Raw genomic sequence first — 249,610 nt, 5'->3', positions numbered from 1 at the left:
GGTTTTTGTGAACCAGAGTGGCAATAAGCATGGCAGTACAGGTACCTTGAACAAGTGATTTATTTCATTTCCTTTAGAATCATGCCCAGCTGTGGGATTGCTGGATTTTATAATAGTTCTACTTCTAGTTGTGTGTGTGTGTTTTTTGTCATATGGTTTTCCATGATGTCTATACTAATTTGTAGTGACAGTGTGTAAGAGTTCTTTCTTGGCAGACCCTCCAGCATTTTGTCTTTTGGTAACAGCCGTTTTAACTGGGCAGGACTTGTGATTGCGGATTTCACTTGCATTTTCCTGATTCTGCTGACAGATTTTGTATTCCAGTTTCTTTTTTCTGTGCGCATTCATTAGATTCAGAAGTTTAGCGATGACAAGGCTTAGTGTAGATTTTCTCTAAGACCCTGACTTTTTTGTTTGTTTGTCTTGTTAATCACCAAGTTTCCAGCCAAGTTTTCTGGATATTTTTGGAATTATCCCCTTCTCTAACTTTTGGTAGGTAAAGGCTCTGTGAGGCCTGGCAGCAAGGAGCTCTTCTTCCTGCTGTTCCTGAAGTACAAAATAAAAACGGCCTACAGGTTTTTTGTCTTGTTGATATCCGTGGGCACTTATATATTTATGTGAGAAAGGTTTAAACTCATTAACAATAAAATCCAAGTCACCAATAGTACATTGGTGTCACCATAAGGAAAGAAATAAAAACCCTTCCCGTGGTGTCATTTCACCAAGAGCAAGCCTAGATTTGAACTCTCACCTTCACACTCCCTGAGCTTTCTGTCCTGTCTGTTATGTGATTCTGAATCTGCCAACTGAAGGTGTCTTGTGAAACTGTCTGTCTGTCTGAGTGTCTGTCACTTGTGGAGGACTTGTTTGCCTTTATTGATGACCACAGAAAGTGTCACATGGGGAAGAATTGAGGGCTACTTTAATCTTAATAGATTTTTACAGGGGATTAAGATGCAGACTCTGTGGTACCCAGGTGACAAACAGTACTACAGACATCATTGCTTATCAAGCAATATCCGTATATTGGATCCAACATTCATGGTGGATATTCATTTTATAAGACTGCTTTCAACATCTGTTTTTGCTGCTTTAAGCAAAAGATTATTAGAACATACATGCATTACTCTAGGTCGTGGCATGGAAGATTATATGAGATTACAGCTGTGTATTGGTTTGGGTTGTAAAAATTGATTGCATGGGAAATACAAGGCAAGTGAGGTTGTTACATTGTTCTAAAAGCAGGTTTAACAAACAGGCTGAGCAGTATTAAGTAACCTCAGGGTGTATTAATTACTCTGGTTGTGAAGGTCCATAAAAGTACCAGTCTCTTAAAATGAAAGAGATTTTCCTAAAATCCTGCTGCCACTTTATGTACCTTAATTTGTGAGTCTTTTAACTTTTGGAATAAATTAAGAATATACTTTTATTACAAAGCTATGCCATGACTTCCAGGTTAGGTTGTGAGTCATAGTCATGGCTCACTTTTTACTGAGGACGATATTACCATTTTGATCACTCGATTCACAAGAAGTGGTCCTAGATAACTTTGGACTCTGACAAAGAAATAAAACTTATTCTCGAAGTACATATTTATTGTGATCAGATACACAGAAAAGTGTCTGCTAGATCCTGAAGTTTACTGTAACAGAGAAGCTCCAAAAGGGGGTTGAAAAGTCTCAAAAAATACATACGACCCAAGGACGACAGTATTCACGGACAGTCTCATTTGACACGCTTGCTATTAGAAATATTAGTCCTGGCTGGAGATGTGGCTAGTGGTAGAGTGCTTGCCTAAGATGCTCAAGGCATTTGTTTTAATCCCTAGTACAGTGTGTGTCATTGTGTGTGTGTGTGTCGAGCGCGCGTGTGTATGTGTGTGTAGCTTTACGATCAGTATGTACCTGCATATGATCGTGTGTGTGCGTGTGTGTGTGTGTGTGCGTGTGTGTGTGTGTGTGTGTGTGTGTGTGTGTGTGTGATTGTGTGTATGTGACTACGAGGCTTCCTTGGGAGGGAAGAAAGGGTATTCAACCTTCTATGTCTGTGATATCCTTGAGAGTTTTAATAGCAAGTCTTTAGGTGCAAAGGCTACTAAAATATATTCGTATAATTATATCCATGGGGAACCATTCTCCAACTGGCATACAGGGATAAATTAGAATACATGGAGGAATATATTAATATCACTGCCTTTTTGAGATAGGGTTTCACTATGTAGCCCTTTCTGACTTGGGACTTGCTGTATAGACCAGGCTGGCCTTGAACTTAGAGTTCCATCTGCTTCTGCCTACTGAGTGCTGAGGCTAAAGATGTATACCAGCACACCTGTCCATGAGACAGTTATAGAACACTGGGGTATTTATGATCATGGACTTCTAAAGAAAATTTTTACAAAAGGCTACTGTGTTTTTTGCTAATTTAACAAGAACTTGTCTGGTATAATGATTCATGTCTGTCATTCTAGCACTCAAGAGGTAGAGGTAGAAGAATCAGAAGCTCAAGTTTATCCTTGGCTACAAGTCAGTTCAACACCTTTCCTCAAAAAAAATCACTTATTTTTTAAATTCAGACTCTGTTAAGTAGCATTTCACCGGAGCCTAAAGAAAATGTCTTAAAATGCTGGAAGGGGATAAGTTCCCCTCTTTGGTATTTGTTTTCTTTAAACATCAACAAGCAGGCCTTGATCTAATAGTAAAGTTCAACATTGTTGCACAATATTTGTTTACACTGTGAAGATGAGACTTTGCCAAAGCACCTTTTGATTGGTTTAATAAAGAGCTGAATGACCAACAGCAATGCAGGAAGAGGTTAGGCAGGACTCAGAAGACAGAGAGGACTCTGGGAAGAAAGGCAGAGTTGCCAGACAGAGAGAGGAAACGGGAGATGGAAGATAGAAGAGAGGTAACATCACATAGCAGAACACACATTTTAAAATGTGTGTTAATTTAAGTTATAAGAGCTAGTTGAGACAAGCCTAAGCTAAAAGCCAAGCTTTTATATTTAATAAGTCTCCATGTCATTATTTGGAGCTGGCTGGTGGGACAGAGGAAAAATTGTTATACAGAATGCCTGACACTAAGGTTTTCATTAATTCAGTATTGTACTCACCCTGAATAGCTTGTCCAAATGCCTTTTTCCCCTTATGTCTATTTGACAGAGAAGGGCACTGAGTTTACTGTCGGGTGTTCTGGTTGTGTGGGTTAGTTGAAGAAAGATGTTACTCCAATAAGAACCTTTAGGCCTGTGTGGCAGCAGGAAGGTGCAGCCTCTCATAGATTGGACCTCAAACAGCCACACAAAGGCATTTTTTTTTCTTTATGGTTTTCTGAAACAGGGTTTCGCTGTAGCTTTGGAGTCTGTCCTGGAACTAGCTCTTGTAGACCAGGCTGGTCTTGAACTCACAGAGATCCGCCTGCCTCTGCCTCCTGAGTGCTGGGATTAAAGGCGAGCACTACCACCTCCCAGTTCACAAAGGCATGCTTATTGATTGTTACACAAAGTTGTTTTGGGGGTAAACAAGTTCCTCATACCAAAGCCCCTGATCTAATCGATATGTTTTTCTGAAGAAAAACATCTCATGCTTGCTACCTTCGTCCTTATTGTGTACCGTTTGCAGTACCCAATAATTCTAGTGCTGCAGGTGTGGCAGAAGCAGCTTGTGACCAAAGTCATGCAAAGGCTGTAAAGCTCCCCCAGGAAAACAATTCCTGACTTGTGCCAAGATTTCTTCAAAGTTAAAGTACTTCTAGACAATAGCTATTCTGTTGTCCCCTTGACACAGCGACTCTGTGAGATTCCTCCAACAGTTTACAGAGGAAGATTGCTAGAAGTGGCGCAGACTTCACATACAAGGTCAGAAATGGCGTAGGCATCCACACATAGGCTTGAGAGACCACCCCCATGCAGGGTATATTGGACTCTGCAATCTTGAGAGTATTGCTAGGTTTGCCTATGTGGAAATCCAGTGTAGGTTTCCAGAGAGAAATGGCTTGTCACCTATGTTAAGGTTAAATACTCTCTAGAAAACCATTTAAACAAGGTAAGTTTATCAGAGATAGACACAATTTTGGACATAAAAAGTCCAATAGTTCAACTTAAACATTCCCAGAGGCTCTATAATCCATTACCATGTTCATTCCTAAAGACCAAGAATATTCTATTGCCATTATCAGTAGATAAAAACAAAACAAAACAAAAAACCACCCCAACTTACTACCTTTCATTCACATAAAGTATGTTCTCTTAACTATGCAGGCCTGTTTCCATGACTCTCTGCTAGCCTAGAAAGATTGTGCTGTGAAAGGTGGTAACTGTAAAGATATTTGTAGCTTAGCAAAAAAAAATGTTTATTTCTTGCTCACACAAAATGTGTGGTGGGTGGCTATGATTCCAAGGCATGAGTCCTCCCACACAGTGACTCAGAGACATGGACTGCTTCTGTGTTTCGGCAGCTCCATTCAAGACAGGACTCCCTCAATCACTGTGGCAGGGCAGAAGAGAGACTCGATCATCACAAACAGCAATTGACTGTCCCAGCCCCCAGGTGCCCCACCATTTCTGCTCACATGTCAGGAGTCCTAATAGTCACTTGGCCCTGCTTACTTGAAAGGGCAGTTGAGAAATACTGTCTTCTGTGTGTATAGAAGAAGAGATTGAGACACTGTCACCATTAGTAATGTCTGCCTAACAAAGCACTGACTACATGTTTCACATAGGCATAGGATTAGCCACATAGAAATACAGAACTGCTTTCTCGACGTGGGGAGTCTGCTGCCATTGGGATCCTCTTATAAGCAGGCTTCCTCTTCTCCCTCCCTTTGGTAAAAGCACATGAGAGAGAGCACTGCAGTGTGATGTGAGCAGCAGGAGGCAGGAAAGGAGAACTCAACCCCTAGGATCCATCTTATTTACCCGCCGCTGTGGTGTTTGCAAGTATCTGAAAATCCTATCCCATCTTTTTGTTTCCTTCAGAAGGTCCTTCCTGCTTTTTTGTTTTTTAGAGACAGGGTTTCTCCGTGTAACACTTCTATCTGTCCTGGAAGTAGCTCTATAGACCAGTCTGCCTCTAACTCACAGAGATCCGTCTAACACTTCTATCTGTCCTGGAAGTAGCTCTATAGACCAGTCTGCCTCTAACTCACAGAGATCCGTCTGCCTTTACCTCCCAAGTGCTGGGATTAAAGACGTATACCACCAGCTGGCTCTGCTTCCTGCTTCTTAATAAATGTCTTGAGAATTCTTCTGAACACAAATGAAGAGATAAAAGGAAACAAGTTTTAGTGCTATTTTGGACCTCCCAGTCCAGAGTATCAGAAACAAAATTTTGTTGTTTATAAGCTGCTCAGTATAGGGCATTTTGTTACAGTAGCCTAGGCAAATCAGGACAACGCCTCTAATTCATGCGATTTTTGACCTGTTCAGGACCAATTCCAGATAAATATCCAAATTTTTGAAAAAAAAAAGCACCAAACTTTGATCAGGAAACTATTATGATGCAACATTTTTATTTAATGACTGTAATATCCTGCTCATTCTAAATGGTCTTCTTACTAGCGACTGCCACTCCTGAGAGTTGCCTGCCTAAGTGCAGTGTGGTTTTGAGACTGTTTCAACAGATCTAGTGCGGTGGACTTGATACCATGTAGATTCTGAAACAGTCATAGAAGTGAATGTAGCTTTTGCCTTGTCCTCTTGCTATTACTTCTCTGAGAGGCTGCCTTGAAGAACAGAGTAGCCTATGAGGAAGGTGAGCAGCCACGTGGAAAGGGCACGTGTGGCTAATTCAGGGCAGTTGCTGCTGAGTTTCCTGACCCTGTCTCCTGCCAGCCACAGAGAGCCTCCGTATTCTATTCAGACGCAGCCACTGACTGAGCTACTGGCAAGATACATTGTTTAAGCCACGGAGTCTGTGAGCTTGTTGTGCAGTAACCAGAGTATAAATGACATTTTAAATAATGTCCAAGCTCCTATATCACATATAAATCCCACCTTTGACTCGTTGTGGTCAGTGGGAAATTAATCTGAAATGTAACTATAAGGCCGATGCCACCATGTTCTTGGTTCAATATTTTCATAAGGCAAGCAAGCTTCCTCAAATGTAGAAATCAGGGTGATATCAGCTGAATTTTTTTTTAATTGTAAAAGGTCTCATGTATTTACTATGCAGCAAATGCCTGATCCTCCTGCCTCTACCTCCAAAGCTCTGGGATTACAGGAATGCACTACCATGCCCAACTCATCTCTCCATTTTCCTTCCCTCGATCCCTCTCTGGATATCTTTCATTTTCTCCCATTTTTCATTCCTCCTCCTTTACTCTTTCTTCTTGTTTTCCTCCTTATCCCAACTTCCCAAAGCCTTGTTATCAGTCTTCAGGAAGCTGCCTCCAGCTCCTCATTGCTGGATTCATTAGCAGCGCCCATTGCAGAGGTGAAGCCCGCTGAAAGCGCCCAGGAAACCATCAGTGGGTTCCTCTATTCCATCGTGCTTCGGCTGGACTGAGGGCCCAGAGGCTGGGCTCCGTGCCCAGGTGGCAGTGGCGAGTGATTGAGAGCCTGCAGGCGGCTCCTCTGATGACGCTGGGGCAGTCACCACAGCAGTATAAACGCAGTGCAGCTGGGAGCGCGTTCTACGGAGACCAGACACTGCAACTGCGCGCCTCCCACGCTCCCCGCACCGAAGTCACGCCGCACCGGGGCAAAATGGCGCCGTCCCTTTGGCGGCGTGAGGGGGCGGGCCGTGAGTCACGTGACCTCGCCCGCCCCGGCCCCGACCGCCCCAGGCACGCGCTGGGAGTCCCGCAGCCGAGCGAGCGGCGTCCCTGCCCCGCTACGGGCGTCCTCGCTGGTCCCGGCTAGGTCACGACAATCTGTCCCACTCACGAACCGACCTGGGGTTGTGAGGCCAAGGGTGGGGGCGGCGTGGGGAGGCGAAGGGGCTGCAGAGCTGGCTCCGGGGGTCCAGGCAGCCTCGGGGAGGCAGGAGATCGCAGCCCCCTACCCGGGCTGACCGTCCAGGAGTCCTGGCGCTCAGCCGAGTGTGCGGGGACAGGCTATGGACCCTCAGGGCCTCCTGCCCAAGCCTTGGCTGCCCATGGGGGTCTGTCTAGCCGTCACCCCCCCAGCTCTGATCACTAGGCTGGGGCATTTATTGGGGTTCGCACATCCCTAGCCTCGAAGCCAGCAGCATTGAAATATAGCTTCAGCCAAGCGCTCTCTTCCCTGTAGGGAGGAGAGGGGACCAGAGCGTGCGTGGGTCCTCCGCAGCCACCGATGTCTCTGCAGGGTGGGCTTGGCCGCGGTGCCCCCCCACCCTCGGGAGGAGGGCCCAGCGATGCGCTGTGACCGTGCCGCCTCCATGTGGCTGCTGACGGGCCCAGGGGGGAGCAGGCATGGGGCGCGGCCGCGCCTCCCTCCCACCCCTCCTCGCGGACTGCTGGCTGGGCTAGGCGCAGACGTGAGGGGCCAGCCGCCCGTCCGGCTCTGCAGGACGCTGCTTGACTCCCGCGCGTCGGTCCCTCCGCGCCGGGGCAGGAGCGGCTGTGCGCGGGGTTCCGAGGCCGGGCGGGCGAGCGCAAGCCCCCGGCTTCGCTATGGGGCACAACAACAGCTGGGTGTCTCCGAACACCAGCCACCCGCGCAACACGTCGGGCGCCGAGGCTGGCGCCAACCGCAGCGCGCTCGGGGAGCTGAGCGAGGCGCAGCTGTACCGCCAGTTCACCACCACCGTGCAGGTCGTCATCTTCATCGGCTCGCTGCTCGGTAAGCCACCCGGCGGGGCCACCAGCCAGGCGGGTCTTCCCCGAGGACACAAGGGCTGCCGTGGGGGTACGGGGTGCTTGGCCATGTGTAGGGGGTTGAAGGTTTAAGAATGCTTCGGTAACTGCCATGAAGTTAAGCAAGAGGGTTGTCTCCAGCCCCAAGGCTGGAAGCAGAAGAGTTCGGACAGGGCTTCTCTTGGCTGGAGGATGGTACCGGATTCTGGCGGAAGACCTGTCCACACAACCCTTGCCCAACGCTTCGGACTCCGCGTATCACCACTTATCTTCTGGTGCCCTGAGCACTGCAGCCTCTAGCTCTTGTTTACAAATAGGAGCAAAGATTCCGTGGGAATTTGTTGCTGATGAAGGAATGTTACTCTCTCAATGAAAGATGTGTTTTCACGTTACCATCTGTTTTCTATATATGATAATTATTTTTGGAAGAGCTGTATGTTGCGTGTCAGTCTTAGGAGCACCGACCGGGTAAAAGAGCGCGTGAAGTTAAACTTTATATTGCCTTCAGATGATTTTACAATCTCCGAGTAAGACGATATCCATTCTACTTCTCTACCTGTGTTTTAAGTGCACAACACAGACAGACAGACAGACAGACAGACAGACAGAAGGAAAGGAAGAAAGGAAAGAAGGAAGGAAATCTCAAACCACACACAATAGATTCCACCCCCTTGTTCAGAGTTCAGAGAGATGAAAAAAATAGACCAAAATGGAGTCCCCCCCCCATTACAAGGTACCGAATCGGTTTTCAAAAAGAGCTGGAGGACCCTAAGAAGGATGAAGGGATTGCTGTCCGTGGGATTTCTGTGTGCAATGGCAAGTAAAATGTGTGTGGGCTGGCGTGAGAATCACCTGTGCTGTGACCCACTCTTAAATGGTACTTGTGCTTTAGGGCTACACTGAATGATGAACAGTTCAGTCAATACTGCTTTCCACTGAGGTTTGACAAACATGTCTAAATCAGCTGTTGTGGCATTCATAAGACCGTTAAAAGATGACAATTTATGTGTGGATGTTGTAGAGAAGTCAAAGTTTTGAAGTCGGAACAGATTTCATTTCATAGACACTGGGAATTTCCATGGTAACCAAGATATCTGAGATATTAAAAGACCATATTAGGAAAAAAATAATGTTTGGAATTTCCCTTCATACTTTCTCAAACTGTCATCATCCTAGACTATTCTGTTGTAATAGTTACCGTCCACACTATGTCATGAGGGCATTTTCAGGTGTAGATTTCAAGATGTGTGTTTTCAAGTGGACTGTTAAATACACATTTAGAAAATAAAACCCTGTTTCAAAATATTTCCAAGATTCATTTAACAATCACTATCTAAACATTTTCTATGCAAGGTACTGTGCAAAGAGTTGAAGTCCAATATTGCTTTACTTAAAATGTTTGTTAAAAGAAAGGCAGAAAAAATGACCCTGGGCTCTCAAGTATATCCCCCTCCTATTATGTATAGGTATATATGGATAACTTTCCCCCATGGCAACTTTGGTGTTGAGAGAAATATTTTTCATGGACGAATCTAAAAAGTTAAGTATTAATGGAGTAGAAGATAGTCTCTAAAGACATATCAAAGAGTGGCCATTTAGAGGTTGTTTTTGCTATCTTTCTGTGGTTTTCTCATTTATGTCTGTGCTTTGGATTCAGGAATTTCTAGGTAATCTGCTCTTATTTCAGTTTTTTCCCACACAATACTTGTGACTGACATGCAAGACTGCCTTAATGGATAGCTCTGTAAAAGAGACTCATTTCCCCTGGATCTTTGGTTATGCCTGACTGGACAAACTGAGGATTCCATTTGCTCTATTCTATTTTCAGAAAATACAAATATAGATAGCATTTCATATTTCCTTGAAAACATAGCTGAATTGTTATATTGCCCTGTGAGTTTATTCCTTATGAGTGTTCTCGATTCATTGTTCTAGAAGGTTCTGATCCATTAAAATATACCTCCGTACATGCATATTTTCCTGGAAATGACAGTCAAGGCTTAACACATAAGTTCCAAAGCTATGTCCAGTTATATGCAAGGCAAGTCAAGTTGGGAATATAGCTTCAAAGTCCACAAATAGAGGAAAGTCATAGGTTAGAAGTAGGAGGAAGGCGAGATTGAGGGAGGATGAAGTGTGTCTAGTGAAAGACTAACCATGACTTACTTACTTCCTATCCCCAAACATAGGCAAATGAGTCATTCTTTACTCTTTCTCTTTAAGCAAACACAAACACTCTTTTTGTATGTTCTCCAAATAGATTTCTCTTTTCTAGGCTTCCAGAGACCCATTAGAATATGGGAATACTTTCCTTGCATTGCTATCTTGCAGATCTTTAAACATTTTTTGGGAGTATTCAAGACAGGGTTTCTCTGTAGCTTTGGAACCTGTCCTGGAACTCACTCTGTAGACCAGGCTGGCCTTGAACTCACAGAGACCCACCTGCCTCTGCCTCCTGAATGCTGGGATTAAAGGCACCAACACCTGGCTACTTTAAACACTTTTTAAGTGCTCTGTAACTAGAAAAATGTCTCAGCAACTTGGAATAACTGTAATATTTCAGTAATAGGGAACATTATTTACTATGCTGGAAATGACTCAAGAATTATATATATTGCTCAAATAATATGCCTTATGGGCATTTGAGTAAATGAGTCTTTCTCAGCTTTCATGATACAACATCTTGGGATACCTTCAGTTACATAGGTATCCTGGAAGCAAGTCAAATAATTATGCTCCTTAATAGGTGGTCCACACCACTTCTAGAAGTCAACAATGGAAAATCAAAGACTCAGATTTGGAATCACCCTTCCCAATAAGGCTGAATTCTGCTGGGCATGGTTGCACATGCCTTTAATCCCAGCACTCAAGAGACAGAGGCAGGCAGATCTCTTAAGTTTGAGGCCAGCCTGGTCTATAGGGGGGAGTCCCAGGGCAGTCAGGGCTACTCAGAGAAATCCTGCCTTGAAAACAAACAAACTAACAAACAAACTAACTAAAAACTATATTCCATAGGACTGGTCTTTCTTTTTTTCTGATCTCCTTGGGTTCACAATGAAAATACCTGCAGAACTACATTTCTCTTTGTTGCTTTGGCTTAGAAAGGTCAGTAACTATGACCGACTGTTACCTCTAAGCTACGCCTACCCAGATCACTTGTCACCTGTGCCTGTCATCCTTGGAGGCATGAAAGATATTTTTATAAAATGAACTGCCCATTAAAGAGAATCACCAATGTGAACAATAGCCAGATGTGAGTATTCTACACTGAAATGTATCTTAAGGTGTTTTCAAATATAGAAACCAGTCTTTCTCCCTCTTGCCAAGCCAATGTATGTATCTGGTTCTCATTTCTTAAGTTGGCCTCCTTTTCCAACTGTTATGGACTGAATGTTGCTGGATACCCATGGCTGCCTGCATTCTTATGTTGTAGGTCTAACCCCTGCGTGATTGTCTGTAGGAAGTGGACCTTTCTGGGGAGGTTTAGATGAGGTCAGGCTTAGTGCCAAGGAACTTACAGACTGTCTCTCCATTTTGCAAAGGCAGTTGTCAGAAAGAGGCCCTTACCCAGAACCTGCCCACATTGGCATCTGATCTGGGACTTTGTAGTTTCCAGAACCATAGAAACGAATGTTGTTCAAGCCACCCAGTACATGGGCGTTTTGTTTGTTTTGAGTCAGGGTTTCTCTATGTAGCCCTGGCTGTCCTGGAACTCGCTCTGTAGGCCAGAACCTGGAGATCTTCCTTCTGTCTCTGCCTCCCAAGTGCTGGGATTAAATGTGTGCACTACACGCCTGGGTGTTTGTTTGATAGCAGCCTGCACAGAGGTCTGTAGTGAATCACTGTGAAACTGATGACCACCAAGTAAAGGATCTCTATCACCTTTTGTCTTATTCTTTCAAAACAGGGTCTCCCACTGAACCTGCAGCTAGGCTGTTGGCCAGGAAGTCCCAGCTGTCTTCCTGTCACTGTCCACCACATCGCTAGGATTACACCTTGGCCCTTTATATGTGTGCTGGGATCTGAACTCAGGTCCTCATGCTTGCAGAGTAAATACTTGTGCCCACTGAGCCATCTCTATAGCCTGAAGTATTTGTTTTAAAGGATAGGCAGATGCTGCTCAGTTAGGTAGAGTGCTTACCTAGCATGTAAGAGACCATTGGTTTGATTCAAAGCAATGGGGATGGGGTGAGGGGAGGGAGGGAGGGAGGGAATGGGCTTGTTGGATCTGTTTATCAGATAGATGAAATACATAAACACCATTTTGCCTCATGCTTGTTTTTCATAGTCTTCCAGTAAAATTACATGGCACAACAATGTTCATGATACTTAAAAGAGACATATATTTGTGCCTTTGATGCTAGCTATGTAATTCTTGCAGTTTCTTGTCTTACTGTTGACAGGTGATATATTACGCTAGCTTTGCTCATAATTCATAATTATACAGAATAATTTTTAGTTAACCATAATTATAGACATTAGTAATATAATATCAGCTACCTTACATCTATATGCCGCTTCTGTTTTGGCATGTCTAGAAACCTGGACAGATGACATTAAAAAAATAAGGCGTCATAGTCCGGTGTAGTGTTGCATACCTGTAATCCCAGCATTTGGGAGGTGGAGGCAGGAAGATCAGGAGTTCAAGGCCAGGCTTAGCTACATAGTGAATTCAATGCCTGACTGAGCTACACAAGATCCTGTCTCAAAACACATACACACACACACACACAAGAGAGAGAGAGAGAGAGAGAGAGAGAGAGAGAGAGAGAGAGATATCCTAAGCTGTCCTATAGAGTCAGGATATGGCAGGGTCAATAGTTAGCCTGTGCAGATAAAATCCTGACTCCCATTGCCCCATCTTTGATTTTCATAGGTTAGAAGCGTACCCTACCCCTTCTCCCTCCATTCTTGTGTTTGTGTAGTGCATGTGTATATAAAAGTGTGTGAGTCTGTGAAGGCCAGAGGGCAACCTTGGGGGTACCTTCAGGTGTTTCTACTATCTCCATTTGAGACAGGATCTCTCACTGGCCTCGAGCTCACTAATTTGGCTATATTGATTGGACCCGGGGATTTCCATGTCTCTGCATCATGAGCTCTGGACTTAGAAGTATCCATCACCATGCCTGACATGTTTTAATGTGGATTCTGAGAATTGAACTCTGGTCCTTGTATTTGAAAGCATTTTGCAGACAGAGATATCTCCTCCCCTCCCCACCAGCCCTCAGTTTTTCTTTCTTTAATTATGTAGAGTTAGAATGCCAACCAGTGATCAGTTGGTTCTTTTATGGTGTGCCAGACACAGGATATCGACCCGAACTCCATCTGAATGAAATGCTGCAACCCCTCCTTGCTCTTTTCTTGGCTTGCTTATGTACAATACATTTTTCCATTTTCCAGTTCTTGGGAACTTAATTTTCCATTGAAAACCATAAAAACCCAGTATTTAAGATAAAATTTGTATGCTACAAAATATAACTAGGTTGTTTTTAGTATATTCACAGAGTTGGGAGTCATCATCATTATTTAGTTTGGAAACATTTTTAACATTCCACAAAGAAAACATGTGCCCATTAACAATCCATTTTGCTTCAATACCCTGCGTTGTAAGTAGTCACCAATCTATGTATGTCTCTGTGGACCGTCTGTTGTAGACATTTCATGTATTTGAAGTCAAATGTGTTATCTTTTAGATAACTGGCTTCTTCCATTAATAATATTTTTATTGTATATTTAGACTCCGTTCATATTGTGGTATCAGAACTTCATTACTAATATTTATTCAACCCCTGTGGTGCAGGGAATTGAACCTAGGATCTAGGCAAGCACTCTACCACTGAGCTGTATCCCTTCTCAGCTCTCACTCTGTATAACAAGTTGTTGAATTGGGGCGAACAAGATAGCTCAGCAAGACACTTGCCACCAAGCCCGATGACCTGAGTGGCAGAAGGAGAGAACACGCTCTTGCAAGTTGTCCTTTAACTTCTACTCATGTGCTGTGGCATGTACATGCCTGAATGCACACATACATACTCATGCAATAAAAAATAGTAAGTGTAAAAATTGCTAAATCATACCTCATAATAAGGACTCAGTACATTTTGTGTATCCATTCATCATTTGGTAGACATTTGAGTCAGTCACCTTTTGACTACTATGAATGATGCTGCTTGCTATAGATATTCATGTGCAAATTTTGTGTGGGCATGTTCTCAGTTCTTTGGATACATACCTTAGAAATGGAATAAATGGGTCATAGGAGAACTCTGTGGTTATCCTTTAGGAACTGTCAAATTGTTTTCTAAGTGCATAATTTTTCATTCTCACTGGAGTTGTATTTGAGGGTTCTATTTACTTTATATTCTTGGCAATATGTGTTTTTATTTGTCATTTTTGGCATACCCCCATTTTAGTGAGCAGGAAATGGTATCTCATTGTGACTCCATTGTACATTTCTCTAATGACTAATGATATTAAGCATTTTTTCATGTACTTGGGTATCTTCTTTTTAATAGCATCTATTCATATCCTTTGTCTTTTTGTTGAATTGTGAGTTTTATAAATACTCAAGACACCAAACTCTCATATAATTTGCAGATATTTCTCCCACTTGTGTGTTATCTGTGCTTCACTTTCTTGTTGCCAGAGTCATAAGTTGAAGAATAAGTAAAGCACATTAAAAGCAAAAAATGGAATGATTGTTGTACTTGATGCCTAATACCTTTTAACCAAATTTAAATTGCTGTAAAGTGGCATGGTGAGAGTTGATTAGAATAAACGCGCTTTGTGAAATTATGGAAAATTGGCAGTGGAATGGGAACAAAAAAGCGCAGTAGTGGGAGATCTAGCCTGAAAAAATTTAATTTCAGTGATGTGCATATATTATTTACTTGTTTTATTTTGTGTGTATATGCATTTTCCTGCATGTGTGTATGTGCAATACATGTGTGCCTGTGGAAGCCAGAAGAGCGTATAAGATCCCCAGAACAGGAGTTACAGACAGTTGTGAGTTGTCATGTGGGGACTGAATCTTGGTCCTGTAAGAGCAACAAATACTCTTAACTGCTGAGCCATCTCTACATCCCTTTATATGTCCAACATTTGATCATGTTTGACATTTAAACACTGTAATTTTATATATCTATTCATTACTTTTGTGTCTCTGTGACCATAATCCATGACAGACAAGTCAAGGTGGGTGTGGGAGGAGAAGATTTAATTTGGCTCATGATTTTAGAGGGTTCCAGTCCATCACATCAGGGAAGGCACAGTGCAGGAGTGTGCAGTGCAGACTAGGGAAGAGCATGACAGTAACCAGAGGTTGGGTATAACCTCAAAAGTCTGTCCCTTTCTGCCAGGTAGACGCTGCCTCCCAAAGTTTTAAAAACTTCCTAGAAGAGTTCCAGCAACTGGGAAACAATTGTTGCAAATACAAGTCTATGTATGACATTTCAGATTTAAATGGACATTCCATGTCTCCCCTCCAAAGGCTCATGGTCATCTCACAATGAGAAGTCTGTCTGGTCTAACTTCCAGAGTCCCTAAGGTATTAATAGTTCCAATACTGCTAAGACATACAAGTCCAAAGTCTCTACTGAAATTCAGGACAGTCTCTTAGCTGTGAGTCTTTATAACATTAAAAAGAGATTCACATATTTCCAACATACAATGACACAGAATAGGTGTTACTATCCCAAAAGGGAGGAATGAAGACATAGATGAGACCAAAGAAAGACAAAGCCGTCAGGAAGTTAATCCTTCTAACTCTGTGTCTGACATTGAGAGCATGTGGTGTCAGGCTTGGGTAGCATCTCCTCTCTAGCCATGTCACTTGCAGCCCACATGGCTTCTTGAGTTGCCTCCACTCGGTGTGTGCAGCTTGGCATGGCAGATGCCCCATGTTCTTGGCATCTCCAATATCCTGAAGTCTCCATTTCAACTTCAGCTTTACCTTCACAGCCTCATGTGTCATCCTCTTAGGGGTTCCTGCAGAGAATCTGATCTTGTTACTGACTGACTGACCTCACTGACTTTTCTCTGGAATGGTGATGGAAGCCTACACGATGCTGCAACTCTTGTGTTATGCATGCATGCAACACACATGAAATGTCATCTTCTGTGGTCAGTTTTAGCTGTAGCCTGGTCCTCTTGGGCCATGGCTGCAGTACCCTTTGAGTGCCTGAACTATGGAAAACACTTTCCTAGTATGCTGGCTAGTTTTGTGTCAACCTGACACAAAGACTATAGTGATCTGAGAGGAAGGAGTCTCAACTAATAAAATGTCTCCATGAGATCTTGCTGTAGACAAGCTTGTACAACACTTTCTTAATTAGTGATATTTGGGGTCAGGGCCCAACACATTGTGGGTGATGCCATACCTAGGCTAATGGTTCTGGGTTCTATAAGAAAGCAGGCTGAGCAATCCGTAGGGAGCAAGCCGCTAAGCAGCACTCTTTCATGGCCTCTGCATCAGCTCCTGCCTCCAGGTTCCTGCCTGTTTGAGTTTCTGCCCTGACTTCCTTCAGTGATTAACAAATGATGTGGAAGTATAAGCTGAATAAGCCCTGTTTGCTCCAAGTTGGTTTTAGCAGCAATAGTAACCCTAACCAGATGAGGGTATTGGAGCCCTGAGAACTGTAGTTAACGGACTGTTGTGAGCCACCCCAAATGTGTCCTGGGAACTGGCCCTGGAACCCATGTCCTTTGCAAGATCAGCAGGCACTTCCTTGAGAAATAAGCTCTTCCATATGAATGCAGTTTTTTACCCTGGAACCTCTGACAGATGGGGTCTGGCTCATTCCTGAAATGCCCACAGACATCTTTCCTGTTGTTATAGTGTAACGCTTTTGGCTCCTTGTAGCTCTTGGGTTAAATTGAGTGCCCACAACTTGAAGGAGGCAAACTTACTTCTCAAGGGTGGAATGTAGCAAGCCCGAGATGGGGGGTGGTGGTGGGAGATCAGTTTCAGCCTGTGCAATTGGACTGGTAACAGTTGTATGTCTGACTTTCCAGGACTTATTCCCGTTTGAACTTCTATCCATTAGTAATTGTTGGACTTAATTGTACAATTATGATTTGTGTAAGTTTGGTCCTCTTAAAATTCCACTATACGGCTAGAGTATTACTAAGGAGTGAAAGGAGAACAATTATGATTAAAATTTCTCAATGCACTCTAAGGTGTGGGCAAGTCAGGAAGCCAAGGAGATGGGAGTCCTCCCCTTTATTACTGTCAGTTAAAAATACAAAACAGTAACCCCTTCCCCAGCACACACAGACTTTTCTTCATAACCTTACACTGAAAATTAGAGTGATTTTCGCGTTAGGAAATTTGTTCTCTCTGTCTCTGTCTCTGTCTCTCTCTCTCTCTGTCTCTCTCTCTCTCTCCCTCCCTCCCTTCCTTCCCCTCTCTCTCTGATGGTTTAGGCTAGCAAGTCTCAACCTGGGGGTAGCGACCCCTTTGGGGGCCAAATAACCCTTTTACAGGGGTCACACATAAGATATTCTGCATTTCAGATATTTACATTATGATTCATAACAGTAGCAAAATTACAGTTATGAGTAGCAACAAAAATAATTTTATGGTTGGGGTCACCACAACACGAGGAACTGTGTTAAAGGGCCACAGCATTGGGAAGGTCGAGAGCCACTGGCGCTTTTTTTTTTTTTTTTTTTTTTCGAGACAGGGTTTCTCTGTATTGTTTTGGAGGCTGTCCTGCTGTCCTGGTACTCGCTCTGTAGACCAAGCTGGCCTCGAACTCACAGAGATCCACCTGCCTCTGCCTCCCAAGTGCTGGGATTAAAGGCGTGTGCCACCAACGCCCGGTGGTTTAGGCATTGACTTATCCTCTCAAATGGTAACTACCAAGCAAGAAAACTGCAGTAGTCTCACTTTCGCACAAGGCGTTTTAGTTTATAGCACAAACCATGTTATTCCATGAAGTCATCATAGTAACTGTGTGAAACTATGGAAGGGATAGTTTCTTCTTAATTTTCTAATTAAGTCTTTTCTCATAGTACAAACCCAAAAGTTTTAGTGGCAAGCAGCTGGAGCATGGCTGCTGGAGACGACAGAGCGGTGCTATCTTTCTGTCACTGTCACAGAATTCCTGAGGTCATCAGTCTTACATGGAGGAAAGGTTTGGTTTGGCTCCATGGTTTTGGGCCTGTCGGAAGGCTGAACAGAATGGCAGAGTGTGCAGTGAAGCAAAGCCACTCAACTCACAGCATCCGGGAAGCGAAGGAGAAAGGAGAGGTCCCAATATTTCCTTCTAGGCTGTACCCCAAGGATGTAACTTCATTTCTCTAGGTTCTGCTCTCTCCTGATTGTGCTGCCAGATGGGTACCAAATCTTCCACTCATGGGTCTTCAGGGGACATTCTAGATCCAAGCAACGTCAAGACCCTGTTGTCCATAGAAGAGTCACATAGTACAGGCAAATGTTTGCTTGAGACGATAAATTGCAAGAATGCTTAGGCTTTACAGGAGGGAGCTCAGTCTTGGGAAATAAACCCTGTCACGGGTGTTTGGCAGAAAACAACCTGAACTGCAGTTTTCTATTGCTGTCTTCTGTGACAGCCTCTCAGAAGTGGTCTTGTGTAAGCCCACTCTTACCCGTGAAAGAATGGACACATGAGCCAGCCTTGCTGATCCTAGGTACCATTTACCTGTTCATGTGGAATGTATGCTTTACCTGTCAAATCAAGCAGGATGCTTAGTTTGGAGTCTGGTAGAGATGCCCTCTTTTGCTAAAGCTTTGCTGAGTAGTCCAATGGGAGCTGGAAGCTGCCTGCTTAGGTATGAGGCTAGAGGGAGAAACAGATAAAAGGATCAGAAAGGGAGAGAGAAAGGCGTGGGTTTAAAGAGCAGCAAGGGAAAAAAACAGAGTGAGTGACTTCTCATACTATTTGATTCCTTAGAACTCTGGAGCCTAGTTCTAGCTCTATATTTTCCAGTTACACAAACCCCCAAATTCCAAATCTCCTTTATAAAAAAACCCCTTGAGTTGAGTCACAATAAAAGCATTATTATTCATATCATTATTCATTTTTCACATCCCACATTTGGGTAAAAAAGAAAACCAGAGGGTTTAGTGGCTTGTTCAATAGCACATTCTAACAGCCAGGAAGACCCTATGCAGTGGAAACCGGATGACTTGCTGCTCTTGTACGTGTTTGCAACCCAGAGCCGTGAGAACCCAGCAGGAGCCAGACAGACCCTGACAGCTGGAGACATGCTCAGAGCCTCTGAGCATTATAAGGTCCAGCGGAGGGTGAGGTCAGGAGTGAAAGGTCATGTTCAGGCTCTAAGGATTATGAACCCAGGAATGTGGTGACGCTGGAAGTTCTGGGGTTGGCAAGAGGCTCGTGGCTGTGTAGGAGCGGAAGCCCAGAAGTGATTCATTGGATCAGGAAATGTTTTAGCTACTGCCTGGTGTTAGCATACAACCTCTGATGTTTTTAATCTTCATTTAAACACCTACTTCTACTCAGCAACTTCTTACACATAAATTACATTGATAGACAATATAAAAACCCCAAGATGAGGAAAGGAAGACGAGCTGTGTTAGAGAAGAGAAATTTCCACCTTTAGATGCAGCTCCCCAGAAGGCTCAATGCCTCTGGGTTGGATGGAAGCTGGCTTATGCTTTCCTTACTGTTTCCAGACTGTGGTTGGGGGGGGGGGAAGGCTGAAGGTGAGGCCCGAGAATTACAACTCTCACCTTAGTCATTCTGGGGCATCTACAGGAAGTCCTGGCATCTGGCAGGTGTGTGGTTGGGGAACACTCTGCCCTGTATCTAGCAGATCACTTCTGTGAGGCCGAAATGAGTATTGTCAGCTGATCAGTGCCCTGGCCTTGGCAGAGAGAGTGAGAGCTTTGCTAACAGGAGATGGAGGCATCGAAACACAGAGAGGAATCTGGGCCAGAGTCTCCACTGCATTGTCAGGTTCAGCCGGCAGCAAGAAGAGCAGGAGAGGGCCAGAGCAGAGACAGCGACGCAGTCTGTGGCAGCCTTTGGCTTCTCTGACACACCGAGTTCAGCCCTGTGGAAGACTATTCCCCTTTCCTGGCTGTTCTCTCTACCAGGGAGCATTGTCTTGTTTCTCATAGCTTGTCTTTCTGTCTCCTTCTCCCCCTTCCTCCCTTCTCTCAGAACATAGCACAGACTGGTCTTGAGTTCCCGGTCTTCCTGCTTTGCCTCACCTACCTTCATGACCATGTGTCAACTTTTAAATTCAGCTCCAATGTCACGGGGCTTTTCCTGTGCACTTATGTAAAGAACTCCCCACTTCTGTCCCATCACCCTGTTTGCAGAAGTTGACACCCCAGAACTGATTGTGCCTGTATAATATTTTGTCGTGTTCTATGTGAGGATAGCAACCTTGTGACAAGCACTGCTGTGTCTCTAATGTCTAGAATCATGCCTAGCACATAGTTGGTATTCAGTAGTGAGGGATTTGAAATGCTTGAGGACAAACTGTTAATTAACTGCTTTCCTGGTCTGTAGGAGACCTAGGAACCTGTGGGAATGGTAATGATGTTTACACAGCCAAGATTCAGACACATGTAGCCATGTCCAGTGGCCTGGAGGAGTGCCTTCTACAGTTGGGTATCAGAAAGGATGGCAGCTGTCTTGATAGGAAGCCATAAGAAACGAATGTATGGCTTTATTTAAGTTAGAGTGACCCTGTGAAATGACATAGTATGAAACAGGCAGAGTAAGGTATGTGGGACATCACTACAGTTGCCAAAGCTGCTGGGATTTTAGGCTAGTATGCAAGTATTGCTAGAAGTAGCCCGAGGTCATGACTTTTCCTATGGGAGAGTGGCTGAGATGTCACCAGGAATCATTTGACTGCCTCTGTTGGCCCACTTGGCTCCTGGGTGTGTGGGGTCAGAATGGGTCTTTTGTGTTTTCTAGCAAGCACTAGTAAACACTCTCTACCTGTTTACCAAGGAAGCTTAGTAGTGGGAAGGGGAGTCAAATAAAGGATTGAAATAGTAGAGCATCTTGATCCTAGTCAAGATAGCCAGCAAATGTTGGAGCAAGAGCCCGAGTTTTACACATCACATGAGATTTTACAAATGAGCTGGATGAACCATCACCTGACGGTGGGATGTGTGTCTCATGAAGACTGTTTATCACTAGTTACATCCACTTGCTCATACACAGTGCTCAGTCTGTTTTAGAGAATAAATTGGTTTTTTACTTGGATATAATTATAGAGTCACATGCAGCTGTAAGAAATATTGTAGACAGCTGGACATGGTGGCACATACTTGTGACCCTAGGAGGACTGTGATTTGAGTCCAGCTTGGGCTACATAGCAAGACCTTGTCTCCTCCAAATCTCACACAAAACCAAACTAAAACCCCACAAATAACAACAATAAAATAATGTGTTTGTGGGGAATATGTCCTTAACCCAACTTCCTAACAACAGCATCTTGTAGTAAACAATACATGCATAAGGGGGTTTGTGTGTCAGGATTTCACTGCTATTTCTGTCACTGCAAGGGTTCCTCTTGTTGCACTCTTATAGCCACACCCATTCTCTCCTGGCCACCATCCTTGTTATTTGCCACCGGTTTGTTCACTATTTAGGTAATTTTGTCATTTCAATAACACTATATAAATGAATGATGCCTTATGTAACTTTTTGAAATTGACTTTTTTCTTTTTTTATTATTTTAATTTTAAATAGCTTGTTTTACATGTCAATTCCAGTTCCCTCTCCCTCCCCTCCTCCCGCACCCCCCCACCATCCCCCCATCCTCCCACCCTATTGCCAATTCCTTCCACATAGGGGATATCTAGAGTCTGTCATTTCACTCAGGGTGGGGTCCAGGCACTTCCCTAAGAGTCCAGGCTGAGAGAGCATCCCTCTTTGTGTTATGGACACAATATCTGTTAGTATTTGAGGGATAAACACTGATCCACTGCTCAGGACCCCATTGGTTGTCAAGGCCTCCTCACTGACTCTCACATTCAGGGGGTCTGGATCAGTCCCATGCTGGCCTCCAAGCTGTCGGTCTGGGGTCCAAGAGCTCTCTCCTGTTCGGATCAGCTGTCTCTGCTGGTTTTGCCAGCCCATTCTTTGCCAATTTGCTCATCGCTCCTCTCTCTCTGTCGCTGGGTTCCTTGGGTTCAGTTCAGTGTTTAACTGTGGGTGTTTGCCTTTTTTTTTTTTTAACTTGGTCTCATTTTGGAAAGTTATTCAAATTAGTGCTTGTATCAGTAAGTTATTCCCCTTCTTTTGATTCCATGTTTATGACCTTTTTGGATTAAAGTTTGGCCAATCCTTCATACTTTTTGGTGGTTCATAACACACACACTGTCTTTAGTACATACTCTGTGCTGTCAGATGAAAGAGTCAAAGTACCAAACACCACTGAAAAGGAAAAGCTTTCCCCTGTTGAAAATAAAACTCTCTTTCGTGAAATCCTGGTTCAGGCCTGCTGCCTGGGAGAGGGCTGAGGTCGGACAACAAAGTTTCATTTGCTCCCTTCCTCACCTCAAGCCTGTGGCCAGGTTTTCTTGGCTTTCCAGTCTGGATAGACTGGGCTTTGTGGCAAAGGAGTGAATAAGGGAGGGAGAGAGAGGATGGTGGAGAAGCGTCTGTCACTAGTGCTGTTCCAAGTAGTCCCATAGCCTTCAGCTGTCACCTGTCTTTTTGATGGTCGTGATGCCTCCATTGTGCTCTCAGCCTGTGAGTGCCATTGACGCCAGCTTCTCTGTACTAGGGCCCATATGACACCACACCATGGCTCATACCACAGGAACAGGAACACAGAACTCTATGAATCCCAACTCCAACTGCAGGGGACACAAATCAAGCTGTCAGGATGGACTTGTTGAAAGTTCTTTACTAGGGAAGAAGGGAGATGGTACCCCTCACTTCCTGCATAGAAAGGGCTCACAGTGTACCCTCAGCTCTCTAGGTTAAGGAAGGTTCCAGTCTCATTTACCATACTTTAGAGAAAGCTGTGTTGTGTGTGTGTTTTGGTGTGTGTGTGTGTGTGTGTGTGTGTGATCGGAAGTTTCCCCCTATCACTCCCAATCTTATTCCCTTGAGCCAGGATCTCATTAAACCCAGAGCTCATTATTTTTTGGTTAGACTGTCTGACCAGCTAGTGTGAGTAATCCTCCTAACTCTGTAAGTCTTCCCATCACTACTGGGGTTATAGATGTGCATGGGTCTGGGGATCTGAATGCAGATCTTCATGTATGTACAGCAAGTGCTCTTAACCACTGCTCTCTTCAACCCTAAAATCTGCACTCCACCCCAAGATTTATTTTTAATTTTGTGGATGCATGCCTCTGTGTGTGGATGTGTGCAGGTATGAGTGTATGGGTGCCTGAAGAAGTCAGAAAAGGCATCAAATCTGGAGCTGAAGTTACAGCTGGTTGTGAGCCACCCAACATGGGTTCTGAGTACTGAACACTGGTCCTCTCTGTAAGAGTAGCCCTATTAAGCACTAAGCCACCTCTCCCACACAGGTTTGACACTTTACAACGCTCTATAGCATCCGATGCCTTGGCCAAATTTTCTCTTTCTCGTCACATAGCACTATGTCGATTTAGAAAAAGGCCGTATGCTTACTCAAAACATACGAAGCAGTTTTGTTGAAGCCTTCCATATTCTTGTTTGACATCAACGTCTGATTTTGTTGGGAGCATTTTGAAGCTATCTCATAGAAGTTTCTAGGGCTTGCTGCCATGGCTTCAAGTTCTGGAGATGAAATAGTAACTACCCATAAAAAAAAACCAACCCACAAATGACATGGCCATTGAGCATTTTACACCAATCCAAAGTCAACTAATCTGCTTTTTTTGTAACTCCCCCCCCTTCTCCCCATCTGTGTGTTTTCCATTCACAAACTCCATGACACAGTCACTTTTCAGAGAGCCTTTACAAAGCTTGCAGTTTCTAACTTACATCTTCAGGAATGATGGATGATGGTGTCTCCCATTTTCCTGACCCTATCAAATGACCTCTAGTGGACCTAATACATCATCAACAGATAATTTCAGGTCATTGTGCCTTTGCCAAAGTTCAGATAATTTATCACTTGTTCCGAATAAAGTAATTGGAGAGCATCTTGTATCAAGAATGACTTAGTATTTTCTGAGCCAGGATATTTGAGGACACCTCTGCCTTGTGTGCCTTAAAGGGTAAGTGGTATTGATTCCTGGTTTTCCCGGCATCCCTGTGTGTACTCATTTGCACCTTTAATTACAGCCACTTTTTGTTGGGACCTACTGTGCAGTTTCTTAGGACAAGAAACACTTTTCGAGGCTGCTAAGTGGAAAGGAAAGAATATCTTTCCATAGCCTATGTGAGTGTGAATTTAATTTCCAGGAACACAGAGTTCAATAAAGACTCATGCAGAGACAAAATAATCAAATTTCAGTTCCTAACCCTTCTCATCGATTGACAGGAATAGCATCTTTTATGTTTGTCCTGTTATTTCTGTGGCTTGCTCCCAAGACTGTAGCTCGTTAGCAGCAATGAATCTTCCAATGATCAGAGTCCGAAAATGAAGCCTTCTGCCTCTGCTATGTGAAAGGGAGAGTGAGGGCCTGGAGGGCTAACTGTTTCTCTGTGGGATGCTGCCCTTGTTAAGATAGGGTGGGACTTTGCTCTGAACAGCACCCAATCATTTTTCTTATTAGTAGCAAGTCAATGGGCTCTAGCTGGTGAGGCTCACACTAGGTGAGAGGGAGGGTGGGGTCTGGCCTGGTCTTGTTGCTGAGCCAGATGGAGGCCTGGTAAAGCTGTCTCTTTGTGATTGTGACCACAGGCTGAGATTCTTGGATGTGGGAAGCCCTGGGTTCTATTTCTAGCCAGTATAAAGTGAGTATAGTGCACCTATAATACTGAAATTAGGAGGTGGAGGCCAGAGGGCTGGAAGTTCAAAGTCATCCCATCTACACTGAGAGTCTGAGATGCATGTGGCAGTGTCAAAAATGAAAATAAAACCCAGTCAATTAATAACTTTTTAAAAAATACAGGTTCTTCTTCTACTAACAGGAAACTACTTTAGCCCTGTTGTTTTGCTGGGCACACTAGGTGATTTTTGTGTAGGTGCTTCACATGGACTGAGGGTGCCTGAACTTTTCTTGCAAAGGTAAGGTTGAGAAGGGGAGGAATGAGAAATGCAGTTTGGTGTAATAGGCACCAGTCTCACTATTGTTTTATTGTTATTGCTTGCTTGAACGTGCACGGAGGCCAATGTTGGTGTTACTCCTCAGGCATCATCCACCTTATTATTATTATTATTATTAACACAGAATTGCTCATTGGTACCTGGGTTAGGCTGGTTGGCTAAGGAGCCTTTGAATTCTGCCTGTCTCCAACTCCGCAGTTCTGGGACAGCTCTATTGACTGTCTCTAGCTCCTCTACCTGTAATTAGCAGCATTACTTAAAGACTGAGGATGACGGAAGGAAAACAGAGACTCCCATATGACTGGGTAGGATCCCTTCAAAACCTTACAAATGAGATCACTGAATTTCCAAGCCCCGTTCCTGCTGAGTATCTCTGTGATAATCCACATCTTGTAAATAGTCATTACATTCCTTATTCAAAAGACAGGAGGGAAGTTCTGACATTTGCTTTTATGGCGAATCATTTTATAAATAATGTGTTGGGTGATGTGACTATCTTACCATTACTTTGGGTACCTTTGAATCTTTTTTGGTTTTTCGAGACAGGGTTTCTCTGTATTGTTTTGGAGACTGTCCTGGAACTAGCTCTGTAGACCAGGCTGGCCTCGAACTCACAGAGATCCGCCTGCCTCTGCCTCCCAAGTGCTGGGATTAAAGGCGTGCACCACCAACGCCCGGCGGTACCTTTGAATCTTAGCATGGATTACAAGATGGGCTGTTGTGCTGCCAGAAACATAGTGGAACTACCTGAGGCAGTTATAATTCTATCACATACACAAGGAACCTGAATCCTTCTTCACTTGTTCTTGGTAGAATTTTTTAAGATTCACAAAGCTTTCATTGTTGTAGAAATCCAAACTTCAAACCATGCCAACCATCCCCTGGGGTCTGATCACGTGTGTTCTGAATTCTTCTCCCCTTAAACCATTTCAATCAAATTTATTTCTACCTTCTTCTGGGACTGTGGTCAAAGATTGTTTTCAGCTGGGCTCTAGAAAGGGCAAGTGGGTGATCAGAAAGAGCAATTAAGGGCTATTTGGTTTTGGGGAGAATTGTGACAGATTTAGCATGCAAATCTGTTGTTAGAAAATAGGCAGCCAGGGAGCAGGTGGGCAGCTTTGAAAGGCCATTTCTCTGTGATTTGCCTTGTTTATTAGGCTCCTTTATTGTTGGTATCAGGCATCTCTAATTTTGCCTCTGGGACCTTTGTGTATCACCTCAGGACATGAGTGTAAAGGTTAGTTTAAATCTCTCCTGCCCTCTTTGAATCTCAACAGGATTTTAGGGTGTGGGAAATTCGGCTTAACTAAATTTACATGTAATCCTGTTGACTGTGCTAATGTTAACTTGTTGACCCATTGAGTTTACTGAGTCTTTATTTCATGTGCTGTTTCTATGTCTCTCTTTCATTGGTCTTGTCTTTATCAAATTTAGGAAGTCATGTTGGCACTCTAATAGTTTTTAAATCTAAATATAACCACAACATTTTAATTCTTTTAACAACCTCTTAGTTTTAGGGGGAAGGGAGGATCTGATTATGCCATGTAACAGTATCGCTGTCAGTGAACTTTCCTGAGTCTTTTATGTCTTCATTTAAATGATTTGTTTAAAGAGGTCTAGTGGTCAGGGAGCAAGATTGCCTCTCCAGGTTGATTTAAATTCATCAGTCAAAGCCTTTTTTGGAATAATTGTGAAACTAATTATCAGTACATAGAGTAGAACTATCTTTCAAGCCCATGTTGGCTTATCTCGCTTACGAAAGCATTCTTTTATATGTTTCCAGAGACATCACTGAATGCCAGATACATTGTGTCTAATGTGTTTCTTAGAATTATTGCTGAGAAGGTGAGAAGTATGTGACGTGGCTTAGCCTCAGTGTGGTCACAGTCACTCCTAATGATCATGCATGCCTTCCTGCCAAACAGACAGCAGTGTCAGGCTGACCATCATGAATTCTGTTCTCTTTTTCTTCTTCCTCTTGTGCCCGTCTCTAGCATTTTGTACTTCCCATAATTCCTTGATGCTTTCTAGAGCTGGTGTGGGATAGCTTTCACATTTCAGTATGTCAAGGAATCTCTTAAGTGAAGATTCTAATTCAGGAGGTCTGGACTGCTGCACTTCCAGCAAATGTGTAGGTGATGTTGATATTGATGGTGCATAGCCTGTATGAACTCTGAACATCTAGAAGCTAGAAGACTTGGTGTTCCAGACAAAAGTCTAACTTTGGGCATCCCTTTAGAACACGAAGGAGGGGCTCAGGTAGGTTATGCCACCTCTTACTAGTGTGTGTGTGTGTGTGTGTGTGTGTGTGTTTGCATGTGTTTAGGTGCATGTGGAGGTTAGAGGTTGATGTCTCTTTCAATCACTCTCCACTTTATTTAAGTGGGATCTCTTGCTCAATCTGGAGCTCACCCATTTGGCTAGTCTAGCTAGCTAACTTGTCCCAGGGATCTCCTGTCTCCACCACTACCCAACACGCCTACCCGGCTTTCTGTGTGTGCTGAGGATCCGAATACTGGCCCTCACATATGTGCGATAAATGCTTTATCCAGTGGCCAGTCTCCCCAGCGCCAGTGCTCTTCAGTATCTATAAATGAAGCAGCGTCCTTGTCTTTCAACAGATGCCTCCCTCATTCACTCATCTGCAAGGTTGCTTGCTCCCACTGGTTACCCTGCCCCTTGCCCCTGCCTCCATAGAGCCTTTCTTCTTTCCCATTCATACTCGCTCTTGGCAGAGCAGCCCTACTGTTCACACTTGTTTTATCCCTTTCTGATTCCTCTTCAGTCTACCATTCTGATCATGTCACTCTTCTCTTTAAAAGCTTCTCTTGGCTCCCCACCCTCGCTAGCTCCATATAATGACATTCCTAATGGCTCCTGTTTCTCACTCTAGCCCCTCCTTACACTGCAGGAGTTCCACACTCTCCTTATTCTTAGAGTGCGGCAGTCTGGTCGCTTTCCTTGCCTCCTTGCCTTAGCATCTCTTGTTCCCCAGTCCGTAATAGCCCCCCTCCCTTTGTCGTAATCACTTGACTAACTCCTCTCATTCTTTGTATATTCTTCCCTACAGCTGTGAGTTCGCCTCGAGTCTCAAGAGAGACTTTGAACAGTAGGCTTTTGAAGAGTTTTAGGACTTTTAAGACTATGGGAGACTGGTGAAGTTGGAATAAATGCTTTTTGCATTGTGAGATTCCCATGAGCCCTTGAGGATAGGGGTAGAATTTTATAGTTCAGATCTGAAGTATTCCCCACAGGCTCTCATCTGAAACGCTTGGTCCTTGCCTTGTAGTACTAGCAGTGTAAGTTTCTATCTCTGATTGTATTTCTTGCTTGCATAATTCAAAAACAATTGAAAGGGGTTCTCGTGCTGGGTGGTGGTGGCGCACGCCTTTAATTCTAGCACTCAGGGTGCAGAGGCAGGTGGCTCTCTGTGAGTTGAAAGTCAGCCTGGTCTACAGAGGGAGGTCCTGGACAGCCAAGGCTACACAAAAAGGGGGTGTATTCTGAGATCAGGTACCTGTGACCATGCCCCAGCGAGCTCACAATGGGTCTCTATTGCTGTGAAGAGACACCATGGGCACGGCAACTCTTATAAAAGACATTAAATTGTAGTGGCTCACTTACAGTTCAGAGGTTTGGTCCATTATCATCATGGTGGGACACGGTGGCAGGCAGGCAGACGTGATGCTGGAGAAGTAGCTGGGAGTCCTACATCTTGCAGGTAACAGGACGTCCCCTGACTCACTGGACGATATCTTGAGCATAGGAAACCTCAAAGCCCACCCCTACAGTGACACACTTCCTCCAACAAGGCCACACCTACCCCAACAAAACCACACCTTCTCATAGTGCCTCTCCCTATGAACTTACGGAGGCCGACTACATTCAGACTACCACAGGTGTTATCTCAGCTTCTCACTGGAGGCTTAAGGATACTGAGTTAACTCTGTAAAGGTCACCATAAATCTTATTTTAAATAGAGGAGGGCTTAGCCATCACTCTGTAAATGAAGAGAAAGAGGAACAATTTAAAATTAGTTCATCACTGTATGAATTACTCTAGCTTCCCTACACAATATTTATTACATCCACTGGAATGAACTAATAACATTTCATCAGATGCGAATGTATTCATTATGTCTGCAGAAATAATGCTGAGTGGTAAGCTTGGAATCTTGATAGCATCTTGCATTGGCTGTCCCTGTTATTCTTGTGGGCTTTCAGAGTGGTCACAGACATCACCAGATTAATTTGGTTTTCTCAAGAGAAATAGAGAATAGAGGCAGAGAGCTGTCTGAAAGGGTGCAGATGTTCAGCTGGGTGAGTGATAGCTGACCATTTGCATTGCAGTTTAGCGGCACAGGAGCCCGAAATAAACTAAGACCCCAAGAAATTAGGCTGTGGTCAAAGGAAATTTTTTGATAAAATTTGAAAATTTTTTCCATAGCTGTGGTCACGATTCCCGAGGCAACAAATGCCATTTGCTGTTGGATGGGTTGCCATGGCTCTTGCTGATCAGAGGAAGGGTGGGGAGAGGAGAGACCGAAGGACTAGCAGACTTCACACTTTATGAGCTGAGTGGCCTTTTGTGTAAGCTCTGCCCATAGGTCCTAGTCCCCTGAACACAATAGGCATTTAGTGAATGTATGTAGATTTACAGTTAAATGAAGGGAACACCTGTGTTTTGCAGCGAGGTTTTGGGCTTCGGTGTCTCATAGTGACCTAGATGCCTGTGATGCTGAGATAGCCAGGTAGAAGGGGACTGCCAGCTTCATTAGGCTGCCACAGGCGTTGACGTAATTTCCTTTCCCCGGGACATGGAGCTGCCCTAGCTGTTCTAGCTGAAATGCCGGGAGTGGGAACTCCGGCCTCTTTTCTTGAGGCTGACTCCCTGGCCGGTCTGTTTCTGGGTCTGTGCTGCCCCTCAGCACCAGGCATTTGTTAAGACTGAACTCAGCCTCTGAGAAGTTGCGCCAGAGAACCAAAAAAAAAAAAAAAAAAAAAAACCCGCAGTCAGAGCTGGGGGCGATGTTTTAAATTGTGAAAGTTCCTAGTGGTAATAGTTTGTTTTGTGAAAGAGCAGTCGGCCATGCCAAAGCAATTCTTCTTTTGAAGATAATGTTCCTGGGATAAAAATAGGACTTTTACGTAAGTAAGACCATTGTGGGTAGTGTCTGAAGGGCTCTGGAGTTGGATAGCTTTAGGGTGAAGTTCTGGCTCTGCCGCTTGCTGATGGTTTTATCCTTGGGTCAGCTTTTATTCTTTTTAAAATAATGTTTTTTCTTCACTGAATAAACTAAGGACTGTTAGATGGCTCAGTGGGCAAGACTGTTTGCCATACAAGCAAGAGGACCTGAGTTTGACTCTCCGTCAGCCATGTAAAAGCCGTGCCGAGCCCAGTGTGCCTGTTACTTCTGGGTTTGAGGGCAGAGTTGGGTGGATACAAGAAGCTCGTTGGCTACTCACGTAGCCTGGCTGAAACAGTGAGCTTTGGGATCTGAGAGATTCTGTTCCCAAGAGTAAGGTGGGGAAGCCAGACACAGTGGTGCATGCCTTTAATCCTAGAGCTTGGGAGGCAGAGGCCTTCTGTTCAGGGCCAGCCCGGTCTACATAGTGAGTTCAGGCCAGCCAGGAACACATGGTGCGACTCTGTCTCAATAAATAAATAGATATAAACAAGCAAATAAATAGAGATTGATAGACAACTGGCCATCCTTCTTTTGTCCCTGAATGTACCATGTGTATATCACACACACACACACACACACACACACACACACACACACACACACTAAATAAATAAGGAAATGATGAAATTTCTCATCTTATTTTTTCCATTTTCAAGATTCTACTGTGTATAGCAGGACCATATTCATTTTCTTGGACTATAGTACCAAACTGTCTCAAGCCAAATGGTCTAAAACATCAGAAATTTGATCTCTTAGGCTTGTGCAGCTAGGACTCTAAGGGCAGGCTCCTTCTGGGAGCTCTGAGGGAGTGTTGCCTGCCTTGTGCCTTTCTCGTGGCTTATGGTGGTTCCTGTCACCCTTCGCCTTCCTGGACTCGTAGCTGCGTCACTCCATTCTCTGCTTCTGTGGTCACATGGCTTTCCGGAGGTCTTTCCTGTCAATGTGTGTACCACACATGTACATCACTCTCTCTTTGTCTCTCTCCACCATATTTATTTAATAAATAAATCAGGAAATGATAGAACAGGGCCCCCCTTATTCTACTGTTACTTCACCTTAATTTAGTGACATCTGTAACAACTTTGCTTTTAAATAAGATTATGCTCAGAGCTCTGAGGTGGGAGGGGTGAGGTAGAAGAAGAGTGAGGACTTGAGCATAAAGTTTTTGAGGAACACAGCTGAATCTCTACAGTGGCAAACTCACTAAGTTCACATAGGAACTCATAATCTTATCCCCTCCCCTTCCCTCCTCTCCCCTCCCCTTCCCTCCTCTCCCCTCCTCTTCCCTCCCCTTCCCTCCTCTTCCCTCCCCTTCCATCTCTTCTCCTCTTTCTGAGATGGGAGTCTCCCATACTCCAAGATGACCTAAAGCTTGCAATGCAGTGGAGGATGGCCTTGAACTCCTGATCCTCCTGCCTCCACTTCCTAAGTCTGGGATCACAGGTGTACATTGCCATGCCTTGCTTCTTCTATTGTCTTTAACTTCCATTTATCAAGTCATTAACTTAATTATTGGCTTTCCATTGCCTACTGTATTTAGCATAAGTTTCTCTGCTTTGCATTACCTGTTGGTGAATTTTTAAGTGCATTATATCTAATGAGCACTGAAATCCATACATATTCACACACACACACACACACACACACACACACACACACACACACACTAGGAGACGAACTAAAGAGCAGAGAAGACATTGCTCCTGCTTAGGATTCCAGTCACCTAGTAACCCAAGAAAGAGTGGATAGGCTTTGGGGAACCAGAGGGGTCTAAAATCAGGAAGGTCACATGCTCCAGAAGGTCAGGACCGGGTTTAATGAGGCTCCTGATGACAGAACAGTCGAGAGAAAGATGACTCATACATTTACAGATGAAGGATGCTTTTTCCTTCATGAGTCTCAGTTCTCACCAGGGATGCTTGGAAGGCAAGAGAGGCTAATAAGAGAAGAATAAATTGATCTTTATCAGTAGGTTTTGTCTCATGAATATGTACATTTTAGTCCATTTTAAAAATTTTTTGTTTTTCGAGACAGGGTTTCTCTGTGTAGCTTTGTAGACCAGGCTGGCCTTGAACTCATAGAGTTCAGAGCCTGCCTCTGCTTTCCAAGTGTTGGGACTAAAGGCACGCACTACCACTGCCTGACTCGTTTTAGTTCATTTTATGCTGTAGTAGAATACCACAGATTAGGGAATTTATAAAGCAATGAAACTTTCTCACAATTTTAAAAGCTGAAAAGTCTAGGATTGAGGTGCCAACATCTGACAGGGCTTCTTGCTCCATCATAATATGGTGGAGGACACCATGTGTCAAAAGAACAGAAGCAAGAGAATACGCTGACATTGAGAGCTCAGTGTTTAGCGCAAGGCCATCCTCCTATGATAATGTCACTAATACATAATTTGAGTGGAGCCTCCTTCACATAATCACCTCTTCCAGGCGCCATTTAGCACAGCGGCAGTGAGCTTTAGCATGACTTTTGAAGGAGATGTTCAAGCCTTTAACATGATGATACTCCAAGAAATTAGTCAGTCTCAAAAAGAGGTAGCTTTAGTGCTCTCACTTCTAGAATAATGTAGTTTTTCCTGAGAAGAGAGCCTTGGATTTCTAGGGACACAAAAGTTTGGGAAGGCAGACCTAGTTCTGTGACTGGGCTATGATCTGAGAAGTGTTAAATGATTTTATCGTTGTGTGAACACCACCCAGATGGCAGAACCTACTACCCACCTCGATGAGATAGTAGAGTTATAGCCTGTTGTACATAATTGTACAGCATATTATTATACTGAATACAATGGGCAGTTACAATACGTTAAGTGTTGGTACATCTAAATGTATCTAGAAGTAGGAAAAGTATAGAGATAGTATTACTAGTTGTGTTGGCCACTTTTCCATGATGCTTTTTTATTCTTTGAGAATTTCATACATGATGTGGTAGTTTGAAAGAAAATGGCCCCCAAAGGGAGTAGCACTAATAGGAGGTATGGCCTTGTTGGAGTAGGTCTGGTCTTGTTGGAAGAAGTACATTTTGGAGGCAGGCTTTGAGGTCTCATATATGCTCAAGATACTGCCCAGTGTCTCAGACCACTTCCTATTGCCTGCAAGTCAAGATGTAGTACTCTCAGCTCTTTCTCCAGCACCATGTTGCATGCTACCATGTTCCACCATGATGATAATAGACTAGACCTCTGAAACTGTAAGCCACCCCAATTAAATGTTTTCCTTATGTAGGAGTTGCGGTGGTCATAGTGTCTCTTCACAGCAACAGAAACCCCAGCTAAGATACGTGTATACTATGAAATGCAGGCATATCCATTCCCATTTCCCCTTCAGCTCCCCCATATCCTGCCCAACGTGTCCCCTCCTAACTTGATGTCTTCTTGTGTGTGACCCCATGAAGTCCAATTAGTGTTGTCTCTGCACAGTGTGGAGGGGCATGGGAAAATCACCAGTGGCCACACCTCAAGGAAGAATGTCCTCCCTCCCCACAAGCAATTACTAACTGCCAATAGCTCCTCAGTAAAGAGCAGAGCCTGGAGAGCAACTCCCCCATCTAGACCAGCATTTTGGCTGGCTTGATCGTGTGCAGGTGACCGCAGCTGCTGTGAATTTGTTAGTGAGTAGTTACGCCATGTCGAGTCGTCAGTGTTTCACAGCTCTCCTTTTCACCCTCTAGCTCTGGCATTCTTTCTGCCTCCTCTTCTGAGATGCCCCCTGAGCCTTATGGATGGGAGTTAGTTAATTTTCATGTTGCTGTGGCGAACACTTGAGAAAAACAACAGTGAAGAATTATTTATTTTGGCTCATGGTTTCTATAGTAAGCTTTCTTGTTGGGCTGTCTCTGGACCACCAGCCAACAAATAATGACCTGGAGACTTACTATTAATTATGAAAGCTTGGCTTTAGTTAGGCTTTTTCCCAACTAGCTTTTATAACTTAATTAACCCATATTTTACAATCTATATTCTGCCATATGGCTCTTCTTAGTGTGGCAAATCTGGCTTGCTCTGACTCTGCTGTTGAAGTCACACACCTAGATTCCTCCTCCCAGTTCTTTCTCTCTCTGCCTGGAAGTCCTGCCTATTCTCTTTTGCCTAGCAATTGGCCATTCAGCTCTTTATTAAGCTAGTCACAGTAATACTTCTTCACAGAGTGTAAACAAATATTCCACAACAGGTTTCAGCAGTTTCCAACCCTTATTTCTTGGCTCCATTGCTTTTGAGCTCATGGTGAGGCAGAATGTCATGGCGATAGGGGTATGTGGCAGAGGCCATTCACCTTGTGGTGGGCAGAAAGAAGAAAAAATAGGCTCCCAGGACAATATACAGCCCCCAGGCTCATGTCCCCAGTGTCCTCCTTCAGCTAGACCCCACCTCTTAAAGTTCCCATAATTCCCTAAAATAGGACTACCAGCTGGAGACCAAACCTTTAATACATGTGTGTCATATTGAAGCCATGACACTAGCTACTGGGACTTTTCCAGCGCTATTTTATCTCACCAGACACTGTGACCCATTAGAGAATGATGTTATTTGGTACACGACTACATTTGGTTAGCTTGCTGTACATAAGAACTAGGGAGGAAAGTTTGTCCCGTGAATTCCTTTGGTGCCCCCTCCAGTCTGAGAAGGGTCTACAGTCATTCATGACAGTCAAGTCAGCCTCCAGACGGGGAAGGAAAACATTGTTACAGATTTATGTCCTCATTTTGGGCAGGTAGAGGGCAGAGAGCTTTCTTTGCCTCATTTGCTTCAACTGTCTTCAGGCTGAATAGTTGTTACATAACGGTAGCCTGTTTGGGGGGTGCCTATCCTGCCATCTTTGGATGTACTTCCTTGTAGTAAGATTTAAGGTTACTGTGTCAAGTTTCCCAATAACTGGTTGATTTGAGGGGAAATTTTCCTTAGGAAGGTGTGTTTTCCATGAATCCAAAAGCTTTAGATGAGCAAGTGCAGGAAGAAATGGGCACAGTGTTTGGGGGCTGCTGAGGTGGGTCAGCAGAGAAAGGTGACTGCTGCCAAGCCTGACAATCTGAATGCAGTCTCTGGAACCCACGTGGTGGGAGGGGAGAGCTGATCCCCACAGGTTGTCCTCTGGCCTTCACATGTATGATGTGGCACGCTCACACACCCACGCAAAAGAAAATCAATAAGTAGAAAAGAACAAACAAGGAGAAATCAGCTGTGAGTGCTGCATGGGCTCGGCCTGGGTTGCGGGGCTTGTGGGAGCCATTCCCTTGCTGGTTTTCTACGGAACTTACGATCCATCTGCTTACAGTATCTAATGCTGCCACGGCCTGAGTGCCATCATCTCGCACAGCTACCTCTCTGTGTTTGAGAGGCCCACTGCTTCTTCATGGCTAGGCCACCTTGACCTTTGCTAGGGAATGGACCTATATACCAGAAGGCTGGTTTGGAATTTAAGTTGCCTTGTGCTGTGCTTAACCTCTCTGGTGTAAGGACTCCTTCCGGTTACTCGGCAGTTGCCTGTGTGTCCCTCTGCTTATTCAGTATGGATGACTTGTATCTGCAGTTACCCAGGAAGCTATCTGAATCTCCAAGCCTCCAAGTTTAAAAATATCCATCTCTAATAAGTGTCACAGGTGATCCTGGTTTTTGAGACAAGGTTTCTCTGTGTAGCTGTGGCTGTCCTGGAACTCACTCTATAGACCAGGCTGGCCTTGAACTCACAGAGATCTGACAGCTTCTGCCTCCTGAGTGCTGGGATTAAAGGTGTGCACCACCACGGCCCAATTTGGTTTGGACTCTTAATGTTAGAAAATCTTTAGAGTTCCCCAGAGGTCACAAGCTGTGCTGCATTGAGACAGACTGGGAAGAATTACTGTAGTCCAACTTTTCTACTGAAATTAGAATGCCCATGCAATCTTAGGGCATAAGGATAAAACCCTTCCAAGCACCTCTGTGACATGACACTTAGCAGATACCAGGCTTGGTCCATTAGTCATGGATGAAAGTAGAGATGATTATTTTGTTTTTAACTGTTAAAGTATAATTCTCCTAGTATAATTTAAGAGACTCAGGCATTTGCATAAGAATTGACAAAATGATCAGGATAAGTAAGCATTTTCTGTACCTGTGAGTCCTTCCTTGTCACTCTAGTATTTGTGTGCCAAATGTGGCTTCTTCCATCTGTGTTTGGGGTACACTGAGGGAGAAAGGCACAGATACCCTGATTTGGGTACAGTATCGTCATTTTGTAGATGTGAAAATCAAGATGTGGGTAGGAGATGCTTTTTTAAAGTAGGCATGCCAGGCTGGAGGAAGTCCCCTGATACCTACTCTAAGTTAGAACCTGCAACTCCTTGAACTACTCTTCCAATAGGAGGGAAGGGTCCTACTGGAAGAATTCACATTCTCTCCTGAGTTCCACAAATTGTTGGCAGACAAAACCCAACATTCCCACTTCTAAAGCCATGTCTGGGCTGTATTCTTTTGGGGATGCAGGGAAGTTGCTAAGAACTGTCACTCAACCTGAGAAAATGCCTCCCTGTCTATCTTGTTCTACAACAGTGAACCATCTCATATTAAAAGAGAGGACCTCTGTGTGAGTGAAATAATCTAAGCTGGGGGCTGCCCTCAGTGCCTGTGAGGGCAGGTGTGCTGTAATTATCAAGCACTGTGATAAATGTGCCACAGTTAATTAATTGGAAGATTTGTCTTTAATTTATTTTGGAGGCACACAAATGATTCAATTAATTAATGTGTGGAAGTAGCTGCCCAGGCACATAGAGGTGGGGATGGGTCTGTATTTATTTTGAATTCCTGCTCTGTCTCCTTATCCTCCTTTTACCTGATAATGCTTTGGAAACCATCTTGGTTTTTAAGAAGAGAACAGACACAATACCTTACTGTGGAATTAGAAGAAGCATAGCTCTTGGTTCCTTGAGAGGGTGCCGATGAGTTGGAGACTCTCTGTGACTTCTGCTAGTGGCATTTTCAGAGTGTCTGGTTAAGCCAGTTAGGATAACAGGGGTAATGTGAGTCATTGGTAAAGACTAGGTTTGATAGCTGTGACAGTTAACATTGTTGACATGACAGGACCTGGAATCACCTTAACTGTAAGTCTCTGGGCATGCCTGTCAGGGATTGTGTAGATTAGGCTAATTGAGATGGGAAGACACACCTTAATTCTGACTCCAACCCACTAGTTTGGTCCTGGCCTTTCTAAAAAGCAGAAATCGGAGTTGAGCATAAACATTTATTGCTCTTTCCCTCCTGACTGTGGCTGCCATGTGGCCAGCAGTGACTTCCTTGCTGTGATGGAGTCTACCCTTGAACTCTGAGCCAAAACACTTTCTCAGGCTGCTTTTGTCCGGGTATTTTATCCTAGCGACAAGAAGGGTAACACAGTGGTAAAGAAAAACAACCACTGACGTTAGCAGACAGTCTGAGGTTTGAGTCAGTTGTGTTTTGGTTCATAGAACTTTAGGAAATCGGGAATGTCTTTGGTTATGTGGCAGGCCCCGCCTACAAGGTGCCTATCTTCTTATTTCCTTCTTAAGGGATCCGGCTTCTGTTTTCATCAACAAAGTGCCCAGATGGAAATATTTCCCAGATGCCTTTGCAGATGGGGGTAGCTGCATCACCTGTGTTTTGACCAATGAGTCATAAATGCGAGTGACACTGAGTAAAGTTCTGAAATACTGTAAGGTAAAAGGGGTGGACTACGCTGAAATCTGCCTTTTGCTTTCCTGCCTGGTAGAAGCCTTGTGTTATGAAGTTATAAGTCTCTGGGTAACTTCCTCCGTCTCTTCTGGAGTTGGTTTATATAGTTATTCAACCTTCGTTACTTTGATCTGTTGAATTTCTTTTATACAGAGTCAAATGTACCTTTTAGATGCTATTAGACAGAATATTACATATATGTGCATATATACCCTTGTATTTCTAGGTTTATAATTATAGTGAATGATACTAAGCAGTGCAGCTTACAGAATTAGACATTTTTGATATGTAGAGATTCCTGAGTCTGCTGGCCTTACTTTGTTGGAAGTACAGGACACAGAGGCATAAAACTTGCCAAATGTTGCTGCACCAGCAGTGTTTAATAACAGTGTTTAATTACACTGTTTACTGCTCTGTGTTAGGGAAGATCATACCCAAAGTCTGGAGGCGGGAGCCAACAAGTTGGTGTGACTCCTTTGTCTGGAGGATGTGGGCTCAGAGGGATTTGTATACAGTTAGCAGGAGGCTCTGTGGGCATGAGCTGGTGACTGCCTCCATGAAAATGTTTGGTCCTCTTTCTTTCTCCTCTCAGCCAGAGATGTTGGTCTGGGATCAAGTCCAGCTATAGATCTGTTGCCTTATTGGAGGTGGTTCCATTGAGTAGGTTTTCTCTAACTAGATTCAGTAAGCAGCAAATAACCATGATTGGAACAAAGGCTTATTATAGGAGTCTTATAGGCATCACCTACTCTCTTTTCCTTTGGTCACTTTTTAATATGTCTTCTAGATCATACTGTTACAGATAACTATAGATTATCAGTTTCCTCTTCTGTGACAAGAAAGAAAAAGTACTTAATAGAGAATGTTTTAGGACTTTATGTTCAGAAGAGGAAAAATCTCCCAAAGATCATATAGAATATTCTAGACTGTTTATTTCTATGCCTTGATGTTTCTCCCATGTTTAGCAACCACATACCACTCAGGGTGCTTTGTGAATGTACCCACCACAACTGAGGTAAACTTGAAAAAGCAATGGCTACTTAGACATTTTTAATTATAATTTTGCTTAGCATGGATTGTGTGTGTGTGTGTGTGTGTGTGTGTGTGTGCGCGCGCGCGCGCCTGCTGGTTTGTCTATGTACTGGTATCATGATGTGCATGTGGAGATCAGAAGACAGCTTATGGACATTGGTTCTTTCCCCCAAGTCTTGGTTCCTGGAGAGAGAACTCGGTTTATCAGGCTCTGTGGTCAAAACCCTTACCTGCCTGAGCCATCTTGCTGACCAGAGCTAAATTTGTAAAAGAGAAATTTTTTAGAGATAAAAAGCATGCTTGATAGATCTTAGTGGGGACATGCTTGCTTGGTCTTGTTCTCCATCTCCAGAATCACACACACACACACACACACGCACACACACACACACAAAGCATCAGAGAAGCATGGATGGTAAGAGATGGGAGGAATCTGTGAAGTTATGAGAGTGTTCATATACTTGATGGTGGGAATATTTTTAAATACCAAGTTCATTGACTTGTATATACTAATTATGTATGACTTTTTGTGTGTCAATCATACCCCAATAAAAACAAAGTATGTATGAAATACTAATAGTAAATAACGGGGAGCTTTGTAAATTCTAAATGAAACTTATTAAGTTATACATTCCATATTCATGGGTTTCTTTTCTTTCTTATTTTTACCAAAATAGAAAATACTACTTCCTAACTTGAGCATTTTATGTGATAAATATGTGGCAACTCCATCAGTGTGAGAATTTATGTTGAACTTGCACTAGGAATATGGCAAGAGTTCCACCTATACAGAGTCTATGTATCCACAAGCAAGATGTTAATTTTAAGTGAATGTCAGTAGGATCATGAAGAGGGTCATTGCTATGAAGGAAGTTATTTTTATTGTTGTGGTCTTCTCAAAGATTTCTGTGCTTATTCTTAATATTTAACATGACCATACTTTAGTCCTGGAAGAGAGAGAGGTTCAGGAATACCAAAATGCTGACTATACTCTAGCATTTCCTTCTGGAAATCCTGGCTCTGACACTTCCCGGCATGATCCAAAGGGTCCAGCAACTCTTTGGTCTCATTTCTCATTTAGAAATGTTTGTGACTGTGGGGTACATGGCTAAGGGGGAAATTGATAAGCCATGCCATGTCTGATCCCTGGCCAGGCCTGTGGAGCAGGAGGAAAAAGGAAATCAACCTAGCAGTGCTACTGAGCCCGAGAGGTTGCACAACCATCCTTGACAGCCAGAGTCCGGGGACACAATCACTCTAATGCCCTCTGCCTCTTTGTAGAGCACGTGGAGAAGATATTCAATGGCTGTTGTTTCCTTATATTTACCCTTAAAACTCTTTTCTACAACTTCGCATTAAAAAAGTAGGAACCGTATTATTGTGCTTTGTTTGCTTTTAATTTTTGAGTCAGGGTTTCTCTGTGTAGCTTGTAGATTTGGCTGGCCTCAAACTCACAAAGATCTGCCTCCCAAGTGCTGGGATTAGAGACATATGCCATCACAGTCCAACTGTTTTATTGTATTTGTGTATTTGTGTGAATAAAGAATCGTATTTTTCAGGACCAAGGTAAAACTTCCCTTTTGCCCACACATGTCCTCATGGTTGACTGCCAACATAACTGGTTATTTGTTCAAGGCCATTTCAAGTTTTTATTATTGCTTGCAAAGGAATGCTAACTAAATGGAAGTTTTCTTCTTTAACGTAGTTAAAGAAGAGTCTTTAAGTACTTCTGTCTCACACATGTTCTATTCTATTGCCGGTTGATACACATACTCTATAGGCCTTTGGTTTCACCTACATGAAAAGCAGAATACGTGTACCTGTAAGTACATGAGTTCCCATGGTGTGTGCCATTTACATGTGTTATCCCACAGGGCCATCAATTATGTTGCCAGTTTACTAATGCACTCCCACAGTCTGATCTGATCTTTCTCTGAGGGCACTGTCCTTAACTTCATTGCTAGTTCCATTAATCTCCTGGAAGTAATTTTTGTCTGCCTTGTCTGCAGAATGTGGCCTTGAGTAATGCTTGTATAGCTTTTGTTATTTTTTTAACCTTTTGATGCAAAATGAGTCAACTCCATCATGAAATGTATTATTTTCTACTTGTTTTTGAAAAATTCAGAAAGCTTATAGGAAGAGTTTTTTGTGTTAAACCATCTTTGAAATACAATTTGAAACTGATATGAAGCCTTTGACTGCCTCAAGCTGCTTTTTTGATAAGTGCTTATAACATAAGCACAGCTACATGCAATAATTGTCTAATACAATCTTGTCCAATACGTTCCTTGGCCACTGATTGGACCTTAAAGTCACTGGTGTGAAAACATCTTATTCTCAGTGCTAGGCTGAGATTCGCTGCTTAATGTAGTTCTGTGAGGTCTACTATCTTTATTACTGTTTTAAATTAGCATTCTTACATCAAAATGAGGACTTTGAAACCATCTGTTCATTTGTGTGAACTAGAGATAAGATACATCAGCAACAGGAAGAAATTCAAAGTTTTATTAACAAACTAACACACAAAGATATAAAATACATGAACAGAGACTAGCTGCCCCAAGTATGCTTTTAAGAGCATGGTGAATAGGGAGATTGCTAAGAACATAGCAGGGGTGCTATAAAAACCCTAGTCAATTTTGTCTTTCAAAAGTAACATGTATGGAATAAAAGTCCTTGTACCCAACTGCCCAGTCATATATGGGTCATTTGACTGAGTAATGGCCTGAGGCCTTCACTCTTGGATCCTTTAAAAATACCATAGTAGGACTGAAGAGATGGCTCAGTGGCTAAGAGCACTGACTGCTCTTCCAGGGGACCTGGGTTTAACCCCCAGCATCTGCTGTTTTCCATCTTGGCGCAAGTGTTACTCCACTTCCAGAGGATTTGATACCCTCTTTGGCCACTGCACATGTGTGGTACACAGACCTTCATGAAGGTAAAACACCCAGACACACAAAATAAAAATAAGTAAATCTAAAAAAGAAGAAAAGGTGACAAAGTAGGCTATAAACATGCTTTTTAGGATGAAGTTTCTGAGTTTGTTAATTAATATTAATTGAATGTTAGGCATATAGTATAGAAATAAGATGTCCTTAAATGTCTTAGCTCGTATTTTACTGGAGAAGACAGAAATACAAAATCAATAGTTGGACTTCACTGTGCTAAGTCAACACTGGAGGCACTTATGAGAGCACAGTGGGGTACATGAAAATTATGAGCAGTTCAGAGAGAGTGGAACACAAATTACAAGGTTGAGAGTAACAGTGGGGGTGGGGGGTGGGGGGGGCAGAAGCCAGTGCCCCCAGGGCTCAGCATGGCTTCTTAGGAAGTGAAGTTTATCTTCTGGGATCAGGAGGACATGGGGCGATTTAAACAGGGCAGGGGCAGGACAGCTTTCTGTTACTGTAAAATCGATCTCTTTGGGCTGTGTGAAGGTCGATTGGGTGAAGAAAAGCTTAGACATGGGTAGACCATTTAGGAGGTCTTATGGGTAGACCATTTAGGAGGTCTTATGGGTAGATCATATGGGAGATCTTATGGGTAGATCATATGGGAGATCTTATGGGTAGACCATTTAGGAGATCTTATGGGTAGACCATATAGGAGGTCACTGTCAAAATTCCAAGTAGATGTAATGAAGACAGACAAAGGCACAGTCATGGAAACACAGAGTAGGTGACAAATTAAGAAATCTAGAAGATGAAATTGTGAGAACTTGGTGAGTGATCTGATATGGAGGTGAAAACCAGGTTTTCTAGGACTGAGTTATGGAGTGAGATGGTTTCTGGGAGGGGCAGGTGGGATAGATCAGGGTATAAGGAGTTAGATTATTGAATTTGGGGTACTTTTGGAATGCTCACTTTGATCCAGTAATTTATACACTTGTATAAATCTGAAAATCATCAGAACAAGTGTCAGCACATCTCACCTCAAAATATCACAGTGTAGTCTTTAAATAGTCTTAACATTCCGTGCAGCAGGGACCCAAATGCCAATGGTGGAGAGGTTAGCTGTTCTATTGTTCTCATCATCCATACAGGGGCACACTGCATGCATGACAGAAAAAGCATGGGGTTGGGAGCCAGGAGGCCTATGCTTGCTGCACTCAGAAAAATGTAGGAGAAAGGGTGATAAAATATTTAGAATAGTCCATGCTTATATTTGGTGACGCATCTGTTGTTTGCTTACATTTGTGTTTGGGTAGGCAGGACTGGGTGCGTGAGCTAGGGATGTTCACTTGAACACAACTGTGTGTGTGTGTGTGTGTGTGTGTGTGTGTGTGTGTGTGTGTGTAGGGAGTGGGGAATAAATCCATATGCTCTTATCTGCTGTTCTCCATCTTGTTTTTATGTTTCCTGGCAACAGTAATTGTAATAAAAGAGAACTTTCTAAGCAGAATGGGACATCAAACTGAAGATGAAAGAAGGAAGAAAATAAAAGGCAGTCAGGACCAACATGGACTTCCTTTAGGTATTCCCAGGGTGGCTAGACTCCATAATTGGGCTTTACTATGAGACTTCTAATTATATTATTAATAAAAGTAGGATGAGATAATGTCAAACAGACAAGTAGTCTGGCTGGGCAGCTGAGAACAATGTCTCTGTAAGTGGAAGAAGTATCCTTTTCTACCTACTGATTTCTACTGTTACTTTGAAGGAACAGAAGACACTGTTGACTCCCGATCCTCTAGAGTGTTTACCTGGCCACTGCTAAAATTCCCACCAGAATATGAGCCAAGAAGTTTAGTTTGCAGGAGGTAATGGCACCAGGAATTCCATAGTAACAACAACAGAAGAGAATGTATCAGCATTAGCATAAATGGAAACATCATTTAGGGTATTAGTTGCTTTTCTTGTTCCTGTGACAAATACCTGAGAAAAGCAACTTCAGAAAGGCTACTTTGTTTCATTTTTGAGGATACAGTCCATCATAGTGGGTAAAGCTAGTAGTTGGGTAAAGCTAGTAGTGAGAGCTTCTGACTCCGATGGGGGGGGTGCAGGGATGAGGTGGCTGGTCACACTGTATCTGCAGTCAGGAAGCAGAGAAGAGTGAAGGTTGGTGCTAGCTCCCTTTCTCATTTAGTTATGGGATGCTGCTGCTCACTTTCAGAATGGGTTGTGCTCAGTTAAACCATTCTGGAAACATCCCCATAGAACAGATCTTGTCAAGTTGACAGTGAAGACAACTACCATTTTGCCTATTTCACTTAGCAACTGTGGCGATCTACCTAGTGTTCAAGATGAAAGAGGTGTGTGCAAATGCAGTTTTATTGGGCCTGAATTCCTTGTGCACAAGAAGGTAACACCATTGAGATTTGTCCTTCCCTAACCCCTCCCTCCCTCTCTTTTTTCCCCTCCCTTCTTCTCTTCCCCCTTCCTTCTTTGTGACTGAGAGAAAGGAATTTATGAGATTTCCATTTAATGGTGTTTGGCATCCACTATTTATTTTACATGTTTGATGTTAATTTTAAATGAATGTCAGTAGGATCATGAAGAGGGTCATTGCTATGAAGGCAAAGGAAGTTACTTTTATTCCACTGCCTAATTGTCTTCTGTATTAAAAACAAAGCACCCCCCCCTTTTATGATGTTAAATGGCATGGTGGTTTACACTGTAGCCCCTGCTACTCAAAAGACTGAGGCAGGAGGACCCTGGAGCCCATGAATTGGAGCCTAACTTGAGTAACACTACATCCTTGTTCCCTGTTTCAAGAAAAAGGGAAAAAGAAGTGCCAAACTTGAAGAGTTTAGAATAGACTCAAATATCTGAAAAAACCAATTGATGATGGTTGATGGTAAATATGTTTGTAAGAAACTTCTTTGACTTAATCTAAATAATAAGACCTTTTACTTTCTCTCATACTTCATAATTTCTAAACATTTTCACATTACCTTGATTTTTTCAAAGACTCATATGATACAGAGTGTTGCACTGTAATTTCACTTTACATATGAATAAAATGAATGAGCTTACTGAGGGGCAGACCAGATGAGAATTTTAGCTAGTGATCTTCTCAGTACTCTGTGCTACTGTATGTGTACAGCTTAAAGATGCTGTGTTTATGAATGAGCCTACACGGGTAAGAACCTGCATATTTCCCAAGAGTGCTTCATGTCACTTCTAAGAGTCATGGCTTGGCTCTTGCAATTTAAATATTTCCTTGAGAAGAAGTCTCACAAAGCAATGTTAGCTACCTTTGCAGTTATACCAGGGGCATTTGATGTTTGTTGAGTTATCTTGACAGTCTCGGATGTCTTCAGAAATGATTGCTTGTGCTTTAATCAGACTCACAGGTTAGATGGTGACTTCTGTATTCAGGAACTCAGCAACTACTAACCCTGAAATGTTGGAGAGGGATGGGGAAGTCAAGTTATCAAGCAGAAGTAAACCAATTCTGCTTGCAACCAACAGATGGCGGTATTGGTTACGTACCAGCTTCTATTTTCTGTTACTTTATGGCAGACTCCTTTGTTGGGCTTGGTCTCTCTCCCTGTCTGCCTGTCTCTGTCTCTGTCTCTGTCTCTGTCTCTGTCTCTGTCTCTGTCTCTGTCTCTGTCTCTGTCTCTGTCTCTCCTCCCCTCTCCTCCCCTCCCCTCCCCTCTCCTCCCCTCCCCTCCCCTCCTCTCCTCTCCTTCCCACCCCTTTGCTAACTTTACTTAAATCTTTTTTTCCTTTTTTTTTTTTAATTTTTCAAGACAGGGTTTCTCTGTAGCTTAGTAGACTCACAGAGATTGGCCTGCCTCTGCCTCCCAAGTGCTGGGATTAAAGGCGTGCACCACCACCACCCAGTCTCACTTAAATCTTCTTGAGACAAGATTTCACCAAGTAGCTGAGGGTGTGTAGGTAGTCAAAGCTGACCTTAATTCTCCTGTCTCCATTGCTAGGTCTTAGAATATACCACCCTGGCTTTGAGGAGTTTTATAAAATTATTAGCCTCAGGTTATATCTATGAAAGATTTCAATTATTTCATGGTAGCTTTTAGGGATATGTGACAGAGGAGGAAAACAATAAATTCATTTGACACCAGAATTTTCCTGAAGGAAAAATTAAATCATGCGGCACATATAAGTTACTGCTCTACATTGGCACTAATGCACAGCGGGAAAGGAGAGCTAGTGCGGGCCTGTAATCCCACACTCGCAGGGGAGAGGCAGGAGCTGTAGGATTTCAAGGTCATCTTCAGCTATGTAGTGAGCTTGAGGGCAGCGTGGCAAACAGAGAAGCCCACTTTCAAACAGAAAATCAGACAAGAAAGAGAAGAGAGAAAAATGACTGAAAAAAATGGAGAAACATTGAAATTTGTTACTCCAGAAAACCTAGACAACATAACAATAATAGTCACCCAATGTCAGTTCAAAAACTTAAATATTCATGATTGTGTGTGCATATGATGAGGGTATGTACACGTGTGTACATAATGTATGTGCGATTGTGGGTCTGAGTATGGGCATCTGTGTGTCCTGGTATTCATGTGGAGCTCAGAGGCAGCTTTCGAGAGCTGGTTGTCCTGGTATTCATGTGGAGCTCAGAGGCAGCTTTCGAGAGCTGGTTTTCTCCTTCCACCATGGATTATCCTGGGATCAAGCTCAGGTGATCCTGCTTGCATAGCAAGTACTTTTACCTTCTGAGCACTTCACAGTGATCTAAAAGAGATGAGGTGTCTGGTCTGATGACTGTGGGTGACTTCATGGGCTTTAGGACCATTCTCATCAGTGACCTTTCACGGGAGGAATCACCAGGGAAGGCCTTGTGTGACTTCTGAGGGCTGGGCGACTGTGGGAGCTTCGTTAAGGACAGGTGTGGTTACTTAGCAACACAAGTTCCAGAAAAGGATGCACAGTTCTAAGTAAGATGAGTGGCAAGAGGAGGAAGGTGACCAGCATGAAGTTTTGGAGTGCCACCTGTATAGTGGAAGCCTAGATGACACTGTGAAGCTCTTCATGCTGTTGGATTTTAGGAAATGCTTGGCTTGTTGATTTCACAGATTTTATTTTACACAGTAATTTGACCATATGTCCCGGGGAAACTAATCAAAATTGTCTAGCTTTGTGTTTTTCTTCTTGGTGATAAAAGTGTGGTTGATGATTGGGTCACTCAAAATGAGGACCAAGAAGAGAATAAGATGACGAGTAAATGATGCAAGTGGCACCCAGGATGGATGACTGGTGGTGGCAGTGTCAGAACAAAGTGTCAGTGTGCCACCACAGTTGGCCTCCTCCTCTTTCACCGTCCATTGACGATCCATTGGGAGAACTTTAGTCCCTGGCTTGTTGGCATTTCCAGGAATGCAGAGCTAACAACCAGTCACACACCCAGCAAGCAGCTTTGCACTTCCTGTATCCAGTGTGGGCGTTCTGAGTCCTACTGTCATTTTGGACATCTTCACTTATGGATACCTGACCTGGAAATCTTCCAGACATCTTTGGTATTTTTCTCTTCTGCATCTCTAAATAAAATCTGTCCCCAGCACAGTCTTGACTAAAATCAATTGTTAACAATTCCATCCATAAAATGGCTTTCCAACTCGCCCACTGCTGCTGTGGTCCATACCTGGTGTCTCCAGCCTTGGGCTTGGGAGCTGGTGCTGCTACCCACCCATCATATCACCTTGAGCTAGATGCTCCCTCTTGAAGCCCGGCTTTTCTCAGGCAGAAAATGAGGTTAGTCATAGCACCTATTTTTGTAAGGTCTTGAATACGAAATGAGATAATGCAAGGTTATTGCTTAGTGTCCAATAACCTGCAGAGTCAGCCCCTGCATTATTATAATGGGGTGCTAACTGCTTCTCATTTCTCTAGACTTTTGCTCCCACAGCCGTTTTCCTGCTGCTGTTAGTAGTACTGCTTTCTAAAAGCACTGTTTGAATTCTGTTAGTTTCCTAATGGAACACAGACAGGAGCAGCAGTAACCATTGACACCCTTCCTGGGCACCTCAGTTCTTGTAGGACAGCATTGGTCTACTGTGACCTTTTACAGTTGGGTCCCATCTGACCTCCAATCAGAAGGAGCCCAGCTGTCAGTCCCCCTCCCCCTCCCCACTTCTTTTCTTCCTGCGCACGTCAGGAACGTTGAACAGTCTGCCTTTGACCTTCCTTCTTCAGTTTGGAAGGAATGTCCCATCTTCCCCTAGCTACTCACTTCTCAAGGCCCACCAGATCACATCTTCTCATTTTTCCCATAAGGCTTTTGTCTCTGGGTCACCTAATTTTTTATTTATTTTTTTCCCCTGCCTTGAGCATTTTCTGGTTGTTTCCATGCTTCTGTTGCCATCACATGCTAACCTTGGGAACGTCAGGAACTTGATTTAGGAATCTTTGTTCTCCACAGTGCCCAGCTCAGTGGGTTGCAGATTTGCAAGTGCTCGGGAAATAAACGCTGAACTGGATGAAATAATTATAGCTTCATTAGCCTTTGCCATTTAACAGTGGTCTCATTTGCTAATTCAGGGCTTGTTTCTAAATGTCTTTCCATTTTAGCTTTTGGGTCACTCAGCAGGGATCGGCATGGAACAGGTGCTGGCATTAGATGAATTCAAGTGTTTTGAATGCAGTGTCTGATTGGTTAGATCCTTAGGCAGGTGGGGTTTTTGGTTGCTATGAGATTATGTCAAAAAGATCAGGCACCGGCCATCTAAATGGGTGGAAAAGTCTGTGTAGTCACTCCTGAGATGAGGGAAGATGACTTGGAGTGCCCATTCAGAGACGCCTGGGAAAGTGTTCTAACACATTTTTCCACTGAATGGTGAACTGCTGTTGAGAGTTGGGGAAGGGGCGCAAGGTCAAGGTGACAGCTGAGAAAGGCAGGCACTGCCAGTTGTATAGGAGCATCCTAGGCAGTGAGATGTGCTCTAAGACCTGTACCCTCTTTCTCAAATAGCTTTGCAAAGAAACAGACTCCTGTGTTTCCCCTGCCCATCTGTGTGAGATGGAAGGACACCCAAACCAGTTTCTGAGTCCCACTTTATGCTTATAGAATTTCTGTACCCTTTCATATGCCAGATGGGAACCTCAAAAGAATCTTCTCAAGAGGTTAATTTTAATGGCTTCATTAGACTCCTAATTTAGCCTTCCCTGTCTTGGTGTAGGCTATTAGCCTGTTGAGTAACTGGTGTAAACTGTGAACTCATTCCTTAAGTAAATGTATATGTTTATGGGAACTCTAAAATTTTCATGTAATTTCATGTCAGTCACTGACTTTTCAAAGATTATTCATTCAACTCATTGTTTGTGTTTTATGCTTTGCAACTACAATAGTTTCCTCCATTGTTTAACAGATTACTGGAAACATAATGGTGTAAACAATACAAGTGTGTCATCTTAGTTTCTGAGAACATGGGCTAGCTCACGGTCTTATTAGCTTAAATCAGGCTGTGAACTGGAGCTGTGATTTCTGGAGTCTTCTTCTGTGCTCGCTGAGGTTGTGGGTGGAGTCAGCTTCCTTGCAGATATAGAAATGAGGGTCTGATTTTCTCACTCAATGTTACCTAGCGGTTGCTATCCACTCTTAGGAGTGCACCCATAGGTCATAGTGACATTGCTGAATAATGGTCCCCAAGGTATCCTGGTCCTAATTCTTAGATAGGCCCTTACATGGTGAAAAGGACTTTGTGGATGAGATTAACTTAAGGTTCTTGAGATGGGGTCCACTGGGCTGACTCTATATATAGTAACAAATATAGGAGCTCGAGAGAACTCCGACTGCAGAAGGGGAGATGAGACCATAGAAAAGGGATACGAGGTAAAGAATTCAGGAACCTCCAGAAGCTGGGAAGACAAGGAAACGGGTTTTTCCCTGGAGCTTCCACAAGAACCAATTCTGATCGCCCAATGGCTTCTGGCCCCAAATTTGGGGCATGTCGAAGAACTGATATGTTTATAGACGCCCCCAAAGGGAAGTGGACTTCTAGAAATAACTATGTGCCGAGTATACATAATGCTACATATAGCACCGAGAGCAGCCAGGGCTAATTGCTCCCATATCTATGCTGCCTTTTTTCTTTTTCAATATCCTCATATGATTTGGGGCTAAAATGAGAAGTAAAGCTAGGTTGGAGTAAAGGTAAAGGAGTCACAGTGGGACTTTTAACAGTAGGGAAAAAATCACAGATGCTAAGAGAGGATTACAACAGAGCAGTAACAAAGATAGATGAACTCTAGGGAAGAAGATGGGCAGCTTCTCAGTGCTTTGTCTGCTTCATCTGGGCCTCCAGATCTGAGAATCGCCACTTTTTCTTTAAAACCATTTTCATGGGAGAAAGATAGACTATACTTTTGTTTTCTCAGTCTTAAGTACTTTCCAAAGTACTTGGGGCACAATCCTTTCTAACATAAAACAATAGCCCTGCAAACTGAAAAATGTTGAGCTTCCCAAGATGTCCTGTTTTAAAGCAACAGAACTAAAAACCAGTGCAGAACAGAGGACAAGGCTGCTGCTTGAACTGGAGCAGAGTGTGCACGTTGTTCACAGAAGCTTGGCTGTCAGGAACGTTCTGTAGTGCCAACGTGTTCCTCTGGGGTTCCTTTGGGGATACTTCAGAAGAGAACTCAGTCCCCATTTTTGGTGATCTCAGACCCTTTTGTGAATCTGAAATTATTGCTTTGCCAAAGACAGGACACCCAGGGAGAGAACCTGTCCATGCCCTTCTGCTCTTTTCTGTGGCTACGGACACAACCCAAGTGGCCCGAGGACTAGCAGGCTCACAGGTCACTGAAATGTTGGTTTATCTCCATATTTAATTATACCTGCTAGGTTAATAGGCTAATGTTAACACTAATTAAAATGTCTTAAAGCCATTTCCTTATAAGTTCATAAAAGTCTAATTAAAACAATTAGAGCAGGGCTTTTGGAGAGGTGGATTTTTAAAGAAAACCTATGCGTAAAGCATTGTGTTTGAGTGGCCTCTTTGGCTGCCCTAGATAGGATTCTCAGCAATGTACCAGTTCTGCTGAAGATGTACCTGAGTTTCTGTTCTGCGTTGTGTCTCTGGTGTGGCTTATTGAAATCTCCCAGACCCCCCCCCCCCCATCCACACTGCTTTCACCTGAAAGCTTCCCATGCCCACAGTTGTCTCAGGAGCCTTCATGTTCCTGAGCTGGGTCAGGGTCTTTGTTTAATGAGCAAACCGCTCTTCCGCAGACTGTCTTATAATTGCTTCACTAATCAGCTGCACTTTTAACCAGCAGCCAAATCTCTCCCCCCCCTCTCTGTCTCTCTGTCTCTGTCTCTGTCTCTCTCTGTCTGTCTCTGTCTCTCTCTGTCTGTCTCTGTCTCTCTCTCTGTCTCTCTGTCTCTGTCTCTCTCTCTGTCTCTCTGTCTCTGTCTCTGTCTCTGTCTCTGTCTCTGTCTCTCTCTCTCTCTCTCTCTCTCTCTCTCTCTCTCACTCACACACACACACACCAAGAGAGACTTGGAGAGTAGGAAAAACCAGTTGGTGGCTGGCTGTTCATGACCCAGGACTTTATGTTCATCTGGTATCTTCTCATCTTATCTTCTCCTTGAGCCTGTGTAAACCTCAGTGTTCCAGCATCTTCCTCACATGTGATGTGTTATTACATCAGTGGAGGTTCTCACACCCCAACTCATTTTCTCTGGTGAGGTGTCCTTTATCACCTGAGAGGGTGGCCTCACGACCTACTGTTTGATTGAGTAATGGAGTACAGTTAATGGTGAACTTGGAGAAAATTGCAAAGCTACACACAATCTTTCTCTGCCCCCCAGGAACCCAGACTGGCTCCTATTCCAGAGATACTTGAGCAAAGACACCATGGTTCTTATTACTCATGGCAGATGGTCCTCTGAAGCCTAAATGGTGATGGAGCCACTCCAGACTCCCCCTCTTCTCTGGACCCCTTTCACTCCTCACACAATTCGACTCTTCCTCTTGTCAGTTCAACCTAGTACTACACTGCTAGGATCTTTTCTCTCTCCACTGCTCACTTACCCATGCCTCATGGAGGGATGCTAACGAGGTTTCTGTCCCTCTAGTTCCTTTCCCCTGCAGTGAAAAATCCATATCTGATGATTTCACATAGCTGCTTAAAGTCCCCCAGTGGGACTGGAGAAATGGTGCAGTGGTTAAGAGGACTTGCTGCTCTTCTAGAGGACCTGGGTTCAGTTTCCAGCACCCATATGGCAGCTCACAACTGCCTGTAACTCCAGTTCCAGTGGCTCTAATGCCCTCTCCTGACCTCAGTGAGTTCCTGCATGCATGTGGTAGACATACATACACATTAAATAAATAGGTAAATAAACAACAAAAAGGTCTCCAGTGAACTTGAGTAGCCTCCATGGTGAAGTTCAGACCTGTGACATATGAGACTTCTCATAGTTGGTCTGGGGCTCCCCTCTGGCCAGCCACCACTCTGGGCAGTTTTCTGAGCAACAATGCATGTCCAGACATCGATGTCTGTGTATGTGTTGTAGCAGCTTGCAACCTGACCCTTCTCTGTAATAATTCACTCTCAAGCTCCAGATTTGGAACCTGAACCCAGTGAGTCCAGTAGCCCTTTGCTGTGACTCCAGTGTGCCCGACGGTTAGCAGAGTTCTTAAACCACACACAGCATGCTGGTGGCAGGGGAAGACACTTGACTTTGACCCCTGTTAGGTATCTAACGTGTGTTATGGGACTGATTGGGGTCAGCTGGCATTAACACATCAAATCTGTCTCCTCACCTCACTGACATGTCTCACATGTTTCCATGGGTTACGGTTCTCTACTGTTGGGCAGTTTGTTCGTTGGGTCTCCTGTTGGTGTGTCCTGCATGGGTCATCATTGTCTACTGTTGGGCAGTTTGTTCGTTGGGTCTCCTGTTGGTGTGTCCTGCTGGTGTGCATTCACTCTGTTTGAGATCTTTTATACATCATGCTGCAACGGGGAGCTTACTTGTGTGGTCTCCTGTTTGTGGAAGCTAACCCCTAGATGAACTTGAAGGTAACATCGTAGATCAGAGGATCTATGCATGCACAGCTTTGGTCAGTGCAGCCCCAGTACCTTTGTGAATTCTCAGTGGTTCTCAACCTTCCTAATGCTGGGACCCTTTAATACAGTTCCTCACATTGTGGTGGCCCCCCAACCATAAAATTATTTTCATTGCTATTTCATACCTGTAATTTTGCTACTGTTATGAATCATAATGCAAATATCCGATATGTAGTACATCTGTCATTCAATTCCTGTAAACGAGTTGTTTGATCCCCCACAAAGGGATCATGATCCACAGGTTGAGAAACATTGCCATAGACATGTCTTCCATGTGTCTAAATGAAAGCACTTAGGTTCTTACCAGCAATGTTGCTGCTTCTCCATGGCCTTGCCAATGAGTTGTCAATATGATAGATGAAAAATGACATCTAATTGCAGTTTGAATTTCTTATTCTGAAATCTTATTCTTCTCACCGTTCTGAAGGTCATTTGCCCTTCTTTTCCTTTGAACTACCTCCCTGCTACTTTTGGATGCATTTTTATTATTGAGTGACTTTTTCTTTCCCAGTTTTAAGAGCTTTTTATGTATTAGGAAGATTAGTCATCTATGAATAAATTGCAGGTATTTCCCCTCAATTTGTGATTTGTGTTTTGACTTTTTTACTGATAGCTTAATACTTTCCCTCCTCGAATTCCTGTTCCCTACCACCACCTTTCTCTTCTATTCCTGAGTGAGTCCAGGCCCTCAGGAATTCTAAGCTTGTGTTCTATTACTGAGTTATACCCAGTCCCAGTCTCTGGCCTGTTTAGAAGTGGTTTCTTTGTGTGTGCTGGAGGCTCTCTCAGCCTTTGGTGGACTTATCTCAGGGAGCTAGAATGTTGGACAACCGGTGGTCTCTTAAGCCTTTGCATGCTTTCTTTCTCTGCACAACTGCAGAGGTAATCATGTGTTACTCCCCCACCGAAAAGGGAAGTGGCCACACGTTGTGGTCGTGGCCATCTTTGTCCTCTCTTTCTCCCAACTTGTTTTTCAGGCTGTTCCAGTTACTTCACTTTTGTGTTGGGGTGGAGGGTGGGTGGGGAAGGCTTGTCCTTACTGCCTAAAGAGAGCTAATTCTTGTCTCAGAACTATGTGCGAGCCATGGGACTAAGATACTCTTTTCTGGATGTTATCTAATGTTATTAAGAACGTCTGGACTAGCAGGATGGCTCAGTGCATAGAAGGGCTTGCTGTGCTATCTGCTATCTGATAGCTTGAGTTCAATGCTTAGAACTGATTCTACAGTTGTCCTCTGACCTCCACATGCAGGTCCATATTCACGACCCCCCCACATAATAATATACATAAAAAATTTAAACAACAGCAAAATCCCTTTCTGAGGGGCCACTGGAGAGGAGGAAAAGGGTTTTCTGTTAAGGCAGGGTTTCACTGTGTAACCCAGGCTGGCCTTGGACTTGACTGCTTCTCAGGTGCTGGAACTAAAGGTGTATGCCACCACAGAGGAGACCATCTTTAGAAAGGGAGTCAAGGTCAGAGAAGGGAATGCAGCTGACATGAAAACAGAAGAAGGAGGACACTGTTTGGGAGGAGAAAGGGACCAGCAAGTAGGGCCAGGGCAGTGGGGGAGGGGAGTGAATTAGAACAAAGAATACTGACCCACATGTATGAAAAATGCCATAATGAAGCCCATTACTCTTAAAATGATTTTAGGAAGCCTCCTTTTTCTGCGTAGTTAGTTGAGGTGATGTTTTTAGTCTATCCGCACTACTCAGCTGTTCTTGGCCTACTTTTTTGGCTCTCTGTTCTAGTTCATGGCTTTGTTGGTGCCTTAAGCTCGGAGTCACTGCTTTGCTAAAAGAGATTTATGGGGTACTGAGTCACCCCCTTAGCCCCATTTCCCATGATGCTCTCCTTCTTCAAGATTTTCCTAATTATCCTCAATGATTCATCTTTTCGTATGAAATTTAAAACTGGAGAGTTAGCTTGTTGACTCTGTTATCTGATTCAGTATATGTATATTTATAATATATATGTATATGCATAATGTATGATGTTTCACCTAAAACTTACTATGTAGCCTAGTCTGGCCTCCAGTTTGCAGTGATCCCTCTGCCCCAGTCTCCTGAGTGCTGGGATTGTAGACATTTCCCACAGCAGCTGACTCATAACTAGGCCAAGGGAGGGATTTCCTTCCTATTTCTATTTTTCTCTGTTGCTTTTCTTCTCTTGACCTCAGGGTCTCATGAATTCTAGGTGAGCGCTCTGCCTCTGAACTGTGTCCCCAGCAACTAAAATCTTACTCTAATTTGGGAGATGTGCTGTCTTTATGAATTTGAATAGTCTTTGTTAAGAGTGATCAGTGACTCTTCCTTTGCTGAATTTTTTCTTCCCCCTCAAAATTTCAAAGATCTTTAAAAATTTAAAGAAATAATTATGACATTTTCAATTGTTTAAAAATAAGTTTTGGTAGATGAGATTGTTGGTTTTTAAAGCCATTGAAGAGTAGATGTAAATACCAGAAGTTCAGGCCAGAGAGATGGCTCATCAGATAGGAGTACTATTGTTCGCATAGAACACCAGAATTGGATTCCCAGTACCCACATTAGGCAGCTCACAATGGCTTGTAATTCCAGCTTCAGGGAATCTGACATCTCTGGCTTCAGGGGCATCTGCATTTGCATGTACATATCTACACACAGACACACACTGAGATAAATACGACTAAAAATAATAAATCTTTAAAAATGAATACCATAAATCTTACAAAAACATGGAAAAATTGCCATTTCTTTAGTTTATGATTACAAAATGATTACAGTGTTGGAATTTGGACTGAATAAATATGACCAGATTTTTTTTTAATAGTGTCTACCTCTACTGTAGCAGAAGCTGGGGTACTTATGGAATTGCTTTGAATTGGGACTTTATGCTACAGTAGTGGCCCACTGACTGTTGGAAAGGACTCTTGAGAGCCACACGATTTCTCTCTGGATTTTGTTTATCTATCACAGCTCACATGCAGGTCAAGTCATCACCAGTGAGCCTGCTTTTCCTTATGGGGAGAATTTGCTACTTTCTTCCCTAGTAAGAGTGTTGCACTTCAGAGACCTTACCTACCTTGTGCACACACAGGAAAAGCTTTTCATGTTTTCTATAAAAGTACTGATAAAACATGGCATTTTGGCCTATTTCAGTCATTTTGAACTTTGGCTTTAGATGGTGCCAGTAAAAATGTAAGTTTAGTTTAAGATGTTGCCCTGCTATATCTCTGCCCTCCACCTGTCCTCTCCGTGTCCCCTTCCATGTGTGTTTAGATGGGAGACCAGCTGCTTTGTTCCTGAGGTTCAGGTGGGGTTACCCAATGAGCTGGGAGCAGTAGTGACCTCACAAAAAAGACAAGGGCAATCCAATGCCATGAATAGAACCAAAGAATAAATTCCCACTCCAGCTCAGAAAACAGTTTATGAACTGGAATAGAGGAAGGAAACGTGTGACATTTAAGTATGTCTGTTAAAGGCACAGAGTTTGCCCTGGGGGTTCCAACCTTAGTTCTCACGCTCCAGCATCATCTTGTTAAGGCCCAATATGCAGATTCACCGTCCTTCATGTGGCACATCTTTATCATGTTTTAAGTGAGAGATTTCCGAATTGAAATGCTGGCAGTGTTGGCCCAGAGCCTACTGGTAATTGCTGGTGCTAGATTTCCACCCAGCTAGTCTAAGCCAGCTTCTCTTCCCTGTAGCTGGAGCCTGTGTCATGAGCTCTCAGGTCTCTGTTTGTGCCATGTTGGGGTCAAACCCAGGGTCCCTTGACCATGATAGTAGCTAATGTGCTCTATCACTGGGCTACCCTACCACTGAGCTAATCCCCAAACATGTAGCTAACTATAGTCAGTGTCTGAAAAATGATCATGAATCAGGGCATTTTCTCAACATGTGCTCTAAAATTAAGGCTAACAGAGGATGTAGCATCTGGAAGACAAAGCACGAAATTGGGAACTTTTTTTTCACCTGGCGTTTGATACAGCAGGTTTAACTCCCGATGTCTTCATTTCCGTACCAGGACCTGGAATCAGGGCTCTTGTTTTTGCCTCCTTTCTCTCCTTTATGGAGCGTGTATAGAGGAAAAGGCTCTTCCAGTAACAGATTGTAACTTTCCTACCATAAGATAAACTAAAAGGCTCCCAGCAAGCCTCACCAGCCGCTAGTTAGGGGAGATGGCCTTTGTGCCTCCCCCTTTCCTGCCATCCACTGATGAGCTCAAAGCTCATCACATACTGGACCATAGTGACTGATGTCTTACACTGACAGTTGTGAGCAACACTGCAGTAAACACAGGTGTGCTGACTTCCTCGGTTCTTTTGGATATGTCCTCAGAAGTGGGATTGCTGTATCACATAGGAATTCTATTTTTAGTTGTTCTAGTAACTTCCACACTGTTTTCTATAGCAGCCTGCTTCATCTTACATTCTTATCCATACTGAACAAGAGGCTCAACTTGTCCGTGTCTTCTTGTAAATGTAAATATTTTTTAGGTTTTAATTGACATAGAGTACACATGTTTGTGAATAGGGCACACTATATAGTAACTTGATGCTATATAAAATTATTGAGCAAGGTGATTAGCATTCTGTTTCCTCAAAAATCTGTGTATTGGGAACCCACGTTCTACTTTTTTTTTAAATCACGCTGTTAATGGATTCAGAAGAACAGGCACTTTTGAATGCCTGTTACCTACTGGGTATTGTTAGAAACACTGTTCAATATGTGTCTCCTGTTATCTACTGGATATTGTTAGAAGCACTGTTTCAATATGTGTCTCCTGTTGACTATCAAGTGCTCATTTAGTTTTAAGCTGACATGTATATTCATTTTTAAAAATCGACCATTAAAGGAACCTGTCATAGTATAATGAGTTTAACCCATACTGGAGATATAGCTTGATTCTTAAGAGAGGTCACCTAGGGTTAGGGGTGCCTCCCCTAGAAGATCTTCCTAGACCTGGAAGCAATGCAGCCTGATGGAGCAGTTAAGGGAACTTTTAACCGGATGAATGAGAATACAGTAACTCTTGGGGAGGAGCAGGGTGTGGATGAGAGAGCATCTGAGCCTTTGAGTCCTGGCATCTTCTATCAAGTGTGAAAGCTGTTCTGTCCAGAGTTAATTTAGCCTCTGGTATAAAAGCAACACTCAGCTTTGTTTCTGGGCTACCTGCTCATGCATGGGCGTAGGGATGGGAACTGCTACAAGAAAGGAAATTGCATGCCAGAACTGTGTGGCCTTCGCAGCAAGCTCCATGTGCAACATCAGTTGTGGAAACTTGGCCATCTTTTCAGTCCTGTCAGTCCATGGAGTCTTTTATCCCATTTGTGGCCCAAGTCAGGTTATGTCCTGTATACACAGATAGTGGCTAATCTGATTTTACTGTTGTGGGTTTACCTGACCTGCCATTTGGGGTCATGAAGAAGCAATTTGACCATATTTTACTGCTGTTTGTTTCATCTTTTAGTTTTGTGGGAAGCTGTCTGGGGATTGACTGTTATTTAACAAAGAGTCAACAAGCCCCGAGCTGCTTTGCTTTAAGCCAGGCAGTCGCAGGCAGTGACAGGAGGTGGTGGACAGTGGTCGGCAGTGGCAAGTAGTGGCAGGCGGTGGTGGGCAGTGATAAGCAGGCAGGACAGGCAGTGGTGGCCAGTGGGGGCAGTGGCAGACAGTTTGAGGATTGCTTCCTAAAGGGTCAGCATTTGAAGTTCCAGGTTTCTCAGTTGCAAATCTGCCTCCTCTCCCAGTTCCCTGACTCCTTGCCTACCCCAGCAGTACTTGTACTGTGGCTGTTAGAGTGAGTGGGTAGCAGGGAGGAAACTAACAGGGCTGTCCGACACTCCCACGACTTTGAGTAAGCATCCTGTTTTAAATGGATGTGGACCGCTCTGGAAGTAACTAATTTCAACTAGTTTTGCAGTCTTATCTCCCATACTGCAATGACTTTGGAAGTTTTTCAATTGTTTGTGGCACTGGCTAACAGTAAGTCCCAGACAGAGAGTAGGTCCCCATGGAATGTGCTATTGAAGAACTCAGGGGCTCAGGGCAGGAGGTCTACTGATAGATCTCCATGTTTGCTGTGGGAGGTGGAGTGGTTTGGGTGGGAAATGTCTCCCATAGACTTGGGCTATTTGAGCACTTGTCCCCAGTTAGTGGTGCTGCTTAGGACTAGGAGGCACCGCCTTGCTGGAGGTGTGGTTTGGGGAGTGGGCTTTGAGATTCTCTAATCTTTCCCTACTCCGAGTTTGCTTTCTCTGCTTTCGTGGTTGGAAGATGTGGGCCCTCAGCTTCCTGCTCTGCTGCCATGCCTTCCTGCTAGGATGGACTCTTACCCCTCTAGTTCAATTACATTCTTGCTTCCACAAGTTACTTCTGATAATGGTTTTTATCAGAATGGCAGAAATGTAACTAATACAAGGGGTGACAATAGATATGTTTTATATGTACTCTCAGGCCATTTGGAAGTTTTTTGAACAAGAAACAATTCTGATTTCTCATACCAAAGGAGTTGGGTGATCATGGTAAAAATACAACTTTCACCTTAATGGAATGAGAAATAATTTATTCTGGAGTCAAATATAAATGGCCGTGGTTTAGGTGTCTTCGAATTCAATGTTCCAGTGTGATAACAGCTTCATGGATATTTTCTGTGGTAACAGGACAAGGAGAGCCTTAAGTCAAGATGCGTTTCAGTAGGAAACACTACCTCAGAAGAGCAGCAGCAGCAGAACAGAAAGAGATGCTGTTCTTTCTTCCCTGTCTATCTGAAGGTCTGGGTCTGATGACATGTCCTGATGCTGCCTGGGGCACAGAATCAAAAAGAAAGTCTTCAGGGGCAGAGAGCAGCCAAGGGAGCAATTACAATCAAAAGTTTAATTAAAACCTCTTTTTGTCCCAGCCTTCAGTTATGTGAAACAGAACATATCTGAGACAAAGGAGGTGACTAGAAATGACACCAGATCCATCATGTGCTAAAATACACTTCAAAAAAGTGCCACTCCAAGTCTGTGTTCTAAGTAAAAGCGTGTTGGTGTGTGAAATTGCAGTTACTATGACAACCAGAGGCTGCAGCCCCACTGATTCGATGTTCATAAGGAAAACAAGAATTGATGTTAGTGGGTGAAAAGCAACCATTGGCTTAAGAATGAGCCTGTGCCTGGCATGTGTCCAGTTATTGTTAACTGGACAAGGCATCCTTGTTACCCAGAAGAAAACACATAAACAAGAATGACAGGTTGAGTGGACAATACATTTTAAATGGAAAATTTCTTTACAAACTCAGAGTAGGAACCTTGTTTTTGTACATGAAAAAAAATGATGATGGAATAAAGGTTACTACTGATTCAGCAGTTTGTGTTTTTAAAACACTGATTTGACTCAAAATTCCCTGGCATGGGCTGATACTTGGAAGCTCTTCATGTACAGGGACAATTTCAGATGCTTCAGAAGAGGATAAATTAATTCAATAATGGTCTCACGTCTCCATTTTCTCCAGAACAGAACCGTTGTTTGAGTGACTCCATTGCTTGTCTAATTGTTTAAATGAGAGGCCCCAAGTCATAGGCATCTATAGACACTCTTGATTCTGCCTCAACTGTGTGTACCAAGTCTACCCACTCTCTCTGCTTCTATTTCCACCATGTTAGTTCAAACTAGTCTTCTCTTACCTGAATGATTTCATGTTCTTCTAGCTGCTCTTTTATTCATCACTATTTTTTCCACTCACTTTCCCGTACCATTGATGGGCTATCCTTTTCTTCAATGAAACATTTTATGTTGAGATGAGTATATATTGAAACACAGTTTGTAAGAATACATCCCGTGTACTTCTAACTCGGATGATATCGTCTCACATGACTACAGCACAGTACTACAAACAGGAGGTGAATTCGGATCCATCCAGATGTGGAGTATGTTCATAGCCTCAAGGATTACATCTTTCCTCCCATGTGAATCTCTGCCAGTTATGTTACTCATCTGTTCTCAGGATGTTGTATGGATGGCATAATGCCAAATGTCTGTCTAGGATTCTAACACTAATTTGAAAGGGAGTGGTGATGATGGTTGTATTAGTGGGGTCTCCAGGGAAACAGAGGTTCGGTGAAATTTAGAATGGCAGTTAACGATCCTCCTGATCGTTCTACACTTCTTTCTATAGATAGGAGTGGACAAAGCAGACTTCACAGATTAGTGACAGACTTGTGGCTTCATGGAAGTTTAACACCTCAACTTTGTAGTCTCCTCTACATGAGAAGGAAAAATTTAATGAGGCAAGCGAGCCCAAATCACATAGACAGACACTTTCTGCCCTATGTTCTGAAGCTGGGTTGGATTTCCAGGAGATTTTAAAGACTTTATTTTTGTTGTTGTTGACATCAGCTTCTATCCCATGGTAGCTATGCCAGCTGCAATCAACCTAGCAATTCAAAAGTAATGTTTATTCTTCAGTAATGTTTCTGCTTTATAAATCCTTATAACACTTTAACTGGGAGTTTGACTTTCCTTTTTAGGAATTGTGCTTGTGTGATAATCTTTTACATTAGCAGACAGTGTTATTGATCTGTCAGTCAACTGGTATGTTCAAACTCCAGGTGTGAGATAACTTGCAAAATGTGATTCTGGGAGTGGTTCATTGAGTGTCTGTAACTGGGACTGTGGGAGTCAGTTTCCTGCTACTTTAACAAACTACCCAAGAAACAATCAGTTTATAAATAGGAAGGGGTATTTTGGCTCACAGTTTTGAGGGCTCTAGTTCATGGTTGGCAGGCCCTATTGCTTTGGGCCTGTGACCAGACAGTAGATATTGGTAGGAGTGTGTGGAAAAGCATGCGCCAGTGGGTGAAAGAGAGGAAGAAAGGGACAAGAGCCCACAGTTTCCTCTGATGACATGCCCTTTAGTGTTCCAAGACCCTCTTATTAGTCTGCCTGGTCAAGGTTCAGTTTCTTCTAACTGCCACCCTAGGGACCAAGCCAGTCTTTAACACACAATCCTTTGGAGAACACTAAAGGTCTAAGCTACATCAGGGACTAATCTTGGCTCTTTTGAAGATCCTGATTTATTTGATAGTGACTTACCCAGGTGGAGTATGAACGGGCTTGAAGGTAGGTTTGTTTATTAATAGTTGGCATTAAATTGTATTTTTAGATTAGTCTAACAAGGGCCCAAAATGTGGGTAATAAAAAATATCTAGGTTTGGGTTATAACTCGGTGGTGGAACTGTTGTCAAGAATGTTCTATTCTCAGAGATCAGTCCACAGGATAAAGCTCAGAAGTCCACTTCTTAATTATAAATTATTTTTGAAATACATCTCATTGAGCCCATTTTTTTTAGTGCTGACTTTTGTGAAGTACTTGTAGGACGCCTGATGTGTGTGTGTCTGTGTGTGTTGGTATATTGCTTGTGTGTGTACTGGTGTGTATGTATGTGTATATATGGTGTGCTGGTATATGTGCATGAGTGTGCTTGCGTGTATATATGTGTTCATTGGTTGTGTGTGTGTGTATTAATGTGCATGTGCCATGGTGTGCAGGTCAGAGGACAACACTGGCGTTCAGCCCTTGCCTTCTTTCTTATTTAGAATAGGATCTCTCTGCTGTTTGCCACTGAATGAACACACCAGGATGTCTACTGGGAGCTCTTGGGGATTTTCCTGTCTCTTTTCTCTTCCTTCTCATCACAGGAGCACTGCAATAGCAGCTGCACATTGACAGCATCAAGCTTTATATGGGCTCTTGGGATTCAAGTTCAGGCTCTCATGCATGTTTCCCACTGAGCCATTGCTCCAGTCCTACATATGGGGTTTTCTTTTGAGGAAGCATGAAAAGGGAACATTGAAAAGGACAGGTTTCTCACAGATGGGTTTTTCCTGTGTAGATTGAATTTTTTGCAGTATTTAAGTATATCTAAACTTAAAAGTTTGTTCTATTGAAAACCATCAATTATACATGAAGGATTCAGAAGGAAATTATTCTATCCCTGGAGATTGCTTGATAGCCTGGTCCTCTAGGATAGTTGGTCCTGCCCACCAGGATTCAGTGGGCCCAGCAGCGGGAGCTCTATGGATGCGACTCACCGTCACGGTGGACAGTCTCAGGTGTGTAGTAATGTGGAATTTATGCGAAGGAAGGGAGTTTTTTTTTTTTTTTTTGGTTTTTCGAGACAGGGTTTCTCTGTATTATCTTGGAAGCTGTCCTGGAACTCGCTTTGTAGACCAGGCTGGCCTCGAACTCACAGAGATCCACCTGCCTCTGCCTCCCGAGTGCTGGGATTAAAGGCGTGCGCCACCAACGCCCGGCGGAAGGGAGTTTTAATTTGTACTCATTTGCTTGTTGGCTTATTTCTATAGTTTTATTTGTGAGTCACTGGTCCTGCACTCATCTGTAGTGACTCTGAATAATCCTGGGTACAAGACTGAACACTGAAACTTCCCTGAGAGTGCAGAGAATGGAGAGGTACTTAAATGTCTCTGGGTATATAAAGTTTGAAAAAGCTATTTTCCTTCAAATCTTTAAAGATTTGTAAAAAGAAGTGTGTTCCTGAAGAGTGTTCTGCGTGGATGACAGCAGCAGAAATTATGGGATACTCCTCAGTATTCTTTCCACCTCTTTCCAGAACAATGAAACTCTGAGTTTTAGAAGGACACCTTACTACACAGAATAATAAAGACAGGTCCCATGTCAACTAGTGTGGTCTTGTCACTATTCCATGGTAGCTTCCTGGACTTTTCTGTAAGGGCGGTTAATGCAGGCTGCTCCTTTCCGGCTTCTTCGTCCTTTCTTCCACCTGCACCTGTCATACACATGTGTTTACAGGAGCTCAGTTTCTGCCTTGGGCTTACTGGATGGGTCAGGTATCCAAGGGCAACAGTGAGCTGTGGGCTTACAGGGTAGATCATATATACACAGATAGCAATGAGCTGTGGGCTTACAGGGTAGATCATGTACACAGATAGCAGTGAGCTGTGGGCTTACAGGGTAGGTCATATGTACACAGATAACAGTGAGCTGTGGGCTTACAGGGTAGGTCAGGTGTAATCGATAACAGTGATCTAGAAAGGGGCTAAATATTTTCTTAGGAGCAAAGAGCCCCTTCTATAGTGGTTTGAATGACAATGGCGCCCATGGGCTCATATGTTTGAGTGCGTGGTGCCCAGTTGGTGATGTGCTTGGAAAGGATTAGGGGGTGTGGGCTTATTGGAGGAGGTGTGCCACTGGGGGTGGGCTTTGAGGTTTCCAAGGCTCATGCCATTCCCAGTTATCTCTCTCTGCCTCGTGCTTATGGATCAGATCCCAGCTTCTGCTCCAGTCCCATGCCTGCCTGCTACCATGATCCCTGCCATGATGGTCATGGACTTACACTCTGGAACTGTAAGTCCCAAATACACTCTAGCTTCTCTAAGTTGTCTTGCTTATGGTGTTTCTTCACAGCAATAGAAAAGCAACTAAGACACCCTGTGTCAGTTATGGTTTGTCCATGTTGTACATTTTGATATAAGATAAAAAGCACATATTTGTTTTATGTAAGATACTATTTTGTATTTAGCTGATTCTGGTGAGTTAGTGACACTACCTTTTAGGAAGGGAAATTTAAATTTTTATTTTATGTGTATCTGTGCATGCATGAGTATATGCGTATGTCCACAGAAGTCAGAGGAGGGTGTCGGATCCCCTGGAACTGAAGTTACGGGTGTTGTGAGCCGCCATGTGGGTATTGGGTACAGAATCTGTGTCTTCTGGAATTTCAGTAGTGCTCTTAACCATTGAACTTTCTCTTCAGCTCCCCAGAAGGAGGATCTTTATAACTTTCCCTAGAAGCTTATTTCAGGGTTTACTTATCCTTAAAGACGAAATACTCACTTTTAATTTTTAAAATAATATCTTTGGGGCATTATATAAACTGAGCAGGTTGTGTATATATATAAAAATTGTGTGTGTGTGTGTGTGTGTGTGTGCGCGCGCCTATAACAACAATTAAAGAAAAACAAGCCATGAATTTGAGAGAGGCCAAGTGGGGTGCACGGGAGGGGGATTGAGGGACAAAAGGGAAGGGGGAAATGATATAATTTTAAAAAGACAGTTAAGGTGAAGTGATACAGTATCGAGGAAGATTATCCTACACAGGATAGGGATGTCATATGATATTTTATTAGGGAGATGTCACTTACATGAGAAGCCAGGAACCCAAGGTCAGCACGCTGCTGCTCTCTGAGACCCAACTGGAACCCCAAGAGAGAGTGAGTCCTCTTCCTCTCAGCTCTTTATTCCCCACATCGACGCACCTGTGACCACGCCCTAATGGGTGTGGTTAGTGCTACAGGTACCTAAGATCTCTCCCTACAATACAGGAAGACAAACTGTGCCCTGCTCTGGCCTCTGCAAGGGTACCAGTAGATGTGTCACCTGTACACTCATGTACACGGGTGTGTACACACACAAATAAATATGCAAATGCATCTTTGATACAGCCTGTTTCTATTTTCTCCTGTCTGAATATTTGAAAATGGAAAACAGTTGGTTAGATTCTTCTTCACAATAAATCCTTCTTCCTGTGGAATATAAGATTGTTCGTTTGCTTTAATTTATCCTCCCTCCCTCCCTTAGGTGTGTGTGTGTGTGTGTGTGTGTGTGTGTGTGTGTGTGTGTGTGTGTGCTGGAGATTTCGGTCTGGCTCTTATCCATGCTAGACAAAGGCTCTGCCACTGAGCCACACCCAATCTCTGCCACTGAGCCACACCCAATCTCTGCCACTGAGCCACACCCAATCTCTGCCACTGAGCCACACCCAATCTCTGCCACTGAGCCACACCCAATCTCTGCCACTGAGCCACACACACTCTTGCTTTAATTTTATAGCTGTGGATCAGTGGATTTAGAATTTTAAAACTTATTTTATGAGAAATATTTAGTAAGACTTTTTAAATAAGAGAATTGGCTATGAGGCTGGAGGCTTGCTTGTGCTTAGCATTGGTTATTGGTGACTTCCAGCAAGCTTGCTTTTAGCAAAATGAGTAAGCTATTTGCTGAACTGTGATAGGTAGAAAGAACACACTGGTCCTGTGTCTAGGGAGAATGTCTAGGGCTTTTTCACTCATACACAGAGAGGGAAGAAGGAGGGAGGGAGGAGAAAGTTCCCTCTGTGGGGTGGGAGAGAGTGAATCCAGAGATAGGGAGCATATGTCCTCAAATCGAAACACTTGGTATGTTTAATTGTTGGTGAGTCCATGGCTTCCTGGGAAGCAACAGGCGCATCCCAGGAGGGGACAATGCCCGCTTCCTCTGGAGCATGAAATTGGCTGGTGTCTGAGAGGCCAGTCACATGGCTGTGCCTGCTGTCTTCCTATTCTGCCTTATTTAGGACATTTCAGGCCTTGCTAGTCTCTTAAAAGCAACCTTTAAGAGAGATGTAATTGAATAAACATTGAGGCTTCCCCTGTTTTTGTGCCTCACACATCAGTCTGTGAAATATACTGGTGGACTCATTAAAAAAGACCTTATTGAGATATTCACTCGCAGTATGATTCACCCCTTTAGAGTGTACAATCTAGTGCTTCAACAGTCACATTCCAGAAGAATCCACCACCACAGTCCATTTTTAATGCATTTATTGCTCCAGAAAAAAGCCCTACTCATTAATATCTCCATTTTCTCCCATTTCCTTTCTCCCCAGCCATAGACAACCACGAATCTACATTATATCTTTAAGGAATTGCTGGAAACGAACCAAACAACATATGGTCTTTTGTTATTGGCTTCTTCACATAGCCTTGTGTCGTTGAGGTTCATCCATGCTGTGGAACTCTTCAATACTTCATCTCTTTTTATAGCTGTATAGTATTCCATCAACTATATACATTACATTTTCTTTTTCATCAATAGATGAATATTTGGGTTATTCCCTCTTTTGACTGTCGTGAACAGTGCTGTCACGTACCTTTTTATGGAAGTTTCATGAGGGTGTATCTTTTCATTTGTGAGCATATACCAAGAAACTGCTGGATGTGGTTGCTCCCACCTCATACTACCCCAAAGATGTCTATGTATGTCCTAATCCTTAGAACCTGTGACTATGTTATGTCATGAGGTAATTGGACATAAAATTAAGATTGCAGATGGGATGATGGTTGCTAATCAGATCACTTTAAAATAGATTATTCTGTACCATCTGGGTGAAAGAAGAGAACAAAAAGTGAGTCATGGTGGCTCAGTGTGGGAAATACTTGGCTGCTATTTGAAGATGGAGGATGTCACCAACCTCAAGAATAGGTAGCTTCTAGAAACTGGAAGAAGCAAGGAAGACATTTTCCCCAAAGCTCCAAAAGCAGAGCTTCATTTCAGACCACAGATTCCTCTTGAGCTTCCTTCCTTTCTTCCTTCCTTTCTTCCTTCCTTCCTTCCTTCCTTCCTTTTTGATTTTTCAAGACAGGGTTTCTCTGTGTAACATCTCTGACTGTCCTGAAACTTGCTCTGTAGATCAGGCTGACCTCAAACTCACAGAGATTCACCTGCCTCTTGTCTCCCAAGTGCTGGGATTAAAGGTGTGTGCCACCACTACCAGCCTCCTTTTGGACTTTTGATCCAGAGAATAGTGAAGGGATGACTTTGCATTGTTTTAGATCATCGAGTTGGAAAATGAATCTGTAGCTCAGTCTTCCAGGAACTGCCAGAATGGCTCCTTTAGTGTCTCCCATGCCCACCAGGAGGGCTGGAAGGGTGTCACCTTTTACCCAGCACTTTCCTCAGTGTCTGTCTTTCTGAGCAGTCCATCTAAGGGGTGCAAAGTGATGCCCCTTTTCTGGGGCCTTTGATTTTAATTTCTTGGCTGATGATGTTGACCAGCTTTTCTTGTGTTTGTTGGCTACTTGTATATGGAGCCAATGGGACAACTTAGACTGGACTACAGTGTCTGCCTGAAATTGAGCCTGGTGTAGCGTGGAGGCAGAGACTTTGGATCTGCCTTGAAGAGACAGGAAGGCTTGTTTCACCGAAGGGGTGGGTCTAAGAATCCTAAAGGGCGAGGAGGTGTTTAGCAGGTGAAGTGCATAGCAGAAGTAGGGTACCTTTCTGGAGAGGCCAAAGAACAGTACAGGAATAAGGTGTGCTGGAGCGTGGAGGGGTTGGGCTATGTACTGATTGATTTCAGAGGCTCAGGATCAATATGGGGCAGTACAATCAAGGCCTTGTATGCTATGTACAGTAATTTGTAAAACACTGGAGGAGAGGGACATTGTTGAAGGATGCAGAGCCTGGTGATGAAATATACACTATAGGAAGAATTTGGAGTAGCCAGTATAGGAAACATTGGTGGCAGAGGGAGAGGACAAGGGACATCTGCAGTGAACAAGTCAGAAAATGATGAGGCTCAGAAACCAAAGCAGAGATGTCCAGGGGGACAGATAAATCTATAGGGTTTGGATGCCAATTGGAAAAATCCTGAGGAAGATGGGCATGTGAGCATTAAGGAAAAGGGTCTGGGGTGGACAGAAAAACATGGAATCAACTGCAGGTGGATTTAGCTGGAGCTGTGGGTGAGAAAGAGTTAGGGTTAGAAATGTTGTCAGGCAAGATGGCACATGCCTTTAATCCCAGCACCCTGGAGGCAGAGGCCAGGGGATCTCTGTTGAGTTCAAGGCCACCCTCGTCTACATATCAAGTTCCTCGACAGAGAGGTACATACAGAGACTCAAGAAAACAAAACCAACCTAACAGAAAGAAATGTCTTCCAAGGAAGTAGGTGTGGAAGAGGCAGTTGTTTACCGTCTGCTATTATGTTCCAGCCATTTGTCTTATTCATTTTGAAAAACATGATATTTAGCTCAGAGCCCTTCAGTCTACTAAGATTGTTGACTTATTTAAAGTTTTCTTTGCTGTTATCTAACACACAGTTCTCTGGTTACTTAATAGCAAATATTTAAACTCTCTCTCTCTCTCTCTCTCTCTCTCTCTCTCTCTCTCTCTCTCTCTCTCTCTCTCTCTCTCTCTCTCATATTGCTGTGTTGCCCAGCAACTTGTAGGCTCAGTTGAGCCTTTTGCCTCAGCTTTCTTTTTTTGTTTTTGTTTTTGTTTTTGTTTTATGAGACAGGATTTCTCTGTATTGGTTTGGAGGCTGTCGGCCCAGCCTGGACTCAAACTCACAGAGATCCGCCTGCCTCTGCCTCCCGAGTGCTGGGATTAAAGGCGTGTGCCACCACCGCTCGGCTTACTTCAGCTTTCTAAGTACTGAGAGTTCAGGCATGTACCACTCAACCAATCAGAAACCTCTAAGAGTCATATAAATGATCTAATAATGATAACATATTCCCTCAGCAGTATTCGGTAATGTCTTTATGGCATTTACTTTATGATGCCAAATATACCATGACTGGAATTCTTGTTGTTGCTGATACTGGCAGTAATAGCAAGGTTTTATTTGGCCAACTGGTCAGATATGACCATAAGTAATCATAATTGCAGGCATCTAGTAAAGATATACAGCCTGGCAGTGGTGGTGCATGCCTTTAATCCCAGCACTTGGGAAGCAGGGTCAGACGGATCTCTTTGAGTTTCGAGGTCAGCCTGGTCTATAGAGTGAGTTCCAGGACAGGCTCCAAAACTACAGAGAGAAACCCTGTCTTGAAAAACAAAACAAACAAACAAAAAGAATATACAAATTTTCGGGTGGTGGTGGTGCACACCTTTAATTCTAGTACTTGAGAGGCAGAGACAGGCAGATATGAGTTCAAAGCTGGCCTGGTCTACGGAGTGGGAAGTTCCAGGGCAGCCAGGGTTACATAGTGAAAGCATGTTCCCCAAAACATAAACAAAACACAAAGTTGAAGCCAGGTGTGGTGCACTTATAGGTAGTGAGTGATACCATTGGGGGGGGAGAGAGAGAGAGAGAGAGAGAGAGAGAGAGAGAGAGAGAGAGAGAGAATTGAGTTGTTCAAACAGAGAAGACAAAATCTACTGCCCACATAATACTCACTTCACAGCTGCTGTGTGGTTTGACAGCTTAGGAAACACTAGTCAAGAAGCTCACATGCTACCAAATCAGGAGCTAGGCTGTCCGGTTTGGGCCTGACTTAAATGTTTGTGCTGCTCAGAATGGCCGGGATGGGGACACTTGAGTTTTCACATTGCAGTTGTAAAGCTGGGTTGCCAGGTTTTCCGGTGGTGTGGGGACCGTGCTAATAGCCTCAAAGCAATAAGGGTGAATGATTTACAACAGAGGAAGTAGGGGAAACTACACAGGCACAGACAGAGCTCTCCTGAGAAGCTCTTTCCATTTTGTTTTCAGCCAGTAGGCAAAGCCATTATGCCTACAGGTTCTTTGTGAGCATTGCAGGCCTACTGCCTGTTCCCAGGATGGCCCTGTGTCCCAGCAGATTCCAGCAGTCACTGCCCAGGGCTGTCCTGGATTCCACAGCCCACAGAAGCTCCTTGCTCCCTCTCCTTTGAGGACTTTGCTATTCTGTCTGCTCTCATGGCTTCTTTACATCTAGTTTGACACAGATGCCACCCAAGTCCAGATTATTCTTAGGGAAACATCTTGGGCCTTGTTCTCAGCATCAGTGATGACACTGTTTGGGGGGAGGGAATCCCTTTAAAAGGAGCTGTGTGGTGCCATATTACATCCCAGGCTCTAGAGTTCTATGACCTGACTCTGAATTCTAGTTCCCCAGTTTCCTATTTCTGACTGTGGGCAAATCATTAATGTCTCAGCACCTGGGTTTGAAACATACCTTTCACATGGCTTTTACAAAGATCACATGATAAAATCTAGTTGTAAGTAAGATCTAGTCGGCAGGTGCTGTCTAGATGCTGGCTGTTGGCATGAGTCCTTCTAACACCTGTATGCCACCTCTGTTTCTGCCCTGTTACCCCAATCTGGCCAATTGGGACCAAGCTTTTTCCATTATTTGGCAATTTCATTTATATCTTCCTCATATACGTATATATTTTAGGAAGCATCTACTGTTAGATTTTCATATTACCCCTCAAATGGCCCTTAAATTTAGCTGTCTGTCCCCTTATTCCCTCCCTTGTTTCCCTCTCCCCTCTACTCCCCTTCCCATTTGGTCCTCCTGTTCCAGGGCCTCACCCATCCATAACTATCTCTCCTTTTCCTAATGAGATTTATCTGCCCCCATGTCCCTTTTACTATACTTAACTTATGTGGTTCTGTGGATTGTAGCTTGGTTGTCATTGACTTAACAGCTAGTATCTACATATAAGTGAATGTATTTGTCTTTCTGGGCCTGAGATATCTCATTCAGGATGGTTTTTCTAATCTTATCCATTTACCTGTGAAGTTCATGGTTCTGTTTAATGGCTGAGATTATCCCATTGTATAACTCGACTGCATTTTCTTTTCTTTTTTTAGTGAGTGTAAACCAGATTGAATGGTTCATTTTTTCCGTTTGATATTTTTATTTATATTAGAAACAATCTTATTTTACACATCAATCCTAGTTCCCTCTCCCTCCCCTCCTCCTATGCCTCCTACCAACCCCCCCTACCACTCCCTAATTCACTCCCGAGGGAGAGTGAGGCCTCTCATGAGGGAATCATCAAAGTCTGTCACATCATTTGGTGCAGGGACTAGACCGTCCCCCGTGTATTTAGGCTGAGAAAGTATCCCTCCATGGAGAAATGGGCTCCCAAAGTCCATTCGTGCACTAGAAATAAGTACTGTTTCCACTGCAAGAGGTCCCATAGACTGCCCACGCCTCCTAACTGTCACCCAAGTTCAGGAGGCCTGGTTCGGTCCTATTCTGGTTCCCCAGCTGTCTGTGCTCACGTCAGCTGTTTCTGAGGGTTTCCCCAGCATGATCTTGATCCCTTTGCTCATCACTCCTCCATCTCTACAACTTGATTCAAGGAGTTTGACTCAGTGCTTAGCTGTAAATCTCTGCTTCTGCTTCCATCAGTTACTGGATGAAGGCTCTAGGATGGCACATAAGATAGTCATCAATCTCATTATCAGGGAAGGGCATTTAAGGTAGCCCCTCCGCTATTGCTTAGTTGAGGTCATCCTTGTGGATTTCTGGACATTTCCCTAGTGCCAGATTTCTCTTTAAACATATAATGGCTCCCTCTATTAAGGTATCTCTTTTCTTGCTCTTCTCTAATCATCCCCCTGCTTAATCTTCCTGATCCCTCATGGTGGTCTCTCCTCTCCTCTTCTCCCCTCCTCTTTCTTCTACCTCCCCCCCTCTCCCCTCCCCCCTTGCTTGTGCTTCCAATTTGTTCAGGAGCTCTTGCCACTTTCCCCTTCTCTGGGGGACTATGTATGTCTCTCTTAGGGTCCTCCTTGTTTCTTAGATTCTCTGGAGGTGTGGATTGTAGGCTGGTAATCCTTTGCTCTATGTCTAAAATCCATATATGAGTGAGTACATACCATGTTTGTCTTTCTGTGACTGGGTTACCTCACTCAGGATGGTTTCTTCTAGTTCTATCCATTTGCCTGCAGATTTCAAGATTTCATTTTATTCCCTCCCCCCCAGTAGTACTCCATTGTATAAATGTACCACATTTTCTTTATCCATTCTTCAGTTGAGGTACATCTAGGTTGTTTCCAGGTTCTGGCTTTACAAATAATGCTGCTTTGAACATAGTTGAACAGATGTCCTTGTTGTATGAATGTGCATCCTTTGGGTATATGCCTAATAGTAGAATTGCTGGATCTTGAGGTAGACAGATTCCCATTTTCCTGAGAAACTGCCATACTGATTTCCAAAGTGGCTGTACAAGTTTGCACTCCCACCAGCAATGGAGGAGTGTTCCCCTTTCTACATATCCTCTCCAGCATAAACTGTCGATGATGTTTTTGATTTTAGCCATTCTAACAGGAGTTATTTTGATTTGCATTTCCCTGATGGCTAAGAATGTTGAGCAATTTCTTAAGTGTCTTTCAGTCATTTTAGATTCCTCTATTGAGAATTCTCTATTTAGTTCTGTACCCTACTTTTAATTGGATTATTTGATGTTTTTTTTGACTGGCTTCTTGAGTTCTTTGTATATTTTGGAAATCAGCCCTCTGTCAGATATGGGGTTGGTGAAGATCTTTTCCCATTCTGTGGGCTGCCATTTTGTCTTGTTGACTATGTTCTTTGCCTTACAGAAGCTCTCAGTTTCAGGAGGTCCCATTTATTAATTGTCATCACAGTGTCTGTGCTAATGTCGTTACGTTTAAGAAGTGGTGTCCTGTACCAATTAGTTCAAGAGTAGCTCTCACTTTCTCTTTTAGGAGATTTAGTGTGGCTGAATTTATGTTGAGGTCTTTGGTCTTTGATCCATTTGGACTTAAGTTTTGTGCATGGCCATAGATATGAATCTGTCTTCAATCTTCTACATGCCAGCATCCAATTATGCCAGCACTGTTTGTTGAAGATGCTTTTTTCCCCCATTGTATTACTTTAGCTTCTTTGTCAAAAATAAGGTGTTTGTAGGTGTGTGGCTCAATATCAAAGCTTTCAATTTGATTCCACTGGTCTGTCTGTCTATTTTTGTTCCAATACCAAGCTGTTTTCATTACTATACCTCTATAGTAGAGCTTGAAGTTCAGAATTGTGATGCCTCTGGAAGTTCCTTTATTGCACAGGATTGTTTTGGCTACCCTGAGTTTTTTGTTTTTCCATATAAAGTTTAGTATTGTTTTTTCAAGGTCTGTGAAGAATTGTGCTGGAATTTTGATGGGAATTGCATTGAATCCATAGATTGCTTTGATAAGATTGCATTTTTACTATGTTGACCCTACCTATCCAGGAGCATATTAGATCTTTCCATTTTCTGGTATCTTCTTTAATTTCTTCTTTAAAGACTCGAAGTTTTTGTCATACAGGCTTTTCACTTGTTGGTTAGTGTTACTCCAAGATATTTTATGTTGTTTGTGGCTATTGTAAAGGGTGATGTTTCTCTGATTTCTTTCTCAGCGCATTTATCATCTATGTATAGTAGGGCTACTTATTGTTTTGAGTTAATCTTGTATCCTGACACTTTGCAGAAGGTGTTTATCAACTGTAGGAGTTTCCTGGTAGAGTTTTTTGGGTCACATATGTAAACTATCATATCATCTGCAAATAGTGAAAGTTTGAGTTCTTCCTTTCCAATTTGTATCTTCTAGATCTCCTTTTGTTGCCTTATTGCTCTAGCTAGAACTTCAAGTACAATAGTGAAGAGATACGGAAAGAGTGGACAACCTTGTCTTGTTTCTGATTTTAGAGGAATTGCCTTGAGTTTCTCATTAGTTTGATGTTGGCTGTTGGCTTGCTGTATATTGCCTTTATCATGTTTAGATATGTTCCTTATTGAGTATTTTTGCATCAATATTCATGAGGAATATTGGTCTACAGTTCTTTTGTGTCGTTGTGTGTTTGGGTACCAGGGTAATTATAACCTCATAAAAAGAGTTTGGCAATGATCCTTCTGCTCCTATTGTATAAAACAATTTGAGGAGTATTGGTATTAGCTCTTCTTTGAATTTCTGGTAGAATTCTGCACTGAAACCATCTGGCCCTGGGCTTTTTTTGGTTGGGAGACTTTTGATGACTGCTTCTATTTCATTAGGGGTTATAGGTCTATTTAAATTGCTTATCTCTTCTTGATTTAATTTTGGTAGGTGATATCTATCCAGAAAATTGTCCATTTTCCAATTTTATGACCTGATGATTCTCTGGATTTCCTCAGTGTCTGTTTTTAAGTGCCCCTTCTCATTTCTGATTTTGTTAATTTGCATGTTCTCTCTCTGCTTTTTGGTTAGTTTGGATAAGTTTATCTATCTTGATGATTTTCTTGAAGAACCAGTTTTTTGTTTCATTGGTTCTTTGTATTGTTTTCTTTCCTTGACCCAGGAGTGTTGCAATTGAGCATTGTTGAATTTCCATGAGTTTGTAGGCTTTCTACACTTTGTGTTGTTGTTGAATTCTAACTCTAAACCGTGGTGATCCGATAGGATACAGGGGGCTATTCCAATTTTTTGTATCCAATTTTTTGCTGAGGTTTGCATTGTTGCCGAGTATGTGGTTGGTTTTAGAGAAGGTTCCATGTGGCACTGAGAAGAAGGTATTTTCTTTTGTGTTTGGATGGAATGGTCTATAACCGTCTGTTAAATCCAATTGGGTCATATCTTCTGTTAGTTCCTTTGTTTCTTTGTTAAGTTTCTGTCTGATACTCCTGTCCAGTGGTGAGAGTTGGGTTTGATGTGTGATTTGAGATTTAGTATTGTTTCTTTTACGAATGTGGGTGCCTTAGTATTTGGGGAATAAATGTTCAGAATTGAGACGTCATCTTGATGGATTTTTCCTGTGATGAATACAAAATGACCTTCTTTATCTCTTTTGATTGATTTTAGTTTGAAGTCTAATTTGTTAGATATTAGAAGAATAGCTATACCAGTTTGTTTCTTGGGTCCATTTGATTGGAAAATCTTATTCCATCCCTTTACTCTGAGGTAACATCTGTCTCTGAAGTTGAGGTGTGTTTCTTATATGCAACAGAAGGATGGATTCTGTCTTTGTATCCATTCTGTTTGCCTGTCTTTTTATAGGTGAGTTAAGACAATTGCTATTGAGGGATATTAACAACCATTGATTGTTGATTATTATTTGTTTTGGATTTGTTTTTGATGGTGGTATTTTGTGCAAATTTTCCCCCTTTTTCTGACTTTTGGCTAAGTGGGATTATCTATTGCCTATGTTTTGTGAGTGCAGTTAACTTCCTTGAGTTGGAATTTTCCTTCCAGTACTTTCTGTAGGGCTGGTTTGTGTATATGTATTGTTTAATCTGGCTTGGTCATGGAATATCTTGTTTTTTCCGTCTATAGTGATTGAAAACTTTGTTGGGTATAGTAGTCTGGGCTGACATCCATGGTCTCTTAGTGTTTGACTTTCTGGCTGCTCCCAGAGTTTCCATTGAGAAGTCAGGTGTAATTCTGATAGGTCTTCCTTTATATGTTATTTGGTCTTTTTCCTTTGCTGCCCTTAATATTCTTTCTTTATTCTGTATGTTTGATGTTTTGATTATTATGTAGCAAGGGGACTTCTTTTTTTTTCTTGGTGTTGGATGAGCTTCTTGTACTTTCTTAGGCATGTTCTTCTTTAGGTTGGGAAAGTTTTCTTCTATGGTTTTCTTGAATATGTTTTCTGCACCTTTGAGCTGTGCTTCTTTGCCTTCTTCTATACCTATTATTTTTATGTTTGGTCTTTTCACGGTGTCCCATGTATCCTGGATATTTTGTGTTAGGGATTTGTTGGAATTAAGATTTTCTTTGGTCGATGAATCTATTTCTCCTAGTGTGTCTTCAACACCTGAAATTCTCTCTTCCATCTCCAGTATTCTGTTGGTTATACTTGCATTTGTAGTTCCTGACTGTTTATCCAGATTTTCTATTTCCAGCATTCCCTCAGTTTGTGTTTTCTTTATTGTCTCTATTTCAGTTTTCAGGTCTTGAACTGATTGAATTGCTTCCTTCATCTGTCTGGTATTTTTTTTTCTTGGCTTTCCTTGCTTTCTTTAAGAGGTTTATTGATTTCTTGCATTTTTTTTTGGTTTGTCTTGTCTTCCATTTCTTCAATTTTTGTTTGTTTTTTTCTTCCATTTCTTTAGGGGATTTTCTCATTTCCTCTTTGAGGGTCTCTATCATCTTCATAAAGTTGCTTTTAAGGTCATTCTCTTCGGCTTCATCTGCATTGAGATGTCTTGCTGGGGGAGAATCCCTAGACTCTGGTGGTGTCATATTAGTATTTCTGTTGTTGAATGTGTTCTTATATTGTCATTTTCCTATTGCTTCTTCCAGTGGGTGCAGGTGGGGTCTCTCCCTCTTCTGGTGGGTATGAGTCCAAGGCTCTCTCCAGGTGGGTGCAGGTGGGTCTAAGACTTAAATGGCAGCAGATGTTAGATGGCTCTCTCTTACAGTGTGTGCAGGTCCAAGATAGGAATGGCGGCAGATACTGAATCACTGGGTTCGCCTTCAGGTTTCTGGGGAGGGGGGTTCGGTGGCAGCATTTCAGGGGACTCAAATAGGGAAAGCTGGGCAGGAAACAGTCCATCACTCACCTCTTTCAGTGGGTGCTGGCCCAAGACTGGGATGGAAGCAGATGCTGGATGTCTGGATCTGCCTCCAGGTCTCTATTGGGGTTCAGTGGCAGGACAGGAGTGGGGGCCGAGTTTCAGGGGACTCAGACAGGGAAAACTGGGAAGGAAAATCCACTGCATTTTCTTTATCCATTCTTCTGTTGAGGCACATCTATGTTGTTTGCATTTTCTGGATATTATGAATGGAGCAGCAATGGTCATGGCTGAGCAAGTGTCTCTGTGGTAGGATGAAACATTCTTTGGGTCTATGCCCAAGATCCACTTTTCTGATAGTTACCTAGCTTTCCATGTGAATCACAGGAAACTGTCTAACACCTTCAATTCATGCTGGACTGGCTACTCTCTCAACTGAGACTAAAGTTTCCACCCTTCCACAGTCACTGTTGACTGCTCTTCCTGTTGGGAGGTTGCTAACTCAATGCTTGTGCAAATCCCCAAGACCCAGAAAGGACCCCTTGCACATCCTCAGGGCATGAGGCAAAGATAAGCAGCAGGAAATGTGGGTGTCCCTGTAGCCTCAGCACTTGGGTTTCCTCTCCAGATGAGATGTTAAGAACCAGCAAGGTTCAAGGAGTGACGCGCAGAACAACACACCAGCTGGGTGCAGATTGTGTACCCCCAGTGGCAGTATGGAACATAGGGTCATGACAGTGGTCTTTCCTCTTACCTTCCAACACTGAGCCCTAAGGCTGTTTCTGTCATAGCTAGAAAGCAATAAAAGCATTGTCTCTCAATGTTGAAGGCCACCAGAAACTCTAAGGATTTGTGTATTTTGGCAACAGGTTTATATAAGTTAGCTTCCATTGGGCATGACGTCATACATATTTGAGGACAGCCTTTCTCTATAGTGGTTCCAGGCCAACATGACCTATGTTACAAGGTCCAAACTCAGAAAGAGAGAACATCAACTCCTAAAGTGACATTTTCAGCATCATATTAGACTGGCTGGAACAAAGCTCTGTCTCTCTTTCTCTCTCTATGTGTATACAGACATACCTTTTCCTTTCTCATATTTAGTGAAAAAAATATCACAGCTTTGCTATGCTATTTCTAGTTGTACTTGGTTTGGGATAATCAGTGTTGACAGCCTGGTGTGTAGTCTTCCTCATGCCTATTTCCTCAGAGGGACATGCTGCTGTTTAGCCTTTATCATATTTGAATGTGCAGCCTTATGCGTTGATTTTGTTTATTTATAGGGCAGTCTCTCGAAAGTAAAACTGTCTTCAGCTGAGGATGGCTATTTGGTAAAGTGCTGCCTGCACGAGTGTGGGGACCAGAGCTTGAATCCCAGAGCTCATGGAGAAGCTGGGCCGGTGTGGTTGGCTGGCTTTTAATTTAGATACTCAGGAATCGGAGATGGGCTCCCCAGGGCAAGCTGACTAGTTTGACCAGCTGGAATTGATGAACCGTGGGTTCTGTAAGAGACCCTGGCTCAATAATACACAGTAGAGAGAAGTCAAGGAAGACACCAGTGTCAACTTCAAGTCTCCATGTGCATGTGCACACATGTGCAGGTATACCTATGCCCATACACATGCATCCACACCTATGTAAACACACATGCACTTGCACCACACACATGCACACAGTAATAGTAAGGTATCTGCATCTCATAGATGCTGCCAGCTTTCTTTCCTGTTGTCCATAACAATCCGTTTGTCAGCCCAAGACATGCTCTTTAGTACTAGATGTTGTCGGTTTTATTTTGGTTTCTCTTTTTGATTTTAGTGTGCATTTTTCCGTTCCCTGGGCAATCAGATTCTTTTTGGATCCTGCCAAGCCTCCACTGACTTCTGTTTCAGCGAGCATGATGGATTTTAGTCCTAATGGCTATTGTTTGTTGTGTTGATTTAAATCCATTAAAAAAGATGAATTTCAAGCGGATGCCATTTGGAAAGGTTACGAACGAGAAGGAAGGAAGGGCTGATGCGGTGCGGGGTTGCCAGGGGTGTCTGATTTACCCAGCTTTCTGCAGTGGTCTCCCTGTGGGTCCATGACCTTGCTGTGTCAATGCTCTGCAGAGCATGTAGCCTGTGATAGCCCCATGCAGTGAGGAGGAATTCATGTTTCATTAGGGAGAGGCAAGTGTAGGGAGGAATTATGTGCATGCTATATTAGAGAGAGGCTCACGGGAGGAACTAGGGAGGCATGTGTGTTAGAGAGAGGCTCACATGAAGACAGAACTTTCCAGCACCCAGCAGTACAATGACCTTTCTCCTGCCAGCTGCTAACACAAGGTGAGCATCACCCGGTGTACCTCCTCTTCTGGGGATTTTTTTTCTAGCCTTTGAGCAACCCTGAAGTCCTGTCTCGACTCCATCTGGAAAACTTGATGCTGCTTTTCTGAGCTATTTGATGAACAAGGGTTAGTTAAAAAAACAACCCAGAAACTAAAACTGTGGTCATGGTGACAGAGCAGAGCTGGAGAGTGAAGAAACACAGAGGAGAGCTTTGAAGTTTTGTGGCCTCACAGGAAGGCCCCATAGGGCCTGTCACAGCTCCTAGTCCGGGGTCCCCATGCATGTTCAAAGCTACAGGAGCAGCTTTTGTCTTTCTTACTGACTTCCTGGGAAACAATGGACGTTCCAAGTAGGGACGTTCCCAGTTGATTGTAAAATCGTGTGAGTAGGAAACAAACTTTATTTAGTGGCTGATCGAAGAAGAGGCAGACTCCCTTGGTTAAGTACTGAGCTGAACTGAAGAAAGCCAGTAACAGAGAGGGAGGACTGATGATCAAAGGGATTAAGACTGGGCTGGTTTAACCCCCAGAAACAGCTGACCAGACAAAGGTTAACTCTTGAATCCCAGGCATTAGCCTGGGAAGCCAGCATGAGACTGATCAAGACCCCCTGAATCTGGGTGTCAGGGAAGAGGCCTAGGGAATCTATTGAGCCTTGGGCAGCAGATCAGTACCCATCCCAAGTATACACACGGACTTTGGACTCCAATAGAACAATGTGAGGTGCACTCTCACCCTGAACTCTTGGGAAAGGGTCTAGGCCCTGCCCTATATGAAATGACACACTATGGACACCCCCATGGAGGGCCTCACCCTCCCTGGAGAAATGAGGGGATAACGGGGGGGGGGAAGGGCACGGGAGGAAGGGAGGGAATGGGAGAGGGACCTGGAACTGACTTGTGAAGCAACCTTGATTCTATCTAAATTTAAACTGGAAAATAAAATTTAAAAAAAAAATCGTGTGAGTAGAGGTTGGATGGGTGGGAGGTGGAGAGTGGGGAGGGGTGCTGAATGGGAGAGGCTGGCCAGGTCACGGAGGAGCAGATGTCTTACAAATGCATTTTGTGGGGAGAGGTGACAGAGTCAAGTTCTGGGTTGCATGTGTGCTTGAGCAGTAAGAAGTGCTGAGCATAAACTGGAAATGCCAGGGAATTCAAAACAAAACAAAGACCCTCACCTGTGCTGGAGACGCTCCAAGGCCAAATGACTGATTGAAATCACGTGATAGAGGGGAGTCAGAATGCTGCAGATCCAGAGGCTGATTATCTTGGGCCCTGCCCTGCCCTGCCCTGCCCTGCCCTGCCCTGCCCTGCCCTGCCCTGCCCTGCCCTGCTGTGCCATACGTCTCATCCAAACCTCATTCAAGAGATTTATTGGGAGGGAAGTATCCAGGAGAGTGGCTGCCACCCAACGTGCTGAACAGACACAGGGTTTATATAGGGCTTCTTAGGGGGTGGAGTTTTTCCATAGAGATTTCCAGGGTGCGGATTGGTCAGATTTCAATCCCTGAGCTCAGAGTGGCTAGATTGCATGCTCAGGAATTGGTTGGTTTTCTGCTCAGGTTCAGGATCAGATTTGGCTCTGGATTCAGGGCCAAAGTGTGTTTCTTTCTCTGGTCCTTTTTAGCCTTTTGGCTCCAATTTTAGGTCTAGGGTGCATTTCTTTCACTGGCTCTGATTCCAGGAACAAAGTGTGTTTCTTTGGCACTGGTTTCAGGGTCAGGGTGCATTTCTTTAGTTTTGGATGCAGGACCAAAGTGTGTTTCTTTGGCTCTGCTCAGGGTGTGTTTCTTTGACTGACCTTTTTTCCCTATACAGAGCTCATGGGGGGGTTATATTGGGGGAGGAAAGGGAGAGAGGGGAGAGAGAAGGGAGGTGCCGAGAGGTCTCATGGAGGGAGGGAGAAAGGAAGGGAGAGAGAGGCAGAGAGCTAGAGAGGGAGAGAGACAGACAGGGGAGAGGAAGAGGAAGAAGAGGGAGAGCAGGGGTTCTGCCTTTTTTGAGGGAGGGGCGTAGAGCGTGCACAAGAAGGCCAGGGTGCTGCCTGCTTACTGAGCATGCGAGCAGGGGTGACACAGCCTGTCAAGTCTCCAGGGCAGGCCAGGTGTGCCTGGATGCTAGCAGTCAGTGTGTACGGAGAAGGCGGATGCTGTCACCACTAGTCCCTCTCTGCCAATTCACATGTCAGCCAACCCACAGGCATGAATGACACACCAGAGGCCCAACCGCCTCATAGCGGTGCTCACCGCCACCTCACAGGCCGCAGCACCACCTCAGAGGCCTCATGGCCACTCAGCAGCCCTTACTGTACCATTCCCATAGGTCTAATTGTCGCTTACCATTGCACAGATCCTCATTGCTACCACGTAGGCCTTACTGTCACCCGGCGGGCCACAGTGCCACCTCACAGGCCTCGCAGACACTTATCAGGCTTTCCTGTAGTGCACCCACAGGCCTAACTGCCATCCAAAGAGACGTCACTGCCAGCCAGGACCTCACTGCCCGCCCTACAGCCCTGAGTTCACACCCCGGGACCTCAGTGCTGCCTCACAGTCAGACCCTGCTGCCAACACACAAGCTGTCATTGTCCTCTCAAAGGCAACGGCGGCACGGCTCACTGGCCTTGCCGTCTCCTCACAGGCCCCGTTTGCCATGTCGCAGGCTCACAATGCCACCTTGAGTGCTCGCTCCGCCTCACGGGCTTCACCACCACGCCACCCTACAGCCCTCACTCACCGTCACCACACAGACCCTCAATTCCGCTTAGCGTCGTCATAACCACGCCACAGGCGTGTCTGGATACACAGAGGTGTCACTGCCAGCCTTAGGCCTCACAGGCGTTTCTCGGGCTCTCGCTGCCGTTGTCACAACCCCTCCCTCTCACCTCACATGTGACAGTGTCGCCTTACGGCTGAAGTGCCTGTCTTATTATTCTTTATCAATAAAAACTCGGCAGAGTAAGAGCCTGAATGGCCAGAGAAGCGGCGGAGAAGCAACCGGTGACCGCCTGTGTCCCTCCTCGATCCAAAGGGGCTGAGGGTCTTTCTGAGCCCCACCCTACTACATGCTGTGTCCCTCTATCTGTCCTCAGTCCTCCAAAACCTCTGTGGCTAACTTTGGTCAGCTAGTAGCTAGCTCTACCCTCTGATTCAAAGCAAACTTTACTGGTGGCCTTGGAAGTGTCAGAGTGTGATCAACACGTCCCACGACAACATACCCCGAGTGTTACCTGACAGAGCCATTTCCGTCACTCAGAGACGCTTCCTGCCAGCCCACAGCAGTCCTCACTGCCACGTCACAGCCCTGCCACCTCACGGGCTTCATTTTCACTTCACAGGCCTTACTCCCATCTCGCTGGCTCTAATTGCCACCGTACAGTCTCTCATGGCCGCTCTCCAGGCCCTCGTTGTCGTCTCTTAGGCTTTTCAGTCACCTCAGAGCCCATACCTGCCACCTCACAGGCCCTCACTACAGACGTCTGCCACCAGCATGCGCTCAGTGCCACCTCAAAGGACTCAGCTGCTACCCACAGCCTCTCTCAGCTGCCTCACAGCTTTCCCTGCCGGTTCACAGAGATGGCTGTCACAGCCACTCCATAGCTCTCAGTATCACTTCAGAGGCTTTGCTACCACCTGGTAGGGCTCACTGCCCTCTCACAGGACTCACTGCCATCCCATAATCCTCTATCACCACCTCAAACTCCTTCAGTGCCAGACCACAGAGATAACTGATGCCCCACGGCCCCTCGCTGTCATATCACAGACATCACTAATACCCAGAGGACCCCAGAGGCCTCATAGACATCACTAATACCCAGAGGACCTCACAGGCCTCATACACATCATTAATACCCAGAGGCCTCATAGACATCACTAATACCCAGAGGCCTCACAGACATCACTAATACCCAGAGGCCTCACAGACATCACTAATACCCAGGGGACCCCACAGGCCTCATAGACATCACTAATACCCAGAGGCCTCACAGACATCACTAATACCCAGAGGCCTCACAGACATCACTAATACCCAGGGGACCCCACAGGCCTCATAGACATCACTAATACCCAGAGGCCTCACAGACATCACTAATACCCAGAGGCCTCACAGACATCACTAATACCCAGAGGACCCCACAGGCCTCATAGACATCACTAATACCCAGAGGACCCCAGAGACCTCATAGACATCATTAATACCCAGAGGCCTCATAGACATCACTAATACCCCAGAGGCCTCATAGACATCACTAATACCCAGGGGACCCCACAGGCCTCATAGACATCACTAATACCCAGAGGCCTCACAGACATCACTAATATCCACAGACCTCATAGATATCACTAATACCCAGGGGACCCCACAGGCCTCATAGACATCACTAATACCCACAGGCCTCATAGACATCACTAATACCCAGGGGACCCCACAGGCCTCATAGACATCACTAATACCCCAGAGGCCTCATAGACATCACTAATACCCAGAGGCCTCACAGGCCTCATAGACATCACTAATACCCCAGAGGCCTCATAGACATCACTAATACCCAGAGGCCTCACAGACAGTCACTAATACCTCACAGGCCTCACTACTACCTTGAAGGCCTTCATTGCTATTTCACAGGCCTCACTGTCACCACACAGGCCTCATTGTCACCACACAGGTCCTACTTGACCCTATATAGGCCCTTACTGTCACCTTACAGGCTTCACTGTTGCCACACAGACCCTATGACACAATATAGGCCTCTGTCAATTTGCAGGCCTCACTGTCACCACTCGGGCCCTGATTGACACCATACTGGCTTCATTGCCACCTCATGGACCTCATTGTTACCATATACTCCCTACCGGTCATCTCACAGTCTCAAACTGACATTTCACAGGCCACATAGCCACCTTATAGTCTCTTATTGTCATGTCACCTACCCTTCCACATCACAGGACCTCATTTGCACCTCAAAGTTCCTCACCACATAAGACCTGACTGTCATCTCACAGGACCTGACTGTCACCTCACAGATCCTGACTGTCACCTTACAGATCCTGACTATCACCTCACAGGACCTGACTGTCACCTCACAGATCCTGACTGTCACCTCACAGATCCTGACTGTCACCTTACAGATCCTGACTGTCACCTCACAGGACCCGACTGTTACCTCACAGATCCTGACTGTCATCTCACAGGACCTGACTGTCACCTCACAGGACCTGACTGTCACCTCACAGATCCTGACTGTCACCTCACAGGACCCGACTGTCACCTCACAGATCATGACTATCACCTCACAGGACCTGATTGTCACCTCACAGATCATGACTGTCACCTCACAGATCATGACTATCACCTCACAGGACCTGACTGTCACCTCACAGATCCTGACTGTCACCTCACAGATCCTGACTGTCACCTCACAGGACCTGATTTGTCACCTCACAGGACCCGACTGTCACCTCACAGATCCTGACTATCACCTCACAGGACCCGACTGTCACCTCACAGGACCTGATTGTCACCTCACAGATCATGACTATCACCTCACAGGACCTGATTGTCACCTCACAGATCCTGACTATCACCTCACAGATCCTGACTGTCACCTCACAGGACCCGACTGTCACCCCACAGGGCCTGACTGTCACCTCACAGATCATGACTATCACCTCACAGGACCTGATTGTCACCTCACAGATCCTGACTATCACCTCACAGATCCTGACTGTCACCCCACAGGGCCTGACTGTCACCTCATAGCACCTTTCTGTTGTGTCACAGGCTTTCAGTGCCTCCTCAGATCTCATGGCTGCCCCAGAGGCATCACTGCTGTTACCCCAGACCCCTATTGTTACCCCACAGTCTCACTGTCACTTTACATGCTCCATCTGACACCTCATAGGCTCTACCGTCCATCACTCAGGCCCTCGTTGACACCTCACCGTCCTCACTCTCACCAAACATACAGGCCATACCTCCCCTCTTACAGACCTCCCTTTTACTTCATGGGCCCAATTGTCATCTCGCAGGCCTCACTTGTACCCAGCAGGCTTCAGTTGTCATCTCAGAGTCCCACATTTCCACCTCACAAGTCTCAATATGACTTCACCACCCTTGTTTCCACCTCACAGGCCTCCCACAGCCCCTCACCGCCATGCCGTAGGCTCTTACATGGTACCTCGTGGGCGCTCATTGACAGCCAGTAGGCATTGCTGCCCCCTCACAGGCCTCGTTGTTGCCTGTGAGGCAACAATTCCATCTCACTGTTCTCATGGCTCCTCACAGGTACTTCTGGAAAACGAGAGGCGTCACTGTGACCCCCCTCAGGCCTCACTGCCCCCCAAGGCCTGGGTTCCAGTGCCGCTAGCTGATTTATGCATCTTGATGATGGCTTTGTCCTGTTTTAGGAACCTTTCAGTAGGGCGAGTGAGTCACCTTTGCCAGTCTGGCAGCTGTGTTTTCTGACTTCACTAATTGGACTGGATGAGAAGTCAAACTGGTAAACTGTTTTAAGGACTCTGAATTGTTTGGGGTTTAGGTTCTCATCAGGCTTTAGAAAGCCAAGGACTCAGTGGGAGATTCACTCTCAAGAGTTATCTGGACTGTGTGTAGGAGAAAAGTTTAAAGGATGATTTTTTCAGCCTTGGTAGAGAAAGTGTAGTTAGTTCGGTGTAACACTCGGAAGAAGCAATTATCTGGTGGTCACACAGTGAACGCCGTGATGTCTTTCATGACTTCTGGGAATTGGTCTCCCTAATTCATAGTTAGGCTGTGATCACTGGAAGGCGCCTGACATGACAGTTATTTAACCCTCACTGTGAGTGAGGCAGAGCTTGGCACTTTATATATCATTTCACTGGATACAGAGGTCCTTCGAGGCAGTGTTAGCATCCTCTTTCTGTGCAAGGTTGGTTGAAGGCTGGACCTCACCACAGCTACACAGAGCAGCAAGCACTCGTCACCTCTCACGGCTGCAGGTCAGGGACTTGGCTGCAGCTTGGCGGGGTGCTCCTGCCTCATGCTCCCTTATAACATTATAGTTCAGAGACTGGCCAGAGAAGCAGGCACGGGAGGGCTTAAGCAAGGATGCACTTGGGCTCTTTCATATGACTTCATTTCCTCACTGTGTGGACCTCCTCACCAGGCTGCTTGGGCTCCTCGAAGCTTATCAGCTAGCTGGCTTTCCCCAGGACCAGAGATTCATAGGAGAGGAAAGAGGCGTACTCCTGTCTTCTGCGACCTAGCCTAGGAAGTCCGCTGTCACGTCTGCCATGCTAGTTAACCCATTGTGAGAGAGGCCCACTTATTAATTACTCTATTAATACTTAATTACTTATAATACAAATTTTATTTTCTCAGGTTATAAAATAGATGTAATAATTACAGCCTAGTCTCTATCATAAGAGTGGTTCTAACTATTTGAAAGTTACACAGAGTTAGCTGGGCAGTAGAGGGGCACACCTCTAATCCCAGCACTTGGAAGGCAGAGGCAGGCAGATCTCTCTGAGTTCAAGGTCATCTTGGCCTACAAAGCAGGTTCCAGGACAGCCAGGGCTATACAGAGAAACCCTGTCTCAAAAACCAAACCAAAACAAAACAAAACTGTTATACAGAGAATGGAGAAAGCCATGCTTAGTGGTTCAATGTGTGTTGGTAATTATTTGCAACTTTTGAGATTGCTCCTAAGGGAAAGGGCAGTGTCTGGACATTTTGATTGTTGTTGCAAAAACTGTAATTAAAAAAATTCAAAATAGAAGTAAGCTCACTATAAGTAGAATTTAGTATGTAAGTTTTGATCAGTTCTACAAGAAAATATGGCTTAAATGTCAGTTCCACTCCCTTCTACTAAATTTTAATAGTTTATCAGAAATAGTATGTGTAGTTTTGGTCAAGAATAAATTATTAGTTTTAAAATAAAGTGATATGAAACATTAATTTTGTATGCACTAGAGAAACAAAAGAGATATAGTTAGCTTTAAAATGTTTAAAAAATTGCCAAGATTTTAAAGTTTAACCAAAAACTTCTTCTTCGGAATTTAAGACATAAAGTGAATCAGTTTATTCTTTTGAATTTTATTATGAAGCTCTTTATTTTCTGTTATATGAGTGAGTCATGTAACAGAAATATGTTTCAGAACTTGCCCAAGGCCACATAAAACAAATCACAAATGTAAATACTTTTATCTTCAAATAATAGATAATACAGTTGATGGAACAAAATTCAAGAGGGAAGATTATTCATTTGTGGGGGCAGATAGTATACAGGGATCTTTGGGTCAAAGTTTATATGGAAGACTTAGTTATGGCTGTCACAAGGAGACAGTAATGGCTTTGTTTCCAACTTTGCTCTTAGGCCCTTATCATTAAGTTAGTCTTATTGCTGACATTTTGCCTCTGTAGGTTTTTTAATAAGTTGAGACATATAATGGGGACAAGTGTGACTGAAATAAAAAGACCGTGAACTCTCACTCTTGGAATACAGCTGACACTCATGACCACTTGACAAGTACACTTGCTGACTTAGTCAAACCCTAAAAAGGCCCAGTGTTAGGGGATAGGAAACAAGTAGGTGACAGAAATTTTACCCATTTGATCATATGCCTCAGTTTCAGCTTTGCCTTTGGGTTTTTCCATTTCTCTCTGTGTGTATGAGGGGAGGGTACATGTACACGTGGAAGCCAGAGGGCGACCTCAGATGTCGTTCCTCTTTGGAGATGGTCTCTCACTGGCCTGGACCTTGCCAAGTAGTCTCGGCTGGCTGGCCAGTGAGTCCGATGGATCCACCATCTCTTCCTCGGTGCACAAGTGGGCACCACTGTGCCTGGCTTTTGTGGATTCTGGGGATCAAACTCAAGTCTTTTCCACAGGCCTGGATTTCTACATTTATGAGTGGCAACTTCTCATTAAACTTTTTATTTCTACTACCTCATTAACTAAACCTGAGAATATTTTCCATCTCTCTCATAAGGAAATATGTTGCTATAAGAAAACTTAATATGGAAAAAGACTGCAGAATGTATATGTAGTTCACATATGTCAGAGTAGTTATGTAAACCTAAGCTGAACTGATTTCAAGAAGCTATTCTAAGGGGTTGGGGAGATGGCTCAGCAATTAAGAGCACTGGCTGCCCTTCCAGAGACAGCCTGGTTTCTTTCATTCCCAGCATCTGCATGGCAGCTCACATCTGTCTGTGACTCCAGTTCCAGAGGATCTGAAGTCCCCTCCTGGCTTCTGTGGGCACATACATGCAGGCAAAACACCCATACTCATAAAATTAAAGAAGTTTTAAAAACTATTGTAGGATTTAAAACTGCATTACTAATATCAACTGAAAATAAACACGTGCTTCACTACAAAATTAACCTGACGACCAAAGGTTCCACTTCCTTCTCTAGAGCCATGTCCTACGAGATCCCAGAGGTAGTACCCAACAGGCTGGATCTGAGGAGTTTTGTTAGTGCTGAGGCACATGTTTAATATTGCTTTAAGCATGTCATTAGTGAAGCATATGTGTGAGCATTAGCATTGTTAAGGGCGATAATCTAAGCTGGCTTTGGCTTGGAAAGTTTCTAGGAATACAAACAAGATTTATTTTTAAATAAATTTAGCTCCACCATAGACTACCTTCTAGTGGTTTTATAATGAAACACACTCATTCACATAAACTTCTTTTGCTGGAACTAGTGGGCTGTAGAACGGAGTTCCACTCTCTAATTACTAACCGATCCTGAAAAACGGAAGCTGGCATTTACAGTCTTCCATATGACGGTGTTAGGAGTGGCTTAGCAGCCAAAGCTCTGGTTGAAGTCGAGTTTCCATCAGTCCTCACAGATCCATTCCTTACAAGAACTGTAGATGGGGATTACTGGGTTGCTTGGCCATGGACTGGTTGGCAATTTAACATGTTGATCCGGAACTCACTAGAAGTCAACATCTCAAAACAAACAAACAAAAAACAACTAAAAAAAGAACAAGGCACTCAGCACCGTGACATCATTTCCATTCTATGTTAAAGTGGCCTTGTCAGATACAGTATGATAAGGACTTGTAAATGTTGCCAAATTCCCCAGCAGCTATTCATGCCTGATCTACTTAAGTTTTCAAAACCACAGACCTGGTCATTAGGAGCAGTGCAACGTCATGACACCTCTGACTCCATTGAGAGAAAGGGGATAGAGAGGAGGAAGACAGAAAGGAGGAGGAGAGGAAGAGGCAGGCATATCTCTCTGAGTCAGAGGCCAGCCTGGGACTCTGTCTCAAAAACAAAGCAACAAAGAGCAGACCAGAGCCTGAGCCACCAAAACCAAAGAAATAGCGAAGAGCCAACAAATAAAACTTGAAAAGGCTTCTCTTCCCGGTTGGCTTCACAATTAGTGAACACCCTTCTCTCTCCGAGGCTTGTCTAGTCACCTCTGGAAACAAGGAATGGCTCATCCAGACTCCAGTCCATATCCATGCATAGAATATGTCCACTGTGACACACCACTTACTCCTGTGAAGGCGCTTCAGAAAGTTCTTTATGGGAAAAGCAGCCAGTTTATAAGTTGTACGGTGTCGCTAGTCTTTGCACATATGGTGACTGTCATTTCCTTACTTGGCTGGCTATAAAAATAATGAGTCCATGCTCTATCCTTAGTCATGCTATCTGCATACTTAACCTTTATAAGAACCATGTCAAGGGGAGACCAATGGGTGTGTGGCCGAGTGAAAGGGAATAGCTCTTGTAGTCCATCTTACTGCTTTATCCACGTTACTTGTGACACTGATTGTCCTGTGAACGCGTCTTCTATGAACCTGGAAGGTAGGAAATCACTCCCTCACAGGATAGAAAACATTCCTCTGTCTTTTGTTTTGTAATGGGAAAATCATGGGTCATATCTTCTCATTTATGTTTAAGCAGGCTAGTAGTGTGGCATGCTGGCTTTGTCCTGAACTTGTAGGAAAATTACATGACAAAAAACTGTGATATTCAAATCAGCTAGAATGAAAAGGGAAATGTGGGAGCCAGAAACCGATTTATTCATGAAATTCTAAAGTGTTAGGTAAGTTCTCCCGTGTTTATCTGCATCTCTCTGGCCACCATCATCATGAATGCCACCACCATCATTCTTAGAAAATGATACAAAGAAAGGGAACCTTTTGTTCAGTTTTCAGCAAGGAAGATTCAGGCACAGAAAGCCCAGGTTGCCTTCAATAGCCCCTGGGAAATGCGCATGCACAATGGTGCTCCGCATGGGGAGATGAGTAGAACAGAAATGATTGTCCCAAATGACTTCTTCTCAATGCTTTGCCCTCCTTTCTTTCTATCTCTTAGCCCTCACGTAGCATCCTCTGCCACAGCTTGACCAATAGCTCTGCGAGTGAGTGTGTGCATGTGAGTGTATGTGTGTGGGCACGTGACTTGTGCCCCAGTGACCCTCTGGAGGTCAGTTTTGTCCTTCCTCCTTTATGTGGGTTCTGGGGACTGAACTCGGTTGCCCAGCGTTCCTAGCGAGCTCTGTTGCTGCTGAGCTGTCTCACAGCCATGGCTTGCGTTTTCAGTAGTATTGTTTTTGTCCACAGCACTGCCCATTACTGCAGGCAGTGTTTCCTGAGTGCTTTAGTTCCCAGGCTCTTCATGTGTCAGCAGTGCGCTCATCCAATCCATCGCTTACTCTATGCCACCCTCTCCCAGGAAACGTTTGACTCCTAGTCTTCTGAGCATTTATTCCACGTTCATATTTTGAGTATTCTCGAGGGGCCATGTGCTGTACATTATCCTTTCAGGGATGCTTGTGTTCTAGTCTTGACCTTGCCCTCAACCTCAAATATGTCACTTCCTTCCAGAGCCTTCTACGCCTTGGCCATCTGGCACTGTCCTGGACCTGGCCCCCTTTACCTCTCGCCCCATCTGCTGCTCTGGCTCTCCCGGCTCCTCACTCCAGGATCAGCCTCCTCTGTTGGTCTTGTCCTTCCTTCTGGGACAGGAGAAAATGGTGAAGGACTCGGAGAAGGTTTGCTGGAGGAGAAACAACCTCCACAGTCATGGAAGAATGGCTTCAAATCTGTTAGAATTGCAGCACATTCTCTAGCTCTTCTGCCTTCAGTCCTGATTGTTTTTCCTGTCTCCCCTCCCAAACTCAGCCATGAAGAAGTAATGGAATTTGAACTTTTAAGTGTGTCATTGTCAGATTAGTTCCAGATTGCAAGGAGCAAAGCTCCCATTTCCAAACTTTCCCCCTAACTCCCCAGCTGTGTTGGTCCCAGTGGACTGAAGCGGAATGTGTTCACTTTCTTTTCTTAGTCCTCTAATTATCTTACCCTCGAGGCCCTTGGAAATATTTCCAACATGATTTTTTCCTTTGCAACTGCATAATTATAGTTACTGGAAGAGAGGGGGTGGAGAGTGGAGCGTGTGAGCATCGCGTGTACACTAATTACAGTACAGCACCATGTGTCATTGTTGAATGTGTCTCTTCGGCCTGCTTTGACAGTGTGTTGACAATGGGAGGTACTAAACATTCAGCTTGTTGACTGGAGTCCATTGTCATCAATATGTGTACCTACAAAACCAAGTACACAGGGAAAACAATCTGGTGAGTCTGATAAAATCATAGGAAATTTTCATTTAACTATTTATTTAGTTCCTTGTAAAGCAACTCTTCATTGGAAAAATGTGCTTGGTTCAAGATGGGTGTGGTGCTTCAATGCCAGCACTAGGGAGGTAGAGTCAGGGGGGATATCTGTGGGTTCAAGGTTAGCCTGGTCTACAAAGCAAGTTCCAGGATAGCTAGGGCTACACAGAGAAACCCTCTTTGTGTCTCTGTCTCTCTGTCTCTCTCTCATACACAAAAGAACAAAAATTCTTGGTGCTAATGAAGGTGAACAGTTATAAGTTGTGGTTCTTGATGTTTATTTTTTATCTAATTGGTGTGAGAATATGCATTATGTGGGGTGGTATATATGCATGTATGTGTGCACCTTGCATGTGGAGTGGAGGCCAGTAGAAGCTGCTGGGTGTCTTCTTCCATTACTCTCTCTCTGCTGCATTCCTTTAAGGCAGGGGCCCTCCCTGAATCTGGAACTTGTGTCCTCCCCCACCCCTCTGTTCTGGGGTTTGAGGGATATGCAGGTCCATGCCCCCACTTCTTTTTTTTGTTTTGTTTTGTTTTGTTTTTGTTTTGTTTTGTTTGTTTTTTTTACTAGACAAGGTTTCTCTGTATTGTTTGGAGGCTGTCGGTCCAGCCTGGCCTTGAACTCACAGAGATCTGCCTGCCTCTGCCTCCCGAGTGCTGGGATTAAAGGCATGCACCACCACCGCCTGGCTGCCCCCACTTCTTATATGGGTGCTGGGATCCCAACTCTGGTTTCCAGGCCTGGCTTTTAGTAGTGTGTGACAATACCTGGTTCTCTGAAGGAACATTTTTTTTCTTCTTTTTTTAAATTTAAATTAGAAACAAGCTTGTTTTACATGTCAATCCCAGTTCCCTCTCTCTCCCCTCCTCCCCTGCCCCTCCATCCCATCCCCTTTCTGCTTTACAGGGAGAGTGAGACCTTCCATGGGGGATCTTCAAAGTCTGTCATATCATTTGGAGCAGGGCCTAGACCCTCCCTCATATGTCTAGACTGAGAGAGTATCCCTCTATGTGGAATGGGCTCCCAAAGTCCATTCATATACTAGAGATAAATACTGATCCACTACCAGAGGCCCCATAGATTGCCAAGGCCTCCTCACTGACACCTACATTCAGGGAGTCTGGATCAGTCCTATGCTGTTTTCCCAGCTATCAGTCTGGGGTTCATGCCCTTGTTCAGGTTAGCTGTTTCTATGGGTCTCTCCAGCCTGGTCTTGACCCCTTTGCTCATTACTCCTCCCTCTCTGCAACTGGATTCCTGGAGTTCAGCTCAGTGTTTAGCTGTGGGTGTCTGTTTCTGAGTCCATAAATTACTGGATGAAGGCTCTAGGATGGCATATAAGATAATCATCAATCTTATTATTGGAGAAGGGCATTTAAGGTAGCCTCCCCACTATTGTTTAGATTGTTAGTTGGGGTCATCCTTGTAGCTCTTTGGACATTTCCCTAGTGCCAGATATCTCTTCAAACCAATAATGGCTCCCTCTCTTTTGTTTTTGGTTTTTCGAGACAGGGTTTCTCTGTATTGTTTTGGAGACTGTCCTGGAACTCGCTTTGTAGACCAGGCTGGCCTCGAACTCACAGAGATCCGCCTACCTCTGCCTCCCAAGTGCTGGGATTAAAGGCGTGCGCCACCAACGCCCGGCTTAATGGCTCCCTCTCTTATGGTATCTCTTTTCTTGCTCTCCTCTATTCTTCTCCTGACTCAATCTTCCTGCTCCCTCGTGTCCTCCTCTCCCCTCCTCTTCTCCTCTCCTCTTTCTCCTAACACCCTCTCCCCTCCCCCCTTTCTTGTATCTACGAAGACCTCTTATTGAGGTGGCCTGTGCAGTAGATACCTAGGACCTAGGACCATGAGCTGTTTACTCAGGCTGCTTGGCTCTTTTGCATGCCTGATGATGGAGAATGCCAGACTGCTTGAGTCTTTTTCACAAGAAGCATTCCCTGCATGCCCATTGCTTTAATAGATTTTCTGTTGTGTAGGAAACTTTATTTAGTTCACAGTTGTAGTGACTGGACAGCACTCACAGCTGTCCAGCTTCTGGGGAGGCTTTCATGAGCCTTCAGCTGAGGGTGGAGAGTGGAAGGGAAGTGTGTGTGTGTGTGTGTGTGTGTGTGTGTGTGTGTGTAGGGTGTCATCAGGCTCAGTTGATGACAACACACTCTGGTGTAGCAGTCTAGTCCTGCAAGAAGAAGCACCCACTCAGTAGGAGAAAAGTGTTTCTATCTCTTAAGGAAACACTCAGCTCTTCAAGGCTCCTGTCCCTCTCAGTACTGTTGTGTTGCTAAGTAACCTTTAATACAATTTCTATTTAATTTACAGTACCTCATGAAAGGGAAATGGAAAACGAGGTCATTAATTGTCATTTCCCTCACAAAAGGGGCGGGTGATTCTGAGGTTCTTACAGTAGAGTTTCAAGGAACAACACGCTTTCCAGGGAGGCCACGCCAGTATGAGACACCAGAGAGAGGTCTTTGTGAACTAGGAAAAATTTATAGTTTAGACTAGTTTAGAGTCTTGACTTTCTTCTTACCATGTGCATTTGAGGATTGAGAGACCCAAGGGTCCACTTGAGGGCCTCTGACTGAGAAAGTCAAGACTGTGACCATTTCGGTCTTGATGGTATGAAGTTTGCCTTACCATTTGGACACCTTGCTGCTAGAACCTCTGTGTTTGTTGCAATCTAACCTAAAGCTCTTTGTATGGCCTCCCGGGAGATAACTAGACAAGGCTATTACTGGAGTCCCTTTTTATATTCTAGGAATTACAACAATGAATCCAGTTAATACTTTACCTGAATTATTCATTGGGAATGAGTACTCCAAGGAGAAGCTATCCAAGTTAAATTGGAAAGATGTATTTCATAAGATGCTTTTCATCCGAAGTGATGGCTTAAAATTCACCATGAATTTTAATATACTCACTGGGTAGCTCTCTCCTGCTAATTCAATTCCTAGTTAATTTGAACTCCCTGAATCTTCCTTAAATGAAAGAGTGTCTGAATAAAATTAATTGTAGCTGAAATAACATAATTTTCTCATGATAATAGTGATCAGCTTAGGCAGTGTAGGGCAGATATTAGGCAGTTTAATCACAGGTTATAGCAAATAAACACTTCATTAGTGAGGACAGGGTCCAAATTTCAAGTGAGAGGAGTAGAGTGCATTGCATTGAAAACCAGCAGGCATAATTGTCTGGCTACAAGCTAGTTCTCTCTCAGATCCTTGCTGGTGGTCAGCATTCTGTCAATACCAACATCAAAGACCCACTTTCCTCCTAGCCAATGTTGGCCTTCTAGGTAGCTGGGGGATGATCTGAATGGATTAAAGAGGGAAAGGTGTTTTTTAAAGACCAGAATAAGATGGAACCTCTGGAGATGTGAACTCTGACAAGTTCAACCGTTGCTCCATCTCCTCTCCACTGCCCTGAGGTTCACCCAGCTCAGCAGTGTCTTTCAACATTTCTTCTCTACACTGAGGAAGTTCTTCTCTCCAGTCTTGTCTGTCCCTTGCTGTCCCTTTTTGTTCGGTCTCCCTTTCTGAAAGGGAGTCCTCTTTGAGAGTTTGGGTCAAGTAATACATGGAAGGGTTCAAAGAAAAATATGCATTTGAATCTTAATTTTGCTCTGGTTTCAATGTATCCCCTTTAAAACAAAGGCATTTAAAATGTAGCAGTTGATATGATGGTATTAAGAGTGGGGCTTCAAAAGAAGAGGAGGCAACTAGGGCTCCCCCGACCCACCATGGGATCATGGCTCTTACAAAAGAGGCACACCCAGTGATTGGTTCACTTGCCCTCCTACTTCCCACCACACCCACCTAGAGGATATAACAACAGGGAGCCATCTTGGAAGCAGAGCAGCTGGCTAGACAATTGAACTGATTCATGACTTGTTCCTGGATTTCCATACTCCATAATAAGAAACACATTTTTGCTTATTTTTTTATTATTTGTGTGTGTGTGTGTGTGTGTGTGTGTGTGTGTGTGTGTGTGTGTGTGTGTGTGTGTACACAAGCCATAGTGGGTATGTGGAACCCGGAGGATGACTTTCAGGACTCTGTTCTCTCCTTTCACCATGGGATCCCAGGATCAAACTCAGATAACCAGGCTGGAGTAGCAAGTTCTTTTACTCACTGAGCCATTTCAAGCCCAAATTTCAGCGTTTTTTGGTTATTTCTTTTATAAATAGCATAGTCTGTGTGTTGTCAGCATCAAACTGCTACTGCACTCCTGAGAGCCTAGGAGACCTCTGCTTAGGTGCACCAGCATACTTAGCCTTCATCATGAAGAAAGAAGAATTTCAGGACCACTGAGAGAGAGGCAAAGTCGGTGAGTTTATTGATTAAACAGAAAGACAAGATCCACGTGCACACAGTAACGTGTGAGCATTAGGAGAAATGCACTCAAGTGGCTCAGAAGTAGCTGTGTCGTGTGATTTGGAGGCTTTAAAATGGCCTTGGGAGATATTAGGGAGTGTGCAGATACACTCAGCCACAGAATCCTTCCCTGACACGGAGACCTTATTTTAGGTACTTTGTGCAGGCTTGCGGGTGAAGAAGGGAGTGCCATTGAAGATGGAAGCGTTGAGCAATTGGATCCTTCCTCTTGAAGAGGCTGGGATGCAGACAGAGTTCATCAGCCCCTTTTAACGGTCTCATTCGTGATGGCTCTCAGAAAAGGCAGCACACTTCATTTGTGGGTGTTCTGGCTACTCATGTTGACATTCCTGGGTGTTAGGGAGACTGGAGTCAGAAGCAGGAGAGTGGCAGTGGCAGTATGTGTGACTGTTCTTTCCCATGTCCTCTCTTTCCCAGCTCGCTGTCTTGTGTCAGTGTTCTGCTACAGTAGTAGAAAAGACTGAGACAGATCTTAGGATTGTTTTACTTTGCTAGGATGCTGCAAATCTGGGAAATAAGCATGGGGGCAGCCAGGGACCACATCTTAAATAAAAGGTAAAGATATCTTAAACTAAAAAAAAATACAGCCTTGAAAAGTTAGGGGTTATTTGTTTATTTTTCATCAGTGACAATAGGGATTGGTGGAATGGTTTTGGGAAAATTGTTACCTATGCATCTCTACACTTTATAGAGGATTGAACTCATTCTCATCCATTCTTATCCTCTGGCAGTATTTCCTTATTTATGCATTTATTTATAAGGAAATACCAACTTGGGAAAAAAAAGCACAAAACATCAGTGCTACAAAGAATGCACATAGAATAATGCTCAAAGGAAACAGACCAGTGTCCTGAGGACTGTTTTGGCTTCCTAGTAACAGGGTTAGAAAATGAATAGTGTTTCCTTTTTTCCCCCATTTTTATTAAATCCTCGATTGTTTATCTTGTGAGGAAATGAACGAGAGGACTTCCTGCCACTTGTATAAGATGATGGATAAAGGTGCTTGTTTATTTAATTATATTTAATTATTTGGTTTTTCGAGGCAGGCTTTTATTGTAGTTTTAGAGCCTGTCCTGGAATTAGCTCTTGTAGAACAGGCTGGCCTCAAACTCACAGAGGTCTTCCTGCCTCTGCCTTCTGAGTATGTATATATATGTACACACACACACACACACACACACACACAAAGAGAGAGAGGAAGAGAGAGAGAGAAATTTTGCTTATAGGAATTTATCATCATTAAATGTGCAGTTTGATTTTTTAATTCAACTTTGTATAATATTGGAATAGTATAAACAGCTTAAACAAATCCACTAATATTCAATTGATAAGTTAATTACGATATAGCCAGAAAAACACTGTTGCTTTATCTAGCTGTTAAAATGATGATATAGATCTGCTTTTATTTATTTTCACAGAAACATAGCCCATATGATGACAAGATCTTGTGCAATGTGTATAGTTTGGTCCTACTGGCATAGACAAAAATTTATGTCTGAAAAGCATTCTTAAAATTTACAATAGTTACTCACTGGGTGGTTAATTCTTATTCTTCATTCGTAACTTAAAGTGTGTGTGCGTGCATATGTGTGTGTGTGTGTGTGTGTACATGTGCATACCACCTGTGTGCGGGGACCTATATAAGCAGGCCACAACGGGCATAGGATGCCCTAGGCAGTTGTGAGGCCCATGACATGGGTTCTGGGAACCCATCTCTGGAAGAGCAGCGAGTGTTATTAGCAGCTGAGCCATCTTGTCAGTCCTTGTTCATTATATTCTTACACATTGTCTGCATTTTAAAGGTCGGTTTTAGTATCAGCTTAGTAATCATTTAAGAAGGTGTTTGAGTGGGAAACAGAGAAACAAACCTGAAGCTCCAGACTAGAAGTAGCTAGAGCAGGCTTGCTGGCTCCCAGGCTGCAGCAACAAGCACGGCACTCTGGGCATCAAGCCCCTAAGATTGCCCTCCCTTTGTCCTAGCCCTGCATTCTCCTTCCCTGTACAGCTTTTAGTGAGTAACCGACACCTCCCCTCAACTTCCACTCTTCTTTCAAAACCAAGTGGATAGTTCCAATATACTTTAAGGGCACCCCGCGAAGTGGGGGTAACAGGAAGTAACTCTATTAAAGCTTTCCTTATTTTCTGCTTGACCAGTGGGTCACCTGGGAGAGATAAAGAGTATCACAGAAGGTTGGTTAAAAACATTTAAAAGTTGGCCAAAGGTTTCACATCTTATAGTGTTGCTACTCCCAAAGGCAGAGTGGCCTCTGTGGCTGGAGCTCAGTCTACACAGCAGAAAAGCAGTCTACACAGCGGAGACGCTAAGCTCCATGCTGATTCTTGATGGAGAAGGATTCCTTCCAGGATCCGTGGACACTTGTTCTTAGAGTTTCCCGAGATTTCTGTGTTTGCCCTTTATGTCCTGGGAGAGGACGCTGTTTAAGGAATTTAAGGAATCCTGAGTGTTGTGGTCCTGAGGTGCTGGACTTGGTGAAGAGAGGAGGGAATGGTTGTGGTTACTCACTCCGAATTTCCTGCTGGGCACATGAAGTGAAGGATTCCCAGGCTCTCTGAGGTTCTGATAGAGTAGGGTCAGATGTGGGGGCCTCTGCCTTTGAAGTTTCCAGGTGATCCCATGGTCACGTAGGTTTAAGAACTATGGGCTTGGGGCCTGATGAGATGTCTCAGCCGTTAAGAGCACGTGGCTGCTCATTGCCAGGGCTTTTATCATCCAGGGAAGCTGCTGTTGGACTCAGTGAGTCATAGTCCTCCGCAGGCTCCCCCGAGCCTGCCGAGGGACCCACAGCAGGGATGTGGTGGTCACTGCTGTGGACTTAGTGGGAGTGCTTCTCAAGTCGGAAAGAGACATCTAGTCCTGGGGTGTGGGTGAAGGCTCTGGTGAGTGTGGTGCCAGTGATCCTCTGGAATTTGATCACAGATCTGACTCAGACGTCTTCAGAGTGGCCCCAAGTGCTGAGGTGCCCAGCAGCCCCATGGTGCTACTGAAGGGAACTTAGACATGGGTGCAATAAGATTGAAACTATGGGCTGAAAATACAAAATATGTTTTTAAAAATATGCAGGCTGTGGGGTCAGTGTGAAGCAGCTCAGCTAGTGTAGGCGCTTGCTGCAGAATTTTAGTGTCTTAGCCAGGATTGCTATTGCTGTGAAGAGACACCATGACCATGGCAATGCTTATAAAGGAAACACTTCATCGGGGTGGCTCACTTACAATCTCAGAGGCTCAGTCCATTATCATCATGGCGGGGAGCGTGGCAGTGTGTAGGTAGATGTGGTGCTGTAAAGGTAGTTGAGCGTCTTACATCTTGCAGGCCACAGGAAGTCAACTGAGACACTGGGCAGCACTGAGCATAGGAAACCTCAAAGCCCACCCTCACAGTGACACACTTCCTCTAACAAGGCCATACCCACTCCAACAAAGCCACACCTCCTAATAGTGCCACTCCCTATGAGATTATGGGGACCAGTTACATTCAAACTACTACAGGTGGGGACCTCAGTCTTGACAGCCAGAAGTTTCATAATAGTAGCTAACCTCCACATATGCACCATGGCACCCTCATCCAACACACACACACACACACACACACACACACACACACACACACCTATTTTAAATGAAATAACAACAAGCAAATCCTTGGGGTTTTGATTCACACCAAGAGAAAGGTTTATTTATGAGAAGTCCCTCAGGGGACAACCCCAGTGGTGAAAATCAAGGATACAGTGATGTATACATCTCTTCATGGACCACAGATTCTAGTGGCTACTCCATTCATAGATCATGACCAGACTTGATTGCTGCCTGTAAAACTGTAAAGAAGGATGCTTCGGTCAGACTCCAATCTGTGTGTCAGTGAGGAAAGGCCTAGAACTTCCAAATCAGCAGGCTTGTTCAGCTTACCACCTTGGTGACAGGTGGCATCAGTATAAGCAGTTCTTATCCTGAATAAATGCCAGTGCGTGTATGTATAAACACGTTGATGCTTTCTTATTGAGTCACCATACTAACACAGAGTTCTGCAGAGAATTCCTGGAAGCAGCTGGCCTTTGTACCTAGATACATCAATTGGTTTTCTACATTGTCTACAAGATAATAGGCCTCATAGAACATTGTGTTTGATAGCTTAGCAGTAAGTTCTGTCCACATTCAAGGACTGAGGCAACTCCGTGGGGTGACCCTTTCTGGAGCTCTGGGACCCTTTCTGGAGCTCTGGATCTGTGGTGCCCTGCTTAGCACCATGTCCTTCCCACAGCGCATGGCTCTGCTGTCAAAACGGCTCGTTCGCTGGCATCCCGTGGGCAGGTGCACAAAAGCAAGCTGTGTTTTTAGGGGATGGCCAAGTTACAAAATGGACCTGCTTTCTCCCCAAGCAAAGGAAGAAAGTGCTGTGTGGTACCCCTGAAGATGGGCCTTGGGCGACTTGGCGGGCTGCAGGCGCCAAGTCTAGGAGTCTGAGAGTTGAGCTTGAAGAGCACTGCACTGGGGCATCTTTGCAGGTGAGGGTCCTCGGTCAAAAACAGGCTTTGATTAAGTATGTCATTCTAACTCAGAGTTCAGTTAGGAAATTCTGATGCCATCCATACTCCAAAAGGATGGTTTCACTGCAAGGACTTTTGATTGCTGTCTGTCCATGTATTTTTATAAACTCATTTAACAATTGTTTATAAGATAGCTACTCTCCCTAATTTGAGCTGTGTGTGGACTTGTAATTGAACAAGAGTGATGTGCTTTTTGGTTTTTTGTTTTCCCCCCTCGATGAAAAAGATGGAAACAAATGACTAATAATCAGGGACTTACTGTAAAGGAACAGTAGGGTATTATAATGAAGTACAATGGAGGGAAGGACACAAATATTTTAAAGAGAGAGATAGTCAGAGAAGGCCTTTTGGATAAGCCAGTATTTAAACTAAAGCCTGGACTAAAAGGGACCAAACATGTGAAGAATATGCCAAGCAATGTAGAAATGCTATGCAAAGACACCCAGGGTTAGGGCTGACCTTGATGTAGTTCAGGAGCAGCCAGCGAGCTGGGGTTCTGCAAACCAGAGGAGGGGAGGTATGAGGTTAGACAGGCAGACCACAGATTATATACACAGGCCCTGGAGGTTGACACATTGAGAAAGGGTTATGTTATCAGACTTAATTGGAATTAGAAGTCTGGAGTTGAGAGGAAAAGGCTTCTTTGGACCATGAAACTGGGAGTCATCAGCACTGGGATGGGAAGACTCAGGAGCAGGTAGTCTTAACCAGGAAGAGGTTGTAGAGACACCAGAGTCCCCGGAAAAGACCAACCAGAAGCTGATGGACGTGGGAGGATGTTTGTACACTGTGTGGATGCATTGCTGTGATTGGTGTAATAAAACGCTGAATAGTCAATAGCTAGGCAGGAGGTAGAGGCAGAATTTCCTGGGACAGATAGGAAGAGGAGGAATCTAGGCATGCAGGAGAAGCCAGGAAACATGGAAAGGAAACAGGAGGTGCAAGATAGAAAAGACGTAACACCACATGATAGAACACAGATTAATATAAATGGGTTGATTTAATTTATAAGAGCTAGTGAGACAAGCCTAAGCTATAGGCTGAGCTTTCATAATAGACTTTCATAAGTCTCTGTGTCATTGTTTGGGAGCTGGCTGTCAGGACAGAAAAAGATTCATTGCATGGAGGGTGGGAGACAAACCAGAAAGAAGTAGACCTGTGGAAGCTAGGGAGGTGAACTGTCAGAGAGAGATGGTTGATGAGGTCATTGTTGATGCAAAATCTAGACTTTCACTGTCCAGTATATGGTTCACTAGTTTCATGTGCTGGTTAGTTGTTTATTTATTTTATTTTTGTCAACTTGACACAACAAGGGTCATCTGGGAAAAGAGAATCTTAATTGAGAAAATGCCTCCATCAGATTGGCCTGCTGCAAGTCTAATTAATTAATTAATTAATTAATGATTGATGAGAGAGTACCCAGTTCACTGTGGGTAGTGTCACCTCTGGGCTGGTGGGGCTGGGAACATGAAAGGCAGCTCAGCTTGATCCTGGAGAGCAAGCCAGTAAGCAGCATTCCTCCATGGTTTCTGCTTCAGTCCTTGATGTCACTCAGATTCCTGCTTTAGCTCTTGCCCTGGTTTCCTCAATGATATACTGTGACATGAAATGTTAGCCAAATAAGCTATTTCCTTCCCAAGTTGTTTTTTTTGGTGGGGAGGGAGGGATGTTCAAGGCAGGGTTTCTCTCTGTAACAGCTCTAGCTGTCTTGGAACTCGATCTGTAGACTAGGCTGGCCTCATAGAGAGCCACTGGCCTCTGCCTCCTGAGTGTAGGGATTAAAGGTGTGGGCCATCACTGCCAGGATCCCAAGTTGTTTTTGATCATGGTGTTTATCACAGCCATAGAAAGCAAAACTTATGGCCTCTAAGCACTCGACATGTGGCCACTTCAAACAGATGCTCTGGAAATGTAAAATAAAACACACACTGGATTTTGAAGACAGCACAAAAGCAAGAAAGGAAGACACTTCATCACTGATTTATCAGTAATGTTATGTTGTAATCGCAAGGTTTAGGATTAATTGGGTTAAATAAGAGATACCATTAGAATTCACTTGCTTCCTTTTACTCTGTAAAACACTAGAAAGTTGTAAATTCCATGTGTGGCTTGCACTGTACTTCTGTTAGCATGCTCTACAACATTGAAGCCATTAGCAAACTCAAGAAGAGTAGACTGACTGATGGTCAGGGGACATCACCAGCACTTCATAAGCTGGGCATGGTAATACTCACAGAAGGATCAGAAGTTCAAGGTCCTCCTTGGCTACATAACTAGCTCAAGACTTCCTGAGATGAATACCTAGCTGATTGTTTATACTGCCAGTAAGACTGAGCCATCATCACAGAATGACTTTTGCCTGGAATTAAAAAAACCAAAGTAGTACTAAAATTTCTTGCAGAATTTTAGCAATGGTGTGCTCTAGTATTTTTACATAAACTAATGGTATAATATCCTTCAAATAAGCTCTTAACATATTAAAAAAATTAACCCGTGTTTCTTTCCTTCCCTTTTTTTTGTTTTTCCGCCTGATTTAAATCTTTAATTCACTTCCATTTGTTTATTTATTTTTTTTACATATCTGGCCAGGAAACTTCATGGTGTTATGGTCAACTTGCCGCACAACCGTGTTCAAATCTGTCACCAACAGGTTCATTAAAAACCTGGCCTGCTCTGGGATTTGTGCCAGCCTAGTCTGCGTGCCCTTTGACATCATTCTCAGTACCAGCCCTCACTGCTGCTGGTGGATCTACACCATGTTCTTCTGCAAGGTTGTCAAATTCCTACACAAAGTCTTCTGCTCCGTGACCATCCTTAGCTTCCCTGCCATTGCCTTGGACAGGTAATTTAATTTTTAACGTCTATTTATTTGTGTGTGTGTGTGTGTGTGTGTGTGTGTGTGTGTGTGTGTGTGTGTGTGTGTGTGGTGCCTCCAGAGGTCAGAAGAAGGCATTAGATCCCCTGGAACACGGATTACAGTCAGTTGTGAGCTTCTGTGTGGGTGCTGAGAACTGAACTCAGGTCTTCTGGAAGAGTTGTAAATTCTTATAACCACTGGGGCCATCTCCCCAGACCAATGTGGAAAGTTTTTAAAGAATAAGATTTGATGAGGGCAGGAACATATTATTTAGAACATCTTGTTGTTATACCACAAATCAGCACAATAACCCTTGATCTTAGGCAAGGAAATATGCAAACAATAAAAAGTCCTGGTTTTCCTTCCAGCTGGTAAACCATTGCATTTCTCAAACCATCACTCATACAAAAAAGTAAACAAATGCTTTAGTAGAAAAACCAGGATGATAAATTTCTATTTTATGATTCAGAGATACGAATTATTTGCAGGCATCAGTGAGGTGCACTTGAAGAAGGGAAGTGGATCTTTTCTCTTCCTTGCATCTATTTGTTTTATGACACTAAGTCGGCGAGTTAATTAGGAGGCCGCCTACACTTCCTGCAGCCTCTTCTTAGAGAGGTGCACACTAAGAACAGTATTTATAATGAGCTGTGTGCATATCTTACAGTTTATTTCCCAGTGTGTAATGGGATGAAAACTGATAGATAGATGCCTGATTGTGTTTCGTAGCAGTGAGCAAGTAGCACCCAGAGCCAGGGCGCTCCTACGCATGATTTTATGTGTGAGAGTGGTACCGTCTATAGAGTTTTGATTAGAAAAATGTATCTGTATTCAGAGCCAAAGCATTTTGAAAGCATGCATTGTTCATGCGAAATCTTTTCCTCCCTGGGGGAATAATAACTAGAACCCACTTCACAGTGCCCTACCCTTCTGTGATCATCCAGGGCCTGTGTAGTACTTTGTATCATGTTTTTCTCTGCCTCAGAACATTCCCTCACTGTTCACCATCAGACTCCATAGCATTGCCACTCTCTCTGATAGTTTCCTAGGTAGCCTTAGTGCCAAGTACCTCCTCTGGTAGAGCCATCGCCTTCTGGATTGTAACTGTTCATGCATTCTCATAGAGTGCGGTGGTGTTCCTGCATATCTGTTCCTGTTAGTAACCCACAGCATTGGTTGTCATTCATTCTTACCTGTCCCCTTGAGTTAGGGACTGCCATGAGGGTAGGAAGATCTACTCCAGTGTTGACTGAGAGCAGAGTTCTGAGCCAAGCTAACATGAAGAGTCTTGCCATAATTTTGATGGCTGATGGCAGCCGCTTGGTGATGGTATGGTTGTGGGGTGTGAGAAACTATTCAATGCTCCCATTTCACTGATGGTATGAAATCAAGGTGCATTTGAAATTCTTCTTTGGTAGTTACAGAATGATCAAATTGTAGCTTGGAAGGGGGGACGTATGCATCTGAATTTTAACAACGAATTAATTTTGCAGGCATTTGAGACCTGCTGGTTGCTCTTAGAGTTATGATAACTGGCTACTAGGTAGACACAATGTGCTTGGCTGGATTTGATTGGGATCCATCGTTCACTTGGGTGTCTTCTGCCATGAGCAGCCTTAGAGGCTAATAATTCTGCAGTGTATGGAGTGGGGTGTAAGTCTGCTTTCCGTATGTATGTAGATTAATTTGTTGTGACAGTGGTTTTAAAATTTTCTCAGAGGCTTCTCAATGTGGAAAATTTACAAGTTGCCCCTTATCATTACATTGAAAACCAGCTACACAGGAGGCTACCAGCTACCAGCCACCACACAGGAGGCTTTAGGGATCTGTGTCCTTTATGTTGAAGGCACTAAAGATTTAGTTCTGTTGGCAATAATTATTAAGCTAGAAAGCATTTGCTTATTTTCCCGGTAGTCTTAAGAATTGCATGAAGACTGGGCTTTTCTCTGCATCTTCAGGAAGTTTTTGTTTTGCTTTTTTTGGCTTATTGGTCTCCCCATATGCTTCAGGGTCCTCACAAGTTAAGGTCTGGCTTCCTGAATTCCTCGTGTCTCAGTTATTGTCCCCTTCTGCCTACTTTTGGTAGTTGAGGTTACCCTGACTTCAAGAGTATCTTTTCCTGTGAAATGAATTCTGCTTTTATGTCGTGCAGGTACTATTCAGTCCTCTATCCTCTGGAGAGAAAAATATCTGATGCCAAGTCTCGGGAACTAGTGATGTACATCTGGGCTCATGCAGTGGTGGCCAGTGTCCCTGTGTTTGCTGTGACCAATGTAGCTGACATCTATGCTATGTCCACCTGCACGGAAGTCTGGAGCAACTCCTTAGGTCACCTGGTGTATGTTCTGATCTACAATGTCACCACGATCATTGTGCCTGTGGCTGTGGTATTTCTTTTCCTAATCCTGATCCGGAGGGCTCTGAGTGCCAGCCAGAAGAAGAAAGTCATCATTGCTGCACTGAGGACCCCACAGAACACCATCTCCATCCCCTATGCCTCCCAGCGTGAGGCTGAGCTACATGCCACCCTGCTCTCCATGGTGACAGTTTTCATCCTCTGCAGTGTACCCTATGCCACCCTGGTTGTCTACCAGACTGTGCTCAATGTACCTAACACTTCCGTCTTCTTGCTTCTCACTGCCATTTGGCTGCCCAAGGTCTCTCTGTTGGCCAATCCTGTGCTCTTCCTAACTGTAAACAAATCAGTACGCAAGTGCTTGGTTGGGACCCTGGTGCAACTGCATCACCGCTACAGTCGCCGCAATGTGGTTAGTACTGGGAGTGGGGTGGCTGAGGCCAGCCTGGAGCCCAGCATGCGCTCTGGTAGCCAGCTCTTGGAGATGTTCCACATTGGGCAGCAGCAGATCTTTAAGCCCTCAGAGGATGAGGAAGAGAGTGAGGCCAAGTATCTCGGCTCAGCTGATTTCCAGGCCAAGGAGGAGCTTACCTCATGCCCAGAGGGAGAGCAGGAGCCACAGCTGGCACCTTCTGTACCACCTCCTGGCACAGTGGACTCAGTGTCTCAGGAGACCCCGGTAGCCCCAGTGGAACATGGGCTACTCCCTGATAAGTATTCTCTGCAGTTTGGCTTTGGGCCCTTCGAGTTGCCCCCTCAGTGGCTCTCTGAGACCCGAAATAGCAAGAAGAGGCTGCTTCCCCCACTGGGCAACACCCCAGAAGAGCTGATCCAGACAAAAGTTCCCAAACTAGGCAGGGTGGAGCGGAAGATGAGCAGGAACAACAAAGTGAGCATTTTCCCTAAGGTAGACTCCTAGCAGGTTCTCAGTGCCTGGAAGCAATGGGAGCTCTATATTCCTGCCCTCCCTTCACTCTGGCTACAAGCCACTGTGGGGTGATTCCTCCTGTACGGGGCAAAGGGGAAGTTTACATAAAATCCAATGTCCTCTTTATTGAGGGAGTATATATCCATCTATCTTAGTGATCTGTGTCCTTAGTCAAACCCACTGTAATCTGGGCAGTATGGGACAGGTCTGAGGGTCCTTCATGTATATTTTCTGGGGGACTCCTCCTTTCCCTGTGCATAGCTGAGAATACAAAGGGAGCAGGCCCAAGATAATTGTGGGCTGCAGTGGCCATGAAGGTGAAGTTGATACGGTGTTTTTAATTTGTTGTTGTTGTTGTTGTTTGTTTTTTGAGACAGGGTTTCTCTGTCGCTTTGGAGCCTGTCCCGGAACTCAATTTGTAGACAAGGCTGGCTTCAAACTCACAGAGCTCCGCTTATGTCTGCCTCCAGATTAAAAGCCTGTGTCACTATGCCCAGTGAGGTATCCAGTGGTTTTCTAATAGCTTTCATCTGATTTTCTGGGTCCTAAAGCGGGGATGACTATGACTGGTCCCACCTTATGACAGACACAGCAGGGTCTGAGGCAGGCTCTTTGTCCTTGATTATCTTTACACCCCGTTGGTATCACCAAGGCCTCCAACACATGTACCCGCTTCCACCAGTCACCATCAGTGCTGCCAAGAAAACACTGCCAGCCCTTCGCCATGGGTTTTGCTTTAACCTATATTTGACACGGAGGGAAACTTTGTGATGGAGAGCAGTCTGAGAAATACCCACAATGCATAGTTTCCTTTTCTTCCACATGGTCTAGAACAAAAGACAAGAGTCGGGATAGTCGATGCACTGAGGACTTATAGGAGTGAAGTAAGTAGGCAGATGTTTGGAATTACGGGGTGCTGAAGAAACGCAGGTGGCATATACTGGGTTCTTTGGTGACGTTAAAGTAAAATACTTGATTAGGACAAGTGATGCTGCCCCAGCCCTCTAGTCCCACCTTCAGCGTGTTGTGTGAGTCTGGTTTCCGCAGAAGACAAGCAGAGCAGGGAGAAATGTTAATGGTCAAGTGCTGCAGCAACGCCCGGCCTGACTGGTCACTTCATCACCTGCCTCCCAGTTTTGGTATGAGCCACGGTGGGTGGAAGAGGGCGCTCGTCTCAGCAGCGTGGTGACCTGGCTCTTGTGTGTGATCCACTGTGGGATTCCTCTCCCAGGCCCAGTTCAAACCTAACCCTTCCCTCTCACACAAGTGGGCGACTCTGCTCTTCTTTTTAGGGTGTTTTGCTCTTGTTCGTGATACTTGGTGGAGTCAGTCAGGTGCCTTGAGTAGGTGGGTGGCTGTTCCTCACTGTCAGACTTCTTCATCTCAAAGGCAGTGGTCCTCGTGGCTCCTGTTTTAGCTACGCTGGCTCTTGTCCCCTAGGAGGAAGCTCAGTCCGTGTGTAGGCAATTTCCTTTGCTTCTGTTGTGTGATACTCTGTGATTCCTGAGTGTAAACCCAAACTTCTGCTTGGAGAGGAGGGAACTCCTTCCTCTCTGTGTCACCTCACAGTGTTGTTTGCTCACAGCACAAACAGGGGACTGGCTGGCACCCCTCCTGAGGCTCTGCTGCCCCTGCGCCCTGTGTGCATGCCATCTGTAGCTCTTGACCCTGAGACTGTGTTAATACTGTGACCCTTCAAGCTCAGATTTCCAGGCCTTCTCAGCTTTTACTAAGGGGGAAAATAGTCTGTCAGAAAATTCTATGCACCCGAGAAGAACGTGTCTAATGTACTCATGTTGGTGTCATCCTGACAGTATGTATGTACGACTTAATACATTTGTAGCAGCAAATATTGGTTAGCATTTTCTCATGTGTGTTTGAGAAGGAAGGCTGATGTCTAATAGGTTGTCACCGTGTATTTCTATACTCTGTGAAGAATAACATTTTAATAAAAATTAAAAAGCCTTTTCTGAGCTCTAATGATTGTTTGAGCTGTTTTCCCTTCCCAAATGTCTCTTTAAACATGGCCTCGAATGAAAGAGACCCGTTTGTTTCCAAAAAATACAGTCACAGCAGTGTGGAAGCATTGCCCTGTGTTGTTGTTGAATGAATGAAATTCACTCCCCAGGAGAAAATGCAACATTTGAATGAATGTCACGAAGATGGAGTCTGAGTGGTGAGTGGGCTGTGCAGATTGCCCGGTAGAGCTCCAAAGCAGTTGTAGATGAAGCCTCATCAACTTCCCAGTCTCTGGAGTCCTTGACTTGGACAGGTGAGGAAGCTGCCATGTGCCTCGGTTTCCTTTCTGTAGCATGGGATAATTGTGTCATAAACTTGTTCCTCTGACTCACATACTCGTCTCTGCTCAGATTTTAACTGTCTACAGTCAGCTTTGTTGGCCTCATCCTCTCTCTTCTCTACATGCAGCCAAGGCTCACTTTCTCTGCTTTCTGCCCTGGCAGCTGTTCCTTCTGCGAGTAATATTTACCCCAGGGACATGGAAACCAGCAAAAAAATGTTCTTGCTTCCTACCCTTCTGCTTGATAATTATAGAAGGCAAATGTCCAGTTCTTAGAAGGCTAAGTAGAATAGAATTGTCACTCCGGCGCCTAATAAATGCATCCTTGGGTTGGTTCTTACTCCTTTTTATCTTGATTTTCCAGCCTCGTTTATGCACTGAAGGATCACTCCCACATTTTACCTGCACAGAGCTTTGCCTCAAGCTGTGTTTTCAGGAAAACCCAAGGCATACAAGAGAAAGTTCGTCAGTACACATGAGGGTAAATGGTGTGACTCGACACAGTCTGGCCCAGAGTAGAGCTATGTCAATACTGGGCCCTGGGCAATATGTTTTTAAAATATTTACTTAGAATGTTATTCAGAGAACTACATTAACTGGTGCTTTCCCAAGTTATTCATACAATAGTAATCACTGCTGATACTTCGGGCAGTTCATACACAAAGGATATTTAAATCCCCAGGGAAAGAAGCCATAAGCCAGAGTTTTTTTCCTTAGACAATTCAGAAGCCTAATATGCCAGTGGCACAGAAGTATAAACAACAGAGCATACAGAGAGTGTCAGGAGTCATCTACAAACCCAGAGCGGTCTAGCTATAGCAAAGGAGACTCAAGTCCATCATCTGCTGTGCTGGAGAGATGAGCCCCCTCCTTACCCTGGCTCTGTGATGTTCAGCTTGTGGTACATCTGTATCTGGGTTTCAGTGGTTTGACATGCACTGCAGATCTTATATGTTCTAAAGGGGAAAGAGTTTACTTTAGGCCAGGTTTTCATAAAGGAAAAGGATTAATACTTTCATATTTTTATCTGGAGCTTAAATGTTTTGAGATTTCCATACATATGCATAACGCACTGTGATCATATTCACCCTGTATCATCCTCTTATCCCCCACTCCTGCTAACCGCCTTCCTCCCAACTAGTCTCCTCCTGCTTTCATGTCTTTTTATTTATTTATTTTTGACCCACTGAGTTTAATTAGGGTTGTCTGCTTGAGCATGGGTGGGAGATTATTTACTGGAGCACAGGCAACTTGCCAGTGGTTACACCACTGGAGAAAAGGACATCGCCCTCCCTGACAGATATTGACTAATTCTTCCAGATTGACATTTACCAACATTCCGGCATGTATGTAATTCACACTGTGACAAAGTGATTCGTGCTGCAAAATTTTAGCAGGCTGATGTGCCGTATTAGATGTTCTGTGGTCCAAAGAAAAGTGCATTGTGGTAAACAAGGGGGGTGTATGAATAAATCAGGAATTGAGGTCAGTACTAGCTCCCAGGGCAGCTTCAAAAGCCTTCGTATGGGAAGCTTTTAGAGTAAATGAAAATAAGCTCTGATTCTCCATGTGCAATGCTTTGGGAACTAAAACGGTCCCTCTGCTTTAGGTTCCAACTGGTGTTTTCCCTCATTTGTGCCGAGGGCATCAGTTAGTTAATCAGGAGAATGAAGTCCTGGGGCCTTTCATAAATATGAATCTCCAACATAGTTTTATGAAAACCTCCATGGTTATTCATGTTCTGAGCACTCTTCCTGTCAAGTTTAAGTGAATTAATGATAGATGAATGAATAAATAAATAAGAAATAACAGCCCACGGGGCAGTGGTAAAACCTCTCTGGTGGAAGATCTGCTGTTTAGGAACATTGTTGCTGGGTTTTATGAATTCCTCTAATGACTTTGGCCAGGGTTAATGGCACAGAAGGCAGGGTTTCATACCCTTCTTTCTTCAACCCCCGAGTCTTATTTGAATCCGGTATAGACAGTGTAAGTTCTCAAGGTGGGGGTGGATAGTTCAGTACTGAGAACTATGGTTCCTGGCCTACACAACAGGCATGAACAATAATTCTTTTTTTCAGATTTATTGATCAGAATTTAGTGATCCCAAAGTTCCTTCTGTTTTTTATTCATTGCAGTTCATAAATAGTATGGCATCCGCAAAAGGAGGTGCTAGATTGAACATGAAAATTTCCAACCTGGAGTTCTCTCTCTAGCCACACTTCAAATGCAAAGGTAGAATACAAATATTTACAAATAACCAATTCTCTGAAAACTTACCTCTCATGTACTCTTTTACTAAAAGCCACTAGAGGATATCATCCAAGAGGAGGAGGAGGAACCAATCAGGGGTTAGACCCCTGACCAGGGGTTTGACATAGGGCCTGTGACACTGATGACAGTAATAATGAATCCTGGTGTCACAGAGGAGACTTTAGGATGATATAAGGTGTGGAAGTCACCAGTCCATACTGGAATGGTGTGACTTGAGTCGTGTCTTAGCCTGCTTGTGCTCTTATGACAGAATGCCACAGGCTACATGATTTGTGAACAAAATATTATTTCTCAGTTTTAGAATATGGGAGATCAGGTGCCAGTAGGTTCCATTCTCTGAAGAGAACATCTCTGTGCTTCCAAGACTGGAAACGTGTTGATTTGTCATCTGGAGAGGAGGTGGGTAATGTGCTTACATGGTGGGAGGCAGAAAAGCAGCCCCATTAGGTCCATGAAGCCTCTTTTATATAGGCTATAGTTTCATTCAAAAGGGAAGAGACAGCCCTCGTGGTCTAATCACCTTGTGAAGGCCCAACATCTTAACATCATATTGGTGTTAATGTGATATCCAACTCAGTGGTAGTGGCTGTCCTTTCTTCTGTCATGGCATAGTCACTCTAGTCTGATGTTGGTTCTAGATGTTGTGTTCCAATAAAGCAAGAGTGAAAAACATGAAAGAGGAAGATGTAAATTCCAGGAAACAAGAAAATGACCCAGGATGTACATCAAGGAATTCCCAAGGTTGAGAGGAGGGGAATATATAAGAAGACTACCCCAGGGAATATATAGGAAGTCTACTGTAGCTGACTCTTATGCAGCACCAACCCCAAAAAATAACATGGAAACTTCTTATTGATTATGATTTTTTTGTTTCTAAAATCACGTTTTCAGTTTTTATGTGGAAGTTCGTAAAAACCACGATGTGGCACCATTTTGTTATGATAACTCTTTCCGCCAGCCTGGTCCCAGTGCCATGTTAGCCCCAAATAACACACAGAGACTTAGGTTAATTATTAAGCTGTTGACCGATGGCTAGGGCTTCTTATTGGCTAGCTCTGTCATAATTTCTAACCCATTTCTATCAATCTAAGTATTTCCACGTGGTCTTATCTTACCAGAGAAAGGGTCCGGATCTCTTACTCTTTGTGTCCTACATCTCGGTCCCTCTCTGCCTACACCTCCCAGAATCTTCCTTGTCTCCTAGTCCCACCTATCATCCTGCTTCATTGGTCACAGTGCTTTATTCATCAACCAATAAGGGAAGCATATTTACAGAATGACATCTCCCATGAGAATATATAGGAAGACTACCCCAGTGGATATATAGGAGACTACCCCAGTGGTAGAACATGTGCTAAAGATACGAGAGGTTTCATATCCAGTGCCCGGAACCACAAAAAAGCAACCCAGGCAAAAAGAAGGCAAGGAAATCAGGCAGGTTGTATTTCTATTAGACCCATAGATCAAGCTGCCCAGGGAGAAGGAAAATAGAATTTACAGGAGGGGTAGTTTCAAAAGAGGGTGCAACTCTGGGCTTGGTAGAAACATAGGAATGGCACGGGCTGCTAAAGCATGAGGACCTGTGTTTGGATCCGAGCACCCATGTAAGAAGCCACATGTGTCCACACGTGTCTGTCATCCTGGCACTGTGGGTACAGAGACAGGGTTGTTGCTGGTGTGTGTAGCCTAGCTCAAGGTTCAGTGACAGACCCTGCTTTGAAGGAATAAGTTGGGAGAGTTATAGGACCCTGGTATCCTCCTCTACCTGCACATGTGTGCATGGGCATGCATTCTTTACACACTCATGTGCCTACACCATACATCCATAACACACCTCACAAACAGAGAGCATAATTCATCCCAGAGGACGGCCTCACACCCAACAGTACAAACTGCACTCAGTGAGTTATTAAAACAAAACAAAACACCTCAAACAAAAAATGGGGAGGGCATGATGTTGAGAGGGCTGGGGAGGTGGGGTGGATATGGAAAGAGTTACGGGGAGGACTGGGGGATAGTTTTTTTTTTTTAAAGAATACAAGTTATAGATCTTTGCTATTGACCTGGTACATGAAGGCATTTGAGAGATACAGGGGGTTATGATATGAGGAGAATCAAGTAAAGCAGACAGTAAGGCAATTATGAGGTCCAGGAGGAGTGAAAGGTGAGAGGGGGAGTATAGACTAACTCTCTGGTGTGAATGGTGTTCACATGTGCAGATCAGTGTAAAAACCAGGAATTGAGTTAACCAAAGAAAGAGTGCTATTTAGAGAATGATGGAGAAGCAGGAGAGCTGATAGTGAAATCATCGCCACGACAGGAGGCAACTCAATTCTGTCTAGATGGGTGGTGCAAAAGGTAGAATATGCATGTTGTTTAGTGACAGTATACAAGTGCCAGAGGGCACAGCTCGGGTGACGCAGGTCCTCATCTCTGGAACTCTTTATTGGATTTGTTTTAAAGCCTTTTAGTTATAATGAAAGTCCATTTACATGTATTGTTTTCATAAAAATAAAAGCTAATGTTCAAGAACTTCTGAATTTTGGAACACAGCACTCAACTAAATCAAGGAAGACCCTGATGTTTCCTTAAAGGAAACTGAAGAAACGAGGAGATTGTGGCTGTCAGAGGCAGAGTAAGCAAGGGCTTTTGCAGGTGCCTGTTGACTCAGATGGCTCCTTTGGTTTCACTGTATGAACAAGACAGCGATGGGCTAGTCTGAACTCTATCCCCCTGTATCTCCTGATGACCAAGAAGAAAAATTTCTTGTTTTGAGTTTATTACCATTCTTTTGGGACACTGCTACTTTGTTAAAGTAAGTTTAACTTAAGTAATGCTAATTGGCTTCAGAAATCAGTTTATAATATTTCATAATAATTCATAATATTCTTGAAAATGTATGCAAATATACTGTGTAATGAGCCAAAGCATCCCGGCACTCATTTGTTTGTTAGTAATTTATGCTATTTACTTACACCATCTAAAGTGACTGCAATATAAATACATTTGCATCAACCACTCCAAGCCATTAGAATATTATTGAGAAGTTCTTAATTAATTTTAATTTATGAACCCTGCTTTGAAGTGTGTTCCCTCAGTAGTCTTCAGTTTATTATTGCCTGCTTTGTATTTATATCTGATGTGTCATTGGAGAGTGGTAAAGAGAGTCCGCAGACGCTCTGCAGGATCTGTAGGAAATGATATGATCTCTGTTTTGCAGATGGGAGCTGGAGGCACAGATGGCTGCATCATTAGCCCTGAGAGATGAAGCAAGTTCGAGACAGCTAAAAACAGTACTCAGGCATTAGAGCCCATTCTTCTGCTTGCAGCCTCCAAAGCACTGATGATCAATACCATCTATCCTTATCACGACTATTTTTGAATACCCAATTGCCACATTTTATTAAGCTGTACTGGGGACTAGATTAAAATCCTTAATGCTTGGCAGCTGTTTCTCACGGTGTCATTTTCCAAACTTCCGCCAGCCTCCCGATGCTGTGGAGGCATTTGGTTTAGAGTAAATGTCTTCAAGCGGCAGTCTGGCCTGCTGAGACTCTTCAGCGACATGCTCTTATGTCTCTTGGCTAATTCTGCATCCAATTTAGCCTTAGTTGAAGTGAAGGGCCCCTGCCACCAAATCACTCACCATCACCCACATTTCTGAGAGACTCGTGATGCTCTATGTTACAAATATATAAAATATTGTCAAGATGTAGTCTTATATAACAGTAAATACTACTAGTTTAATAACACCATATAATTCTGGTGAGGTGTTTGGGTTATGGTCCTTGCTCTCTTGATATATTAGAGGAGAAAAAGACCATGCGAAGGTTCAGTTAATGATCACATGCTGGCAACAATCGGAGGAGGAAAGTGAAAATTAGATTTCATGGAGAGCAATTTTGATTGATGGATGATGGTGAGGTTATTTTTAAAATCTGGCAAAATTATTTCTCTGTAAAACAACCATTTACGGCATATAGTCACAGCACTTAGAATTCAGAGAACCTTAGCCTAGCCATTCACCAACTCTGTGATTTAATAGAAGACATCATCATAAGAGTATCTATTACTCTTATCCATCACCATAACATTGCTCAGGATTGTGGGCCAGAATTTATGACCCTCTGGAAATACCTAATCCATAAGAAAGATGTGTGGAGTGGAAAGTAACGCTTTTAAGTGTCTTTGTCACCCTGGAGTTTAACTCACTCAGTAGACAGTAGATGAAGAAGATAATAAACATTTTCCCAATGTGGATTTTATTTTCTCCTTGCTAGTTATAGAGAGACCTGTAAACGGGTATCATAACCAGAAGGGCCCTGACTCCTGACACCTTGTACCTAAAATGAAAGAGCGAGCAGGTGGGCAGGATGTATGCAATCATCTAACTGCTGTCCTCCTTGGAATCTCCAACTAGGCATGATTAGAGACATGGAAGGTTCACTTGCGTGGAAACAGCTTGCGGGATGACTCAACTCAAATGACCAGACTGAGAGTCAAATAATGCAGGAGTTTGAGCGGGCTGCCCATGTGTAAGATTCCCTGAAACTTGGGGGCCACCTGTGCATGGCACACACGTGCACTAAATAAATAAACAAAGAACTCTGAAAACCACGTTTACTTTCTCAATTTCTGTAGAACAAATAAACATTTTAGGCCTTATCATCCCTTGATTTGATAAAGGAGCCGGAAGTGAGAAGAGGCTTGCTCTCCCAGAATCAGTAATAAAGGTGGATCACAGACAGACACAGTCTCATAAACACAAGCCAATCTTTCATCCATTCTGTTAACTTGGGCTGTACAAATAGGGAATGTCCCTTGTGGCTTTGTTTTGTTTACTTCCTTTTTAGATGATTGCAGGAGACCAGGATGATGGATGGTTCTTTCTGCCACCTGGCTGTGTTTTGCTGCCTGCCTTGTTGGGCAGGCACCTCTTATGCTGGTGTGAACGTCTTTTCCTTTGGGGCCTATTTCTAAAGGCATCTTAAAGCAGAGGATCCCAGTGTCTCCAGGCTGGGGTAATGGGAGCCATCTCTATGTACTGCACTCAGCATGGCTCCAGGTACGAATCCTCTCTGGAGCCAGCGGCAAGAGAATGAACAGCAAACACAGACACAGAAAAGCGGGTATCGAGCGGACTAGCAGCGGCTCTGCTGGAGAAACCACAGCCCCGCAGAAGCTCAGCATGCTTATTATAAACAGTTGAACAGAGAGGAGGGGTTACTGCATAGAGGCGGGGTTATCACCTACAGATAAGCAAGGAGGTGGATTTAGCTAATCTCAGTATGAGTAGTCTGTGCAGGGGAGCAGTCTTCAGGCTGTAAACATCCAGGAGGGAGAAAGCTATGGTGGGCATTTCTGCACACAGACCAGAGCAAAGTTTTCCTAGCCCGCTGAGTCCCACTGCTGAGGGGGTGGGGAGCTTTGCCGTTCTCATGGTTCTGAGGCTTTGGAGTCCTTGGCATGGCTGTGCCCGTGTCAAACAATACATATTCACATAGGACTTCCACACTCAAGGCTTCCTCTGCTCTCTACGCCTATCCTCCTCTATTGTATTATCGGAACAAACAGATTGTGCAAGGCTAAGAGCCTGGCCTCTGGCCATGCTCTTGGCAGAGAAAGAACCAGCATCCAGTCAGATGAGATGCATTAAGTGGTTTCGTGTGTTTGTAGTAGGTTGAGTTCCAGGAATATAAAACATCAATTAGAAGTCATTCGGGTTTGTCCAATATGATAAAAATGAAGAGAAAACAAAGCAGACTCTGTTAAATCAGGAGTTATGATCAGATATGCAAAGGGCTTAAAGAACTAAATCAGCATTTATCAAGACGACGACTAGCTCCTGGTCTACTTCACAGTGTGAGTTCAGAGAGAAACAGTGAATTTAAACCATGAAAAAAGACCCTTAAGAGACAATGCAAGCTGTTTTAAAATGCCAGGAGGGGACAGACTGGCCTTGCCTGATGAACAGGTTTCTCTGCCTAGTGACTTACCATTTATTTCTGAGCTGTTACCTGGAAGAAAAATTATTTCTGTGCCTTGCAGCTTAAGACCCTCAAAGCTGGTTTGCATCTGTATCCACCATGTTATGCTAATTGTCTTCATTTAACTTCTTACTGAAATAGTACAGAAGTGTATGTCATGGTCAAGTTTTCTGTAACATACACCTTCTCTCCATTTTAATATGATTGATGGTTGAGCTCCCTGTCAACTTGACAGGATTTAAAGTCAGTCTCGTAGGAGAGAAACCTCTCAAGGTTTTCAATGAGTACATTTTCAGGGAGGTTCAACTCTAAGTGGGAAGCTATACTCTGAATACAGGGAGCATCACTCCATGGTCTGGGGCCCAGACTGGATGAAAAGGAGGTGTATAGAGCACCGGTGTTCATTTTCCCTGGCTTCCTGACCTGGCAAGAAGGCTATGTAACCAGCCGATTCATGCTCCTGCTGCCATGGTTTCTCTGCCACAATAGACTGTATCTCTCAAACCATGAACCTAATCCTTGGGCTGCTTTTATTGGGTGTTTTTTCATAGCAGCGAGGCAAAGATAACTAACACAGAACCCAAGCTATGTTTTAATATGTAGGGCAAGCTACAGAACACAAGGAACAAACAAAATACAGCCGATGGGACTAGTTCCATTTTGAATTCAAAGGCAAGCTTGCCAGCGGGCTAGGCACAGACAGCCTGGCACCTGTTGGCGGTCAGCCCAGCATTGATTGCTGCCTTGAAATCATCATCTTCTCCCCAGTCATTATTCACGTGCAGTGGGGGGCTCACCCAACCCCCTGGCAGTGTGGAGGTACCAGGAACAGCACGGTGCAGTCTCAGCTGGCTCCAGCAAGGGACCTGGGACTTGCCTTAGTCAGTTCCTGGCAACTCTTTAATTCTGTACAGGTACAGGGTTGTGCAGGTGACATGACTTTGGAGCTAGAGACATAATGAGAAGGCTAAGCAGGGTGTCACTGAGGGAACTCTCTCAGAGAAGAGAAACATCTGTCCCTTTCCCTGAAGAAGGTACTTGGCAAGCTGCCCTTCTGAGGGCAGAGTTGACAAGACCTCCTCCCGAGCCCTGCAGTAGGCGTCAGAACATAGCTTCATGTTCATTCACCTGTTGCTTTTCAAAACAAATCTATAGGGGCTGGAGAGACTGCCGGCCGGGTGGCTGAGCCCTCCCTAACTGCTCTTGCAGATGGCAGGGGTCTGGTTCCAGCTGCCTGTAACTCTGGCTCTAGGGAGACTGGATACCCTCTTCTGGCCGTTAAGGGTACCTGCATGTGCTCGAGTGCACACTCATTTCTACACACACACCCCCCTCGATAAAAATATAAATCCTTAAAAACTAACCTCTGCAACTTGTAGGTCCCCTGGTCTTTGTGTGTGTGTGTGTGGGGGGGTGAGAGCACATCTGTGTGTGTGTGTGGCACATCTGGGAGCACAAGTGTGTGTGCTCGTCGTTATCGCCTCTGGCAAGCCCCGCTTGACATTCACAGTCCCTGAACGAGCAAAGGTCACACGGCAATGCTCGCACTAACTCCTTTCACTTAAAAATAGAACAATGAACAAGGCATCATTATGGTTTTGGAACAATAAGCATTGAAAAATATCAAGTCTTAAAAAAAATGGTGTCCATTGACCGGGACCTGACTCCATCCAAGTAGGCATCAGCCGTAGAAAGGAAGAAGAGGAAGGTGCCGAATGAAGGATGCGGGAGGGAAGTACCTGCTGTCTGTCACTCGGGGCTCTGGTGGGAGCCATCTCTGGAAGAGCTCCACGGAGCTGGAGGCCCGGCCTCAACACTCACCTTCTGAAACATGAGCGCCATCACTGTTCCCAATAGGCTCAGGGGCCAGCTGCCCCAGAATCGCTACAGTGCTGGCTAAAATGCAGGCTCCTGTATGGTCCCTGGACCCGCAGAACTGGGGGGGAGACGAACAACACCCCAAGAGATCCTCAAATATCACAGAATCCACTGGCAGCGGGTTTACTTCAGCATTAGTTGCTTAAAAGGTACCATAAAGAGACACGCAAACAAAAGGCATCTTACTTGGGATAAAAACGAGACTGCCTGTTACCTGGGCGTCGTTCTTTTAGACACTGTTTACTCCCCCAGTTCACCCTGACTTATGCGGAGGGCACTGTGAATGCGCTGGGCTAGAAGTGCTGGAAATTGGTGTAAAAAAGAGGAAGTAGAATCAAAACACACACTTTGCACATCTGCTGTTTTTATATAAATACGTGAGAATTTCCTGTTTTTCTAAAGTCATCAAATGGTTCCTATTAGCTATTTATACTATTTACTATTTTCGGATCTAATTTTCACTTCTCCCGTTTGAATGGTTATTTAAAGATACACCCAAGCACAGTTCAAGGGACCCGAGATTTCAGTCCAGTGGTCTCTTTAGTCACACCTAACATCCAAGGAAAGCAAGCGCTTTTGAGAGGCGGAGGCAGTCTTTTCAGCAGATAACCAGTGCCATCTAGTGGACATAAGCAACTCGGTCAAATACAGGTTGAGAACTGTGTGTTAAGACTCAGGGCAGATTAGTTCACAGATTGGTGGGGGAGGGTTGGGGGAGATGAGAGGGTGGGGGAGGGCACGCCGCGATTGCCTTCTTGATGGTTACCTTCTCAAATATAAATCTTCACGACAATTCTGCCAACTAGGGAGACATGGGGAAATGAGCAATGAAGAATCTGAGGCATGTCCTAAGTATTCTGCAAATGTCGTTTTCAACAATGCTGAGCACGGAATCACAGGAGGCGGGGCCCAGCCATGGCACGCACTGTTAACAACCCATCACAGGAAGTGGCTTTTGAATTTGCTCTCCCAGCACATTGTTACAGTTGGTAAAAGCTTATGGTGAGACCAGGGAAATTGGGGCACTGCATCTGGTAGATGGAACCCCAGATGGGACACAATGTGGGCTTTTTCTCAGTCCTTCAAAACTGACTCCACTCAGAAGGAAGGCGTCAAGAGTAGGGAGAGATGGGAAACAAAAACAAAATCTGACTCCAAAATCAACACTGCCATATGTCCCCCAACCTGGAATAAGACCAGGGGAAATTTAGCTTAAAATACATTCATTCTGCAAAAACTCGAGGAATTCTCCGAAGGCATAACACTCTCCAGAGAGTCTCTGCAGAACGCAGAACTGAAGAAAACGCAGCACAGAAAAAGATGACACTTTCTGTCATATCTGAATGCTAACTGTTTTGAGACTACCACCCTGCATATGACACAGGTATATGCAGAAATTTAAGAACAAATACAGCACAACTCCAGCTTATTAAAGTTTGCTCTCCAGGTCCACACAGCCTTGGAGCAGTTTGCAAAATGAAAACAGTAGGAGGCAAATAAAGTGATAAAAATACAGAGACAGAGACGAACTCATCAAGACTGTTTTATGAAAATGTGATCAATAAGGACTTAGTGTGGGATGACTAAGAGTGAGAGACACACATTTTGTTTCCATTTGTTTTTTATAGTTCTCATGCTGCATACATTTTAAAAGGCAACTGTTTAAAAAGGGAAAACACCAGAGACCATGTGCAGTCTTCATAGCTCCGTATTCTCTGAGTTCTCTTCCTCCACATCGCCGCGAAATGTGGAATTTTCTTAATGGGCCTCATTAAGCACCCAATGTAAGAGCTGGGGAGAGAGTCTGGGGAGATGGTTTAGTAGGTAAAAGCACTTGACACTTGAGTGTGCAGACCTGGGTTCATATCCCTAAAGTCCCACAAAAGCTCTGTAAGCCTCTGGGGAGGTGGGGGATGGGAAAAGGAAAATTCCAGAAAGTTCATGGGCCAGCCAGTCTCAGTCCCACACATGCCATGGAAAGACAACGGTGACTCTGTCTCAAACAAGATAAAAGGCAAGGACACTTGAGATTGCTCTCTGACCTCTACACCCATATTGGCACACCTGGGTCACATTTGCACACATATATGTGCATTCTATAGACCTCCACATAATGCACACACTTACACATACACACGTGGCCTTCGTTCCCAGAGCAGAGCAGTGTGTTGACAAGTGGAGATGATCTACCTACATCTACTCAAGGAGCAATCTGTTGTTCAGGAGCCGAGCTGTCACCTGTGACAGTCCCACCAGAGACCTGATCAGCATTTTGTCAAGCTCATTGGGTGATACAGTTACAGTTCTCAGTGCAATCCTGGTGTCAGGAGTCGATTCTGCTGTGCAGTGGTGTCAACAACTGCAAACCATCTCCAGCTTCATTTCCCAAATGAGGACATAGTGGCCATAAACATCTGTGAACTTATACAAGGCTACCCAATTATTTAATACCAAACTCATAATAATGGTGCTTTCTTCCTTACTACAAACTTTTTTATTTCTTATTTTTTATTTTCTGTGCATGGCTGTTTTTTCTGCAAGCATGTCTGTGTATTGTTTGTGCATAGTTCTTGTGGAGGCCAAGGAGACCGCCAGGTCTCACTGATTGTTGTCTATATATTGGTGCTGAAGACCGAACCCCACTCTCTGGATGAAGTCCAGTATTCATAACCTCTGTGCTCTCTCTCTAGCCCACCCCCTTTATCAAAACACTTAAAAAGCAGGAATCATACTTTGGATAACTGTCCCCTAATGGTGCCAATGCTTGCTGCCAGCCTGTGGTGCTATTAGGAGATGCTGCAGCCTTTGCAGGGCAGTTATGTGGGATGCACGTAGGTGAGGGGGGCTGGGGCATACTCTTGAAGCAGACAGTGGACCCTGACCCCCTAGTTTCTGTCTTAGCTGTCATCGGGGAGCTGACCCGTCTCATCAGTGTTTCCATCGCAATATACTGTGCTGCCAAGGCCCAAGGCAAAGGGGCCAAGTGGCCATGGACTGAAAACCCCCAAAACCATGATCCCAAATAAATCTTCTTTGTAGTTCATTTGAAGTGTGGTTATAGATGGCTATTTAAGCTTGTGACTACAGGGCCTTCTCAGGAAGCAAGCTACACAGACAGTTGGGAAACTGTATTCCAATTAGAGGAACTAGGGAGCTGGTGTGTGTGTGTGTGTGTGTGTGTGTGTGTGTGTACGTGTGTGTGTGTGTGTGTGTGTATGTGTATGTGTGTGTTGGAGAGACAAGTTGTGTTTCTAAGCCCCTGACAAATACTGATCTTTCACATGTAGAGACAGGAAATATGAACTGCAAGGCCTTTTCCCTCTGTTCTTCTGGTGCTGGTGTCAAACCCAGGACTTCATGCAGGTTTAAGTACACATTCTGCAATTATACCTCCAGGCTCCTAAATAATTCTTAAAATACTTCCAACTTTCATATTCTTACTATTATGATCCCCTGAAGCATGTGTTTAAGTAATAGGAATTATTAGGGCTGGAATACTGCCTGGAGGTGGAACACTTGCCTCCTTATATGTGTAAAGCCTAGATTTTCAACTCTGGAACCCTCCAGGACAAACAACACCCAGATACAAAGAAGAAAAGCCTCCAAATCCAAATGATTAAATTTAGAGGCATTTGGAAGAATTATACATTATCTTCAAATTCTGGAAAACACAGAGAACATCACTAGGTAGTATTTGATTAACAAAACATTAACTAAGAGAGGACTGGTGCCAAGGTCAAAGGAAGTAGCATTTTTTAGGGGAACAGAGAATGCAGAATTGTAGCTTAGGTATACTGAACCAGGTTGTCCCTGAACAGTAGCCTTGGACAAGCACACATGAGGATTTTGATAGGTGACTTTCACAAACAGTAGTTTGTGGAGGCAGTAATTTGGTTAGGCGTTAATCTTTGGCTCAAGCCCGTTTTGACTAGTTAGTTGACTGCAGTAAGTCCAGGTCAGAAACGCTGAAGGTGCAGTGGATACTGTTTTCAGTTTTTACTCAACTTTGCTGGAACCTTTTGTGCTGTGGTCCACTCCCCACATCTAGATTGCACGTCAGAAAGGCAACCTTAGTTACTTCTTTGTCCTTGCTTTTGGTACTGCTGTGACTCATATACAGAGTCTCTTACCTACCACTGAGGGACACCCCCCCTCCCCGCCTCTAGCTGCTGCTCACTTTTCCTTAGCATGTAAATCTACCAGTTAATACTGTGGATTGGGAATTGTGAAGGTAAGGACTTACTTTGAATCCCAAACTCATTATTTCTTTGTTCTTCTTTAAATGTAAATATGCATGTATGTATGTATGTATGTATGTATGCATTTGTGCCATGATGCCCATGTGGAGGTCAGAAAAAAAACTTTATAGGTTCTGTGGCTTGAACTCTGGTTTCCAGGCTTGCATAGTAAATGCATTTACTTGCTGAGCCATTCAGAGACGGGGAGACACACACACACACACACACACACACACACACACAGAGAGAGAGAGAGAGAGAGAGAGAGAGAGAGAGAGAGAGAGAGAGAGAGAGAGAGAGAGAGAAGCTCAAACAAATACTAAAAATGAATCCCTGCTGGCACAGGCAGGGCCCAAATACACGACTCTAAGGAAGATGGGTGCACAACACTGCCATGCCCTCCCTGGTATTTCTGCCTGAGCTCCAGGAAATGGTGACCTCAACTTCTGACTTAGTGTCGTGATTTCTGCTCTTGCTTTGGCAGTGGTGCCCCCAGATTCCTTCAGTTATATCTCTACGCAGGCTGCTAAGGGTTAATTCTCATCCAGAAGCAGAATATTTTCTTCTGTTTTGGATTTCCAAACTTTAAGAAGAGGGGGGATTTGGAAAAATCATAAATTTCCTGAGAAATACAGGGAATTTTCCTTTGGAGACCTGAACAGTGAAGACAGAGGCTGGAGGGCAGCGAGGTTAACAGTTTGATTATTAGGGCCTGAGGGCATTGTATGGATTCTAAGAAAATGGAGAATCATGGGGAACATGGGGCAGAGGGCTGGCAGGATTTGACTGAGGTTCCGAACATGTTACAGGATAAAGTGCCACAAGTACAGGAGGTTCAAAGGGGCTTTAGCCAAAGAAACTACAGGTAGATTATTGCAAACATCTAGCAGAGCGTGGGAACACTGCAGGTGTGAGAAGCGTCTGGAGTCTGATACCGCTAGCGTTTATAACACTTGTGCGGGGAAGAGGCCGTGAGGATGACACCGAAGTCGCTGAGCTGAGCCTTGGAGGATGGGCTGGGGTGGGGAGAGGAGACTATGGAAAGTGGTTTGATGTCTGATCGCTAAGTTTGAGAGGGCTCTCACACAGCTGAGCAGACATGCCTGACCAAGGTCTGATAAAGGAATGGGGTTCAAGAGAGACATCTGACGTGCAGATAGAACCAGGATCAGTAGGACACAGATGGCGTTTACAGCCAGGTTTTTACACCCTGTCCTACCTTAGATTATACTGTGCTCTTTGGGTGACTCAATTTATACTCGTATGTTCTCATGAAAAAGACTGAAGAATTACCGTACCTGCCCAAAAGCATGAGGATAAAGGAGCTCTGGGTGTGCAAACACCTTGTAAACAATCAAGGGTCATTCAGACCGGAACGCAGCAGGTGTTGGAAAGTATCCGTTTGGTGATCCAGGCACCTTATGCATAGAGAAATTATGAATAATTATGAAGGGGTGTAAAGCCATCATAATCCTTTTTTAAATTTTATTTTTCTGCAGCCCAGCCTTTACACACAGAGCTCTCCAGATTTGTCAAGACTTTCACATAGGACATCTCTGAGCTGCACATCGGTCTTGCAAGGGCTGATGTGATACGGGAGGTAATTGAGATCGGAGAGGGCAGATGCTTGTAGACATCCTAGTAGCTGGTCAGAGCCATGTAAACACCGGGATCCTCGTTCCGGAGTCCAGTCTAAACATGAACAGACCATTCCTCACCTAGAGCATTTACTGCAAAGGTTATAGGACGGTCTCAGCCCCACAACCTCCCATCCCCACAGCTTCGGCAGTCTTCCTTGTAGTTTCCGGTCCCCAGTGCCAATTTCTGATGGTACAGCCCCTTACACCTATCGCGAGACCGAGATCCGCGCGCTTCCAGTTGCCAGGGCAACAGCGTTCTTTGAGGCAGCGGGCTTCTCAGAGGCGGTGGTGGCGGGAAAGACCCGCCCCCCTCGAGGGAAAGTGGATGACGCTTGGATGTCAGAGGCGCCAGTTAGTGCCTAGGCGTCCAGCCTTCGTCCCCACCGGGAAGGTGAGGGACCGCACGGACCACGGGCAGAGGTCAGCAGCTGTGAGGTACAACCGAGTGCCGGCGGGAGGGCGGGCGGAGTCCTGCCAGGGCTCGACTGGAGGGAGTGGGCGGACTCGGTCTCCAGAGGCGGGGCCATCGCGGTGGGTGTGGCCTGCCCGCCCAGGCCACAGTGGGGCGTGACTACAGGGGCGTGGCCATCCCTGGGTGGGACTGTGGAGTCTCAGGGAAATCCTGGTTTCTGTGTTAGTCCATCTTTCTGAACCTTCTTGCCACTGTGGTCTAGAGAACTAGTCAATAGCTTAAGACTGTAAACCACACATAGTCATGACACAGAAAAAAAAAAAAAGAAAATAGGAAGAGGGCTGTTAAACATTGACCTGGAACTCAGCTTTTCTCTTTTTTTTTAATTAATTAATTAATTAATTAATTATTTTTCAGTTTAAATTTAGATAAGACACAAGGTTGCTTCACAAGTCAGTTCCAGGTCCCTCTCCCTTTCCCTCCCCTCCTCCCGTGCCCTCCCCCCAACCCACCCCCCCCCCGTTATCCCCTCATTCCCCCAGGGAGGGTGAGGCCCTCCATGGGGGTGTCCATAGTCTGTCATTTCATCCAGGGCAGGGCCTAGACCCTTCCCCAAGAGTTCAGGGTGAGAGTGCACCTCACATTGTTCTATGGGGGTCCAAAGTCCGTGTGTATACTCGGGATGAGTACTGATCTGCTGCCCAAGGCTCAATAGATTACCTAGGCCTCCTCCCTGACACTCAACATTCAGGGGGTCTTGATCAGTCCCATGCTGGATTCCCAGGCTGATGCCTGGGATTCAAGAGTTAACCTTTGTCTGGTCAGCTGTTTCTGGGGGTTAAACCAGCCCAGTCTTAATCCCTTTGGTCATCAGTCCTCCCTCTCTGTTACTGGCTTTCTTGAGTTCAGCTCAGTGCTTAACCGATGGAGTCTGCCTCTTTTTCTTTCAGCCACTAAATGAAGTTTGTGTTTCCCAGACTCTCTGACCATGGGATTATAGGCTGGCACTCCCCAGATCTATGTCTAAAATCCATATATGAGAGAGTACATGCCATGTTTCTCTTTTTGTGACTGGGTTACCTCACTCTGGATGGTTTCTTCTAGTGCCATCCATTTGCCTGCAAATCTCAGGATTCCATTGTTTTTTTTTTTCTGCTGAATAGTATTCCATTATGTAAATGTACCACATTTTCTCTATCCACTCTTTGGTTGAGGGACATCTAGGTTGCTTCCAAGTTCTGGCTATTACAAATAATGCTGCTATGAACATAGTGGAACAGACATCCTTGTTGTATGAATGGGCATCTTTTGGATATATGCCTAAGAGTGGAGTTGCTGGGTCTTGTGGTAGGTTTATTGGAACTCAGCTTTTCTTATGAAGAAACGTAAACCAAATATATAGGTAGGTCCCTTTGGACACCCATCAGGCTGGGGCATATGACTAGGCTTTCCAGACAAGCAGACCAGAAGCAAACCAATCTAGGGACACAGGCAGTTTTGCCTTATCAGAGCAGATCATGTCCTAACTACATGAGCTGATCAAAATAAAGCGTTGGCATGTATGAACAGTTATTTGTTACCATTAGAGCCTAGCCACGCATCTACTTCACAGATTATCATAAGGTGACAGATATTTTAATTTTGATTCATTTAATACCCTAAGAAAATGTATCGTTAAATGGGGAAATGCATGAAACAAAAAAAAATTGTTTGTACCAGTTGTTCTTTTCTTTGTAGACCCACATGAGAGTGATTACTAATAACCACACAACAGAGCCAGTGTTAGGCTGTTTTGAAATCTCCTCTGCCAAGGAAATTAAGTCGTCTTTTTTTTTTCTTTTCACTTTTGCCTTAGGTATATTTTTAGGACAAGGGCAGAAAGGAGCCACATTCTTTGCCAGATCTAAGAATGTGCTGTGGCCCCGCTGCTAGGATTGTTCCCCCCGAACATCTTGAGGTTTGTGGGCCTCCTCAGTCCACATAGCCCTCAGCACATTGTCTTCTAACCTGCACCAATGGGCCCTTAAGCTCTGCCTACAAACTTCAGTAACTTTCCTAGTCCAGAGTCCTAAAGACTTTCAATTCCTCCAAAACACAGTATAGTCAGACCTGTCACGGAGATGACCCATTCCTTGGTACCAACCTCTGTCTTGGTTACTTCTCTGTTACTGTAACAAAGCACCATGACCAAGGCGACTTAGAAAAGAAAGCCTTCAGTTGACTTACAGTCTCAGAAGGTTGGAGCCCATGATGGCAGAGAAAAGCATGGCAGCAGGGACAGCTGAGAGCCACATCTTGATCTGAAAGTAGAAGGCATAGAGAGCTAAAAGGAAATGATGCAAGTTTATTGAAACCTCAGAGGGCACTCCCCCATGAAAAACCTCCTCCAACAAGGTCACACCTCCTAATCACACACAGGTCTACCAACTGGGAGCCCAGTAGTTAAACATAAGAGCTTATGGGGGGACATTCTCATCCAAACCACCACACATGCTTAGTACATTACTATTATTATTATTATTTTGCAAACTGCACTTGTGTTTCTTCCTGCTCCTTGAAGATTGCATATTTTATATCTACTCATTACTTTTTAATGTTAGTTTTTACTTTTACCAAAAAAATATGGTCCAAATGTTAAACTTCTGTGTAACATTGATATTGGAAGCAATAATAGAGTGATTTCTGGTCACCGCCTCTTGAGGCAGCTGTCTTGAACTGTTAAATATTATGCTTAGTTAACTATTGTTTGGCTTTAGCCAGTTTTGGATGCCGTCTTCAATTTCCTGTTATAGATTCTCTACATCCCTTCTTTTGGATCCTGTTCCCCATGCCCGTATACTTTACTTTCACTAAAGCATGATGTTTGCTAAGTCCATACTCAGTGCTCATAAAGCGAAGTACACATTGTTTGGTTGCTTTCTTGTACAGCTCTTCATTTTTCATTTGGAATTTCTGTGTGACAAGTTATTTCTTAAACACACAATACATCTGCAAGATCCCATTACAATGGTTTTTACTCTGACTTGTTTTCCAGATGGCCAAATACACAGATAGTCTGTCAGTTACATTTTCTGTGACCATGATTTGTTTAATTCGATGTGTTTAGGAGGGAACATAATAGTAACAGACCAGTTTTTGAAGCAAAGGCAGAGATTTCTGGGGTCTTTTAGCTGATCCATGTCACAGATGGGCCCCTTTGGCCTTGCCCTTTTTTGACGTGTATTATATTGGCTGTGCCGAGTGCTTCCATCTCCCTGCTCCTCTCAAGCTGCAGTGAGTCCTCCTCGACAGGATGCTAAGGGTATGGAAAAGACATTTGGCCTTTTAGTGACTTACGCTTTTCGGTGGTGATGTGACGGGGCCAGGGTGATCCATCATCCCACAGTAACAATGTCAGGCCCTTCCTGAGTGAGCCCCAATCCCTTTACAGAGTGTGAATAATGTTGACATCAATGCCCTTTTCAGTTGCTGAGTGGGAAGAGTTAACCAACTGTTTGCTGAAGTTTGCAGCAGTGGCACATTGAGCCGTTGGAGGCCAAACCATGTTATTCCTTGGGGCGCCTGAGAGCAGCTTCAGCTTGCTAATGTTTGGGCTTCCTTCGGGGTGCAAAGCCTCTTTGGACCCATGAGTCCTTGGTTCACAAACTGTATGAAAGACAGGCCACTTTGTAGAATAAGGAAGGACATTGCAGTTTTAATGTTCACACATAGTTATAAGCATTTAAAAACGATTTGGCAGAAGATATCCATTCACATTTAAGCTGGATTCAGTTTCTTCTAATTTCCAGTATGCATATTGTTCCAACATCACCAGGCAGATGTAGAAGAGTCTTTATCAAGGGCATGGTTTAGAAGGATATATCCACAGTGTTTATCTTCTCCCTCTGGTTTAAGCTGTTTTGCTTAGTTTGAGCTAGTCTCACTTCTGAAATCCACCCTAGACACAAAGTGGTGATAATGAAGTCAGTCTGTGGCTGGAGTCTTCTGTAAAGTAGTTGAGGAGGAGGTTGGTGACATACAGCCAGATAGTGTAAGTCTGTCCTCTAATGAAGGATGTAGGCTTTATTCTCTTGTGCCAGTCAGAAGCAGAAGGGCGGATTTTAGGAGGGGAGAGATGATTAAATACGGACAGTGCTGTGGAGGAAAGTTCTCCAAAGAAACATGACTTATCTGGAGCAGGAAAGGCTGGAAGGAGAGTGAGCCCAGAAGGCCTTAGCAAATCGTTAAGATGTCGTGGGCCCAGAATGGGAGAGGTGTCCTCGGAGTGGGCAAGAGCAAGGTAGCACGTTTTTGTTTTTATTTTCCTGCACCACAACAGTTCACATCTGCATTCCACTTCAACCGCTGTCGGGAGCTGATACAGAATCCACAAACATAGCACTTGAAGAGCACTTGTATGTGTGATTTTGAAGAGCACTTATATGTGTGACTTTGGTAGGGAATAGGGTCTGAGTAACTGGCTCTAAACTTAGATTAAGGAGAAAGTTAGACCTCGAAGTCACTTGCTTCTTAATTCCTTTGGCTTAGTTCAGGATGTCGATGGATATTATAAAGGGAAACCTAGATGGAATTTCAAAACCAGCCTCGAGTTCAAGATCACGTCCTGGGAGTAGAAGTTCAAATGTTTCTCTGGAGGTGCTCTCGCCAGAACCAGGGGCCTTCAAGGTAATTGTTTGCTTGGGAAGGAACCGAACTCTCAACCACAATCGTTGAAGAGACCTTAACTCCCACTTAAATGCTGCCTTTGGAGTGTTCAGGTCCCTGACTTTTTGGTAGATTGTTCAGGACGAGTGTGCTTGGTTCTTTTTTTAACTCCTCCCCACTGTCTTCTTTTCAGGTACGCTTTTTAAAAAGTCCACATTAGACTTTGTTAAGGTTTATGTGTTGTTTGGCTTCAGAAGGAAACTTTGTATTCCAATATCTACTGATATTTACTATGAAAGTGATTCAGTTTAAAAACAGCCAGCTCAGGAGGTAAAGTATTTGCCATGTACTAAGAGAACCTGGGTTGTTGCTATAGTGGAGTGTTGAGCATGAGGGTGGCTACCTTCCAATGGCTGAGGCTTAAGGGCTGGAGTAGACAGTCCTCCATGGAGAGAGTTCCTTTGGGAACTCAGTTCCCCTGGGATGTATTTACCCCGTTGTGGCTCTCACTGTCTTGGGCCGATTTTGGAGTTTTGCAAACTGTGATTTCTCTTGACCCATCCACGCATGGCCCTTTTTGCCCTCTCTCAGGAAAACAACTAGGCCAAACTGCTGTTTTCAAAATAAAGTTTGCCAAAGCATAAAGGGAAACTGAAACAAAATAGGAAATTAAGAATAACCAAAGCGTGTGCGCCTCATTAGAAGACTCTTATTAGAAACACGTCTCATTCAAAATTTAAAAACATGTCTGAGTCATTCAGATTTCTCAGCAGCAGTACAGGGGAAGAGGCTGTTGCTGCGGACAGCAGAGAGCAGGGCTCCTGGCTCCTGAGCATGGCTCTTCAGGGCCAGTTTCAACTCTTCCCCATTGTTACTTAAGATCATGGGGCAATGGTATTTATTTGGTGAAACATCAAATTTAGTTTGCAGTTAAGTTACCCTTCGTTAAAGGCCCACGTTTCCAGGAACGTCAGTGTGTGTATTTCCACCTCTCCACATGTGCGTCTTCCATTAGTGTTAAATGCTACCAAGTGTGACGTTTTAACAACATGTATTATCTTTTTAAGTGTCCTTGAGTATTATATTTTGGAAATTCTTCTGTTGAAAATTATTTTTAGATTGACACGGTAGGCAAGTTGAATTTTAGTAAGGAGGACCATTCATCAAACAGTAGTGTGGAAGAAAGAAGACATAGTCATGATGGCAAGTGGGCTGAGAGCACAAAACCAGCCAATCAGGGCTCAGATGAAGACTCGGACTTGGCTCAACAGATGACCCCCGAGGATCCAGGTGGGATGATCACTTGGAGACTGACTAGTGATAATTGCAGATACTGTATTTAAAATATTAGGAGTATATAACCAAAAAGGAGACATGCTTTTGGTGAGAAATTAATCACATTTTTTACATATAAGAATGTTGAATCTTTAAATACATTTAGAAATATAACAAAACACATTACTTCATAAAATTATTATTATGCTCATAATACAGTCATGAGTATTTCTGTATTGTATAGCATAGCCCATGGATCGGTTTTGATGGCTAATGTTGCAGAATAAGATGTATTAGGCCATTTATAAATACCCTCTAAGGGCAATCCCAGTGATGGTGAATAATATTGATATCTTAAAAGCTACTTTTCTCATGACATTAACTTAATTCTGGTAGATTGAGTTAGAAGAACAGTTCTCCTTTGTGATATGCAGACTCTGGGGACATGGGTGTCTCTGAGACTCTTGCAGAGACTCTCTGGGTGAGTACCATTTTCATCATGACACTGAGGTGCCATTTGCATTTTTACCTACTGTATTGGCATTTGTAGTGATGGCCCAGAAGTAATGGTGAGTTAACTACTTGGGCCTAACTGCCAGTCCAGACCATGATACCATATTGTATGGGGTTGTAGTTGATAAGAAACCACTAAGGGAGTTGTTGAGATTAGCTGTCTGACCATTCCCAGTATGTTTATATTTTTTCATATTGTGTGAGTTTGTTCAAAATACCTTGCATATGGCCTGCCTATAGGCAGTGAGCCTGGGAATGCCATGATTGGCAGCTGAGAATTAAACCAGAACCTATTATATTTGAAGTATTTGAGCAGCAGCATTGTAGAAACCTCATTATTAGGTTAATAATCTTTCTCGATGTCTTCCCTCTCTTTTCCTTAAAGAGGTAGAGATGTCCATTATAGGCAAATATCATTGACTCTTTGGGCTCTCACTTAGCATGATTCTAAATGATCTGACCTGGGAAGTCTGAGACAGTACAGGAGTATTGATGCTCATCTCAAGTTCATCAGTTTTCACAGGGGAAGTGTTACCTGGTAGCTAAGTGCTCTCACCATGGAGTCAGGCACTTTTGGGTGGAGCTTACTGTTTGGTTTACTAGTTAGAACAATTTGGATATGCATGCAATTCAAATACAAATTTGCCTCAGTTTACTAATTAAAAGGAAGAAAGGATGCTTTGGGCTACCATGAGGACTGACCAATAATGAGGACTGACCAGTGCGTACGAGTAAAGAACTTTGCATTGTACCCATTGGGCAAGTCCATACATGACAATTGCTGTTATTATTAGTTATTATGTTGTCAGTTAAGCCCCGAATGACAAAATTTCTAAAGTCCTTAATTTTAAATAAGATAGCACCTGTTATTGTCTTCTCACAAACATTCTTATGTGATTCAGGAAAGCAAAAGAGGGGTGAGAAAAGGCATGCCTGTGGATGTGGAATCCGTGTGTCTGGCCCACTCTGCATGGGTCAGGATGTACTGCCCTCTACCGCAGTTCTCTGGTACATGCCTTCTCTTCTATTTGGCCTGAGACAGTTTGGAATAGGGTCCATGTCTCAGGCTTTACTTTTTATTTTGTAGGTTTGAATATAGACAATCTAGCAGGATGAAGGAGAAACAACTTGGGAATTAAAATCACAAGAGAACCACTTCTGTGCCCAGTGCTGTAACTTATAACCCCTTTGAAGGGTCCAGTGGTCCCACTGTAGGATAGGGCTAAGTGTCTGTGTCTCGGTGTGAGTGGACAGTTATGTGAAAAGACACTCAAGAAATCGTTTTGTCCAGGAAGTTAGTACTTGACACTGATTGTATTAGGCGTCACTATTGGCCATAAGTATTGGCTGAATGAAAGAACAAAAAATAAAATCAAAACAAAACCTTGCTGTTTTATCAAACTTCCAATCCATCTCTACCTTTAACACAATGCAGGTGATCTCAAATTAGAAGGGCTGGATGCTCAGCTTCAAAATGCTATTCATAAGATGCACAGACTGGATAAGATACTGGCCAAACGACAGTGTAGAGAAAAGAAAGTTAAAAAGCAAGGTGTAGAAATGCGAATTAAGCTGTGGGAAGAACTCAAGGTAAGATCTGTAAGAGTCAGTTTCTTCTAAAAATAAGAAAAGTGTGTCCTGAGGGAGTGGTATTGTGGTTCTGCAAAGCGGTGGCAGCGTGTGTGTGTGTGTGTGTGTGTGTGTGTGTGTGTGTGTGTGTGTGGTGTGTGTGTTGGGATGACTATTTTCTAGAACTGGAGAGGATAATTGGTCCATGACATTCCAGCCTTCTGGCCTTGTTCTGGCATGCTCATATCCTGTGGGCAAGCCCAGCAACCCTCTCTTGCTAGTGTCAGACTGGACCCCCTCCATCTCTGACTCGGCAGGGATGTGATGGTTGATTTTTATCAAAGATGTATGCCTGCCTTTTCTCCCTTGAGCTCATAGTTTGGAGAGAAATAGACAAGCACACACAAGACGCTAACTCATTGGTTGGTGTTGTTGCCTTTGGGACAAATAACTTGTGGCGCTCACTGCTTTGTGTGCTGCTCAGACTCTTCTGAGAAGTTACAAAATGGTTTCAGCCCGGGCCGGGCTCCATTTGCCTCTGTGTCGCCACATTTCTGGAGCCTCCGCTGGCCTCCTGTTCTGCACAGCATCAAGAGGTTGAAGTTGGACAAATGTTGGCACAGTCTCTTAGGGCCACTGACTCATGTTGTAATCTGCCCCTCAAAGGAGAGCAACTGTGAGTGAGGGACCCTGTAGGAACCCACAGCTGATGCTGCGGCACCCTCCCTAGTCACTGGCTGACTTCAGAGGAAATGTCCTAGGCAGTAGTAGGAATTAAGAATGAAGTGAGTAGGGATAACGGTTGTATGAGCATCCTAGGAAGACTGTCTGGGTGAACGGAAAACTGCTGCCAAATTTAAACAAGAGATGATTTTATACAATTTAGCAGAAAAAGTTAATGTTTGATTTCTGCTGAAACACAAAACAAACTTTAATTTGTATTGGAATAAGAATTACAAATAGAAGCATAATAAAACACGAGACCAAAAAAAAAAACCCACCAAAACCCAAAAAAACCCATGAGACTGTTCTCCAATTTCAATTTAACGGGGTACCTGTGGATAACTCAATATATACATATATGTGTGTAACTCAATATATATGTACATGTATTCTCTCTCTCTCTTACACACACACACACACACACACACACAAAGATACTTTAAGCACTATGTATGTAAGTTTTATTCTGGGAAGACCTACTGATGGAATTTTGGAGAAACAGGAAATTTTAATAGATTTCCTAGGTAAAGGAATGCAAACAACTGAACCTTCCTGTGTGTACATACACACTTGAAAACTGGGTTGGAATAAGAACTGGCAGGAATATTTGCTTTTCATATTTTTCATATTTAAACTCTTCTTCCATCAGTCTGCAAAAAATGCTGAAGACTTGGAAAATGACGAGGAGTTGGAAAACACAAAAAAGTTTTTGTGTTTGACTTCGAAATCTGCAGAAACAGCTGGTAAGCAGAGGGAGGCTGCTGGTGCTGTTATTCCAGGGTTGGTGGGTGCCGCCCCTTTTCTCTGTGAGCTGGCCCATTGCAGAGGGGATTGATCCCAGTGGGTAGGACTGGAGGGAAGTGTCTGAGGGGAGATCTGTTTTAGTGTTTTAGGGGGTGTATCTGTCTACAGGGGAGAAAGGGAGAGAGCAGAGGAAACCCTGAAGCAGGCCCTGGGTGGCTTTGTGTTCACTTGCTGTCCCTCTCACACCCTCTAGATGCCGCTTTATGATCTCAGTCCTCTGCTGAGGTCTACTAGGGGTCACTCAGTTCTGGGCAGCCCCTCTGTAAAAATCAATTGCTGATTTGCCTATTTCTTGCTTTCTCACAGCTCTACCTTTAGAGGCCAGCCAACTTTGCTTCTTTCTTTCTTCGCTTTTGTTTCCCTCCCTCCCTCTCTCTCTCTCCCTCCCTCCCTCCCTCCCTCCCTCCCTCCCTCCTCCCTCCATCCCTCCTCCTCCTTCCTATTTGGTAGGATAGTTTCAGAACCCCCTTCCACACATCATATAGGTGGCATTCCAGCTTTGTGTGTGTGTAGCAATGTTCTAAGTGGGCCTGAGTTCCTTTTGTCTGTTACAAAGGGAATGTTTAACATTTCAGAAACCCAAATGCCTGATTTAGGGACTGGAGAGAGTTCTGGTGGGGGTGTGGTTTGAGGGAGAGCATCTCTTCATACTTGTTCCTTTCTGGGCCCAGCACTGAAAGTGCAGAACCTTGAGTGATTAGGTTTTTGTTTTTTCAGTAAATAATTTCTTCTATTGTTTCCAGTTGTGAATATTTGTTTCTCCCACCGTGCATCTTGTCTTTTCTGTGATGGAGTAATATTTAAGTTTATGGCACTTTAATGGTTCTGCTTAAAGCGTTAGGCGCACTCATTATTGAAGTAAAAAGAAAATGCAAATGTCACCTGATACTAAAGACAATATATGAGAGAAGAATAAATAAACAAAAAGGAAATTCCATCATATGATGTAAAACATAAATTCTAAAGTATATAATTAGTATCAGTATTGTATATTTAATGCATTTATAAACATAGATTTTATTATGAATGTATTTGCAAACATAAATTTTATTATTAATTTATATTGGGTAGAGCAATCAGGGTTTACAGTGCATCAAACTTCTCTCCTCAGAGTCTGGGTGCTCATCTGCATTGCCTCTTCTGTACTGAAGGACATCTTTGTCAGTGGACTTTTCCAAGTCTCTACTGGTTCTAATGAAAGTGACAAGACATACACTGGAAAAAGGACAGCCTGTTAAACAATATGTCTTGGCAAAACGTGATAGCCATCTGCAGAAGAATGAGATTACATCCATATCTCTCACCCCCACAAAAATCAATTCAAGGCAGGTCAAAGATCTTAACGTAAATCTCAAAACACTGAAACCGCTAGGGACAACACTTTAGGGTATAGGTATAGAAAGGAATGTTCTGAATGGAATCCCAGCAGTACAGGAAATAGCTCCAAGAATTGAAAAAGGGATTTTGAGGGACTAAAAACACTTGATGGGCCAACGAGATGACTCAGTGTGGAAAGGCGCTTACATCCAAGCCTGCACACCTGAGTTCAATCTCCAGAACCCATATGGTAGGAGTAGAGAACTGACTCCTACGAGTTACCCTCTGACCTCAACACACCACACACGTACACATACATACACAAGTGCAATGAGCAAATGTATACACACATAAATTCAAAACCTCCAGCACCACCAAAGAAACTAATGACAAATTGAGCAGATAGCCTGCAAAATAGGAGACACATTTTTAACAGAACAGATAGTTTTCAAAAGGAGAATTACAAATGACCAGTAAATATTTTTAAAGGTGTTCAGATCCTTAATCATCAAAGAAATATACATGAAAATCACTTAGGTATTTTATCTCACACAAGTCAGAATGACTATCATCAAGGAAACAAATGAGACTTGCTGTTGAGGATGTGGGCAAAGAGGAATTCGTCCCCACTGTTGGCCAGAGTGGAGTACCTCAAAAACTACAGCCAAAACTGTCCTACAGCCCAGCGACAGCGCTCCTGAGCATCCACCCAAAAGACTCCGTATCCTACATAGAAATATATGCACACTTAGGCTTTCTGCAGCTCTGTTCACAATAGTGAGAAAATGGAATCAGCCTAGCTGTCCATCAAAAAGTGAATGGATAATGAAGTACATGCACACAATGGAGTTTTATTGGACAGTAAAAATGAGGTTTTCAGGAAAAGAACCGATTTTCAGGAAGATGGCCCAGTCCCAGAAAGACAAAGAGTGCATGCCCTTGCTCCTATTCTGATCCTAGATTCTAATTTATATGTATGTGTGTATGTTTATGTGGGAGCTAGTGTGTGTAGAGATCACGGAACTAGAAAAGGGCCATTGGGAAAGGGAAAAGCATTCTCAGTTAGGATTTCATTCTCCCTAGCTTGTGTCAAGTTGGCATAAAAGCTAGCTGGCACACATATCTACCCACAGTGTTTCTGTGTCATTAGGAAGACAGGGACTCTGTGACCAGGAAAGTGCCAAGGCTTTGCACATCATCCACTGGGTGGCAGCATCTAATCACACCCCGTTCTTAAAGGAGCAAAGCTCTTAGCACGGGACCTACAGGTAGTTCCTCATGATTGCTGAGGTCTTCCCCGAATAACAGCGCCTCAGAGGAGACTGTGTTCTGCCTCTTCAGCAGCTGCTCTCAGACGTTGGTGTGTTAAGAACACAAGCAGTTCGGCCCTTAGAATTTCAACCATTTTGGAGGAGTGTGGCCAGGTGGTTTTGACTAGGTTTCCTCATGACACAGTTGATGGCCAGGGTTTCTGTCATTTGAAGGCATTCCGGAAGGTGCTCCTGGAGCCCGAGGCTGCTTCTAAAATCACTCACAATACTTCCTGGAATATCTTAGTTCCCTGTACACTTTTGGCTGTGCCTTTTAAGTTTCTTATGAATTCCACGAATTCTACTGTAGAATACTTACACGTCCTTACAAATTGGCAGCTTGCATCCCTTAACACGGAAAATAAGTATTCAATAGATTAGGTTATTTTTAGCGTTTCTGTGATTACTAGACACTATTAGCAAGAATATGGTGTCTCATATACCAGGAATTTGGCAGGTCTCACATATTTATTAGCTATCAATTGGTTTTATATAGCTCTTTGCCATTACTACTTCAATTGGTGACTACTTCAACATATTTTCACAAGTTCTAAGTGATATGGAGAAAAGACAGGCTTTTTTATAAATTTATGATTAACTATATTATAATTTATACTCTGTTATGTAATTATTTTATAATCTATTAGATCATGTTATTGATTCTGATTATCTTTAGTTGTATGCCTTGGATCTTGTTAATCTTGAACATATCAATGAGAAAAAATGTTAATTTTTGTGTCTTCTTCAATAATTGTTCCCATTCCCAACACTAACCATAGACTTAGTGTTGGAGATTTATTCAACCCATTTCAGTAGCTATTTGAGTTACAGATTTCTTTCTTGATAAAATTAACATTTTTAAATCAGTAGATTTAAATAATGAATCTACCTTTTATTCCTAGGTCAGCCCTCCTTGCTTTATGGAAGATTATTCTTTTAATTAGTACCGATTTGAATGGCTGGATTTGTTCAGAAGTTTTGTTTCTATAAAACAAGATTAGAGGCATAGAGATGGCTTAGTGGGTTAAGTGCTGGCTGCCAAGTCTGATAGACTGAGTTTTCCATCCCCAGAGCCTACATGGTTGAAGGAGAGAACCAACTCCCTCAAGTTGTCCTCTGACCTCCACATGCGCGCTATGCCATGAGCATGCCCACACATATATGCACATCTGTGCACACAAATAAAGAAGCAAGCAAATGCAGCAGGATTGGGTTTTGTGTGTGTGTGTGTGTGTGTGTGCGTGTGTGAACATTTGTATTGCGTGCATGGATGTGGGATTGGGAGTAGTAGGGGTGTGTGCTTTGTTAGCTTGTTAACTTCAGCAATTGAGCGGCATGGCCACCCATTTATTTCTATGCTTTGAAACAATTTACGTAGCACAGGGATTATCTGTACCCTAAAAATCAGAACGATTTCACTGGAAACACCATCTGGCTCAGACTGTCTCTTGGAGGCGGTTCTCTGACTCTTCTGGGCGTCTCTCATGTACACTCTCCTCCTGTTTGCTGGTTCTTCTGGAGTCAGTTTGGGCAGGACTCCCTCACTCTAGAATTAACGTCTGCACATATACAATAAGAAAACCCCCACTAATGCAGCTTTTCACATCAGTAATATTAATAGTAATTCTCCACATTGCATGTCTTCCTAACTATGTCTAATTTTGTTCCTGGTTTTCCCTATGTGAAAAAAAAGGAAATTAAGAAAAAAGTAAGTTTTTTAATTTTAGCATGATTGCAAATTCACAGAAAAGTTACAAGTGTAGTACAGGTTTTTTTTCTGTTTACACCACTCCATCAGGGCCACCGTTCATGAGTGTGGTGTGTCTCAAGCGAACTAGATTGGTATGATTTTATTAAGCAGAAGTCAACTTTATTCACATCTCATTAAGTTTCCCTACTGTTCTTTTCCTGTCCCAGGACCCCACACAGGGCATCACATTATATCAGCCCTTATGCTTCCTTAGTCTTCTCTTGGTTGTGCTACTTCTCGTGGCTCCTTGTTGAGATGTTCTTGGCAGTTTTGAGGCACACCGTCGGGCATTTTGTAGCCTATCCACCAGCTGGGATTATCTCATGATTTTACCATGACCAGACGGAACTGCACACTCTTGGGAGGGAGATGACAGAATTAAAGTGCCATTTTCATTATATACCATCTGTTGATGTTAACAGTGCTCTCCTGGCTGAGGAAGTTTTTGTCTGAGTTTTCCATGGTAAAATCATGCCATCTCCCTATCTTCCAACTGAGGCTTTTATGAGGGAGTGGCTGTGTATAGTCTCTGTGTGAGGAGTGATGGGCCATGCTTTGCCTCAGTGAGAGCAGAATATGAGCCTACATTATTCCGAGTTATTCTTTGGGGGAAATTGGTCTGTTTTCTCTTTACTCACTCATTTGTGTCAGTATTGGACTGATGTTAGTGGATTTGAGTTGGATTTCAGCACCACTTAAGTGGATTGATTCTACTTTCCCATTTTGGCCATTAGATGGTCTCTTAGTTGGTACCAGCATCCCTTTGCACCATTTCTGTCACTGTGGGATTTGTTTTATTTCTCTTGCCAGGCATTATCTTCTCTTTTTTACTTCTGACCCTTCTATATTTCCCACTCGAGTCTTGGACTCAGCCATGTCCCCCAGGAGATTCCTATCACTGAAGAGTGGTGTTAGACAGGAAATTGCCAGGTGCAATTTCCACTAGGAGAAGAAATGTGTGTGAGTATACTAACTGTGGTGCACGTGTCTCCAAGTATACCTGTATGTGGCCATCTCTGTAGGAGTTACTACTAGGTTCACACACACTCGTGTGTCTTCTTGCACTCCATCATCCCACGTGGACCATTGCACTCAACCCTGTGGCTTATCTTCTAGTCTGACAGTGAGAACCCCCTTCCCACCCTGGGCCATCTCCTTACTTCATTGCTCAGCGGCATGGTACACAAACAGGATCGATAACCCATAGAAAACACTTCGATCACCTGGAATATACTTCTCACATTTAGTTTCTGTTACTTTTAGTCTTTTAGGTTCCATTCTTCAGAGTTAGAGGTTTGGAGCTAAGCAGGCACCTTTTCATATGTTTGTTTCTACTTAAGGAGATTGTGTATATTTGTCATAGGTTTGGATTGTCTTGCCACATTTCTGCAGTCCGTATTTGGGATTCCTCAATCTCTTAAGTGATTTTTTTTTCAGAAGATCTACAAACATCGAATTTTTTGCCCTTTATGTTCTGGTGGTAAATGCTTTTTTTAAAGGTATAGTGCCACACATTCACAATTATGGTATTATATAGACTAGTCTTACTGCCTTAAAAGAGCCCATTGTGTGAGTCTTCATTCAACTCTCCTTCCTTCCCCAATCTTCTAACTGCCACTGTTTTACTTTATGTATAGTTTTGCCTTTTAATAAGGTTGTGTAATTGGAATTTTCAGAGTAAACCTTTCCAGATTGTACTCTTTCACTTAGAAGTATGCATTTCCGACTTTTGCTAACATGGGAGCTAGCCTTCTTTTGGATCATTATGAATACTATTTCATTCTATTGATTACTGTCTGTTCTAGTTGCATTTTTGTAGCTATGATAAAATACCCTGACAAAAAGCAATCGAGGGAGAAAGAACCCCTGTAGTTCACACAACTCCCTGTTACAGTTCATCACTGTGAGAAGTTACAGTGCCAGAAGCTTGAGACAGCTGGTCACATCATGTCCACAGTAAAGGGAGAAATGTATGCATGAACCCTCTTGCTTACTTGTGCTCAGCTCGATGTATTCACTCCTATACATTCCGGGACCCCCCCCGCCTAGGGAATAGTGCTGCCCACAGTGGGCTGAATCTTCTTACATCAGTTAACTTAAGGCAGCCTCGCCCAGACATGCTTACAGGCCAATCCCATGTAGACAATCCCTACTGAGACTCTCTTCCCAGGATTCTATGTTTTTTTAGGTTGACAGTTAAAGCTAACCATCATTTGTTCCCAAGGAGCTGTCAACATCATCATCATCATCATCATCATCATCATCATCATCACTGGTTGATGAGTCTCCTGTATCTGTCTCTGTCTCCCCAATGCTGGGATTACAAATATGTACACCACACCTGACTTTATTTGCATGGGTTCCAGAGATTGCACTGAGGTGCTATGTTTGTGCAGTGGGCACTCTACTACCTGAGCTGTCTTTCCAATCCCCAAATGTTTAATTTTAATGAAGGACAATTTATCAATTTTAGCTTTGTGAATGGTGCATGAGCCTTGTTTTGTTTTATTTTGAATATCACCATGTAGCCCTCGTTAGCCTGGAGCTCACTGTGTAGGCTGTCCTCTAACTCACAGAGATTCATCTGCCTCTGCCCCCTAAGTGGTGGGATTTAAGATATATATGCACCACCATACCTGCCTTAGCATGCTTTTCAAAACAAAAGATTTCTGTGACACAAACTGGCAGATTCAATATATCAAGTTAAATCAAAGAGAAAATTGATTTTTAAGATTGTCTTAGGGTTGCCAGGTGCTGGTAGCACACACCTTTGATCCCAGTCCTTGGAAGGCAGAGGTAGGCAGATCTCTGTGAGTTCGAGACCAACCTGGCCTACAAGAGCTACTTCCAGGACAGGCTCCAAAGCTACACAGAGAAACCCTGTCTCAAAAAACCCCAAACAAACAAACAAACAAGATTGTCTTAGGGCTGGGCAGTGGTGGTTTATTCCTTTAATCCAGGACTTGGATGTGGAGGGGTGTGGCAGAGGCAGGCAGGCATATTTCTATGAGTTTGAGGCCAGCCTGGCCTACAAAGCAAGTTCCAGAACAGCCAGAGCTGTTACACAGAGAAACCCCATCTTGAATAGAAACAAACAAACAAACAAACAAAAAAAAACAAAAAAAAAAGATTTCTGTAGGAGAACACCATGACCAAAAGCAACTTGGGGAGGAAAGGATTTATTTCAATTACTCTTCTAGATACAGTCCATCACCAAGGGAAGTCAGGGCAGGACCTCGAGCAGGAGTGGAACCTGGAGGCAGGAACTGATGCAGAGGCCATGGAGGATGCTGCTACTGATTTGCTCCTTGTGACTTTCTCAGGCTGCTTTCTTATGGAGACGAGGACCACATGCATAGGGATGGTACCACTCACAAAGGACTGGCTCTTCCCACATACTTGTCCATAAGCAAGCCTTAGGGCAGCATCTTCTCAACGGAGAGTCCCTCTTCTCAAATGGCTCTATCTCGTGTCAAGTTAATATAAAACTAGAGCCAGGACAAAGATACATAATAACTAAATTAGCTAATACGAGAAACATAAAAAATTTTGAACATTGCAATGTCCTATTTTCTTCATGGTGCTTAGCCCAAGAGAAGAACACTGACTTCCACTGGTCTCCCAAATGTATTCTCTCTCTCTCTTTTAAATTAAAAGTGTGTGTGTGTGTGTGTGTGTGTGTGTGTGCGCGCGCGCGCGCGCGTGTGTAGGTGTAGGTGGAAGTGCATGTGTGGAGGACAGAGGACTTTGTGGAGTTGATTCTGTCCCTCTGCCATTACTTGGGATGGAACTCAGGTCATAAAGCTTGCACAAGTGCCTTGGCCATGGCACCATCTTGCAGGCCTTGTCTAGTTTTTTTTTTTTTTTTTTTTTTTTTTGAGGCAGAGTCTTATGTAACCCAGACTGGCTTTGAACTTGCTGTATCTCACATGATGACCCTGTACTCCTGGGCTTCCTGCATCCTCTCCTTATTGCTGGAATTGCAAGTATTTGCCACCATGCTTAGCTCAAAGGCATTCTGATAATGACTGGCTATACTTTTAAAATCTTCAACTTGGAGGCCTAAAAGAAAGAGGAAAAATGTAATTCTGTTACTGAGTGTGCATATTGTCTGTATCACAAGTGCTGGGATCTCCCTAGGTCATCGGTAGAGCATGGTGGTGCTCTAGTGGGCTCTGTGTATCTAAGAAGCACTGTCTGGCTGTCTTGTGTTGGGAAGTGCTTTCTGGCTGTCGGGTTCTGCGGTTAGGCTCCATGGCCATGTGATAATGACTGCCATTTCAACAGTGACGCTGACTTGAAAACCAGTTCACTTGTGTGGAGAGGACTGAGGAGTAGTAGGGACTATTCAATCCTCTGTATGCAACTGTGGACATTATTTCATTTTTTTTTTGTATTTTCCTCAATATATGTTTTTATTTAAATTAGAAACATGAATGCTTCACATGTCAATCCTGGTTCCCTCTCCCACCCCTCCTCCCTACAGTATTTCATTTTGTGAAGATTGAACAGCACTTTTTTTCTCTTTTTGTATCAGTAGAGCCTTTATGCTGTGAGTTTGAAGACGTGTTTTTCTCAGTGTTTCATACTCAGATTCCTCCAGAAAACTATGAGAATTGCATGCAGAATATCAAGAAGGGTATGTTTAATTTGTGTGATTATATAGATTGCCACAAGAGGATGCTGGCTGTATATGGAAATACCCATGGATGAAGGGGACCTGGTATCATTTAGAATAATGGACAGATAAGAAGTAGCCAGAGTTTGGTGCAGCATAAGGGCGGGGGTTGTAGCCCAGTGGCAGAGAACCCAACTAAGACATGAGGGTACTAGATTCAGTCAGAGCACTGTGAACATGTGTGGATTACAACCTTTCGAGAGTTGACCCACGGTAAAGTTACTCATTGAAACACCATTATTCCTTCTATTACTGGCTGTTTGAAAATTTTTAGGATAGTTTTTAAAAAGTAGGTTGCAGACTTCCGGCTCCTCTGGCTCCTAGTCTTTTTTCACAGTTGTAATTATGTGGTCATTTTGAATTTTTCAGTATTGGATTTTACCTGTGGTGTGGAAAAGATGGGCCATTGACCAAAAAAGAAAAGAAACCTTTTTCAAATACAAAAGGGATTTCCCTTCCATGGCATTTTCTGAGCCTTAGGTGCAGGAATTGTCTTGTAGATGTATCATTTGGGGCTGGACACTCTGCCATTTGTTCTCTGCATTTTGATTGTTTGTGAGAGAGGGAGAAATAGTTTTCTTTAGGAAAGAGCCTCCCAATTGGTTATCCAATTCCAAGTGGTCAACCCTGAAATCATATCATACAAGTAGCTTTATTCAGGTTGCATTTAAGTGTTTGTTTATATATGTTTATTATATATATGTCTCATCAATGAAAGGAAAAGAGGCCGTGATTTGAGACAGTGAGCAAGGCAGGTACCTGGTGGTGGTGATGGTATGGGTTGGAGGTAGAAAAGAGAGAGAGGGAAATTATATAATTGTATTTTAATTAAAAATATCTTAAAAAGTAGGCTACCACTGATAGAAATCTGGCTAAGGAGGACAGGGAGAAAATAAATTTAAGACAAAGAAAAAGTCCATATTAAGTTTCTGGGTTATGAATTCAAAAATTATTTCTTCTATGTGTGTCTTTAAATTTTATTGTAATTATGAGATCATTTTGAACTTTTTCAGAACTAGATTTTACATGTGACGTTGAAAAAAATGAACTGTTGATCAAAACAGAAGAGAAACCTTTTTCAAACACAGAAAGGATCGAGCTTAGGAGTAAACCCAGCCAGGATTTTATTAAGCGAAACATTGAGGTGGGTATCTCACGATTCAAGAGATGACGTGGGAGTAAGCCAGTGGCGGAGAGGGTCACAGTGTTCACTTTGCTCGTCTGTGTGTGTGTGAGGGTGGCGTGTGTGCATGTGTGCATACATGGGCGCACATGCCTATGCAGGCTTTGCAGTCTTATTACATCACGTCCCCCATCTTGCCCTGCCTATCTATTCCGTATCTCTCAAAACTGCTACTGCAACTAGACTTTATTATCACTCAGAAATAGTCTAGTTCCTGAAATGGAAAAGAGCTTTGAGCAGTGCTTCCCTCCAGATTTTAACTGAAGGTCAATAAAGTGTGCAGGCGAGTGTTTATTTATTGACTCATTTTGTTACAAGGCTTGATAATGTAGCTACAGCATTTAGAACCGGGAGCCTTCAAACATTCCTGGCAGAGCAGCAAAGGCCGGCTCAGAGAGATCAACTAGTAGTCTACACTCCCTAACCTCCCTCTTGTCCCCTCTGATCCTCCCTCTTGTCCCCTCTGATCCTCCCTCTTGTCCCCTCTGATCCTCCCTCCTGCCCCCTCTGATCCTCCCTCTTGGCCCCCTCTGATCCCCACTCTTGGCCCCCTCTGATTCCCCAGCACTTGGACACCATCCTCGATTCAGGGGTTCATCCTTGGTGCACCACAGTCCAGGCAACCTGATTTAGTTTGTCTTTAAGGTAGACGCAGATTAGTTAAGGGCACAGGGACTCCTTTATTTAATTAATCTAAAGAAATGTCTGGGGTGGACAGAGGCTCACAGTAACATCTTAGCTAGTCACTGGACGGCCACACTGGTGACGGTAGAGCATCAGCAAGATGGGAGAGCTGTGTTTCCTCAGCTCAGGCCTGAAGCTTTTCTCACAACTGGCATGCCATTCCAGACAGCTTGGTCCCTGAGTCAGTCTGCCACTGGGAGGCCAGCCTCTGCCACTCTGTCTTCTGTGCCCCATGTTTGTGTGACTTCGGGCAACTGTCTCCAATTTCATCTGCTCTTGTCTCTGTCTTGATGCACTGTTTCGTTTTCCAGGAATAGTGGAGTCCTCTGTTTCTGAGTTCTTGCTGACACACAATAACTCCAGCTTAGACTCTCCTTCTCTCCTTTTAACATTGGCAATGGAGTCTTTATTTAAATGCCATATACGATATTCTAGAAATCAATTAACTTTTGAGATAAGGTCTCATGTAGGTGCTGGCCTCACACTTGATGGGTAGGTGAGGATGGCCTTGAACTTCTGACCCCTCTGCTTCAGCATCCCAAGTGCTGGGATTACAAATGTGTGCCATGGTGCCCAGATTTATGAGGTGCCAGAGATTGAACCAAGGCTTCATGCACATGAGGCAGTCCAACCAACTGATTTGTATGCCTAGCCCCAACATTCTAGAAATTTAAAAGCAGTTTCACTAAGTGGCTGTGTGGTACCAGAAAGTATCCAGTTGTCCTTCTTGGTGTCTCGGCAAATGTTTTTCTGCTTCTGCATCTGCGAATCCATGTCCTCTACATCAATACACCTATATGCCTATCATCCGTAGCTACATATCTGGAGAAAGAAGCTTGAAAGCAGCTTAAACATTTGTTTTTATATGAAGATGACTTTTGAAGTCATTAATAAGAAGGCTTGCCTGGAGCCGGTGAGTGGGTAAGGGGTACGTGCCCCAAGCCTGAGTTTTATTCCTGGACCCATACAGTGAAAGGAGAGAATGGTCCCTTCAAGTTGTCTTCTGACCTCTGCATAGGTGCTGTAGCCAACAAATGAATGCACGATGAACACACAGAGAGAGAGAGAGAGAGAGAGAGAGAGAGAGAGAGAGAGAGAGAGAGAGGGAGGGAGGGAGGGAGGGAGGGAGGGAGGGAGGGAGAGGGAGAGAGAGAGAGACAGAAACAGAGAGACAGAGACAGAGACAAAGACAGAGAGAAAAGAGGACTTGCATATACTGGAAATATTTGCTTGGAGAATGCCATTTATAACATAAAATAAGATTACCTAGCAAATCAAAATGCCTAACCTTTCAAATTTTAAAACTTAGTATATCTATTTTGTGGACTTCTCTCTCTCTCTCTCTTTTTTACTGGATTACACTTTGCACTGCATGTTTACATTTCTTACTAATACACCCTCTAGTTGGCCAAGAGTTCCAGAAGCCCGGTGGTTATGATTGACAGAGAGAAGAAAAGGCTGGATGAACTCCTGAAAGGTCTGGATGATACAGATGCAGGACTGTCCAGCTCTGAGGTATGCTAACTTGTAAATGACTTCACCTTCCTTAATCTTTAGTATGCCGTTGGTCTCTTAGTACAAATTCGCAATTTTCCAGTTGGAAGACATTCTCTGCATTTAATATCCTAATGTTCAAAGTTATTTCCTTAGAGAAACATGCTTTCCTGGCTGCCAGGATCCAACAAATTTTCGAGATAAGCTAGAAAATCAGATTTTTAAATGGGGAACGTGTTTCAAATGTCAACAGTCAATTCCTTGGAAAAAATTGTGGGTGGACAAACATAATAGCCCTTCTTCAACTCAGAATCCAAAGCAAACCTTGGAGCCTCACAGATTACAACCTCTGAGGGCCCTGTGGGTGCTGGGAGCAGGAATGGAGGCGAGGTTACTTCAGTTTTGCTAATCATGGTAATTGTCTTAGTTTATTAGCGAAATTTAGGTAGCAGAATTAGACTCCTAGGCTTTATTTTTAGTTATTGGATTAACCGTGAAGCTGGGCAAGGCACTTCCTGTTGTGTCAGTGAGTATATGGTACCTCTCTCAACTATTCCTGTAATGCTTTCACAGTGAAGCTTTGGGATTAATGTTACTTTGGCTTATTGGCTTAGTTAGTATTTATGTTTTATCCCTCACATGTTTTACATACTATTTTTATTATTTTTAACAATTTTTTTGTTATTTGGAATGACCACTGATAATATTTAGGTTTCCTGACTTCAAATTATGTATTTGATGTTTTATTTGCTACCTTTCCCCCCTCACATTATTTGGGAATCCAGTCCTATTTCTGACCTGGCATTGTTATTATCCCCCAACTTCAGAAGTAGTTCCTTGTACTGGCTGGTTTTGTGTGTCAACTTGACACAAGCTAGAGTCATTAAAGCAGCAGGAGCCTCAGCTGAAGAGATGTCTCCATGAGACCAGCTGTAAGGTATTTTCTCAATTAGTGATCAGTGTGGGAGGACCCAGCCCATTGTGGGTGGTGCCATCTCTGGGCTGATGGTCCTAGGTGGTATAAGAAGGCTGAGCAAGCCAGGGGAAGCAAGCCAGTAAGAAGCCCCCTTCCATGCCTCTGCATCAGTTCCTGCCTCCAGGATCCTGCCCTGATTGAGTTCCTGTCCTGACTTCCTTCAGTGATGAACAGTGATGTGGGAATGTAAGATGAATAAACCCTTTCCTCCCCAACCTGATCTTTGGTTATGGTGTTTTGTCACAGCAATAGAAACCCCAACTAAGACAATCCTAAACCTCAGATCTTGACCAGGCTAACCTTTTCCCCCCTTTACTTTCCTCTTGGATATGTTGAAATCATCTGAAGTTTAGGTTTAGAATGTTAAAGTTTTTAACCCTTGAAAGAGTATATTTCTTGGATTTTAGGAAATCTCGTTTTTAGTTGTGTGTATATGTAGTTGGAGCTTCTTGTCCTACCAGGTCCCGCCACCCTTTCAGCCCCAAATAAGCACACAAAGACATATATTAATATTAAACTGTTGGCCAATTTCTAGGGCTTCTTATTTGGATTAATTATTAACCCATAACTACTAATCTATGTATTTCTACATGGCCTTCTCTTACCAGAGAATGCCTGACATGTCCTATCTTCCTGGTTTCTACATGCATCTCCTGGAGGTCTTTCTCTGTCTACCTTTCCCAGAAATCTCCCTGTCTCCTAGTCCCACCTATCTTCCTACCTCTATTGGTCAAACAGTGTTTTATTCATCAATCAATAAGAGAAACATATGTACAGAAGGATATCCCCCGTCATGTATATGTGTGTATGCAGTAAATATGGGCGTACAAGTGCTGTGTGTACACGTCCCTGTACATGAGTATGGAGCCTGCAGACTAATGCCTCTACTGTCGACTGATGCCCTCGTAGCAAAGCAGGTTTTGTAGTGGGACCCAGTTTATTTATGTCTAATACTAGTGAGAGGATTAACCTGGCTGGTGGTTACTAAGTTACCTGCTTGATCCCTGACTGGGAAGGAGGCTAGGAAGATCACCTCTGGTTTCTATCTCAGGGAGGTGAGGCACCTGCAAGCCAGAAAGTTTAAGCTTCCCACACAGACTGACAGTGACTAGGTGGTGATGGACAGGCAGAACCAGACAGTGTTGCCTTCTGTGATGATATGTTGCTTATGATTTGTTAAAGCCACTGGAGATCAAAATAGCAAAGCAGTCATACTAGTTAGCTATAGAAGCTAGGCAGTGGTGGTACATACCTTTAATCCCAGGACTCAGGATTAAGAGGTAGACAGATCTCTGTTAATTCAAGGCCACACTGACTACACTAAATTGAACCAGTCTTAAAATAAACAGCTCACACAAAGTTGATCTCAGCACCTGGGATCACAAAGCCTTTAATCCCAGCACTAGGGAGGTGGAGACAGGTGTGATATGGCTGGGCAGAGAAAGGAATGTAAAGAGGAGGAGACAGGATCTGAGAGCTTTTGCCTCTGAGGATTCCTGGGGACAGGATTACCATTTCATCTTGGTGGAGGTAAGACCTACTGGCTTGGCTACTTTGATTTTCTGATCTTCAGCTTGAAGCTCGAATCCAGTATCAGTCTCTGGGTCTTTTACAACCTTCCATTTAATATATGAATTTTTTTGCTGCAATTGTATGGTGCCTGGACATTAATGTTTCTGTATAGGTTCCTTTAACTCTAGTTACATTAAAAATAATTTCACTCAGGGAAGAGTTTTAAATTAATTTTTATTTAGCCATTAATCCTATAATTTTAGTTTTGGTAAATATCACTTAGATCATTCAGTATTTATATCAATTTTATTTGGGAAATTAATCAACCAGTTTCTTGTTTGTAACTAATTGGGTAATACTACTTTCCTTGTGTTTTTAGATGTTTAGGCTTTTTACAGCTATTTTTTTTTACTGTAAATAACATGACAGTAATAAGCCTGAGGTCAGTTTTCTGGGGTGCAGAAACCACAGTTGAACACCACCCTTCCTCACACCTTGTTCCACCTTTGCAGACACGAGTCTAACAAGTCCTGGATGCAGCTCTTTGTCGCCGTTCAGATCGACTTGCCTGTGCCTGATAAATAGTCATGTGCCATGAACATTTGGTGTGGCATTTTTGAACAGATGCTGTAAATGGATCTTATTTATTAAAGTTTTTTCTTTATTTATGTGTATACATGTATGTTGTCAAGTGTGTGTGCCCACAGAGGCCAGCAGAGGGCATCAGATCTGGAGGTGGAGCTATAGGTCTAAAAAGTATGTTTTGAAACAAAGTAGTTGGTAATGACCTGGTCACCTTGGTTCCTTTTAGGGTGATCCGTGTGGTTGGCTGGTCCCCGGAGAAGGAGAAGGCTATACCCTTGCAGCTATGGAGTCTCAGCAGCTGGCTCAGATTGACACAAAACTTCAGGAACTCTCTGTGGTGTCGCCAGCCGTCTTCAGCCTCTCTCCAAGACGTGAGAGTCAGAGCAATAAGGTATGGGGTTTTGCTGTTGTTGTTGTTATTGGAGGGGGGAGAGGGACTTGAGACAGGGTCTCTCTCTATAGTCCTGGCTGTCCTGGATCTGGCTCTGTAGACCAGGCTGGCCTCGAACTCACAGAGACCTTCCTGTTTCTACCTCCCAAGTGCTGGATCTGAAGGCATGCACCACCACGCCTGGCCGAATGATAAGATATGTTTAACTCAGGAGCATGCAGATTGTTGAAGTTAATGCATGCATAGCTACTGCACATACTCTTAATCTCAACTAAAGAGGTTTCGTCCCAATTGCTCTTCTATGAGTTCAACTGCAAAAATTTCAGTTTCCCCAGCAATGTGTGTTTTCTTTTGGCTATTTCTACTTTCTACCAGTTTTTCTTCAGTTGGGAATATTGTGGGAAGGGGCAATTGAGAAGTTACTTATTTTAATATTATCATGTCTTTATGAGTGAAGATAGTTCTTGGTTATGGTTAAAAAGAAGGAAGAGAGGTTAACAGTACCCATTAGTCCCTTACTGCCTGTCTTTCCTCTGTTCTTTCGGTACTGGATGTTAGCAGAGCCAGTCAGGGGCCCTTTCTTTGTCATGCTCTTCCAACTCCATTAATAGCAAAACCCAAGCTCTACTGTGATGATGTCTCCCCGCTTTGAAATAGGTGTGGATGGCTCCCTCCAAAATTCTTCTACAAAGTGTAGAGGACAGAGAAGAGCAGTGTTGACACAGTGAGCTTCCTCCCTGTTCCTCCACATTCCAGTTCCCATGGTCTAGTTTGGGCTCGGATGGTGGTATGAAGAGAAAGTGTGTGTGTGTGTGTGTGTGTGTGTGTGTGTGTGTGTGTGTGTGTGTGTGTGTGTGAGAGAGAGAGAGAGAGAGAGAGAGAGAGAGAGAGAAGAGAGAGAGAGAGAGAGAGATTTTGCTATTTCTCTTCCAACTTTGTAAAAGCCTTACCAAATTATTTTTCACACAGTTTTCTATGGCTGGTTTTGTGTGTGTGTGTGTGTGTGTGTGTGTGTGTGTGTGTGTGTGTGTGTGGTTGCTCTCAAAAATTTTAAGTATCAGTAACTTATAGTAAGTCCATTCTAGAAAATACTAATTGCTTATTGAAGGTTACTTGTAACACAAATAAATAAATGACCCAGAGACAGATACTGGGGTTCAAGCTGAAGATCAGGGAAGCAAAGTAGCTGGCCACTAGCTCTCACATCTGGCTTGGGCTGAAAGGGTTGATCCATGAACGAGCTCTTCACTGAGTCTCAAACTGCTGCCTCTCCTCAGTGTGGCTGGAGAACAAATGCCTCCTCCTGGATGCTTGTCCCTGTCTTTTCTACCCCTCTAGTGCTGGGATTAAAGGTGTGAGTTATAATTCTCTTTTAGACTGATTCAAGCATGTGTAGATCTGGGCAACCTTGGGCTCACAGAGATCCATCTACACTCTTAATCCTGAGTCTTAGGATTACAGGTGTGTACCACCACCTCCTAGCTTCTGGCTGCTGGGATTAAAGGTGTGTATCACCACTGCCAGATCTCTTTAGCTTGAGGATGACTTTGCTTTTCTGAATCCCCAGGCAAGGATTCAGAAATAATATATATCACCACAGTTACCTTAGCTAAAGAAACTATATAAAGATGTCCTGAAGAAACAGTTTAATAACTGGTGACACCTTGGAAGCTGTCTCAGCTTTCCTAGGCTAGGTTTCAAAGGGCCAGGAGGGAGTCACTCCTGACCCCTTGAGGCAGAAGAGTGGTGGTACTGTTCCCAGCACTAATTTCTGGATTGTGCTAGAGTTCACAGAGAACTGGAGTACTCATTGTAATTGAATGTACTCTGGGACACAAGTTACCAGAGTGTGTTTTGTTTGTACTGCTCAGTACTGCTTCTCAGTAAGAGTTAGTTAAGATGAGTGATGAAATTGCCTGGAGGTCCCCTCCATTCTTTTCATGCTTCATCTGACTTTTTGTTGTTGATATGTTTCTAGGATAGCTATGATCTAAAGCCTCAATAGTGTCCTTAGAGACAGAAGCTGTCCTTGTCATAGCTGTCAGCTATATTGTGAATTCTTAGATTTTGTTATCATCACCTAAATCACATTTTTTTCCAGAGCCCACATTATGGTTCAGATAAATTATTTGAAACATAATGAAAAGGAGAAACCAATATACAATTGCACTGGTGTGGGCTGAGATCATGTAATTTTATGCGAAACACCACCTTTTTATAAAGAAAAGGGAAAACTGCTCCTGGGGTTTCCATCAAATGCAGGAGCAGACTGGGACGTGATAGTTGCCGAGATGCTTCTTCCATGCAAAACAGCCTGTCATTTGGACGTGTATTCAGTTTGCTCTTGAACTTCTAGCCAAAGCCAGCACTGCACATGGAACCTTCAAAAAGAAATGCAAACCTGGCAAATTATTTCATGGTAATTATCTGTGGATTGTGAGGTCTTGTGAATAAGTTCACTGAAAAGAATGAGCAAGCATTTTATCTATGTAGCTGGTGAATGGGCTCCAATCTGTTGTTGAACACAAGCACTTAGCATTTGAATTCATCTTATTTTCATTCTTATGCAGACAGTTAGGCTCATCAGTAGTTTTTCTTCATGAGCCTTTAGAAGAATGTCTTTTAAGTGGAATATAAATTCCTACTTAAAGGCTTGTTTGGATATGTGTGTGAGCATGCACATGTGTGCCTGTGTGTGTGTGGACATGTGTGCCTCTGTGAATGGTGTGTGTGTGTGTGTGTACATGCGTACCTGTGTCCTGTGTGTGGTGTGGTGTGTGTGTGTGTGTGTGTGTGTGTGTGTGTGTGTGTGTGTGTATTCACGCAGGTGCTAGCAGAGAGACCAGTAGAGGCTGCCAGAGCCTTGAAGCTGGAGTTGCAGGTAGTTGTGAGCCACTCTGAGTGCTTTGCAAGAGCAGCAAACACTTTTAACTGTGGAACCATCTCTCCTGTCTCTAAATTTCTACTTTCAAAATATTGCAACAAACATTAACCTAGGGATTACTGTATATTAGGAACTATAGGGGCTTAATGATAAGTCAGGCACATGCCTTGGAGTATAAAAAACCTTGCCTTAAGTAACATTATTCAAACTGAGCGGATTGTATTTAGGAATATATATGTCTGTACATATACACATGTAACAAAAATAACAAATAAGAGATCATTCAAGTGTCTGCCTCAAAAGCATGAAGACCCAAGTTTGACTCCCAAAACCCACCTCAAAAAACCCACAGAAGACTGCCACCTCATAGCGCAAGGTTGCAGCTGGTAGCTGTGGGTTTCCTTTGGCCCACAAAGTATTTGCAAATGTTTGTAGTCAGCATTTTTAGGTGAATTCAAATGAAAATGATAATTTCTAGTGTTTCTTTGAAAGATCAGAAAATATGGCAGCGCTTTGCCTGACTCTTTGGTGTCGGGCTAGTGGACTGGACTGAGCTGGGTAGCAGCTGCTGTTTTCTTTGGCTCTCCACTTGGCTGTCCGCTCACCGTCCTGTATCATGCTGTCAAGAAAATGTTTTTCTGGACAAGCTGAAACGCACAGGCTCCCTGACATAGCTGCCTGTAGCTACTTTGTGATGTTAAGTTAGTAGTCATGGAAACGTATCATGCACACATGGGAGGGGCTCTAGAAATGATTGCAGAGATTACCAAGCCTCTGGTCAGTGTAAAAGGGAAAGGCTTTTGCCCTTGGAAGTTTGCTGGCTGTGACTCTCCTTATATCACATGCCTGGTGCTCTTAACTATGGAAAAATGTTTCAAAAGATTTATTTATTTATTTTATGTATGGATGCTCTATCTGCATGTATGCCTTTATAACAGAAGAGGGCATCAGATCCCACTACAGATGGTTGTGAGTCACCATGTGGTTTCTGGGAATTGAACTCAGGACCTCTGGAAGACCAGCTAGTGCTGTTAACCACTGAGCCATCTCTCCAGTCCTAAATATGGAAAAAAAAATTAAGTAGCATTTGTTTTTTCCTCTGTTAAAACAAAGTGTGTGGCCACATTTAAAACAAAGCATGTTCTATCATGGCTGCACCACAATTTTGTGGTTGTGGTTTTCTCATGTGCTTTTAATTCTCATCTTATGGGAGTCAGAGAGAACCAATGGAAGCAGTTTTTATTCATGAGATTTGTGCATTAACCGTGCATACCTGTGCTGACCAATCTCTTGACTTGCCAACAAGCCAGGCATTTCTTTCTCCATATTGGAAATTGCCCTGTAAAACTAGTTGAGTGATGACATAAAAATAATTTTGTTTTTCTCCTTTGTACATAGACTAGATTCCAGCTTTCTCCAGAAATATCTATGATATGGGAGTTGTGTGACATTCAGTTTCTTAAATCCTCAGCAACTGGATTCAATAATAAATGCTATTCTTCTTGGCTCCTGTAAAGACATAGAGTTTATTCATCTCTCATGCAATCGGTCTTACTAAATCTAGAGTTCCACTTCATGGTTAGAGGTTTTTTGTTTTCTTTTTTTTTTTTATGGTCAAAGGCGAGTCTTCAGAAATGTCTCTTACTGACAAGAGGTATTTCTTTGTTTTCAAACCAACTACCTTAATCGAATCTAATGGCTCTTCTTTTTTTTTTTGTTTGTTTGTTTTTTTGTTTTTCGAGACAGGGTTTCTCTGTGACTTTGGAGGCTGTCCTGGAACTAGCTCTTGTAGGCCAGGCTGGTCTCGGACTCAGAGATCCGCCTGCCTCTGCCTCCCGAGTGCTGGGATTAAAGGTGTGCGCCACCGCTGCCCGGCATGGCTCTTCTTAACTTGATTTATTGTCCTGTGTTTAGAATATTACTTCCATCACACACACACAGGTTGGTGATATAAAAGCAAATAAACAAACTCAAACCCCAAACCCTTAACTATTTGAAGGAAGAACATTGTATTTATATTCATCTCTTTTCTTGCCAAAAATCACATAACTGCTGACAGTAAGAAAATGAGTTTGGTTTGTTTATTTCTTTCTCAACACTAGCTAAAGCTTAGGAGCAACTGACATGTAATCCTGAAAAAATATATATTGCCAAGTTAATTTCCCCCCAGATTTAGAGTGTGGTTTCAGAGCAGGAATTCAGTTACCACTCAGTCTATGCTAGTTGCAAGGCATGCCTTTACCTCCCTGCAGAAACCATGATGGCATGTCTTCAGAGCATCCATGTTAGCACAGAAGAATAAACAAGAACTTAACTCAGTGTTCCTTGCCTCCAGAGTCAGGCTGTCAGAATTCTCATTTAGAACTGGGAAATCGTTTTTACTCCCCATTTTTGTAGATTGTTTCAAATTTTGTATTTTGTTTTCTCACGACGCCTCCAATTCTGGCAAGGGTTCTTTCATTTCAATGGCAACATCCCAAGATGATAAAAACAGTCTGTTTGAAAGATTCCCCCACTATGTTTGGGCAGCTGACCTATGAGAGACAAGAAATAGGAGTGGCTTGTAGACAAGCAGAGAGTGAGCCTGGACATGCAGGGCAGCCTGGCTTTACCCCACGCGGGTCTGTGTCCTTAACGCATGGCTTCTTTGCATATCCGAGTAATTTCCTTTGTATTTGACTTATGAAAAACGAGTTTATTTAGTTCAAATGCCTCTGTTGGCTCAGCCAACATCACAGATATTTTTTAAAGGGTAAGCTCAGAATCTCTTGGCAATCGGTTAGTAAGAATATCAAATACCAATTTACCTCAGGGTTAATCCTCTCCTTGTGGTGCCATTAGACGCTCTGAATACATCACGGAGAGCCTTTGCAGAGTTCTCCATAGAACCCCTCCTGACTGACCCAGACCCACGGACACAGTCCGCTGAGTGGAGAATCTGCTAATTAATTCTAAAGCCGTGGAGACAGTTCTGGCTGGTGTTTGCCATCCGAAAAGAGCTCCCGGCACCAGGCGCTGGCTCTGTCTGCAGCAGCTCACTCGACAGCACCAGTGGCTCTTTCTCCATCGTTTCTTCTCGGCCTGTGTTTCTTTACATGGTATTCTTCAGGCGCTTGGACTAGATGGTTATGCTGCCCGTCAGGAGCACCAGGCCTGTGTTTCTTTACATGGTATTCTTCAGGTGCTTGAACTAGATGGTTATGCTGCCCGTCAGGAGTGCGACTAAGGGACCGAGGAAAGGTCTCACATACCCTCCAAGTCCAAGTGCAGAGAATTGCAGAGAGGCAGTAGAAGTTAGGACCTGGGCAGAGGATGCGGCATCCTGGCTGTACACCTTGTTGTTCTAGCAGACCCGGACCAGAGACCTAGCCTCCAGGCCTGCACTCTTTGGATGTGGAAAGTACACTTTCTGTCAGAGCAGAACAGAAATAGGGTTGGTAGAATGCCATGATTACTTAAAAATAAAAAATTCGACCTTCCTGCTTATGAAATTAGTAAGTATATTTACTGTAGAAGATTCAAGAACCACAAAAACTAAGAGCATTGGAATGCACACATACACAAACACATACACATACATATACACACACACATACACACACACACACACACACACACACAACACATGCACTGAATGTAGGGCTTCATGCATGCCAGTGTTCTATCATTGATCGATACTTCCAATATTGAATCAGGTTTTTTTGTCTTTCAAATCATCAAGTTAATTACTGTTAAACTTTTTTCCAATTTATTCCTGTGCAAAGATGGCTGCTGACCCCCTTCCCAGGCAGTATATCAAGTTGGGACAAGAAACAGAAAGCACAACCAGCTTGGGTTTCAGATGCTTATATCACTGCGTTCAGCTTTTCCACAGGTTCTGGGGATCCGAACTCGGGTCCTTAGGCTTGGGTGGCAAGCATTTTCACACACACGCAGGAGAATCTTATCTAAGGTGCATTTTGCTGACGTTCATTATGTGCATGCTCAAACATTGTGATCACAGTTCTGAGAACTGAAATTAGAGTTATTGGTCAATACTTGTGCAGCTGTAGAGTTGTATGAGGTCATAGCAAGATCAGTCATGCCACTGTTTAGGCAGTGATGTGTGGTATGTGCAAGGAGGGAACAAGTGACCATACGAACAGTAAGGTGGATATAGTGATTAGGCTTTCCTTTCTAGGTACGCTGGAGAACTTTAAGGTGGATATAGTGATTAGGCTTTCCTTTCTAGGTACGCTGGAGAACTTTAAGGTGGATATAGTGATTAGGCTTTCCTTTCTAGGTATGCTGGAGAACTTTAAGGTGGATATAGTGATTAGGCTTTCCTTTCTAGGTATGCTGGAGAACTTTAAGGTGGATATAGTGATTAGGCTTTCCTTTCTAGGTACGCTGGAGAACTTTAAGGTGGATATAGTGATTAGGCTTTCCTTTCTAGGTACGCTGGAGAACTTTAAGGTGGATAAATGCTCAAGCTAGATTCAAAGGAGTCAGTCTCTGAAGGGATTTGGAGGGTGGATGCCTGGGTGGTGGGGAATTAGTAGCTAAGAGCACGGCTGAAGCTTGAATTTAAGACCTGATGATGGCCGGCGAGACGGCCCAGGCCGTACACACCTTGCTGCATTGCTTTTCTGCAGAGGAGGAAGTACATGGGATGGCTGGCTGCATTGGGGCCCTTTAGTAGACTTAAACAGCAACTAAGTAAGTAACTCTCAAATCTGCAGACAGTTGTATTTCAAGTGTCCAGTTTGCTAGCCCTTGCCTTTGAGCCAGAGTCTCCCCGATGGCGGCTGGTCTTCACACTTATTCACAGGTCACACAGATGATGCTGAATCAGGCTGGAGTTTGAAAATTGCTGGTCAATGGTCTGAATTCAGGCAGCAAAAAGAATGAGGTGCTCTGATCAGAGAGACACCGTAAACTAGAATGCTCAGTACTGTTGGTGACCAGCTATGGGTAGAGAATAAAAACAGTGGGATCCTAGTCCCTTGAAAATGATCAGAGATGTCTCTCATGCCAGTTTCCTGTGTGGCAGCCTGGAGAAGGGTATCTGTGGGAGAGAAGAGAGGACATTCAGGTTTAGATACAGAATCGACATACCATCAAAAAGTGCCCACTTTGAGTCACCCAGAAATGCTGTGCAACTATGCTTCTGTCAGATGTGATTGGTAAGCACAAAACAGTCACTTCCTTTGTATAGTGAGTGATTCCTGTATTTAAAGGACACATCCAGTTTGTTGGGTACCCAGATTTGCTGCGTGCCTTTTATGTGCGGCGATGACTTTTGGCCAGGTCTCATCAGATGGTTAGACTGGAGCTCAGAGCAGTTGATTCATTTTGGTAATGTTGTCTTAGTCAGGAGCCAGGTGGAACCGAGATTCAAAGCTTCTGATGTTGCCAAGTTCAATTCCTCCCTGTTCCTATACACCTGCCTCTAATGTCAAGTTCAATTCCTCCCTGTTCCTATACACCTGCCTCTAATGTCAAGTCCAATTCCTCCCTGTTCCTATACACCTGCCTCTAATGTCAAGTCCAATTCCTCCATGTTCCTATACACCTGCCTCTAATGTCATGGATGGGCAGGCTTACAACCACAGCAGTGGTCACCTGCACAGTCTCAAGCAGCCACTGTTCTGGTACAGATGGTGGAAGAACTCATGAGGCCCAGCTCCTAATCGAGGAGTTATTTACAATCAATAGTCACTGGGGGAGGTAGAACCATTTTTCTTTGGAGGTGTGGCCCCATGCTTCAGTGGGGACGGCCCCACAGCTATGCCCATATGGGCAGCACTAAACAGATGGAGTGGGCTATTTTCCTAAAAGAGGAGAGGACATGAAATTGGGAGATGGGCATGTTGGGGGAGACCCAGGGGAAGCTGGAGGGGTGAATGGGAAATGGATATGATCATATTTAGTTGTACAAATGTATTTATAAACAATCAAAGAGATTAAAGAAAGAAATGCAAGGAAATGTATGTGACACATTTGAAGCCCAGAGAAACTGTGAGCAGGACTCAGGCTCCTACCCAGCTGTACCTTTGTGCTTTTCAGATGATGCCAGACGGGGTTTATCTCTCCATTTGTTTCCATGTGTTTTAATTCCTCAAGTAGGAAAACTGAAAAGGATTCTGAACACGGGTTGAAGGGAAGAGACACGGAGCAACACAGTTGACCCTCAAGTCTCAGTCACACTGGAGGGTCTGAAGCTGTGCCTTAACCAGCCTGTGAGTGAATTCTTTTACGTTTAAATTAGGAACCTGACCCCAGTGAAGAAATAGATACGGAACCAGCTCCAGGGGAAAAGATACTCCGGGACATCAAAGAGCAAAGGGACCAGCAGTCTCGGCTGAGAGCCATCGATGGGAAGCTGAGAGAGATCAATGAGCAGGTGCGGTCTTTCTCACTTCAAGTCTAGTTGTGGCCATTCATTGTACTAAAAACCATTCAGTTAGATTGCTTTTATGGGTTGAGTTGGGCCTGAGAACTTGCCAGTCTGAATAAAAGCAGACAAATATGATTCATAGGATTTAAGATGATAGTATGGTACAGTAATTTATGTAATTTACATACTATAATCTGTAAAATACTATCTGAACTCAGAATCATGATGCCTTTAGTGGTCCGTGCCTCACAGGAGCACACATATTCCTTTATTGTGGAAAATACTCAGTTTAAAAACAAACTCCCATTCTTATGTATTAACTTTAATGTTTAAATAGTCCTACCTTTTGTTTACAATAAGTACATTTTTATTTTAATACAGTATAAATAATTTTAGGCCTACTACACATTTTTCTTGCTTTTTATTTATAGCTATATTATTATTGATGACAGATTTTTTAAACATGTTTTAAACAGATTCACTCTGCAGCCCAGGCTGGGCTTGGAGGTTGTTTTTAAGGCAGGAGGGTTCTTCTGGTTAACAGTTGGATGGCACAGTACACCATGGCAGGGAAGGTGTGGTGGTGAGTGTGGCTTTAGGCCCTAACTGGGCAGCGGGAGCTCCAGGCAGCTGATCATATTGTGTCTGAAGTCAGGAAGCGGAGAGAGCAGAGGGACAGCCTCTGAAGGAGGCTCCTGGGAGCTGCTTATCCTGCTTTGTTCTCTTATCTTGACCCTGTAACGGAGTATGCTTCCCAGATCACTGCTGCTTAAGCCTCATGCCTTGAGTTCGAATCCTGGAAGTCACAGTGGAAGGAGAGAACCAACTCTTGAAAGTTTTCTTCTGACCTCCACGTTGTGCTGTGACACCCACCCTCACTGGAACACATTCACACACACGTGCGTGTACAAGCACACATCATATTATTAAAATAATTTAAAAATCACTGGTTTGGGAAAAAGAGGTGTAATATATGGCCACAGAATTGGTGAGTTGAGGGTCAAGCCCACAGCCAGTCTTAGGGATGGGAAAGAAAGAGCTAAACACAATACGGGAGTCTGATAGCTACTCCTGGAGACGCCCGGCTCCCAAGACTGGAAAAGCTGCTTCATTCTGTGCTCCGGGTGGCTGCCAATAGTTGCTGATGCACATCTGTCTTGGCCCAGGCTAACTGAGAGAGTGGGACTCGGCCATTCTGCAGGTGGCTGTGCACGGTCCTGATGGTGCCGGTGGAGAAGACAGCTGTTAGGACCTATGGGAAGAAGACAGCACAGTGAAGCTGACTTCTGCACACTTCATATGGAATCGAATATTTACCTAGGGCCCATGAAGCAGCTACATGGAACACCTCCCCGGAACAGTCTCTCCATTATTTGCCATACAAATGACAAACAGTCTCTGGTACACTCACTCTTGTTTTTTTCCTCCCTCAGAAAGTTGATTTCTATTGTTTTGGGGGTTCTTGTCTCACCCAGTCTTCTAACCAACCTCCTGCCCCATGCTTTGTAACATATCAGAGTTATAGTACGGTAATGCAAGTGTCTGTTGTGGGTACCATGGTTATGAGGCAGATTGCTTGGGCTTGAATCTCAACTTTGTGATGTTAGTATATTGTGAGAATTTTCCCCAGGGGAAGATGTGAACAGTGTCTGCCCCTTGTTCCTTAGGTCCTGATGGCTCCACCAGGGTTTACCCTGGGACCAGTGAGTTTATTAAGCATGCTTACAGATCATGAGTGAAGGGTTATGGGCTGGGGTATGGGTGAGCTTGGAAAAGCTCTGCTAGAAGGACTGCACCACCGTGAATGAAGGCTTCATGTGGCTGCATGAATGCAGGCCTCCCCAGCCTTCCCCAGCCTAGATACCTTAGCTCTTTCCCAGGCCCCAAGGTCGGACAAGATTCTCATACAGCTGGCAGGGAAAGTGGGTACTCAGGTGAGGGTCCAGGGACCCGCTTCATCCCCTCCTCTTCTGAAGGAGTGCTGAGTCAGCAAGCTCAGCTGTCATCTCTTTCGAGCAGATGTGTCAGTCTTCGGACCATGGCAGTTGCTCTGCTCTGGGGACAGGACTGTGCAACTCAGTAATACAGCATTTGTGTGAGCTTGTTTCTAGATTGAGGAGGATGCAGTCCAGACTGTGAAATGGATGCTGGAGGTGGGGGGCAGGTAACCATGCAGAGGACCCGTGATATCATTCTCCTGACTCAGGCTGAAAGGAATGAAAAGCAGGCTTGGAAATGAAGATGCGGAGAAAGGTTACTGTGTAGACTAGCCGAGGAGGAGGAGATAGGACAGGATTGGGCCTATGAGGAGGGTGTGCTGGTGAGCAGTGACCCACCTGAAGCCCATCAGCAAGGATTTCCAACCGGAGGTCTCTCTGACAGCCTTCCAAAAAATCAAGACAGTGGGTGAAACAGGGTGAGGTGACAGGGTGAGGTGAGCTTGGATAATTGCAATGGAGGGTCAAAGGGCACCTCTGACTTCATAGCCAGAGGAAAAATGGATGCAACATGTGCTCCAGGTACCAGCTCGGGATCCCACTGCCCTCCTTTTTCCAGTTTCAGAACTTACTCTGTGTAACAGCGCAGATCCCATGCAGCTGCCAAATGTTTGAGGTGGATCTCTACAAATTGAAACGATGTATAGATACATAAGGAAGAAGACATCATTGCATGAGTCAGTGATTGTTGTAACTCCATTTGTAAAGTTAAGGGGAAATCCTGGACCCATGTGTGCCACATGCTTGCAGTGATGGCTTTTAGTGAGGATAGGGATGCTGGACAGGTGAAGAAAGGAAATACACTTTATATGACATGCTAAAGGGGAAAGAAGAATGGGACTACAGATGAATTTTATATTATGTTTTGCATTTTTCTATATCTTCCCAACTTCAAAAATACAGGTGTTGTATTTGTAAAAGGCATTAATGTTTATGAATATGAGAATTTATTATTATTATCTCTTGCCTGCTCAGTGATCTTTCAACACTTAGAGACAGAGTCACTACAACAAATGAGATTTAGTCTTACTGGTAACTCGGATTTGCATTTGCGCATCTGTTAGGCACTGTCTACTCCTGGTAGACCGTTGAGACTATCAGTGATGTAACGTGATTGCGTGTGAGTGTGGATGATATAAGTTGGGAAGCAGTAATATTTGAACATATTGGTAGCTTTCTAATTTGTTTTGTCTTTCTCTTCAGAAAACAATTGACTAATAAATACAACCGTGACTATAACATTATTCATATTTTTACCCATATAATCTCACTTTTAGAAATATTTCCAAGTAACAATATCCAAGGAAAACCAAGCCAAATAGAATAGGACACAACATAAGTGCTCTCAAGTTAATGAATGCTAAGGTAATTTACACACCATGAGCCCAGCTAAGACTATGGCAGGACAATTAAAATAATGAATACATGGGCCTCAGCAATACAGCGCTTTATGGAAAACATAAAAATTAAAGTTGAGGGTAGATCTTGCCAGCTATGTGTAATGTGTGTTACATGTATATATACACATCAGTGTGAAATATATGGATAGGAATAGCTTACCTTTATTAGAACATTTTCTGCTTCCCATTGATTTTCCCTTTTCTTCTAGAGGAAGAGGAGTCATAATTTAGGGCATCCTATAATTTCATTGTATCATTTAAAGATATTTTAACCCATTGATGTAATGATGGACTTCTTGATAATTTAAGAAGTAACAACAATTTGTTTTATCTAATTTTTCTGAGGTACTGAGTGTTCCATTTTGATATTAAGGATTATTTTATTTTATTTAGAAAAGAACATCTTCAAGTTCTTGGCTGAGGTAAAAATGCCCTTAACGAAGTAGTGTGGTAATTCCAACTTTCACAGCTTTCAGTTTTAGATTTCGAATTTTCAAAAGAATCAGCAGTCCACCTTTACCTCACTGAGCCCATTAATGACACAATGGACAGCAGTTTGTTAGCATTGGGGGAAGCTCTTCACGGTCCCAATCATTTCAAAAGTGTCAACCACACTTTTCAGGCCTCTATTGTGTCTCATTTGATTTTTTTCATCTTTTGACGTTGCTCCTACATCTTTGGGCATTCCTTCTTGTTTCTGTTTCCTGGAAACCACGGTTTGGCCTTGTGTGGTGAATTGAGTTATTATTGCATCAGGATGGTTAGCTCTGTGAATCTCGTTGCTGAGCGCTGAGGATAAGAATGTGGTTTACAAAGGGTTGTCAATCTTTGTGTTCTTTTTTCTTATTTTGTCACGTGCTTATCATTTAGTTTGCTATAAGAATATATAGAGCCTGGTCAAAGGCCAGGGGATTTTGTTTGCCCAGAGAATGGCTTGGAAGATATACCTCCAGTTGTTGAATACTAGAAAACCAGTTGTAGAGCGTGGAAGCTTCATTGTCACAAGGACCAGTTCGGTAGAATAGAAACCAAAGTACTGAACAGATAAATGAGTTTTCAAATGCTCACAAGTAGTTAACAGTAGGCTTAGGCTAATCCTCAGTTCTTCCACTACCTTAGTCTGTGAAAGTCTCAATAAATACAACTATCAATTATGTCTCTGTGGGTCAGCCATTTTCTGTGTGGGATTTGTGACCACCTCATGTGACCTGTGCCACCATGCCTGGCTTTTTTATATTGGTTCTGGGAATTCAACTTAGGTCCTCATGCTTGCACAGCAAGTACTTCACCAACTGAGCTCTCTCCCTGGTCCACGTATTTGCAACTGTTACCATGCCTAATTTATGAATTAAATGTATACATGTATATATAGGAGAAAACATAGAAAAGATAGGGTTTGATATTAACTATGGTTTTAGGCATCCAATGGCTCTTGGAACATGTCTTTGGGGGTGGTGGTACTGCTTTTCTTTTTTGTGAAAGCTAGTACTTGACAGTTTAAAGGCTGGCACTGGCCAGTAGTAGACTATGCTTTGGAGGTCATGAGTTCAGTCCTTTCTTTCTTTGTGTTGATAACAAGGCTGTGGCTTTGAGCACCTAGACTTCTGGGTCTCAGTACTTCTGGCTCCCCTCTTTCTGTTCTCTATGTGGCCTTGTGTCTCCTGGACCTAGATTCTTCTAGAGATACCCTTGATATGGCCAGGGTCTGCCTTGTGTTTGGCAGGGGATTATATGGGAGATCAGTCCCTGACATACTAGACCTAGAGATGATCTGTGTGTATTAAATTCCTGTTCCTAATATCTTTTGTTTACATGACACAATACCATTGGTCTCCAGTATTGTACTTTTTAGACTATTTTGGGAGAAGATACACATGAAAAATATCATCTTTAAAATTCTACCTGAAAATTTTAAAAAGTTTTTTAGGACTGGCAAGATGACCCAGTGGTCAGGGTGTCTGCTGTCAGGGCTGGTGATCTGAGTTCAATTCTTGGGATACACATGGAGGGAGAGAACCTACTTCAGGATGTTGTTCTCTGACCTCCACATGCGAGCCATGGCATATGAACACCCATACACACACACAAACACACAAAAATAAATAAAAGTGAAAAAGGTTCAATTTTGATTTTTGATCAACATTATGCATTGGCATAAATGTATGCTTGCTTTGGCTTTAAAAATAAGACAACTTAAAAAAACACATTAACAATGAAAGGAGATGTGTGTCTGTAGGGCAGAAATGTAATAGAAATGCAAACGTCAGTGTTACTTAACCTGGGAGTTCATTAAGGTGAGATTAGAGCAGCCCACGGGAGCTCGGTGAACCATGCTCTTGAGGAAGTAGAGGGTGCAAATGTCAGGTTTTCATGGGTATGGCAGAAAGTGGGAAAAAGAAGAAACAACTTGAAAATATTGCCTGGAACTATGAATCAGATAAGATTTCACATTTAGAGACAAATATGGCCATGCAGCCAGATTCTGTGCCAACTTCTGGGTCAGACAGGTCTAGTTTTACTTGCATGACAGACTAGATGTCTGGAGAAATTCAAAAAGATCCAAACAAGCTGCATAAGATATATTTTTAAAGGTAACTTTAAAATTGATTACTTTTGTCAAGACCTAAGCATAAATTTTTATGGAATAGGTATGATAATTTGATACATAGCTTCATAAAATCATGGTAATGGATACTTTCTGAACGTCAATAATGCCTACATACTGGGCACTTTAATTTCTTGTAATTACTTGAAATAGATCATAAATTATCGTAACCAATAATTATCCTACATGCTATAGGAAATTACCTTGAGTTTCTCCTTCTGTGTTTTGATATTCTTAACTAACTTCCTTGTGTTCTCTTTCCTCCACACTCTTCCCAGTCTTAGTGACCACCATTTTACCTCACTTTTCCAGATCAACATTTTAGTTTCCACGAGTGAGAGCCATATTTGTCTTTCTGGGCCTGGCTTATTTCCCTTAACACCGGGGCCTCCAGTTCCATCTGTGGTTAGCTTCACTTCTGATTGAAGAAAAGGGAGAATGAAATTTAAATCCAGACATTAACTAATTCCCACAAGTGAAGCTGAAGTAGCATGAATCCACAATAAAAAACTATCTGCTTCCCTTCCCTGTCAAGGGAAGGGAATAATTGACTGTGAGCAAGAGTGGGCACTTCACAGAGAGCAAAGTTTGGAATGTCTTACTTCAGAGCTTAACACCACTCCATTTCATGTGCTTAAGGAATCAAAAGGGGCTCTGGACTGTGTCTAAAGAAGATTTGACATGGTATCCAGTAGTGCTTACACACAAGCATGAAGAGAAGGACGTGCTTGGGGTTGGGCCTGGGTCTTTTACAGAGTTCTGGTGCTATACCTGTCACCCACCAGTTTCTATGGCTTTTCTAAAGTTTTGTGTTGTTTTTGGGAGAACACTGTCAGTATTTTCAAACCAATCAGAGAAACATTGTTCCGGAGCTTTCCAAAAATGGTAGATAACAGGTGTCCACATGATGCATATGTATGTTATTACAACTTACTCAGGATAGTGCTCTCACTGCGTAGTATCTCAGTTTTCCATTTACTCATCCTTCCTTTCCCTCCCGTGAGCTCTAGGCAATTCTGATATTTGCATTGGCCCGTTTTGCCCTTTCCAGTATGGCACATAGAAACAATATAGTGTGTAAAATCTACAGATTTGTTCCATCACTTACTCCTATCTACTGAAGATTCTCCCTTGTTCTTTCATGTGTTATCACTAAAATACAGTCTAATGCATCATTATCTTTGCACCACATTTTGGCAGCTTTAAACCTGCTGTAAGCATTTCTGTGCAGGTTTCTGTGTCTACGTGTTTTCGGTTTACTTGGCTACACATCTAGGAAAACGCTTGATAAATTTTATAGTAAGCATATATCACCTTTGTGTACATTTGCCAAGCCGTCTTCTACTGTGGCAGTATCATTCCTACCAATCAAGAATAAGAGTTTGTATTTCTATCTTTGTCAGCCTCTGGTGTTTCCCTTCTTTAGAACTGTGGCCAGTCTAGTAGGTACAAAGCATTGCTGTTTTAACTTGGAGTTCCCAATTACAGGTGAGGTGGAGGCCTATTCATTCGTGTGTTTGCTGCATGCATATGTTCTTGGTGAGCTGTCCTTCCCACTTTCAAGTTGGGATGTTCATGTGCTTATTGGTGATTTTTATTTGTTTATTTCAGGTATAAGTTCTTTGTAAACTATGAGTTTTAGAAATATCTCTCCATTTTACCTTTTATGTTTTAGGTTCACAACACACTTGTCATTGCTTCCAAGGATTAGTTATATTTTCTTGTTCCAAAAAATCTATGGTATAAATTAAAACAATTTGAAATACTAGCGTTTAAATAATTGTTTTGAGTAATATGTAATTGCTCTTTCATAGGTCAAAAGTGATGGGTATTGGCAATTTTATGTCATTTAACCCGATAGAAACCAGATATCCTGTCTGTAGTTTTATACTTGTTTGCCTGCCAGTTATAAAATGATTCTGGGCAAAAGCTACACCCTTATTGGAATCATAAGCAGATGCAGATTTCACAGCACAGCCTCAGTTTCCCAGGAGAACTCTGGTGTTGATTACTTTGTTCACCAACCAGAGAAATGACTGTTAGCCTTCCTGTTTAAAGCTGCATTTAAAATGTGAACTTGCCTGGTAATGGCACAAATATCCTGGCTCCTATTTTTGGTTTAGAACATCTCTTCACTCTCTCCAGATGTATAATCATTCCTGACTTCTTGGATTCTGTTGCTGAGTTTTTGCAGGAATTCTTGGGCTGCACGGGGGACTACTAATGTTTTGTATAGCCTGGGGTTCAGCCTTTCTTTCCCAAGGCAAAGGGAAGCCCTTCAAATATTTGTCAGTGCTTCACAATTGAAACATTGAGCCATTACTTTTTTGGAGTCATGATTCACGGCTGGTTTTATATTACTTTTACTTGTTCAACAATGGAAAAAGTTCAGAATTAATTAGATGCAATCAGATTTCTGTATATTTTCTATGTGTGAACCTCAAAATGGAAAGTGAGGTATAGACTCAAACTGCTGATCTTGGAGAAAAGGATGGGACATGTCACCAAATGTGGTAATTTGAAGGATAAAAGAAAGCATCAAGAGACACAGCAAAGAGAGTGTTTAATTTGTCCCAAACAGGGAATGTCAAAATGGAGAAAAATTGCAGTGGAAGGGTCTGGAAAGGCTTTGTGGAAACTGAAGCACATATTGAACCTTCAAGTAGGGTTTCATTTGACTCAACTGAGAGGGGGAGTAAGAAAGACTATACAGTTGGGAAGAGCAAGCTGTGGAGAACTTGGGCCATCTCAGAGAATGGAAGACTAGTAGCACTTGTGGGTTAATCATATGTAGTTTGGACTTTCTGCCCAGTGACACATAGATTCATGGTATTTTAGAAACCCAAGTTTTGCTGAAGCGAAACTGTGAATAGACTTGTTTTGGACATGAGTCACTTAGAACATTTCCCAAGCTGAGGGCACATCATTGGCACCTGGGCAGCATGCTCACTCTCTACCTACCTTGGCTGGGCCTCCATACTTGTGAGATCCGAAAGACCACATTCAGTGTCCATTAAAGTAAAAGACCTCTGGGGTAGCTCAGAAAGATGGCAAACACAGTGGTTCTTGTTGCATCACCCCGGGTCGGCTCCAGTTGATTTGACATTACAGAGATCAGGGACACGAGTTTAGAATTTTGCAAATGCCTTGGAACAAAATTGTAGTGTTGGGGTATGTGCTCGTCCTGTTGGATGGAAGTAAATAAAGGGAAATAAAATTGTATCAGTACAAGGGAGCCATATTGAATAGCAGCCTGTGAATAGCCAGTGAAATTTTTAGAGCAGTCATTTGATAAGATCTGAGCTTAACTTTCAGCATGTTATTATTGGCTGGTTGACTATGTTTTTGCTATCAACAAAGATATGCGTGGAAAGTTAGTTGAAGGACTCTTTAAACACATAGTTGTTCAGTAAAATGGGAGAGTTCATGTATATTATGTTGCCAAAGCTTCCATTATCCTTATTCTGTGTTCAACACTAATACTGTGGACTCTGCAGGATTCTTCTGTAATTTCTTTCTCTCTTGACACAACTCTCTCTCTTAAAGATGTGCAAGTGTATTGGCAAAGATACCATTACAGTAGATACCCACAACCTCCCACCCTAAATTATTTACTGTACCCTCCTCTTGCCAAAATTCTGAAGTAACCACATTGCTAGGGAAAACACCTTACTATTCCTTGTAATGAGGGTGGTATGAGAGGCAGTTCTGTATAATAGGACGAAAGCAGAAGTTTTCTCATAAGAAAAGAGCTTGGCTGACCCGGGTCTCTGTGTTTCCCTTTTCTGTGTGGTTGGCCTTTGAGGATATTGCCTGGACCATTTGGAGGCATCCTGAAACCACAGAGGTCATGCAGATGTGGAGAAGGTTGGGGCAGTAGGGATGTTATGAAGCCATGGCCTCACCTTCTCCCTGTACCTTGAGCTCATTTCTTAAGATAGAAAACAAACAAACTTTTGTTTGCTGTTCCTTTTCTGGAAACCATGGTAACAGATCCAGAGTTCACCTTTGGGCAGATGCAAGATGATGAGCATTTCCTGCTGGGGACGAGGGAGTTCCAGATTTCACAAGGGATGGTTAAGGCACTTCCCTGGGTTTGCCCTCTGATAACTGAGTTTGAACCTCAAATGGAAAGTTACACATTCAATCATTAGTCCTCTCTGTAGAGTGTAGAACCTTCCCCACCATCCGCCTGGGCCCTGCCACAGTTGCAGTCCCCAAATAACACACAGGACGCTATATTAATTATGAAGCTGTTGGCCATTTTCTTAGTGGGGAAGTCCTGTGTATGTCAATAAAGCACTGTTGACCAATAGGGAAGCAAGACAGTGGGACTAGGAGTTGAGGAGGATTCTGGGAAAGAGAGACACAGGCAGACACAATGTAGCCCACCAGAGGAGTAAGAGGTCCAGACCCCTTTCTCTGGTAAGAGAAATACTTAGATTAACAATTATGGGTTAAATACTTAAGTCAATATAAGCACAATACTTAATCAAGAGGAGAAATATACATATCACAAAATTGACCTTGAATTTTATCAATAATGAAAATCCATTCCAATACAAAGTATTCATTTCCATAACATAATCCCCTTTTACCTTTAAAAAGAGATTGGTTGTGATCATTAACCAATTATAATCAACCCCATTCAAATGAAAACAAAGATTTATAAACAATATGGGAATTTGGACGTTGCTCATTCCAAACTGCTTTCTGCTGGGTGGGGGCGCTGTTCATACCATGAGGATCATGACAAAACTCAGAAACCTTGGCCAAGTCCTTGGTTTTTGTAGTCCTTAAGGCTGTATTAGATGTTGAACTGCCTGAGACATTGCTTCAGGGGTCTTGCTTCATCAAACCATATTAGTCTCGAAGGAATCTACTGCTTTTATTTTCTGTGGAAACACAAATGGAATCTCTTTTCCCAAGTAACCTGTCCTTATATTTAAAATTTGAAGTCAAAGCATTTTCAAAAGATATAGGTTGGATTAATTCAGCATCATTTATAATCAAGTATATTTCAGCAGTTGTTCCTCCCTTAGCCACTGAACAACTGTATACTATTGTATCCAGACTTTCTGTGTATTTTCCATCTTTATGTGGCTTATATTACTCTATTGCTTCTACTTTTATTTATTTTTCTCTGAGACAGAGTTTCTCTTTGGAAATCTGCCTGCCTCTGCCTCTGGAGTGCTGGTGCTAAAGTCGTGTGCCACTACACCCAGCTACTCTCTTTGTTTATGTTTTCCTTCCCAGTGCTGGGATTAAAGGCATTTGCCACTACACCCAGCTACTTTAATTTTATTTTTTTCAATATCTTGTTCCTTTTTCTCTCCCAAGTCTACCTATATTTTTCTTCATCTGTAAAACTTTATGTTTTTCTGGTCATGTGTCTTATATAGGCTAAAGAACATTGCTAAAATTAAAGTGGAAACAGTCACTGGCTTTCCAACATGGTGGGCGTTAAGTTTGACTCAGCTCATCAACTCAGTCTATGCTAACATCCAGCAGCACGGTGCCCGCTTCGAGATGTGGTCACTGCCACTGCCAGATGCTCATGCACACCATTCAGTTGTTAGCAGAGCCTCATAAAAGAACCTTGCTGGTTTTTTTTTTTTTTTTTTTGCTTATGCTGAGTCAGGAAAACTCCCTTAAGTGAGCCTCGTGAGTCTCTGCTTGTCTCTAGCAAAACAGAGCCTACCTGAGAAAAATGCTGCTACCAAGAAGCTGTGCTTCTCACTGTTCTTTTGTTTCTAAAATTCCTTTTAAGCTCTTGTCATTCTACGTGGAAATTCAATTCCACACCTGACAAACATATGTAGTGTATAGTTTTACCCACCAGTCGCCTGGGCCCTGCCATGCTGACTGAACCCCCAAATAATACACAGGACACTATATTAATTATAAAGCTATTGGCTGTTTGCTTGGTTTCTTACTGGCTATCTCTAACTTAAGTATTTAACCCATAATTGTTAATCTAAGTATTTCACTTAATGGAGAAAAGGGTCCGGACCTCTTACTCCTCTGGTGCCTACATGGTATCTCCCTGTGTCTCTCTTACCCAGAATCCTCCTCGACTCCTAGTCCCACCTATCTTGCTTCCCTATTGGTCAACAGTGCTTTATATTCAAACCAAACAGACACATTTTTTTACAGAATGATATCTCCCAACATCTCCTCTTTTCTGTCTAAAATAAAAAGAAAGGTTTTAACACACACACACACACACACACCCTTTACTATTTCCTTTCCTCTGTTCCTCTTTTACTTCTTTCTCTTCTTTGCTGTTTCTTATTATTTTATAAAGCCTAGGTCATATTCTTGCATGTATTTTGTAGTCTCACTCTTTCACTTAATAAGACACAATGTAGGGCAGAGATATCACTAGTGGTTAAGAATATGTCCTATGCTTGCAGAGGACCCAAGCTGGCTTCTGGGCACTGGTGTTGGTTAGCTTATAACCATGTGTAACTCCAACTTCAGGGGATCCAACACCTTTGGCCTTTGAGAGCACCTGCACATATGTGCAATCCCCCAGGCATATACACAATTAAAAATAATAAAAATAGGGAGGCAGAGGCAGGCGGATCTCTGTGAGTTCGAGGCCGGGCTGGACCGATAGCCTTCAAAACAATACAGAGAAACCCTGTCTCGTAAAAACCAAAAAAAATAAAAAATAAAAATAAAATATTTAAAAAACAGACAATGACTGGGCAATGGTGGTGCACGTCTTTAATCCCAGCACTTGGGAGGCAGAGGCAGGGGGATCTCTGTGAGTTCGAGACCAGCCAGGTCTACAAGAACTTCTTCCAGGACGGCCTCCAAAGACACAGAGAAACCCTGTCTCCAAAAACAAACAAAACAAAAAAACCAAACCAAAACAAAAAAAACTGGATAATCTAATACTATGCTGTTATATGACTGTTGAATGATTCCACTTGGTTCGTATCTTATGTTCACATATTTACGTAATTATTTTCTTGGGACATATTACTGTAATTATTGGTGCTGGAGATCACCTAGTTAACATCCTAGCCTTTAGCTTTTTTGACCCAGAGTCTCACTTTGTAGCTCAGATGACTTGAAACGCTGCTTTTCTTGCCTCAGTCTCCCGAGTGCTGGAATTATAGCCTTTACTCTCAGAATGTATTCTTAGGTGGAATTGCTTGGAGTAGATGTGTAAAGAGTTTGGTGATGTGGTACCAGATTGGCCTCCAGAGAGCTTTTTACTCTGTATTCTCACTAACAGTACCTAGAGAGCTGTATCTATGCCTGTAGTGGCAGCATTGGTTCTATTTTTTCAATCTGACAGTTTCAAGGTGATGTCATGCCTTCATTTACATTTTTGGATTCTAGAGAATTTGAATGTTTTTTCAAATATTTATTAGTAGTTTCTATCTTGGAACATTTGTTTATCAAGGTGTGGTTCTTTCAAAAATCTGTCTTTCCTCAGTAGAGCATATACTTCCTGTTGTACATGTTCCACATTTAGCCTTTTCCAAAATGTTAAGTCTGATTATTGTGCTCTGATAATAAGTTTTGCAAGGTGCTGTTTTTAGCTTATTATACAATGGAGTCATTAATGAGAATCATATTTAACTGTTGCAACTTGTTTTTCATTTCTTGAAATGATCCATCCAGTGTTTATTTTCTTTTATGTGTGAGCACTGCACCAGCTCTAGACTATGTTTCAAGGAATCCTCAGCTAATTACATCCTCACTAAAGTACTTGGCATTGGCTTTGAGGATTACAGCTAATCTCTTTGCTGCATTTCTTAGGATCTAAGGTTCAGATAAGCAATAACAAGTAAAACCAGAAAAATCTATTTTTTATTGATTGAGACAGCTTTTAGTACTTAAATATAATTGAGAGGTAGCAGTTGCACCATTTGTATTTTTGTTCATTTAATTTTTACATTTTATGAAATTATATACAACCAGCATGACCTAAACTCATCCTTCAGAAAATGTCCTCAGTAAGTTGCTCAAGCAAAGGCTGGTCAATAGTGCTCTTGATGATCTGTGGAGACTGAGACACTATGTGAAATGGCCACCCACTGTCATGAAAATAGCATGGTAATATTTAACTATAAAAGGTAATAAAATTAAGGGCCAGTGGGTAAGGCTCATTGGGTAAGGCATTTTGTTTTGTAAACCTGATGACCTAAATTCAATCCCAGGAGCCAATGGTAGAGGGAAAGAACTGACTCTCAAAAGTTGTTCTCTGACCTTCACAATAATAATAAATAATTTTTTAAAAGATGATAAAGTTAAATCTGTGCCTTTAAGAATTTAAAATTAAGTAGGGGACAAAAGATAAACTATGTAATTAGTGGATATGTAAAGTGTTAAGGTTTTGAAGTATGAATTATGGGAGGTAGTAGGAAAGAAAGAAAACATTGCAGGTAGAGGTTGAGTCGCCATTCTGAGAGGAGCAGAGGTACACAACAGAAGGGGAACGCTTGGGCACCAGATGCCACAGGGTTTGTCTGGGGCTTGGCAGCCACAGTAGGCAGCTGGCAGAGGGTATCAAGGCAGTAGTTAGCAGTGCTCCTGGGTCTCACCTCAGAGAGCCAGTGAGTTCCTTTGCAAACGGCATGGCTACCACATGCCCCTCAGGAGAACAGGTTAGAACACAGCCGCAGGGCGACTAGAGAAATGGTGCCTACAGAGAAACAAGATGACGATCTAAGAGACTCAAGCTGTGCTCTTCTAGGACTCTGTTTGATGGGAAAATATAAATACTGACAGTACATCTTACTATAAAGCTTGGAGCAAACAATGGGCTAAGAAATAGAGATGTGTGAGTGACCACCTATCTCACGGTAGGTTTGTCTTCAGCTTTTCATTGGTTGACTTATGTCATTAAAAATGAGTCTGTGCCTAATCAGAGCTTGGCATGCTGTGTGCGCAAGTGCAGGAACTTGATTAGCCATTGCAGATTGAATTTGGATCACTTTGTTTCGTAGTGCTTGGTAGGCTTTAGGCATTTGTTTAAAGTTTTTAGACAAATCCCAAAGTTCCTAAAGTTTGACGTTTTGATTTCTGTATTCTTAACCACCCCAGGTTGTGGAATTCCCAATGATAAATCACAGTAAATGGAATGCTCGGATTACATGGAGAAGGCTACTTGCTAAAATCCTTGAATCAGAGTGAAAAAAAAAAAACGCCATTTGTAAAGTATAACTGTTCTCTTTATTTTTTTTATAATTACATCATAGTTCTCAGACTGTGCATCCTTCTGCAAATTTAAAGTTTAATTGCTGTGGCAAATAACAGTTGTATACCTCGCTGACACGAGTCAATGTTCTGATGTGTGTGTACACAGTAAGAAGATTAAATCCAGCTAATGAACCCAGCCACCACCTCACTTTATTGTCTCCCTGCGTGTGGTGAGAATGTTTCAAATCTATTCTCTATGTTGCTCGCAGTTGGGATGTGATCTTCATGCCAACCCTGCAGGTGGGTGGCACAGCCATCATTACTTGTATTGCTGCAGATGACAGTACCAAGACCCCGAGGGACATAGGGACTTGCCCATCCCCCGCATTTCCTGCCTTCTGGGAGAGTGCTGTTAACGCTGCTATTTTGTGCGTCCTTTTACATGATGGGTTGAGACTCAAAGTGCCTCTCTTGGTTGCCCATGTCGTTTTGTTTCAGGCTACTTACCCATGGTATTCACTTGTTTGAAAAGTGAGTCCATCCTTTCCCGAGAAGCTCCCACCTTAAACAGGTGGTTAGGATATTTACCTCTGGCTCTGGCAGATGTTTTGGGAAAATGAGGTGTAGGTCTAGGCCAGGCACTAGGCATTCAGCTTGATCCTTCCCCAGAGGGTTATTGTTGTGTTTAAGCTCAGGGGGTAAAGCGGGCCAAAGCATCTTTCACCGAGCCTGTGGTCATGCAGTGTGCCTCATTCATCAAATGCATCTGCGAGCGCGCAAACACAGCCCCTTTCACATCATCTTTATCCTGGTTCTCTGGCTTGTATACTAGACCGCTCAGGAGCTACCAGACCATAAAATCCAGCCAGCAAGAAAGCTGGAAGCCACACAGCCCAAAGGTTTATTAGGTGGCGTGAAGCACTATTGTTTTGTGCATGTGTTAAATCACTGCTGTCAGCGGAGGACTGTTAAAAAATTCCCGGCTAGTAATAACACGAATAGCACTTTATGGCTTCAAAAGAGATAAAAGAAAGCTCTTAGTCAGCACTCAGATGGCGTGGCAGCACATGTCGTTGGTCTGGTTTTACGGGGACTTTACTTCTGGCAGCAGACTCTAATTATCATATAAATTAAGCTGGGAACTGAGGGGAGGCACACAGCCTGGCCCTAGCTGCTTGAACCATGCTTTCAAGGGCTACAGTGCCAAGCAGGCATAATGCGTAATGCTGGGCCAGGGCTTACGGAGGCCAGGGCTCTGCTCTGATCCTTCCTGTTGAGATCCACGGCAGGAACCACAAGTGCTTAGCTGCTGTGCGCACACTGGGACCGTTCTTCCTCTTTTCTTGTCCCCAGCTTCTTCCCCAGGGTTGTCTCTACAGCAGCCCATGAATTAGCCTAACCCACCTGCTCTTATTCAGCGGCTCTAATTGTGTTTCGGCACACATTTTTACACAGGAAATTCTAAGTGTCTTCACTTTAATCACTTGTAACTAGTCCTGAAATTGAGGGTTCATGCTTTCCTTTCATAGGGTAACAGGCTTTGCTGTGTTGTGTGAGGGGATTAAGTCCTCTATTTAAAAGCCAAAGATAAAGATGTGGATGATGAATTATTTTTTTCTGTGTTTTATTCAAGCCAGAGGGTAATTCACAACTTGGTAATGCCTGCTTTACATCAGTAAAATGACGCTAAACACTTGGTAGCTTGGGGATGTGAGTCCAGGAGCCCAGCATGTAGGAAAATAATTGTGATACTTGTAGTTGAATAGGGATTTATAGTTGCTAAACATTCCCCACATAAGCTATTTTTGTTTGGAGTTTAAGTAATCCTCAGTGGGGTAACTGAGGGTTAGTGTGAGGTGACTACTTAAGGTCACAGGGCTGGTGGCACAGCTGGTGCCCAGACATACGTGTCTTCGTCTCCTTTTGTGGGGTGGCTCCTTCCTTTCATCTCATTCTGTTTATTGTCTGCAGGTTTCCCTGCCCTGTTAGCTCACACACTTCTCAAGTCCACGATCAAATTATCATCCCCCATTAACATTCTATTTATTTATTAGACTTTATGGAAATTGGTCATAATTTGTACCACCTAAAAAGAATCACTTGGGAACATTCTGTGTGTGTTTACATTTTGCTGGCAGAATAAAGCAGGACATTGCCCCCACTCTGGCAAAGGAAGCTGCTCTGCCTTCAATGGAGTCTCCCTCTCTGTCCTTCTGTGCTTTCTTTCCAGTGTCTCACCCATGTCTCTGTGCTCCCTCCCTCCTTCCCTCCCTCCCTCCCTCCCTGCCTCCTTCCCCCTTCCTCCCTGCCTCCCTCCCTCTTTCATCCCCCCTCCCTCCCTCCCTCTTTCATCCCCCCTCCTCTGTCCCTCTCTTGTCTATCTCTCTGTTCCTGCCCTTGCTCCTCCCTCATAAGGATTTAAGCCTCTTGAAAGAACTGTAAAGATGGCAGGCCACAGGCTGAGGAAGATCTCTTGAGAACCAGGTAGTCCAAAGGGAGAAAATCACAGATTGCTTCTCTTCAGAGCACAGCTGGGGACATTCAGATGTCATACCAGTCCTGCTTTCCTCTGTCCCCGCGAAGAAACGCGCCTGTCCACCCCATCCCTTTTCCCTTTGCCAGATTTTTCTCACCCTGTCTGGGTCTTTTTGGAAAGGACCTTACATGGCCAATGTCAGAGATTGATTATGGAGCTTAAGTTTTTGGCCTTGGTGGTGCCAGTTGGAACCATAGGTGTGCCAGGCAGGGTCACGGGAACCATGCACTGTCCAGAGTTGACTGGCAAAGGGCTGAGACCTACTGAGCTCTGTGTGTTCCCGGCACACTGCTTCTCCTCAGGCAAAATTACTCTAGCCACCTGTCATTCTAATGGCCCTTAGACTGGGATATTCTCTGTGTGACTGGGATCTGTGCTGGCCCTCAGAGCCAGGAGCACATGACAATATTTTCCAATCACCAAATCCAGGCATGCCCCCTTTTTCTCTTTTCCCCAAGTCGGGAAGTATGTTCTGGAACATCGCTCTTAAGATGAACACAGGAGCCCATCCCTCTCCAAACACTTGAGTTAACCCTTGCCTTTGTCAGTGTACAGAGGGAAAGGGCTGTGAGTTTCAGACCAGGGGATGATATGAAGCAAAAGACTGCCAAGGTAGAGTACAGGGCAAAGCGAACACATTTAAAATGTTCTTTGGGTCCCACCCGAGCCTGTGATATGCTGGAAATGAGAGTGAATGAATGGGCAGAGCTGCCCACTCCTCAGCCCTGCCAGCCGCAAACAGAACCAACAACAGCGCTCCAGATAGAGAAGATGCCCACTGCTCAGACTAATGACATCTCTCTCGTCACGGGGAATATGCTAGGTAGAGATGCTGCAAGGCCACCGGCTGGACTGGGTTTAAAAACCTCGCCTCAACAGTGTTTAGGTTAGACAATAAGTGATGTGCATTCTGTCTAGTGTGCAGGATCCTTTGGCTTTGAACATCCTGGGGCTTTTTGACAAATTACAGGTCTTTGTTATTTATTTATTTTCATTTAGAGCTTTTGTTCACAGGACTTTTGAAGTGACCTGACTTCACTTATACACTCAGCCAAAACTCCTATACCAGCCAAATTTCATAGTGTGGAAAATCTTGAGTCGTTGCTGACTCCCATTGTGTTTGCAAGTGCAGATATTTAACTTACAGCCTTCGGGCATGGCATTTTGAAGAGGGTGTGGGTGGTGCTTTCATTCTCAGATAACTGCCTTACTAAGACGAGGCAGGAAGGATTCCTGTAGTGTCCTTTCTGTAGACACTATGACAATAAGAATGAGAAGTCACCTCAGGTCTGTACTGTGATCTGGAATGATGTTTTTCCTCAGACAGAGTCAACCTCCCAGTCTATGTTGAGTTGGCTTGTCTTAGTTACTTTTCTACCGTTGTGGTGAAACACCATGACCAGGCAACTTGTAAAAGGAAGAATTTATGTGGGCTTGTTGTTTCTGAGGGATAATAGTCCATCATGGCAGCAGGTGGCAGATACAGCATCAGGAACAGCCGAGAACTCACATCTCAAACCCAAAACAAGAGGCAGAGAGAGTGAACTGGGAATGGCATGTGGCTTGGAGACCCCAAAACCCGCCTTCGGAGACCACTTTCCGCTAGTGAGGCCACACTCCCTAAACTACCCAAGCAGTACCACTGCCTGGGGACCAAATATTCAAATACATGTGCTTATGGGAACATTTTCATTCAGACTACCACATGGGCGAAGCTGGGCACTGTTCCCACACTTGGGAGGCCGAAGAAGGAAGAGTGTTAAGAGTCTGAGGCCAACTTAGGCTGCACAGTGAGTTCCAGACCAGCATGGGTTACAGGTGAGAACCTGTCACAGACCAACAAACGAAGGAACAAACAATAACAATTAATAGCACAAGATAGTCTTTGCTGACTGTATGTAGTTATAGGTAGAATTCTAAGTGTTTTCTAAGTTTTGTCTGTTCATTTGTTAAATGTTTACTGTGGTACCTCTGTTTTGAGGTATTGTTGATTCCTTGGGACTCCTCTAGGGCAATATGAAGTTCCTTTGAGAGATGGAACAGGATAGTGATGCCACCTAGTGGTTATCCTGGGGTATCCAGACAGGATTACCATTTGAAGCAGGTAGCCAGGTGGTGAGTTGTGGATACTGCAGGGGCTTCCTGGAGAATGCCCTTGAGAAGTAACTGGTGACAATAATGAGCATGCTTTCGTCCTTGCTTTATGGTCACCAAAATTCTCTTGTTTCAAACTTATTTGAAATTAGTTTCAAACATCCCTTTTCCCCTAATATTTTAAGCTAATTATGTCAATAAAAATTTTGGGCTAAACTTGAAAATCATAGCTTAGTCATATTTACCATTTTATCGACATGTTCTCACATGTAATACTCAAAGCACACAGTATCTGCGGGGTATCGCAGATCCTAACCAAACCTGGACGATGGCCAGTTCCAGTGAACTCTCATCAAGGTCTGTTCTTTTGGGAACAATCTCCCTTTTGTAGAATAGCATGAGGAAAAAAGATCAATGGAAATTGTGTTTTTTTTTAATGTGTTTTTAGTTGAGTTGTGTTCCCCAAACATTCAGCACATCAGAGAGGCCACGGCAGCCCACTATGTTAATCTCTTTCTCTTTTAAATCCTTAAAGCACTGGTAATCCCAAACTATAACAAGTATTGAAGTTTTTCAAAAACAAACTATTTGCAATAGAGATCTTGAATATGAGGAATAGTCCTACGAGGCATGGCAGATTGTCTACTTAGTAACAAGAAGTTTCCATCAAAGACAGAGCCCCCCACCTCCACCCCTGAGTAATTTTAGAAAAGGACTTTTGCTGAATGTCTAAGTTAGGGTTTCTATTGCTGTGAAGAGACACCATGATCATGGCAACTCTTATAAAGAAAAATGTTTAATTGGAGCTGGCTTACAGTTCAGAGGTTTAGCACATTATCCATGGCGGGAAGCGTGGCCATGTGTAAAAGGGCATGGTGATGGAGAAGCAGTCTAGAGTTCTACATTCAGATCCTCTGGCAGGAGAGAGAGAGAGAGAGAGAGAGAGACAGACAGACAGACAGACAGACAGACGCGGGGCCTGGCTTGAGCTTCTGAAACCTCAAAAACCACCCCTAGTGAAATACTTTTTCCAACAAGACTACATTTCCAATAATTTCACTCCCTATGCATCTATGGGGGATGTTTTCATCCAAACCATCACACTGATATATAAAATAATTTCTTCAGGAAGATTTTACATGACAAGTATTGTGATATTTTGTATCCTCTTGGGGAAATATTTCCATGAAAAACCATAACATGGGATATATACTAGCATTTTATTACACATGAATACTTTTTTGTCATGGAAATTCTCCAAGGGGGAGTAAAATGAAATGTTATAGAGGGCTTAGGAAGTCTCTCCAGAACATGTTGAGTTGAACTATTATAGAGGCCTTAGGACACCTCTCCAGAACACGTTGACTTGAATAAAGCTCTCCCCGTATATGACTCTAAGTTTGTAGACAGCCCTGATGCCACCCAGTTAATAGATTTTATAGCTGCCCAGACTTATTGGGTAGTGGCTGCTGAGAATAGCCTAACTAAATCAAACCACCAAACAAAACAAGCCAAACCACCAACCAAACCAAACCACCAAACCAAACCAACCAAACCAAGCCAAACTAAAATAAACCAAGCCACCAAACCTACCAAAAAACCCAAAAACCCAAACTAAACCATCAAACCAACCAAACCACCAAACCAAACCAAACCACCAAAAGAAAACAAAAAAACAAACCAAACCAGAAGAGAACAAAGCATGATAGTGTCTGGGTTCAAATTGCTGGTATTTCATTCCTTGCTCAGCCTTGACTAGCATGGGACCTTTAAGTAGTTCTTTGCTCCTCACTCTGTTAGTGCAGGTAGTAAAACCTCATGGGGTTGAAGATCAGTGCTTGCAACAGTGCTCCACATAGGTGAGCGGTTTTCATCCTTGTTATGGTAGGGTGGCCACAGTTAAGGCCACAGTGAGGAGGACAGGGAAACACTATTTTATTGAGTATGAAATGAAAATGACTGGCTAGGGATTTGATAGAAGAGCAGTGCATGTAGGCTGAGATAATTTGGAAAAGAAGAAATGGGAAATAAATCTGGATTTTAGCATTCCAAAGTGCAAGTTAATTTTAAGCTAGTGTCTCTTCATTTGATTTTCCATGAAGAACAAATAGTTTAAGATGATTCCTGGTTCTGTGCAAGTGTGTGCACTGTTCCATGACCTTTCAATCAGAGGCTGTCTGGGGTTTGTATCTGTGAATAAGTGTGAGGTGACAACCTTACAGGTTCAGGTTCTGTTCTCTAACCTTTATTTTTTAAGATTTTATTTAATTTATTTTGAGATGGAATCTCACTCTATAACACTGGCTAGTTTGGAACTTTGTATGTAGATAAGGCTGATCTCAAACTTCCAGAGATATGTCTGTCTCTGCCCTCTGAGTACTGGGATTAAAGATGGATACTACCATGTCTGGCTTTATTTTATTTTTAAATTGTATGTGCAAGTGTGTGTGTGTGTGTGTGTGTGTGTGTGTGTGTGTGTGTACATGAGTGTGGGTGCCTGTGGAGAGCAGAAGATAGCATTGGATTCTTTGGAGCTGGAGGTAATACCAGACTGTTGATTGCTGATGTGGGTGCTGGGGACCAAACTCATGTCTTCTGCAAAAGCAATAAGCTTCCCAGTAAACCACAGACTCCTTGAACAATACCTTAGTAGAAGTCAAGGCTACATTGGAGTTTTTCATTCCCAGTTGGTGTTATGAGCAAATGTATGGGTTTTATATCTCTAGTTGCCTTTTTTCCCCTTCAAAATAAAATATGTAGGCGTCCGTGTTCAGCAATCCACATTTTTTTCTAATGAAAACAGTTGAAACAAAATATGTTTTATAGGCATATATAAATGCCAGGTCATAATGATTTCAGTGTGTATGTATAAAAATGTTTGCTAATATTTAAGACATTAGGATCTGTAAAGAAAGTAAATCATGGAAAGTAAATGACAATAAATCATCTCTTTACAGGAAACAGTGGTTGAAAACTCATCCAGCAATGATGTTGAGAACATTTTATTTTAGTTTCTGTATCACTTGCATGTTTTCTGGCTTTCAGTAACTCAGACTTTGTCCTAACAGTTATTAATTTTGGTACTTGAAACTGGGCCTCCAAGTTTCAATAACCTGTTTGTGTTTGGAGATGTGAGAAATGCTTTCCTTCTAGACTGTCCTGGAGAACCGTCTCAGACCATGATGGTGATGCCCAAGCCAGCAGGTGCCTTCTTCTCAACCACTCATTTCCTGTCACCAGGTTGATAGACCGAGTTGTCTCTCCCTCACCCACTCCTGCCACTCCCAGCTGTCAGGAAGCTCAGGGAAAAAAAGTTGATCTTCCATCTGACACAGCTGCAAGACTTTAGCCAGTATGTACAGGACTGTGCATCTGGAGTCTTCTCTTCACTTTTTTAGTTACGTTAGTTTTTTTTTTCAGTTGACTGCCTTCCATGTTATACTTAGTAATTGTTACAAGCTACTTTAAGTCCATGTTGGAATAATGTCACTGGAAATGGAGTCTTAAAAAATAAGGTTTTTAAGAAGTTGACCCTTTTATTCTATAACTCACAATTGTACACATATCCTTCAATGACAAAATTTTAAGTCTGGAAATTTCTGATTGCTATTAAGACATACTTAGATCTGGAGGGGTTGGAGAGACAGCTCCACAGGTAGCAGCATGCACTGCTCTTCCAGAGGAACCACTTTGGTTCCTGGCACCCACATCAGTTGATTGATAGCCAGAGGATCTTTTCTGTCCTCTGAGGACACACACACACACACACACACACACACACACACACACACGTGTATACATACTCACTCACAGATACACCTCTATACACATAATTCTACAAAAAGAAATCTTCATGGCCTTTTCAAATGATAAAGGTAGTACTGGATGAGTATAAAATGCAAAATGCCTTAAAAGTGTAAAACACAGGAATAAAGGTCCTCCACAATTCTGTTTTTTTAAAAAACCAACCAAACAAACAAACAAAAAAAAAACACCCTAAAACCAAATCCCTAAATCCAAAAAACTATTTGGTGTTATGTGGCATAACTTCAAGTTCACCACACTGAATTTGTAGTTAACATCTGTGTGTGTGTGTGTGTGTGTGTGTGTGTGTATTGAGTGTTGTATTGTGTATGGGTATGTATATTTGTTTGTGTGCATGTGTACATGTGTGCATATGTGCATGAGTACTATGTGGAGGCCAGAGGTTGACACTGGATATCTTCCTCTAACGTTTTCCAGAGTATTAATTAATTTTTTCTGACAGTGTTGCTCATTGAATCTGAAGCTTGCCAGTTGGTCTGAAGCCTCGCTGGTCTGTTACCCTCAGGGATTACCCAATCCCTCCCCCTCTGGTGCTGATGTTACAGAATCATGCTGCCTTGCCTGGCTTTCTGGGTGCTGGAGATATAAACTTAGGTCCTCATGCCTACATGGCTGACACTTGCCCTACTCAGCCACCACCCCAGCCCCATTGTTTGATTTTCCCCTGGAAATCTCAACAGTGTAACTTTGTGCTTTTTGTGTTGTGGATGGAAAGGCTGAAGGCTGGTCAGTTCTCAGTGTTCTTGGAATGCTTGCTTTATACAACAGTCAGTGAAGCACCAGGGCTGTAACAATGGGGCTCACAGCCTTTGTGGTATCAGTGTTGGATAGACTTTTGTTCTGGTACTGAGTCTAAATAATTATGGAACAAACTGTACAGTCTCCCTCCTTCCCATGTGTAGGATATATAGGAGATCCAGGTTTGACTAGAGTTAGAGATACAAGAACTGGTTCTTTTTGTACCCTGATGTCGGTCTGTGTACCACGATATGATCCAAGATGGCTGCTGGAGCTCTGCATGCAAATCATTTTCAAGCCAAGGATGAAGCTGTAACTGAGAAGTTGCATATTCATATTCTGTCTAGAAGGGTATGCTGGGGAATGTGTATTTTAGCTAAGTGGCTGTATAGGCAACTAAAACCTGATATGATGTCAAAAGAGAGCATCATTGGGGGGCCAACTTATACCACATCCCAGGCAGTGGCCCTCACCAAGGCATAGGAGGTGTTCTGATGGGGTTCTCCTTAACATCTGTTCTCATCTGGGCACTTGGCTGCTACCTTGGAAAGCTTGTTGCTGTTTTCATCTTCAGCTAATTGATTAGAACATTGATCAATGCATGTTTATGAAATGTTGCACTAAGATCTATCTTCTTTTATCCTAAAATTTATCTTTAAAGTGTTTTAAGATCTCCCTGGGGTCTAGAATTTGGAGCCCCAGTCTTTCAATTCCCCTAGATTTCTCACCACTCATTTGGAGAGGTGTGCTTTATTTACAGACAAGCCAGGCACCGTGAGAATTGTTCACAAGTTATAACACCCCAGATGACTGCCATATGAATTGCAGTTCTGTGACTGTAAATGTTCATAGAACTGCTGAAGATTCAGACCTGAAAAGGCTGAAGGCATAGTATCTTCTAGATGGTAGTGCCTTTGGCCCTTTGTGCTAGTTTGGAACCAGTGGGAAATTATGTAGCCAGGGAAGTGCATTTGCCCGTTACTTGTGATGGTATAGTTGGCTCCTCCTTCCTCAGGCTGGTGTTTCCTAGCAGTAGATAGTCATTGAAATAGTGAGTGTGGGTGTTCCCATGAACACCTGCCTCATCCTGGCACACGGGGGCAGCCTCCTGCTGGATCAGGTCTTTTCATATTTGGCAGAATCAAGTTAGATTATAACATAAGTTAAAATCCACTGTTGTTTCTGTCTCTACTCTGTGACCAGAGTCTGGGTGTTAGTGGGGGACCTGGCCTCTTTGCCATGTTGTTTTCCGGGGTCAGAAGTCTTGTTCAAAGTTTATCCAAATATGGCTAATTTCTTTCTTTCTTAAGATTTTTTTGTCTGTCTGTCTGTCTGTCTATCTATCGTGTGTGTGTGTGTGTGTGTGTGTGTGTGTGTGTGTGTGTGTGTATACATATATGTGTACCATAGTTGGGGGACAGCTTGTGAGAGTCAGTCCTCTCCCTACACTTTGTGGGTCTTAGGGATCCAACTCAGGTTCTCAGGCTTGGTGGCAAGTGCCTTTACCCTCCAAGTGACTTCATTAGTTCATATCTGGCTTAAGGTATCCAGGGTTCCTGGTGGCCTAACATGTGGTCTTTGGGGACATGTTGACTACTACAGTAGCGACCTTGAACTATTCTGTTTCTGAAAACATTAATGAAAATTTAGCTGCTTTTAACACAAAAGGAAGAGTTGATTCTTGGACCCTGTGTAGCTTAGTGAATTTGGTTAAGAATGGATATGTTAATATGGACAGTTGAACATCCAGGCAAGCTCACCGTTGCTTGTAAATTCTCTTTTGAGACCTTTATGATTGGGATGTCTACTATATTAAAAAATACTATAAAATGATACATATAGAATCAAACCAACTAAAATCACATATCATTTTTCAGTCATTTAATTCCAGCAGCTTCATGACTGGGTGTGGTCAGAAGTCAGACTGGGCCAGGTGATTTCAGATGCTCTCCTGCATCTACAGACTGTTTCCAGGGAGGACCCTGAAATTCTGATGTAGCTATTGACTTTAACATAAAAGAGCGATAGGATAGATCAAGACCAGAGGAAAAAAAATGCTGTACTCTTGGTGAGAATTGGATGGGAGAAAGAGTTTTGTTTTACAAAGTAAAATTTAGGAATGGTCATATTTTCTGATATGTATTATTTTAAAATGGTTTAAGGATAGTTTTGCAATGTGTCCCTCTGTATTATAAATATGAGTGAATGCTGCTCTGTCTTCAAACAGACCCCCCCCCCGCCCCCGTATTTACCTTTCCGATGGCATACTTGACTTTTGGGTCTATTTTTAAAGCCTGTGCTCATTTTGGTGGAGTTGTTCTTGTGGATTTGAACCACATTTGCATATTTTCCTCCCCCATGAGTGTCTCATTTCAGACTTAAAAGACTATCAAAAGCTTTATTTTTTGTAGTTATTGGATAGTTTACAGTTAGAACACACAAGCAAAAGCAGTTACATCTGTCAGCCAAATTCATCTTTTTTTATTCATTGAATATAATTTTTGTAAGTTTTTAAATGTCATGATTGCTGGGTTATATTTATTAGTAAATGTGCTAACTCTTGCTTTATTATTTTCATATATTTACTGTGTATCTGAATATAAACATTACTTGATGTGGAAGTCTTGTGCCAATAAAGCACTGTTGGGCCAATAGGAATCTAGATAGGTGGGACTAGGAGTCCAGGAGGATTCTGGGAAGGAGAAACACAAAGAGTCAAGATGTAACGCCATGGGGTAGGAAGCCCGGAACTATTCTCTGGTAAGAGAAATACTTAGATTAACAATTATGGGGTAATTACTTAAGTCAGAGCTAGCCAGTAAGAAACAAGCAAGGCCAACAGCTTCATAATTAATATAGCCTCCTGTGTGTTTATTTGGGACTGATGCCACTCTAGAACCAGGCTGGCGGGAAGGCTTCTCTCAAGGAAAAGGCTTCCCTTTACAATTACTCAAATATTATCTACATGATAGAGCAATCTACATGTGTGTACACAATATATAATAAGTCAATAATTATGCTTTGTAAACACAATTTTAATATGTCTAACCCTTTGGCACACTGTATGGTGTTTCACATTTCCCATTTTTCTGTCACTGAACATTTAAATTTTGTACTGTCAAAAATTGTTTTGGGGGCTGGAGAAATGGCTCAGTGGTTAAGTGTTACTCTTACAGAGGACCTAAGTGTAGTTCCCAGCACCCATATCGGGCAGCTCACAACCTCCTATAATTCCAACTCCAGGAGAGCCAGTGTGTGTGTGTGTGTGTGTATGTGTGTTAGTTTGAATGTATTTGGCCCCTATAAACTCATAGGGAGTGGCATTATTAGGAGATGTGGCCTTGTTGGAGGAAGCATGGTCTGTTGGAAGAGACTGGATGGCATGTGACTTAAATCCAGACCTTGAGGCTGGATGGCATACTTTCAATCTGAGCCATATCTTCTTTTGGAAGTATGTCACTGTAAGGGCAGGCTTTGAGGTCTTTTTCCCCAGCTTCACTCAGTGTGACAATTAGTTGACTTCCTGTTACCTCTGAGTCAAGATGTAGGACACTTGGCTATTTCTCCAGCACCATGCCTGCCTGCCTGCTGCCATGTTCCTCCCATGATGGACTGAGCCTCTGAACTGTAAGCAAGCCACCACAATTAGAGAGTTTAAGAACTGCTGTGGTTATGGTGTCTCTTCACAGAAATAGTAACCCTAACTAAGACAGTGTGTGTGTATCAAGATGCTTGCTACAGGATCATTCTTTCTTAAACACTGTCAACATATGCATGTGGGTTTGGAATGTGCATGTGTGCTTGTCTGTGATTTGCTGTTTCTGAAGTGCTAAGGATCAGGCCCTTAAACTCTTCCTCTAATCCCCTGAGCACAGGGTGGGAACTTTCTAATTACTCTGTATCTCTAGAGATATAGATTGTGGTACTGGGATTAAGCCCAGAGCCTCTCACATACGAGGCAAATACTCTACCACTGAGCTACACTCCCAGCCCCTATATGCGTTCTTTTGAAATGAGTACATCATAGAACATATTTTGGGAAATAAAAACATTTTCATTTTTGTTATTGCATACCATGAACCACATACTTAATAACTTTGACATCATTGATCCGTAGTATTCCATGGGCTTTAGTGCCCCCATTTTATGTCATTTACTCACGCTTGGCTCTGTTCTCATTTCCATAGTTGTATGAAACTTTCTTGTGCTCATATGTGTCTTGATTTTTGTCATTGACAAATGGAGCACAACTGTCACATTTGAGATAATTGAAGGATGCAAACCTTTATTGTGTAAAGCAGTCTTGTTAATTTTTGCATTTCTTTTTCTTTGTGGTGTGTGTGAGTGAGTACGTGTGTGTGCATGGATGTGAGAGTGTGAGTCTATACACTTTTCTCTGTACATGCACAAGTTAGAGGAGATGTTGGGTGTCTTTCTTTATGGCTCTTTGCCTTACTCCCATGGGAGCTATCTATTTCCCTAGCTCACCCACCTCTTTTTCAAAGTTATTTGATGTGCACTCTTTATAAAAGTGGATCAGCCATGCAGGACTGGAGCTCAACCACCTAAAGCAGTGAACATTCATGGCGATGCTTTTCTATTTAACCTACGGATTTTCTAGCATGACTGCCTTAATAGGATGGAAATGTCAGCCGTTACAGGATATAGGACAGCACATTGATTGACTGTGTCTGAATACTATAGTGTGTTAAATACCTGACAGGTTAAAGCAGTGCTTCAACACATGAAACTCTGGAGTGTTGTGGAGATGAAGCACACTCTTATTTTTGTATGAGAATTGAACTGTATCCCCACGTCCAGAGTACACACCCCCTGGGAATAGTTATTTTAGTCACTGCTCAGTAGGTTTCCCAAGTGTGAAGGCTGCCAAGCTCCCTAGGCTTCTAATTTAGTACTAAAAGGGGTTCCTTTGCTGTGTTTAAAAGTGATCTTTGAGCAAATGTGTGACCGTCTCCACTCACTCAGAGACGGTCACAGGTGGGCATTGTACTGGCTGTGGCAAGACAGATTATGTGGGTATCTTCCAGAATGTGCCTTTTCAGGGTGATAGTCCTCATATTTGTCTTGTACCCTAGTTTCTCAAGGCTGTGTTTATGGCTCAGTGTGTAAACTTGATGTCAATAAGCAGGCAAACTGTCCTAATGAATACACAAGGAGAGGTGGTCTAAGGTCAACTATTAGTCAGTTAGTTTTATCTATTTGTATTTCCTTTGATCATAATGAGTCATGTAGTTTTAATATTAAGTAAAATAAGTGAAACAGATCACATCATATCACAGAAACTACAGAGGTTTATGCTGTTTAGTTTTTAGTTGGGTAGGGCTTTAGTTTGACAACAATCAGATTTTGATAGATGGTTTAATGTGATCTTGTAATTTTTATTTGAGTTTATATTTGGTTAAAGAAGTCACAAAAAGAGAAACATGGTATGTACTCTCTCATATATGGATTTTAGACATGAATCAGGGGAGTGCCAGCATACAATCCCACTGCCAGAGAGTCTGGGAAACAGAACCTTCGTCCAACGACTGATGGAAGCAGAGGCAAACACCCACAGCTTAACACTGAATTGAGCTCCTGGAATCCAGTGACAGAAAGGGAGAACTGATGAGCAAAGGGGTTAAGACAGAGCTGGTTTAACCCACAGAAACAGTTGACCTGAACAAGGGGGAACTCTTGGACCCCAGACTGATGGCTGGATGGACAGCATGGGACTGACCCAAACCCCTGAATGTGGGTGTCAGTGAGGAGGCCTAGGTAATCTATGGGGCCTTAGGTAGTATTTATCCCTGGTGTACAAATGGACTTTGGCTGCCCTTCCCACAATGAGGTATGCTCTCTCAGCTTGGACTCTTGTGGGAGGGTCTAGGTCCTGCCCTGGATGAAATGACAGTCACTGGAGATCCTCCATGGAGGGCCTCACCCTCACTGGGAATCGGAGTGGAGATTGGGTGGGGGACTGGGGAGCCTGGTGGGGGCGGGGAGGGAGGGAGAGGGAGCTGGGATTGACATGTGAAGCAAACTTGTTTCTAATTTAAATTAAAAAGAGGAAGAAAAAAGAATACTTTTGTGTTGTTAATCTCCTAAAATTTGGTTTATAGTCTGTCTGTATTATGTTGAAACCATCTGTCTGTCTGTCTGTCTCTCTCTCTCTATCCACCCATTTACTTACCTTCCTATCACCCACCCATCCATCCATCCATCCATCCATCCATCCATCCATCCATCCATCCATCTATCCACCCACCCACATCTATCTTTATCTATCTATCTATCTATCTATCTATCTATCTATCTATCTATCTATCATCTTTTATTTTGGTAGTCTTGGGGATTGAACCTAGGACTTTGTGCACATCAGGTACTCTTACCACAGGGCTACAGTACCAATCCTGTACCTGTGTGTTTGTATGCAGCAGTAATGCATCATTGCTAAGGGATGTACAGTAGCCCATGGTGGGAATGAAACTGAATTTGTTTTAATTTATTGACTATTGTTACTATGTTGCTATGATCTATGTGAATATGTCATCTCTACTACATTTGCAAAACTGTCCCTAGCTTCTACCTTTGATGGATTTGGTGGGTAACAATCCCTATTATAAGCTCTTGTAACACAGCCTTCCAAAGGACTTTGACTAGCTTGTATTCTTATTGACAGTGCATAGGAGATCTTGCCCACCTGTGTTCTGGCGTTATCAATTTTTACATTTTTGCTAACTATATGTGGGTTTATAATGAACTTAATTTACATTTCTTTTGTCACTGAGGAAGTTACATTGTTTACATTATTGTTACTATAAATCTTCTCTTAAAAAATGACTACTCAACAAACAAGAAAAAGAGCCTGTATAAAAAACAAAAACAAAACTACAAACTATTTTTAATGAAAAGAAAATACCCACTCACTTTTTGTGCTCAGTTTTCTTTGGTTACATTTCCTTCTTACTATAGGAACTCTTCACATATATTTCTTATTTTTAATTATGTATTTGTTAACATGTGAGAAGATATCTGTGGAGGGCAGAAGAGAGCATTGATCCCTGGGTGGGAGTTACAGTCAGTTGTGAGCTGCGCAGCATGGGTGCTGAGTACTGAACTCGGGCCCTCTGCATGAGCAGTATGTCCCTGTCTTTTCACACTTTTGGTACCAACCATTTGGTGTTGGTGTGGAGGAGAGGAATCCTCTCCACTTTGTAACTTGTGTCTTCACTTTTGTTAGGATGACTTGGAATTATCAGATGGCCCTTTAAAAGTCAGGCTCATTGGTGTTTTATTTTCATTTAAAAATTGCAAATAAATAGAAACATTGTCTGTAGGTAAATGGAACTGAGTTGTGAAATAGGATGTAAAGTTCATTTTTGTAGTTCTAATTCTGTCATGAATTTTTTTGTTTTTGTTTTTGGTGGTGGAAAAATGCATTAAATATACTTGATATTGAAAGTGCAAAATTGAATGTGCAACTCCACAGCTTCTGTTCCAAGTACCTGTTCTCACTTTTATAGACGTTCATTGATGTCTATAAACTTTGGGTCTGGGTGATTTTAGTATTTCATTTTATAATAAGTGCTTTTGTTTCTCTTTTGAAGTTTTCTCTATTAAGGCCAGAAATAATTTCTCAGGACATATTTATCTCTGAAGATTTTAAAGTTTTGCTCCTGACACTTTTAAGTCTTCGATCCATCTGAAACTGGTTCATCTGTTTTTAATGTTCTTGCAGAAGCCCACCCCACCTGTCGACCATTATTAACGTGGCGTGTGTGGCTCAGTTCCTATGCTTACTCCCACTCCGGTGTGGTGTGCTTTGTCCCCATTAGCTCATCTCGTCGTCCCGTCTGTTTGCTCACAGCCCCTACCGCTGCTCTGTCACTTGGAAGAATCTTGTGAATTTTCAGATCAGCTTCTCATATTCACGGAGCAGCCTTCTTGAGAATTGTGGTGACTTTTACACCATTTTAGAGTGGTGGCCCTTCCTAACTACAGATCAGATACCCCCTCAAGCTATTAACATCTCTTATGGCTTGAAAAAAATTCTTCTGTTGGAGTCTTGCATATCTTTAAACATCTTTATCTCTGGTTACTTGATATTCTGGGTACTTTAGTAGATCATGTCTCTAAGTGTGATCTAATTCCTCACTGTTGGTGTGCAGGTAAGTGGCCTTTGCATATTCATCTAGCTGTTGTGTTGAGCTCTTGTTTTTTAAAGTGTTAACTTAGTTTTAAGAAAAAATAATATGCATACGTATCTGTCAGTTTTCTTCCCATTCCTTTTGACTTTTTGGGGGTGCTATTTAGGAATACCACAACAATGAAGTGGTGAGAATGGACTTTCCATGGTTTCTTTTTAATTTTTGCATTCCAGGTTTTTAATGTTTTTCTACTAAGTGTGATACTATAGTTTCAAAAACATTGAAATTAGGTGAGGAATTGCTTCTCTCTGCTCCAATTTACTGAGTTTAAATCAAGTGCTTTCCTGAATCTGATGTGGTGGTTTTTTCCTTTAAGTTTCTAATGGGGATGTGTCTGGGATGTAGCTCAGATGGTAGAGTGCTTGCCTAACATGCATGAGGTCCTGGGTTTGATCCCCAATGTTGCATCAATTGGACATGGTAGCAAAAGCCTGTAATTCTAGCATTCAGGATTAGGAGATAGAGGCAGGAGGACAAAAAGTTCAGGGTCATCCCTGGCTTCATTGGGAACTCTTAGCCAGGCTGTGCTGGAGACCATATCTTAGTTCTTTTTTTAGTTGGCTAAAACAAAAAAAAATTAGTAGTTCAAATTTATATAATAATAAAATATGTATAATTAAAATATACATATATGTTTAAGTATGACTTGAACACAAATCGATGATAAGTATGTGATCCAAGGCAGCAGGCTGTGTAGATAGGGTGGAGAGAGACACTGTTTATAAATTGACTGTGTTCTAGGCCTTATGTCAAGTGCTAGGCATGAAGGGTTATTATATTATTTGAAATATACAGATGTGCATAAAGCATAAATGATTAAGTATAGAACTTGACATACATGGGGAGATAAGCAGATGTACCATAAGCTAAAAAACAATAATGAACCAGTCCTATGGTTACATAAAGAAATTCACATGTACTGTCATGATACTGAGTTGTGTTTGTTCTTAAGTTCATAAAAAGAGCCTTTTAAAAGTCCCTATTTGTTCTTCATCGTTCCTGGCTAAGTTCCCCTTCACATAGAGACACTGGGGCAGACTTTGGTCTTGAGGTTTGCTTACCTGTACACTAAGAATATGCACATTGCCTCAGTGGAAGATTCCACATTCATCCAGTGCTGTCAGCTGTTCAGCTCTCAAGTGACCAGCTGATGGATGGCCCACATATAAGGCTGACACTTTGTACAGAACATGCTGTCAGAGGGCCTGGCACTTCCTTTTGGGTATTAGATCACACAGTCCCACAATCAACATGCCAGAGATTTCTATCCCTCCTCACTCCCATCTCCTCTCATGAGTACAGTAGTATGAGCTGTGTAACATGGGGGCGGGCACTGAGATGAACTTCAGTGGGTAAGAGCACTTGGTCGTGAGTACCAAGGCATCTCAATCAGTGACTTTTCTCTTCTGCCTGATTGTTTCTTGGAGAAAAGGGAGGAGAGACCCTTATAGCCAAGTTCTTTCTAAGTACAGCCGAGGGACTGGAGTGTTTGTCGTGATGGTGTGAATGACAGCGGTACCAGTTTCTCTGTGACGGTCACTGCTCTTGAATCCAGCATGGCCCTGGATTCCCACCAGTTCCTTAAGGCAGACCTTCATCTTGATAGAAGGAAGCTGAGGCTTGGAGAGGTCTAGCTGCCTGTCTAGTGCCATCCAGTTAGTGATGGGTCTCTACCGAGCTGAGAAACCCTGGCTGGTATGCAGTCTCAAACTCATACTGGTACTCACCACCTACGCAGACTCTGTCCCCTCCTGAGAATGTGCTGGGGGCCCCAACAGGAAGGTGTCTTAGTCCTGTTTCCAGAGCTGTTTGGGATGCTGACATACCCAATGAGACAAGAAAAGTTCTGGGAACTTGGAGGAGTGATCTGGTCACTCTGCACTGGAAATTAAAGTGATTTGCTGCTGGTAACAGTGGGTCGAATATTTTTTTTTGCATTATTCACTTATTTGCTTTGGATAAAGAATGTTTAGATGTATGGCATTCGTGACTGCATTTTGGATTTTTAAGTCCAAAACCGGGTTTATGAAAACCTTTGGAAAATATTGTGGCATGTTGAAATAAAGTTGGAGCTTAATAAAACTGTGCATTAATGCAGGAATCCACAGCTCTCCTAGTAAGTACAAGAGGCGTCTGTTGAACCTTGGGAAAAACAAACTCTCTCTCTTGGCTTTAGGGGGGTGGCACTAAAATTTGGCGGTTGTGCCCAGGAGTGGGGTAGCAGTGTGGAATGAAAACAGTCTACAGAGCCTTTAGGAACTTTAAAACTCAACCAGGTTCAACACGAACATAGTCTTTATAGACCCAATCCCTGATTCCTTCATCCCACACAGACAGTTAGGTCTTTAAAAAAATTTGTTTTGAGAGACAAATTCAATTAAACGGGTAAGTTGCTCTTCTATTTTTACCTAGTATTACTCCATCATGCTTAACTGAAGGATAAAAGAATTTCTGTGTAAAATTTCTTTTCAGGCACATCCAAATGAGATACAGAAATTATTAAAATTTTTATTTTTAATTTTAAATAATTTTTAAAATAATTTAAGGTAAATTTTAAAATTTTATTTATTTTTGTTGTTTTGCTTCCTTTATCCAATTAAAAAGAAAGCTATTACTAGTTGTCTTTCACCAGATGATGAAGTACTTTCATCACAAATGAAGTATGTCTTAGAAAGGATTAAACATTAACAAAAAACAAATATCAACCTGGTATTTTTCAATACCTTTTCTCTGTGAGAGGTAGCTTTTTTTTTCTTACTGTTTTTCAAGCACTATTTTTTCAGCCTCCCTCTGGCTTGAGTAGAGCACATTTGGTTTAGTTTTGAACTCAGTAAAGAGTAAGATTGAATTCAAAAATACAAAATAACATCATATTTTTCAGACCTGGCTTATGAAAATGCACATTCAAAAGTTATTCCTTCCAGTTTCTGGGCCATCCCCAAACATGCAGTATCTACTGAGATACTGTGGTGCCAAGAGGGTGCTCTTTCCGATGCTAATGTCTTTTGTAATCACAGCTGCTTTCTAAGCACCAGGCTACCCTTCAACTTCAAACTCATTTCTGTCCCCATCAAACTGAACATTGCCTATGCCTTTCTGCCCCACTTATTGCTAACTTTCATTGTAGACCCTATGCAGAGGCCATTACCATGAGATGGCCTGAGTGCTGTGGGTGGTTACCATGAGGAAGCCTGGATGACATACTGTCTTGAAATTTCCTCCATCAAACAGATGAGTCCTTTACTCCTGAATTCAGCCTCACTCACGTTCTCAAGGAATGGGTAGAATGGAGCCAAAATAGCCCACCAGTGGCCTCTAACCCAGTTCCTGGTAGTGTCCTTGTTCTTAAGGGCTGCTCAAGACCACACCTATAGGCTACTTAAGACTTGGTAGCCATGTTTGCCACGTCATTACTCTCCTGAGGGTCACCCAGGAGTTGCTTTACTCTGTTCATTAAACCTGAATTTAATAATTTGGTTTGATTGGCTTATTACATCAGTGGTGGTAGATTTCTATTAGCTGGGAATTCAGAACTTAATGGTTCCCTTCTGAAACTTCATGAGCTGGACCTCCATTGACTGACCTAGTTTCTCCCAATATCTATGTCTTTTAAGCCTTCCCACCCCATGGCCCATAAAGCTCTTGCTCATGGGTATACTGACTATCCTAGCCTAGAATTCCCAGCCCTTCCCACCACTTTTGTAAAAACACGGCCTCAGACCTGCATGGTCAATCTACCGTAGCAGTGGTGCCACTTCTCAGTACTGGTTTTCTGTGTCAGTGTCTTGTCTCCTTGCTGGGACAAAATGCCTAGCATGATCAACTTCAGAATGGGGGCGTTTCTCCCAGCTTACCATTCCCTCACAGCTGGGAGGTCTGGTGGCAGGAGATTGAAGTGGCAGCTGGTCACATGGCATCCATGCACAGGAAGCAGACAGAGGAATGCACCTGCTCAGCTATCTCTGTAGTTGGCATTTTCTTTGGGCTGCCAACCAGCTCCCAAATAAAGTCGCAGAGACTTATTATTAATTATGAATGCCCGGCTTCAGCTCAGTTTGGTCCCACCGGCCGGCCCTTTTAACTTTAATTTAACCCATTTGTATTCATCTACATTTTGCCTCGGGGCTTTTTACTTTTTTTTTTTTTTTTTACTCAAACAGTCTTTAATGGAAGCTGTGTATGAGACACCCCTATTCCTGCATCTTCTCAATCGTTTCTTCCTTGTACTTGCCCTTCTCCTTGCCTACTTGTCGAGACTTGGCTTTCCTTTCCAGGATCTTCTTGCGGTCTTTGTCTAGCTTTAGCCTGGTGATAACCACCTTGCTGGGGTGGATGCCCACATGGACAGTTGTGCCGTTAGCCTTTTCTCGCTGCACCCGTTCAATGTAGATGACGTATTTCTTCCTGTACACCTGGACCACTTTGCCAATCTGCTGACCTTTGTAGTGTCCTCGGACAACCTGAACTTCGTCATCCTTTCGAATAGGCATCGACCGAACATTGTACTTCTGTCTCAGCTCTTTGGAAAGAGGGGAAGACATGATCTTCCTCCAAATGTGAGAAGGTGCATTGAAATGCCGCTTGCGGTTCTTGCTTCGGTCAGAAGTCACGAAGGGATTGAACTTCATTTTGGCGGCTGCGATCCAGCGATGGCCGCAAAAGGAAAGAGGTCTATACATGACTTCACTTTTTACTTTTTATTCCGTATGTCTTGCTTTCCTGCTTCCTCTGTATATGTCTATCTGTCTGGCCCCTGGCATTTCCCTGTGTTTCCCTGTTTCTCCTGAGCCTAGATTCCTCCTCCTACTTAGTCTCTCTGCCTGGAAGTCCTGCCTATACATCCTGCCTAGTTATTGGCCATTGGCTTTTTATTAGACTAATCAGATGCCTTAGGCAGGCAAGGTAAACAAATGCAACACATTTTTACGTAATTAAACTAATATTCCACAACATAGCCCTCTCTTGTTTATGTAGTTTTAAGATCCCAGCCCATGGAGCAGTGCCTTTTGTATTCAGGAGGGATTCCAATCTCCAAGAACTCTCCATGATTTTTTTTTTAATTGTAAATTTGTGTATGCTGTCATGTCATATTTAAAAAAACATAGTAATTTTGATTTACTTAACAAACTGTTTACTTTAAGTCATTTTATTATAAGAAATGATAACATTTAAATATTCTCAATCAAATCATTGTTTTAATAGAGTAGATGTTTTGGGGGATAGCACTGAGACGAGGAAGTACAAGTCTTTGCCATGCTTTCTCATTTAATCTCTTGTATGTTTGTTGTTGTTTTGTTTTCGTTTGGGCCCACAAACTCATCTCTTTAGTTTTGAGGGGAGAGAAGGAAGAGTCAGAAGAGGTTTGAAACCAAAGACTGGAACTTGAGGCAGAGTAGATGACATGGAGGGGTGGGGTCTGGTAGAGGGGTCCCAGCAGCTGAAACCAACATTCCCGATACAATTAACCTTGCTGCGAAGGCCCACAGAGACATCGTTCTCTCTGTACAGAGATATTTTCTAATATGAATATTAAAATAGTGTTGAATTGCACTAAAATCCCAAGTATATAGTGTTAGTTTCTGTTGTGGGTGGCCAGTCTGGTGACTTTCCAGTCAGCCATGCAACCCACGTGCCCCTTCAAAGTGCCTGTCACTGTCCTCTCTCTTGCTTTTCCCGTTCCTCTCTTGTCTGGTCTGTCTGTCTGTCTGCCTGCCTCTCTCATATCCCCACAGCCTTTCACTCTTTCACTCTCGCCCTCCCCTCCCCCTCCTGTGCTAACTGCCCCACGTGCCCGTGCTGTCTTAGTGGCATACCTTGGCAGGGCATGCCGAAGGAACCCTCGTCGCTGCTTATTATCTTTTTATATAACCTTCTCCTCTTTCCATTTTCTGGTAATCTCACAAGCAACACTGTAGGTTTTGTTTACATGGAAAACACCTTAAGGTGTCATACAGCTCTTGTGATGTAAGCTTTTACCTATCCACTGTAACCCTGTTCAGGCATCTCGGGAAATACTCTGTGATCCCATATACATTCCTTAGCATCCCCTTAAAGATAGTAACTTCAAAACCACACAGCAAACCATATATACGGCTATGGGAAAGACAGGTAAGTAGGACTCTCCTTGGAGAAACTCTTGGGTGTGTTATTAACCCTTGTGCTTAAAATCCTTTATTTTTTAAAAAAAAATCTCTGAATAAATTCTAATTTTAAAAAATCTCTTAGTAAATTCTAACTTTGCTTCCTACTGGCATGCCCTGAAATTCCTTTCAGATAGCGAAGGATCCAGCTTTACCTGAACGAATTCCCTGAAAAGAACTCCTTAGGCTGCAGCAGGCAGTGGAGGTGGGGGTGGGGGTGGGGAGTGGGTGAGGGTGGACCTCGTCTCTGACAGACTCCCTGGATCAGATGCAAATCTCCACATAATGAGCTCATTTCATGGCTATTTTGTGCTGGTCCGAGTTCTTTCTTTAAAATGGACATCTTCCATTTTCATAGGGAACTCGCGGTATGTCTGGAATTCTGCTTAGAGAAAGGAATCTGCCTCTTGCTGTGAGGCAGGAAGCACTTGCTTTCTCTTAGCCCCGCGCTTGGGCTCTGTGCTTCAGGCTTTCTCAGAACTGATGTGGCCCATTCTGAGCTGCAGAAATGCTTTAAGAAGACGTTAGATACCCAGCATCTGAAGCTGGGGGGGGGGGGGGGGGGGTTGGTGGAACACACCATGGCTGAAACAGTCTGGAATGTGTGGTTTAATTAGCTATTGTGTCTTCGTGTTTTATTTTGCAAGCATTTGTTTGATAAATATTTACCATGAATATTTGTATTTACTCCCACAAACTAAAGTGATTTGTAGTTTAGTGTCCTTGCTGGTTCCATCCGAGGAGTTTCTGTAATAAATGCCGCAGCCAGTGGACTGAAAAGTACTTAACAATTTTCCATGCAAATAATACAGAAACCATCATAATAATCACTTTCTTTGGCAACTTATCTGTTTTTAATTACACTAAACTAATTCTTGTAAATTACAACTTTCTTTGTTCTATTAGTCTTTCCAGCTCTTGAGTGTGCCCTGCTACATATGCGACCTGTTCTAGAGACTAGAGGCTTAAGATGTTTTTATTAGATTGGCCATTTTTACTTTGAGAGGACCTGGTGGGCAGAGCTGCAGATAGGGTGAGTGCGGTCTCTTGCTCTGATGTTTTGTCCCATTTGTCATTAACCAGCTCCAGATTGCTGATATTTTATTTAATTCTTGAGTTTTCTTTAGGGTTAAAGAGGATGTGAGCTTCTTCCAAGGCCTTTGTTTTCTACGTTGTGAATGTAATTTCTTTTTGTGTAATACAAGGATTCATGAAAAAAGAAAGGAAATTAGCTGTTTATCTTTTATATTCATTATATTGTAAGACACCCAGAGAAAAGAGAAGCTATTTTAATGAAAAAATAAAAAATAAAAAGGCAAGGAAAGGACATGACTGCTCCCAGGTGTGGTGGAGAAAGCATGGGCCACAGGGAGAGAGGGGGAGGAGAAGGGACAAGAGAGAGAGGGAACCAGGTGCAGCGACCTGGAGGCCAAAGGTCCGAAAGGACAGATAACTAAAATGTCTGGATTATATAGGGAAGAGCCTCTGGGAGAAGGGCAGCCCAGCCCCTGGGCTGGAGAGTTCAGGGATGAGGGCTGGAAATGCTAGCCCTACCCTGTGACAGGTAGGGACTCAGGGATGCTGGGAGAGCCTGGAGGCTAGGCCTGCTTTGATATGGTGAGTAGGCTCCTCAGCCATTTGTTCAGGGTTTGAAACTTAACACTATTGCACTTTCTACACAACTTTTGTTTGGTTCTGGATGGTGCTCTCTGTCCAGAAGAGAAACCTGGCCATTTTAATTATTATTAATAGAGCCTCTGTTCCACATTTCATTTAGTATGATAACTAATTATAGGTTTACTCTTGTCTGGCATGGTAGCACATGCCTCTAGCCCCTGCTACAGGCTGTGCTGAGAGGACATCTATAGCCCAGATGCATAAATATATTCTTCCCGTTGTCTCAGTGAGTATAAGCACCTGCTGCCAGGTGTCCATACCTGGAGCCCACAGGGTGGAAGGTGAGAAAGAACTTCTGCCTGTTGTCCATGTGCTTGCTGTGACATTTGCATGCCACATGCTTGGATAATGATGCTCCCAGTGGGAGAGCAGAAGTGATGATGAAGGCAGAGGCTGAGAGAAGACTTTCAGCGAGTACCCTAGGAGTCTAGTTGTACATCTATTACATATGAGCAGTCTTCCAGTGTTAGAGAGCGAGTATGAACGTGACAGCCCTGCTTCCAAGGAGCTTATGTTTCAGAGGAGAAACAGCAGCTACTATCAAATGGGCATTGTTGCAGTCCAAGAGGAAGAGGCTCCCCCCCACACACACTCTGCAGGTTCCCTTAGCCAAGTCAGAGACCACTGGCTGAGACTGGGTCATGTCTCTGCTGGAGTGGAGGAACAGAAGAGCAGCCCCGAAATAACTGTCTGGGAAGGAATGTCCACTTAGAAATACTGAGGGGCCGGGCGTTGGTGGCGCACACCTTTAATCCCAGCACTTGGGAGGCAGAGGCAGGCGGATCTCTGTGAGTTCGAGGCCAGCCTGGTCTACAAGAGCTAGTTCCAGGACAGCCTCCAAAGCAACAGAGAAACCCTGTCTCGAAAAACCAAAAAAAAAAAAAAATACTGAGGAATTTAAGGAAGCATGGAGTACTATTCATGAGTCTCAAATAAACTTACTTCATTGGGTGATTTTTCTCCACTAGTATTCAGCTGTAAATTTCTTGGTTTTAGTGAAATTTTATAGGGCTGAAAGTTTTGATTGGTTACAACAAATAACTTTGGTGAATGAGTGGATTCTTGACCTGTTTTTAGGGACCTGATTAAACTTCAATGTTGGTTTAAAAATTCTTGAAAGTGTGCCTATTTATCAGCCAAAATTAAGTCCAATTCCTTCCAATTTATTTAAAGCACAGACTTTTTGCACACTGGCATTAAAAACATACCTCACCCTCGTTTTAAATTGACATACAGATCCATTAGCCAGCATGGACTAAATTGTTCCAGCTAAAATGGTTATTGCTGAACTTTCAGAATTTCGAAGACATTGTAATTTTGGTAACATGGAAAAACCTTGGTTCTGGCAGTGCTGTTCAGGGTAAAGACCTCCCACACCTGCCTGTTGTCTTGGGAGCTATTCTGCTCTTCTGCTTCCTGTATTTCTTTTAACATTTCTTCTAATGCTTCAAACAGTCACGATTAGAAATGGGTCCACAGCTGGTGACAGACTAACAGACAACACCATTGAACAAGGCTCTGTTATTTCCCACTGTGTAGGTATCTGTCTCCATGAGCTTCCTTCCTTACAGGGAGGGAGAGGTCAGACCAGCAAACCACTGAGTAAGGTCTTCAGAAAGACTTTAAAAGCCCAGGTTGTAGGCAGACTTTTCTGTCTTGCCATCCAGTTTCCAAATAAAGACATAGAAACATATTATTAATTATAAATGCTTGACCAAGAGCTTACCCTTGTTTTTAGCCAGTTCTTATAACTTAAATTAGCCTATTTCTATTCATCTATGTGTACTGCCCTGAGGCTTGTTTACCTCATGTATGTACTGTTGTGCCCAAATTCTGAACCCCCAAATCACCAAGAGACCCATTTCGATGCAGTGGTTGATGCAAGAAAGATTGGTGTGCTTCTGGCTTGGGCGAAGTCCTGTGTTGATTGGTCAACTGGTTGTTATGGCCTATAGGCCCTCCCAGGGTGGTTGCTATGCTCTGTGTGTCACTGTTGTGCCACTTTTACTGTAAAGCACCATGAGGCACATCCAGAGCCCACTACAAAAGAATTTCTGAGAGTGGGTAATTTACAAAGGGCAGAGATTTATTACTTAGAGTCTAGAGATTGGGGAATCCAAGGTCAAGAGCAAGGGCCCTACAGCTGGCAGAGGTGCTCTCACTATGTTCTTATGACAGAAGGCAGAGAGAGGAAAGAGAGAGGAGAACTAGAAAGAAAGGGAAGAAGAAAGATGACAGACATTGTGGGAGATGGAGATTTCTAAAGTCAGGATTCTACTTCTTACTAAACATTCCTCATCTTTTTTTGGGTGGATACCAGAATCCTCAAAGCAACTGATCTTCCAAAGAATTCCCTTAGATGTTTGGCTTTCAGCCTTTCTGAATTTTATATTAGAGCTGGACTTTAAGGCTTCTTACTTATTGTAAGCTATCTTTAATTTGAGGGGCTTGATTAGCTTTGTTCTAGGCATGCACTATCTAGAGACTACCTGACCACTTGCCTAAAACAATTTTGCTCAAATACATTTGAGTAATGATCTTTGCTCCCTGCTCCCTATAGCGTGTTCACCTCTCCGACTCCAGCCAGAAGGAGAGGTAAGCAGTGGATATTGAGTGGGACATCTTTTTCTGCTATATACTGGGTACTCAGCTGCTTCTTGTTAGTCCGTGGCTCACTCATCTGCATGATACTCTCCTGTGGGGATGATCTAGAAAGTTTTAAAAGACATCCTAGCCTGTGTAAGAATATTCCTTTACAGCTCTTACCCTGTATCAGGTGTTAATGGAATGCAGGAGAGTGGGGCCCTGAATGGATGATTGAATAATAGCCCCATATTCTCCACTAATGGCAAAACCAGAAAATCTGAGTAGAATAAAGAATGCTTCACAGCTGGGCTGAACGCTATTAGCCATGACCTGAAAATTTATGTATATGGCTGGGAAGCCGCATCTCCTAGAGTGGGACTGGGGAAAGACTGGGGTAATAAAGTTAATTAGCTTTGACAACTGTAACCAAACCCATCTTGCTCTGGCTCTAGGTTGTCACACTTTCAACAGTTTGAGAAAAATGAATTTTCAGGAACATTGTCTGGAAAAAAGAAACACTCTGTCCTGGATGTTAAGGTGAACAAACCACGTCTTTTTGAAATTATATTTTAAATCTTCACCTCATTCAGATTTTTTTCTCACTGTGATCACATTATTAAGTACTGGCATGAAAAAATGATCCAAATAACACATGTACAAAGAATCCAACTGACTTCAGTGGGCAAGTTTCACACAAACTAATCTAGCTTAGGCAAGTCAGTCTCAGCAGCTGCTTTAGTTCTCCAGGCCTGCAGTGCTCATCACTTAGGTGGGGGGGGGGGGTAAGGGGGATTCCCCTGTTCTCTGTTGAGGGAGCTTGTTAAGATAATGGGAGAAGGGGACACTTAACCCAATAGTTTGAAGTTACTATTTGGTGTACCAATAGCTAGTAACTTTTTAATAGAAGTGTGTGTGTGCGCGCGTGTACACGTGCATGCTTACCCACTGTGTGTATATGCACATGCATGTCATGACATATGTCAAGGTCAGATTATAATATAATTCGCATTTTTGTCCATTTGGCGCTGCTACAAAAGAATTTCTGAAAGTGGGTAATTTACAAAGGGCAGAGATTTGTTACTTAGAATCTAGAGATTGGGGAATCCAAGGTCAAGAGCAAGGGCCCTACAGCTGGCAGAGGTGCTCTCACTATGTTCTTATGACAGAAGGCAGAGAGAGGAAAGAGAGAGGAGAACTAGGAAGAAAGGGAAGAAGAGAGATGACAGACGTTGTGGGAGATGGAGATTTCTAAAGTCAGGATTCCACTTCAAAGTAATGGCATTCCTCTGTCACCAAGGCGGAACCTCTCGTGAACTGATTACCTCTCACAGTGCCCACCTTCCCATATGTTTGCAGTAGGTTTCCAGCACATGCACTTCGGGGGTGCAGTCAGGAGCATCTTCAGATGACAACTGGTTTTGTAGGAAGGAGGTAGGGAGGCCTGGAGAGGTGCTAGAAAGGAAGCTGGCAGAGCTCAGAGTGAGACTGTTCAGGTTTGTAGATTTGCTTGGTTTAACTGGCGCCCTAACTCTAGAGAACAGTGTGCATGTTAAAGTAACGTTACAGTACTAATTTAATGGTGCCAACTGCCGCCGGTGACTTGAGCGGTACTCCTGAGATCGACGGCACTCCCTGCCCCAGTCAGGTCTGCCCGGTGCTGACAGTGACATCTATTCCTGTGTGGAGATGTTCTCACATGGCATTCAAAGCCACCTGAAGCATGCACAGCTACCCTATCAGCCCCATCTGCTCTCTAATTCCCATTCCATCCAGGCAGTTGTGCCTCAGGCACACCCTCCTCAACCCTGAGTCCTTCCCTAGTGCCTTCCGTGGCTTTCTCCCTTCCGACTCCCAGATTCTGTGTAGCCAGCTCTAGCCCACTTTCCAGCCTGGCCAAGACCCTTCTCCATTCAAACTTCCCACAAAGGAAGACAGAGGTGTAGGACAGAGGATATTCAGAGTAATTGTAAAGAGTCATTGTGGGAAAGTACCTACAGCATAAAACGTGCCCTTGTAACTTCTTTCATACGCGCAGCTCACTGGTATTAAGCTAACTCGGATTCTGGTGCAGCCAGCCCTGCAATTCATCCACAGAATGTTTCCTCTTGCAAATGGAACTGTAGTCATTCCTGCCATCCCCTGGCAGCCGTCACGCTGCTGTCTGTCCCTGTGAATCTGACCACCCTAAGCATACATGTGAGTTCATAAAGCATACTGGATTCTGTTTTCTTATTTCACTTAATATATGTCCTCAGGTTTCATGTATGTTGCTGAAGAGTCAGAGTTCATCCCTTCAAGGCTGAATTATGCCTCAATTCCTGTGTCCACTACATTTTGTTTACCATTCATCATCTGCAAGTGGGTGCTTGGGTTGCTTCCACATTTTAGCTTTTGTAAATAATGCTGCTATTAACACGGGTGTCTACATTTCTGCTTGGATCTCTGCTTTCAGTTCTTTTGGGCATATTCCCAGAAGAGGAATTGCTGAATCCTATGGTAACTCTGCGTTTGAATGTTTAAAGAATTGCTGTGCTGTTTTTCACAGCAGCTGCCCCATTTTACATTCCTACCAGCAACCTACAAGGATCCTAATTTCTCCAAAGCCACAATAGCAGTCATTGTTTTCTACTTTCCCCCTAATTTTCACAACCCCAGTGATTAATGACTGAGATTGAACATTGTTTCATGTGCTTGCTACCGTTTGTATGATCTTCTTTAGAGGAATGTCTATTCATATGCTAGCCCATTTTGAATTTTTTAAAAACCTTTTTCTGCTATTGAGTTGCCCCCTGTTGCCTTTATGCATGTGGTTTCTGCCTGTCTTGTATTGTAACACTTGCCAAAGTCTGGCTTGTGTTGGCATCAGTTGCATTTGCCCTTGTCTTCTAGGCAAGGTTAGAGCCAGAAGGCAGCCGTGGTTATTTACCACATTTTCTGGGATGTCTCATGAGGAATTTGAAGTATTTTACATGTGCAATTCAATTTGAGTGAGAGTGAGAAAACTAGGAAAGTGGAAATCTCAACACGTTAAAAAGCACGGTACTCCTACCATATACCTTTACTATACACCTTTACCGTACACTGTATGTACGAGAAGCAGCGAGTAACAGCAGAGAACTGAAAGGTGCAAGCCCTCACTGATACCATATGCAATTTACAGTACTCTACCAGGGACTAGAAGGCAGAAGCTATGCTACTGATTGTGCAGTAGCTGAGAGGTTTGTTTCAGTTCTGCTTACCAAGAATGGAGTATTCTAACCTCCATTCCATTTCCTGTCTGCATTATCCAGATTATCCAAATTGCTACAAATCTCTGAGAGTGGGAACTTTGAGTAGCTTATCTCTAACCCCACATTTAGCACAATATACAGTTGATGCTTGTGATGGTTAGTATTATGTTAGCTTTATACGAGCTAGAGTCATTTGGGAAGAGGTGACCTCAGTGGAGAAAGTGTACCCCCATGGGTGATCCTGTGGGACATTTTCTTGATTGATGTGGAAGGGCCCAGCCTGCTGTGGGTGGTGTCATCCCTTGGGTTGTGGTCCTGGGTGCTATCAGAAAGCACACCAAGCAAGCCTGGCAGGAACAAGCTACTAAGCAACATTCCTTTATGGCCTCTGTTCCAGTTCTTGTCTTCAGGTTCATGCCTTGAGTTCCTGCCCCAATTTTCCTGAATAATTTACTACAAGCTGTGTGATGAAATAAACCCTTTTCCTTCCAAGCAGATTTTTGTCATGGTGTTTTATCACAGCATTAGAAACCCTACCTAAGGCAATGCTTAGTAAGCTTTTTTGACCAATAAGTTAGTTATGTTTGACCCAGTCTAAAAGAGGATTGTATTTACTTAAGGAACTTCAACTAGTTAAATGCTGTTACAATGGAAGTGTTTTTGGATTGAATTTTTGAGCAGTTTCACAGATAACCTTTCTTTTCCTTTGGTTTCTGAAGTTATTTAAATGAAATCCTGTAAACCTGCTTAGATAAGTATATCCAAGATTTGTTTTTAAAAGAAAAAGATTAATAAGTGAAATGTTTTGGTCATCCACTCTGCATGTACCAAAAAAAAACCAAAAAAACAAAACAAAAACAAAACTTACTTAGTTCTGTATTCCTTTATCCCTGAATAAGTATAATTTACTTTTATAAATACAGATTAAAGTTGAAAACATATAACTGACAAAGTCCTAACTCCAAATGTAGCAGATGCTTAGAGTTAACTTTTAATCAAAACATCACATGTGATTGCAACTTGCATTGGAAAGTACTCATTGAAGTTAATAAGTTATTCTTTACTCTTGAATAGCATTGAGTTTTAAAATTTGTGTGTTTTTGTGTGGTGTGTGTGTGTGTGAATACATGAATGTAGTGTATGAGAGAGGGACTGTGTATAAGTGCATGTGTGTCTATGGTGTATATAGGCATGAGGGGACATACAGGTGCATGTGAAGACCAGAGATCTATATTAGGTGTCGTCTTTGATCGTTTTCTTAAGTTCTGAGATGAGGTTTTTCACTGAACCTGGAGCCTGCCGTTTCAGCGATATTGCCTGGCCAGTAAGCTCCTGTGACTGCCTGTCTCTATCCACTTGATGCTGTGATTTCAGACTACTGCCATTGCGAGCTCTTTAGATGGGTCCTGGGGATCCAAACTCAGGTCTTCATGGTTGTATAGCAAGCACTTTATCTACTGAGCCATCTCCCCAGCCCTCATAAAACTTCTAGTAATTTAAATCCAAATGACAAGAGACCTAAATGAATAGTTGTTGTGTTTAAACAAGGAGAGCAGTAAGAAGATGAGTTAGAGCCAGCACACAAAGTTTTTTTCCCTCAATATATGTTTTTATTTAAATTAGAAACATGAATGCTTTACATGTCAATCCCAGCTCCCTCTTCCATCCCTCCTCCCTTGCCCCTCCACCAGCCTGCCCACCGCTGACCCAATCCCCACATCATTCCCCAGGGAGGGTGAGGCCCTCCTTGGGGGGATCTCCAAAGTCTATAAAGATAGTTTTTCTTTTAATTTATTTATTGTGTATACAGCCTTCTGCCTGCATGCCAGCAGAGGGTACCAGATCTCATTCAAGGTGGTTGTGAGCCACCATGTGGTTGCCTGGAATTGAATGCAGGACCTCTGGAAGAACAGTCAGTGTTCTTAACCGCTGAGCCATCTCTCCAGCCCCCACACAGAAGTTTTTAACCCTTTATTCTTTGAGAATTTTATGCACTGTGTTCTACTCTTATTTACCCTCTTACCAGTCTTCCCAGATCTGATCCCTTCCCTCTACTGCCAACTTTGTGTGTGTGTGTGTTTTTTTTTAACCTGTAAAGATCAATTTGTGCTGCCCATATATTCTTGGATAGGTAGCCTTTCTTTGGAGCAAGATTAGTTTACTGGGGATTATACTTTTAAAGAAAGCTGACTGCCTTCTCCAGGCAGCTACCGATTGCCAGTAGCTCCTTGGTTAGGGGTAGGACTTTGTGCCTCATGCCCCTCTCCATGCAGGGATTTGGTCTGCATTGATCTTGCACAAGGGCTGTATCTGCCTTCACATTCAGTGTAAGTTCTCCTGTACAGCCGCCCTAAGTTCTCGTGTACAGCTGCCCTCCTGTATCTGGAGGGCACTACTCCGTGTATTCTTCCATCTCTCAGCTCTTCATCCTTCCCCTCATCTTCTGCAGTGCTCCCTGATCCTTGGGAGGAGAGGATGCTGTAGACTTCTTAGAAAACTTCAGGAAGTGTGGCTTAGTCACTGTTCTACAACTGTGAAGAGACACCAGGACCAAGGCAACTCTTATAAAGAAAGCATGTAACTGTGGGCTTGCTTATAATTTCATAGGCTTAGTCCATTATTATCATGGCAAGGAGCACGACGGCATGCAGGCAGACATGGTGCTGGAGCTGAGAGTTTTATATCTCAATCCACAGTTGGTAAGGAGCGGGTTCTGGAATGGGCTTTTGAAACCTCAAAGTTCACCCACAGTGACATGCTTCCTCCAATAAGGCCATACCTCCTAATCCTATTAATCCTTTCAAACAGTTCTACTCCCTGGTCACTAAGCATTCAAATATATGCACCTATAGAGGCATTCTTATTCAAACTGCCATATTCCATTCCCTGGCCCCATAGACTTGTAGCCATATAATAAGGCAAAATGCATTGGTCAAACTTCAAAAGTCCCCATAGTATATCAGTCTCAACACTATTTAAAAGTCTAAAGTCCAAAGGCTCTTCTGATACTTAAGGCAGTCTCTCAATTGTAAACCCCTGTGAAAGCAAAATAGAAAAGCAGATCACATACTCCCAGCACACAATGGCACAGAATATAAGTAACTATTCCACAGTGAAGGGAAAGGGAAATGAGGGAATGCTGGGACAAAACAAGACCAGAATCAGCAGGACAACACTCCAGCTTCTGCATCCCTATGTTTGATGTCAAAGTGCTCTTCAGATCTTCAAGTCCTTTCAGCTTTGTTGCCTGTAACACACTTCTCTCTCTTGGGCTGGTTCCACATCTGGTCTGATGTGCTCCTTAGCAGGTATCCTGTGATTCTGACATCTCCAGTGTTTTGGGGTCTCCAACACAATCCAGGCTTCACTCCTGCAGCTTCACACAGTGGCTTCTATGAACCTCCACATAGGGACACCCAGGTACATGCCTGGCCCCAGTAGCCTTACTTAGCCACAGAGAGAGATTCCACAACCCCTTTCTTGCACTTGGCTTTAAAGCTAGAACTACATGGTTGAAACCACTAAGTTCTATTGCTTGATGGGGCTGGAATTTGGTATCTTCCTTCAATTACATCTGCATCAGCTTTCTGTTGTTGATGGTTTCCTTCACTGCTTATGCTTTCCTTTAATTCTTTTTCACAAGTAAGAGGCTTAGCTGGGTGTGGTCTTGCCCTGAGGTCACCACTCTCTTTATTCCATTTAGCATCAGGCTTTTCTTTGATCTTTTTATCTTCTTGAGCACAGGACTTAGCTTCAACAAAACATTTCCTGGTGCTCCTTTTCTCCTCCTACTGTACACTTTGTATTTTTCCTTGTCCAGCTTGCTCCTTTGCATTGTAGATCTACATAAGGGTGACCACTAATGACCAGTCAATACTAGGCTGTCTTAAAAATCTCATCAGCCAAAGCCATTAATCCAAAAACTCTTCAATTTAGCCTCAGGCAGACTTTAAGACAAAGGTAAAAAGCAGCCACTTTCTTTGCCAAAATGCCACAAGAGTGATCTCTAGGCCACTTAGTAATATTCTTTCCCTCTGAAACTTCTTGAGCTGGGCCCCTACAGTTCAAATTTCCCTCATCACTGTCTTCCATGCTCCTATTCCCATTAAGCACTGGGGCATAGGACTATAACCCTTTAGGTCTGGCTGTCTCTCCTCACTGCTTGGATAAAGACACGGAGGCACAGGAAGGCGGTCTGCTTGAAGTACTTTTGAAAAGTGGTGCCATTCTCTGTGTGATTTCACCCAGCTTCAGTCATCAAAGAGTTACTGGCAGTTGCTTCCTAAGGTAAAAAAGGTGAATTAAGCATTTTGAAATTTTCATCAAAGATTGAGATAAGTGCTTTAGTCTTTGCTTTTCAGTGGTAGGATGGTAGGATGTAACTCTTTGGATATTTAAAGGAGACTAAAGGACAAAAAATTAAAAGAGAAGCCTAGAATGTATGCAAAGAAGGAAAGAAGAATAAAATGATAGCCCCTAATAATATACAACAACATACAATTAGGCAATAAAACAGGTAGCACCAGCTTTAAATAATGAAAGACAGCATTTTCCAAACAGGATTTCCTTGGGATATCAGTTACTATGTATGGTATGGAATTTTCATGCTCCAATGTTCTAGTTAGCGTTAATGGTCACATTGACACAGCCTAGAGTCACCTGAGAGGAAACTCTCAACAGAGGAATTGCCCAGAACAGATTGGCCCCGGACATGTATGCGGGAGATCATATTGACTGTTCATCCAGGCAGGAGGGCCCAACCCACTGTGGCGTGTTCCATTCCTGTGCAGGTGTGAGGAAGTTAGAGAGCACCGTCCTCCATGGTTCCTGCTGTGTTTCTTTGGCTGGGAAGTGAGTTCCTTGGTTGGAGGAGGTAAAGCTGCATTGAAATAGCAGGCAGGCCTGCCTTAACTTCCGTGGCATTAAAGTTGAAATAAGCCATTCCCTTCTCTAAAATGCTTTTGGTTAGAATGTTTTACCACTGGAACAGAAAAGAAACTGGAATGCACAGTGAGTTTGTGGAATGCTGATTCTTAACAATTGATGTTAGGCTATTAAAGGCTCTAAGAGTTCATAAACACACTTGACTTAGCTCAAACCAGTTCCAGATTTATTTGGAACGTGAACTCTGCTAGATCAGAGCTATGTGAAGCCAGAATGAAGAATGCTGGTTAGGGTGCCTGAGGATAAGAAAGTTGAGTGACAAGCCCGGCATGGCTGATGCAGCTCTGCTGGGGATGTAATATTTGAGCCAGGTACCTAGGAACGAGGATGGGCAAGAGTGTGCAATTAGCATTATTGCCGGGTCTGGCAGTCACTGGCACTTAGTAAATGCTTGCTGAGCGAACACATGAGCAGAAAAAAAAAACTATTTCAGTGGAAGGGAGTAGGGCTATTGGCTTGATTGGAATGACGATGTTGGGAGAGGTGGAAATAAAAGTTGAAGAGGCAGACGTGGTCAGGTTGTGGAGGGGCAAGAGGCTGTTGAAGACTTGATCTAACAAGGAACTCTTGTTGGTTTCTGCACAGAGGGAGACATAGTAGAAATAGTGTTTGGGAAAATAACCTGCGGGTGGTGTGAGGCCAGGTGGGATGGAAAAGACCAAAAATTATGATGAAAAGCAAGAGCCTTGGAAAGCAACATTAACCTCTGTGGCTAGAAAGTATGTCACATATTGATTTTTTAGACGTGCTTAAGTAAAAGCATAAACACAAGATCTTTTTAAATATAAGAAATAAGAAATACACTAGATTGTGCCACCTTAGCTGACTGTGCCATCTTGACAAACAGAGGGATGGTGAAGTATTATCAGGAAAGGTAGAAAAAATATTCTTACCTTTATATTAAATATGTTTGTTACTATTTTTTTAGGGTATGGAATTTGTGAGAGATCCATCTGTCAGGGACATCACCAGTTAAGAGATGGTTAGCATGGATTTTCAAAGTGTTTTTGATGTCTTTACATTGCAAAAATTTATGTGAATAAGCATGCAAGTTCTTCCCATGTACCTTATTCCTGTTAAAGTCTTACAGGGATCTTTCTGGAAGAGAGCCAAAACAGTGTTTGGTCAAATGCGTAGATCTGGTCTTCGTTTTGCTGTTGAGGGTTTGGTGGTTTTCCTCTGTACTCTGTTTTCTGTTTCCTGTAGGGCAAAGTGTTTTCCAGACTAGCTACACATATGATAGAAACGGGAGGGATCCCACAGCCATACATCTTAGCTGTGCTAGGTGACATTTAGTTAAAATGATGATGTAAAGATGACACGTTGTAATTAGAGCCATTATCACTTAGCAGTTTGAGTACTTAGCTTTCCTGGAGGGCTTGTCCTGAAATGCTTGGCTCTGGGATCCTCCCTGTGGGAGTGATATTTATGTCAAAATCAAGTTATGAAAGCAGTACATAATGAGTCATACAAAGCCATGAATTTTATGACCATATGGCAAATGTTTTAATAAGTTAGGGACTAACATTAAAATTATCTGGGATATTTCAATTGCCAGTACACACTCAAATCTCAATCTCTCTCTCTCTCTCTCTCTCTCTCTCTCTCTCTCTCTCTCTCTCTCTCTCTCTCTCTCTCTCTCTCTCTCTCTCTCTCTCTCCTGAGATGGGGTTCTCTGCGTAGCTTTGTAGACCAGGCTGGCCTAGAACTCATAAGAGATTCGCTTGCCTCTGCCTCCTGAGTGCTGGGATTAAAGGCATGCACCAGTTTAGCAACAGATTTTTGTAGCATTTAATGTTATAACTAATCACCACCCCCAGCAAGTGCTGGGGATTGAATCCAGGGCCTTGAGTATGCTAAAAACCAGCACTGTGCTATGAGCTATGTCCTTGTTCCCCAGTGACTGACTTGATTAACTCAAAGTAAAATGTGGCTACAAGAAGTTCACTTTTAGTTCCAAACTTTGCCAGTCATTCAACAGTTTAAAAACCAGTATGCCGATTCCCTTATTTCTGTGTCCCAATTTAGTAGATATTGGTAGAACATTCATGTACCTTCTGGAAAATTTGCCTGAAGAAGTCTTTTTATATGCCTTGTCCCATCCTTGGTGTTTTCAGTGCTTTTGGGAGAGGTAGTCAGTACTGGGGATTGGACATAGGGCTTTGCACATGCTGGGCATTTATTCCAGTCAGGAGAGCATAGTTTTGGTGTGCCTGGGGCCGGAAGGGCCAGATGTGGACACCTGATGCTCCCAGCCAGAAAACAAAGCCATATACTCTTTATGGACCCCCCCCCCTCCTGTCCCCTGCCATGTGCTGTGGCATCTTGGCTCTCCTGTTTCTTAGCAGCAGCTTTGTTCTGGAAGCTTCTTTGGACTAGAACTGCCTGATAATGACTTGGCTCCCTGGTGTCTGAGTGAGAAATGGAGCATTTTACAAGAACAATATGAAAACCTGAAGTAAATAGCTAGAGTGTTTTCAACACCAGTGGGCAGCAGGCCTTGCAAACAAGTTTCCCAAACAATATGAAACTAACCGTAGGTCAGTTTATCCTTTAGTTACAGATTCAGAAAGACTCTCTTAATTTCACTTTTCAGTGCTTGGCCAGAAATCAGAACTTTGAATGTTAGTATGTTTGGATACTGCTCTTCAGCCCTCTTAGAAATGCTTACTCTTAGCTTCTAAATTTGAAGGCATGGGGTAGAAATTCTCAAGAATTCCTAACAGCCATAAAACAAGTCTTGGGCAATTAAAACAGAGGTCTTCCTTCTCGTGTGTGTCTTAGATGCACACCTGGAAAAATCCATCTCGGCGGATTTGACTGATAAATGGGTTGGAAGGGAGATGCATGGCATGCCAGTTGGACAGGACTTGTTGACTGGTGGCAGTAACAGAGGGTTTGGAGTGACCTGTCCCTGGGAAACAAAATGGCCAGATGTTTCCAGTCATCCATCATTTGTGGAACAGCCGTTTGAAGTCCAGAAGTCTAACTGATATGGTATGGACATGACTTACTCAGCTGGGTGGCTGGAAGTTAATGTGTTTTCCTGTGGTGGGAGGAAGTGGGCAAGGCAGGCCGGTTTTGGGTTGTGACGAGTACGACATTCTAGAAGGAGGTATGTGTGGAGGGGCCAGGGTACAGGGAATATTTCTGAAACATGTCTTAAGAACTCAGTACTAAAACCTGAAATCCAAAGGTGTAACAAGATGTCTCCCAGGCTCTCATAGTTGGTAGTTTCAGTTAAAGGAAATTCCTGGTCGCAAGGTGTGCCACTCAGGCCTCCTGGCATCGGGCCCTTTGTAAAAGACTCACAAACCACGCAGCTACATTTTGGTTTAATTTATGGTTGGCTCACATCCTTAGCTTTGCAGAATTTTCCAGCCATACCAAAGTAAGCTGGATGGTTTAAAAATGTGATGCTGGGTTTTCAAGCCAGGGTTCAGTTTAAGTAACTTGCTCATGAAAGAGCGCTTATACTGGAGCTCAAACTACGAAAGCACCCTTGTTGAGTGTGTGGCAAGTTACAGGAATACACCCCCACAGGTCTGGTCCTGATGTTCCCCTTATTTTGACTGATGCCTGTTGATTCTCACCAGATGTGTTAAGGAGCTCCAGAACAAATTGAAATAAATTAAGATCAAGCATGTTTCCTCCTCTTTCTGGTGGTCAACAGGTCATTATTTTTATTTTTTATTTTTTTCATTTTTTGAGACAGGGTTTCCCTGTATAGCTCTGGCTGTCCTGGAACTCAGACTATAGACCAGATTGCCCTCAAACTCAGAGACCTGTTTGCTTCTGCCTCCTGAGTGCTGGGATTAAAGGTGTGCACCACCACTCCTGGCCTACAAGGCTTGTTTCTGATCATAAAATTGACAAAAAGTTTTCTCATGGCCTCCCCTTTTGAGCACCTGGGGGTTTGTTAATGTCCACGTTCACCTAGAGAGGCAACTCACATCGGAGTGTCATCTGGAGTGTGCCTTGTCAGGATTTATGTATGCACACACTTTTCCAGAATTGCTCAGTTTTTATTTCTCTAATGACCTTGGTTTTGAAACCAATAAGAAGAAAGCAAAGATCTTGAACCACATCATGCCATTGTTTAAATATTTTAATTCATATGGACTTTGGTATTAACTCATGAAATGAAGCAGTTGGTCACTTCATCTGTTGATCACTCTTTGCTCTATTGCTCTCTCTTTCCTGCTCTATGTTGAATGCAGATCTGTTCTGTTAGTGCCAAAGCTGGTTCAGCCACAGTTTAACCTTAGGTGTAAATGATTTATTATAGTATTGTAGGATTTTCTCTGGAGGCAGAGTCTAAATGTGAACTTATTGATTCAAATTTGTGGTTACCATCCAAAAATGGATCGCTTACTTGAGCACACAAGAGACAGAGAGAGAGAGAGAGAGAGAGAGAGAGAGAGAGAGAGAGAGAGAGAGAGAGAGAGAGAGAGAGAGAGAATGCATGTGTGTGAAGGCATATCTATAGAAGTCAGAGGGCAACCTGTGGAGTTGGCTTTCTCCTTTCACCATATGGGTTCCAGGGACGGAACTCAGGTTGTTAGCAAATGTCTCTACCCACTGAGCCACCTTGCTGGTTCTGAAAGACTAAATCGGTTGTATAACAACACTTTCTTTTATAGAATTTTCATTTTCTGTTTAAAACTCTTGGAAAAAAATTTCGTAGGAAATTCTATTGGAGATCGTCTCAAAGAAAGTTGACAGGTTCAATGGCAGCAAACAAGCCCAGCTTAATACTTTACCAAAGGGTAAAGTTGAATGTGAGTTTTCATCCCAGGTTCACTTAATGGATTTTGATGTTTTGTGAGTCTCCCTAGTGTTTAGTAAAAGTCCAGATCCTTTTGAGAACTAGTTCCATGTACCCTTGAGAAACAGGTTTGGCTGGGCCTGGAGATGGCTTATCAGTCTCAGAGCATTTGCTGCTCTTGCCAGAAGACCTGGGTTTAGTTTCCAGCATCCACAAGGCGACTTCCAACCATCTCTAGTTCCAGTTGCAGGGGATCCAACATGCTCTTTCAGTTCTGCAGGCACTACTTGCACGTGGTATATTTATATGCAGGCAAAATACTCATTCATGTAAAAACAGATAAAAAAATGATTTGGATTTTCTTTTAGAGAGATGGTTTCCCACAAGAAAGGCAAAAAGGCTTTGTAACTTTGAACTTGCAGGGCTGAGTCCCAGCAGGACTGAATATAAACCAGAAGAAAGCATGTGTGCATTCCTGCCCATTCTTTCTCCCTCCAGATCCCTGTCACAAAAGAATTTGGCTAAATACAAAGACCCTGAGGTACAAAGGTACAAACAGACTTTTAAGAGCCACCTGCAGTCTGTGAGCCCAACACTTGCAGGAGTTAACCCTGCCTAGCTATCGCTCAGGTTGGGAAGTGTTTTCTCGGGTCACGAGCAAGTTTAAAAAATAAATTAATTAGCGCATGGGGGAGGCGAAGTGTGCATTCGCCTGTGTCCAGGAAGTTCAGCGAGCGTCCTTAGTGCTGTGTGCACAATGAAGAGATGGTCATTAAGGGGTCATCTTTGCACCATGAATGCAATATGAGATAATGACACCAAGCCATCTTTAGTGTCTATGACCCATATCAGCCTTAGTAACTTTGGCAAGTATAGCATTAAAATTGGAGGCTTTGTAGCAAACTATTAAATATGAAAAAAAAAACAACAAAGAACCAAACTGAAGAGTAATTGCAGGGCTTCCAGCCCACATTCTATTCCTGTGATTGCAGTTTGGATTCTTATATTTTGTGACTATTGTCAATATCGGAAGGCTTACAGCTGCAGTAAATTTTCACTAGCAGCTGGCGATTCGTTCTGAGTTCCAGAATTTTCCTGTGTTGTTTGTTGATTATAAAGTTCCTAGGATGTGAGTGGTGGAACGTGTACTTTTAAAAAAGATTTTAATTTTCTTTATGCATATGTGTGTGTGTGTGTGTGTGTGTGTGTGTGTGTGCGTGTGTGCCTGTGCGCATGCACGCACATATGTTTGGGTGCCTGCAAAGGGGAGAAAACAGTATCAGATCTCCTGGAGCTGCAGTCATGGCCCATTTGAGCTGCCTGATCTGGGTACTGAAAATGGAACTCTGGTCCTTCGGAAGAACATCCATCTCTTCAGCCTGCAACTGGCATTTTAATCGGGTGTAATTTTGCTATACCATAGGAAAGAGAGCAGATTTTGGTCATAACCTATGTTAATGGTGACAAACTTGATGTCATGGCTCAGTTTATTCACTCAGCACCTAGAACAGCATCTCATCAGGTAAACACCAGAAAAAGCACTTTAGCCGGAAAGCCAAGAAGAAAATCTAGTTGCTCTTTGATGCAGGGTTTTATCTCTGTGTTGCTCAGGCTGGCCTTGTCATGATCCTCCTGCCTCACCCTTTCATATCATTTTATGTATCATGGTTTATCTGTCATGCTAATTGATTGTTTTATTAAAGGTTTTTGTTAATTATGGCCACTTTTTGTGATTTCTTTTTTCGTTTCTATCAGTTTAATATAACTGGGCACCTTGTTTGAAGAGAGGTGCGTAGCAGACATCCAAGGAAATTTCATCTTCTGGCCACTGATGACCCGACAGTCACCAGCTATGCACGGTGGCACAGAAGGAGACCTGACCTTTGTCTTTTGTGGTGGTGGTGGGCGAAGAGCGGCCACCACAGCTCAGCCTGTCGTGCTGTGGAGAGTCAGTCCTGCTTCCTGCTTTCTGGAGAATGATGGGAATTTAAAGATTCTTTGTTTTTTTTAATTAGGAATAGGTCTGTTTTGCATGTGCAATGTGCTATCATCCTTCCACATTCCCTTTGTGGTTGTTGAAGGCACACTTGTCTCTAACTATTTCCTGACGCCTGATAGTGCTCCACCGTGAGCAAGTGTGAGTTTGTGCTCTTCAGGGTGCCCCAGTGGAAGGGGGTTTTGGAGCGGATGTTCCCTTCATTGTTACCATCTTTGACGCTTCCCTGGGAGAACCCCTTGTGAGCATTGAGCAGCTGTGGATAGCTGTCCTTTCCCCTAGCATTTAGTTTTTGTTATGTTTGTTGCAAAGTGCCAGTACAAGACACCAGCTGGATAGTTAGGGACCTGACATAGCATTAATGTAGTTTAAAAAATTTAGCTGTTCAATTTTACCTAACATTGATAGAAAGAATGAAGTGTGGGAGGGTAAGGAGTAACTCATGAGCCCTGTGCATTTGCCAAACTCCAAATTTCCACCCATCCAACAGGTGAACTAGTGGCACAGTGGATCTTCATTCCTGAGCTCTGTGGGAATGACTGGGTAGCACTGCTGTCAGAATGTAAGGAGAGGGGAGTCCAAATAAGGAGTGGCTTGGGAAACATAATGAATGATTAAAATTATTGACAAACCATGTGTAGTGGCACATGCCTTCGATTTTAGCACCAGGAGGCAGAGGCAGGAGGATCTCTGTGAGTTTGAGGGCAGCTTGGTCTACAGAGTGAGTTCCAGGACAGTCAGGTTGCATAATGAGACCCTGTTTCAAAAAGCCAATAACTAAAACCAAACAATATGAAAACTATGTCCAGTGTGCCTGCCAGATGTCAACCTTGAATGTTGTCCTCAAGAGCCATCCACCTTGTTTTTATGAGACAGAGTAACTGGGGGCTGGGGCTTGCCAATCTCCAGAGATTCCCCATCTATCCACCTTCTCAGTACTGGGTACAAACACCAGCACAACCATCTTTTTATGTGGATGCTAGGGTTAAACTTGGGTCCTCAGACTTGCGTGCTCTCTCTCTCTCTCTCTCTCTCTCTCTCTCTCTCTCTCTACACACACACACACCAATAAAAATAAATAAATAAAAATATTTTTAAAATAAGAATAAACATGGAAAAATAAAGCTAATCTCCATACTTGTCTGAAGTGCATGCATGGGTGTTTAGAGTACTCTGTTGAATATCCAACATTTTACAGTATTCCTTCTTTCTTTATATTTGTGACTTCTTCTGCATATGCCACTGTGTACTGTAGGGAATAACTCAAAGGCCAAAGTCCTGCAAATGATAGGACTTGTGTGAATCCCTGGCATATTCACACCTATTGCAAAAGCCCAATAGAAAACACAGAATATCCCTTCCCCAAGTACAGCTATGAGAAGCTGTGACTGTAGAATTCTGCATACTAGCTTCTAATTCACTTTTGTTTTTACCCTAAATTATATGTAGCTGAAATTGCTTGTTTGATGACAGACCAGGCTTGTGGTTTCTGAGCTTTCCTTTCTCTCCCAGACTTGGTAGAGCTATATTTAAGAAAAGGGAGTCAGAAGAATAAGAAAAGTGTCTGTTCTGGTTCATCACCCCCAGTGCATGCCTCCTGAATTCCTCCAGATCCCCCACAGGCTTTCTGGGTGCAGCCCTGACCTCTTGGGTGCAGGTTCAGCAAATAGCAGAAAAACGTGCATTGGTCTTTGGTGGTGTGTGTTGGTTGGGAACCCAGAGAATCTAGTAAATGTTCAGCCTCCATCATCTCTCTTTCCCATCCCTTTCCTGTTTCTACTAGGAGAGTCATCTTCTTTTACAATACTCTTCAAATTTCACAGGCTACATTCAGAATCTGAGTGTTTACCTCTGTATTTGTTTTCAATGGGTAACACTGAATCTAAGGTAATCTGGCATTAGTTTCTTATAATTTAGAAAGAAGAAAAAAAAAGATGGGGTTTAAGACTTCTGTCAAAATGGAGCAAATTTGCTAATCAAAACCACATGCACATATGCAGAATAAATTAGTGCAATCTTGAGCCGGGCGGTGGTGGCGCACGCCTTTAATCCCAGCACTCGGGAGGCAGAGGCAGGTGGATCTCTGTGAGTACGAGGCCGGGCTGGACCGATAGCCTCCAAAACAATACAGAGAAACCCTGTCTCGTAAAAACCAAAAAAAAAAAAAAATTAGTGCAATCTTTCTGTTTCTGCAGATTTTTTATTTCTTCCTAGTTCCCCTCCCTTCCTCTCTTAGTCCTCCTTGTAGACCATTGGTGCTTTCTCACTGAGATGTTTACATGTAATCAAAACAGAGTAAAATGGATGTAAGTGTTCAATATTAGTGTGTGGACTGATCATAGCACTCACAGTTTTCTGGTAGCTTATAGTAAGGGGCAAGGGGAAAAAATCTCTGTCCAACATAGGGAATTATTGTTTCTTTCTGTATCAACTGTATCCTCTGTTTACTTTTTCCCTCAATTTCATATATAAAGACTATATTTACTATACATTATGACCCAGCTACACCACTCCTTGTCACATGCCCAACGGTTTGACATCCTGCTCCCATACACACTTGTTTAGCCCTGTTCTTTGTTGAATTATTCATAATAACTAGGAAATGGAAACAAATGTTCCTTAACTGATGAATGGGTAATAAAAATGTGGTGCATATACACAATGGAATATTATACATTTGTAAAGAAAAATGAAATGATAAAATTTGCAGGTAAATAGGCAGAAGTAGAAAATATTTTATCAAATAAGGTAGCTGTCATTTTTGTATGTCTGTTGAGGAGAAGGTCAACTTGGCACAAGCTTGAGTTGTCTGAAAAGGGGAATCCACAGTTGAGAGAATGCCTCCATAAGATTAGCCTGTAGGCAAGCTGATGGGGCATTTTCTTAGTTAGTATTTAATGGGAGGGCTCAGCCCATTGTGGTAGGCACCTCTCCTGGGCAGTGGCCTGGATGGTGTAAGAAAACAGGCTGAGCAAGCCAGGAAGTGCAAGCCAGTGAGCAGTGTTCCTCCATAGCCTCTGCACCAGCTCCAGCACTGGCTTCCTTCAGTGTATCCTGAGAGTTGTCATTGAAAACAAGCCTTTTCGTCCCCATAGTGGTCATGGTGTTTTATCACAATAGAAACCCTAAGGCAGCAACCGAGACACAGAAAGACAAATGTGGCATGGTTCTGCCTTATTTGTGGTTCCTACCTTCAGATCTTCAGATGTGTGTCAATCTCCTGAAGTACCAGCAGATACCAGGAAAGTAAAAAGGGGCCATGGGGGATGGGGTCAGGGCTCAGGGTGGGCCTGGGGAAGTCAGACAAGGATTATGGGAAGTGGGAACAACAGAGTGGGGAGAGGCTTTCCTGGAGAGAAGTGAGGAAGGGGAGATAAAACAAACAAACAAACAAACAAGCAAACAAACAAACGCCCTGCAATGATGAAATGTCTGAAACCACTAAGGACTTACCATTGCCTAGCCTGGCCACGTGGTTCCTTTTATCCTCCTCCCATTAGATTTTTGACACCATTGTTCTTCCATCATTCCTCCTCCTATCTGTGCCTTAGCTTTGACAACTCTGCAATGTGCTTTAACGTGTTTACAGGGAAATATGGGATCAAGTTATTCTGAGACATTTTCTCTTTTTTTGATTCACATAGCTGTCCAGATTGGTAGCAAATACTCTCTTGTGGGTACTTGTGGAATTTTAAAATATTCGCAGATATTTTAAAGTACTTCTCATGAATCAGCCTTATTGAGGACTGAGAAAAAAAATGAAGGATCAAGAATATTATTTCTAGGTTCTGTAATTTGCATGGTCAAAGGAATAGTTCACCAGTTTGCTATTTGCTATAAAACATTCTTCTGGCCGGGCAGTGGTGGTGCACGCCTTTAATCCCAGCACTTGAGAGGCAGAGGCAGGCGGATCTCTCTGAGTTCGAGGCCGGGACGGACCGACAGCCTCCAAAACAATACAGAGAAACCCTGTCTTGTAAAAACCAAAAACCAAACCAAACCAAAACAAAACAAAAAACCCAAAACATTCTTCTGCACCATTAGTGTCAAATACCTGCAAATAAGGGAAAGTTTTATAACAATTTTCAACTTAGTATGAAAATTTTCCAACTTTGATTCCCATAAAATACTATCATTTTTGATGTAATGATGCTTCCTAATTGTTGTGGAATAGAATATTTGTTTAACTATGTATAGGTGTGTTGCTTTTGTCTATGCTGCATTTGTTTAACTATGTAAAGATGTGTTGCTATTTCACTTTGCCTGCCTAAGACACCTGATTGGTTTAATAAAATGCTGAATGGCCAATAGTTAGGGAGAGGTGGGATAGGCAGGGCTGGTGGGCAGAGAGAAAAGGTGGAGTCAGTCAGTGTGCGTGGGGGGGGGGTGGAGGTGGGGGGGAGGGGCTGCAGATAGCAGTCATCAAGACATGGAGGAAGCAGGAAAAACAATCTGTAGATAAGGTAAATGAGCCTCAGGGCAGCGCATAGATGGACAGAAATGGTTAATTTAAGTTAAAAAAGAGCCAGCCAGAAACAAGCCTAAGCTAAAGCTGAGCATTCATAATTAATAATAGGTCTCTGTATCATGATTTGGGGGCTGATGGTCCAAGAAAGCCTGCTACACCTAATGATTTAAAGAGATGCCTGTAAGTGCTGTTTGTCTTTGAACCCCCTTGTTTGCGTAGCATGGAATTGGACATTCCCCACTGTGTGACTCTTCGCAGAATACCCAGCTTGCTGCTCACTGAGGATTCTGGGATCCCCTGTCAGCGTTCCTAGCAAACTCTGATAAGGGCACTCACTGGATGTAGACTATTGGGTATCTATACCCAGAACTGAAGGATGGGCAGTCCATTAAGTGCGGATAGTGGTTTAGGCAGTGGCATTGTTCCCAGGTGGTATGGAGTTGGTGCATTCAGCTCAGCAGAAGAACAGTCCACAGATTCCTCTGCATGATTTTCTTGGGCAGACTCCTCTTTGCTCTTGACTGTCAACACCCTTCTCTAGCCTTCTCAGCAATGATATGAGAATTTCTGACATTATTTTAAATCTATTTCTGCTTACAGAAGTCAATAATATCAGTTTGGCTGTTTTCATTATTCACTTCTAAGAACCCTGATGGATGTGGAATTTGACACAGGGAATGGCTACCGGAAGTAGAGCTGCCAGGACACGGGTGACAACTGGGTTTGCTGTCTGTTAGTTGGAGCCGATGGTAGTGAGGAATGCAGCCATAGCAGGGATGGGATGGAGACACACTGTCACACACAGAGGAAATCCCACAAGGGGAGACTCCACAAGCTACTAGACTGAAGTGCACAGCGAGGGAAAGGCTCGTAGGTACACACAGGACTCCCATCAGACAACTCTGAAGGGATGAGGACCAGGAGCAGTGAGGTGATGTGACTATTGCTTCTTACCAAGACGGGTGGCTTAAAGAAAGAAAACACAAGGTAAAATCCCTAAATTCCCTATCTCATTATGGATCAAAATGTAAAACATTTCTATGAATACTTGTAAAGAATTCTCTTATGTAATATGTTTTGTAAAGGTGGAAAGTCAAATGTGGGATGCCAAATTATAGTGTTGGTTAAATCCACAGCCAGATCCCTTAGGGTAAAGTTTTGGCACATTCAAAGAGTAGGACTAAAGAATAGGCAGGAGATACAGTAGAATTTGGTGAACTCAGGGTGCTCTAAGTTCCCAGAGTCCCTTAAGCTACCCTGCCAGATGAAGAGGCCCTGCACCTCACTTTGCTGGGACTCTTCCTGTCCTGATGGAAATGTCTATCTCCTGACTCCAGCTGTGTTATTAAGGCAGATTAGTTCTTCTTACTCATTTTGTGGAGCTGTAATCATGCTTAGATCCTAGCATACCTTAAAACACCATTGACAAAGGCAAAGAAAGCTAGGAGGAGACAGTTTATGGTGGTAAAAAGTTGTCAAAGCTTGCCAGCTATCATTGACAAAACACCCGGGGAATATGAATGACAATCACATTTGAAGGTTCTAGGTCAAGTAAAGAAGAATACGGTTTTAGATGAATTGAATTTGTTGCCAGCGAAGCACTGAGCCAGGGACTCTGGATTCAATATGCTAACATGAATAGATGGCATTGTTCTAATAGTTTCTTTGATCTGTTGTCCAAAACCTGAACCTTAGTCCCAAATGAGATGCTAAAAATTTCTTTACATGTTAGGGGAACACAAATACCAACACCCAGGGCTAAGATTGTTCCAGGGATGGGGGTTATGTCATGAGTATGGATACCTGTATGACAACCTTCATTAAGAGGGTCTTGATGGAGACTTTTGGACAGGAGCCTAGAAGATTAGATGATGAGGGGCCACCAGCATCTTTAGGAACAAGAGGACCATTCTGCTCTAGCCAGTCATGCTGATTGATGAGGCTACAGTTGTTGCTAGGGGTATTAGGCACACACAATAATGGGTCAGCAGTCCCAGTACTTCAGCATCAGAAGACAAGGTGGGTATAATAGCTGCTATAATGTGCATCAAGATGCACATTTAGACAGAACTAGCCAATAAGGGTCCTTGGAAATGGCCATCGATAACAGGATCTCAGTGACTAAAATAGTCATGGAATTAATTATGTCATCTGGTTTTTATAACAAAAACCTCTGGGATTGATTTAAGCCACCACAACAAGAAATTGTGCCCCTTGCTCAGTTCTCAGATAGAGATCAGTTCCTAAGTTCATCATCCCTAAGCAGGGCATTATGAAAGACCCTTGAATGTATTTCTTAGAACAGTGAGAAAAGAAAAACACCGAGACTCTTCAGAGAGTCCTGGATGCCTGCTTTGTTCAAGATGCAGTCTCTTGGCTGCAGCAACTCAGCCCATGCTTTGGTCCTTGCAGTGCATTTGCTCAACTGGAAAAGGCTTCTTTCTTAAAGGCAAATGAGTACATACTCCAAACAGTTCCCTCTTACTAGATAGAAGCAACCCAGTAACTTTGCAGCCTTACCTAAGGTTACATCTTTATGACTACCACCATCCTGCCTTCAAGGCTGTTGGTCTGCAGGACACCCTGCCTTATTCATTTGATAGGACAACACACTAATAGGACTTTGAGCATAAGGTATAGCAGGTGCTGATGATGCCTTGACATAAGATACATGTGTGCTTCTGGGCAGTGGTGGCACACGCCTTTAATCCCAACAGTTTGGGGGCAGAGGCTGGTGGATCTCTGTGAGTTCAAAACCAGCCTGGTCTACAAGAGCTAGTTCCAGGACAGGCTTCAAGGCTACATATAAACCCTGTCTGGAAAAAACAACAACAACAAAATACATGTGTGCTATTGGGAAGGAGATATCTTCCAGCCTCCCAGCATAAAACAGTGAGCTGTATTCACTGCCCACCCCCCTATATGTATGTATATATTTAGTAATGCATTCACCATACCATTTATGTATAATACACACACACACACACACACACACGCACACACACATACACATATATATAAGTGATTATGTGATGTTGCAGATATTGTATTTCCCTATGAGAAATAAGGTCATATGCTAGTGTCTTGGTGATGATGAAGAAAGGGAAAAGTGATTTAAGAAAGTTATGGGTCAAAAGGTATAAGGCTGGTGAGATGGATCAGCAGTCGGGCAACCTACAGGAAGTAGAAGGAGAGAACAGGCAGCACAACACAGTGCTCTGAATTCCACACCTGTGCCGCTCCATACTCACCCCCCACTGATGATAAACACAGCAAACTTGTAGACAGGGCAATTGCTGAGTCAGGTTGTTCTGGGACCTGGAGCTGAGTTACACTGTTCATAAAATGCTATAGCCAGTTGTCATCACCACTGAAAGGTTTCTGTACCATGACAGGTAGATAAAATGGATGATGTAGAGACAATGAAGAGAATTGCTCTCTGACTGGAGGATGGATTTCTCAAAGGCATTTAAATGAAGAACTCTGTAATGTCCCAAAGAAACTGGTTTGTGATACTAGTATGACAAAGTTGTAAAGAATATAATCTGTGCATTATTTGAAACACAGATTTAGGAAGTGCAAGCATAATATAAAAGTAAGAGGGGGTTGGAGCTGGAGAAATGGCTCAGCCATTAAAGGCTAGGCTCACAACCAAAATATAAAATTAAGGAGTCACATTTTTTTATGAGAATAAAAAGTATGGATTAATTATAATAACATATCTGTAAGCCACATATATCTTCTAGAAGCAGCATCTTTTTAAATTAAATATTTATCATATTCTTAATTCTTTTTTTTTTTTTTTGGTTTTTTGAGACAGGGTTTCTCTGTATTGTTTTGGAGGCTGTCCTAGAACTCGCTTTGCAGACCAGGCTGGCCTCGAACTTACAGAGATCCTCCTGCCTCTGCCCCCCAAGTGCTGGGATTAAAGGCATGCGTCACCAATGCCCAGCCATATTCTTAATTCTTTTTTTTTTTAAATGATAGGGAGCAGTTGCCTGGGCCCTGGGCTGAGGTCCTCCCCACATTTTTAAAAATTTTATTTATTATTAAGTATACAGTGTTCTGCCTTCATGCCAGAAGAGGGCACCAGATATCATTCCAGATGGTTGTGAGCCACCATGTGGTTGCTGGGAATTTAACTCAGGACCTTTGGAAGCAGCAGCCAGTGCTCTTAACCTCTGAGCCATCTCTCCAGTCCCTTAATTCTTAACATATCAAAAATGGTTTTCTAGGCTCTGAGAATAGAGTAGTGAATTGATCTAAGCCTCCACACACCTGGGGCTTATGTGCCAGTAGCGGGGAGTGTACAAATATGTGAGTCATATGTAGTGGTCCTTATCTGTGGGACAAGCTTCCATGACCCAGTGGCTGCCTGAAATGATGACTAGTACCAAACACAACAGGTTCCGTGTTGTTTCTATATGTATAGACTTACGATAAAGTTTAACTGATAAATTAAGTACAATGAGAGTTGGCAGGAAGGACCAATAATAAAATAGGGTAAACATAACAAGTTTCTCCCCAGAAAGTTGTGTGTGTCATTTTGCTTTTGCTCAGAGTGTCTTTGTGTGCTCACTGCTCACCCTTCTTCATGTGTTGAGGTCAGAGGACCCAGTGCTTGTGTGATGAATCATTTCCCACAGCATTAGGCTAAAGGTGATTTACTTAGAGGGATAATGATTGCCATAGAGTTGATCATTACCAAGGTGGCTGCTTGATGGGGGCATCATAGACCGCCGGGATGGAGCGAGAGATTTCGTCATGCTACCCTGAACAGTGCACAGTTTAAGACTTATCAATTGTTTATTTCTGAAAATTTCTTCTTCATATTTTCAGACCGTGTTGTACTATGGGTAGACAAAGCCACAGAATATGAAACCTTGGATAAGAAAGAACTACTGTAGTTTCCCAAAGGGTGTGTGTGCTACATGTGGAGAAACAGGAAGCAGAGAAAGGGAACAAGCAGAGACAGTGCACGTAGAAGCTGGGGAGTTTTTAACTGGGATGTCAGGAAAGGGCTCATGGAGATGACATTTGGACAAATGATTGTTGGGATGAGGGAACATGTACTGATTCTGGGCAAGAAGCCTTTTTCAAAAGATACACAGTAAGGACAAAGGCACTAAGCAGAACTATGGATGCTGTATTCAAGGAATAACAAGCCAGGGAGTGAGGCTGGATGGAGCGAGGAAGGAGGGGCGATGAAGGAGGAAAGGGACAGGAAGGGATGAAAAACCTTATTCCCAAGGACTTTGTCTCTGAGGGAGCTGGAGTTGGGTTTGATGATTCCCAGGAGCACACATGACTGTTCTCCTTGTGTTTTACTGTGAGTGCTTTGGATTGGGGCTTGGCTAGTAGGACAGCATACGTGACAGCGGAAAAACAAAATTACAAGCTAATGTAGAGACCTGAGGAGAAGGAATGATGCAGTGCAGTGGAGAGGAAGTGACAATGAGGTAGAGCCCGGAAATAGGCTCAGAGTAGAAACAAAAGATGTCTGTAGGGGTTGTACTGGTGCTATCAGAAAAGGACCATCCCAGGGATCACTACAGTCTCTTACTGGAGCAAAGAAGGCAGAGGTTGTTATTTACTGAGATGGGGAAGACTGCAAGGATTAAGGGTGACAGTAGAAAATTGCTAAATTTCAGGTGTACCTTGTAAGTCTGAGAAGAGATCCTAATTAAGTTGGGGATGTTTCTGAAGTAGGGGAGAACTGTAAGCAAGACTTTGCATATGGGGGTCATTGCTGTGTAGATGCCAGGAGTCACTAAGAGAGTAAAGATGAAGAGAAAAAAGAGAGTGATCCAAAGATTGGGCCATGGGGCTTTCCTTAATGTAAAGAGGTTGGGATACACTGGCCAGGGGTTGGAGGAGGAGCCACAGGGAGGATGGGTGGGAAGTCAGAGGGTAGTGATGATCTGGAGGTCAAGGAAAGAGGGATCAGTTGCATCACACACTGCTTCGAGGCCAGGGGTGGATGATGGGGACTGAGTGCTGACTGCTGCTTTAGGAATGCAGAGGGAACTAACTGGTCCTTGGACAACAGCATGCCAGTGAAGTGCTAGATGGGCCCCTTGCAGTGGCTATAAGAGGGCTTTGGTTACAATTTAAGGGTAATTATGTTAAGACATTTTTTTTTCCATAAAGGAAATGAGAAGCCAATTGTGTACAAGGCAGTAAACCCAACACTCAATGCAGAGGCAGGGGAATTGTCATGATTCTTCCCCAAAAGAAAACTCTTTCCTCTCTCCCTCTCTCTCTCTCTCTCTCTCTCTCTCTCTCTCTCTCTCTCTCTCTCTCTCTCTCTCTCTCTCCCTCTCTCTCCCTCTCTCTCACACACCCACCCCCACACACACAGAGAAAGAGAGACAGAGAGAGAGGAGAGAAGTTCTTAAAATGTTGAAGCAATGGCCTTTTGTGTCTGTGGGAATAGCCCAGTGAGACAGGGGAGACGGTGGGGAACTGGCAGGCAGTGGCTCTGGGCCCATGGTGCTGTGGAGAGCGTCAGTGAGTGGAAACGCTTCTGTGAGTTTACACCCTATGTTCCTGTTTGCTGTTTAGATTTCAGCTATCACCCTACAATTAGTTTTAGTACTTGATTTGGGGAGAAATTGTGGGTTTACTTCACATACTTTACATTAAAACATTAACTTGAAGTTTAATCAAATGGAAATAAAACTATTCATTTTTTTTGTCTGGTTTCTAGTGACACTTAATTATATGACCCGAAGGTACAATATCTGAAGGCCTTTCTCTGTGCCTTCAGCCAGGATGTTTTTAGTGTATTTAACTGGGTTTTCTCTTCAACGACCTCACATTGACAACCTGCCAGCCTTTGGACAGCTCCTGTTATGAGTGACCCAGCACCCTGTGTTGGGGTCCAGGGACTGGGGCTCATCTGCCCATCATTGGGAATCAAAAGAGAAAAATGTGACATATTTCCTGGAAAGTGTTCACATGGAGACGGAGGCCCTGTTTGGTTCATTTGGTCTGTCCTTATTAATAAAGCGCTTGGAGAACGCCTTTGCCCTGTAAGTGCCTATGAAAGGAGGCGCTTTGCTGCATGTTTGTGAAGCTTTCTATTTAAACACACAAGTAGATGTCCATAATTAAACCCAACCACAGTAAAAAGTAGAATAGCATTTGGCTGTTTTCATGGCAGGATAAATTATTCTCTATATCTGACTTGCAGTATCAAAAGACTTTTCATTCCTCTTTGTGCGTGTGTGTGTGTGTGCGCACGCGTGTGCACATGTCTGACTCTGGAGCATTTTCCCTCAGTTATTGTCACCTCTACCTTGAGGTGGGGTGAGACACTGCTTGTGGATCTCCAATGACATGGAGAAAACAGGACAAAGCTGTGCTTTCAACAACATTGTCTGTCTGTTGGTCCTCAGTGGAGCCTGAAATTCCCCGTGTTGGGGAATTCTTCAGGAGTTAGAGCATTATTATCCAATCTACCCAAATTTTTAGCAAAGTTTTAATTGAACTGTTACCTCCCAAAGCAGACTCCAGAGGGAACAGGCCTCAGGAGGGAGGAAGGGCACTGGGGTTAAGCTAGACCATGGCCAGAGACCATTGATCAATAAGCAGACAAGACCTATGAGTTGATGGGAGGAGTCATTGCAGCAGGTAGAAGATCTCCCAAAGAAGGTAAAGGTGGATCAGCAGGTAAAGGTGCTTACTGCCAAACCTGATGACCTGAGTTCAAGTCCTGGGACCCACATGGTGGAAGGAGAGAATAGATGCTCCCAAATTGCACGCGCGTGCGCACACACACACACACACACACACACACACACACACACACACACACAAAGAATATGTCATGAAATCTACAAATCTTCATCAAGTGTCCTCTGCTTGCCAGGCCCTGGGAAGATATGGGGACACAGGGCTGAAGAGGACCCGATTCCCTCCTCTAAGAAGAACTTAACATGTACCAGGAAGGTGGACACAGAGAGTACTGCAATGGTGGAATCTGGAGTTCCATGTTTGGGGGACACAGAGAGTGACTGCCATCCCCTGGACCTGTCCTCTTGTTCACACACTGACCTCAGGCTTTTGAGGTGACAGGGGCTTTTGCTCTAGGCTACTGTTAGATGTCAAGCAGAAGAGGAGACGTTTGCCAGGTGCCACAGTGTCATCAAGGGAACAGAATTTAAACTCCTTTGAGCATCTGTGCAAAGGCAGTTGTGAAGAGGAAAAGGCCCTGGTGGCATTGTTTATTAGTTCTGGGCCTTGGATGAAGACATTTCATTTCTCCAAGCCTTGATTTTCTTATCACTTCAGTGTGGTGCTATCTATCAACCCTGTTTACCTCAGCCTTACTTCATCTGACTCCAGTACAACTGGCTGATGACATGGGCTTGTCTGGACACTTGCCTAATAAAGGCACTGACAATGTGAAGGGAAGCAGACTCATCTCGGCTTTATGTGCAGGGGAACATTAAATGCATCATTTATGAAAGAATAAAGCATGCTAGTGCAGCTCCTTCTGCATTTGTGTCCAGTTCACGACATCTCTTCTGGTTTGCTGGCTAGAGAGTTTAGCTTCTAGGATTTGGATGACAGCATAGCTTGGAGCGTGCTACCCACAGTATATCATTCTCGGTGGCAGCACGATCTCACTTTGAGACTGGAAATGTAAAAGGACAGTTCACTGAGCAGCGCTATTAATGGCAGTGCTGTGTTTATGTCGGGCTTTGTGTGCTGTATGGAAGGCACGGGGTAATTAGATGCTTCAGATACATGTCTAGACAGGGCAGGGCTGCGGGAGCACTTCAACCCTGGGAAACACTACAGGTCACTTGTTTGTGACCAGGAATGGCTCTCCTTCATCAACAAATTCGATGTGAGGTTAACTCTATGGTGCCAGGTTTATAACCAGCAGGAAAATCAAAGCTGATGCAATTTGACAGGACCGAAGGTTTGTCCAACTGGGCTAGGACTAATTCTGTCTGGTGTGGCCTGATTTGAAGTGCTGAAAGGGATGGATGTCTTCCAAATAGTTTTCTGCCATCTGGCTGTGGGCCTGAATTCCGAACTTCCTAGAATCAGGGCTTTGGGTTACGTCATTCTGATTCAAAAAGGCTCCTCTAAATATGACTTGTTCCTTGAAAGAGTTGTATAGTGCGGTCCCAGGAGCACATTTTAGGGCAGGTAGGCTCTGAGGTGAGGCAGTAGGAAATGTTTTGAGGTTTTCAACAAAGTATATTTCACGGGGAGGGTGTGCTTAGATTGGGAGGGGACAGTGCGCAATGGGAGGTCTTTTGATGCCTTAATGCAGTGGTTCTCAACTTTCCTAGTGCTGTGACCTCTTAATACAGTCCCTTATGTTGTGCTGACCCCAACCATAAAATCATTTCACTGCTGCTTCATAACTGTAATTTTGCTACTGTTATGAACTGTAATGTAAGTATCCGATATGCAGGATATCTGATACTTGACCCCCTAAGGGGATGCAAGCCACGGTCTTAGGGTCTAGGCAGAGGAAAGGGACAGTGGCTGCCTGTGTAGGTAAAGCAAGAGACACCACATTGCCTATACCCTATGCCCCACATACCCATACAGAAATCTGAACAGGGATGGAGAGATGGCTCAGAGGTTAAGAGCACTCGCTGTTCTTCCAGAGGTCCTGAGTTCGATTCCCAGCAATAAATAAATCTTTTTAAAAAGAAAGAAAGAGAAAGAAAGAAGAAAGAAGGAGAAAGAAAGAGAAAAAAAATAAACCCAAACGAATGTAAGAGTGTCTTGAAACCAGCCTGTCCGTGGGTGCTTACTTTGGCACTTTCTGGTACTGGAGATGTAGTCGGCCTCACAGTAAGCTAGTAGAGTCACATTCTACATTGTTCTGCATTAGCTCTTTCCCAGTATTGAATGGCCTCGGTCATCCCCAGCCTCTCAAATCCACCAGGATACATGGCAATCTACTCACTGCAAAGTGTTATGAGATTATCTATAAAGCTTCATTCTTGGTACCACAGAGAGATCCTCAAAGCTAAAGGCCAGTCAGACTTGAACAGTGCAAGTTTCAGCCCATAGCTCCCTGAGAAAGGCCTGTCTATTAGTTGCTGCAGAGGAGGCTGCATGCTCACGTCCTGGCGGTAGCTGGCATCGCACTGCTTCTGTGCCAGGCTTAAACCGGGAGCAGCTTCACGTATGGCTGCCTTGCTCAGTACAAATGCTTACTTGTTGGTATTTCTTAAACCACTACTTTGGAAACAGCTAGATACTAGCATTTTTACCAGTTAGAAAGCTGAGTGGGCGGTTGTGCGCTTTGTCCAGTTTTAAAACAGCAGAGGAAAAAGAGGCCAGATTTCAACGTAGAAATGCCAGCCTCCCTACTGATACTCTATGCTGCTGCTAAATGCATTTCCTGTCCCCCTGGGGGGGGTGGGAAACAATAGTTTCTAGAAAGATAATATGCAAGCCTAAGGAACATTTCAGGGGAGGCCTTTTCCCACATGGCCATGGGAATGCATATAGCACAGAAAACGGCACAGAGAAAAGGTGCTGGAGACACATCTGAAATGAGAGCAAAGCCACGTGTCCTGGTGGCTTGCCTGGTCTTGCTTTGATTCCTCAGGGGCAGTCAGGGTTATGCTTCTGCTTAACTCCTGTCAGACCTGGTCTTGCTCTCTGCCTGCAGAAGGCAAGCAGCCCTCCTGTCTTAGCAGCTGAGCAGCACTGTGTGGCTTTTCCTCCACCCCATACCAGTCATTCTCTGCCTGTCTAGCTGATTTTGGCTTTCTTCCCCCCGGCTCAGTTCCATATCCTCTTTCTATGCTTCTTCTGGTTGCTCTTGGTAAATGTCCTCCTAAGTTTTCAGGGAAATTTCTCCCTTCATCCTGCCCTATGGATCATGCTCTGCTGGTGACTCAGGTCTCAGCAATGACAATAGGAATCAGCTGTTAAGCCCTAAACTCCAGGGACCCCCCCTTCAAGTCCCACTTTGCTTTCAATGGTGTTGATGCTGCTGCCCATAGCGCTGTGGTCCCTATATATAGTGAACACAGCTCTGTGAGCCTTGTGGGCCAATTTTCAGAGTCTGGGTGAACTTCACTGGTGCTGTGTCCCCAGCCCCACCCAAAGGATCAAGCTGCCACCCTCAGAGTCTTGCCAGGACTAGGAAGCTGTTGCTTCTTGTCTCAATTGGGAATAGCAGAACTTGGGGAAATGCTTGGGCTATTACCACTTAATTATTCAAGGAAACAGCTAAGAAGTAGAAGCAGGAGTTGCTGATCTGGTCAGTGCTAGCAGGCAAGTGTGACTGATGGTTTGATGTTGTGAGACATCTTAGAGGCGTCATAGGAGTGACTACCTCCCAAGGGAAGGGGTGACTCACTTGCTTCCACTCTACTGGCCGAGCTTGACCTTGGGTGCAGTGGTTCTCAACTCTGGGTTGTGACTCCTTTGGCAGGCCTCTGTCTCCAAAATATTTACATTGCTATTCATCACAGTAGCAAAATTACAGTTATGGAGTAGCGATGAAATGATTTTATGGTTGGGAGTCACCACATTGTGAGGCATTAGGAAGGTCGAGAACCACTACCTAGTATTTATTCTCCTGCCATTGGCTATCACACATGTGCAGATCTAGATGATAGATAAACTAAATTTCCTCTCATTGGAGCATTTCAGTGGCAGGACAGTTTAACTCCTGGACCTGGTGTTGTGAGTGTTGTTAGGAAATTTCTTGTCTATGCAAAGGAATGCTCAACTCCTCTTTCTAGTTCCTAAGGTTGAACATTGTTTCTTGTGTGGCTGGGGTCCAGGTGAGTGTTCTCTCTCATGGGTCAAAAACTATGTAAATAGTCTCACAAGCTAGAGGAATTATCCTTGGGGTATCTATGAATGTGATTTGATCACATACTGTGGCTCCATGTCTGGAGAACAGGAATTCTTATGGTCCTGAGTCAAGTCCTCATCCAAGCTCTTGACATGTTGTGTGAGACCCAGGTGCCACTGCTTTGTCTCTACCTTTATTTGTACCAATAAACACCCCCTCAGGGCCATTTTTGGCTAGATATGAGTGAACATCATTTATTATTATTTACTTTAATTCAAACCTTGTTGACCTGACCTGGCCTTAGATGAGTTCTTCTGCAAGGTGACCCTGTGCTTAGCAGTCATATCACTTCAACCAAGAAAACATTGCTGATGATCTTAGGGACAGTGTTTTAATGGTACTATAGCTTTGGCTCAAAGCTTGGGTGATGACAAGGACAAGGTAACAGGCTGTAGAGGCGCAGTCCCTGTGAGCTACAGAAGTTCCCGAGGGGTCAGTGACACATAGTATTTCCAATTTGACTTACTACCCAGATGACTCCTAGATGGAGTGAGGCAAGATTTAACTGTGCCCAAGGTTAAGACAATGGTCTTCTTGACTTCTGCTCCCTTCATGGCCTCCCTTAACCCAACTCATTTCTATGCAGGAAAACTAAGCATACACTTGGAGTATGGAAGACTTTCAACTATGCAAATTATTCTCATAGCTCATATAAGGCAAGAAGTCAAAAATCCCAGTGAATTGTGGGAGTGGCACACTGGATATTCTTTCCTGGGGTAAGGTATGGAAAAGTCATCCAGTCCTTCATGGTCTTAACGTCAACCTGGAACCCCTTTTCGCTTCTTTTTGCAAATTTGCATACCTTATGCCCCAGCCAACCTTATTTTTCTAGGAACATGGGGTGGTGGTGAGACTCCCTTTTCTGTAGAACTAGAGCCCTGGCCTGGTTTCAGGAAGGGGAAGTGATAGATATATGATAAAAACTATTCCAGTGACTTGCCCAGAACAAAGGGGACCGGATCCAAGTGAAGTTACTGTATCTGTTATTTGGAAGCAGCAATCCCCCGAGATCCTTTAATGGTAATTGTCCCACAAAATGGAGAAACCAGGACCCCCTGTTTACCAGCTACCCTACTAGCAATCAGAGCAGTGAAGTTGCTCTTTGTCTCTCCCATGCGTACCTTTCTAACTCTGTCAGCACCACCACACTGCAGTGCCTCTTTTCAGGGCTGTTTGCCTTGCCCTTCAGCACACCCAGTGGTTTTCTTTCCTGCAATCCTCCCAGCTTCTAACCCGGGACTCACTTTGCTGCTTATGCCCTTGCCTCCTTACCCCTCACACTTCATGCTTTTCAGTTTCTCTGGTAATGACCCTTGCTTTCCTTTTGACTACAATTCAGGTTCTCTTCTGTCCAGACAGCTTCTAGTTTTGATTAAAAACATAACAGATCTCTGTCCCAGATAACACCTCCTAGCAACATTATATTCGTCAGATCCACCTTTATGTGACTGGAAAAGCCCCAGTGCAAAAGAGGAAGGTAGGAGAGGAGAGTGACTAGAATATGGAGGGAAGGACCCTGGGGAAGGAGAATAGCCCATCCCTTCTTGAATCCTTAGTTTAACTGGTGCATATGTTAAAATGAATGCTATTTTGTATACACACCCTTAAGATCTGTTTGACTTAACTAACAAGGCTAAAAGATGTGATGTGAGCTTCTTAAGTGTATGATCCCATTTGACCTCAGATTGCTGCTCTCTGTTCCACCTGAAATGCCTTTATAATTTTGCCAAAAAGGGAATGCTTTCCTTCCTTCCACCTGTCTGTCTTGCTATGTGGTCCAGGCTGGCCTCCAACTTGCAGTCTCATCACCTCAGCTTTCTGAGTGCTAGGATTACAGGCAGGCATCACCACACCCAACCACAAGTGAATGTTTTCTGACAACTAGTTCTATTTTATACGTAAGTTGACTGTTCAGTGAATACTCAAATTTAATGTGGTTGGTGATGTTGGAAAACATCTTGACAGATAACCCTTTAACTGACTAGAGAAAGTGGCAAGTCCTTTCTCATGGCTTATATGTTTCACAATAATTTTAGTTTATCAACATGGTAGATTTGGGCTGTATCGCCTGCCCTTCTTATTCCTGGGAAATCATTCCTACCCACAGTTCTGTTAGTGGCATTTATGTGGACAGTCATGCTTATACTATGTGAACCTCATTATAGGAGATTAGACTAGTGGTAGACTCTTGAACCTGATACAGCAGATCCATCAACTTGACGATGATCATAAAGATACCTTGTGGGAAATTTGATCTAAAAGCCAAAGTGTCCATAGTCATTGGTGGGTGCCAGTTGCACAGGCGATTGGAATTATAGAGAGGAGAAACTAGAGTAAGGGCAGAGGCTGCTTTGCAGAGAAGAAGATATGTCTGGAAGGAGTACGTTAAGAGACATGGACCAGAAAGAGAGGTACGAACCCTTAATGGAGCTCCCAGTAGCTCACCTTTAGACTTCAGAAAGCCTGTTGAACTTTATTTTCTGCTTTTGCTGTCCATTCTGCTCTTGCTGTTACCTTTTTTCAAATTTATTTTTATGTGTATCTGTATGAGTGAATTCTCCCTCTCTCTCTCTCTCTCTCTCTCTCTCTCTCTCTCTCTCTCTCTCTCTCTCTCTGTGTAGAGACCAGAAGAAGGCTGTAGAGTCCTTGGAGCTGGAGTTGCAGGTGGTTGTGAGTCAGTCAGTGTGGGTACTAGGATCCAAACTCAAGTTCTCTAGATTACTACTTGCTCTTTAACTGCTGAGCCACCCCCAGATTTTTTTAAATAAAATGTTTCTATTGATTATACTCCCCAAACCTTGGCTAAAATAAACTGCTATCCATGTGTTGCCAGCAGTGATTTCAGAGAGTTGTAAACTTATATCTTGGTAACTAAGCCAAGGGTGGAATGTTTTCTAGTTGTCTTGAAGTAGAAGTAGTTTTCAATGAAAATCTTTTTACCTTTGCTTTTGTGGTTGATATTTAGAACATTCTTTCTGCCCACTCATTCTCCCTTGTGATATGGATTTGGCTTTTAGATGTTCTTTAGAAACTGTTGGGGAAACAATGCCTGACAACTTAAGCTCACATCAAAGCCCTGGATTGCTTCTGCAAGCTTGCAATGGTGGATTTTACAGTTGTTTGCACACTACACACCTGATCTCAACGAGCTCTGTCAACAAATCTGATGTCCAAATAGAGCTTTTTATGGCTGGGGAAATTATAGATGTTGAGTATATGAGGAGAGGTAGGGACGGGAGTGAGGCAATCACATCTGCTTTATCTACAGCAATCGAAAGTTTCCCCTGCACCATATTAATTCCTACACCACAATTCTCCCGGGCACCTTGAGAGTGGAGCTTTGGCTGTAGTGATTTTTGTCTTTTTTAATGAGTTAAAAGAAAGGACACTTTATCTAAAGCATAAATCTAGTCTGAGCCGAAGATTAAGAGTCACGTGATCAAGTGAAATACCCGTGGAAGAGTTTTTCTCCTTGTAAAGATGGATAGAAAAAGAACATCAGCTTGGAAGAAGACAGTTGGGGAATGAAAGAGCGGGATGTTGTTTACAGTGACTCCCAATCAGACTCTGGACCCAAACCATCTGTGTTCAACAAACCCTAATTTTGCTACTGGGCAGCTGTAGACATTGGACATTATTATTTTTTTTTAATTTTTAAATTTAAATATAAATTTAAAAGAAACAAAGTTGCTTCATGTGTCAATCCCAGGTCCCTCCCCCTTTCCCTCCCCTCCTCTCACACCCTCCCACCAACCCCCCAATGCTCCCTCATCTCCCCAGGGAGGGTGAGGCCCTCCATGGGGGTGCATTGAACATTATATATATATTGAGAATAAGCTCTTAGGTTCACTGCAAAGATTAAAGGAATCCATGCATGTAACAATATCTGGCCTAGAGTAAGTACTCAACAAATGCTAATTATTTGTTATTCTCCAAGACATCAGATGGTGTCAGTAAGACCAGTAAGGTGCCTGACAATTAACACTGCACGTCTTGTATGATTTTTCTGGTGAAACAAAATCCAATACATTTACTGATTATTTTCTGTGTGCTCATTGGCTAATAAAGAAAGAATATTCAAAAGAAAAGAACATCTCAAAGTTAAATGAGACAGTGAAAGAATGCACATTCTTCTTAGCAGTCTATAGAACTTCTCTAAAGTAGATCATACAACAGGACACAAAGATCATACAAACTGGGTAGCAAGCATAGGAAAACTCTAATAACTCCTTGTCTTCTCTCTGACTGCAGTGGAACAAATCTAGAACCCAATAGCAAAGAAGTCACAGAACATGCTGAAACTCATGGGAATTAAGCATTGTACTACTGAATGATAAATGGTTTTTGAATGAACCAATAAGGCAACAAAATTCCTAGAGTGAGTGAAAATGAAAGCACACATGCCAAAAACATATGAGATACTATGAGAGCAGTCCTTCCAGAGTATTTCCAAGTGACACATAAAGAAATCAGATCTAAAGTAATTAACTAACATTGCACATTAGTGCCCTTGGAAAATAAGAACAAGGAAAAACCCAAAGCAGTGACAGAAATGAGATCAGCGTGAAAATTAATGGACTAGGAATGAAAAAAGAGAATTGCCGAATTAATGAAATGAATAATTGGTTCTTGGAATGATGACCAAGATCAACAAAATGAAAGAGAGAGCCCAACCAATAAGAGGAGAGATGAAAGGACAGACAGTACAACAATACCAGCAAAATTCAGAAAGCTATTAGGATATATCTTAAAAACTTATAATGTACTAAAGATGGGTTAAATCTAAAAGATGGGTTAAAAAGTATCAGTCCTATAACAATGGGATTGAAAAGTAATAAATTTCCCACCTAGACAAATTAAAAGTCAGAGAGATTTGCTGCTCAATTCCACCAGACTGTTAAAGATGAACTTACACCAACCATTTTCAAACTACTCTATGAAATAATGAAAGATGGAGTGCTGTCAAATTCTGCTTACAAGTCAGCATCATCCTGATACCAAGAGTGGACAAAGACACAACAACAAGCAGAAGTGTGGAACAATGGTATCAGGATGAATCTGACTTGGCAAGCAGAGTTTGACAGCACTCCATCTTTCATTATTTCATGGAGTACACAGATGCAAAAATCACCAGTAAAATGCCAGCAGATGGAATTCAGGAACATATCAAAATGCCATCCATCACAGTGATGCTGCTTTCATCCCAGAGATGCAAGGGTGGGTCAACATATGCAAATCAATAAATGTAATATGTCATAGAAACAATATGAAGCAAATCACAGGACCATCGAGATACATGCATAAAGGCTTCTTGACAAAATCCAACAATTCTTCATGGTAAAAGTCCCAAAGAGACAAGAAATAGAAGGAATGCATCTCAAAATAAAGGCTATCCATGACAAACCTGTAGCCAACATTATATACTAGCTGGAGAACAATACAAGACTGGATAGAACGATGTAGAGGAATAAAACTACATTCCTGTCTTCCGCCATGCTCGAAATCCAACTCTAAAAGAATCTAATGCCTTAGTTTAAGTCCCCAAACTCTGAAAGTGTTAGGGGAAAACAGCAGAGAAAATAGTTCAGGATATTGGCACAGGCAAGTGCTTTCTCACCAGGACCCTAGTGCTCAACAGTCAAAAGTGGGGCCCGTGAAATGAAAAGGTGTGCAGCAAAGGAAAGCACTGAGTAAAGAGGCAGCCCGCAGAGTGGGAAAGATTCTTCAGTAGCTACACACTTGACAGAGCATTAATATCTAGTCTATACAAAGAACTCCAGAAGCTGAACAACAAAACAAACAACCCAGCCAATTAGATGGGCTAAGGAAATGGACAGACAGTTCTCAGAAGACAGAATACAATAAACGCGAGTCAATGTTCTACCTCATTAGCAATGTAACTTCAGAGGAATACAAATCAAAACTACATCAAGATTCCATCTCACCCCACCCGAGTGGCAGACTTAAGAAAATAAGCAGCAGTAAATGCTGTGGATGTGGACATAAGAGAGCCTTATGCACTGCTGGTGGGGATCTGAATTGGTGTGGCAACTGAGAGTCGGGATGGAGGGTTCTCAAAATAGATATCCCATATGACTCAGCTGTATCATTCCTGGGTGGCCAAGGAATCCAGAAGCATCTGGTTTAATGTATTACAGAGATACTCACACAGCAGTGTTTATTGTAGTATTGCTCAGAGTAGCTAAGGTATGGAGCCAACCTAGGTGTCCAAAAACAGGGGAGTGGGCAAGGAAAATTTATATATATGTTCAGTGGGGCTTTTTTTTTAATCTGTAAAGAACAAAGCTATGTTGTTTGCAGGAAAATGGATGCAAACTGGAGATAATCATATGGAGTGAATTTAGCCAGACTGAGACAGGCAAATATTGGTTGATTTCTCTGTGACTCTTACACACACACACACACACACACACACACACACACACACACACACACACACACAGAGAGAGAGAGAGAGAGAGAGAGAGAGAGAGAGAGAGAGAGGGAGCTATGATATAAAAGTAGAAGTAAAACAGCTTAGGGGAACAAAGATAGGAAGGAGAGAGGACCCACATGGGCAATATCCTCAAAGTATAGTATATACGTGTATAAAACTTTAAAAAATAAAAGGAAAGAAGACTAATGAAAGGCCAGCTAAAATGAAGATGGGAAGAGGGGCTTTCTTTCGCTCTCAGTGGTAGCAAATGAAGCTTGGGTGCATTGGTTGGGCAGGAATGGCAAGCATGGCCAGTTTATGAAAGTGTGGTGATTGGAGGACCATGATGGTGGATTCTTGGAGGTGAATACTTGAGCAGGTTCCTTGACTACTCACATCGAGTGGGTCAGCCATGGAGCTCACTGGCTCAGGAATGTCATAAACAATTTGAACGAAACCATGGCCATCATGGTCAGGGATGGCTATACAGAGCCTGAGTGTAGTCCAGGCTAGCATCTGTGATTGGAAGCTAAATTTTAAGCAGCTTATGCAATAAAGCATGTTCCAAACACTCTGGGTTTCCTTCACTTATCTGATTCCCACTATAGACATTTATTGAGTTTTTCTGTGGGCAACACTCTATTGGGAACCAGAAGATAAGAAAAGTGGGTCACATGGTATTTTCTGATTTACACGGCCACCCAGAAATACTGAATTAATTTAACTTTTCAAGATTACTATATTTTATTCACTTTTGCTGGTACTATTTTAGAGGAAGAATTATAACAGTTCACCTTTGTATTGTGGAGAGGCTAAAGAATACAAGCTCTATTTTTAAAATTGTTTGTGTACTCATAGCCAGGCTGCTCTCCTGTGTCAACAGGGAAGTGTTTCTTTATTTGCTTTCAAATGTTTCTCTTTGTATTTTGGTGGCACTGAGGATTGAACCCGGAGATTTGCACATGAAGAATCCTCCCTGCCCTTGACCAGCATTTCTGCCCTTTGTCTCTTTTTAAAATGATAGCTGTTTATGAAACAATTCCAGAGAAGTTAGTTGAGAGAGCATCTTCAGTTCTCCATTTCCAAGGTCTTGTTGGAAATGGGAGTTATTTTTCTTTTGCTTATTGTCACTATTCCCCCACCTGTATGTATGTTTGACTCTATATCCTTCATTTTTATAAAATGTTTTGCTTTCCTCTCAGAGTTCATAATTGCTTTGCTCTTCTAGCCAAGTCCATTGTCAGAATTTCCAAGTTTCTAGCCTATCAGAGTCACTCTTGGAAACAATCAAACATAGCAGATAACTTCCCAATTCCCTCTCCCACCTGTTACCCCAGAGACCCCACTTCTACAATCCTTTATTCTCCTGCTCCAACGGGGGCCAATTGTCCTGTTGTCTGACAATTTCATAATGACAAGTGTTTTGTGAGGATGTTTATGTAGTGTGTTCTTTCTGAACTCAGCTGGAAGTCCCCATACTATAAACAGTTTTATGTCAGTGACTTTGGAAGGTAGATTTATGCACCTGCTGCTGCACTAGGGCTGCCTTCGCTGTTCAGCTGATTAGATTTATATAGGAGGGTGAAGGTAGTGCCCTGAAGTGGCAACAGTACCACATCTGGATTCTGGAAGTTATATGTTAAAAATAGGACTTGCTGCTTTACAATTCAATTCCCGTTCTTCACATGTATATTAACTTCAGCTTAAGCTATCTGAATTGTATCCCAGATTATCACTAAGAAAAAATTTCTTATTATTGTCAAACCTACAGTGGTGATTGCCACTGGGTTTTTATTTTATTGAATTTTTATATTTTTATATTTTTTATTTTTTTGATTTGAGACAGGGTTGTACCATATAACTCTGGCTAGCCTGGAACTCACTATGTAACTAAGCTGGCCTTGTTCTCACAGAGATCTCTCATCCCTTCTTTGTGTATTTTCACAGTAGGTGAAAAGCATTGCTGAGGTAGAAGTTATGGCCTTTGCAATTGATGAGTAAGCTCTCTTATGGGGGCCTTTTTGTTGTCAGGCATGCAAACGAGCTAGTGTTTTCCTCCATGTTTTTAAATGACAACCTATTGGAGGAGGGCACTTTTTCAATGTGTTTCATTGAAGGAAAACCATTCCTTTTGAACTGTTTCATTTTTGTGTTTCCTCAGAACATCCCTGGAGGAAAAATGTGTGTTTCTAATGCTAATTACATTTATTTTTAGACAGTTTCACACAGTCAATGCACACAAACCACTCTGTAACTCAGTGGGTAGGATGCTTGCCTAGCATGCACAGAGTCCTGGGTTCAAGTCTGTGCTGTATAGACTAGGTGTGGTGGCACATGACTGTTAGGAAAAAAGTGTTTTTAAATTCATGTCTTGTCTAAAACACTCAGTCCTGGATAATCTTTGCAAGTGGAGACTGAGTACATGTGATCAAATCTTTCTACCCAAATGTGCTACTCCTGGAATGCCCCTGGCATCTGCCTAGGCTAGGGCTTTTGAAGCAACTCCACATCTCAGGATGGGACACACCTTCAGCCTTCCTTTTCTGTCCTCAGCAGTATTGTCTACTGAAAGCTGTGGACAGACACATGAATAGTGAATTCCATGGGATGGGGGGAGCACAAGTGGTCCTGATTTCCCCCAGTTTCAGAATTGAGTGCTATGTGGCTCCCATAGAGGACTGGGTGGAGACAAAGGAATTCAGACGGGAAATTATGGTAGGATTCCTTTCCTGGTGACCCAACGGGAGCTACTTCAGCTTCAGCTTCAGTTGTTTCTGTGTGTTAGGGGGATTGGTGTGGTGGTTCATCTGTATCAGTGTTGTACAATTCTGTCCTCCAGATTCCTGTGTACAACTGATTCTGAATTTATTCTGTAGGTTACTATTTAGCCTCCTACAGATTTGGATATTTCAAAACAACTTAGTTTTCTGTTTGCATGTGTTGGATGTGGGCTTTCCTGACCCTTGAAGTTCTATTGTATTCCTGGAAGCTTACCCAGAACAAACATGTTTAATCAGCCAATTGACTATGAAAACTTTTGATTTGCTTTCTCAGTTAAATTCCACATTACGTCTGTCTGAGGAACAGCTCAAGTGTCTTCTGGAGGAGTGTGTATCCCAACAGAAATGCATCCCTCTTTGCCTTTCTTCTGAAAGAGAAGATGAAATTATTGATGCACCACTTGGGCCCCCACAGCTTTGCCCATCCACCCTCTGTGGATTGCTAGATGAGTCCGAAGTCAAGGTCCAGAAAACCCAGCTAGATGATGCAAACAGGCCTGAGAACGAGGGATGTGGACATGCTGTAGGCTCCTATCTCACCAAAGCCTTGGCTGGGCACTACAAACCAGAAGCTCTCATCACTGAAGTGGAGGCCATGAAAGGCCTCCAGTTCTCCAAGGAGGGGGCTTTCAATGATGCAGCAGACTATTTTATGTCAAAGACCATTGGAATCGGGAGACTGAAAAAGCCCCTGTTCTTGGATGATCCCCTGGATGACATCAATGTAAACGCCTTCTCAGATGACCAGCAGCTGAAACTCAGCCATCCAGATGAACCAGCAGTAGGTAGGCTGGAGAGCATGTGTTTTGTGACTATTTCTCAGAATCATCTCAACATAAAGATATTGTGAGTTAAAGTAGACATGGATGCTGTGATGTACATGCAATGTAAGCCCCAGTGCTGTCTATAGGAGTTTGCAAACCTAGGCGTGGATTTATCAATATTCTTAAGAGGTCAAGGAGAAGTTAACATTCCTATGAGTGTATTATCCTTCATTATAATTCTGTCATCCAGAAAACAGTGTTGATTTTAGAGAAAAAAGTACTTTGAATGGTGATAAGTAATTTAAAAAGATCTCAACTTCCAAACTTTAGTGATTTTTCTTTCAGGGAATGGGTTTGTAAAATACCATACTCAGATGTAAAATATCTGCCTAGAAACCACTCTTATGTTTCCATACATGATGCCATGGTTCAGTCTTACATTTTATAGTAGTACGATGGCACAAGAGAAAAGCATTATGGGTAGTTTTTAACATAAATATTCAATTGCTTATACAAGAGAAAAGCATTATGGGTAGTTTTTAACATAAATATTCAATTGCTTATACAGGTCAGAAATTGATATCATAATTTGTGAGCCTATTTAAACAATTTAAAATTTAATCTCTAATGTAGTCTACTCTAAAACTCTATCTACCTACCTACCTATCTATCTATCTATCTATCTATCTATCTATCTATCTATCTATCTACCATCTGTCTGTCTGTCTATTCCCTTTGAGGTCTATGATTGGTTGATTTTGAACTAACAGCCAAATCCCATGTTTCTAACTGCCTGCCTGGCAACTTTACAACCCCATATCCATTTCTTCATCTTTCCCTCTTAACTCACATTTCTCTCCTGATTCCTGTTTCTTTAACCACTTAGACTCAAAATCTGAATCAGTATTGAGTCAGCTGACATTACAGAAGAAACAATGAATGCTGAGGAGATGGGAGGTAGAAGTAAAGGTCAGCCCCCAAGGGTAATAGCTCTTTACGGGGTGGGGTTTGACTCCCAGAGAACTCAAACTTACAAAGCACATGGCATGCATGTGATGCTATAGTCTCCTCCTTGTCTGTCTCAGCTCCCTCTGCATCTTGTCTAATACTTCTTTATTGCTACACTGTCACTACATTTCTCTACTTAGAGCCTCTGTAAATTTGCATACTTTGAGTATTTCCTGTAGGTGGCGTTATAATACACACCCTTCTGTGACTGCTTTCTATACAGCGTGGAGTTTTCCAGATTTACCCATCTTGCAGCATGTATCCCTGCTCTGCTCTTTTTACTTGAGTAATATTCCCTTGTATTGATATAGCCCATTTTATTTATCTGTTCATTAGTTGATGAGCCCTTGGGCCCTACCCACTTTTCAGCTATTATATATGATGCTGATATAAATATTTACATATGAGTTTTTGTTGGACATATGTTTTCCTCCCAGCTCGGGCATATACATAAGAGTGGAATTTCCAGGCCAATGGTAATTTTTTGAGGAATTGGCAGACAGTTTTTGATTACAACTTTCTCCTGATTCCTCTTTTATTGTCTTCTTTTATTTGATTTCATTGTGGTTCTACCTTTCTTGGCTAACTTTTCTATCGAAGGTAGAAAAATATGTTCCATTGGTGAAATATTTTTTCCCTGTCTTTTAAGAGAAAAAAAGGCAATTGGGCCTCATCTGCCCTACATGTAGCATTTACCTTTGGCTCCAGCCTACTCCTCATAAACTTAGTAGAAAGCAAAAATGTGATTTTGATGTCTTCCCCTAAATCTTCAATCTTTCAACCCTCAGTTGTTTTCTGAACTACAACCCTAGTAAAGACAGACACATTTTCCCTTCATGGACTTCATCTGCAGTTTGTAGTGACAATTCAATAATAGCAAACAGGTTCTGGTCTTCATATTATATAGAAGAATGAATGACCAAATACTTAATAGATGCAGTGAGTTTTCTTAATTATGCATGTGTTTTTGATTATATAATCACTGTGGCTATTTTATTAGCAGATGAACAGGAGACTGGAGAGGCGGTGGATGAACCAGAGGAATGTGAAGCAGGACTCTCTGGGGTTTAAGCTTAAGAAAGTTGGAAACCAAGTTGGACTATATATTTTTTTTCCTGAATTCTTTGTATTCAATGAATGCATCATAGAGCCTATTCCTTAAAGATTTCAACATTTGAATTCCTTCTTTGCTGATTACATTCCTTTGATTATTTTGAAATTTGGGGTGTAAATGTTTGCTGGTTTTTATTCATTGTAATTCCTGTGAAAATTGTTTACAAATGTATCACTAATGTTGCTAGCTCAAGGATACTTTATAAAAACCAACATTGTAACACACACACACACACACACACACACACACACACACACACTGTGTTAAGTCTAGTGGCTAGGAGCTTATTGCTTTCAATTTGATCGTTTTGGGGGCAGTGCTGGGGACTGAATTCAGGGTCTTGTGCATCAGAGGCAAATACTCTGTCACTAAGTCGTATCTCCAGCCCACTGCATTGGGCTTTACATGCTTCAACTCTTTGTGATTCAGGTGGGATTGTAGCCACCATGGTTTTATGTTCTGCCTCATTTTCTCTTCTCTGGGCCTGCCTGTCTAATGTTTGTTAGTAAGTCCAGCTCATCATGGGAAGAAATGTGTTCCCACACCTATGGAAAGTCAGCAGGGCCTGCTCTCTTGTTAGTGGTGATGCCCTTCCTTTCCTTCCTTCCTTTCTTTTTTTTTAAAATAAGTATATCTTAAAAATAACTTATTTATTTGATATATATTGTTATTTTGCCTGCATGTATGTCTGTGTGAGGGAGTTGGATCCCCTGGAACTGGGGTTACAGACAGATGTGAGCTGCCATGTGGGTGCTGGGAACTGAACCTGGGTCCTCTGGAAGAGCAGCCAGTGCTTTTAACCACTGAGCCAGATGATACCTTCCTGAAGTTACGATGTGATGAATTATTTATTACTCTCAGTTTGTTATGTTCTTCTGGAGTGTGAGCCTTTTAACATCCAGGAAATAAAGGTGAACCTTATTAAAAGAAAGTCTGTAGCACTATTTCAAGAGAAAATGTTTGTCCAGTTCTGAATCAGGACTCTGATCTCGTGAGCTTTTATGGACACACGTGTACGTTGAGTTGGCCTCATAGGTGAAAGACTAGTTTATCATTCCTAATTCATAATAAGATGGGTGTGGCCCTGACTTTAATACAGTTTGGAACACTGCGTGTACAGCATTGTTCATTTTTGCCAGCACACCTTTGCTTGCTGGCCCTGCTTGACATTAATGACTGCTTACATATTTTCCTGACTTGTTGAAATGAAGAATTCTATAGTGCCAGGTGTTGGTGGCGCACGCCTTTAATCCCAGCACTCGGGAGGCAGAGGCAGGCGGATCTCTGTGAGTTCGAGGCCAGGCTGGACTGACAGCCTCCAAAACAGAGAAACCTGTCTCGTAAAACCAAAAAAAAAAAAAAAAAAAAAAAAAAAGAATTCTATAGCTACTATTTTCAAAGGCATCCATATTCATATGGATGTCTTTATCCTGTCTTCCTGTTTCAGCCTGCTGTTTGTTCATTTCTGTTGATTTTGTTTTTGAAGTACAGAGGATTGAACACAGGACCTTGCACACGCCAGCCAGGCACTCTACCACCAAACCACACCCCCAGCCTACTGTTTATCTATTTAAAATAGCAATAGCACACACTGATGTTCATGTACTACAGTGTGATTTATCTTAATTCCCAAGTTTTGGTTCTCTCAGAATGATTTGTGGCACTCCTGGGTAATGAAGAGTTTGATGGGAACAATCAGAGGGCAGAGGTGGCATGTGGTCACTTGGGGTGGGACAGACAGAAGTCATTATTGCCCACCAGCCTGTCAGAAGAATTCAAGCTTTCTGCATCCATGCATTTCTTTGAGCTATGTGTATGAGAGGGGTGAATGGAGAGACAGAGACACAGAAAGAGAGGAGAGAGAGGAGGCAAGCTAAGAGAGAAACACAAAAGAGACCATTTCTATGGGAATTGCACAGGCTTATGACTTTATAGAAGGCTTCTGCAGATGGTGTTTGAGGCACAGGGAGCCCAGCTAGGGGGAAGGAGATAATGACATTTGGAAATGAACGTTTTAATGAAAGGGAATAACATCATTTCACAGCATGCCAGCTGAAAGTGGCAAGGGTGGATAAGCAAGATATACAGTATAATTTAACAGGAAGTCTTCTGATTTAAAACCAAACCAAGCCACACCACACCACACCACACCGCACCACTCTGGCTTCTAGTAAGCTGGGGTGTTTTCTTCAGAACAAGAATAAAAATTATAGGAGAGATAGGCGAGAAAGAGAGAGGAGGGGAAGGAGGAAGGGAGAGAGAAACAGAGAGAAACAGAGAGAGAGAGAGAAGAGAGAGAGAGAGAGAGAGAGAGAGAGAGAGAGAGAGAGAGAGAGAGAGAGAGAGAGAGAGAGAGAGGAGAGGAGAGGAGAGAGAAGAGATGAGAGAAAGCACTTTAGGAAAAAATTTAGGGGCTGTAGTATAGTTTTTCTAGACAGGACTCTTTAGTAAGCCACCAACACCACCTTGGTTGTAAATTTTCCAGGACCCAGTTTATGGCCTTTCAGCCAAACAGTCCCAGAACACATGGCAATAAACTCCCATATGAGTCAAAAATCTATCCTCTTGATGGTGTAATTCTAGTTTTTAACAAGTCTTTAATCTTGTATAACCTACTGTCTTGAAGGTCGTTCTTACAGTGAAATGGAATAAGTCTGGCCTAAAAGCTCTGATCTGGCCACCTTTTCTGCCTCATCTTGGCATTCTCCATCAGTTTTGCTGCAGCATTTTGCTAAAAATTAAATAGAATTCTCCTCCAGAAATCCACATATGGAGCAGCCTGGGAGGCATTGGTGCCACATTTCAAATGGTTATTACTGTCAGGTCACTTTCTCATCACCTGCTGGTTCACCCTGCTTCACCGTGGTTCTGTAAGGTGATGGGGGCACTTCATATTTGTCACCATGCCACCCAGGTCAGTGGTTCTACAACATTAGAGATCACTGGTCAGGAGGCAGATTCCACCGCACACAACCAATCTTTCCTAGTGTTTCCCCAACCTCAAAGCCATCTTTCACCTAGTAGGATGTCTTCATTGATCTGT

At 43.1% G+C, this 249,610-nt stretch overlaps 3 protein-coding genes across 13 annotated transcripts; 2 read left to right on the top strand and 1 right to left on the bottom strand.

Moving 5' to 3' along the window:
* The first annotated feature begins 6,933 nt into the window (after nt 1–6,933).
* On the top strand, nt 6,934–114,853 carry Gpr176 (G protein-coupled receptor 176). 4 transcript variants are annotated; one of them, XM_040746030.1, is made up of 4 exons: nt 6,934–7,761; nt 103,349–103,540; nt 105,708–106,800; nt 114,630–114,853. In XM_040746030.1, exons 1-4 carry the CDS (start codon nt 7,334–7,336, stop codon nt 114,675–114,677), a joined length of 1,761 nt encoding a protein of 586 aa, XP_040601964.1. In that variant the 5' UTR covers nt 6,934–7,333; the 3' UTR covers nt 114,678–114,853. The 4 variants fall into 4 exon arrangements, with proteins under 4 accessions (XP_040601964.1, XP_012973502.1, XP_040601965.1 ...); XM_040746031.1 differs by having other exon boundaries at nt 7,460–7,761; nt 103,288–103,540; XM_013118048.3 differs by lacking the exon at nt 114,630–114,853 and having other exon boundaries at nt 6,935–7,761; nt 105,708–108,819.
* A 10,552-nt stretch (nt 114,854–125,405) lies between these two features.
* Fsip1 (fibrous sheath interacting protein 1) lies at nt 125,406–247,494 on the top strand. Of its 8 annotated transcripts, none has more exons than XM_040746024.1 (12): nt 125,406–125,543; nt 130,092–130,229; nt 131,327–131,498; nt 133,432–133,586; nt 134,938–135,031; nt 144,007–144,108; nt 145,161–145,291; nt 147,419–147,529; nt 150,808–150,972; nt 160,107–160,241; nt 243,956–244,466; nt 246,454–247,494. In XM_040746024.1, exons 1-12 carry the CDS (start codon nt 125,478–125,480, stop codon nt 246,522–246,524), a joined length of 1,851 nt encoding a protein of 616 aa, XP_040601958.1. In that variant the 5' UTR covers nt 125,406–125,477; the 3' UTR covers nt 246,525–247,494. The 8 variants fall into 8 exon arrangements, with proteins under 8 accessions (XP_040601958.1, XP_040601957.1, XP_040601956.1 ...); XM_040746023.1 differs by having other exon boundaries at nt 125,406–125,572; nt 130,097–130,229; XM_040746022.1 differs by having other exon boundaries at nt 125,406–125,587; nt 130,097–130,229; nt 144,010–144,108.
* Nucleotides 196,963–197,474, bottom strand: LOC121140481 (60S ribosomal protein L26-like). Its single transcript, XM_040746029.1, has one exon. It carries the CDS (start codon nt 197,428–197,430, stop codon nt 196,993–196,995), a length of 438 nt encoding a protein of 145 aa, XP_040601963.1. The 5' UTR covers nt 197,431–197,474; the 3' UTR covers nt 196,963–196,992.
* Nucleotides 247,495–249,610: the final 2,116 nt, after the last annotated feature.

The sequence above is a fragment of the Mesocricetus auratus genome, unplaced genomic scaffold (assembly GCF_017639785.1).
Source record: "Mesocricetus auratus isolate SY011 unplaced genomic scaffold, BCM_Maur_2.0 Super-Scaffold_100004, whole genome shotgun sequence".
Taxonomy (NCBI): Eukaryota; Metazoa; Chordata; class Mammalia; order Rodentia; family Cricetidae; genus Mesocricetus; species Mesocricetus auratus.
Note: the sequence above shows the minus strand (reverse complement) of the source record. Positions and strands in the feature narration are given on the sequence as shown.

What these genes read in the sequence shown, in the direction of transcription:
- LOC121140481 (XM_040746029.1), bottom strand. Translation starts at nt 197,430, where the DNA reads ATGAAGTTCAATCCCTTCGTGACTTCTGACCGAAGCAAGAACCGCAAG.
- Fsip1 (XM_021230999.2), top strand. Translation starts at nt 125,478, where the DNA reads ATGACGCTTGGATGTCAGAGGCGCCAGTTAGTGCCTAGGCGTCCAGCC. An exon ending in CAGAGGTCAGCAGCTGTGAG is followed by an intron (nt 125,588 to 130,096) that starts GTACAACCGAGT and finishes GGCTTAGTTCAG; the next exon opens with GATGTCGATGGATATTATAA. An exon ending in CAGAACCAGGGGCCTTCAAG is followed by an intron (nt 130,230 to 131,326) that starts GTAATTGTTTGC and finishes AATTATTTTTAG; the next exon opens with ATTGACACGGTAGGCAAGTT.
- Gpr176 (XM_040746030.1), top strand. Translation starts at nt 7,334, where the DNA reads ATGCGCTGTGACCGTGCCGCCTCCATGTGGCTGCTGACGGGCCCAGGG. An exon ending in CTTCATCGGCTCGCTGCTCG is followed by an intron (nt 7,762 to 103,348) that starts GTAAGCCACCCG and finishes TGTCACCAACAG; the next exon opens with GTTCATTAAAAACCTGGCCT. An exon ending in CCTGCCATTGCCTTGGACAG is followed by an intron (nt 103,541 to 105,707) that starts GTAATTTAATTT and finishes TATGTCGTGCAG; the next exon opens with GTACTATTCAGTCCTCTATC.